Source organism: Mobula birostris, chromosome 7 (assembly GCF_030028105.1).
Source record: "Mobula birostris isolate sMobBir1 chromosome 7, sMobBir1.hap1, whole genome shotgun sequence".
Classification (NCBI taxonomy): Eukaryota; Metazoa; Chordata; class Chondrichthyes; order Myliobatiformes; family Myliobatidae; genus Mobula; species Mobula birostris.
Window position 1 is genome coordinate 124,853,159 of NC_092376.1, and position 288,358 is coordinate 125,141,516.

The 288,358-nt window shown below is 40.8% G+C and overlaps 1 protein-coding gene across 1 annotated transcript; it reads left to right on the forward strand.

Annotated features, from left to right (window-relative positions):
* The first annotated feature begins 17,575 nt into the window (after nt 1-17,575).
* On the forward strand, nt 17,576-19,224 carry msx2b (muscle segment homeobox 2b). Its single transcript, XM_072264426.1, has 2 exons — nt 17,576-18,052; nt 18,678-19,224. Exons 1-2 carry the CDS (start codon nt 17,677-17,679, stop codon nt 19,100-19,102), a joined length of 801 nt encoding a protein of 266 aa, XP_072120527.1. The 5' UTR covers nt 17,576-17,676; the 3' UTR covers nt 19,103-19,224.
* The last annotated feature ends 269,134 nt before the right edge of the window (nt 19,225-288,358 follow it).

Genomic DNA, 288,358 nt, shown 5'->3' on the forward strand with positions numbered 1-288,358 from the left:
AGTCTGCTGCACATCAGAGGATTCGTGTCAAGCCAGTATAAATAACTCAAGCGAGAATCTCCAGTGCAGGGGAGCAAGTAACATACACACATTGGGTTGAAAACTAATATGGCCTCCCACATAAAATGAAATGGGTGAAAGTTGAGGTTAAATAAAATAAATCTTAGCATTGTCTATTCATTCAGTTTGAACTGAATAGAAAGTATAAGTGTAAATTTAAGGTAAAATACACATATCATCTATCATTTATGATACAGAAACTGCCACTTTTGTCTCCATTGACAATCAATATCAAATTATAATTTTTCTAAATATATGTAAGCTTTTCTGTCCTTAATTCTTAATTTTCAACCTCAAATAGTCTGATTGTGTTTCCAGTTAAAGTTTATCTCCATGGCCTTTTCTCATTTATGTCTTAGTCATATGCTCTTATATCCATGAGACATTATTGGTCTACCTGGGACCTTCACAGGCAGGCAGCTCCCAGCCTAACCCAGCTGCCACTCATTTCCAACTCATCACCTGCAGCCTATTTAAACCCAGCTCTTATCCACAGTCTTTGTTCTCCCATATGAACCAGCCAGCGCCAACCAGTTACTCCCAGTCTTCAGTTACTTTGTTGTCTGTGGTGCTTAGTAACTGTTCTCTGTTGCTTTGTGGCCCCTTGTGGCTTGCTGTTTTTGTGTCTGCTATTCCAGTTATCCCTCATTGCTGAATCATCTCTGCTGCTCTGCTTTTGGGTCAAGCCTCCTCTACATTTGCTGACAGGATAGGTAAACTAGCAGAGTTTGCTCAGCTAAAGGAAGTTGTCCATCAACATGAACACATGATCGGAAAGCAGCAGGAAGCCATTGACCATCTTGTGACCACTTCCAACCAACACTTCACCTTGATACCGCAAGCCCTGCACCAGTCAACCTCCTTCCTTGGAGCCCAGGTTTCTGGTGCTTGAAAACTTTGTCTTACAAGATGACACACCAGATCACCAGCCAGAACCCCAGTTCCGTTCCAAGAACTATTGCAGGCTGCAGGACCCTCATTAGCAACACCTCCAGAATCCATACAGTGAACGAGTGCTCCCATAATCCCCCCAACAGCGCGGGAATCAGTGGAAGAACAACTTGTGCATTTACTGTGGAGCAGCCAATCACCCACGCAGCAGATGCCCACTCGGTATGGGAAACAACACCACCAGGCAGAGACGAAGGGTGGAGCAGGAGCGATGGGCCAAATGGCCTAATTCTGCTCCTATATCTTATGATCTTAGCTGGTAAGTAACTCATTCCAGCACCATAACCCAACGCTCTCTCTGTCCTCCTCCACACCTCGATGGCCTTACACACATTGGAGGCTTTGGCGGATTCTGGCGCAGCAAGCAATTTCTGGACTGGACTCTGTGTGTACAGGCTGGACTCCCTAATGAGCCTATCTCTGCACTATGGTCATTGGTAGACATCCCCTGGGCTCTGAGATGGTCAGAACACACACATGGCCGATACACATGAGCATTAGAGAGCATCAAGAGTCCATCCAATTTCTCCTGATCAACCCACCCAACAATTCTCTCATATTGGGTTACCCATGGCTCTCCAGTCATGGCCTTTACTTTGCCTGATCATCGGGTTCATTGCTAAGCTGGAGACCCTCCTGCTGGACCACCTGCCTTCAACCTCAGTTAATTTCACCCTGTAAATCCATGGAGACAGAGGAAGCCCTCAACCTCACCAAACTCCCACAGGAATGCAACAGTTTAGCTATCAACTTCAGTAAAAAGGAAGCCAGCAGCCTGCTGCCTCACGGACCAGATGACTGCACAATCCTTCTGGGCACAACACCTCCAGACATCATCTGTTCTCCCTCTCCCCTCCTGAGATCCAGGCCATGAATGATTACATCGCCAAAGTGCTACAGCAAAGCTTCATATCCCAGTTCCCCAGCTGGTGCAGGATTCTCGTTTGTCAAAAAGAAAGATGGGGTCCTCATCCCTGCATTGTCTACCACAGACGCAACAAAATAGCCTTGATGGACAGTGCATTTGACACACGTAAGACCCAAATCTTCACCAAACTGTATCTATGCAGCACATACAATCTGATCCACATCTGCCTAGGAGCTGAGAGGAAGATGATGTTCATAACACCCACTGGCCACTACAAATACATAGTGATGCCCTTTGGACTTTCCAATGTTCCAGCCATTTCCCAGTCCTTCATTAATGAGATCCTCTGAAACATGCCACACAGGTATGCGTTTGTGTCCACCGACAACATCTTCATCTTCTTCAAGGACCCCCAAGACCATGTCTACCGCGATCATTCAGTCCTTCAGTGTCACCCAAAAAACAAGTCTATTGCAAGTTGGAGAAATGCCAGTTCCACACCCCAGTCAATTTCTTCCTGTGTTACGTCCTTTCACCCCGGGGCATACAGTAACCATGCACCCAGAGAAATGAATGGCCCTGACTGCCCTCCCTCAAACTGCTACAGCACTTGCTGGGCTTCTCCAACTTCTACCGCCATTTCATTAGAAACTACAGCTTAATTGTCACGCCTCTCACCTCCCTCCCCAAGTCACTTACTTCATGGATAACCTGGTCTGCCTCAACGGACCACTCTGCCGAAGAGCTCAAGAGATACTTCACCACTACTCCCATTCTCCACCACCCAAACCTTTCCGGACCTTTCACAATAGAGGTGGATTCATCTGACATGGGCACCAGGGCCAACCTCTCCCAACAAGAAATGGCCAGAAAGGCACACCCTTCTTCTCGCACAAGTTCAACTTTACAGTCGGGGACAGGGAACTATGGAGTAATGGTCAGGGAACTACTTGCCACCAAGTGGGCCTTGGAGGAATAGATACATTGTCTGATGGGGAATACGAAGCCCTTCCTGATCTGAACAGACCATTGGACCTCATATCCATTCAACAGACCCACCAACTCAACCCACGCCAGGCTCGCTGTGCCCTCTTCTTTGAGCAATTCAACTTCATCATCTCCTACTGACTGGGTGCCAACAACACTAAGGCAGACCTGGCTGTCCAACATGTAGTTAAGCTCCTCATCTTCCTCAGAACTTTGTGGCAGACTGGAGCCCACAATACATCTTCTGTTTCTGGCGAGGTTTCTGTTCCTTCCTCCACACTGAGCGAGTTTGTCCTTCTGCTACCATCCCCAGACAAATGGGCAGTCAGAAGGAGCCAATCAGCAAGTGGAGGAGTTTCAGAAATGCTTTGCTGTCTCTAACCTTTCCACATGGGAGAGATATCTGCTCTTGGCTGAGCTGTCCCACAACCTACAAGGCTCTTCTGCCATGAGTATGTCACCCTTTGAAGTGCTTCATGGCTAATAACTCCCATTGCTCCCTGCGGAAGAGCCAACGGTGGGGGTCGTATCCACCAGGGCCCTGGTCATCTGCTGTCAGAATGCTTGGAAGAGGGCATAGGAAGCCATTCTGGCTGCCAACTGTTCTTACCACTGTTGGCCAACCACTACTCCAGTGGAGGACTGTGCCTGGCTGTCAACCCAAGGTCTACCCCACCCCCACACCGACTCCTGCAAGCTCTCACCCCGGTTCACTGGTCCCTTCAAGATTACCCATTACATCAATCCAGTCACTTACCATCTCCAGCTGGTAAGGCAAGAGATGGCAGAAGTGAGGCAGGACATATAACTTCCACGTGTCCTGCCCCAAGCCCATTGCCCATGAACTGCTCGGTCCACCTGAGCTGACAGTTCTGGAACCTAGGAAGGTGGAAAGTGGTCTAGTATACACGGTCCGCTGACTGATGGTTCACATTCCCATGTTTGGGGTGTATAGTACCTGGTCGACTGGGAAGGGTACAGCACAGAGGAGAAGTTTTGGGTGCCATCCAGCTTCGTCTTTCATCCATCACTCATCGAGGAGTTCCACCAGACCCGTTCAGATCATCCTGGGCCACTGGGGGGCCAGCCATAGGAGGGGCAGTCCTGTCCTGCCCAGCTCCCTGTCTTCACCCAGCTAATAGGGGTCATCTGCCTCTCATTTCCAATTTCATCACCTGCAGCCCATTTAAACCCAGCTCAGCCGCAGTCCTTGTTCACCCATTGAACCAGCCTCAACTAGTTCCTCCTAGCCTTCAGTTACCTTGTTGTCTATGGTGATTAGTAACTGGTATCTCTTGTTTTGTGACCCCTTGCTGCTTGTTATTTTTGCAGTCTATTATTAAAGTTATCGCTTGTCACTGTATCGTCTCCGCTACTCTGCTTTCAGATCAAGCCTCCTCTACTTGTCCTGACACTTTTTCTGTTAGCTTGACCTATATTATCGAGTTGTTTGTGGCTCAGTAACTGAGTATCAAACTATCTGCAAATATGGATAGGGGCAGAAATTGGCCATATAGCTTAACAAGCCTATTTTATCATTCAACTTAATCTTGGCATCAATTTCCTGCTTGCTGTCCAGTGGCCTGCACAACCATATTATGGAACAACATACAGTATCTTTTCTAGCATTGAAGATACTCCATGGCAAGCTTAGCCCACTGCTGTACTTCCTGTATGCTCATGACTGTGTGGCTAGGCAGAGCTCAAATGCCATCTATAAATTTGCTGCACTATTATTTGCAGAATCGCAGACGGTGACAAGGAGGTGTACAGGAGTGAAATAGACTGCACGGTCTAGTAGTGTTGCAATAAGAACTTTGCACTCAGTAGAATTAGGTTTAATATCACTGGCATATGTCGTGAAAACTGTTGTTTTGCAGCAACAGTACATAATTTAAAAAACTATAAATAGCAATAAGAAATATACATAAAAAATTAAATTAAGTAATTAGTGCAAAAAGAGAGCAAAAAAATAGTGAAGTAGTGTTCATGAGTTGATTGTCCATTCAGAAATCAGATGGCAGAGAGGTATAAGCTGTTCCTGAAACATTCAGTGTGCGTCTTCGGGCTCCTGTACCTCCTCCCTGATGGTAGCTCTGAGAAGTGAACATGTCCTGGGTGATGGGAGTCCTTAATGATGGTTCCCACTTTTTTATTCTCCCTTTCAAAGCATGCATAAAAGACGTTGAGCTCATCTGGGAGTGAGGCATCACAGTCATTCATGATGTTAGGTTTGTAGGAAGTAAAAGCCTGCGAACACTGCCAGAACTGATGTGCACCCGATTCTGTCTCTAACTTCAAACAGAATTGTTTTTTGCATCCTTAAAATAGCCTACCATAGGTCATACCTGGACTTCTTGTTTGGTTCTGGATCACCAGTCATAAGTGCCACAGATTTAGCCATTTAGCCTATGAAGCTGCTGGTTATCCAAGAGTTTTTGTTTGTGTATGTCCAGTATGTTCTTGAAGGTACACACTCATCCGCACAGGTCTTGATGAAGTCAATGACAACTGTAGTGTATTCATTGAGATTCGAAGATGAGTCCCCGAATACTGTCCAGTCCACTGACTCAAAGCATTCCTGTGAGCAGTCCTTTGCCTCCACTGACCGTACCTTCTTAGTCCTCACCATTGGTGCTGCGGTCTTTGGTCTTTGCCGATAAACCAGGAGTGGAAGTGCAGCCAAGTGATTGGACTATACAAAGTGTGGTCGTGGGATAGCATAGTAAGCATTCTTGATGGTCATATAACAGGGGTCATGTGTGTTGGCTCCTCTGGTTCTAGAGGTGATGTGTTGGTGGTAGTTGTCCAGAGACTTCCTCAAGCTGGCCTAATAGAAATCCCCCGCTATAGTTAGAAAGGCATCTGGGTGCATGGTTTCATGACTGCTGATTACAGTGCTCAGTTCCTCCAGAGCCTGTCTGACCTGTTGGCCTGAGGTGGAATGTCCACCATTCCCAGGTACATTGCAGAAAACTCTTTTGGTAGATAAAACTGATGACAACAGCAGGAAGACTTAAGAACTGATTATAGACTTCAGGAAGGGGAAGTCGGGAGAACGTATTCCAATCCTTATTGTGGTGTCAGGGTAGGAAGGCTGTGTAATTTCAAATCTCTAGGCTTCAAAGTCTCAGGAATCTATCTTCGGCCCAGCATATGGATGCAATCACGATGAAGGCACGTCAGCAGCTATATTTCATTAGGAGTTTGAGGAGATTTGATGTGTCACCAAAGACTCCAGGAAATGTCTACAGATGCACTCTGTAGGGCATTCTAACCAATTGCATCACCATCTGATATGGAAGTTCCAATGCCCAAGCTGCCAAGAGGCTTCAGAGGGTTGCAGACTGGGTCAACTCCTTCACGGGTTCAAGCCTACCCACGACTGAGGACATCTTCTAAAGGCGGTGACTCAAAAAGGAAGTATCCATCGTGAACAACCATCACCATCCGGGACAAGCCCCCTTGTCTTTACTACCATCAGGGAAGACATACAAAAAGAAGCCTGAAGACCCACACTCAATGTTTAAGGAGTAGTTTCTTTCCCTCAACTACTCGATTTCTGAATGATCCATAAACTCGTGAACATTACCTCACTGTTCCTCTTTTGCATTACTTTTTATTTATTTTATTGTACCTTTTAATAATTTGCTATGCCTGCACTGCATTGTTACCACAAAACAACGAATTTATGTCAATAACATTGAAACAGATTCTGATTTTGATTCTGAAATTGCAGCTCTCTAGCAAACAGAATTCCAAAGATTTTCAACCAACTGAGAAAGGAAAATCATCTCTATCTTGAACAGGTAACTCCTTATTCTGAAACTATTTCCCATGAGGGAAAACATCATCTCTGCATCTATACTGCCAAAACTTCTCAGAGCTGTTTATTTCAATATAATTACTTCTCATTGTTCTGAATTCCAGTTTTGTCTATGAATGTCCAACCTGTTCAATCATTTCATATGAGACAAGTCAGTAGAAGTTTGGGAAGCTGAAATATTCCATTGCTACACAAAATGCTCATAACAATACCTATAGTGTTAATTTTAAAAAGTAAATGCATATCGGTATTGATTATGGATGCCCAGTCTTTACGTATCACACAACCAATCACAAATTAACGTGAGATAAATAGGCTTCAGTCAGTGCTATTTCCACTGTATATTCAGTAATATTTAGCTATAATTATGTGGTAAGTTGGAGCATAATAATGTTAACTATCCTGTTGATCCCTATTTTTTTCATGTACAAGGAGACATTTGATTACTAAAGATTAAAGATAAGTTTTATTTCTCACACATACATAGAAACAGACAGTGAAATGTGTCATTTGCATCAAATTAAATCAGCTGTCATGTGTTGCCATGTTTCCAGCATCAATGTATCATGCCCACAACTCACATCTTCGGAATGCGGGAGGAAACAGAGAGTAACCAGAGCAAACCCACGGGGTCACAGGGAGAATGTACAAACTTCTTACAGGCTGAAGCAGGAATTGGACCTCGATCTTACCGCTGGCACTGTAAAGCATTGTGCTAATCACTATGCTACCACGTCGTCCTTGTCTGCCACGGGAGGAGTCATTGCACATGCCCTCCTCAACTATGTCTTCCCTGCAACTAAAGAGATACTCCCTAATATTCCATGCTGATTCTGTCCATCAAGAGGTGCAATGAAAGTATTTTTTTTACCGTATGATGGCTCCAAGGCCTTCCTTATCATTGTAAGAACCTTGAACTCTATCAACACTATCAACCAAAGGAATTGTCAAAAATCCAATTCAACTTGTCCGTCCTGCAGATCTGCCTCCATTCTGTGTCTACTGAACAAAATTTTAACCAACCAATCCACCACACAGTCAATTGGAGGCTAAGTTTCAGCAAAGCTATGTATCACTGCAACCTCAACTTGCTCATGGTAATATTCCACTGATCTCGTAACCTTCAGTGGAATGGAGATAACTTACAGGATGAAAGAGAACTTCACTCCAGAACCAAGATTAAACCTCAGTAATTAAGCTGCATTGTTTTTTCTAAATATGCAAGTAAATGGGCCTTACATTGGATATCCATTAACCAAAGGCCATTAACCTATCTATCTAATAGCAACCTTCTGCTCAGCAACTTCCTCACCCACCTTATATAGGCATCCGTTAGTCTCGCGAGACCATGGATTGCACCTTGGAAGGTTTCCAAAGCGCAGGCCTGGGCAAGGTTGTATGGAAGACCGGCAGTTGCTCATGCTGCAAGTCTCCCCTCTCCACTCCACTGATGTTGTCCAAGGGAAGGGCACAGGGGCCGATACAGCTTGGCACCGGTGTCGTCGCAGAGCAATGTGTGGTTAAGTGCCTTGCTTAAGGGCACAACATGCTGCCTCAGCTGAGGCTCAAACTAGCGACCTTCAGATTACTACACCAGTACCTTATCCACTTGGCCACGCGCCAACACACACACCACACCAAAATATTGACCATTTTACATATCTTGGGACACACCTCTGAGCAGTCATTGATCACCACCTCCCGTGCCACAGCTCTACCATCCCATCCTGCAAGCCTTACCTGGACTACCTAGAGCAAACTCTTCAAAGCACTGAAGAGATACCAATATTACTGTTTTCGTAATGTTATCCAAAAATATGGCAGGAGAAGCAAACCCATATCAATGCCTTCTCCAAGGCCATCAATCCCAGCATCCAGTCTCTGATCATACTTCGACAAGTGAGGCAGATCAGCAACATGCCTGATATAAGACTCCCAAAACAGGACTTCGGTTCAGTCACAGCAAGTGGTATCCAAGGGGACAAAACAAATGCTTCAAGGATGATCTCAATGTCTTATGAAAAAGAGGTAATATTCTCACTGACAGAAGGGAACCATTGGCTCAGCACTGCTCAAAATGAAGACAGAGCATTTAAGAAGAACACAAGGAGGCCGTGCAAAAATAGTAAAAGTCGTACAGAATGTCGCAACCCACCCAACTGAGCCTCAGTTAAAGTTAACACAAAAGTGTTGCTACAACTTTAACTGAGATCACCTCTCTCAACACAGTCTGGCAGTCAAAGCTGGGGTCATCCTGACAGGACTCAGTCAATAATTAAAACATCTGAGGAAATGTTGCCTGACTTTTTTTAAAATCAATTCCCAACAGTGCTTTGAAACAATAGTTGATTTTTTTTCTCTATAACTTGTATTTCTTATCTATCATGGGACTAGACACACATACTTGTACCAGATTTTAAAACTGTTTCCTTAGCTACCAATAAAGCCCACGAAAACAGTCGTGTCTGATAATCCAAGCCTTATGTTTTGTAGAAGCTGCCAATAACACAAATGTAAAAGAGAGAAAAAGTAACTTATTTATACTAGAATAATGCATGTTAGCTAAATAACATCTTTTCTGAACAATAACCATATCCCTTCCCAGCATGAACAATATTTTGGCTAAACTCACCTAAAGTAACACAGTAATAACTGGATCCATCAAGGGAAAAAGCACTTTGGTGCAAAAGGGAATGAGTAAGTTGAGGTAATACAATGTTTGTAATAATGGATCACTTGCACCTTTCAATCTTGGAGATGTGCCCTGACCTATAAACAATTGTATATTGACATGCTCCAGGATATGATATGCCTCAAATTGGGATAATTATGAGCTTAATAAATAAAAGTGTTGTCCTTTTTCAATTGGGTCAATTACAACATTTAATACTTGCCTTGAATTGAGTAACTCAATGAAGGAAAGAAATTACAAGATAACTTTGAATGAGTAAGGCTACCTATCCCTGTATGTTTCTGCATGTACTCTTTCCTCTTTCAACTATGGCACTGGTGAACTTACACCATGACTTGGCCCACACCCAAATGCACCATTGTTACCTCACACCACTACCCCACCTTTCATTCCATGTTCAGCCCAGATCCTTCAATAATATCAAATTAAACTCTTCCTGAAATCCATAGGCTTCAGTATTTGTCCTGGCTTCTTCAACTATTTATCAAGAGTAACCACAGTAATTACACAGAGCCCTGTACTCCCAACCATAACCATCCTTTCCCCACCATTGTTTATGTCCTTTATGAAGTGTTCTTCTTGAGTTTATCTTGTTAATAACAACCTACTATTTTAAAACAAGACTCTAAAAGGAAAAAAAAATATTACAGGCCAATCAATTTATCCTTGCTGGTGGAAAAGCTTTAGGAAACATTCATCTGGGATTAATAGCGACTTAGACAAAAATAGGTTAGTTAAGGATAATAAGCAGAAACTTTTTAAGGGCAAATAATGTTTAATTTTTTTTAATGAGGTAACAGATATAGTTGCTGAGGACAGTACATAGGTTGTGCAAATGGACCTCCAGATGTTTTTTGATCAGCAAAGTTCAAGTACTTGACATGAAAGGCACATTGAGAGCATGGGTGCAAATTTGGCTAAGTAGCAGAGTGATGGAACAAAAAAATAATGATGGAAGAACTCAGTGGGTCAGTCAATAAGAGTGGGGACAAAGAGGGTTGAGTCAATGTTTCAGGTTGAGACCCTTCAATTGAACTGAGAACGTATTGATGATCACACGTACATAGCAGCTTGTGTGGTGTGGGATTAGGGCTACCAGGTGGAGCCAGATGGTAAGGGGATGATGGGACAATGGAATATGGGTGGAGGTGGGGATGGGAGGGATGAACAAAAGGAGAAGAAAATCAGGAGTACAGGTAAGTGTCTGTGCAAGGAGAGCACTGGAACTGTGGTTTATCTGAGACTGGACAATTTAATGTTCATACTAAAAGTTGGTAAATTATCCAAGTGGCATATGAGAACTGTAAGTCAATACTTCAGGTCAAGAGCCTGCATCAGGACCAAGATCAATATTCTGAGCAGAATGGTTGCTTCATTTCTACTAGAAGAAGGTGAATAAGGTGCTCCCCATGGATTGATATTAGGGTCTTTTCATTTAAAAAAAAAATATATTAATGACATATACTTGGGAGTGCAAGTCACAACTTCTAAATTTGTGCATGAAATAAAACTTGGCAATATTGTAAAGAATATGAAGAGGATAGTGGAAGATTACAGCAGTTTCTATACAGACTGGTAGAATGGGCTGACAAATAGCAAATTAATTTTAATGTAGGGGAATGTATTGTGATAGATTTTGTTGGGAAGAATGAAGAAAACCAAACACAGAATAAAAGATACTATTTTAAAAGAAGTGCTGGAACAGACTGCAAATCATTGGAAGTGGTTGTACAGGCTGAAAAAGCAGATAATAAGAGATACACAATTAGCAACAGGGATATGAAGTTTATGCTGAAACTTCATATAACATAAAGCTTCATAAAACATAAAATATGAAGTTTATTCTGGCTTCGGGTGGAATATTGTGTTCAGTTCTGGTTGCCACAATGGGGAGGGTGTGAAGATCCTAGAAAGGCTGAAGAAAAGTTTACATGAATGGTGATTGGGATGAGGGACTACAGTTAGATGGGGTAGATTAGAGAGACTGGATCTATATTTTTTTGGTAAGAAATGGCTGAGGGGCAGATTTGCTGCAAGTATATAAAATAATGAGGCATCTGGACAGAGTAGATAGTATGAGGCAGGAGTTAAGTTTTAGTAGTCACAGGTCTATATTAAAGAAGAAGAGAATGAAGAATGTCATGATGGAAATAGTTTTTGATGCAAAACATGGTTGGAATCCAGGATGCTCTGCCTGCAGATATGGTTCAGACAAATTCCATTGTTGCTTTCAGAAGGAATGTGATAAATAAATGGCAGAGAACAATCTGCAAAGCTACAGAGAGAGGGATGATGTGTGCTACTGGAGAGCTGATCTGGTAGAAAGCCAGCAAGGACATGTTGAGTTAAATAAGTCTAATTATGTGATTTTGTTACTGTACATTGCATTAGAACCTTACACCAATTGGTTATATGGTTGAAATATTGAAATATAATAATACAGGCTATCTTAGACTTGATGTGGGAATACAGTCTTTCCAGACTCTGATCAACTTTAACGCTGTTTTAAAACAATTTAAATCGGAGTAGTACAATATGAATGCTTCACTTCTTTATCATTTCTACTCTTTGTCTTCCTCTCACAGTTTAGTATTGTTTTATGTAATCTAACTTCACCATTTTCATTCAGTATCATTACACTTTTCCTATGAACATTCTTCAAATATTCTCCTTGTTAATTTTCTTCTTCAAAGGTTCCCTAACTACCTACATCAAAAATTAAAGCAACCTACAAAAATATATATAATTCTAATCTAGATTTGAAGGAAAATAATAAAGGTAACAGTGATATAATAAACTCTCTCCAAATTAAATCTTATACGTCAAGGGATACTGATGGTACAGTTAGATGTGTGACTTGTCACACACATCAAAGTTGTTGGTGAACGCAGCAGGCCAGGCAGCATCTGTAGGAAGAGGTGCAGTCGACGTTTCAGGCCGAGACCATAAGAAGTAGTAATAACAGAAGAATGACTCTGCAACGTTTACGTGCAATTGCATATTTTCCTTCCTTTAAATTAAAGTCGATGTTTATGTAACTATTGTACATGATGTTTAGCTCAATGCAGGTCTGTATATGTATGACCAACACTGCATAGAACATGGAATAAATATTTGTATCACTTTATTGATAGTGGTTTATTATTGTCATATGTACCAAAATACAGTGAAAAGCTTTTGGTTGCCATTCAGACAGAGCAAGCCATATATAAGCACTAGAAGGCAGTGAATTTTTAAAAAAAATCGAATGTATTTAATGCATTCAAAAAACAAGCTAATTTGGAAAATAACCATTACTTTTCTGCAATCTGCTGGTTCTCAAATCCGTCTCAGACTGAATGAAGCCGATTTTAAAGACTCAGATTTGAATACAAAATGTACCAAGTTAAAAAGTAATAATTTAAATGTAATAAGAAATAAGATCATAATAACTCCAGTTTAAGGATGGCACAGTGACAATTCAACAGATCTCTAAATCACACAATGGCAGTCAGTAATGAAATTATATCAAAATAACATGATAAATCAACAGCTGTTTTTAGTAGTCTCACATTAATTAGTAAAATGTTCGTTCTGCAGCATAAACTTCCCCAAAAGTCAACATGATAAATATTTATAGGATTTTAATTCCAACAACTGCAAGCTACGCTGAAGAGCTTGCCTTATTCTTTGGTTTAATAGTTTAAGTCAGTAGTTAACACTCCTGTCCTGAGTCTGTTAAAGCCTCATTAGTACATTCTGATTATCCATTGTGGTGTTGTGAAAATGTTGGAGGTGGTGATCTTTTGATAAGTCATAAAATTGAAGCCCTGTCTGTTCCTTTCCCCCCAAAAGGACAGTTGTTACTGCTCAAAGAAGAGTAGGGAATTTTCATTGTGCCTTGGCCAATATTTGTCTCTCAACAATACCATTATGTATAAAATTGTTTCATTGCTGTTTCTGGAACCCCCTTGAACAAAATGCCTTCTGTATTTGCTTTATTAATTTTCAGTGCAGCTTTCATCCACTTAACTGCTTTCTGAGGAATGTGATAAAATCGTAAATATTTTCATTGTTCTTCAGAAAAGTATGTTATTTCCATATTTCCAAATAATGGTAATCACAACCATTCATTAATGTTCCATTCTCTCTAATTCTACTCATATTGATGATGATGATGATGATCATCATAAGAATCCAAATAGCATCCTCCTCCCTCCTATATATGAAATAATCAAATACAATGTTACTTCGCGATATGCCTTCAGTTAATTATGATTGCCTTCTGTCTTGTTTAGTTCCTTAGGTGTATATAAATGCCCCTGTGCCTCTGATAATCTCTGAACGTACAAGTTGTAATATCTGATTCATTCTTGTGTAAGAGCATTTTTAAATCAATCTCAATTTGCCAAAAAAAGCAAGCACTTTATGAAGAATTTAAACCATGTTCATTGAGGCTTAAACCGTCAGAACCGCCCATGGCTGTTTTGTCCTTAAGTGTAGAATTAAATTCTTGACATAAACTAAAAAATCAGTTGTATTACAAGGATATGTTCTAATATTTCTGATTACTTCCATGATGTAAACTTCTGCCTCTCCTTAATGACTGCATTCTGTGAGGAGAAGATTGTTACCATACTCTTTACAGTAGCAGAGCTACTGTTATACTCTGTGGTTTCAGTGTTTACCAAATATGTTACAGTAAAGAAATCCAGTGAGTGAACATAACATATTCAATAAGACAATGGCCAAATAATGACGTGGGGAGGTTTGATCCATTCAGGTGTATTCCTTGGTGAAAGCACTTTCATTTGTTTTTGTAAACACCCAGGTAGAAGAATGTTCACTCCTGCAAATGATAAAAAAAACGTCTTTCCCAATATGTTTCTAATTTACATGTCATTTCCAGTAAAGTGAAGTATGTCCATTTGTCAGTGCATCTAATTATATAATATACAATGCTGATCAGATGTACAGCATTTAAACAAATGGTATTTAAAACATTTTCTGTATTACTATCAATATTTGCAAAACAAGAGTAAAATTGATTACATTTAAAAACTTAATTTGATTTATTCCTTGTATTTTTTCTCACTGGAATATCAGTATTTGTCCAATCAATAGAATATTTATACTGTATTCAGTTACTTTAGCTATGCAAAAAGATATACATAAACACATAATCACACTATACTTCCAAGCACCAGGTTTAATTTGGAGAAAATTATGTAACTTAATTCTAGGATTTTAGATGTGGATGATCCTGATTGCCCACAAATTCAATCTTGGATAAACTCACTCAAATATATTTTACATCGTCAGTGTTTCTATACTAAATCCGTTGCCTGCAACCTCAGAGGGGTTGCCGAATCAAACACTCTTAATTTACTTTTCATTTAAAAATATAAAGAACTTGTGTAAATTACTCTAGGTACAATGAAATGTTAAAATCCAACTTTACCAAAACATTAAAAAATACAAACCGTTAAAATGTGCGCATTTAGATAAATTTAGATATTTATGTTTAATATTTTACTGCTGTATGGTTACTTGGGAATGAAGCGAAAGGAAGAGTAAGGTATAAAATTGAATATATCGTACATTGTTATGCTCTAAAGAAATGTCATTCTATTCGAATGCAATGTTGACTTTAAATACGTATAATTTCTAATCAACAAAATACTATCTTGTTGCTGCATGAGATGAAATATTTGATTTGGAATAGTCAGATATAATTCCTTTTGACCTTACATAATGTAGTACGTGATTCCTTAACGGTAAATGTGAAAATTGCTTGTTTACCTGCAGGTCGCTAAAATACTATATATGGAAGTTACAATAGCGACGTCTCGATTTTATCCCGTGTCAAATCGATCCCATTGTTTAGGCATATTTAGCGAATATTAGTGATTAAAATCCGTAAAACTTTTTTAAAACAACTGACATTTGCAGTGGGTGAATTATTAATAAACCGATCGAGCAAAATGTTCAAATTTATCACCAGAGAAAAACAGGACTTCCTTTCCTTTGTATTTAAGTACAATAACAATTTAGGACATACTTGTCTTTTTAATCCACTCAGATAGCGATTGTGGGTGGTTTGATATATATCGTAAAAAATTGCTTAATTAAGGGTAAAACGATGCATTCCGTACTCAAACAGAAAAATAATCAACGTTAACAATAAACGGCTTAAATCCTAGCCCAAATATATAACCTATTATTAAATTAACGTGAGTAAATTTGAAACCTCGACTAAAGAACTAGGTTCACTGTGCATTGCGTTAAAGTATGAAAGGTGATAGAAGCCCTCATAATTTAAATCCGTAAATGGAAATGCTAAAAATTAGTAGTAAAAGTATCAATGAATATTACTATAGAGTACATTTACAAGATAAAGTGCATTTACAAGATATGACCTGAACCATTCTAACGGCCTTTGCGCAGAAACAAAGTTTGGTTAATGGTTAACACGTGAACCAATATGAGTACCATTGTTGCCCGTTACATATCTCGGATGCATAATTATTGTGTACTGTACTTGAAATTAAAAATACGTTGCAATCTTTCTCAAATGAATTTGACTAAGAGCAACGATTCGTTCAGTATATCCATTTTGTCATCCGTATCGTCAAATTTTACAGCGTTAACGCAATTGCAATTGCGGCTGCTTTCAAATGAACGAATATTAAACTATAAGGAGGCCATTGTTCTGTAATACATACCGCATAACAGTAAAAATTTGAACCATAGCACTATATATACATAAATAAGGTACGATATAAGTTGGAGAAGAATTAAAACTCTGCAACTTATGCCTCATATTCTAAAATCAAAAACTAGAGGAAAGGTGTTGATATGCAGTGGAAACAGTGAAGGAATTATAGAAATGCTACTATTCTTTCCATATTAGCTAAAAGGTGATCATTCCAGAATAGATATCTGGACCATTTCATTTCTGCAGCCTTGAAATGATAAACCGGTTACTATTTAAATTAAAACTCTTAGTCTTCACTGAGCAATAGATGCACTTTTAAATATCGGTATAGCAAAAGCATTTTCACTCAATTTAAAGGCTTCGGATTGCGAACATCTCTCGTCATATCTGACAGCATACATCACCTGTCGGCACCTGTGCGTACAAACTGCCGCAGGGTCGCATGAAGACAAGTCCAATTCATTGCGAAAAGTAGCGTTCGACAAGATACAAGACCTTGATATAAACCTTAGGAGCAAATATCACTTTAACTTACTTTTAAAACATAAAATTGAGAATAACATTTCATCCTAATTTGTTGAAAAAAATAGTTCATTTGTGCAATGTATATACTTAGATCTGGCTTAGAAGAACTAATTGTGAAGACACCACTCAGTTGATTTTTGAGGGACTCCTAAATAATTAGGTTTTTTGAAAGAAGGAAACAAGTTGTTATTAGATCTTTACACTGTACTAATAAATGCTGTATTGGAATGCATTTGACGGCATGCATTTTACATTCAGGATGTTCACTTTAAACCCTACTGGCAATCTGGTGTTTTACAAGCGTTTACGCTATGTTCTTTTTGCTCGCTTTCTTTTCCCATCCTTGAATTCAAAGTCAGGACGGGCTCTGGAATCAGCTCTGCCCGGGGGTTGAGGCGTGTTCGGCGGGGGCGGGTCGCTCCTGGAGCCGGCCAAACTTTCCACGGCGTCCCCCAAGGAGATTGCCTTTGATGTCGCCGATCCTGGCGCCTACAAACAACCTCACTTGTCTGCCTCTTCACCCTGCTGACTAATCGTGACAGACTGTTTATCCACGCAATTAGCAAGGCAGACAGTTCTCAGAACAGGTGGCTTTGGGCACAAAGAAGAAAGTATTACATCTATTCTTTCCCCACATTTATTGTCCTTTGTTAAGTTTTTAGAGGGGTTGTTTTTTTTGCACCCATATTTTTTTTCGGGGGATGGGTGGGGGAAAAGTGACGGCGGCTTTCCTTTTCACTTAATTAGCTTCATGTTTACAATGAGATTAGAGCCCCGCAGCTATCACTAACCCATCACAGCGAGTGGCCCATCTGATTAAAGACTAATTTATTTAAAACGATCATTTACTGCTACTGGCACTTTCAACAACCAATCCTGTTGGTAGCTTTGCAGCACCACCCGGCCAGACGTCGTTGATTGGCTGAAAGTTTCGCCCCCTTGTAAAGTTTTGCAACCTTTACTGCAGTTCCATGCCTCCCTGACCCTTTAGTTGTAGAAGTTGCTTAGTTTGGTAAAGGATCACTTTCTCCAGAGTTGTAACTTTTTTTTATGTCTTTTTATTGCTCGTCATGATGTCTTCGCCACAAGTCTTAACAATGAAGGATAGCAGCGCCTCTGACTCAGACATCCAAAGGGTTGCTGAAAGTGCTTTGAACGATCAAAAAGTCCAAGTGTCGAGTCTTCCCTTTAGTGTGGAAGCGCTGATGTCTGATCGGAAACCTCTCAGAGGTACCGTGCCTCCTACGGACGGAGCAGGCGGCAGCGCTTCGCAAAGGAATCCCTCCAAGTCAATGGCCAGGGATTCGCAGAATCCTGTAGAATCGTCCTGCTCACTGGAAGGTTTTATAAAGACTTACGACAGTTCGCCGGTGAAATCTGAAAACTGCAAGGAAGAAGATTGTGTTCCGTGGGGCAAAAATTCAAGTTACTCGCCGCCTCCAAATAGTAAGTTTGCTTCAGAATAATGTGTCTACGTGATCTGTGCCTGTGTAAATTTTATTTTCTAATGCAGGTTTGGGGGAACAAAAGTAAACCATTCATTGTTTAATTGAGCTGAGGTGGATTGTAATTCGGAATATAGAAAAACCTTTTTTTTTCCAATTCCAAAGTTTTAAATTTTTAACGGTGATCTTTTTGACTCCAGAGCTCGTAAACACTATATGTTTACTTGGGTTGCCGACTGTTCATGATACAGGCTTTGGCAGACCGTAAAACTTCGAACAATGTATGGGCAAGTTGATAGGCAAGAAAGAAATCGTTCACAATACTCCTAATGTCGGGAGTGCCTCTCAGAAGGCATACTTGAAGAAAAGTTGCTTTAACGCTAGATTTTTGGGACAGATGTCAGTCGTGTAAAATAAGTTTAGAATAAAATTTGCAACATAAGCAAGCAGTAGTTCAATCCCAACATAATTAGGTAAATATTCTTTATAGTGTTAAGATTAACGATATATTGTTTCGGTGCTGGAAAATAATCATTACTGTAAATGGCGTAAGTTAAATTGTTATCAGTTTATAAATTCCACTGTGGACATGAAATATTGATAAGTCATTCGTTCATTTTTACTAGGACATTTGAGCCCCACTTCTTGCACACTGAGAAAGCATAAAACCAACAGGAAACCCAGGACGCCCTTCACCACCTCTCAGCTCCTGGCTCTGGAGCGCAAATTCCGGCAGAAACAGTACCTGTCCATCGCGGAGAGAGCAGAGTTCTCCAGCTCCCTCAACCTCACAGAAACGCAGGTTAAAATCTGGTTTCAAAATCGCAGGGCCAAAGCAAAGAGACTGCAGGAAGCCGAACTGGAAAAGTTCAAAATGGCAGCGAAACCCATGTTACCCCCAGGGTTGAGTCTGAGTTTTCCAATGAATTCCCCAATGCACGGAGCTTCACTTTATGGACATACGTATCCTTTCCATAGACCTATGCTCCCAGTCCCACCTGTAGGACTTTATGCCACCCCTATCGGATACAGCATGTACCATTTATCTTGAGAACAAAATCAGTATAAAAGACTCAAAACTTCGAAATATATTTGAAACGATGCCAGCGCTTTTAACATTGTTTTGATTGCTATCCCTTTGAAAGGGATACTATGTACTATTTTATATATATATGGAGATTTATTATTTCTTATATTCATTATATTTGTGAATAAATTAAAGTAATTGTTGAATATTATACTGCACTGGTCCATCTAGTTTTCATTATTACGTTCCAGATACATGAACATTAAGTGCGCCTAAAACAAACACACACTGTGGAGACAACGTGCTTAAATTGGTATTTATGGAGAAGATTAACTGATATTATTCATGTTAAATTCACAGGATTAGACACAATTATTTCAAGGTAAATCTTTGAGTATTAAACATTTTGAAATCTTGTTATAAACACCTACTTGAAACAGGCTTTGATAGAAAAAGGGTTTATTTTCTATATTTAAGGATTCATACTTCCATTCCACTCTCCTGCCCACGAAGTGCTGACAAACCTTTTAAGTGCTGTTTTTCCCCTCCTGCAAAAACCAGGGAAGCTTTTTATATATTAGTTGGTGTCAATTTTAAGATAATGTAATTTCCCCTACTTGGCATCTATGTTTCAACATGATATAATGCAGGGTTTAGCATTTCAAAGTTCACTTGAATCAAATGCTGGTTGAAACTGACTAGATTAATGAACCAGATAGCCAACATAATGAAAACCTGATGAGGTGACATCTTGAATGTTACTTTCTAATGCACATGGTATACTTGAACTTAAAATTCTAACCTATATAATTTATTCAGGGACTAGTCTAGAAGGGAAAAAATGGTTTGTTGCTAGTCAGTGTAAACATGGAGCTCAACATCAGTTTGCATCTATTTCATTTCACATGTAATTTAACTTCTGGTGTTTAGCAGTAAATTGTGTATTTCGAAAGGTCAGACAATTCCAACTTCATTCAACCACAAGATGTTTCCCACACCCTACTAATACCATGTTTTTTATTCCCTTCAGTCTGCTAAGTCATCTCAGACAAATAAGATGATTTTCACCAGATTTTGTTTTCAACTATAGACATATTAAGCTTTTAGTTTGTACAAATACAATTGGTGCATCTCATCTTGGAAAGTGTGGGACTTGCTTTTCTTTGTTTAACTAGCCAATTTTATATCTTATGGGGACTATCAATACATTTTATACTGTGCATCAAAAGTTAAAAGAAATTCATAGCTAAATGACAGCCTTCTTCAAGTCAAAGCTCACTTCATTGCATAAATTTATTATATGGTTTCTACACAATGCACTTTGTCCATATATTGCACTATAAGCATTGCGCTTGTGTAGAAACCTACACAAGGACCTACACTGGCCTGAAGAAGGGTCTTGTCCTGAAATCTCCACTGCTTGACCTGAGTTCCACCAACATACCTACCTATTGTAAGGTTTTATTCATTTGGCCAAACGTGTTAAAATAGAAAGTAACTATTCAACACATGAACATTAAGAGTAGTTTTGAGAAAAAAAACACCTGAAAGGTATGTGTGAATGTAATAGTAGGTTTCAAAACTAACTTTGACTTGGGAATTATTAGCAATAAGATTGAAATCACTACAAAATTAAGCGTTATGATAATTAAGTACTCATATATTAAAAGCTCTTTACTAACTAATAAGAAGCAATGTTTTGCAAAATGAAGTAAACAACATCCAGTGCCATCTGTCAGTGGGGTTGATTACCTTTGAAGTCACACCTCATAATTTAGAAAATTGAGAAAATAATTTTATTTGCACTGGGAGCATGAAATTGCATGAGAAAAGGAATGCTATTATTTTATTCAAGTTGATTGCTTTGGCTCCACTCTGGCTGTAGCTGGGGGCAAAGTAGAGCACCATACAGACATACTTTATTAGGTTCCTGTAACTCTTGAAAGGCCTTTTTATACTTTGATTTTGTCTATTGCTTTAAAAGGGTTCTACTCTGTAATTACTGTGCAATATGAAAAGCATTATTTTAACTTTGCACTATTTCCACGGGCAGCATACCAATTAAGCATGTTTAATTACTGAGACCGGACAAACGCAAGGAAAGAGAATTCTGTTTTAAACCCAGTTTTCACGGGTGGGTGCACTAATTAATACAGTGTCTGCCACTCCTGTGGATTTTTAATATTAAAAGACGATAGGGCAGAAGGTATTTAGAGGCAAACTCCTGCCGAAGTTTTTTTTATATGATTTGGTTCATGCTGGTGGAACTCTCCAAGAGCCTTGTGTTTAAGCGTTTCTTTTGATGTAGCAGTTCTATTTAAGAATGTGTTCGCGGTTATCAATCACGCCAGCCGCCTCTTTAAAGACTGCCTTAATCTGATTTAATTGCTCATCTAGCGCCGGTCGCCCCTCAGGCTAGAGCCGCCTTGCTCAATTACACCCAAATGCCAAGCAATCAATAAATAAGTAATGACAACAAGTTTGAGGATTAGATAGCTCTGAACAGTCGAACTGGAAAAGATTACAAGAAAGAGGAGAAAAAAATCACGTCAGCGACACTCTCTATGATTAAACATACACCATACGGAGTGAGACGGTTGACAATCATTCCCGTTCTTTTGGTCTCTTCAGCCTGCATTGTCTTGTTTCTTTTTACAGTTACACTATCACAGACAGCACTATACAATAGTAAAACGCTCTTCCGTTTGTCCCACCTTAACTCTTTTGCGCGTAGTGGACCCCCAAATCAGGCATACAATTAGTTGGCAATCATTTACCGCAGCGCCAGGCATCTCTCCCTGAACCATACACTGCGCGGAAACATTAGTAAACACGTCGATTGCGGAGCCGATCCCCCACTCGGTGTAACATCTAAATTGATATGTTTCCTCTATATTGTCGAAATGAAACAAGCACTTCGATCTGATGAAATCGTATACTGTACACCTGGGTCAAGTGATGGGCACTTGTAATCGTTTTACTGCTTACCATCATTCTCCTCTGCAGAATCAACATTCAGATATTCCAGCCTAATGTACTTTATAGTTCGAATACAAACAACTCTCCAGCTGAGACGAACTCTTCTAGCAAAAACGAACTGATTTTATTAGAGTTCGACGTTTTCTTCTGCAAACGTCCTCGTTGTCTAGTATAATATAATGTTATGCTTAGAAATGTCATTCTGTATCAATTATGCCATGAAACCGTATACTTTCGTGATTTGTTTACTGTAAGGTCTGTTAATCAGTGCCTGATTGCTTAATTCATGAGACATTGCTTGAGAAATAATGATTGAATTATACTGATTTTGCAATGCAAATTTTGTATTGAGGGACCATGGCGCCGGATACCCTTCATGACATTTATAGGGAGTTACCTGCCCCGCAGAGATCGTTCTTAATTATTCTCATCACATTGCTTCCTACTTTATACATTTTTAATGATAAGAAAAATAACAGTAGACATGAAAAATGACAACAGACTGCATTCACACGAATACTACTGTCCAATGGTATTCTGCTGCGGTAGATTAATTAAAACGACGTAATATTACACTGGACACCGGAATGTAAGTTTAAACTTCATCCACATACACACTGACTCACATTGATGATAAATATTTCCAGGATCAGCATTTTCATAAAATTCTAACTTTCTGAAAAAAAGTAAGAGCTTAGCCAAAAAGCACTGTGTTCTTGGTCTGTTGCATCGCCTACTTCAGAACAGTATGTAATCGCTTTCAGAAAGAAACAGAGCAATTTTGAAACGTTGACGGACAGTAGAATATGCGCGTACTTTCTCGCTATCACCGTTGTGGGTTTTCAGATTATAAATTACAAATGTGTACAGCGACATCGAGATATTCGGATGCCTTTAGAGAACGGTGGGTATTTGTTTTTGCACCGGATCAAACAGATGGCGAGTTTTGATCGATCCCTACAGCGTTCGCCCTTTGCTTCAAACAGTTCGTCTATCCGAATGCTGCCGATTTCACTCTCTGATCCAAGTCCAAATTCCGAAACGAGGAAACGAAGACAGTATTCTTTTTTGTCGTCAACATCTCCACAACAGCATGAAGATTAAAACCAAATCACTGCTGCCGACTGCACACACGAAGCTGGAATACAGTTGCGTTTTGAAGTTGCCTTTTCATGTACCAAAATATTTAGCTTTTAATTTCAGGTCAGTTGACAATATTTTAAATTAACTTTAGTTGGAGATATCTGAATAAAGTCAGAACTAAAGTCTGCGACCACGGACTGTTAAAATAGCTGAAATATCTGCGAAAACGATAATCGTAAACATTCACTATATATAACCCAACGGGGCTTCTTTTGGACTGTTTTGGTAAATAGACTTTTATTTTTAAATTTCTTTTATTGTTGCACCCTGCTCAACTGTATTTCAAACATTGTTCACATACTTACAAACGTGAAAATATTTGTATAGTGTAAGCGATTTCAAAAATTAATTTAACAAAGTGGAAACAGGAACATTAACATTGTCCTTTTCCAACGCATTCCAATCAAATGATTCAAAAGTACTTTATAAATGCTAGTGTTATGCAACATACCTTTAATATGTAATTAATGGAACTATCTATTTCCATTTGGGCTATGCTAAAGGCAAAAATCAGTCTTTGCTGACGGAATGATAAACCGGTAGGGCTGTATTTCGGGAATCCACAGCTTAAACAAACTGTCCAGTGTAGTTTCAGTCTTAAATCAATCTAACCATTGATGTAAATAAAACACTATTAAATGCCCCTCACAGCATTGCTGTCGAGTGATTGCCCTTTTAAACCAGGTTGTACGTAGGTGTAGGTGTAATTGCCCTAATTAATTACCCAGAATAAATCATTCTAACTGCTGGTGGCACAATATAGAACAGTCTCCTTGCCAACTAAAGGAAATTAGCTCATTTTAATGGGACCAAATTGTTACATTAACATAGCCTCACGGCCGACCCGCGTTAATGTATAATTTTTGCAAAGCGATGAATGCCGCATGACGTAACAATACATGAAGCTGCAGTTTATGTTGGCAACAATAAGTAAACGCTACGCTTTAAGCTACTTGTAAATATTTCTTTAAATATATATTCTTTACAGTGTCTATACATAAAGCATCACTACATCGTACGTATACAACTTGTGGGGCACAGCTGTATCCAACACCAGGCAATGCTCAATCTCGCTGGAAACGACGAACGCGCTATTTAAATACAAATGGTTACTTTAGTAGACATAAACCTGTTTATTACTTCCATCTACCCAGTCATGGCTCTTGCACTTTATTTGGCTACCTGCACTGCACTCTCTCTCTCTGCAGCTGTAATACTTTATTTTTGGATTTTGTTTTCCTCTATAGTACTTCAATGTACCTAAGTATGGCAGATCTGTTTGGATGACACGCCAACAACAGCTTTTCACTGAATTTCGGTGTACGTGACAGTAACAAACCAATTACAATACCATAACATAAATAACATTTCTATTACTATCATTATTCAAAGAGTCTACCTTTGACTCCGTGGTGCACTTTATTAATAGCAAATTATCTCGCGGCGAAGAAATTTGATTTTTACGTCAAATTTAATCGTTAAAATTTAGAATTTTAAAAGTGGTAATTAAGATACTGCTGCGTTCGAAGTTACCTGGAAGTACTGTTCTCGGGCGGGCGCTAACGCTAACTTGAAATGCCTTCTTTACGCTGATTTTTATTCAGTCCCAACAACGTAAGTAGTCTTTTGATTTAAAGCCTTCAAAGCAGTGCTCTGTATTTGATCAGAACTGATTTTGTTACATCACCTCTTGAATATATAACTGCACGGATCTATGTCAAACGCATAGCCCAAACGGTTGCCTATACTTTTCCTGTCAACACGGTATCTGTTTAAGTACGGAGAGGGCTGTAAATAGTGTGCGCGTAGATCGTGATTTATTTCATTTTTATTGGATGAAATTCATTTTTTTCCCAGACACAACAAGCAAGATTAATAGTCCAAGCGGTGAAAATCAAATTGTGGACTAATTTTTGATATAATTCACTTGATTATTTTAAACCATCAAACTAGACTTGCCCTAGGTGATTATAAAACTGGCTGCGTAGATTTAGGCAGTACACCTAAATCAATTTGAGAATACGATTCTCTATATGTGCCAATGTGTCCCACGGTGCTACACTGTTGCTAAATTGCCATCGACGCAAGCTGCAGGTTTAATGGTGTATTTTAATAGACAACACCTAATTAACACCTTGGGAAAAGTTTTGCAAGGGAAGATCGAACCCTTTTTGAAACCATGTTTTCGGGGCAGAGAGAAACGAAGTTGCGGGGTGGCGTAGTCACGCGATGTTATTTCACTTAGTTTGGTTAATCCGAGTCGAACTTCACTTTAAGGGTCATACCAACAACGTGAAGAAGTCTTGCAACAGGCGCTTACGAAATTATTAAATTCGTCCCAAATATCTAAAACCAGATCAACGATTTTTACCAAAACTTTGATGACTTATATGCCAGTGTGAAACGGTCATGCATACTGAAAGTGAAAGTATGACTTGGGGAGTAGGCGCACATTCTGCGCAATACGTTACTTAAGCCTGAATCTCTATGTTTTGGAACCAGAAAATGCGGGCGAAGAAGACACCGATCTTAACTTCAGCAGTTCCGGCAATCAATTCTATTGAAATAGTACTCCTAGATCAGTCGACGCGAGGTTCGAGGGGTTAATAGGACAATTTCAACACCAAACGCTAAATCATTTTAAATGGTCTATCACAAAACTTATCTAACTTAATACAATACAGCTACTCATTTGAGTTTTCTATCGATTAAAACGTTTCTGCTGTCGTAAATTATTGGCTTCGAAAAGAATTTTAATCGTAATTTTGACCAGAGATCCTCAATTAATCCTGAAAGTTCTTACATCGCTGTGTGAATATAAATACAGCCGCCACCGTTACAAATAACTGCGCATTTGATTTCTACCTGCCGTTGCCAACATTAAAATCGCAGTAGCTGGCAAATCTCAGTAAAGTATTCCAAACCCAAGTATCTAAAAGGAGGATTCACCTCATATTTTAGGAGGTGAACCTATTCGACTTTGAATCAACATTTTTAAACAATGGCGTTTGCCACATACCCGACCCCCTCCCCGTTCCAAAATATTGGCTGAAACTATCAGTTGAAAGAGACGAAGCCTAACCGGTGTGAATATACGTTTACACGTGCTTTTCCACGTGCTGCGTGATTTGGGTTACAAGTGTTACAGTTTATAACAAATTAATTCCACGACTAGAGTGAAAAGTTCTTTAAAAATGTTGCTCAAATAGTTTTAGGCTATTATTTCATAACTAGATTCGGAAAGGGACTCAATAGTTGACGGAACTTCTGGACCGGACAGCAAGCAACCGGATAACACAAGTTTCACTTAGATTATGTTGTTACGTTACGATATGGACTGAACTCGAACAACATGCTTCCTTAAGCATTTATAGATTTTGCCTGATTGAAACATATATATATTTTAAATGCAATTAATCTACTACAATATAAAGGGAAACATTGAGCTACGGGTTTACCTTATGTTATTTAGCTACTGAACGAATAATGTTAATATAAATAAATTATTCATTTTTGAGTGTGGCCTTGGCGGATATCATAATGAAAATTTGAGACAAGAATTTAATAGGAACTTGACAATAATTAGTTTGTATTTTCAAAATTTCAATCATCAAATATATATTTTTTAAATCATTTACGTTACTTTAAAACTATTCGTCCAAAATCCCTCATCAACTTCCAGAATTGAACACATTTTGGCGACTTTGAGTACCTCGGTACAGAAAGAACCAATCAGTGGTGAGTTTGCTGATGGATTGGGCAGCTCATTTACGCGGGTCTTTCCGAATTCCCAGTCCCATTCAATATTGCAAAGTCGCTTGCCGCACCCCATAGTCATGTTTTGACCTCGTGACATTACATTGAAAGAAACTATGAACTTGGATTCCAATTGCTCAAAAGCAAGTTGAAGGCGCATTCGCTGTATAGTCGCAGTTTGAAGCAAGCCGTTCGGCTTTGTGGGGTGCTGATCTGTCAGTGTAAATGCATTCTCAATCCGAAATCAGGATACCAACGAAGAGGAATTGGCCATGTTATGAGAAGAGTCTCAATGAATTGGGTTTCGGAACTCCGACTTTGATGTCCAGTTAATTCAAGTTTAACGTAGTCACTAACTAAAGCCATTTATTTGCCCGGCCAACTCACTGTTAGAATATGAACTCACATTGTAATATAGCATGCTATCTGCATCGCAAAGTGAAGTCCTTCTAGGTGAAGGTGAACTAGAGGAAGGAGCTAGGATAGGAATGATTATCGGTGTCGATTTTGCGGTAGCACAGAAACTCGGGTTACCGATATTCCACCACTGTAGAAAGACAAACGTGACATGCAGTGGAAACCCCGGTAATCCTATACATGCTCTCCCACCCTCCCCCATCTTCCCGAAGTTGCATAAACTTTTACTACATTATTTCCATATCGAGGTTTATTATTCTCATTTAGATCAACGTAATTACAAATATTAAATACGTTAAGCTTCTCTAAGAATAAATATTGAAGATTAAGCATTTGCAAAGACCTTGTAATCAAAGCTATCGACAGAATCTCTAAAAAATATTAGACGTTTAGCCGTGTATTAAAGCTGGTTATAGAGAAGTTTTTGAGCATATGAAGGCTCTGGAAAGCAAACGTGTCTATGCACAACCATAAACTATAAAGCCCATCATAATCATAAGAGTAGAATAGACGACGCCAGTTTGATAGGGATGGAAGTCAACATAATCACATCGCCCACACTACTCCCAGTTATATGTCGGAATGATGTTAACTTGGGAAGCCAGTCCCTTTACGATCATTTGTCTGATATTTTGTTTTCCCTTATTAATCAGTTCTGGAACCACAGAGTGGAAATGATGGTTTAAAGAGCGTGATGAAAGTGTATTTTGTTTTATGGGTGTGAGGCGGCCAGTTTGAGTTATTTGTTTTTACTTCAACGCTGTCATCACTTACAAAATACATCACTCTGGGATCGCAAACTTTCTGGAAATTAATGGGTTCTAAAAAGCGTCCTCTTGTGGTACGGTTCCGTTTGTGCGTTGTGTCTATCAACTATCGTTCCACCGATCAGCAGTGTATACAAACGCGTTTTGCTCAAATATATTCAAGTACAGTATCTGGGAAATACAACTTGTCTTTCTGCGTACACTAGAATTCAATAAAGAGGTGTTGGTGTAATAATGGGATATCGCACTGAAACATTTACAGATGTTGTTTTAAATAAACAACTATATATAAAAATGTTAACGCACTCGCCTAATTTGCGGTAAGAGGTAGGTTAATTGGCTACAGTAAATTACCCACAATGCAGGTGGATGACAGAAGAAGAAGATAACAAGAATGTGTTAATAAGCGCGTGGGAGATAATAGTCTACAAGGAAATACATAGAGGACTGCATTTAATCTATGTTGCAAGCGAGTATGTGGAAATAATTGGTGCACTTCTTCAATTCAATGAATCCTTTCCCGAAGTGCAAATAAAAAAGATTGAAGGGTAGTTAAATTGTGTATTTCACAACTTCTAGATGCCCATAAGGGATAACATCAATTAAGCACTCTTACATTGTGGACACTGTTGTTTGGGAGGCTCACCAGATAACCCTGCTGTTTTTACCTGTTTGAATGGTATGGGACTTATACTTCCACTCAAGAAAACACACGATCTTTGTTTAATGGCTACGTCCAACAATACAGCAGTAAGAAGACAATCAGCCAGGACTTTGGTAATCCATTCTCTGGATTCAGTGGAGAAGGCACTACCTAATGAAGTTCAAAGTTAAAAGTAAATTTATTATCAAACTACATACTGTATATGTCACCAGATACAACCCAAAGATTCGTTTTCTTATAGGTATTAACAGTAAATACAAGAAACACATTAGAATCAATGAAAGACTGCACTCGACAGGATGGACAAACAACTAATGTGCAAAAGACAACAACTGGAAAACAAAAAGAAAGAATAAATTAATAACGTTGTTCATCCGTCGTTGTCGTCGATGAAGACCTCGACATCATTATGATGGTGTCGAGACCAGCGCATGATTTGGATTTAGGTGAGGGAGAGTTGTGCAGCGTCAGCCTCACTCTCTCTTCCCAATTCCCAGCTGGATCCAGCGGCAAGACAGAGTTGAGACGGCTGGAGATGGGACTAGGCGCAGTGGATGACCAGGACATCTTCTGTGTCTTGTTCTGCTCTACAAGTTCCACTACGCTTGCAGAGATCACCTTCTTGACCGTTGGACCTTCCATTGGTCTCGTCCGCTCAATCCGCCGGAGTCTGTCTTCACATGCTGGGATAGACAACTCCCTATCTCACCGAGGGTTTGAGACCCGTCAGCTACCCTCACCTGGTTTAGCGGGCTTGTCGAAGCCGTTGCCCGGGGTGTGGCCGCTGTCGCATGCAAACAGCTACGGGGAGCCACAGGTGAGAGCTGAGTGCCAGGTGGGGACCAAAGGTGGACAAACCGCCCTGAAATGGACGCGACATGCTCCCCCACCAGAGGTGCTACCCCTCCCTGACACCCCATACACCCATATTATTAATAATAATAATACATAATAGCATTAAACAATCAGGGCTACACAATAATACCTATGTAAATCTTCAGAAAGCCACAATACTAAACACCACTAGAATAGTCTGAAAGTTCCTAGCATTTGGCAAATGAGTGTGCTTGGCTATGCCCATACCTCAGGTTTTACTAGCTTGAGCTGAGAAAACAAATAATAATAATAAATTTTAAAAAAGCAATAAATATCAAGAACATGAGCTGAAGATTCCTTGAAAGTGAATCCATAAGTTGCGGGAACAGCCAGGTCAGTGATGGGGTGAGTGAAGTTGAGTGAAGTTATTCCCTTTGACTCAAGAGCACAACTGTACCCCACCTGATTTAATAACTAAATGGGACTTTGTATTATTTCTAAGTTATCAGATACCCCTCAATATTGTATTGAATTTCATATGATGGTGTTTCTTTGAGACTAACTGCATTGTCTTAACAACTAAGCAGAAAGATGGCAGCGCTGAATTCCAGGCTAGCTGGTAATGCCTGTGTGACAAATCTTTAACTGGTAAAGATCTAGCAAAAAATATGCTTACTACAATTCTGATCTGATTCTTTTGTCAGTATATTTATTCTAAATGATATTGTTCTCAACTCCACAGTTAAAGCATCATTTTTTCCATATTGACCTGAGAGCAAGTGTAGGGTTAGGCTTCATGGTTGCATCTGTATTTTTTTTTGTTTAACAATTAAGGCTTATTCACGTATATAACTTACATTTATTGTACCATGGAATATTTTTCATTTCAAATTTAATCATTTCCAAATGCACCTTTGATTTTGAAGCTATGCTGTGTTACCCTGATGAGTTAGCTTGGTTTTGAAGAGAAGCCTGTTTTTCTTTAGTTTTTAAGTCAGTCATGACCATTCTGAATGCTCTGCAATTTAATATATTTGGCATCACCATATTGATATCAATCAGTTACAGCTGAAAAAACTTCAGGTGCCAAGTTTGCTATTACATCCAAAATGGATATCACCTTGTCTTCTTCCATTAAAGCAAAATCACAGCACATTTTGTAACATATTCACAATATTTTTAATGGAATGTTCCTTCACCTTTCTGTTCTAAATGTGAGAGATATATACCATCAACCATGTAGCTTTGTCTGTAAATATTAAGACATAGTACGAGGGGTGATTGATAAGTTCGTGGCCTAAGGTAGAAGGAGTCAATTTCAGAAAACCTAGCACATTTATTTTTCAACATAGTCCCCTCCTACATTTACACACTTAGCCCAGCGGTTGTGGAGCATACGGATCTTGGATCTCCAGAAAGTGTCCACAGATGGGCGATTGATAAGTTCGTGGCCTAAGGTAGAAGGAAATCAGTTATACAGCTCTTGTTACATGCACATGCAGGTCAACTCTTTGAGGGATTATGCAGAAAATTTGAAGTTAATAACTCATCTCCTTCTACCTTAGGCTACAAACTTATCAATCACCCCTGATGAGTTATTAACTGCTGAGTTATTAACTTCAAACTTTCTGCATAATCACTCAAAAAGTTGAACTGCATGTGCATGTAAAGCGAGCTGTATAACTCATCTCTGTCTCCCCAGGTCATGAATTTATCAATCACCCCTGCTGTGGGCACTTTCTGGAGGTCCAAGATCCGTATGCTCCACGACCGCTGGACTAAGTGTGTAAATGTAGGAGGGGACCACGTTGAAAAATAAATGAGCTAGGTTTTCTAAAATTGACTCCTTCTACCCTAGGCCACGAACTTATCAATCACACCTCATATTATTAGCATTAGATTTATCTCCTTCTCTTCTGTAGGTCTGGATTCCTGGCAAGTGTGCAACTTATGGATGCCATCCAGAATCAGGTTTAATATCACTGGCATATGTAGTGAATTTTTTTGTTTTGCAGCAGCAGTACATTACAATACATAACAATGAAAACTATAAATTACAATAAGTATATATCAAAAAAGAGAACGTTAAATTAAATAAGTCGTGCAAAGAGAGGAAAAAATATTGAGGTAGCGTTCATGGGTTCATTGTCCACTCAGAAATACGATAGGTGGATGGATAAAAACTGGTTCTGAAATGTTGAGTGTGTGTCTTCAGGCGCCTATACCTTCTCCTTAATGGTAGCACTGAGAAGGGGCATGTCCTGGGTGTTGGGTGTCCTTAATGTCGGATGCCACCTTTTGGAGGCATTGCCTTTTGAAGGTGTCCTGGGTACTGGGGAGGCTAGTGCCTATAATGGAGCAAGCAGGGTTTACAACTTTCTGCAGCTTTTTTTCATCCTCTGTAGTGGCCCCTCCATACCAGATGGTGATGCAACTAGTTATAATGCTCTCCACTGTGTATCTGTAGAAATTTGTGAGTGTTATTGGTGACATATCAATTATCTTCAAATTCCAAATGAATAAAGCTGTTGTTATGCTTTCTTTGTAATTGCATCAATATGCTGGGCCCAGGATAGACCCTCAAAGATGCTGACACCCAGGAACTTGAAACTGTGTACCCTTTCCACTTCTGATCCCTTGTTGAGGACTGCTGTGTGTTCCCTCAACTTCCCCTTCCTGAAGCCCATAATCAATTCCTTGGTCTTACTGGCCTTTGGTGCAAGGTTGTTGCTGTGATACCACTTTACCAGCTGATCTATTTTGCTCTTGTAGGCCTTCTTGTCACCATCTGGAATTCTGCTAACATTAGTTGTGTCATTGGTAAATTTATAGATAGTATATCATCTGTGCCTAGCCACATAATTGTGGGTGTAGAGTGGGTAGAGCAGTGGGTTAAGCATGCATTCTTGAGTTGTGCCATTGTTGATTGTCAGTGAGGTAGAGATGTTATTTCTGATCCACACAGACTGTGGTCTACTAATGAGGAAGTCAGGGATCCAGTTGCAGTGGGAGGTACTGAGGCCTACTTTTTTGAGCTTTTTGATTAGAACTGAGGGTATAATTGTGCTGAACACTGAGTTGTGATCAATAAGCAGTAGCCTGAGGTAGGTCCAGGTGATCTAAAGCTGAGTGGAGAGTCAATGAGATTACATCGACTGTAGACCTATTGTGATAATAGGTAAATTGCAATGGGTCCAGGGTTTTGATTAGGCAGAAGTTAATTCCAGCCATGACCGACCTCCATCTTCCAGTATCTCACTCAGGTAACTACTCATTATTTGTGAAACTAACCACTCTGTGCCAGTAAGATATTCTGTATGGAGTTTATTGTAACCAAGTGAAATTGTCCTCTTAAATGTGCTCATTTGGTTACAATCTTGAATCAGAAGAATGTGGGTTCAAGTCCACTCTGAACACTTGAGGACAAAGGTGCAAAAGGAATTTCTAGCACAGAGGAAATCTGTATTGTCTGAGATGATGTCTTTCAGCATCCAAATAATCTCACAGCAGCTCTCAAAACTGAGTTGGAAAACTATCCAAAGTTTCACAGTCAGCATCAAAACATTGATCAACTTCATCTAAAAAGCAAATTATTTGGTCATTTTCACAATGTTCTTGTAATGAAGCAATAATTTGAGATGTTGATTTTCAAACAACTTTTTCCTTAAGTGGGTAAAGTGTTCGCGGTCTTACGATTGGCACTGTCAGTGAATGTATTCATCATCAATGTCAGCCTTTGCTGAGAAGTTATTCCCTAAAACAAGGGAAGTAATAAACTCAAGAGATTTTGCTGATGCTGGAAATCCAGAGTAACACACAACAAAATGCTGAAGGAACTCAGCAGGTCAGACACCATCTGTGGAGAGGAATAAACAGTCAATGTTTCAGGCCAAGACCCTTCGTCATGATTGTTGAAGGATCTTGACCCAAAATGTTTACTATTCCTCTACATAGATGCTAGCTGACCTGTTGAGTTTCTCTGGAAGTTTGTGTGTATTAAATGGGAAGGGGTGCCTATTTTCCAGGACTTCACCCTAAACCTTTATTATTGGGAATTGATGTCCAGTAGCGCAGGTTGGCAGAGGACCTTCACTTTGAAGATGTCTTAAAGCTTCTTCTCTTGAATCCTTCACTATGACTTGAATTTCAGCCTTCAATCACACTGCTTTCATCAAAAATTAGGGTGACCTTTATTCTGATGTGAAAATGAGATGTATTGAACAGTTTCCTATTTAGCTTGTGGATTAGTTCCATTTCCAGCAGGAAGCTTATTGGAGATGTAGTCCAGAACTGCAGTGAAGAAGACATAACATGAGACTGAAGACATGGCCTTGTTTGACACTAGTCTGCACTGAGACTGGATCTGTTATGTAGTTTCGGTTAGGACGATGACTGCTGAAGAAAGCAAAATGGAGATGAATTTTTGCAGGCAGACATACCTGAACATAGGCCCCCTCAAATTATGGAGTCAAAGTCTTTGCTGAGTTGAATGAGGCCACATGTAGTAGTTGGTGCTGCTCGGTTCATTTCTCTTAGAGGCCAAAATCTCACAGCAAGTGGTAGTTATCTCCGGACTCCTCGCTGCCTAAAATGTTAAGCTACTTGTAGCTCTAGAAAGTTACCACAAACACTGCCTCTGCAAAGCCTTTCAAATCCACTGGCAGGAAAAATAAACCAACATCAGTTTCGTCTTTCAGGCCAATATCTTTAACATCTTCAGTTGGCTCCATGGGACAGAAGCACATTATTTACATTCCTGATAACATTCAATTCTGAGCACTGTAGCAGTGGAAGTATGCCAGGGGTTGGTGCACCTGGAATGCACAGAAGCTCTATGGAAATAGTGGAAGGTATACACCATCTCCCAATTTACATTCAGCCCCATCCTACCACCGCCTCGTTCCCTCACAAGCTGGTATCTCCCCCGCCCCATTTGTGCTCCACATTATAACCCACAGAACTGGAAGGACCAGGTAAGGAGGCAAGAAGAATAACACTTCAAAAGTATTCCATTATCTGTAAAGTGCTTTGGAATATCATCATGCCATGAAAGGCGTTTTACAAGGTGCTATATACTTGACATCACTGCACTGAGATCATCTGCTTTCTATTAGGAACAAAGCTCAGTGAAAAAATCAGATGTTATCCCTAAAAGAATGAGCTAATCCAAAAAGAATCATGACCCTTTAAGTTAAATATTACATAGCTATCTTCTTTATGTATGAAATAAGAGGTATTGGGAGCATTTAAGAAGTGTTACGAAGTATTGGGAGCATTTAAAGATAAGTTAAAAGCATTGATGAAGCCACTGTTAACAGTGCTCTATATTCTGCCTCAATGCCTACATAAGGCCATGAGAAATAGGAGTAGAATTAGGCCATTCAGCCCATTGAGTCTGTTCCACTGTTTTATCATGGCTGATTTACTTACCCTTTCAATCCATTCTCCTGGCTTCTCCCCATAACTCCTGATGTCCTTACACACTTCTTCTGTTTCAAATATTTGCTCAGTTTTCCCTAATAAGCATAGATACAGTATGCATTGTCAACGCCTGCTCCTGCAGGCACCTTCCAGTCTCCACCCAAATATAGGAATCACCTGCCACTCATTTCAGACTCATCACCTGCAGCCTATTGAACCCCAGTTCTCATCCACAGTCCACGTTCAGTCATCCTACCAGCTGGCCTCAGCCTCTTGCTTCTCGTTGTCTGTGGAGTTTAGTTTCTGTTCTCTTTTGGTTTGTGGCCCCTCTTGGCTTGTTATTTTGCTGTCTAGTATTAGAGTTATCATTACTGCTGAATCGTCCCCATGACTCTGCTTTAAGGTCAACTCTTCTCTACATTTACTGACATCTGTGTCACAATTATTCCCTGTAGTAAATCCATCTATCTAAATTACTTAAAATAAATTTGAAATAAAGTACCATGGTGAAAATATAAGGCAGCATCTATCATGGGGAGTAATTGTGCAATAGTAAATTTATCATAGGATAATAAGAACTGAAGTCCTTTTGTCATTTTAGACAATAAGGTAATTCAAATAAGATTAAATTGTTTAACTTGTGGGAAATTGGGGCTGCTTATTGACAGCATTAGTATCTTTTAAATAAGAAAGATACTTCTGTTATGTTTTCAGTTACTCATTTAGCATTTTCTGTGATATGTAAGTAGAATGCGTTAGTTATATCATTGCAGAAAATTAGGTTAGTTGTGTTATTATTCTGCAAGTTCAATTCATGACGCGTAAAACAATGGGGGAATAACTTAGAGCTTCTATTACAAGACAGTTGTAACTTGGAAAAAATGTAAAATAAAGTCAAATGAATTTCAAATCATCCATCATTTACCAATGAAGTATCTTCCAGGTTCTGTCAAAGCACTTGAGTTTATGATGGGAACAATTAAGCCAAAAGGGAAAGGTGTAAGGATCAGCTCTGTTATTTTTGTGACATTACACAGTTAAAGATAAGTTAAATAGTGGCACTGTGTGGCAAGAGTTGGTGGAAACAGTAATGTCCATATATAACTGCAACCTTCTCATCCTTTTCATCTTCACTTTAAAGTTGAGCAGAAAAGTGTTAATATCTACACCAGGGGTTCATATAATGGAATTGCAAAGTGTTGTGTCAGATATGTAAATCAAAATCACAATCATTACACTTAAAACAAATAAACTGGCTGGAAAGGAAAGTAAAATGGCAAGGGGAGGACAGAAAATGCTGAATACAGTTCTGCCCTGAGGCTTCCATGATTTTTGCACTCTAACATCTTGGAATTTCTTCTACAGCATCTAATAAGTCTATTTAGGTATTCCAACAAGGTTAGAAGCAACTTGAGAGAAATAAACCTAGCAGTTAGAATGACCATAGTACATGAATTATTGCAATAAAGTGGTTACTTTTCTGTGAACCTGACAGAAAAGCTGTCACTTCTCCTTTGTATCAGAGCTCAGTCAACACACTGTATTAATAAATGTGTTAAAATGCTTGTAGGCAAGCAAAAATATCTGCAGTCAGTTTCCAAATTAAAGAACTTTGCCCCCTGCATAAAGAACTGCACAATATACTGTCCTATGGGAAAGATAAAAGAAAAAAAAATAAACTGCTTGTTTTCAGTGCAATAGTGCAAAATGTAATTTGTAAAATAACATGAGGTGAAAATGTATTTTATTGCTCTTTGAGAAATATAAAAGCTGGACACACATTCCTTACCATGTGCTGGAATAGTACATGCTCCTTCTGAGTCGGCCTCCAACCACAACATACCATCATCACAATTAACAGCTCCTTGATTAAAACAGTCTTGACGTAAATTTGGTTTGTAAAGTACCTCAGCTGGGAAGTCACAGAATATCACGTGTGTATTACTCAAGAAGGTTCCTCCCAACAGTGAGGTTGAGAGTTAATTCAGATATGTGTTTAATATTTGCTTTATTTGAAAAAATTATGTGATGCCACATCCTGGACAAAAATATTAAAGTCATAGAAAGTATTAAGTTGATGTGAATTGCTTATGATGATAAATGTTAGCCTTATCTTGAATAAGGGATTGTATCACAGCTTGACAAGAAAACAAAAACGCACCATGCAAAATTCCAGAGGAGCTCACCAGGTCAAGCAGCATCTATGAAAGTTGACGCTTCAGACCTGACTCCTTAAGCTGCCCCATAGATGATGCCTGACCTGCTGAATCCCTTCAGCATTTTGTGCATGTTTCCCTGGAATTTCAGCATCTGCAGAGTCTTTTCTGCTTTGCAAATAACACAAAGCACTGTTCATTCAAAGATATGTTTGACATCGACATCATTGCTGAATTCTGTATGGGCAAGGTGGATTATTGGAATTTGTTACCAAATTTACCGTAAGTTATTAATGCTTAACAAGACATGAATACCTCATGAACTAATTCCACTTCAATTTTCTAGGCAGTTTGTTCTCTCCATGGAGAGCTTTGCCATGAGTTTAATGAAACTAATGTATTTGGCCACTAATTGACAATTAAACTCAACATGGGAAATTTGGTCTGATAACTGATCGCATTGGTATACAGTATTTTAAAATAAGAATTATATTCCTAAAATATCAAACAATTTTTCTTTTGCAGAAGTGGAACATTGAAGCTCTGAGTCTTTTTCCTGAATGTACTAAGTCATTGCTAGAGATAGTCAAAAGACTTGCGAATACCTTTTTTTCCTTTACTTCCATACATACCTTTCTTGTCTTTTACTCTCACTTTTAATCCTCTATATATTTGTATGTTTATTTTTTGTTGTACCTGATTTGACTCTAATTCACTCTTCTTGGCGCCCCTCTGTTGGTTGGGGTTGACCATGGATGTCGCATCCCAGTTGTCTACATGATACGCAAGCCAGGGCAGTATGATATGCAGATCAAGTGGTTGCCCATGTAGCGGGCTCCCCCTCTCCACGCAGCTGATCAATCCAAAGGAATAGCAGAGACCGATACAGTTCAGCACCAGCAGTGTCACAGGAGTTGCCAGTCAGCATTGAACTCAATGTGGGACTTGTCTCATGGACTCCAACTCCGATATTTCCTCGGGGTTTACCCCCAAACTCTTCCCATGAGTGGGTGTAGCCACAAGGCAGCAGAAGTTTGAGATCAGAGTTTTCCTTCTAGATGAGCTACCAACCACGGCTGACAAACCCCATCTGCCCGAAGTGACTGGTTTTAAAGCACCATTAACCTGCCTTTGCCTTTCTCTTGTCAGTAGAAAAGGTTCCACCAGGCTTAGTAGCTAAACCTCACATGAAAGCCAGGAGCTGGACTTGGGTTTCAGAGGCTATTTGAGGTGCATAATATCACCCACCACCAGCCTCCTCGCCCGGGCTATAGCAACCTTAAGGAACTCTTATATACTCCCTCTGTTGTTCTGTTTCTTTTAAAGACTGTAAATTCCATGGATTGAAGGGGTGGCTTCCTCGTCCACAAATAAAACAAAGTATTATCGGTTCTTACTTGTTCTCATTCTATAGTTTGCTCTGCATTGTAATAGTCACAGTAAACCAGTGATATTTGGTGAGCCAATCCGTGATTCATGCAGGGGGCATTATGCAAGAGGTCCCAGCATGTTGAACACAATGGAATTGGCATGTTTTGCAATTTGCTCAGTTTGCAAAGTGAAGAAGCTCAGGTTGTGCATCATGGGCCAAAGGGTAGGGTTTATGTTTAGAGGAGGCCAGGCAGAAGTGAAGGGCAGAGTCGGAGCATCATTCGCAGATGAACTTCAGGATCCTGCTGATGGGGGTAACAGCACTGAAGTGGGAAATGAAAGACTCAGTGTTATGACCAGTTGCTAGACAGGTATTAGTTTGTGACCTCAGTGACGGGGGGCTCGAAGTAGACCCAGACCAAAGGGGAAGAAGAGAAACTAAAGTGAACCCACCTCAGCTGAGACCTCATCAGGCAGCTCTCCTTCTAACTGTACTAAAGCAGGATTTGGAAATATTGAGAAATTCAATTTTGCCTGCATAATTTCTGGGCACTGCACATGGTGTCAAAGTGTGCTTAACAGGCCATTTGATGTCACTGCCCATCTAAAAACCTATTTGATATACAGACTCCCTGGAACCAATTTCTGTATATTAAATACATAAACAGGTCTTTGCTAGTACTAATTTGAAAATTTTGATATGAATAATGTATATGTTATTAGTTGTTATAGTTAGACAATTTTATCTGAAAATATGCCACACAGACCTTTAGCCCCTAGATTCTAGCCATAATTCAATAGTTTGCTCAGACATCTGACATTAGCTTGCTGCCAGACAGAGTACAGAGTCTCCAATGTGCTTGTGAGCAATAGGAAGAACAATCAGGCTTCCTATTATTGATGATTACGAATAAACTCTGCTGAAATATGACCTTAAAAGTCCTCTTAATCCTTTGATCTCGTCTAAAGCCACACCACTAATAATAACACTTTCAGAAAATAATCAGAAACAAGTAAGGCCTCTGGACCTATTTAATTCATCCATGAAGATCCAATACATCTTCCCACAATTCCCTTGAGAAACTAAATTAGTTATTTAGAGATACAGCATGGTACTACTACTACTACTACTATTACATTGACTCAGGCCTAGGGGGCTGGCTTCGGGCACAATGACGAACTCTCCATTTCTCCCTCTCCCTCATCAGTGTGTTCAGTTCCTCTACATTAGTCGCGCCGCTGTCTTCTAGGAGCGTATTGACCATAGTCTTGGGAGGGCGCCCAGGGTTCATCCTCCCATGCTTGGGCTCCAATATGATGACTAGGCTGGCAGGTAGCTCGGGGTGGCATAGACAGTGCCCCGCTAGTTGCAGTCTTCTCGCCTCGATTTTAGTGGTGAACATTGGTAGGTCGTCATAGAGCTCGAGGTTCGTCATGTGCTGTTGCCAATTCACGTCAAGAGCCATCTGGAGCATTCGTGTATAGCAACCATCTAGAGACTATCGCATAGTCTTGGTGAGTGTCCACGTCTCGCATCCGTACATGAGAATGGACGCTACGACTGCTATGAAGATCCTCTTTTTAAGCCCTCTGGTCAGGTTCAACTTCCAGATTTCCTTCATGTCGTTCATAGCCCTCCACGTCAGCGCCTTCCGTATCTTTATGTCCTTCTACGAACTCATCATTCTTGACCGGAGGTACTTGTAGTCAAAGACTTTCTTAATGGTATAATTTTTTACGGTCTTGAGAGTACCTTCGTCGCAGTTAAACGCCATGTACTCTGTCTTTTTAGTGTTTAGGTGAAGTCCAACTTTATTGCTCTCAATTTCCACTTTTGTCGGTAGCTGCTGTGCTTGCTCCATCTGGTCAGAGAGCAGGACTATGTCATCTGCAAAATCGAGATCTGTGAGCATAACTGGTCTGACCCTTTTGGTTCGTCTTGGTTTTATGGTAAAACCAAGCTTGCCATGATCTTTGGTAGCTTGACGTAGAGCGTAATCAAGGGTGATTATAAAGATGTAGGGTGCCAGAGTGTCTCCTTGCAGCACACCAGCTAGGAGCTCGAACACTGCTGTTTCTCCGTCTGGTGATACAACTTTCGCCGTGGTTTTGGTATAGCTGGACTCTATTGCTCTCAGTAGATAGTCTGGCACTCCGTAAGCTTTCAGAATCTTCAGCATTTTACCCATGTGAATGGAGTCTAAAGCTTCGCGAAAATCGATGTAAGTAAGCATGGCTGGTAACAGGCCTCTCAATTACACGCATTTGAAAAATTAACCTGCTATTCCATACATTTTTGGAATGTGGGGGCGAAGTGGAGTACTCAGAGGAAACCCAAATGGTCATGGGGAGAATGCACAGCGGCGGAATTGAACCCAGGTCACTGACACTGCAATAGCGTAATGCTAACTGCTACTCTGCAGTGCCACCCCATTTCTTAAATTATTTCAAGGCCTTTGCTCATGTTATCCGTTCTGGGCAATTATTGTGCTCATCTCTGCACAAACACAGATTTGTTCTTAAGTTGACCATCCGTTATATAGTCTAACAGATATTAGGTAGATGGTTCAAAACAATGATATTGAAATCATAAGTACTGGATTTCAAATCTAAGAGATATAGGTCAATGATCTGCCTCACTCATTTTACATTGTTGCCCTGCACACACTATTTTAGTTCTTTTTGCGGTGCTCCCATAATTTAATTCAATTTAATATCCTAGTTTAACTTTTTCATCCTCTACAGTGGAAATCTTTTTTTTCCTCTCTCACAACTCCGAATTGATAGTGAGATCAGTTTTTTGTCTCCTTTTGTTGTTTCTAGTGTCTGGTGGTCCCTCTTGTTTGTTGGTAAGAAGAACTGGCCATAATGTTTAAGGTGCAGTGCAATTCGAGTAAGTAATGTGTGATCATGACCTCTTACGACTTGATCTGTTTTCGTTATGTAGTTTAACATCTGTTCTTTTGGCTTTGTAATTTGCTGCAAGAATTAGCACCATTTTTTAAACTTTCAGAATAAACTTTAGTCATAAATCATATATTCAAGAGCTACTGAAAAACTGCATAACTTTCTCTTTACATTCACAGTGTTGCTCAGTCATTCACAGTTGGAATTGGAATTTATTATTGTCACGTGTAGTGATCCAGATCAAATCATTTCACAGTGCATTGAGGTAGTACAAGAGCAAGCAATAACAGAATGCAGAATAAGGTGTAACAGAGAAAATGCAGTGCAGGTAGACAATAAGGTATAGGATCATAATAAGGTAGACTGAGGTTAGGATTTCATCTGATTGTACTAGTGACCCACTTAATAGTCTTATAACAGTGGGATAGAAACTGCCCTTGAGCCTGGTGGTAAGACTTTTGCATCTCCTGCCCAATGGGAGGGGGAGAAGAGGGATTGTCTGGGGTGAGTGGGTTCTTTGATTATGGTGGCCTCATTACTGAGGCAGTGCAAAGCATAGGCAGAGTCCATGGAGGGGAGACTAGCTTCAGTGATTTGCTGAGCTGTGTCCTCAGCTCTTTGTAGTTTCTTATAGTCATGGGCAGAGCAATTGTCATACCAAGCTATGGCACATCCAGGTAGGATGCTTACATCCAACCTATCCATTAAAACATTTAAATTCCTTCTGTTGGAATTTAAATGTTTTAATGAGATTACCTTTCATTCTTTTAAAATCTGGGGCATACAGGCCTAGTCAACCCCTTCTCTCCTCATGAAACAGGCTTGTCATCCTTTGAGTTAGTCTGCTGAGCCTTCATTAAACTCGCTCCATTGTGAATTAAGTGCATTAGTAAATGATTCACTGATACTCATTGATAAAAATTGTTAAGGATTGCCAGCTTTCTTTAGCCTTCTGAGGAAGTAGAGGCATTGGTAAGCTTTCTTGACCACTCTATGTGGTTGGACCAAGACAGGCTAAAGGTGATGTTCCATCCAAGGAACCTGAAGCTCTCAACCCTCTTGACCTCAGCACCACTGATGTGGACAAAGGCAAGTGCACTGCCCCTCCCTGAAGTCAATGACCAGCTCTTTAGTTTTGCTGACATTGCGGAAAAGGCTGCTGTCATGACACTGTGGCGCTAAGTTCTCTGTCACCTATTTTTACTCAAACTCATTATTATTTGAGGTACGGCCCACCACGATTGTATCATTCGCAAACTTGTTGGTGGAGTTAGAGCAGAATCTGGCCACATACTCATGAGTGTACAGAGAATAGAGGAGGCAGCTGAGGATGCAACCTTATGGAGCACCAGTCTTGCGAATGATCATGGTGCTGCCTATCCTTGCTGACCATGGTCTGTTGGTCAGGGAGTTGAGGATCCAGTTGCAGAGGGAAGTGTTGAATTCTTGGTCTTGGAGTCTGGTGATGAGTTTGTCTGGAATTATAGTATTAAAGGCAAAACTGTAGTGAATAAACAATAGTCTGACATAGGTGTCTTTAATGTCCTGATGCTCCAGAGATGAGCATAGGGTTAAGGAGATGACATCCATTATAGACCTGTTTTGGTGGTGGGTGAATCCTAGTGGGTCCAGGTTATCTAGAAGAATGCCATGACCAACCTGTCAAAGCTCTTCATGATGGTGGATGTCAAAGCTACTGGGCATAGTCATTAAAGTACATTACCTCATTCTTCTTAGGTAGCAGGATGATAGTGGTCTTCTTAAAGTAGGTGGAAATCTGAGACTAAAACAAGGAGAAGTTAAAATGTCTGCAAATAACTCCATCGGCTGATCTCCACAGGATGTAAGGACCTGGCCAGGGACACCAACCAAGCCAAATGCTTTCTCTGGGTTCACTCTCAAGAAGTCTGTTCTTACGTACATCTGATAGCTTTACAGGTCATGGTCACCTGATTTGAATGCTGCAGTTTTAAATGTCAGGAGGAAGTGGATCTGTTGGTTCATCCATGGTTTCTAGTTTGGGAATGCCTGGATACACAGACCTTAACATAATTGCTGATAACGTCCAAATTGGTGGTGACATACTCATCTAGGCTGGGAGCTGAGTCTTTGAACATGGACCCGTCTACAGACTTAAAGCTGTCACGTAGAAGCTCATCTATTTCCTCAGACCAGCACTAGATCCACAGTGGATCCTTCTGTTTCAGCTTATGTTTGTATACTGGAAGAAGGAGCACTGCTTGATAGTCTAATTTACCAAAGTGTGGATGACTAGTGGCTTGGTAAGCATCTTTAATGGTGGTATAGCATTGGTCAAGCATGTTAGGGCCACTGCTAGGGCAGGAAACATGCTGTTGATATTTTAGACTAATTGGTCAATCAACCCAAGCACACGATCAATCCGCGATGATAGCGAGTATGAGCACATTCTTATACAGAACACAATGGAATTCCTTTGGATACTACAAAATTTCCAGTATTTGAGTGTCTTTTAGTCAGTTACAAAAGCTTACTGGCAGATGGGCCTTGGACTGGAGATCTTCGTCACAAAGCCCTAGCAGTTACTTGCAGCAAACCTCAGTGCAACCTTCAAGCAAGTACTTCTCTAGCCTGAAATGTTCCAGTCAGTATCCTTCCCTGACTTGCATCTTATTGTATTGGAAGACCAACGAGTTTCAGACACACACAAAGGTCCCTTTTATCCTTTTCTAGAGCTTCTTTGCAAAAGATGTGGATGATTATTTTGCTATCATTGTAGCCACGTAAAGGGGAATACGCTCTGACAGCGAGATTCTAACCAAGCAGGAAAAATCTGAAAGGGAGGGCTCCTCTTAATGTCAGCGAAATGAAGTCAAATTAATTTGAGTCTTCTTCAATTTCCCCTTAAGGAACTTAATACCATCCATGAAGAATCTGTGTCAATAGCTTCATATCCATACAATTTTTCATTTATTTTGCAATAAATTACATTTGTGATTGTTTCTGACCTTGCTCTTACGTTGTCCAATTTATTTAATAGTTTCTCAGTTGGTTCTTACAGTTCCATAGTTTCATATATTTTAAAATCATTGGCCAAGTTGAATACTCTTTGTCCTTCTGAATGCAAACAGTTTTCGTAAATTAGAAACAGTAGTCTCCTTAGCACTGAGGTTGGAGGCACCCCAGTGCTGTTGATAAGTCTGACATAACTTCTCTAACGGGGACACATTGTTTCTTATGCTTCAGCCAATTTCACACCTCTTCCCAGGTTCTTCTCTGCAGCCCCTGCAGCTCTCCAGTTCACTAATAGCATTTCATGCACAGCTTTGACAAAAATCATTTGGAAGTCCAGCACACCAAGTTTATGGGGTTTACCACATTCCATCAAGGTTGTTATTTCTTTCGGGAAGTTGAAGCAATTGATCAGGCATACTTTTCTGCTTCAGAATTCATGTTGATTGCTATTCATTACATCATTTTTATATTTGGATTTTCTTTTTATTTTATTTAGAGATACAATGCGGATTCAAGCTTCTGGTTTAACATGGTGCTACTGAAGGTGAATGACAGCTTACTGGTAGTTAGAAAGGCAAGCAATTTGACAGAAACATAACTAATAACACCTTTTCTGAAGTAAATTGTGGTAAACTATGATTGCAAAGAATGAACAGGCAAGTGAAGGTAAAGCAGATTTGAGGGATGGGCCATACTGGTGTGTTACAAAATCAATGCAGATGAAGTTGGAATGATCAATTCAGAGAGGACGAGGTGAGGCACAGGAATTTTGATGTCCGTCCAACTAACCTGAGTGCGGGGTTGGATCAGTCTATGTGCCAAGGGGATATGGAGAGGTCAAGAGTTGCTTTGGGCTGGGTGACGATGTCTAGACCCAGGGCAAATCACTGGGTGGTGTGGTCTAGGCCCGGAGTGTTTCGCTGCAGTTGGGCCCAGGTCCTAATGCGAGGCATGATCTGCTTTTTGGACAATTTAAACACTGACCTAGATAGACTGGAAAGGCAGGGTGTTGGGACTGGAGGTGAGAATCAGGCTAATTTTGTTCACTCTCGTACGATGTTGACTTCTCTCCCTGCGAGACTGTGAGACTGCCCCAGCTGCTGGACTTGGTGTCTGCCAGCGATGTCGTGATTTGCCCCACTAACACAATGAACTGAGGTGGAGGCTTGGGCCTACGCTGGGCTGCTCTGGGGATTCCGATCTAAGGACTCAATTTGGTTTGAAATGCTGTTGCTTGCTTCTATTGTTTGCATGATTTGTGTATTTTTTCTCTTTCTCTGTGCATTGGGTGTTGGCTTTTATTTTTTTAAAATTGGATTCTTCTGGATTTCTTGCTTTGTAGCTGCTTGTAAGTAGACAAGCCTCAAAGTTGTATAATTTATACAATCTTTGATAATAAACGTACTTTGAATCTTTGAAATGGAACTTCCAGTCCAACTTAGCTGTGCTGTCCAGCAATCTACCTCCTTAACCCTAGCCTGATCACAGAACAATTTGCAATGACCAATTAACCTGAAAACCGGTACATCTTTACACTGCACAAGGAAACTGGAGCACCCAGAGGAAACTCATGTGGTCACAGGGAGAACATATCAAAATCATAAGACCATACGACCACAAGACATAAGAACGGAATTAGGACATGCAGCCAATCATCTGCTCCACCATTCCATCAGAGATGATTAATTATCCCTCTCAACCCAATTCTTCTGTCTTTTCTCTGTAACTTTTGACACCCTGAGTAATCAAGAGCCTAACAAACTCCACTTTAAATATACCCAATGACTTGGCCACCACAGCCATCTATGGCAATGAATTCCATAGATTAACTACCAACCCTTTGGCTAAAGAAATTCCTCCTCATCTCTGTTCTAAATGGATGCCCTTCTATTTTGAGGCTGTGCGGTCTGGTCCTAGACTCCCCAAGTAAAGAAACATCCTCTCCCATCCACTCTATCTGGCAGTTCAATATTCGATAGATTTCAATGAGATACCCCGTCATTCGTCTAATCTCCAATGAGTACAAGTCCAGAGCCATCAAATATTCCTCATAAGTTAACTTGTAATTCCCAGAATCATTCTTGTGAAACTCTATTGGGCCCCTCCAATGCCAGCACATCTTTTCTTAAATAAGGGGCACAAAACTGATTACAGTACACCAAGTGAGGCCTCACAAATGCCTTCAAAAGCTTCAGCATTACATCACTGCTTTTATATTCTAGTCCTCTTGAAATGAATGCTATCATTGCATTTGCTTTCATTACCTGTAAGTTAACCTTTAAGGAATCCTGCACAAGATCTACCAAGTCTCTCTGCACCTCTAATTTTTGAATTTTAACCCCATTTAGAAAATACACTATGCCTTCATTCCATCTACCAAAATTCCTGGACCATACATTTCCCTACACAGTATTTCATCTACCACATTTTTACCCATTCTCCCAATTATCTTAAGTCCTTCTGCAGACTTCCTGCTTTCTCAATGCTACCTGCTCCTGCACTAGGGAAGCAATAGCAAAGTTCCCCAAAGATCCAATGATCTAGAGTCCATCAAAATAAAACCCTGTCCATTCCAACACTTTGACATCCCACAGGCTCTCTCTCTCTCTATAACTAATGAAGGAGATGTATTGCTCCTGCCACAGTGAGAGGGAGACCAACTGCTCACTGGTTCAATGTTACAATCTGCAGCATTGCTTACATTGACAGCAAAGTACACTACTGTCTCGATGTTCTGATCTCCTGCGTCACTTTAGTCAGGGCACCAGTGAGAAAGTGGGTTGTCCACATGGCCACAGAGCCACACCCCAAAGACACACATTTTCCAGGCTGCTCCTGGAGATATCAAAAGCACTACGCCACTCGGCGAACTCCGAAAGCAGGAACCCACCACTTTGAAGAACCGCAGTTTGATTGCAGCTGTAGATCACGGACTCCACAGGTCAGGCAGCATCCGTGGAAACGTTGACTGTTCGTTTCCATGGATGCTGCTCGACCTGCTGAGTTCCTCCAGCGTGTTGTGCGTGTTGCTTTGACCCCAGCATCTGCAGAGTATTTTGTGTTAAAGATCACGGACTCCAACAGGACCTTAGCCACCTTGAAAGGAAAGATGAGACGTGAAAGAGAAGAAATTAAACTATTTCACATGTTCTGCTTCTGATGAACTCTAAGTAGTGGTCCTCTGGTGCCATCTTTAGCTCCTCCTCCATGGCTATATGCCAACACTATTGCTTTTATGCTGTCTTTGACTTCCCTCACCATCATCTAACACCATCATTCCCACAATCCTGATTGATAAGTTACAGAATTTGGGCTCTGTACCTCCCTCTGCAATTGGACTTCCTAACCGGAAGACCACAATCTGTGCGGTTTGATGATAACATCTCCTTGTTGATGATCAACACAGGTGTACCTCAGGAGTGTGTGCTTAGCCCACTGCTCTGCTCTCTCTATACACATGACTGTGGCTTAGCTTAGCTCAAATGCCATCTATAAATTTGCTGATATAACCATTGTTGGCAGAATCTCAGATGGAGATAAGTGGGCGTACAGGAGAGAGATATACCAACTAGTGGAGTGGTGTCACAGCAACAACATTGCACTCAGCGTCAGTAAGATGAAAGAGCTGATTGTAGACTTCAGGAAGGCTAAGATGAAGGAACACATATCAATCCTCATAGAGGGATCAGAAGTGGAGAGAATGAGCAGCTTCAAGTTCCTGGGTGTCAAGATCTCTGAGGATCTAACCTGGTCCCAACATATCGATGCAGCTATAAAGAAGGCAAGACAGCATCTAAACTTCATTAGGAGTTTGAAGAGATTTGGTATGTTAACAAAAACACTAAAAACCCTCTATAGTTGTACCGTGGAAAGTACTTTGACTGGCTGCAAAACTGTTTGGCATGACGGGGCTGCTGCACAGGACTGAAAGAAGCTGCAGAGAGTTGTAAATTTAGTTGGCTCCATCATGGATACTAGCCTACAAAGTACCCAGGACATCTTCAAGGAGTGGTGTCTCTGTTATTAAGGACCCCCAGCACCCAGGGCATGCCCTTTTCTCATTGTTACCATCAGGTAGGAGGTACAGAATCCTGAAGGCACACACTCAGCGATTCAGAAACAGCTTCTTCTCCTGTGTCATCCAAAACAAAGGAATGCAAAGCTTTGTGCTTTGTGGAGACCTGGCTGATGGAGGAGATACCGGATCATGCCATCGAGACATTTGGGTTCTCCCCGTTCTGGGCAGACGGTTCAAAAAACTTCACTGGGAAGAGTAAAGGAGGAGGGGTATGCTTCATGGTCAACAATGCTTGGTGTGACGCCCAGAATGTGCATGCACTCAAATCCTTTTGTTCCCCAGACCTAGAATACCCTACTGGCTGCTTAGGGAGTTCACGGCTGTTATCATCACAGCGGTGTACATTCAGCTGCAGGCTGATACTGACCTGGCTTTCAAGGAACTGTATGAGACCATTAACAAATTGGAGACTGCACACCCAGAGGCTGCCTTCACCGTCACCAGTGACTTTAATCGAGCGTCGCTGACGAAGGTCTCTTCGAAGTTTTGTCAGCACATCCAGGTGAGCACTCATGGAAATAAAACACTTGACCACTGCTACACTCCCTTCCACAATACTCAAAGCTCTCCTTCACCCAGCTTTTGGAAAATCGGATCACTCTTCGATCCTGCTTTTGCCGACGTACAGGCAGAGGCTGATAGGAGAGGTGGCCATAGTTAAAACCGTCCACTGTTGGTCCGACCAATTGGCCTTCATGCTGCAGGGCAGCTTCGATGACGTCGACTGAAATATCTTCAATGATGAGGATGTCTCCCAGTTCACTGATGGAGTCATGTGCTTCATCCGGAAGTGCACCAACAATGCTGTCCCCCAGAAATCGGTCAGGGTCTTCCCGAACCAGAAACCCTGGATCAATAGTTCTGCGCGAGCAGCACTTACAGCGCAACATCGAGCTTATATCGCTGACAATCAACTAGAGCTCAAGAAAAGCAGCTATGATCTGCGCAAAGCTATCAAGGCTGTGAAACAACAATGTAGAGAGAAGATTGAGTCAAGATTCACAATGAATAGCACACATGTCTCGTGGCGAGGGCTGCTTACCATTGCAGACTTCAAAGCCAAACGTTGTGGTGCTGCCAACATCATGGCCTCATTCCCAGATGAGCTCAATCGCCTTTATGCTTGGTTCATTGTCTGAGACTCCGAGGAAAGCTACCGCTACAACCTGCAAACTGGACATCTCTGAGGCTGAGCTACGCAGATGTTTCCAACGAGTGGACAGTCGCAAGGCTGCAGGACCGGACGGCATCCCAAGGCGAGTACTCAGGATGTGCGCAGCACAAATGGCAGATGATATTTTTAATATCTCCCTCTCTCAGTGTAGAGCACCCTTCTGCTTCAAATTATCCACCATTGTCCCTGTACCAAAAAAGACAAGGTAAAATACCTGAACGATTGAAGTCCTGTTGCACTCACCCCAATATTAAGCAAATGCTTTGAGAGGCTGGTCAAGGATTACAACTGCAGCATGCTACCACTCAAACTGGACCCCCTACAATTCACCTACTGACACAACCGATTGACAGATGATGTAATAGCCACTGCTCTGCATACTGTCCTTACACATCTGGAGGAGAAGGATGCTTATGTGAGAATGCTGTTCTTGGACTACAGTTCAGCATTCAACACCATATTTCCATCCAGGCTCGACAAGAAGCTCAGAGACCTTGGCTTTGACCCTGCCTTGTGCAGCTGGATCCTGGACTTCCTGCCAGATCAACAGCAGGTTGTAAGAGTAGGCTCCCTCACCTCCAATCCTCTGACTGTCAATACAAGAGCCCCTCAGGGCTGCGTATTGAGTCTCCTCCTTTACTCCCTGTATACCCATGACTGTATCACCACCCACAGCTCCAATCTGCTAATTAAATTTGCCAACGGCACTACATTGATTGGCCTTATCTCAAACAATAATGAGGTGGCCTACAGGGAAGAATTCATCTCTCTGACACAATGATGTCAAGAAAACAACCTCTCCCCCAATGTTGCGAAACAAAGGCGCTGGTTGTGGATTACAGGAGGAATGGAGACGGGCTAACTCCTATTGACATCAATGGATCTGGGGTTGAGGGGGTAAACAGCTTCAAATTCCTTGGCATCCACATCACCGAGGACCTCATGTGGTCTATACACACCTGCCGTGTGGTGAAAGAGGCACATCAGCACCTCTTTCACCTCAGACGGTTGAGGAAGTTTGGTATGGGCCACCAAATCCTAAGAACTTTCTACAGGGGCACAATTGAGAGCATCCTGACTGGCTGCATCACTGCCTGGCATGGGAACTGTACCCCCCTTAATCGCAGGACTCTGCAGCGAGTGGTGCGGACAGGCTAGCACATCTGTAGTTGTGAACTTCCTATGATTCAGGACATTTACAAGGACAGGTGTGTAAAAAGGGCCCGTGGGATCAGTAGGGATCCAAGTCATCTCAACCACAATCCATTCCAGTTACTATCATCTGGGAAGCAGTATCGCAGTATAAAAGCCAGGACCAACAGACTCTGGGACAGCTTCTTCCACTGATGAACAACTCACACTGATTTGAGTGTACTCTATATTACATTGACTGTTTTATTTATTATAAATTATTATAAATTACTATGATTGCACATTGCACATTTAGATGGAGACATAAAGTAAAGATTTTTACCCCTCATGTATGTGAAGGATGTAAGAAATAAAGTCAATTCAATTCGTAAATGGACATTGAACCTGTGGATACTACCTCACTTTCTTAATATACATTATTTTTGTTTTTGCACGTGTTTTAATCTATTCAAGGTACATATACTGTAATTGATTTATTATTTATTTATTTTTACTTTTTTTTTCTTCTATGTTATGTATTGCATTGAACTGCTGCTGCTAAATTAACAAATTTCATGGCACATGCTGGTGGTAATAAACCTGATTCTGATTCCTTGTCAGCCATGGTTGTGTCATCCTCCCTTTAGGATGCTTCTTCATCTTTGGGATACATCTATTCTGTGCCTTCTGAATTGCTCCCAGAAACTCCAGTCATTGTCATTCTGCTGTCATCGCTGCGAATGTCTCTTTCCAATCAACTTTCGCGTGATCCTCCCTCATACCTCTATAATTCCCTTTACTCTACTGATACACCAATACATCTGATATTACTGTCTCCTTCTCAAGCTGCAAGGTGAATTCTATCATATTATGATCACTGCCTCTTATAGGTTCCTTTAATTTAAACTCCTAATCCACTCTGGCTCATTACACAACTCCAATCCAGAATTGCCTATTCCCTAGTGAGCTCAACAACATGCTGCTCTAAAAAGCCAGCTCATAGGCATTCTACAAATTCCTTATTCCCTACTTCCTGTAAACTCCTTACAGGTGGCAAAAGAGCTCACCTCTGCCCCAGGATACTGATGGACTTTTACCGCTGTACCATTGAGAGCATACTCACCAAATGCATCTCAGTGTGGTATGGCAATTGTCCCGTATCGGACCGCAAAGCACTCCAGCGTGTGGTGAAAACTGCCCAGTGGATTATCAGCACCCAATTGCCTACCATTGAGAACATCTACCATAAACGCTGCCTGGGAAGGGTGAAAAGCATTATCAAGGGTGCATCTCACCCTAACCATGGACGTTTTACTCTCCTCCCATCTGGTAGGTGCTACAGGAGCCTCCGCTCCCGCACCAGCAGGCACAGGAAGAGCTTCTTCCCTGAGGCTGTGACCCTGCTGAACCTCACATCACAGCGCTAAGCAGTATTGCACCCATATTGTACTGTCTCAGTACTTTTCTATTGGTGTGCTGTAGCACTTTTTATTCACAGTTATTTTGTAAATAACACTATTCTTTGCATTTCTGGTCAGATGCTAACTATACTTCATTGGCTTTGTATCTGTACTTGGCACAATGACAATAAAGTTGCATCTGACTTAATCTAATCTAATCTAAACAAAAATAAACTCTGAACTCCAATGCCTGGAGCTGTAATAGTACAGTCCTGTTTTGTTTAACACCCCAATTGGAATTTAGCATGAAATTAACATTTAACATGAAATTAACATCAACTTGAGTGATCAATTGTCACCATTCCTTTGTTGCATTGACTCAATCAATTTCCCTTCCTTTCCAATAAACTATGTATATTAAAACTGAGAACACCATTCTCTCTGACCATGAACATTGTTCCACCTTGTGAGTCTGACACAGTCAATGATGTCTTTTTTGTCTATGGTGCCATCTCACCTGCCTGGTTCCACTCACAGCTGTCCAGATGTAAAGCAGCTCTGGTATTGTTTTTGTTTCCTGTCATCAGACCGTCATTTCAGGAGCTGTTCAGCCTCCTCTTTCCTTTTTGAATGACTTTTGCTGACATTATCTTCAGGCAGACTTTCAGCTCTTACACATATCTATGACAATCAGTTCCACCTCCTCAGTTTTTCTTTCAGTCACTCCATGTCTTCTGTCCTGTCTGATTGCCAGTTTGATATGTATTTGTAGATGTATTTTGGAAACACTAAAGCATTTTCCCCCCTCTTTGGTCTCAAATTCTGCACTATCACCATTGACTTCAATGTGTCATTTGAACACAAGACATGGAAGCCTGTCAATCTGATCTGCTATTCTTGTGGGCTGCTCCACCTCATCCATAGGTTGTTAGCACAAACGACACATTCCTCTGTATGTTTCAATGTAGATGTGATAAATCAATAAATCTGAATCTGAATAAGATTATCGTTTGAATTTGACCTCAGCAGTACTTTTCTGTAGTAACCACATATTCTTTGATTCCCTTAATGTCCAAAATCTTTCCATTGTTGTCTCAAATTAAGCCTACACAGGATCTTAGGGTAGAGAAGCAAACTGAATTCTTCTAATTTTTTGTCATCTATTGTTGAGTCCTTATTTTGAAGCTATTCCCTTTACTTTGAAACAGAGACAGCAATTTCTCTACATCATCAAGTCCTATAATAATTTTGTAAGTTTCAGTAAAATAGTTCCTTATTCTTTTAAACTTCAGAACTCAATGTTTCTTATCCCCTCTCCTCCTGTTATCTGCTACCACAGTCACACACATCAATCCTTGGACTCATTCTGGTGATGCTTTGTTTCAGATCCCTCTGTCCCAAGGGTATCTTTTCTTAGGGAGGGAGACCAGGAAACCAGACTTGTACATGTTAATTAAGGTACCACATCATCAAGCTCCTATAAAACCACAGCAAGACAGTTTTATTCTGATCATTAAATCCTCTTGCAATGAAGGACAATAATATCATTAGAAACATAGACACATAGAAAATAGGTGTAGGAGTAGGCCATTCAGCCCTTTGAGCCTGCACTGCCATTCAGTATGATCATGGCTGATCATCCAACTCAGAACTCTGTACCTGCCTTCTCTCCATACCCCCTGATCCCTTTAGCCACAATGGCCATAATCTAACTCCTTCTTAAATATAGCCAATGAACTGGCCTCAACTATTTCCTGTGGCAGAGAATTCCACAGATTCACCACTCTCTGTGTGAAGAGGTTTTTCCTCATCTCAGTCCTAAAAGGCTTCCCCTTTATCCTCAAACTGTGACCCCCCGTTCTGGACTTCCCCAACATCGGGAACAATCTTCCTGCATCTAGCCTGTCCATTCCCTTTAGAATTTTATACGTTTCAATCAGATCCCCCCTCAATCTTCTAAATTCCAGCGAGTATAAGCCTAGTCGATCCAGTCTTTCATCATATGAAAGTCCTGCCATCCCAGAAATCAATCTGGTGAACCTTCTTTGTACTCCCCCTTTGGCAAGAATGTCTTTCTTCAGATTAGGGGACCAAAACTGCACACAATACTCCAAGTGTGGTCTCACCAAGGCCTTGTACAACTGCAATAGAACCTCCTTGCTCCTGTACTTGAATCCTCTTGCTATGAATGCCAGCATACCATTCGCCTTTTTCACCTCCTGCTGTACCTGCATGCCCACTTTCAATGACTGGTGTACAATGACACTCAGGTCTCGTTGCACCTCCCCTTTTCCTAATCGGCCACAATTCAGATAATAATCTGTTTTCCTGTTCTTGCCACCAAAGTGGATAACCCCACATTTATCCACATTAAATTGCATCTGCCATGAATTTGCCCTCTCACCTAACCTATCCAAGTCACCCTGCATCCTCTTATCATCCTCCTTACAGCTAACACTGCCGCCCAGCTTCGTGGCATCCGCAAACTTGGAGATGCTGCATTTAATTCCCTCATCTAAGTCATTAATGTATATTGTAAACAACTGGGGTCCCAGCACTGAGCCTTGCAGTACCCCACGAGACACTGCCTGCCATTCTGAAAAGGTCCTGTTTATTCCCACTCTTTGCTTCCTGTCTGCCAAACAATTCTCTATCCACATCAATACGTTACCCCTAGTACCATGTGCCTTAAGTTTGCACACTAATCCCCTGTGTGGGACCTTGTCAAAAGCCTTTTGAAAATCCAAATATACCACTTCCACTGGTTCTCCCCTATCCACTCACATCTTTGATAACTGACTCTAGCATTTTCCCCACCACCGATGTCAGGCTAACCGGTCTATAATTCCCTGGTTTCTCTTTCACTCCTTTTTTAAAAAGCGGGGTTACATTAGCCACCCTCCAATCCTCAGGAACTAATCCAGAATCTAATGAGTTTTGAAAAATTATCACTACTGCATCCACTATTTCTTGAGCTACTTCCTTAAGCACTCTGGGATGCAGACCATCTGGCCCTGGGGATTTATCTGCCTTTAATCCCTTCAATTTACCTAACACCACTTCCCTACTAACATGTATTTCCCTCAATTCCTCCATCTCACTAGACCCTCGGTCCCTACTATTTCCGGAAGATTATGTATGTCCTCCTTAGTGAAGAAAGAACCAAAGTGGTTATTCAATTGGTCAGCCATGTCCTTGCTCCCCATGATCAATTCACCTGTTTCTGACTGTAGGGGACCTACATTTGTCTTAACCAATCTTTTTCTTTTCACATATCTATAAAAGCTTTTACAGTCAGATTTTACGTTCCCTGCCAGCTTTCTCTCATAATCTTTTTTCCCTTTCCTAATTAAGCCCTTTGTCCTCCTCTGCTGGACTCTGAATTTCTCCCAGTCCTCAGGTGTGCCACTTTTTCTGGCTAATCTGTATGTTTCTTCTTTGGAATTGATTCTATCCCTAATTTCCCTTGTCAGCCACGGGTGCACTACCTTCTCTGGTTTATTCTTTTGCCAAACTGGGATGAACAATTGTTGTAGTTCATCTGCCCATACACCTCCTCTCTCACCTCCATTCAAACTGTCCTTCCAGGTGAGGCAACACTTCAGCTGTGAATCTTCTGGTGTTGCCTATTTTGTCCAGTGCTCCCTATGTGGCCTCCTCTACATTGGTGAGACCCATCGTAAATTGGGGGACTGTTTAAGTGGAATTTCCCTGTGGCCAAACATTTTAATTCCCATTCCCATTCCTGTTCCAACGTGTCAATCCATGACCTCCTCTGGTGCCAATATGAGGCCACCCTCAGAGTGGAGGAGCAAAACCTTATATTCTGTCTGAGTACCCTCCAACCTGATGGCGTGAATGTCGATTTCCCCTTCTGGTGAACAAAATTTATCTCCCCCCTGTGTTCCCCACTCTGACCTTCTTACCTGCCTATTACATCCCCTGGATCCTCTCCTCCTTCTCTTTCTCCTATGGTCCACTCTCCTCTCCTATCAGATCCTTTTCTCTCCAGCCCTTGACCTTTCCCACCCAACTGGCTTCACCTATCATTCCAGCTATCCCCTTTCCCCTTCCATCACCTTTTAATTCAGGCATCTCCCCCCTTCCCTCTCAATCCTGAAGAAGTGTCTCGGCCCGAAACAACAACTTTTTACTCTTTTCCCACAGATTTTGCCTGACCTGCTGAGTTCCTCCAGCATTTTGTGTGTGTTCCTTTTCCTTCTTTATTGTTTATTGTACCTGCACATTAATTTACCATGACGTATGTACGAGGCCATACAGATCCTTCTGAATACTGACACCTTTCAATCTCCCAACCAATCACTTTGGATACTTTTTTAATATAAGTATATTGTATGACTACTTCTTGTGGTTTGTCACTATGCCAGGAATGGTACCATAGACTTCATTCAGTGAAGTTGGAGATTATGGAAATACAAATTGAAAAAAGAGGACCTGATCTTTGAGTGAAAGTGATGCATTGCCATCAAAATTTCTGTAGGGATTTTTCAGTTGAAAAAGGTATGTGGACAATGAACAAAGTTCTGTTTCATTTAAGCCACTCAATCCTCTGCTGCTCAATCACAAACTGATGTTGTTAGATGTGAGACAGTCCACCACCCTAACCCACTGGCCATCTGTGGAATACCAGCAAAACATTTTTTTTAATGCAGTGATTAAACCATGAAATTCCTAACTGAGTGAAAGTTGCGTACACATATTTTGGGAGGGAGGAAGTAGGCTAAGAAGAGAAACAAACAAGGAAAAGGATACAGTAATATTCGTTCAAGGGCTTTCTTCTGTCATTCTATCCAGCTTACTGAAGGGAAGTGCATGGAAGGGGAACAAATGAAAAAAAAAATCAAAATGTGATTGCTTGATTAAAAAGGATGAACCATTAGCAAACTGTCTGGGCCATGTTTGTCATTTCAGATACATAATGCTTGCTAAACAAATCCAATGAAATCCACAGTTAGAAGTTATGTAGTTTTTCCAGTAACATATGGTTTCAATAACCATGGAATATTTCAAGAAGTCCACATACATATAACAAAGAAAGTTAAGAAGTCAGGGATTTTATAATCTGTTGTGGGTCTCAATAATCATCTTGAAACTATCAGTTGCAAAGTAGTATTCATTACACATGTATGTTATCAAAATGTAATGTTTCTGAGCTTTCTTCATGAATTCCATACTGCGGACGCCTTGTTAGTCAAATTCCAAACCATTCCTTCGTAAGTATCAAATAAGCACTTACAGTAAGTGATTTCACATGGGCTTGTTTGTTACTATGGTCTTATGGATTATTTCACGGCTTTTTATGACCTACATGAAGAGTTCACTTTAGTAAAAAGTAATCGCTATTCATTTTGGCACAAAAATAAAGGATAAAAAATAAAAGCTTTGGAACCATTCACAGTTATTGTTTTGTTACAGCACATTTCATTGTGGAATTTGGAAGGTTGAAGCCTAAAGGCTGCCAGTAATTTGTGTATTAATCAAACCGAGAGAAAAAGTGTCAAGGAATAAGGGAGGCCAAATCAAAATATTTGAATGGCTTTTCCTTCACACTAATAACTTAGGATTGCAGAGTACAGCTCTTGATTGTTGCCAATTTAAGAATCTCTACTTATTTTCTTTAGTTGGAATCAAAACCAAATCCACTTTAGTCTCTACCATGTATAGACTGGATTTATATTATCAAGAATATGGTATTATAATCAGTCCAGATATAACTAAATGGATATAACTGTAAGAATGGACTATCTTATCCTGTATTCTTACCCTATCCATTTTCCAAGTGGCAGTACACCTCTTAAAGCATCATTGTATTCTCTTGAACACATGACATTCTGCAGAGGCTGGAAATCCACAGTAATACACACAAAGTGCTAGAGGAACTCAGCAGGCCAGGCAGCATCTATGGAGAGAAATAAACAGTTGACATGTTGGGCTGAGACTGTCCATCAGGACTGGAAAGGAAGGGAGAAGAAGCCAAAATATTTTTTTGACTTTTATTTTTCCTCCAACATGCTGACAGAAAAATCTTGTGAGATTCTAAGAAGACTTTCAGTGAGGGTTCTCAAAAATGTTATGCACCAATAATGTAAAAAGGTTTTAAAAGTTGTCAACTCCAAGAATTTTGCCCTTAGGAGCCAGAAGTGGAGTAGAATGTGTTGAAGTTTGTTTATTAGTGTATCAAGGATAATAATTGCTTTTCCTTTCTCCCTCTTTCTCTATTGTACATGCCATCCTTGATTCCCATCCCTCGCTATTCAATTCCCTCCATTCATTTCACCCTTCAATATCCAGCACAAGTTCACATCATATCATCTGTCCTTGACACTGCTTGACACTAAGGATTGCTCTTTTTTATCAACTATATATGATTCTCCTCTTTTAAAGCAATCTTGGTGAAATCAAGAAATTCTATTGGGTGCTCCTTATTTTAGTTCACATTCCATATACTTACTCTCCACCCAAAATCTTCTCACCCTGCTTGCTACTTGTTTCTTCTTCCATCAATATTTACACAACGTCATGCATCTGCAGTTTTGTTTACAATGAATGATTTTTCAATTCAGTTATATCATAGCTGGTTTATTAACGCATGACCATATATTGTAGGTCAAAGGAGGCAAGACCTGGGGAGGACAACCAGCCTCATGATCTTTTTGGTTATGTTGAAACTGTGAGCTTTGGTAATTTCAATGCTACATACAGGATCTCAGATGCTTACTTGTGTTCTGCCATTAGGATCTGGATGACGCATGAGCATCAAACTTCATAATGTTAAATTACATTTTCACACATATTTTCTGCACCTTCCAGCATTCCATTGCTAAATTAACGATAGTATACTCTCTAATTTATCTGGGTTCCTCACATGCCACTTAAGAAAACACCACCAAATGCCCTAAAGCATGCTTCATCATAATTAAGAACCCATGATTGGTTTAAGAGGTGCATTTGAGGGATCTGCATTAGTACCCAGGAGTAGATGAAAGGAGCAAGGGCAGCCTTTGGAAGACAGCTAGCTACTTTGCCTTCTTTTAGTTCTGTTTAGCAAGGTAGAGATGAACACTTGAAGGACACAAAAAGATTATCTCCATCTTTATGAGAAATTAGAATTCATAATATTGCAAAATTATAGCCCAACCCAATCCCTTCCACTAGATGAGTCTCTGAGAATTTGAAAAGACAGGCAACAATCTAGGGATTCAGCCAAAAACGTACTGTGACATCTGTGGCTGACAAACAGAATATTTATCTGGACTATATCCTTTAATCTTAGAAACTTTAGTTCATTTGCAGATAGAAAATCTGGGAAACCTCATATTGATTCATTTTGCATGCTTCAGTGGAACTACAAAGCCCTCAGAGGCCAACAGTAATGAATCACCTATCAGGTAAACTCCCTATTTAAAGTGATTCCAACGGCAATTTAATGGTCTGCTTTGAAATCAGTTTCAATACATTTACTGTTTCACATTCAGTCGATTGAATTACCACAAATCGAATCAGCATGCTGGAATTTTAAAATTGGTCAAAAGAAACTAAATCCCCAACCTAAACATTGGCAAACTTTAATAGTATCAAAATCAACATTAAAATGTGTTTGTTTATCAGAATAATTCAGCATTACCATCAGTGTCTTACACTCCATTTAAAACAGGTATAGAACATAGAAAATAGAACAGTACAGTACAGGCCATTCATCCCACAAGGTTGTGCCATACCTTTAATAGACTCCAAGATCAGCCTAACCATTCCTTCCCACATAGCCCTCCATTCTTCTTTCATCCATGTGCCTATCTAAGTGTCTCTTATATGTCACTAATGTATCTACCTCTACCTCTACCACCACCCTGACAGCTTGTTCCACACGCTTACCACTCTCTGTGTAAAGAACCTACCTCTGTCATTCCCCTATACTTTCCTCCAAGCATTTTAAAGTCATGCCTCTTCGTTTTAGCCATTGCTGCCTGGGGAAAAGTTTCTGGCTGTCCACTCCACCTATGCCTCTTATCATCTTGTATATTCCATCAAATCACCTCTCATCCTCCTTCCCCAGAGAGAAAAGCCCTAGCCCACGCAACCTATCCTCATAAGACATGCTCTAATCCTGGTAAGTCTCGTCTGCATCCTCTCTAAAGCTTCCACATCCTTCCTACAATGAGGTGACCAGAACTGAACACAATACTAGTATGGTGTGGCCAGAGCTTTGTAGAGCTGCAACGTTATCTTGCGGCTTTTGAACTCCATCTCCCACCGAATGAAGGCCAACACACCATATGCCTCCTGAGCCATTCTATCAACCTGTATTGCAACTTTGAGGGATCTATGGACATGAACCCTAATATCCTTTTGTTCCTCCCACTATTAAGAATGATGCCATTAACTCTGCATTATGCCTTCGAGTTCAACCTTCCAAAGTGAATCACTTCGCACTTTTCCATATTGAACTCCGTCTGCCACTTCTCAGCCCAGCTCTGCATCCCATCAACGCCCTGTTGTAAACTATGACAACCTTTTATACTATCCACTGCTCCACCAACCTTTGTGTCATTTGCAAACTTACAAAACTCATCCTTCCACTTACTCATCCAAGTAATTTATAAAAATCACAAAAAGCAGTTGTCACGGAACAGCTGTGGATCACCACTACTCACAGTCATCCATACAGACCATTCTTCATCAACGACTAACTTCTGCCTTTTGTAGAAAATCAAATTCTAATCTACACCGCCATGTTTCTCTGGATCCCTTGTCTCCTGACTTTCTGAATGAGCCTCCCATGGGGAAACTTGTCAGACACCTTACTAAAATCCATAAACACCACATCTACTGCTCTGCCTTCATCAATATGTGTTGTCGTTTCCTCAAAGAATTTGGTCACACTTATAAGGCATGACCTGCCCCTCACAGAGCCATGTTGACTATCTCTAATTAGACTATGCTTCTCCGAATGCTTGTACATCCTGTCTTGAAGAATCCTCTTCAATAGTTTGTCCACCATCGATGTAAGACTCACTGGTCTATAATTCCAAGAGTTATCCTTATTACCTTTCTCGACCATAGGAATAACATTTGCCACCCTCCAATCCTCTGGCACAATAGCAGTGGCCAGTGAGGACATGAAGATCATCACCAAAGATGCAGCAATTTCTTATCTCACTTCCCAAGGTAACCCAGAGTATCCTATTTGGTCCAGAGATTTATCTATCCTAGTGTTTCTTATAAGTTCTAGCACATCCTCTTTTTTAATGTTGACATGTTTCCAGCATATTTGTAGAATGTCTAAGGGGTATCTTAGACATTTGTAGAATGTCTAAGAGAGGGAATTTTTAGAATGTCTAAGGGATGGCTTTTTAGAACAGCTTATTGTTGAGCCCACCAGGGGATCAGCTGTGCTGGATTGGGTGTTGTGCAATGATACGGAGTGTGATAAGATAGGTTAAGGAACCCTTAGGGAACAGTGATCACAATATGATCGAGTTCACATTGAAATTTGAGAGGGAAAAAATAAAATCCAATGTGTCGGTATTTCAAGGGAATAAAGGAAATTAAAATGGCATGTAGGAGAACTGGCCGAAGTTGACTGGAAAGCGACACTTGCAGGAAGGACAGCAGAGCAGCAGTGGCTGGAGTTTCTGTGAAAAATGACAGTATATTCCAAATAAAAAAATTTCAAAGAGAAGAAGGACAGTACCTTGGCTGACAAATGCAGTCAGAGCCAAAGTAAAAGCAAATGAGATGTGTATTTTGCACTAATCTTCACAGTGGAAGACACCTGCAGTATACCGGACGTTCAAGAGTGTGAGGGAAGTGAAGTTTGTGCAGTGAAAGTTACAACTGACAACGTGCTTAGGAAGCTTAATGCTCTGACGGTGGATAAATCTCCTGGACCTGATGGAATGCACCCTTGGGTTCTGAAGGAAGTAGCTGGAGAGACTGCGGAGGCATTAACAATGATCTTTCAAGAATTGATAGATCCTGGCATTGTACTGGATGACTGGAAAATTGCAAATGTTACTCTGCTATTTAAGAAGGGTGGGAGGCAGCAGAAAAGAATCTATAGACCTGTTAACCTGACATCAGTGGTTGGGAAGTTGTTGGAACCTATTGTTAGGGATGAGATTATGGAGAACCTGGAGGCACATGACAAGATAGGCCAAAGCCAGCATGGTTTCTTGAAAGGAAAATCCTGTCTGACAAACCTACTGCAATTCTTTGAGGAAATTACAAGCAGGGTAGACAAAGGAGATGCAGTAGACATAGTGTACTTGGATTTTCAGAAAGCCTTTGACAAGGTACCGTACATGAGGCTGCTTAACAAGATAAGAGCCCATGGAATTACAAGGAAGTTACTAGCATGTGTGAAGCATAGGCAGGTCAGCAGAAAACAGAGAATGAGAATAAAGGGATCCTGTTCCGGCTGGCTACCTGTTACCAGCAGAGTTCCAATGAGAAGGTTACCGTATGAAGAATGTCTGGCAGCTTTTGGGCTGTATTCCCTGAAGTTCAGGAGAATGAGGGGAGAATCTCATAGAAACATTCCAAATGTTAAAAGGCCTGAACAGATTAGATATGGCAAAGTTGTTTCCCATGGTTGGGGATTCTAGGACAAGAGAGCAGGACTTCAGGATTGAAGGATGTCCTTTTAGAACTGAGATGCAGAGCAATTACTTTAGTCAGAGGGTGGTAAATCTGTGGAATTTGTTGCCACGAGCGGCTGTGGAGACCAAATTATTGGGTGTATTCAAGGCAGAGATAGATAGGTTCTTGATTAGTCAGGGCATCAAAGGGTACAGGGTGAAGGCAGGGGAGTAGGAATGACTGGAAGAATTGGATCAGCCCTTGATTGAATGGCGGAGCAGACTTGATGGGCCAAATAGCCTACTTCTGCTCTTATATCTTATGGTCTTATGGTCTTGTGGTCAAATCAGCCTGCTCTATGCTGACCTCACATTTGTCAAGGTCCCCCTCGCATTGGTGAATACTGAAGCAAGGTATTTATTAAGGACTCACCAATCTCTTCTGACTCCAAGCACAAGTTTCCTCTTTCATCCCTTGTAGTTTTTAATCAACAATCATGGGTGAATTCCAGTTCCACTGGCACTTGCCACTTGCCCATATAAGAACTGAAAAAAATGCATGCCCTAGACACACTTATAACTTATCCTCCTACCATCCCTTTGGTTGGAAATAAAATCTCTTTGCTCAGCACTATTTCTGATTGTGAAAAGGGAAGGAAAAAGGTCCCTAGGTTGAGGAGATTTCTTAGAAATTACTGCAATATGATGTCACAGTAGGATAATGGTTAAATGTTGCTCAAGGCACAAAGTTATAAGAGCTGTAACTTGCAGTGGTGGGGATGTGGTGATATGACGTGTCAGAACGTAATTGGAGAGAGTTCTGAGCATGCGCAGAAATAATAGAATGATTGAGAACATGGTACTGTAAGAAACGTGATTTGGTTGTAGCTGTAAATAAAAGTTCTATGTCTTCCAGAATATGATTCTTTATCAGTAACCCACGGTCCGTATAAATATAAAGAACACAACATGGTGTCAGAAGTCGATCTGGAAGAATAATACGTTTCCTAACAAAGGACAATCAAAGATAAAAAAGAGTTCAAACTGTTTTGGTGCTTGCTAACAGTTTTACAAATGGAAGGTTTGCAGCCTCCACCAATGCTTCAATTGTCTGGGAACATAGCTGAGAACTGGAGAAAATCCAAGTAACGTTTTGAACTATATTTATTGGCGATTGATACTGATGGAAAACCGGAAAAAACAAAAGCTGCGCTTCTACTCCACATAATAGATGATGAGGTATACAATTGAGGTATATAATCAGTTTATTTTTGAAAAAGGAGATAATTTAAAGTTAAAATCAATAATGGACATATTTGAAGCATTTTGTATACTGAAGCGTAATGTGATGTATGAAAGGCACATATATTTTACATGTACGCAGAGAGCTGGTGAAACTATTGATCAATATGTTACTGAGTTGAGACACCGGAGTAAAACATGTGAGTTTAGAGAACTGACAGACTCTCTCGTCAAAGACAGAATTGCTTGTGGCATTTGGGATAATGGTCTGAGAGGAAGACTGTTAAGAGGACAAGACTTAGATTTGGAAAAAGCTTTGATGCTCTGCAAAGCTTCGGAAACCCTGACGTCACAGGCTAAAGACCTTTTCATTGAGAGCTACAACGTAGACGCTGTAAAAAAGTGCGAACGTATTAGAAAAAATAATAAAATGACAACAAAACCGACAGAGAGCAAGACGTCATCTGAGAGCAAACAGCTATGTGATCGCTGTGGGCGGCAGCATCAGCCAAAACAGTGTCCAGTGTATGGAAAAATGTGCAACGACTGTGGTAAGAGTGATAATTTTTCACACTGTTGCAGAAGTAGAAAGAAAATAAAACAAGTAAATGCAGTGCTTGAAAATGAACTTGAGGAGTTTTATATAGATGTGCTTTGTGAAAACAAACAGAGTAAGAATGATTGGACTATTCCATTGCAAGTGAACCAAAACAATATTCTGTTTAAACTTGATACTGGAGCACAAGTAAATTTTCTTGCAGAATCTGAGTTTAATGCATTAAAGCCAAGACCAAAGTTACATAAGACAAACATAAAAGTGACTGGGTATTCAGGTGCAGACATTCCAGTTAAAAGAACATGTGTGGCAAATGTATCACACAAGAATATTGTGCCCACAATTTCATTTGTGGTGGTGCCAAAGAATGTACAGTCAATACTGGGTTTATCTGTCTGTGAGAGACTGAATTTGGTGAAAAGAGATTTAGTCCTGGACAGTGACACAGAGTCAGAATACAGTGACTTGATGAAAGAGTATAAGGACTTGTTCAAAGGGCTTGGTTGTCTTCCAAGAGAGCACACAATTAAAATTGACAACACAGTGCAACCCGTAGTACATCCACATAGAAAAGCACCTTTTGCATTCCGTCATCAACTGAAAACAGAGCTTGACAGAAAGGAATGGCTAGGAACCCTAAAAAGAATTGATGAACCGACTGAATGGGTCAATTCGCTTGTCATTGTTGATAGGAAAAATGGAAAACTGAGGATTTGCTTAGATGGAAGAGACTAGAATCGGGCCATTAAAAGAGAGCATTTCAAATTGCCTACTCGTGAAGAAATTATGTCACAGTTTGTTAATGCAAAGTACTTTAGTAAATTAGCTGTATCCTCTGGATTCTGGCAACTTAAACAAGATGAACCAAGTTTAAAGTTGTGTACCTTAAACACTCCTTTTGCCAGATACTCTTTTCTTTGGCTTCCATTTGGAATTGCATTAGCTCCTGAAATGTATCATAAAACCATTCACATGCTATATGAGCACATTGAGGGCATGGATACATCCATGGACGATATTATTGTTTGGGGATCAACTAAATAACAGCATGATGCTAGAGTCAGACAAGTCTTTGAGGCAAACCTAAAGTTGAATAAAGACAAATGTCAGCTAGGAGTGACTGAACTTACCTTTGTGGGTGATATCATTAGCAATGAGGGTGTGTGCCCTGATCCATTGAAGGTTTCTGCTATTGAGAACCTGCCAAGACCGCAATGTAAAAAGGATGTTCAAAGGTTTGTGGAAGTGGTCAACTACATGGGAAAATTCATACCCAATCTTTCAGAACAGCTTGCTCCATTGAGGCAGCTAACAGAAAAGAGAAATGAATGGAGCTGGAATCAGGAACAGGAGAAGACATAGCAAAATTTCAAGACAGTGCTTACTAAAGAACCTGTGTTGAAATTCTATGATGCTGAGAGACCCATCAAAATCTCATGTGGTGCATTTCAAACAGACTTAGGGGTAGTATTACTCCAGAAACATGATAAAAAATGGCTATCAGTGGCATATGCATCTCGTTCATTATCTGATCCAGAAACAAGGTATGCCCACATTGAAAAAAAATTGCTCAGCATTATGTTTGCTTGCGAGAGATTTCATCAGTTTGTTTCAGGACAATCTATTGATGTTGAAACTGATCATAAGCCTCTGACTGCATTATTTCACAAACTTTTAAGTGACAGTCCATTGTGAATTCAGCAAATGATGATCAAATTGCAAAGATATGCATTGAATGTGTCATACACACCTGGAAGATTCATGTACACGGCTGACACACTTTCCAGAGCTGTGGATCCAACAACAAAAGACATTCACAGGGATGCTGTTGATGTTCAGGCATTTGCTGAAATGATCCCGTTTCTGCTAAAAAGTTAAAAGTGCTGCGTCTTGAGACAGAGAAGGACAAAATTCTCAGTCAGGTAATACAAGTGGTGATGGATGGATGGCCAGATAATAAGCATGACTGTACCCCAGTAGTACAAGAATATTGGAACCACAAATCAGAACTTTCTGTTGTGGATGGGATATTGTACAAAGGTAGAAGAATTGTGATTCCCAAGAATCTCCGAAAAGAAATACTTGGGAAAATTCATGAAGGCCACCTAGGTATTGAAAAATGTAAGAGAAGGGTGCGGGAAGTGATGTTTTGGCCCAGGATGAATAAAGAAATTGCAGGATTGGTATCTTCTTGTCAAATATGCCTTAAATACCAACCTAGCAACCCTAAAGAGCCATTGCATCCACATCCTAGTCCTCAGAGACCTTATCAGAAAGGAGGCATTGATCTTTTTGTAACTGACAACAAGGATTATCTATTAATAATGGATTACTACTCATTGTATCCTGAAGTGCGTGGCCTGAGCAGAACAACTGCAGAGAATGTAATTACATGCATGAATCAGTTTTTTCCAGACATGGTGGACCTGATGAAGTTTTCACAGACAGTGGTCCACAATTCAATGGTGAATGCATGAGACATTTTGCTCATGAATGGGGCCTTGTTCATACACCATCTAGTCCATTTTTCCCTCAGTTGAATGGCTTAGTTGAGAAGTCGGTAGGAATTACCAAGAAACTGATGCACAAAGCAAAAGATAGTGGAGGAGATTTTTATAAAGCTTTGTTAGCCTACCGCAGTACTCCACTTGAATGTGGATTTTCACCTGCTCAGCTCTTGATGGGACGCCGTTTGAGATCCAATCTGCCAAAAGATGAGAGCTTTCTGAGAACAGAGGAAGGTGAACAAGTGAAAAGATGGAAAGATGAACACAAAGCAAAGCAGAAAACATACTTTGACAGATGTTCTGGTCCATTACCTGAACTGCACCAAGGAGATGAAGTAAGGATACAAGACGAAATGAACACATGGACACAGAAAGCTACAGTACTTGAAGAAGTACAATCCAGATCATACATGGTCCAAACAGAAGAAGGAGCAGTGTTAAGAAGAAATCGCAAAGACCTTAAGAAAGAGCCAACTTCAGAGTTTCAGTTAACTGATGCAGACCAGACAAAACATGGAAATAACAACGAAACACAAGAACTGTGTGAACCACTTAGAAGGTCTACTCATGTTCGTAAACCCCCAGAGACACTGATAGAGACATGTTAAATTATGCATTTGCTCTGGTCAGTGCTGCTAATTGTTTTTCTTTTTAAAGAAAGGAAGATGTGGTGATATGACGTGTCAGAACGTGATTGGAGAGAGATCTGAGCATGCGTAGAAATGGTCGAGAATATGGTACTGTAGGAAACGTGGTTTGATTGTAGCTGTAAATAAAAGTCCTGTGTCTTCCAGAATATGTTTCTTTATTAGTAACCCACGGTATGTATAAATATAAAGAACACAACAGTTGTGTCTTTAGAAAATATCAGAAGGTAAAGCTTCTTGATTTAAAATTTAAAGCTCTAACATATATAATTGGCTTATTGCAGAAAATGTTGTTGGATGAAATATTCTCACTGTATGTTCTGGATATCATTTATTATCAAAAACTGCCCTATATTTAGCAGGTTACAATTAATTGAATTACTTCAGTCACTTGATTCTTAAAAGAAAATAGTTTCAATTCTTTCAGTCAGAATACCAGATCTGAAAGTCCTTCTGCTGTTCTCCGATATGACATTAATTAAGATAAGGATCTCAGTGGTTTGGGAGCAACATTTTAGTTAATATTATCAGGTCTGCTTGTGTTGCTGTGTGGGAAGGGAACACGCTTAGTTAGTTTTAGATCTTTGGTAATATTTTCACTGCTAAGTCAGACAGTTTTGAGCTCATTTCTCACCCTGGACAGCTGAGCAAGATAACTTAGTGTTGTGCTGTCTGACCTTCTGTCCTTCAGGCCAGAAGTTAAAGCAAAACCTATCTGTTTCCTTAGACAGATGCAATAGATCAAATGTACATTTATAATTTTGAGGAGTTACTCTTAATGTCTTAGCTGATATTTATCTCCTGCAAGTGGAATTTGTGTACTTTGCTGTGAGAGTAACAACAGCTGCTATACTGACGGAAAGTTTGTAAAACGGTATTGGGATGTCATGAAGTCAGGAAAATTGTAGATTGTTTATTTTTGGTGGGGAAAGTGCTTGTAAACAATTTTTTTTTAAAATTTGGTGTGTTGAACATGTTCACTCAGAGATACACTGGCACAGTAAATATTTGATAACGTTTCACTCTTTCAGGTCCTATTCTCCGGTAGTATTTACAATAGCATTTTGGAAGCGCACTCTAACTTGAATGACTTTGGATTCCTATGGCTTTCCTCAGTTGTTCAACACCATTTAATTATTTTAAAATGTTTGGGCTAAATAAGCAGAATAATTAAACAAATTTGGGAAGGAAGTTTAGTCATTTCAATACCATTAATCATAAATTTATTTTACTTAAAACTCTTGTTCTTTGCCAGGTGCAAGAAAGTTTTATGTATATCTGCATAGAATTATTTAGATTCCTCTATTATATCAACTCCTATCCTTCCTCATCCAGCTCGATGAACATAACTTTTTATCCCCCTATCTTCTCACAGTCAGACCCTTAAATGTGTTGATAATATTTTCTACAGAAGATTGTAGCAAGTTCTATATTCCTCCCACTATCTAGCTACAGAGCTTTCTTCTAAATTTTTTGGTTTTAAAATTTCCTGGTGACTAACTTCCATCATCCATTGATGTGCTTGAAGTTCACCTTCTTGACACTCAATGTTTCAGGAACCATTTCTTCTCCTATACCATCAGACAACGAACCCATGAACACAAGCTCACTTTTTTTTCTCTCTTTTTGCTATTTACTGAATTGATATATGTATTAATATATATCAACACTGGTGCCAAGCTGTATGGGTCCTAATGCCCTTCCCTTGGACAACATTGGTGTCATGGAGAGGGGAGACTTGCAGCATGGGCAACTGCTGGTCTTTCATACAACCTTGCCCAGGCCTGCGCCCTGGAGAGTGAAGAATTTCCAGGCGCAGATTCATGGTCTCGCAAGATATATATATATATATATATATATATATATATATATATATATATATATATTTCTTATTGTAATTTGTAGTTTTTAAAAACGATTATGTAATAAAATGTACTGCTGCGCAAAACAACAAATTTCACAACATTTGTCAGTGATATTAAACTTGATTCTGATTCTGATTCTGGAAGTTTGTGTCCTGTCATTGTGTGAATTCTATCAAAGATTTTCATCAGTATCAAGATCTCACTAGTTCATACTTTAGTCTTCATTTTCTAGAGAAAAGACAGAACTTATTGATCCTTTCCTGATGTCTATCACCTCCTATTTCTCCTCCACAATCACCATCTTCATAGATGTACCACAAGGCTGTGTGTTTAGCCATCTGCTCTACTCATTTTGTACTCATTACTGTGAGCATGAGCACAGCTAAATTGCCGTATTTAAGTTTGCTGATGACACCACTATTGTTGGCTAATCAAAGATAGTGCCAAATTAGCATACAAGAGGGAGATTGAAAATCTGGCTCCACCTCTGATCCCCTGATGAGGACTGGCTCATGGACCCCAATTTCCTCCTCACATTGTTGCCACAACAACAATCTCTCACTCAATATCAGTAAAACAAAAGAGCTGATTATTGATTATGTGAGGAGGAAATTGGGGTCCGTGAGCCAGTCCTCATCAAGGGATCCGAGGTGGATGGGGCCAGTAACTGTAAACTCCTAGGTGTTATGATATCAGAATCTGAATCTGAATCAGGTTTATTATCACTGGCATATGATGTGAAATTTGTTAACTTAGCAGCAGTTCAATGCAATACATAATATAGAAGAGAAAAAATAATAAATAAAATAAAAATAAATAAGTAAATTACAATATAGTACACTGAATGGATTAAAAATGTGCAAAAATCAGAAATACTGTATATTAAAAAAAAAGTGAGGTAGTGTCAAGGGTTCAATGTCCTTTTAGGAATCAGATGGCAGAGGGAAAGAAGCTGTTCCTGAATCACTGAGTGTGTGCCTTCAGGCTTCTGTACCTCCTGCCTGATGGTAACAGTGAGAAAAGGGCATGCCCTGGGTGCTGGAGGTCCTCAATAATGGACACTACCTTTCTGAGACATTGCTCCCTGAAGATGTCCTGGGTACTTTGTAGGCTAGTACCCAAGATGGAGCTGACTAGATTGACAACCCTCTGCAGCTTCTTTCAGTCCTGTGCAGTAGCACCCCCTCCTCCCCATACCAGATAGTGATGCAGATTGTCCGAATGCTCTTCATGGTACATCTATAGACGTTTTTGAGTGCATTTGTTGACATACCAAATCTCTTCACACTCCTAATGAAGTATAGCCGGGGTTTTGCTTTCTTTATAACTACATCTATATGCTGGGACCAGGTCAGGTCCTCAAATCTTGACACCCAGGAACTTGAAACTGCTCACTCTCTCCACTTCTGATCCCTCTATCAGTGCATCTGTCCTGGGATCAGCATGTAAATGCCATTTCAAAGAAAGAACAGCAACATCTCTACCTTCTTATAAGTTTGTGCTGATTTGGTATGTTATCCGAAACTTTGACAAACTTCTATAGATGTACAGTGGAGAGTATGCTGACTGGTTGCATCACAGTCTAGTCTGGAAACACAAGTGTCCAAGAACAGAAAAGCCTGTAAAAAGTGATAGATACAGCCAAGTCCATCACGGGAAAAGCCCTCCCCACTAATGAATACATCCACAAGGAGCACTGCGACAATGAGGCAGCGTTCATAATGAAGGTCTCCAACTATCCAGACCATGCTCCCTTCTCATTACTACCATCAGGAAGGAGGTACTGGAGCCTTAAGTCCTACTCCACCAAGCCCCAAAACAGTTATTACCCTTCAACAAACAGGGTCCTCAACCAATATGGATAACTTCATGCATCACAACATTGAACTGATCCTTGAATACAACCTTTGAACTCAGTTTCAAGGACTCTACGAGTCATGTTCTCAGTATTATTTACTTACATATTCATTATCACTTTTACTTGTTTCTTTTGTAGTTGTAGAATCTGACCACAATTTTTCATTGATTGTATTGTACTTCTTTGCTCTACTGTGAATGCCTGCAAGAAATTGAATCTCAGGGTAGTATTTGATGCATCTTCTACAATCTAGCTTCGTGCTGTCCTTCTTGGTGTTTGCAATTTCTCATGAGTTGTCTTCTTTTCACACCTCAGAAAATCTACTGAACTATTTGAAAAATAACAGGTGAGTTCTCCAAGACTCCTTTTTAATCTCATTCTTGAGATGGCATCTGACCGTACTTTAACAGATTTGCTGTGTTTCCAACATTATAACAACAATTCTGCTTCATTGGTTGCAAAGGTGATTTAGGGACCCAGTCATATAAATCTGAAATAATAATAAAATAATCAATAACTGTAGAAAGAGTTGTGGCTTTATTGAGATTAATTGCCATTATTGTTTGAGAAGCTATCAGAAATTATTTGATAAAAGAGATTTCATGATCAAATCTTTGAAACCTTCCCATCTACCTCATTGTTGGATGCACTACTTCACCCAAAGAATTGTCTAATACAGTAATTGAATGGATAGCTTTAATGAAAGACTGAAATAGAAGTAGAGAATCAGGACTGAAATTTAGGAAGGAAAAGCAATGTTGTATTGATGTGTCAAAAACATTTTGCAATTAAATGGACACAAAACTATTGGAAATTTGTTTTATACAGGTCGCTAAACATTCACGTCTATGGTGAAGACAATAATGGAATTTATTAAATGGAAAGAAAAGCACTACTGACATGAAAGCAATAATTTCACAGCATTATTTGTTTGTAAACCATTATCTGAAAACACAATAAACATATTGAGAAGAAGTGAATTGCACAGGATGTGAATGCCTGACAAATCAGAATCAGAATCAGCTTTATTATCATCGGCATGTGTTGTGAGATTTGTTAAATTAGCAGCAGCAGTTCAATGCAATTCATGATATGGAAGAAAATATAAATAAATAAATAAATAAATCAGTTACAGTATACGTATATTGAATAGATTAAAATCGTGCACAACCAGAAATAATATCTATTAAAAAAGTGAGGTAGTGTTCACAGGTTCAATGTCCATTTAGGAATCAGATGGCAGAGGGAAAGAAGCTGTTCCTGAATCGCTGAGTGTGTGCCTTCAGGCTTCTGTAACTCTTCCCTGATGGTACTGTGAGAAAAGGGCATGCCCTGGGTGCTGGAGGTTCTTAATAATGGATGTTTGCGGATGTCCTAGATTGTTAGTGAGGAGAAGATATTATCACTAATCCACACAGATTGTGGTCTTCCAGTTAGGAAGTCAAGGATCCAATTGCAGAGGGATCTTCACAGCTGTAGTACCCAAGATAGAGCTGACTAAATTAATTGACCTTCTGTTTGGTCCTGTTCAGTAGCCACCCCCCCCCCCCCCATACCAGACAGTGATGCAGCCTGTCAGAATGCTCTCCATGGTACATCTGTAGAAGTTTTTGAGTGTTTCTGTTGACATACCAAATCTCTTCAAACTCCTAATGAAGTATATCTTGCTTCTTCATAGCTACATCAGTATGTTGGGACCAGATTAGGTCCTCAGAGATCTTGACACCCAGGAACTTGAAACTGCTCACTCTATGGGGATCAGTATGTGTTCCTTCATCTTACCCTTTCTGGGTCCACAATCAGCTCTTTTGTCTTACTGACATTGAGTACAAGGTTGTTGCTGCGACACCACTCCACTAGTTGGCGTATCTCACTCCTGTACACTCTCTCATCTCCATCTGAAATTCTACCATCAATGATTATGTCATCAGCAAATTCATAGATGATATTTGAACTATGCCTAGTCATACAGTCATGGGTATAGAAAGAGTGGAGCAGTAGGCTAAGCACAAACCCCTGAGGTGCACCAGTGTTGATTGTTAGTGAGGAGGAGATATTATCACTAATCCACACAGATTGTGGTCTTCCAGTTAGGAAGTCAAGGATCCAATTGCAGAGGGATCTTCACAGCTGTAGTTATATTCAAAGTGCTGGAAGTTAAAGGGAAGATATATAAAATAAGATAAAAATAATTAAATCAATAGTAGAAAACCAACAATTTATTAATACCAATAGTTCTATTTTGGTAATATTGTTTACAGTTTATCCTATTCTGATTCCAGTTTAAAATAAATTGGAATAATTATAACAATTTCCTTTGGGTGCATGTTGAGAGAGCATAACTAAAATTACATATCCAATGGAATTTAATGTCAAGTCAGAGTCAAAGTTAAATTTATTATTAATATATATGTTACCATATACTACCTTGAGATTTATTTTCTTGTAGGCATTTACAGAAAAATAAAGAAATACAACAGAATTTATGAAAAACTATACATAAACATGACTGACAACCAATGTACAAAAGAAGACAAATTGTGGAAATAAAAATAATAAATAATACTGAGAACGTGAGTTGTAGAATCCTTGAAAGTGAGCCTGTAGATTGTGGAATCAGTTCAGAGTTGTGGTGAGTGAAGTTATCCACTCTGGTCCCGGAACCTGATAGTTATACAGTAATAACTTTTCCTGAACCTGCTGGTGTGAAACCTGAGTACCTCCTGTCTGATGGTAGTAGTGAAAAGAGAGCATGGCCTGGATAGAGGGACTTCTTGATAATGGAAGCTGCTTTCCTGCGATAGCATATCATGTAAATGTGCTCATTGGTAGGGAGGGCTTTGCCTGTAATGGATTGAGCTGTGTCCATCATTTTTCTATAGATGTTTCCATTCCTGTTCCTGATGCAACCAGTTAGGAATCTCTCTGCTGTGCATCTTTGGAAGTTTGTTCAAGTTTTAAGTGACAGGCAAGGATTGAGTTTAAGCTGTTGCTGTCCTTGATGCTGACAGAGGATGTTTTTGAAATTCCAAGATGTGGATTATTGGTGTGGACTGTAGTTTATATTCAGTTTTACTGTGTTTTCTTTCTTGTTGCCAGTTGGTGGGTAGGCGATAAGTTACTTTTTTGGGTGAGGGAGTGGTTGGGGGTTTGATGTTATTGTCGCTGTATTTTTTTGCACGGGAGGAGCTTGGCAATTAGGAGTTTGATGTTTTAGCTGACATTTTCGGGAGAGAGATCGGTTAGCTTTTGCGTGAAGGAGAGTTTGGGGAGGATGTGGTTTGCGAGTTTTGTTTCTTTTTCTTTTTTTGTGCATGAAAGGGACCTTAACTACTTCCATGGTTTTCCTGTATTTTATGGCTATCTGGCAAAGACAAATCTCTGAGATGCATTGTGCATACATACTTTGACAATAAAAAGAAACTTTGAATCTACGCAAACTTCGAAGAAAGTAAAGGAGCTGTTGTGCCTTTTTCATGAGGCAGGTCCCAGGACGGATCGCTAAGGAATTAAAGGTACTGAACTTCTTCACCTTTGATCCTCTAATGAGGACTGTCTCATGGACCTCTGGCTTCTTCCATCAGTAGTCATAATCATCTCTTTGGTTTTGCTGATGTTGAGTAAGAGATGACGAGACTATAATGTTTGAAATATGAACTATCAATTGGCATCACAGAATGCACAGCATGATCTAGTAACTATCAATTAAGTGGAACAGTAATCAATGTTTAATTTTACTCACATCCATTCAGAAGTTTTGAAACCCATAATAAGACTGCTAAGCTTAGCCCATCTAAGATCAAGAATTCCAAGATGGTGCCAAGCTGTGACCTCTGTTGAAGTTGTAGCTCAGTTTTGTTAGGTTTGTTGGGAAGGTTTTTGGGGACAGAGAGGGGTTAGGGGTCAGTTTAGGGTTCAAGATTAGGGATGCGGGCCATTAGAAAACATGTTGAGTCTAAGTCTCTGCTCTGCATTCCAAGGTCAGCAACATGGACATGAGATATCTGCAAACTGGGCTGGATAGCAGACCAATGTGGACATGGGCTGGTGTCCACCCCCCCCTCCCCTGCCTCCAGGATCAGCGAGCTGTCAGTGAATTCTGGAGTCAGAATTCCCTGCAGGCACAAGGGACGAGGTCCAATCACTCCCTGGGTTCATGAATAGGTGAAACCAGAGATCAAGGTCTGGTGTTTGGGGTCTTGTCATTGGTGAGTTCAGAGCTCGAGGACTAGTGTTTGGTGATCAGTGGTCCTGTGGTTGATGATGAGTACCAAGGCCCAGGGGTCAAATTGGAAGTCCAGAAGGAGAAACCACTTGGTCAGAACCCCAAGTCTGTGAATCTCCGTGGGATATGGAAAGCCCAGTTTCCACGAATCCATATCTGAGAGCACTGGAGGCTGGAAGCAGAATAATGCGGTCTGTCCTGGGGTTAGAGGACCGTGGACATGTGTGGGTGGGTGGTGAGGAATAGAACGTGTTTTGCTGTTGTTATTTTGTTGCTTGTTCTGTGTTATTCTGCCAACCATTGTGGGCATGCTATGTTGGTGCTGGAATGTGTGGTGATATTTGCAGGATACCTTTGGGTGTGTTGGTTGTTAGTACAAGCAACACATTTCATAATATGTCTTGATGTACACATGATAAATAAACTTGAATCTTGAATCAGCTTATGCAGCATTGACTATCATATTAGACTATTGCTGACAAACTGGCTGAGTATAAAAGCATCTGCTAGTTTTTATGGATATTGCTACTGTTATTTTGAAATAAGTGTAATGCTTGTGCTAAGCATTTTGACTGTAGTCAGATTACACAAACTTTCACCATCTATTTCAATTTCAGACACACTCTGTATGATTTTATATCTTTGCACATGCTTTCATTCTGGAAAGAATCATGGCTTCCTATATGTGATGAAATGATACATTTGGAACTATTAATAAAATCTCATTCTTTTCCTGCAGCAACTTCCAGAGAAAATAAGGAAGTGTAATAGGATGTGGAATTTATTGCATTTCAAAAGGAAAATTTTCCTAATTGATTTTAGGTTTTAGTATTTGACAGTTTCCCAGATTGTACCTCCTGTGTATTATAAATTAGATAATCAGAATCCAACGTTCATCAGAACACTCTTTTCCACAAAAATGACTACACAATTATTTGCGTAGCTAGATCTCATAGGACAATGTAGTTTTTCAAAATATAAACAGAATTGGCAATGCCTACGGAAATGTTCAAGGCTATTTTCTGGTATGTTTTTTTTAACTCATGGGAAGCAATAAGTGTTTCTTCCAGCCAACATATGAAAGTATAGCACAAGTCATTGGTAATAACTAGGAGGTATATAATTCAGAACCTCTTTATGATATCATTTTGATGTAGCTTGCTTATTTATTTATTTATTTGCTAGCTGATTTACCTCATGTAATCAAAATAAACTTCGCTTTCCATAATATAATTTGAAGTTGTTTCCTACTGTGCAGGACAGTGTTAATGCTGGATGCCTGTTCTTTTCTTCATTGGCAAAGCCAAAAGAAATTATTTTGTTTTATGATACTGATAAAATCAGTGTATTATTAAATTCCATGTAGTTGTCCATGCAGGATAAACTGAACTCCTTAATGGAACATTTTCCACTTGGTACAGAGCTAATGGCTCATTTAAAATCACTGTGATCTAAGTTTGATGTAAAAGATTTTAACAAAGCTAATTCTCATGCAATTCTGGGAAAGTCTGGTAACTGAAATTGCAGAACCATGTGGGAAAGATCGTCTTGCAATACATTTAAAACAGCTGTTGTATCAGAAGCTAAGCCAAAACATATTTTGAGGGTATGAACATTGGGTACTTGGAAACAGCTCTGAGTGTACTAGCTGCAGATAGTTGGAAAAGTATCAGAAAGCATTGGGAAGAATAACCTCAGTACTTAGAACACTGACAGACACAATAATATACTATACCACCTGATGGAGCATACTAGCACTTGGAGTTATTGTGCTTCTTCCAATGACTTACAGCATAGCTCCTTCTCAATTTTGATTAAAAAATCAGGAAAACAGGAGTAAATATGTATCATGCACTTTTCTTGTAACAATTCAATTCTTTCAATTCAATTCAATTTCAATTCTTTTTTCTAAATTATTTTTCCCATTCTTTTCAGATCTTTCCAGACCATTTACTGAGTTGAGAGCATGTGCTGACTCTAGACCATAAACCGAATAATGCCAAGGGAACTTCCAGTGATGGACTTGAGCCCTTCCATGCTGATCATCCTTCCCTTCAGTTAGTGCAAAACATCCTATTCTAAACTCTCCCTTCCCCAAAATTGTCGGAAGTGCTTGAGTTTTCTTTGCAACTTGTTTTGCTAACTGGGTTGAAGGCAACAACAGATTAACTGGTTAATTGTGGTCATTCATGTTTATAGTTTTAGCATATTATTCCTTGCTCGGAAGCTCTGTTACAGTAGTTACTTGTCCTTATGGATATTGACTCAAGAGCTGAAGTAACAGAAGTTTGGATAGCATGACCTCCAAGAAGACCACAAACTTGTCATCGGGTTTGACCCAAACGGCTATGTTGGCTGGAGTCAGGGCTTTATGCTTTGGCTCTTTGTAGGGTCACTAATGCCAGACAGGTCAACTAACAGTGGTTCACTAGTCCTCCAGGTTCAGGGATTCTGCTCAGGGCTAACAACCCCGACTGGTAAAACAAAATTGTTACGGGAACAGCAATGTAGAATCCTTCTACATCTGAGTGTGACAGTATGGACAGACAGAGATGGAGGACCTTCACTGCTGCCTTAAATTCCAGTGGTGTAATGGGCAGTAAGTAAGTGGGTAGCATGAGTTTGTGTCTATCTACTGTCTAGGAAAAGCTAATTAAGTTTAAGGAATGCTGTGAAAAAATAAAGAAGGTAAGAGCTAAATAACATGATAATCACCACAGTCGTAAATCTATGTCTTACTACTCAACAATTAATTCTAATAATATAAATTTGCAATGTTAATGCACTAATCACTGGTCATTGTGGTTTAACATGATTATCTGGGATAAGTTCCTTTTGCCACGAACACAGAATTTCAAAGTCTTTTAGTTGATGTAAACAGTGCAATTTCTCAGTAGTGCTGTGAGCTGTCAAATGAAGGGCCAATGAGAGAGATCAATCAGAGCATTGGCTGAAGCATTGCACTAATACATGAGGCTATAACACATAGTAGCAGAATTAATCCATACGACTAATCGTGTCTGCTCTGCCATTTGATCATGGCTGATTTATTTTCCCTCTCAACCTCATTCTTCCTGTAACCTTTGTCACCCTTACTAATCAAGACCCTATTAACTAGCACTTTAAATATGCCCAGTAACTTGGTTTTCACAGCCATCTATGACAATGAATTTCATAGATTCACCATCCTCTGGCTAAAGAAATTCCTCCTTATCTCTGTTCTGAAGGAACGTCCTAGTGCTCGCTGGTCCTGGCTCTTCCGCTACTGGAATCATCTTCTGTACGTCTACTCTATAGAGGCCTTTCAATATTCGGTAGGTTATGAATGAGACACCACCTCATTCCTCTGAACTCCAGTGGGTATAGTCTCAGGGTAATCAAACACTTCTCATAAAGGGAACATTATCTCATAAAGCCAACATTTTGCTGCAGAGCTGAAGCTAGTTGAAAAAAAAAGGTTACACTTCAATGAATACAGAATGAAATTTGTTATATGAGGTGCAATTGTGAGATGTTGTCTCACACTGGGCAGAAATACACTGTCTCAAAAAGACTCGTTTATTTTTGCAGCAAGTAATGTGCAAATTACATTGGTCTCCACCTTTCCTTTGGACTCATCATCTGTGTGGAGAGGCAGAGCCTGTTGCATGTGCAACAACTTGCTCTCCACATCATACAGCCTGACTTGCGTATGCCAGCCAGAATGCAGCATCCATAGTCGACCCTGAGAAATCGAGGTCTATAATGTGTCATTTTTGATGATGGGATATGACCAATTAAAGAAAAAAATCACTTTTCACAACTACATCATGACTACCTTTGCTGAACTATCTGAAGAATTACTAAGTTGACAATTAGAAAGCTTTGAGCTACTGTGGTCATATTCATAATGCCACTGTCTGTATTATTCCACAGTCTTTAAACTTGATGTCAATCCCATTTTCAGTCACTTTTTGAGACAACATTTGGAAGTTAGAACATACTGTATCAGCTACATTTTACTCAACAGCCTCTTCTCTGCTACATAATAAAAATAATAGTTTGGATTTGTCTTGAACAAATGCATGAAGGCTTGGTCTACAATATGTGTGACTGCTAATTTTACCAAGATAATTATTTGTAAAACTTTTCCTACAATCGAGGCTAAATTTTGATGGTGTCCTTAATTTTGTTTTCTTATGATTCTTTTGTTTCATCACCTAAGTTACAGAGAAAGGTTGAACAAGTTGGGTCTTTATTCTTTGGAGCATAGAAGGTTGAGGGGGGACTTGATAGAGGCATTTAAAATTATGAGGGGGATTGACAGAGTTGACATGGATAGGCTTTTTCCATTGAGAGTGGGGGAGATTCAAATAAGAGGACATGAGTTGAGAGTTAAAGGGCAAAAGTTTAGGGGTAACATGAGGGGGAACTTCTTTACTCAGAGAGTGGTAGCTGTGTGGAATGAGCTTCCAGCGGAAGTGGTTGAGGCAGGTTCGATGTTGTCATTTAAAGTAAAATTGGACAGCTATATGGACAGGAAAGGAATGGAGGGTTATTGGCTGAGTGCAGGTCGGTGGGACTAGGTGAGAGTAAGTGTTCGGCATGGACTAGAAGGGCGGAGATGGCCTGTTTCTGTGCTGTAATTGTTATATGGCTATATGGTTATATGATCAGTTCTGAGTGATCAGAGTTGAGAAGTCTGATTTCAGCTCTCCTGGAAACCAAAATCAGGTTTATTATCACTGACATACATTGTGAAATTTGTTGTTTTGCAGCAACAGTACAGTGCAAGGCATAAAAATTACAATAAGTAACAAAAGTAAATAAATACTGCAAAAGACACAAAAAGAAGGGTGGATTCACAGACCATTTAGTATTCTGATAGTAGAGGGAAGGAGCTACTCCTAAAACCCTGATTGTGGTCTTCCGGCTCCTGTACCTCCTCCCCAATGGTAGAAATGAGAAGAGTGCATGTCTCAGATGGTTAGGGTCATAATGATTGATGTCACTTTATTTAGGCTCTACCTCTTGAAACTCTCCTTGATGACCATAAAGGAGCTGACTGATTCCACACCCTCTGCAGGCGCAATCGGTCTGTGCATTGGAGCATCTATTCCAGGCAGTGATGCAAACAGTCAGAATGCTCTCCCCCGTATATCTAAAGGAACTAGCCAATTCCTAATCACACAAGATTGGGGAGGGGTTGGTCATTCACCAGGAGGGCAAGTCCTCCCCTGAGCCTTCATCTGCAGCTTACACGGCAGAATTTTGGAAATCACCAGTGTGCTTAGTGAAAAAACAGGCCTCTCAGATCAATGTCATATGGAACAAACTGTTTTTTTTTCACACACAGGAATCCCGTACTTACAGGAATGTTGGCAATGCTACACCAGGACATACTAAAATCCAGCCTCTCTGAAGCTTTCTTTGTTGCTGATGAAACTACATGGTGATGGTGTCGGTGGGGGAAGGGGTCAATCATATATTCAAATTTGGGTTTCTTTTCATATGCACAAGGCCTGTAATTAGAATGAAAAATCTACTTGCAACAGTACCAAACGCAGATAGCACTTAGAGACAGTAATGGGGAAAGAGGAAATGGCGGATGAACTGAATAAGCTCACTGTGGAAGACACTAGCAGTATGGTGGAAGTTCCAAGTGTTGGAGGACTGAAGTGTGTGAAGTTACCTTAACTGGAGAGAAGGTTCTTGGGAAACTGAAAGGTCTGAGGTTAGGTAAGTCACCCCAGAGTTCTGAAAGAGGTGGCTGAAGAGATTGTGGAGGCATTAGTAATGATCTTTCAAGAATCACTAGATTCTGGAATGGCTCCAGAAGACTGGACGCTTACAAATATCACGCCACTCTTCCAGAAGGGAGAGAGGCATAAGGAAGGAAACTATTGTCTGACCTTAGTGGTTGGGAAGATGTTGAAGTTGACTATTAAGGATGAGGTCTCAGAGTACTTGGAGGCATGTGATAAAATAGTCCGTAGTCAGCATGGTTTCCTTGAGAATGAAGGGCGACCTCATTGAAACCGATCGAATAGTGAAAGAGCTTGATAGTATGGATGTGAAGAAGATGTTTCCTATGAATGGAGAGTCTAAGACCAAAGGACGTAGCCTCAGAATAGATGGGTGTCCTTTTAGAATGGAGATGAAGAGGAATTTCTTTTGCTAGAGGGTGGTAAATCTGTGGAATTCTTTGTCATAGACAGCTGTAGAGGCTACGTCTTTATGTATATAAAGGCAGAGATTAATAGATTCTTGATTGGTCAGGGCATGAAGGGATATGGGGAAAGGGCAGGAGATTGAGGCTGAAAGGAAAATTGGATGAAATGGTGGAGCAGACCCAATGGGCCAAATGGCCTAATTCTGCTCCTATATCTTATAGTCTTATAGGCACCATTCACAAGAAAAAAACATTAATTAAACATAAATCATACCCAATCTTTACAAGAAAGAATGTATTTAAAACAAAAAAATAAATAATTGGAGTCAAATATGGTCAAAGTAGTTAAACTGTTGCTTAACTGTAGAGATTAGGGATGTGCAGTTTGGTTCAAGAACTGAATGGTTGAAGGGAAGTAGCTGCCTTGAACCTCATGCTGTGGGACTTTAGGCTTCTTTACCTCTTACACAATGATAGCTGCAAAAAGATGGCATGGTCTAGATGGGGGTGGGGGTGGAAATCTTTGATTATAGAAGTTGTGATCTTGAGGCAGTGCCTCCTGTCCTCCTGTAAATACTTTTGATGATGGGCAGAGATGTGCCTGTGAAATACTTCACAAGTATTGGAATGAGTCCCTGCTCTGCAGCTTCTTACATTCCTGAGCACTCAAATTGCCATATCAGATCACAATGCAACCAGACAGGATACATTCATCTGTAGATCTGCAGAACTTTCTTGGAGTGTTTGGAGATGTGTCGAACCTTCTTATCTTGATAAGAATGTAAAGATGCTGGCAGGGCTTCCTCGTAAATGCATCCATATCTTGCACTCGGGATCGGTCATCATGTTGTCATAAAGGCCTACCTTGCATCCCACCAATTAGCTGGAAGCTAACCACTTGCCAAAGAAATGGGTTGGGTGGCATGATGGATAAAATAATCAAATGCATTTTATGCAGCACTCTCCCAGTTGTGTGTCAACCTTAAGCTGGTCATTGGAAGATCTGTCCCAATTTTTCATGCTTACAAGGATGCAATTTTCACTTCAGGCAAGCCAGAGGGAGGAGCAACATTTACTTCTTAAGATTGTATTTGGGGGTCCTCTGTGAACAGTAGCTCATGAATTCAACCTACTTCTTGTTCGGCATTTTTACAGGTTAAGTATATTCAGGATTTGGGACTATTTGGCTTGTATGAAAATGAAAATCAGTCGTATTGGTGGTGTACTGTTGAGCTCAGCTGAAAGCCCACTTGTATGCCATATATGAACACAAATATAACATATTAAAACAATCCATCCCCCTGCATGGATATCTCTGAACCTGTCTTAAAGTATACTTTAAGGGAAGTATACTTGAACTAGTAACTCTTTGAATTTCATTCTTTCCCCAACAATTTCTTCCCTTAAAGGCTGTGAGATAGTATATAGGGCAATGAAAAATGTTTGAAAAAAAATTAAATGGAAGTTTAAAATGTAATATAAGTATAACTGTAATGTTCCTCATCCCCTAAGGGTTGTTTCAATTCAATTGTAGCCCAACAACTTCCATCTGTTTGAACTTTACCATATGATGCTCTCAGCTTGCTGCAGGGTGATTGATTAGAGATGCTTTGATTTCTTTTATTGTGTTTGTGAATCTTGTCAAGATCTGTCATTTTCTCCCTTGCTATGGAAATTAAGATGTCACCATGCAATGATTTCTTTGTCTTGTGGAAAGTTTCTCGAAGTTACCATTGTCTGATGCTAACCAGAAGGTATTCTTTGGCAAGGAAATAGTTGCTGTTTTTTTTAAACAATGGCAAGAACAGTTGATAAGGAAAGAAGTTGGATTAATGTTCATGCCCAAAGTAAGAGTGCGAGAGAGAGAGAGAGAGAGTGTGTGTGTGTGTGTGTGTGTGTGTGTGTGTAGTTGAAGGTGTGGGGAGAGGGAGTTAGTGCTGGTTTAGAACAAAGGCAAAAATAGTGCAGTGTAGGATAAATATTGAAAAGAGCTTTGTGTCCCTGGTTGTGAGTTCAATCTCCACTTCAGAGACTGAGCGTATAATCATGGTCAGAGATACAGCTAGAATTTCACTCATAAAATAATTGAATCAAGGGTTAAAGTTGAGTGTTAAATGCAACTAAGAACACCCCTAACTTGCATCATGTGTATTGTGCATTTCCCTATTCTCACAAAGGGCTCTGACATTACTTATCATAAAAAACACATTTGATATTGCTACAATCATATTGGACTCAAATATGTTACTGAGACGTAACTAAGGGATGTGGGTGAGAAAACAGACCCTAGTAGAATGAGATATCTCCTCTGGTTCTTCCTTAAGGGGAGATTTTTGAATTGCCTCAGTGATGGGGACTGTCTTACAGAAGGCATCAATAAATTCAGCCCTGATCCAACCATTGAGCTCTTTGGAGATGAAGCAACTTCCATGTTGATGAGTGAGAGTGTTTGGTGGAGGAGGTGTAAGTGTATCTGACCTGCTGAATACTTACAGAATTTTCTGTTTTTCGTATTAAGACTGAGAAGTCTGGTCATTTACTTCAATGTGGGCCAATGGTGCAGTCATGGATCTGCTTCCTTAAAGAGCAAACAGACTGAATTCAAACCTGGGTGCTGTCTGTTTGGAGTTGGCATACTCTCCCTATATTTCTATGAGTACCTGTAGTTTTTATATTTCCTCCCATATTTCAATTGTGTGCATTTGTGGTCACTTTAAGTTATCCCTAATGGGATGGTGAGTGATAGAATCTGGGAGGACTTGACTGGAAAACAGGTATAGTATTGTCAGTGAGGGAAATTAAGTTGCTTTGTGAGTTGGTGTGGACTTGATGGACCAAGTGAGCTTTGTCAAGAAATTACAACACGTGACTTTATCTTTCACCTTGAATGGGCCTTGAGTTTTGCAACTTTTGTAGGATTCCAACGCACACTGGCAGTGCACATATGGCCAACAGTTTTCCGAGCTCAGACCAACAATGGCAAAGGGTTTTACTCCCAAGAACATTTGCTGACACAAAGAGAGTACAATAGTATCATGGCTATATTCCTCTTCTAGTAATCCAGAGATCTGTATGCAAGTTCAAATTTCAATATGAAACTTCAAACTTAGATAGAAATTGACATCAATCTGAAGTATCATTAACATCCGATTTTTATGCTGATGCCCCTCAGCACAACAACATCTGTCATCTATACAGTATGTGACTCAAGCTTGACCTGTTTTTATCTGGCCTTGTATTTGTACTTGCGGTGGGCTTGAAACTCTGGCAGTACCACAATACTCAAATCCCAAGAAAGAGTGAAGGAAGGACATTCGCCTTGTTTAAAGCATTTCTTATCTTGCCCATATCATTGATTGTGTGTGATGCTTCTTGAGTGTTGGGACTGGGTGACATGCCAGATCAGATGCAACAGCAGCCATGACTTAATCAGTGCAGTTAATAAGGGCTATTAACAATAATTCTAGCGCTTGGACTATACTGAGATTTGCCATTGAACATCCCCGAAGTAAAATCAAGTATAGCAGAATACTAGATAACTTGAGGTGCAACTGTTGCTGAATACTAATGGAATCCGTAAGCCATAGTACATGTGAGAATCTGTGGAGCTGGAGGATGGGATTGCAACTATCTGCAATATTAGCCTGGAGAAGAAATTGTCCAGCACCATCTCGATGAATTTCCCCAAAGCAACTGCTTCCAAAACCTCATCTCACAGAGTACAGATGTGTTTCTGGGACTGTTAGAGCTTACGATTTACAGTTTGGAGATTGATTGAGTGATCCAGCACTTTGCTATCTCTGAGGAGATTCCAGGAAGTGAGTGGGTACGTGGACGGCCTTAATGTGAAGAAACTTCACGACAGGGTGCGAGCCAATGTTCAACTCCATTTCACCGGTTAAAGTATCCATTAATGGCCCATTAAAGCATCGAGGAAGATTGAGACATCGAGGCGAATGCAAAAGGTTGAGTAAGAGTTTCAGTGTCAACTGCCTTCCTTTTGATCGCTGTCGAGAAGGAGTCTGTGAGTGGCCTGTCTCAGTGTGGCTCCTCCCTCACAGTAGCAATGAGAAGAGGGCATGTGCGGCGTGATGGGGTCCTTAATGATGGATGCCGCCTTTTTGAGGCATCGCTCCTTGAAAATGTCCTGGTAGCTGGGGAGGCTAGCGCCTGTGATAGACCTGACTGAGCTTAGAACTTTCTGTAGCTTATTTTGATCCTACATAGTGGTCCCTGCACCCAAAGTGTCTTTGGTAACATACAAATCTCTTCAAACTCCAAATGAAATATAGCCACTGTCGTGTCTTCTTTCTAACTGCATTGATATGTTGGGCCCAGGATAGACTCACAGAGATGTTGACACCCAGGAACTTGAAATTGCTCACACTTTCCACTTCTGATCCCTCTATGAGGACTGGTGTGTATTCCACATCTTACTCTTTCTGAAGTACACAGTCAATTATTTGGTCTTATTGACATTGAGTGGAAGGTTGTTGCTGATCTATCTCACTCCTGTACACCTTCTCATCACCATATGAAATTATGCCAACAATAGTTGTGTCATGCTGCAAGATGCTGGTCATTAAGGCAGCTCACCCAGCTCTTCTTGGGCACTGGCACGACTGTTGCCCTTTTGAAGCGGGTGGGAACTTATGACTGTAGCAATGAGAGATTGAAAATCTCTTTGAACACCCCCGCCAGATACTTCGCACAGGTTTTCACAGCCCCACCAGGTTCACCATCTGGGCCTTTCGCCTTACGAGGGCCCACCCTCTTGAAAGACATTGTGACGCCAGCCTCTGAGACAGAGATCACAGGATCACTGGCTGCTGCCGAATCCACATAGCTGTAGTTTTGTTCTTCCTTTCAAAGCGAGCATAAAAGATGTTGAGCTCATCTGGGAGTGAAGCATCTCTACCATTCATGATGTTAGGTTTCGCTTTGTAAGAATCAATGGCCTGCAAACCCTACCAGAGTTCGTGTGCATCTGATTATGCTTCTACCCTCAATCAGAGTTGTTCTTTTGCTCTTGAGATAGCCCTCTGTAAGCCATACCCAGCCTTTTCGTATTGCCCTGGATTACTGGACTTGATAGCCACAGATCTAGCCCTCTGCAGACAACAAATCTCCTGGTTCATCCACGGCTTTTGAGTTGGGTATGTACAGTATGTTCTTGTAGGCACACTCCTCAAGTACCTCATTTTTTCCTACCTGCCTCTATCTGCTAGGCATCTCTTTTTCTTAACCAGTGTCTCAATATCTCTCAAAAACAAATATTCCCTAAACTTAAACAACAGGAATTCTGCAGATGCTGGAAATTCAAGCAACACACATCAAAGTTTCTGGTGAACGCAGCAGGCCAGGCAGCATCTGTAGGAAGAGGTGCAGTCGACGTTTCAGGCCGAGACACTTCGTCAGGACTAACTGAAGGAAGAGTGAGTAAGGGATTTGAAAGTTGGAGGGGGAGGGGGAGATCCAAAATGATAGGAGAAGACAGGAGGGGGAGGGATGGAGCCAAGAGCAGGAGAGGTGATTGGCAAAAGGGGATACGAGAGGATCATGGGACAGGAGGTCCGGGAAGAAAGACAAGGGGGGGGGACCCAGAGGATGGGCAAGGGGTATATTCAGAGGGACAGAGGGAGAAAAAGGAGAGTGAGAGAAAGAATGTGTGCATAAAATTAAGTAACAGATGAGGTACGAGGGGGAGGTGGGACCTTAGCGGAAGTTAGAGAAGTCGATGTTCGTGCCATCAGGTTGGAGGCTACCCAGACGGAATATAAGGTGTTGTTCCTCCAACCTGAGTGTGGCTTCATCTTTACAGTAGAGGAGGCCGTGGATAGACATGTCAGAATAGGAATGGGATGAGGAACTAAAATGTGTGGCCACTGGGAGATCCTGCTTTCTCTGGCGGACAGAGCGTAGATGTTCAGCAAAGCGGTCTCCAAGTCTGCGTCGGGTCTCGTCAATATATAAAAGGCCACATCGGGAGCACCGGACACAGTATATCACCCCAGTCGACTCACAGGTGAAGTGTTGCCTCACCTGGAAGAACAGTTTGGGGCCCTGAATGGTGGTAAGGGAGGAAGTGTAAGGGCATGTGTAGCACTTGTTCCGCTTATACGGATAAGTGCCAGGAGGGAGATCAATGGGGAGGGATGAGGGGGACAAATGGACAAGGGAGTTGCGTAGGGAGCGATCCCTGCGGAATGCAGATGGGGGGGGGAGGGAAAGATGTGCTTAGTGGTGGGATCCCGTTGGAGGTGGCGGAAGTTACGGAGAATAATATGTTGGACCCGGACGCTGGTGGGGTGGTAGGTGAGGACCAGGGGAACCCTATTCCTAGTGGGGTGGCGGGAGGATGGAGTGAGAGCAGATGTACGTGAAATGGGGGAGATGTGTTGAAGAGCAGAGTTGATAGTGGAGGAAGGGAAGCCCCTTTCTTTAAAAAAGGAAGACATCTCCCTTGTCCTAGAATGAAAAGCTTCATCCTGAGAGCACTGATCCACTGATGTCTACTATAAGCCTACTGACTCTCACAGCTATCTGGACTATTTCTTTTCTCACCCTGTCTCTTGCAAAAACGCCATCCCCTTCTTGCAATTCCTCCGTCTCCGCCGCATCTGCTCTCAGGATGAGGCTTTTCATTCTAGGATGAGGGAGATGTCTTCCTTTTTTAAAGAAAGGGGCTTCCCTTCCTCCACTATCAACTCTGCTCTTAAATGCATCTCCCCCATTTCACGTACATCTGCTCTCACTCCATCCTCCCGCCACCCCACTAAGAATAGGGTTCCCCTGGTCCTCACTTACCACCCCACCAGCCTCCGGGTCCAACATATTATTCTCCGTAACTTCCGCCACCTCCAACGGGATCCCACCACTAAGCACATCTTTCCCTCCCCCCCTCTCTCTGCATTCCGCAGGGATCGCTCTCTACGCAACTCCCTTGTCCATTCGTCCCCCCCATCCCTCCCCACTGATCTCTCTCCTGGCACTTATCCGTGTAAGCAGAACAAGTGCTACACATGCCCTTACACTTCCTCCCTTACCACCATTCAGGGCCCCAAACAGTCCTTCCAGGTGAGGCAACACTTCACCTGTGAGTCAACTGGGGTGATATACTGCGTCCAGTGCTCCCGATGTGGCCTTTTATATATTGGCGAGACCCGACACAGACTTGGAGACCACTTTGCTGAACATCTACGCTCTGTCCGCCAGAGAAAGCAGGATCTCCCAGTGGCCACACATTTTAATTCCACATCCCATTCCCATTCTGACATGTCTATCCACGGCCTCCTCTACTGTAAAGATGAAGCCATACTCAGATTGGAGGAACAACACCTTATATTCCGTCTGGGTAGCCTCCAACCTGATGGCATGAACATCAACTTCTCTAACTTCCACTAAGGCCCCACATCCCCCTCGTACCCCATCTGTTACTTATTTTTATGTACACATTCTTTCTCTCACTCTCCTTTTTCTCCCTCTGTCCCTCTGAATATACCTCTTGCCCATCCTCTGGGTCCCCCCCCCCTTGTCTTTCTTCCCGGACCTCCTGTCCCATGATCCTCTTGTATCCCCTTTTGCCTATCACCTGTCCAGCTCTTGGCTCTATCCCTCCCCCTCCTGTCTTCTCCTATCATTTTGGATCTCCCCCTCCCCCTCCAACTTTCAAATCCCTTACTCACTTTTCCTTCAGTTAGTCCTGACGAAGGGTCTCGGACTGAAACGTCGATGCACCTCTTCCTACAGATGCTGCTTGGCCTGCTGCGTTCACCAGGAACTTTGATGTGTATTCCCTAAACTTGTTATGCTTGCCTTTTATTCAGACAGGATCATACAAGCTCTGTACTCTCAAAATTTCACTTTGGAAAGTCTTGCACTTGCCTAGTATACCTTTGCCAGAAAACAACCTGCCCCAATCCACACTTACCAGATCCTTTTTGATACTATCACAATGGGCCTTTCTCCAATTTAGAATCTCAACCCAATGACCAGACCTATCCTTTTCCACAATTAACCTGAAACTAATGGTATTATGATCACTAATTGCAAAGTGTTTTCCTACATAGACTTCTGTCACCTGTCCTTTTTCATTCCCTAAAAGGAGATCTAGTATCACACTCTCTCTAGTTGGGGCTTCTTTGTACTGATTAAGGAAATGTCCCTGAATACATTTGACAAATTCTTTTCCATCCAGCTCTTTTACAACATGGGAGTTCCAGTCAATATGTGGAAAGTTAAAAAAAAATCATCCACTATAACAATGTTATATTTCTTGCAACAGTCTGTGATAATAATGAAAATAATGATATAGTCCTATTAATGTGGTCATCCCTCTCTTATTCCCCAGTTGCACCTACATAGCCTCAGTAGACAAGCTCTCCAGTCTGAGCACTGCCACCCTGTGCAGTAATGCCAAGCCTCCCCTCTTCCACTCTATTATGCCTAAAATAACAAAGCCTTGAAACATTGAGCTGTCAGTCCTCCCCTCCTGCAACCCAGTCTCACTAATGGCTACAATGTCATAATTCCGCATGCTGATCCATCCCCTAAGCTCAATCACCTTTCCTAAAATAGTCCTTGCATTGAAATACTGTATGCACAACTTAGAACATTAGTCCCACCATGCTCAATCAACCTTCCGATTCCTGACTTTGTATGCAGGTTCAACAACATATTTCTCCACAACCTCTCCACTATCTGTTCTTGTGCTTTGGTTCCCATCTCCCTATAACTCTAGTTTAAACCCCTGTGTAGCAGGAGCAAATCTTCAAACCAGGATATTTGTCCCCTTCCAGTTCAGGTTCAAACATTCACATCAGTACAGTACCACCTTCCTTGGAAGAGAGCCCAATGATCCAAAATTCTGAAGCTATCCCCCTACACCTTCTTGTTAACCACATGCTAAGCTGCATGATCTTCATATTTCTGGTCTCGCTAGCATATGGTACAGGTAGAAATCCTAAGGTCACAACCCTGGATGTCCTGTCCTCCCAGAACTCACTTTGCAGGACCTTGTTACCCTTCCTACCAGAGTTATTGGCACCATGTGGACCACAAGCTCTGGCTGTTCACTCTCCCATTTAATTCTGTGGACTCAATCTGAAGTATACCTGACCCTGGCAGCCAGAAGGCAACCTACCATCTGGGAATCTCTTTCTCGACCACAGAACCTCCTTTCTGTTCCCCTACCCAATGAATCCACTATCATTACAGTTCACCACTTCTGCCCCCTCCCCTTCCCTTCTGAGCCACAGAGTCAGGCTCAGTGCCAGAGACCTGACCGCCATGGCTTTCCTCTGCTAGTTTATTCCCCCCAACAGTATCCAAAATGGTATACCTGATATTGAGGTAAATGGCCACAGGGGTACTCTGTACTGTCTATCTATCCCCTTTCCCTTTCTTGATGGTCACCCAGTTACATGTCATAGTCATAGTCATAGTCATACTTTATTGATTCTGGGGGAAATTGGTTTTCGTTACAGTTGCACAATAAATAATAAATAGTAATAGAACTATAAATAGTTAAATAGTAATATGTAAATTATGCCAGTAAATTATGAAATAAGTCCAGGACCAGCCTATTGGCTCAGGGTGTCTGACTCTCCAAGGGAGGAGTTGTAAAGTTTGATGGCCACAGGCAGGAATGACTTTCTATGACGCTCTGTGCTGCATCCCAGAGACTCATTTCACCGAGATGCAGCACAGAGCGTCATAGGAAGTCATTCCTGCCTGTGGCCATGAAACTTTACAACTGCTCCCTTGGAGGGTCAGACACCCTGAGCCAATAGGCTGGTCCTGGACCTTGGGTGTAAATAGCTCCCTGTATCAACTGTTCAATGACCTGGTGTCCCAAATTATCTGAAGTTCATCCAGGTCCAGCTCTAATACCTTAACATCGTCTGAAAGAAGCTGCAGATGCTTCACTTCTTCCAGGTGTAGTCATCAGGGACACTGGAGGTTTCCCTGTGCTCCCACATCCCACAAGGGAATCATTCCCACTACCCTGCCTAGCATCCCCACTGCAAAAAGAAAGAAAGAAAAAAAGAAAAATTAAAGGAGCAAAATTACCTACAGCCTTTGTCTCCCTTCACTGAACCCTGCATGAACCAAGCCTAAACTCCCCACCCTAACTCTGGTCCACTCACACAATGCCCACACTGCTTAAACCTAATTTCTTTTTTATTGTATGTTGGTCAAGTGCCTAATTATGCACAATCCAACATCTCCAAGAGAACTTTGGCATGCAGAATGTCCTGACCGACTCCATACACTTCTTTTGAAATCTCTCTCCCACTAGGCAATCCAATGTCTCCAAGGGAATTGTGGTGCACAGAATGTTCTGACTATCTCTGCTTGCTTCTTTTGAAATCTCTCTCCCACTACATAATCCAATGTCTCCAAGAGTGGTAGAATATCCTTACTGCCCCCCACTCATTTTTTTTGAAATCTCTTTCCTGCTATACAACCTAACATCTCCAAGGGAACTGTGGTGCACAGAACTGTGGGACAGTTTCCAGCACTGTTGTAAGTTTAGAACCCATGTCCACGAGAAACTGGATGAACTCAGAAAACTGAATTTATTATCTTTCAAGCAAGCAAATACTGATAATCAATTGAAATTTTAACTTAAAAATAGCAATGGAAAAAATTGTAGCTTAAAAACATATGTGACAGTTAACAGCAGAAACCTTTTTTCATAAAAACTGCTTCTTTAAATAAATCCATTTCATAAATCATATAAAAATAAATACAGATGTTTCATCAGGCAAGTTCAGTAATGCATTTCGTGCCACACTCTTCATGCTTAATTTGTCTAAAGTACAATCACACTTCATAAATCGTGCGATATATTAATCCACATATGGAAATAAAGTACTATGTGTAAATGATAAAATCTTGAAACTTTAACACCTGTCCTTCAATGGCACTGTAATTATGTTACTTGAGATGTGTTGCAATCATAGTTCAGACCGTTAACAACAACATTTATCTGAATAATAAAATGAAAAATATGCAAAGGTGCTTCATAGGCTTTTTACCCAAACAGTTTGTTGCAGTGTTTGACGTATTGTTGGGGATACCTGTTAAAAGTCCGAAGTAAGTTTGTTACCAAAGTATATATACGTTACCATATATTACCCTGAGATTCATTTTCTTGCTCACATTCATATTAGAATAAAGAAATACAATAGAATCAATGAAAAACCACGCACAAGCAAAGACTGACAATCAATGTGCAAAAGAAGACAAACTGCAAATTTTAAAAGATAATACTGATAAGCTAAGTTATAGAATCCTTCAAAGTGAGTTCATAGGTTGTGGAATCAGTTCAGAGTTGGGGTGAGTGAGATTATCCACGTTGTTCAGGAGCATGTGTGTATGTTCTAATACAGACATTGCACAATATATAAGAGACATGTTCATTTTTGAATTGCAATCGTGATTTTCAGTAAAGTTTTCATCATAAGCATACTTTGGATCTGAATTTTCTTTCTGTCCAGATGATGCAGTGTTTGATTGGTTATTAATGTTGGCCCAGTCTCACTGGCACCAAATATATTTTGTTGCACAGATTTAATCATTGATTGCTCTGATGACAACTAATACCTCCTGATGACAGCACAGATACAAATGCAAAAGGAATCATGTGGCAATAATTTGCACAGGGACAGATTACTTAATTCACAGGAGAAGGTCCAAAATGTTAACCAATTACTGATTCTTCTGAGGAATTTTAAAATACCAGAATAGTAGCAGAATAAACCTCAGGAGACGATAAAAGGAAATCACAGAAGGTTCAGGATTCACACTGAAATGAAAGAACAGTTAATTTGCCAGAACACAATAAATAATAGATTGAAAACTTGGTGAGCAATGTTGGATAAAAGAAGGATATGCTCTTTCAAGAGGGCCCACTATTGAATGGTAGAGCAGATTCTATGAACCAAATGGACTATTTCTCTTATTATGTATTGTAGTCTTACAATAAAACAAAACTGAAGAGATTGGAAATATGAAATGAAAACAGAAAGTGATGGCATACACTCAGCAGGGCTTGCAGCATCTGTGGAAAGAGAGGCGAAATGAATGCTCTGATGAAAAGTCTTTAACTTGAATATCTGTTTCTGTTTCTATAGAGGTAGCATGACCTATTGTGTATTTCCAACATTTTCTGTTAACAGTTAATTTGCCTATACAGATGAATAAAATTAGAATGCTTTCATTTGCTGCTAATTTGCTTCAGACAATTGATTACTATAGAGACAGTTTCACAAAAATTCACACACAACATATGAGTAACACACACAAAATACTGGAGAAACTCTGCAAGTGAGGCAGCGTCTGTGAAAGGGAGTAAACAGCTGACGTTTCAGGCCAGGATCCTTCATCAAGCCCTAATTAAGGGTTTTGACCTGAAACATCGACTGTTTATTTTCCTTTACAAAAGCTGCCTACTTACTGAGTTCCTTCAATATTTTGTGTACGCAGTATGTATACATGTTATCCATTGGTTAATCAGGGCAGCTATTTATTTGGGGAAACCATTAAGGAACAAAACTAAATCGAGGAAGTAGCTGGGATTTCCTTCATTTATTTGGGGCATACCGCTGCTTAATTGGGGCAGAAAACTGTTGCCGAACAGTTCCCAACTAGTATCAATAGCAAGCACTTGCAAGGCTGTTGGACACTACACCATGGTTAGAACTAACAGTGCTTAAATAGCGTTAGTTGTGTATGTCTGTGTTCAAAACAGTAATTTTGGTCATTGATAGTTGGTGAGTAAGAGCAGTAAAATAATTTTAGATTAGATTAGTTTATGAGGACACGCAGTCCTCTTTTATTGTCATTTATTAATGCATGCACAGAAATATCACAGAAACAGAAGACAGACCAAGACTAAAAAACTGACAAAAACATAATTATAACATATAGTTACAACAGTGCAAAGCAATACCGTAATTTGATAAAGAACAGACCATGGGCACCGTAAAAAAAAGTCTCAAGGTCTCTTGAAAGTCCCATCATCTCACGCAGATGGTAGAAGGAAGAAAACTCTCTCTGCCACGAACCTCCAGCACTGCAAACTTACCGATGCAGCACCCTGGAAGCACCCGACCACAGCTGACTGTTGAGTCCGTTCGAAAACTTAAAGCCTCCGACCAGCCCTCCGACACCGAGCACCGAGCACCATCTCTGCCGAGCGCTTCGACCCCGGCCCCGACCACTAAGCAACAGGCAAAGCCGAGGAACCGGGGCCTTCTCCTCTGGAGATTCTCGACCGCACAGTAGCAGCGGCAGTGAAGCGGGCATTTCAGAAGTTTTTCCAGATGTTCCTCCGTGCTTCTCACATCTGTCTCCATCAAATCAGAATTGTGCACGGTACCCTAATTAACAAATACAGATATCATTCACCGGAGAGGCTGCATGTGCTGTGTCGTGCCGCCATCTTCTCCTCCCCCTTTAGAACTGTTTTGCTCACTACAGTTTCAAGCAATGTAGGCGTGGAGATGCTGGGAACATCCGGGAGTGAAAATGAAACAATTTCATTACTTCAACAAGTTAGGAATTATGAAGGTATTGATAATCATCTTGAATTTTACAATGAAAATGAAGATTTGGAGGATGCAATCGTCTAAAGCATTGCATGGAGGCAGTATATTATCTATACTAGGTGTCTGCACTGATTTTGTTCATTTACAGTCAATCAAAAGAATGCGTCTCTATACACTGGATGAATTCATCTGTCAATAACTTTAAGAACTAGTACACAGTTTTATAGTACTATAAAGGTATTGGTAGTGTTCTAATTCTGTATTTTTTTAAGTACATTAACTGTTACTCAGTTAGGTGGTAATTTGTCCTTTTTATACCTTTTTAACTATTTCCATGAAATTTCGACTAATTGGGGCAGCCACTTAATTAGGCGAAAATGTACTGGTCCCAGTGTGTCCCAGTTAACAGGATCCACTGTAGTTAAAAAGGTTTTTGCATGGAACTTGACAACCAACACTATTGCAACCGGAGGCACTGTCAATCCTTTCCCATTTCATGTTGATTAGTTTTACCAAGTTTGTATTTAAATTTAATATTTTATTGCCCCAGTAATTTTTTTTCACCCCCGTGTTAGTCCTTTTGTTCCATTTCTCAATGTGAACTTGCAGAGAATTCAGACTATCCACCCTGTTGTCAGCTACTTTCAAAACTCTGGCAGCCTGAGGAGGCTCTCAAGCTTCTGCTTTCAATTTCCTTGCCCGCCCACCACAGTCTCAGCTGACCTGTTTTGCTCCTTCGTGTGCAATGCCTACAGGCACCTATTTCCCTGCTGCCTACTCTACTGCCACTGGCCCATCACGCTCAGAGGAACCTTTTTCTCTGCTCGCAACTCAGTCTCTGCATTGCCTGCAAACCACTCTACTTTGTGCTGGTTTTGCTCTCCAAGCTGATTGCCCTTTGACATGACTTACTTTTAAATTATATTTCCAAATTCCCTGGCCATGGTCTGTCTTTGCCTCAGGAATATTTGGCTGTATGTTTCAACTAATATTCTATTCTTCATATTGAATCAGTGAACACTTTGTTTCCAAGTTCATTGACTAAATAGTCCGTTGGCCCCAGTCCATATGACTTCCACCTACCTTGCTTCGTTTTGTTTCCGCTAAAACCCTTGTTGATTTAGGCCTTCCTCCAGCTTTCCTATTTCCAGCGTTTCTGTTTCCCAATGGCACATTACTCTATCAGGCTCCACCTCTATGTGGTTACATCCTTCACCTGGTGTAATTTTAGTCCAGTCCTACTCTTCATAAGACCATATGAGCTTAAGACATAGGAGTAGAATAAAGCTATTCAGCCCATCAGTCATCTCTGACATGGTCGATTTATTATCGCCCTTTCAAACCTATTCTCCTGCCTTCTCCCCGTTATCTTTGGCCACGTTACTAATCAAGAACCTATCAACCTCCACTCTAAATATACTCAATAACTTGGCCTCCACAGCCATCTGTGGCAATAAATTCTATGGATTCACCAGCCTCTTGGAAAGAAATTCCTCCTCATCTCTGTTCTAAAGGGACATTCTTCAATTCTGAGGCTGTGCCCTCTGATCCCAGATGGTTCACTATGGGAAATATCATCTCCATGTCCACACAATCTAGGCCTTTCAATATTTAATAGGTTCCAATGAGGTTCCCTTTCATTCTTCAGAACTCCAGCAAGTACAAGCCCAGGGTCACAAAATGCTCCTCATACATTACCATACTCTAGAATGTGACGCCAGTGAACAAAGCTCCCAAGGATGACGTCTTCCAGACAGGGCATGAGGCAACTCTTTTCACTCCTTTTGCATCTTTATTTTTACTTCAGATGTAGTTCTGCTACTATTGGAGCGTTTTACCTACATTCTGTTGGTTTGCTTTTGGGTTGATCGGGCGATCAGGTACCTTGCTGTATCCGAGAGGTTACCACGAGGCTGCAAACAAAGCGTGTGGCATGGACGCCAGGAAGCCAGGAGAAAGGGCATGAGCCCATGATTGACTGCATTTCTCACCAATCTTGCTGATTAAAGTGCCAAGGAAGATTAAAATCATCGAGGCGGGTGAGGAGGTGAGTGAGTGTTCAGCACCAGCTATCGGCATCTTGCCCATTGCTGCTGGAGGAAGGTATCTGTATGTAACAGTCTCTCTCTCCCTTCGCTGAGGGAAGGTTCTTTCTTTTAAGTGATCTCTCTCTCTCTCCCTCGATGCTGTCGGGGGATGGTTCTGGAGCGAGGTTTAATTGATGTGGTTTGCAGATTAGACTCTAATTCATGTAATGATGTCGTCTATTTTTCTGGTCACTTCTTTCCTTTTGTTGCTGTTTTCTGAATCAGGACAGCCTGCAGATAATCAACAGTGAGCTGCCTTTTGATTTTGTGTTTTATATTCTGTTTGCACTAATTTTTTTTGCCATTTTCACAACTTATTTCTTTTTGTGTGTGGGAGGAGTGGGGTGAGGGGGTTGATGTATTTTCTTCGAATGCATTCCATTGTTCTTCTTTGTTTCGTGGCTGTCTGTGTGAAGGTGAACCTCAGGGTTGTATACTGCATACATACTTTGATCATAAATATACTTTATGTTATGTCTGTGTACAACTATATATCAATTAAATTAAAGTACACACACAGGTAATGGCTTTAACGGGTGTATTCACATTGCCGCGGGAGAGAGAGAGAGAGAGAGAGAAAACAATGTTCATGCATAGACAACAGCGCATGTGCAGACAACAGATCAATATGTAGATATAAGGGGAGGTTCATTGCTCTACAGGAAATAGATCCACACATTATACTTCCTCCTCCTTTAGATTAATGCAGCATGTATTATGTATATGCACAAAATATTTTATTTCCCTTTCATAAACCCACATTCCAAATAAATATTCTTTCAACAATAACAGTCCATAACTAACTTCGCAGTTCTAAACATTCAGTCCTTTGGGTGGCTCTCTGTTTCTTACAGGATAGCGCCTCACGACCTGTGAAGTGGGGTCAGGTTTGGCAGGTGTCTTGTCAACGATACCATTCTCGTCGTGCCTCTGGACCTATGGAGTGGCATCAGGTTTGGTAGGTGTCTTATCTGAGACAACGTTCTTGGTTTCCCATGTCATGTTGCTATCATCATTGATCATCATTGAGAGGTAAATCCATTGACTGTGTTGTGTCTGTCTTGATGGATACAATTGACTCAGGTATGTTCTTCACTTGAGCATTCAGTGCTTAGTCCACTTGACATCTCCATGTCTGATGTCCAACACCCACTGTATATATCAGTGGTTCAGTTCTTGTAGCTATCCTATTGGGTGTCCACTTGTGTTCTTGGTAATCACGCACTAGGACTTCCTGTCCAATCTTGGAGCTCCTTGCTGCTTCACTTGGGAACTGGCCGAACTATTTATTCTGTATTTCTCTCTGCAGGGCTGGTTTCAGGAGGTCTATGCGAGATCTTAGATTTCTACTCATGAACAACATTGCAGCTGTTTGATTTGTTGTCGCATGAACAGAGTTCCAATACACAAAAAGGAAGTTATACCACCTTGTGCTATAAAGAAATGTCCTCCTTTTCCATTGCTTTAATGGACTTCTTGATGATTTGGATAAACTTTTCAGCTAACCCATTTGTTGCTGGGTGGCGAGGAGCTGACTTGAAAAGCGAGGAGCTAAATGATGCCATTTTTCTTTGAGAACAATTGGAATTCTTCTGACCTGAATTGTGGTCCGTTGTCACTCACAATTTGTTCTGGTAAGCTGTTTCTAGTGAAGATAGTCTTCAGAGCGGAGACAGTCTTTGCCGACGTGGTTGATTTCATTGGTATAACCTTCGGTCTCTCAAATGAGCATCCAGAACAATCAGAAATATGGAGTCCACAAATGGCCCAGCAAAGTCAATATGTACTCTTTGCCGTGGTGAAGACGGCCACTCCCAAGGGTGTAATGGTGCCTGTGGGGTGCACTTTGAACTTTTTGATCAAGTTTTCGATCTGTTTATCTATTGCCTTCTCAAACACCTTCTGATTAGCATTAAACGGCTGTGACAGCCTCTGTTTAGTACTACCATTTGGGCTGCAGGTGTCTGTTGATGCCACACTGAGAGCTGTGATTGAGTGCCGGTCTAGTTAGATTTTTCTCAACCATTCACATCCAAAAAGTGTTGGCCCTCCCCCTTTCAATGCATAAAGCTCTAACTGTTGTGTTTGGCCTCTGTACATCACATTTACTTTCATTTTGTCTTTGGGAAACACTTCATTGCCTATATAAGTCTTTAGCACCCACTGAGATCTTCTCTAATGGTAACTTAGAAATCAGTCTGCTGTGGTCAGCCTATGGAATTATGGGCCAAGCTGACCCTGTATCCAGCTCCATTTTCAGTTTTACGCCAGATACATCTATTGTAATCCAGAAGGTTTTCTGATCTGCTTCAGTTATACTATGCAGTTCTAGGCATGACAGTTCACTTTTGTCAGACTCTATGTTGTCTGATTTGGTTTTACATTTAGTAACTTTATGCATTTGCTTAGTTTTGTGTTTGAGACTTTTCAATGAGTTGTGCTTTTTGTCTACCTAGCACATTCTTTCTATGTGACCTTGTCTGTGACACTTTCTGCAGACATTTTCTTTGAACCATCAGTCATTTGCATCATGGGAGGATTTGTCACATTGATAGCAGCTTTGGCTTTTTGCACCATACAAGGACATTTTGTGTATTTCCCATTCTAGCCTCCTTTTCTGTACTTCTGCTGCATCTGTGTTGCAGTCTCTACTGATATTGCAGTGGTCAATTCCCGTTCTAAGGTTAGGTCTCTTTCGGACAGTAGCCTCTTTTGAGTGCTTTGACTATGCATGCCACATAGAAACCTATCCCTAATGCATCAAAAGTCCATCTCAAAAGTCACAGTACTGGGAATGTTTGCACGGTTCTGCAATGTATTCTGAAATGTTTTCATCTATTGACTAGTTTCTTTTGTAAAATCTAAATCTCTCAGCTATTACCATGGTTAAGGGCTCAAGTAATTTAGTAAAGTTGTAACAATTTCATTGAATGCCTTGCTCGCTGGTTTTACAGGGATACTAAATTATGTAAGAGACTGTATGTTCTTGCACCCATTAAGCTAAGAAGCGTGGAGGCTTTCAATAGCTTCTCCACGTTGTTCACATTACAATACAGATCCATCCTCCCAGTATATGACTCCCAGCCTTAGTTAGTGCTATTAAATTTGTCAACCTTCCCGACTGAAGCCAGTGCCATGTTACTTTCACTTTAAATTCACTGCATCTTTCGCCATGTGCTATGCTGTATTCATGCATTTGTTAGCGTCCCTGACAGCCTTCTCTGTACTGTTTAACTATTGCTGTTTGTCTCGTAACTCTTGGTGCAGTTCGTGATATATTCTGACATTCAGGTTCGTACTTGTCGCCAATTTGTTGTGTCTGTGCACAACTGCATATTAATTGAATAAAAGCATGGGTGCAGGTAATGGCTTTAATTGGTGTATTCACACTGCAGTGAGCAAGAGAGAGAGAGAGAACAATGTGCATGCATAGACAACAAATCAATACATAGTGCTAAAGGGGAGGTCATTGTTCTAAAGGAAATAGATCCATACATTACACTTTGAATCCTTTGAACCCTTTTAATCCTCAGATCATTCTCCTGGCCCTCCTCTGAACCCTCTTCAAATCCAGCACATCCTTTTTTAGATAAGGGGCTCATGCTCAGATTTTAACTTTGCCATAGCGTTTCAATATTATAACCCCCTTCAGGCCCAGATACAATTCCTCTGCCTATATTATTGACACCCTTCTGGATGAAACCAGCCCAATAATTTTCCTCTAATCCTATCAGGAGATTAGTGTGCAAACTTAAAGCACACGGTATTGGGGGTATGTTATTGATGTGGATAGAGAATTGGTTGGCAGACAGGAAACAAAGAGTGGGAATAAACGGGACCTTTTCAGAATGGCAGGCAGTGACTAATGGGGTACCACAAGGCTCAGTGCTGGGACCCCAGTTGTTTACAATATATATTAATGACTTAGACAAGGGAATTAAATGCAGCATCTCCAAGTTTGCGGATAGCACGAAGTTAGACAGCAGTGTTAGCTGTGAGGAGGGTGCTAAGAGGATGCAGGGTGACTTGGATAGGTTGGGTGAGTGGGCAAATTCATGGCAGATGCAATTTAATGTGGATAAATGTGAAGTTATCCACTTTGGTGGCAAAAACAGGAAAACAGATTATTATCTGAATGGTGACCGATTAGGAAAAGGGGAGATGCAACGAGACCTGGGTGTCATTATACACCAGTCATTGAAAGTGGGCATGCAGGTATAGCAGGCGGTGAAAAAGGTGAATGGTATGCTGGCATTCATAGCAAGAGGATTCGAGTACAGGAGCAGGGAGGTACTACTGCAGTTGTACAAGGCCTTGGTGAGACCACACCTGGAGTATTGTGTGCAGTTTTGGTCCCCTAATCTGAGGAAAGACATTCTTGCCATAGAGGGAGTACAAAGAAGGTTCACCAGATTGATTCCTGGGAAGGCAGGACTTTCATATGATGAAAGACTGGATCGGCTAGGCTTATACTCGTTGGAATTTAGAAGATTGAGGGGGGGTCTTACTGAAATGTATAAAATCCTAAAGGGATTGGACAGGCTAGATGCAGGAAGATTGTTCCCGATGTTGGGGAAGTCCAGAACTAGGGGTCATGGTTTGAGGATAAAGGGGAAGCCTTTTAGGACCGAGATTAGGAAAAAAACTTCTTCACACAGAGAGTGGTGAATCTCTGGAATTCTCTGCCACAGGAAACAGTTGAGGCCAGTTCATTGGCTATATTTAAGAGGGAGTTAGATATGGCCCTTGTGGCTAAAGGGACCAGGGGGTATGGAGAGAAGGCAGGTACAGGGTTCTGAGTTGGATGATCAGCCATGATCATACTGAATGGCGGTGCAGGCTCAAAGGCCGAATGGCCTACTCGTGCACATATTTTCTATGTTTCTATGTTTCTTTGTTTCGATCCCTAAATTTTCAACTGGCCTTATTGACCCATTCTTAGCTATATTTGTTGGAACATATTTTATCTAAAAGTCTTACTTTTTAGTGATCATGAAACTTCAAAGTGTGGGTCTTTCCTGTCTCCAAGAACAAAGATATTTAGCTGCAGTGTCAGTAAGTCTCTTTCTCCCTGCAGGAGATCTTTCTAAATTCCAGAAACGTGCTGTTTGGTGTAGGATGACTGGTACTTGGTCATACTTAGAGCTAATACTGGGCACCACTTTAAATGTGCCTGTTTGAATTTGTCTTTCTCATTCTGTTGCCAAATTTCAACTTTTTATTATGTTAGCTATTTGCTCTAATTTAGGAAAGCAAAATCACACCATCCCATAATTTTTACTGGAATTGAACTGCAAATCCAAGAACTGATATAATCAGGTTCTTGGATGAGATGCAAAGCTGAGGCTTTCTCAGGTCGATAATTTTGTCCCATACCATTAAAGAAGCACTAAACAGTTTCTCAAAATTATATAATTCATCCAAAATGGACTCTTGTTGTTATTTCATTCAGTAGGAACTTGCTGTGCAGAAATCGACCATTGCATTTATTGCCTTACTGCTTCTCAGAAAACCGTATTTACTTTGAAACCTAGTTATAGGTCATGAAAGATGTTACATGAAAGTAAGCTTTTTTTGTTTTCCTTTTTTATATTTTTGTAGATTTGTTCTTAGCTGAGACAACAATTCCAAATAGAATAGCCAATCATATTTGGTTTTCAAAGAATAATATGAATCTCCTGGTAAGATAGTGGCATGCTCGGATGCATTGACTTCTTCTGGGCCAACCAATGGCGTTATGGTATTTTAAAACATATTTTTTATGATTGCAAGAGCCTGATGGACATTAAGAATATAAAGTACCGCAGACACATCCCATAAGCAAATTGCTTCGTAGTGGAGAACTGAAGGCGCTGAACTTGGTGTAGATCATGCTGCTACCTGCATTGGGTATCAGAGTGGGTACGCAAAGGCGGGGTACTTAATAGCGAGTGATCGTCTTAGTCATTTTTCTTGTGATTGCCAGACACTGTTGGACATTGTTCTGAAAGCCATATTCACTGGCTTATTGGTGAATGGTAGAGGTGGGCAGCGGGGAGCTGCATGTCCTCAGTCGTAGTGAGGACTAGTCCTCAAGCCATGGTGTCACCTGTTTGCATCCACCCAGGAGAGAGCCTTTGGAGTCGGTGCGCTCCCCCAGAGTGCTGGAGTTGGTGTGGCATGACAAATGTGCTGGAGTCAGTGCTGCCCTCCAGTGTTTGCTCAGCAGAAGACAAGATGTATTGTGTTTAACTGCACACTGCTGCAACATTCATGGACCCAGGGATGTGAACTATACATTGCTTTGTGTGACTGTATTTTACTGCTGTCTTATATGTGCTATGTGTGCCTTGTGCTGGGTATGACTTTGGTGCTGTGTTTTTCACGTTGGCCCTGGAGTATTAAACTTGAAGTTGAACTAATTTGACAGTCAAAACTAAACAACAGAATAAAATCTCAAGATTAGCATTTAATAAAATTGGAAAAGTGGGGGAAGGGGAGGGCTATTGCTTTGCTGCTGCTTGTGTGTAGGAGCGGGGAGTGGGGGGCTTCGGGGCTCTAATATTTTTACTGTCACTCATTCTTTAGGGCACTCTTCTGTTTTCGTGGATGCCTGCAAAGAACAATAATATCAGGTTGTATATTGTATATATTCTCTGATATTAAATGGAACTATTGAATATTATGCCTTTAGTTAGTCTGAGTCAGTTGCTATACATAGTGTTATTTATTGGTATAAATCATCATCAGTCTGTAGGTGTAGGTCTCTCAGTCTATTTCCAATATCTATTCTCATGTAATTGTGAAGAAGTTTCTGAACTCATATCCAGCTCCATGGTATTTATTTGTACTCTGATGCTGAAGTTAGTTCCACTGACTTCAAGTTCAGCGATATTATGGTGTATTTGTGGTTTTACGTGGATTAATTTCTCAAATGCATTTTCCATTACCTCATATTTTAACTTCTAATGAAGGATTAGTTAAAATGATATGAAACAAGACAAAAGGACAAAATGACGTTGATAAAAAAAATGACAGGACAAAACCATCAGGATAAATACTGAAGTTATTTAAAGTGGAATTAGGTGGCATGATGGAAGCAATGTTGCATTAGAGTGATTAGCTTGTGGAGTTAACAACCCCCTTCCAAGGCTAAAAGCAAACTGCTGGAAGAACTCAGCAGGTCATACAGCATCAGTGAAGGATAGTTGGCGTTTTAGATTGAACCCTGCACTAAAGTGAAAAAAACCTCCCCCCCCCAAATCCCCTTTAACCTTTTTATTCATCACTTTAACCATATGCCCTCTGGTCTTAGATGATGCATTCCTTACCATACATATACCTCTCATATTGCTTTCCATCCAGTTGTAAATAGGAATACTGCACCACACAAAACTCAAATAAATTACCTTAAGGGTAAAGTACTGTAATAATCTCAGTATGCCACAGGTTTGACCAGAAATCATTCTATGTAATGGAATGTAAGGCATTCAGAGGAAAAGGTACAGGAGCTTGAATACCTGGACAACTAAACTTAAACACGGCCTCTTCCCCACTGCTATCAGAATTCTTTCTGATCCTCTTCCTGTAGTTCTACATTGTACATTGTGAGCACGTTGCCAAGTGGTTAAGGTATTGGACTAGCTACCTGAAGGTTGTGAGTTCGAGCCCCAGCCGAGGGAACGTCTTGTGTCCTTGAGCAAGGCACTTAATCACACATTGCTCTGCGACGACACTGGTGCCAAGCTGTATGGGTCCTAATACCCTTCCCTTGGACAACAATGGTGTCGTGGAGAGGGGAGACTTGCAAGCATGGGCAACTGCTGGTCTTCCATACAACCTTGCCCAGGCCTGCGCCCTGGAGAGTGAAGACTTTCCAGGCGCAGATCCATGGTCTTGCAAGACTAACGGATGCCTTAAAAAACATTGTCCATTACTGTCACTTCAGCATTTCTTTCTGCGTCACCATTTGCATTATTACACATTCACCATTCTGACGCTTTCGCACGCAAAACTGTATTTATTGTCGTAGTTGTTATTACCATGCATATTATTTCCACTATGAGCTTCACATGAACAAGAAATTATTTGCAGTCTGCTGTATATGACAATAAACTAATCTGGATCTCAATCTCAATCTCAGTCTCTTGAGCAGTTTTGCATCATTTAAATAGTCATGCATTCCATTGCATTCCACACCCTTCCACATCCAGCTGCAATGTGAAGTGAATTGTGTAAGGTTTCAGTGAGATGCAACTGAATCAGAAGGTTTAAAGAACAAGTTATTTTTTGTTACAGTTACGAACTATAAATGTGAACAATAATTACTTCATATTCAGTCATATCAATAAGTTAAAAGAGAGTTTTACCATTTGCTTGATTAGTTTCTATAAAGCAGTTATGCTACAAGCCCTGAATTTTGCAGAAGGTACAGTATACATAACTTAACTATTTTGATAATTTGATTTACAGTGCCAATAAAAAGTATTCACCCCTTGGAAGTTTTCGTGTTTTATTGTTTTACAACATTGAACTATAATGGATTTAATTTGGCTTTTTTGACACTGATCAACAGAAAAACACTTCTTCACATCCAAGTGGAAACAGATCTCTACAAAGTGATCTAAGATAATTACAAATATAAAACACAAAATAATTGATTGCATAAGTATTCACCCCCTTCAAGTCTGTCTTTAGTAGATGCATCTTTGGCAGCAATTACAGACTTGAGACTGTGTGGATAGGTCTCTATCAGCTTTCACATCTGGACACTGCAATTTTTCCCCATTTTTCTTTATAAATCTGCTCAAGCTCTGTCAGATGGCATGGGGATCATCTTTGAACAAACCTTTTCAAGTCCAGCCATAAATTCTCAATTGGATTAAAGTTTGGACTCTGACTTGACCACACCTGGGTATTAACTTTGTTGTTTTTAAGCAATTCTTGTGTACCTTTGGTGTTGTGTTTGGGGTCATTGTATTGCTGGAAAACAAATCTTCTCCCAAGTCGCAGTTCTTTTGCAGACTGCATCAGGTTTTCCTGCAGGATTTCCGTGTATTTTGCTGCATTCATTTCACCCTCTACCTTCACAAGCCTTCCAGGGTCTGCCACAGTGAAGCATCCCCACAACACGATGCCTCATGCTAGGGATGGTGTATTTTTGATGATGTGCGATGTTTGGCTTACTCCAAAAATAGCATTTAGTCTCATGGCCAAAAAGCTCAACGTTGGTTTCATCAGACCATAGAAACTTCTTCCAGCTGAATTCAGTCTCCCACATGCCTTCTGGCAAAATCTAGCTGAGATTTCTTGTGAATCTTTTTTTTCAACAGTGATTTTCTTTTTGCCGCTCTCCCATAAAGCTGTGACTGGTTACGAACTCGGGCAGCAGTTTTATGCACAGTCTCTCCCATCTTGGCCACTGAAGCTTGTAACTCCTCCAGAGTTGTTATAGGTCTCTTATTGGCCTCCCTCACTAGTGCCCTTCTTGCATGGTAACTCAGTTTTTGAGAACAGCCTGTTCTAGGCAGGTTTACAACTGTGCAATATTCTTTCCATTTCTTGATGATTAAATTAACTGTACTCCAAGGGATACTCAGTGACTTGGAAATTTTCTTGTATTCATCTCCTGACTTGTACTTTTCAAAAACCTTTTCACGGAGTTGCTTGGAGTGTTCTTTTATCTTCATGGTGTAGTGTTTGCCAGGACGCTGATTCACCAGCAATCGGACCTTCCAGATACAGGTGTATTTTACTACAATCAGTTGAAACACCTTGACTGCACACAGGTCTCCAAAAGCAGATCTCCATTTAACTAATTATGTGACTTCTAAAACCAATTGTGTCATGGTCCGGTCCGTTAACTACTCATTTCGGTTAATTTCCTTTTCCCCGTGTTCCACTGGACTCCTTGATTAGGGCACCTGATCTTCATCCGAACCGGCAGGATAAAAACTCCGACTTACAGCTACTCGGGGCTGGTCTGTCACCATAGCCAGAGCACTGATGAATGTTCCGAGCTGCCAAGAATAAGGGACCATCTTCATGAGCTTCTTCGTGTCAAGATTAATGTTGTCTGTTTTTGTCGTCTCGTGTCCAGCTGAGTGTTGCCGCTGCTCCGAGCCGGGATGCGGGTGGTCTGTCATTGTTAGTTTTTGTTGTCTCGTGTCCAGCTGAGTGTTGCCGGTCATTTTGCTGCTGCTCCGAGCTGGGATGCAATTGGTCTGTCGTTTTGTTTTGAAGGCTATGAGTCCCAGTCCCAGTCAAGGCTCCAAGTCCGTGTCAAGACTTCGTGTCCAGTCAAGGCTTTGTGTCCAGTCCAGGCTCTGTGTTCCAGTCAAGTCCAAGTCCACTGTGTTCCAGTCAAATCCAAGTCCAGGCTCTGTGTTTTAGTTCAAGTCCAAGTCCGTCTCCATGTCAAGTCTCCATGCCTGTGTCCTGCACATGGGTCAGCTTCCTCCCAAATGCCGGATTGTTACATAATTGGCTGCAGCAGCGATGGCTTTATGTGGCATATTAAAGGGAGTGAATACTTAATGCGATCAATTATTTTATGTTGTATATTTGGAGTTAATTCAGATCACTTTGTAGAGACCTATTTTTACTTTGATGGGAAAGAGTCTTTTTGTTGATCAGTGTTAAAAAAGCCAAATTAAATCCACTGTGGTTCAATGTTGTCAAACAATAAAACATGAAAACTTCCAAGGGAGGGGTGTGGTGAATACTTTTTATAGGCACTGAAAATTAGCAATCAGTTGAACTATCTGTTGCAGGAAAGGAGGGTTCTTTTATTATTGAAGGAAACACACAAAAATGTCTTCACATCATGTCGCCTTTTTAAGCAGGGCACAACTGAAAGTCAACAGATGGAATGGCAGATTCGAATATACATTTTCATTGAAAATTAGGCAGAGAGAAAATTAGACTGGACACTTCCTGACACATGTGAACCTTACCTGTTTATCATGCAGAACTTGCGTGGATTAACATTAGCCTTTTGCAACATTCATTTCGCGCATTGCTGGAGGAAATAGTGTCACAATTTTCCACTTCAGTTTAATGGTTCATCAATCCCATTTGACATATCATTCCAGTGTGCTCCATTGAGGCATGGCCCCCTAAAATTCACATATACAGCTTCTTGTAGACCACTCTGAAGGCTCATTCTGAAGCCCGCTGTTGCTTACTACAGTGAACCTGGGTTAGTACATTGTCAATTCTGCATGTGTTCTTTTGTCAGGGATACTGCTAGGGTTCTCAAGTGGAATAGCATGGATGATCTGGAGTTCTAAGACAAGCATTGGAGACTGGGATACATACCCACCGATCACATGCCCTAAAGCCAACCTGGAAGAACATCTTGTCTTCAGCTCGCTAAAATGTAATATTAATAAAGACAAGTTTTTAAGCAGTTTTGTTGCAGAACTATAAACATTAATAGTGAAAGCTGCAACGATTTACTCATGCCAGGACAACCATTCTTGAAGTGCTCAATGTCCCTCTCTTCCTGAACTTCCTAGACTCTAGGTTATTCCAGGTAGCTGCATCTGATCCATGCAAATTTTTCCGAGTTTGTTGCATACAGTTGCATTGGGAAGGTCGTGATGATCTATGCTCTTGTCTTGTTCGTTGGCATTATAGAGTGTGACCTGGGCTGGTTGGTTATGAGAACCAGTGCTGGGAAGAACTATGTTACCAACCTGCAGGAGGACTATGCTCTCTTGCTCAGCAATGCCAATTTTTTTGTGCACCTTATTATTGTTACATACAATTGCCTATGTCTTGATAGCTTAGTATTCAGTGACTTAGATCATATCACTGATCTTAAAGCCTCCATAGTTATAGAGAGAGTAGACTAAGTTCTGCCATGAGTGCAGTCATTTCCACATAGACCACTCTTTGCACAGAAAATACAATTTGAATTCAGTTGAGATCACCTGCTCTGGCGTGACACCCCTTTGTTTCCTCAATTTGTTCTCTGGTGACAGTAAGTGGAGCAGACTTCAGTTCCACAGAGGCATGAAGACATTCTGTGACTTCACCTAGACCTCTGGCATCATTCCTCTCTTGCCCTCTGTCAGGAAGCTGGTCTTGCTTAGTCATCCACAATCAGGACTTATATATCTGCTTCCCCAGTCACTGTCATCAGGTTGATCTTGTCACAAGATTTTTCTAGCTGGAAAAATGGCAGATGGAATTTAACGCAGACAAGTGTGAGGTGCTGCACTTTGTGAGGACAAACCAGATTAGGTCTTACACAGTGAACTGTCGGGCACAGAGGGGAGTGTAGATGAACAGAAGGATCTGGGAGTACAGATCCATAATTCATTGAAAGTGACATAACAGGTCATAAAGAGAGCTTTTCGCATGTTGGCTTTCATAGATGAAAGTACTGAGTATGGGAGTAGGGATGTTATGTTTACGTTGTTGGCAAGACCATATTTGGTGTATTTTGGAGTTCTGGTCATTTATCTACAGGGAAAGATATCAAAAAGATTGAAAGGGTGCAGAGAAAATTCATAAAGATGTTGCCAGGACTTGAGGACCTGAATTTTAGGGAAAACTTGAATAGGTTCGGAACTTATTCCCTGGAGTGTAGGAGAATGAGGGGAGATTTGATAGAGGTATACAAAATAATGAGGGGTATAGATAGGGTTAATAAAATTTGGGTGAGACTAGAATTGCAGATCATAAGTTAAGGGTGAAAGGTGAAATAGTTGATGGGAACCTGAGAGGGGTTTTCTTCACTCAGAGAGTGGTGCGAGTGTGGAATGAGCTATCAGCGGTAGTGATGGTTGCAGGTTCGACTGCAGCATTCAAGAGAAGTTGTGTAAGTATATTGTTGAAAGGTGTATGGAGGGCTATGGTCCAGGTGTGGGTCAATGAGACTAGGTGGGACTACAGACTGGCATAGTTAGACGGGCTGAAGGGCTTGCATCTACGCAGTAACGTACCATGACTCTATGACTATAACCTACCAGTGTCTGAACTGTTCTTTTTACAGAATGAGTGCAATAACACTCTATTGCTCTTTCATTGCCTATCATTGCCTACGATATACAGACAGTGTCAGAGTACAGCTACGATGAGTGCAAGGGACTACTTATGGGATTGGCCAATACATGTAAGTATATACAGATAGAATACTCAGGAAGGAATGGATGGTGAAATGACAAACTTTGTGCAGGTGGGAGATTCATGACTTTTTGGTGGCACTTGTATCAAGGCTTAGGAGAGGCCAGTGTGGCTACTGTTGGTGTTGCCACAGTTGGAGCAGGACCTACAGCACTTGACAGGGAAAGTGGGAGATTAGTTGGTGCACTCTCTCTGCCACTGACAGATGTCTTCTGTAAGCTAGCAATGTGTCAGCTCAAGGTCCTCAACTCCTTTTCCAGTCTGAGCCAGTCTTAGCCAAACATTCCCAGGAATCAGTGCTAACATTGCAATTTCTTTGAGGAGGTTTTGACATACTCAGACCTTTTTCTGCGTCTGCCTGCAAGTGTCTTCCCATTAAGCTGGAAGTAGAGTGTTTTGGGAGCCTGGTTTCAGGCACCTGAGTGATGCATCCTGCCCACCATGGCAAACTGAGAGTAGCTAAGGTCTTGATACTGAAGTTGTCGGCCTGGGAGAGGACACTGATATTGGTTGACTTATCCTTCAATTGAATTTTATGAATTTTGTGGAGACTTGAATTTGAATTTGAATTTATTTAAATCTCTCATCCATTCCATAACGGGGGCGAGTAAAAACCTTTGTGTTATGACTCCGTTGCAATGTACACACATGTGAATTTATAAGTCTAATGACTTGTAGAAAGAAGCTGTCCCATGACTGTTGGTCCTGGCTTTAATGATGTGGTACTGTTAGCCAGATGGAAGCAGCTGAAACAGTTAATAGTTGGGGTGATTGGTCTCCACAATGATCTTCCAGGCCTTCTTTATGCACCTGCTGTTGTAAATGTCTTTAGTGGAGGGAAGTTCACGTCCATAGATGCACTCCGCTGTCCGTACCACTCCCTGCAGTGCCCAGCGATCAATGTTGGTACAGTTCCCGTACCAGGCAGTGATACAGCCAGTCAGGGTGCTCCCAGTGGTGCCCCTGTAGAAAGTCTGGAGGATTTGGGATCTCAGGCCAAACTTCTTCAGTTGCCTGAGGTGAAAGAGATGCCACAAGCCAGTGTGTACAGTCCAGGTGATATCCTCAATGATACCTGTACCAAGGAACTTGAAACTACTCATCCTCTCAACTGCAGTCCCATTGTGTTGATCAGGGAGAGCCTGTTCCTCCTGTAATACACAATCAGTTCTTTTGTTTTTTGGACATTGAGTAGGAGGTTGTTATCTCAGCATCACTATGTCAGGGTGTTAACCTCTCCTCTGTAGGCTATCTCGTCACCACTAGAAGTAAGGCTGATCAATGTCAAGTCATCTGCAAATTTGATCAGCAGATTGGAGCTGTGTATGGCAGCACAGTCATGGGTGTAAGGGGACTAGAGGAGGGGACTCAGGACACAGCACTGGGGGGCACTTGTGTTGAAGATCAGAGGGGCAGAGGTGAGGAAGCCCATCCTTATCACCTGTCAGTGATCCAATAGGAAGTCTAGGATAGTCTTGAGATAGTCTAGAGGCAATCTTGGTGTTATTTTTCTAGTGTCTTGAGAATGCCTTTTGTACACAGTACACAGAAACATATAAGGAGTTGGCATCGCTGCTACCTGTAGTCCATGGAATTTGTGCCAGGTTTGAGGTCTTGCACTTCAAATGCTCTTTCCCATAATTGACCAAAACTACTGCTTACATGTTGATGGCAGTGGGGAATTTGATCATCAATGTCTTCCTTCAGTGAAAGGATGTTTTTCACCATAAAGCCGTCTAAGTTTTCCAGGGTCTCACCGTGATCCTTTATTGATGGAAAGAAGAGCAGTGCAGCAGTGACTGGTTGGTTATGGACTTCAGATTTGCAGATGTTGAGTTTAAATGTCGTCCTTTACAGGAGGTTCAGTTAAGCAGTCAATGATGGCCGAGAGCTCAGCCTTGAAGTAAGTGTCATCTGCATATTGCAGACACTGAAGTTATATTCTGGACTGTAATCACCATAAGCTGAACAGTTTCCCATCTCACCTCTGACAAACTTCCTTGGAAGGCAGAACGAATGGCGAGAACTGTATCGATAGTGAATGACAACAAAACTGAGTTTCACTTGAACATCCATCCAGTTAGGCAATCCACTTGTCAGCATCCACCGTCTGCAGTTATACATGAAGAACAAGTCAAACAATGGTCAAGCTGCCTGTCAATCTTCACAGCACATTCAAAGCAAAGAACATGATACTGAGAAGGAATATAATGTTACTTGCAAGTGACTGGGTGCTTTATATAGTGTTTGGATATGTGTTGTTACAAATAGTGCTATTGTCTAATATTGGACATAAAATCAAATTAAAGCCTGTCAAACACTTTAAAACAAGGACTAATAATAAACAAAGTGTGTGATATCCTTGATGTTATATTCATTAAAAGCTAATAAGCCCTTTTTTCTGCCCCAGGCCTTCATAGACTACTTGCATTGCACACACTCGGCCACTAGGTCTGGATATAATTAGAGTTCATCCTCTCTTTATTCTTCATCAATAATTGGAAAGTGACTTTAGGTAACCTTTGGCACTGCCTGTATTGCGAGCACTTGAAGTAGCCCAGATTTTATCGATGCTGACTCTTTTCTGCTGCCCACTCAGCTAACTAATTGTGGTCTCATTAATTCAAGTCAGAATAATGCCTCAGTGTTATGTTAGTCATGCATCAGCTACCTCCCAGAAACTATCAAAAGCCACATAACAACAGTATTTTTCAGGATTGTTTAATGCAAAGTAGCTCCATTACTAATAGAAGAGTTCAAGCAGGGGTGGTGTTCCAGACATTCCAGACATAAGATTACTGACATTACATAACTCCTTCACAAATATAATCTATAACAAAATATATGGTATGGTTTCAAGGGTGATGTTAATTATTGTCCTTTCAAACAATATTAAGCAAAGGGAAATACATTTTCTAGGTAAAGAAACATAAAGACTGGTTTGCATTCAGCTTTTTTTTGAGTCTCATTCATAGCATACTTTACCAAATATGAGAACTAGTACATTGTGTTGACTCATTTCATAAGGGAGAAACAACAGAGGAATGATGTCATTTAATTGAAAATAACAACCTGCTTAAGACAAGATTTCTTTGTGTCCACAATGGAATATTTTTTATTCCATCAGTTCTAATGAAAAGTCATCACTGCTTCTCCATGCATGCCGCCTGACTTGATGAGCACTTGCAGGAAGTTTTCTTTCTGCTTTGTTTAGTCTTTAGTCATTCTTTGGATTTTTTCCTTCCAATATTCTTGTCTACAGATGGAGTGGCAGGTTAGGAAGGAATAAAGAATCCCTTGCACTAGAAAAGAGATAACTGAATCATGATTTTCATAACATCGGTTTGGGATAAATTCCAGAAGCTAAAGTACATCTCACTAAGGTTGGTTTATATTATTTTTTTTCTGGATTTTCATCAGGTATATCATTACCCCTGGATAATATTGCACACATATTTTTCAGTGATTGGCAGCTTTTCATTAAATATTTACAACCACAGTGGTGGGTGTGAGGAGGAGTTGAATCACATATTTTTCACCAATCTTCCTTTCACTCCAACCTGAACTAACTGTAATGGAGCCAAAGCCGTGATACTGCATTTCCTTTTTGTTCATTTCTGCTTTCTCAGATGGGTATTATTCCCATTGCCTTTTTCAGGTTTATTTTACTGTGAAATACTACCCTTATTCAAAAATGTGTGAAATTGAGTTACAGTCATTTTCATGAAACCACACCTACCATCTGTGCTTTCTGCAGATATGGCTTTCGTAGGTTATGTGTCAATGTTATAAAGCATAAAAGGGTTTTGGGTGCTGAATATTGCAAAAGTGATAGTGTAATTCAAGGGAGTTTTCTGCAGTGTATAATATTCTTCAGCTGGTAACTCAAGAGTAATTCAAGGTCAATCCAAGTGCAGTGTAAATCTAATATAAGCACCTTTTCTTTCTCAAATAAAGTCTTTTATCAAGGAGAACCATTTTCTCGTTAAAATCAAAATACTCAAATGGTATTAATGGTTAATTTTCGGAAGTACTTAATTCTAAATTATTTATTTTCAAACTTCATATAAACACATATTAAAATATCTAATTAAAATTATGTTCTGTCAGTAATGCTTTTGTATCTTGATAAATGGAACTGTTAAATAAATTCCTTCAGTAGACAATGTTCAGTTCAAATATCCATGTAATTAGATACAGCATCCATAAGAAAATAAATAATAAAATCACAGACTTTCGGAAAGAGTGCTCATGCTGTTTTCTGTTGCCGTCATGTGAAACACTGCCAAAATACAATCTGAATTTGTTGCTTTGTTGGTTTGAATCAGAATTGTGTTAAAAAAAAGCTTGAATTCTGTAGGAAAATTTCTTTAAATATTCCAATTAGCCAGATAATTACTTACATAATTTTAAATGATTAAATTAATTGTAGATGATAGCATATTGCTTAAAGTTTATTTTCATTTGAAACCTGTTTTTCTATTGCAACTCTAAGATGTTTTGTCTTAGACTGTTCACAAGCCCATGCTATTTTTCAGCCCAATTGCCCTAATATTTATGTAATTATCACAGACGATAACAGAACCTTAAGGGCAAGTTATATTCAGCGCAAATACAGTTACCATAATCTTTTCCACGACTTTAGAAATTATTACACTAGAAGCCTCTCCCTCCCAAAATATGGACCACATACCCAGAATGAATTAACCACTGCAAGGTTGCAGATTTTTGAAGTAGCTCCAAAACTTAAATTGGATATTTTAATTGCAAAGGAATTAATATATAAGTTTTAAAATTTTTGACATTTATTCATAAATTTACTGAGGAAATAAATGTGACACTCAACGTCAACTGGAAGATTTTTGAAATATTTTGTTAAAATAAATTTTTAATATATTTAAATCTGGATTGATATAATAACTCTGTGATCCAGAATCTCTGGAGGAGAAGGCCCTGAGTCCTTGGCTTTGCTTGTTGCTCGGTGGCCAGGGCGGGGTCGAAGTACTCAGCAGAGATGGTGCTCAATGCTCGGTGTCAGAGGGCTGGTCGGAGGCTCGAAGTTTTCGGACGGACTCAGAGTCCGCTGTGGTCGGGTGCTTCCAATGTATAGGCAGTTGTCGGCACTTAGAGGTTTATGGCAGGGAAAGTTTCTCCCTTTTGCCGTCTGCTATCAGGACTATCCGGAGTCGATCGGTACTTTGAGACTTTTTTTTTACCGTGCCCATGGACTGCTCTTTATCAAATTATGGTATTGCTTTGCACTGTTGTAACTATATGTTATAATTATGTGGTCTTGTCAGTGTTAGTCTTGGTTTGTCCTGATTTTTTGTGATATCACTCTGGAGGAACATTGTATCATTTCTTAACGCATGTATGCATTTCTAAATGACAATAAACGAGGACTGAGTGTCCTCATAATCTAATCTAATCTAATTTTACATGTTTAAATTGATAACAAATTCATCTTCAAATTAACCAGATTTCCACTCTATAACAATTCTACAACTAGTTCTCATGAAACATATATAAAAAAAGCAATAAATGCAAGAGATTCTGCAGATACTGGAAACCGAGAGCTACACTCACAAAATCCAGCAGGTCAGACAGCATCTAAAGAAAATAAATAAACTGTGGATGTTTCAAGCTGAGACCCTTCATCAGGACCAGAAAGGAAGGGGGACAAAAGAAGTTAGGGGGTAGGGAAGGAGTATAAACTGGAAGGTGATAGGTGAAGCTAGGTGGGTGGGGGAAGAGGGATGAAGCATGAAACTGGAAGCTGATAGGTGGAAAAGGTAGAGAACTAGAGAAGACAGAATCCAATTGGTGAAAAGAGTGGACAACGGGAGATAGGGAAGGAGAAGGGGTACCGGGGGAAGTGATAGGCAGGTTAGGAGAAGAGAAGAGGTAATGGGAGGCCAGAGTGAGGAACTGAAGAAGAGGGAAAGGGGAGGGGGAAAATTACTAGAAGTTGGAGAAAGCAGTGTTCATGCCATCATGTTTGAGGCTACCCTTACAGAATATGAGGTGTTGCTCCTCCAATCTGAGAGTGGCCTCATCATGGCAGTAGACAGACATGTCAGAATGGGAATGTAGATTGCAATTGAAATGGTTGGTCACCTGGAATTCCGCTAACAACCATTACCTTTTAAATAGCAGCTGCATTAGGCAAATTCTGCATTCAATCATGTGCAAATAAATTTCAGCAGCATGCAAATGAATTTGCACAAAAGATAAAGACTTCACAATGGATACAACTTGTACTGGATAGTTGAATATACTTTAAGAGGAAATTCTACATTAATTACTACTAATGTATGAACTGAAAATGCTTGCTCTGAAGATGGAGTTATATCACATGGTTAAATAATTTTGCTTGAGAGAGCTTTGCAGGTAACCCACATCTCTAAATAAACTACAGGACAGTAACAATTCCTCTTTCTTTCTTTGAGTTCCTCAGAATGGTTTTGAATATTTACTCTAGTAGAATTCATCTACGATCAAGTGTACTAACCAGATGAGTTTCCTTCTGCAAGTTTCACTGTTTATTATTGCAGCAGTGAGCAAAGTTTACATGAAGGATTAATACAAAACAATGTGAGCTTTGTATCAGCATTAAATAGCTTAAACCTAAAACCATTTGGGCATATAACATATAGATATTTTGAAAAATAACCTTGAACTATTTTGGGGCTGTCTGTGCAACATAATTGCTATGGGAATGAAGCAAAATGGATGAAATTCTCAAGCAATCCATTAAACCAGCAGAAGACTTTTCAAACCAATTCCAGAAAATTACTGCAGTAGAGACTTTTGCCCTAATGACTCTTTGCTAATTTTGAGAATGTAACTAACAATCAGATATCTGTGAGCAAATACAGATAATTATGATGATGAAATAATAAGAACCTGAAAGAACTCCTTCACAGTCAACAGATGCTGTTTTCAAATATATACCTGTGGTACAACAAGGCCCTTAGAGTGTTAAACATTTCTTCTTTTTCTAGAAATTATAATGAGGCACTTCATGATTCACAATGCCGTTCAAAATTTAATTCACGCATAATCTAACATACCGTGATTGCTCAGGTATAATTTAGCACTGAGTATGTTTTTGTACATGTAATCTGTGAATTTACAGGGTTCAATGAATGCATTGACTGCATTCAGAATAAGTGCTTACTCAATGGTTGGAAAGTACAAACATTCACAGACTACACTTGATAATTCTTTACTTTACTCAACTAACTATGATAATTCAGGCTTATAAAGTTCAAAGTAATGAAAACATGCTATAATTGCTCTTTTGGTTAATGTGATTGCTCAACAATGTGCCCTCTAACTTTTGCCCAAGAATCCGAATATATTATTACGGCAATTTGTTAGGCAGCACCTTACATCTTCTTGCAAAAAACAATTATGAAACATAAACACTAGTCTCTGAGAAGTCTGTTTGCAATTTTCTAAATTCATGCAGTAATTAGAAAGTATTTCACGGCCCATTAATATCAAATAATATTTTTTGGCAAAGCCGGGCATTGTTAGAATCTAATTTACAAGCCATTATTCTTTCTGGGTAATTACATTCTAACTCTGCATAGCTCATCACATGGGTTAGAAGGACCATGCAGCATTCAACACTACACATGATCATACACGAGCTTTGAAGAAATCTTTGTGTCGTAATGGAAATCTGATGGTAAGTAGGAATCAAGGTGATGACTTCCAGTACAATCAAAGAAGGTGCAACAGTATTGAAATCACAAACAAGAGAAAGTCTGCAGGTGCTGGAAGTCCAAGCAACCCACACAAAATGCTGGAGGAACTCAACAGGCCAGGCTGCATTTTGTGTGAGATGCAACAGTATGTGTTGACCTGATAGATAGGTGGATATATGAAACATGTTGTGTCATACCTCATGAAACTGTGTAAATCGGGAAAATACTGGAGAGATATTTCTCCATGTTTCTATCTGTAAATGAAATGATCTTGGGGTCATATTAACAGCTAAAAGGGGTCAAAAACTCAAGACCAAGGACTAGAAATTTGTTTGATCAGAACACTGCAAATCCTTGAAATTGTCTTCCCAAAAACCTATGGATTTTATTTATTTTGGCTTCCAGGTGTTATTGCCAAGGCCATTACTTATTGCCCATTCAAATGCTTTTGAGAAAATGTTGCTTCTGTTCTTTTGGTGAAGGTCCTCCACAGTGCAGCTGAGCAAGGAATGCAGTGATTTAGAGCCAGCAATGAAAAAAGGATTATCAATGTCTTTCCAAAAGATATTGAAAGACACTTTATAGCGCATGTCCTCAGTATTATTTTATTTGCACAGTTTGTAATCTTTTGCACATCGGCTGATTACCAATCTTTTTTTTTGTATGGCTTTTCATAAAATTCTGTTGATTTACTTTTTCTGCATGCAAGAAAATAAATCTCACGGTCTCACGGTAGTAGACAGTAACATATGCATGCTTTGACAATAAATTTATTTTGAATGTTGAACTTTTGAAACTAGGATGGGACAAAATTTGAAAGAGAACCAGTAAATGGTGCTGTTCCTATGTAAATGTTGCCTTTATCTTTCTAAGAAGAGGTTGTGGGTTTGCAATATTCTGACAGTGTCTGGTTGAGATGACAGTACACACAACAGCCACTGCACGCCAGTGGTGAAGGGACTCATCTTGCGCTGATCAAGTTGCTTCATTGTTCTCACTGAGTTGCTAATGCTTTACTCATCCAGCTAAGCGGTGAGTATTTCATGCACTTCTGACATGTGCCTTATAGAGTGGAGAAAGACTTTGAGATATCGGAAGGAGAGGCTCTTCTACAGGATACCCAGTCTCTGAGTGAAACTTGTGGTTGTTCTAGCTGAGCTGGTGAATGGTGATCCCCAAGGATTTTGATAGATTATAGATCATAGGACATAAAACAGTACAGCACAGGCCCTTCAGCTGACAATGTGGTGCTGACTAACATAAATAAATGGTGGAGGAACTCAGCAGGTCAGGCAGCACCTATGGTGAACCCAGTGAAACCTATGTTAGATCTGTGGTGACCCTGTCCTGATGAAGGGTCTCAGCCCGAAAGGTCAGCTCTTTATTTCTTTCCATAGGTAAGTTCTAACCTGCTGAGTTCCTCCAGCATCTTGTGTGCGTTACTCTGGATTTCCAGCATCTGCAGAATCTCTTTTGCTTGTAGAGTTACAAGAGGTCCAGACACAATCTCTGGAAAGCCATCTCACAGGCAAAGTGGCAATTCCAAACTAAACTTAAATCAACGAAGGAATGTTGCCAGTTGTGGCAGGACTTGAATACTATCACCTCTTATAAAGTTAAATCAAGTGGCATAGGTGACAGCAGGGCTTCACTTCCAGTTGGGCTCAATGCCTCCTCTGTGCTGATGAAGAGTTTCGGCCTGAAATGTCGACTGTTTACTCTTTTCTATAGATGCTGCCTGGCCTGCTGAGTTCCTCCAGCATTTTGTTTGGATTACTTTGATTTCCAGCATCTGCAGATTTTCTTTTGATTAATGCCTTCTCTGCTCACTTTGACCATCAAAATATGAAGGAACCATCACAAACGCCCACAGTCTCCGATGAGCCTATGACTTCAGTCTCTCAGGCCGATGTGTGAGCAGCCTTCAGGAGGGCGAACCCACGAACAGCATCCTGCCCAGATTGGGTACCTGGCCAAGTGTTAAAGACCTGTGCTGATCAACTGGCTGGAGTGTTTATCACTATCTTTAACCTGGACCTGAATTCTGGAGAGCGGGTCTTAGTCATGATGGTGCTAAACAGCGACTCCTTTGCTCGCATCTTTGGAAACAGCTCTATTTCCATCTTTAATATCCCTATTTTTCCCTTTCAGGGTTCTTTTGAAGACCCTGACCTGGAGTTACATGCTGACTTCGGTTCTTCGTAGGAATGGGACCGAAGGGGTTTCTCGGGGTTTCACGACTGCTCTTTATTTGACGTGCCAAGGACACGGCATAAGAGCTTAGCTTGCCTTCAGAGTTTTAGGATTCATGGCTCTGGAGGCAGGTGGACTGAAGGTCGGTGTCCCAGCAGGAGATTGGTGTGTCATTGTGGGAGTGGGAAGATCTATGTCTGTGTGCCCAGAGACTTAAGATCTTTGGGCACACAGCTCAGAAAAAGTGAGGCGACGGCCTTTTAACATCATAAACCAGCGAGTTGCTTGTTATGTCTCCCCTCTCGCTGTGAGATGGAGACATCTCTTTCTTCCTTATTAGGGAGAGATAGAGCCTGTGGTATGTCGAATACCGAGTGAACGAGTAGAATTTGGGGTACTGCAAGTCTGTGTATTTGATGTTGCTTTGCTGCATGCTTGAGTGCTCAGTGGTGGGTGCCAATGCTTTTTTATATTGGTGGGGGGAGGGGGGATTGTTGTTTGCTGCCACTTATGTGCGGGAGGGAGGGGAGCTAGGTGGGCTTTGGGGTTCTAACATTTAACTGTTGTTCATTCTTGTGGGCACTCCTCTGTTTTCGTGGATGGTTGCAAAGAAAAAGCATTTCAGGATGTATATTGTATACGTTTGTCTGACGTTAAATGTACCTTTGAAACCCTTGAACCTCTCACTTTGGCAGTCTAAGGTACCCACTTGCTTCAAGCAGGGTTCAATTATACTGCTGCCTTAGAAGAACATGGCGACCTGCCTCAATGACAATCATTCAGTAGCACTTACATCCACTGTGATGAAGTGTTTTAAGTAGTTGGTGATGAAGCATATCAAGTCCTGCCTGAGAAGCAACCTACATCTGCTTCAGTTTGCCTACTGGAGCAACAGGTCCATAGCAGATGTCATCTCATTGGCTCTTCACTGAACCCTGGAACATCTGGGCAGCAAAAATGCATACATCAGGATGCTCTTTATTGACTACAGCTCAACATTCTATATCATCATCCCCTCAAAACTAATCAATAAGTTCCTAGACCTTGGCCTCAATACCTCATTGTGCAATTGGAGCCTTGATTTCCTCACTTGCAGACCCCAGTCAATTTGGATTGGCAACAACATCTCCTCCATGATCTCATCAGCACAGCTGCGTGCTTAGCCCCCTGCTGTACTCGCTTTGCACAGCTAAACACAGCCCCATTGCCATATTCAAGTTTGCTGATGACACTTTTGTCATAGGCTGGTGATGAACCAGGGAGGGAGATTGAAAATCTGGCTGAGCGGTGCCATAACAATAACCTCTCACTCAAAGTCAGCAAGACCATGGAGCTGATTACTGATTCAGGAGAAGAAAACCAGAAGTCCATGAGTCAGCCCTCACTGGAGGTTCAGAGGTGTAGATGGATAGCAGCTTTAAACTCCTTGGTGTTAGTATTTCAGAGAACCTATCCTGGGCCCAGCACGTAAGTACAACTATGAAGAAAGCACAGCAGCACTTCTGCTTCCCCTGAGTTTGTGAAGATCTGACATGACACCTAAAACTTTGGCAAACTTCCATAGATGTGTAAAGAGGAGAATATTGACTGGGTGCATAAAATGGAACAGCCAATGCCCTTGAAAAATCTTGCAAAAAGTAGTGGATGCGGCCCAGTCCATCATGGGTGAAGCCTACACCACCATTGAGCACAGTTACACAAAGTGCTGTTGCAGGAAAACAGCATCCATCATCAGGGACACTTACAACCCAGGGCATGACCTCTTCTCATGACTGCCATAAAGAAATAAGTAAAGGAGCCTCCGGACTCACCCCACCAGGTTCAGGCATAGTTATTACCCCTCAACTATCAGGTTCTTAAACCAAAGGGAGTAATTTCACTTGCCCCATCATTGAAATGTTCCCACAACCTATGGACTCACTTTCAAGGACTCTTCACCTCATGTTGTTGGTATTTATTGCTTATCTATTTATTATTATTTCTATCTTTTTGTACTTGCACAGTTTGCCTTTTGCACACAAACTGAATGTCCAGGTTGTGCCGTCTTTCATTGATTGTGTTATGGATTGATTGAGTATACCCGATAGAAAATGGATCTCACTCGATGGTCACATATCTGTACTTTGATAACAAATTTATTTTGAACTTTGTTGTTTTGAACTAAATGATATTAATAATCAAATGCCCAACTAAATGAATCATTTCTGCTCTCAAGATACCTATTTCCTTTCATTTCCTGCACATTCATGAGCTTTTCTAAGAGTCTTTTGAATGCCTCTACCATATCTGTCTCCACCAGCACTCCATTGTCATGGATGGTATCAGAGTTGCTGATGCTTTACTCATCCAGGCAGCCCACTTCAGGAACACATCATGTTCTGTGTTAAGAACTTGGCCCATACATCTCCTTTGAACTTACCCCTCTCATCTTAAGAATGATACTGGCTGTTTACTTTATCCACACCTCTCATAATCTTATAAACCTCTATTGGGTCTTCCCTCAGCCCCTCCCGCACCAGAGAAAACAACCCATGTTCATCCATAACCTCTTGATAGCAGATGCCCCCTTGTCTGGGCAGCATCCTGGTAAGCATCTTCTGCACCTACTCCAAACACTTTTACATCCTTAAAATGATGTGACCCGAATTAAATGCAATAGTAATGATACAGCATAACTGGAGTTTTATAAAGGTGTCACGTAACTCCCCAACTCTTGAACTTAATTCCTCAACTAATAAAGACAAGTACACCATATAGCTTCTTTACCACCTGATCACCTGTGCAGCCACAATGTACTTGGACCCAAATACCTCTCTGCATACCAGCACTGTTAAGGGTCTTGCCTTTAAAAATGTAATTGCAACATTGAATATTTGGCTGGGTTAAACTCCATCTGCCATTTATCCACCCATAAATACAAAGGATCTCTATCTTGTTGAACTTTTTGTCAGTCTTCTATGCTATGCACAACACCACCAATCTTTGTATTGTCTGAAAACTTACTAACTGATTTTAATTCCATTAGCTTCAAGATAATTAGGAAGAAGGGTAGGATTGGGGCTCGGATCAAGATTTTAAAATGGAGAAAGGCTGATTTTGATGGCACCAGAAGGAATCTGGCAGGTGTGGATTGGGACAGGTTTCTTCCAGCAAAGAGATGCTTGGTAAATGCCTTCAAAAGTATGTTCCTGTCAGAATAAGTGGCAATGCTAACAGGTTTAGGAAACCTTGGTTATTGAGGGATATTGAGACCCTGGGAAAGAAAAAGAAGGGATGACATATCAGGTAAAGGCAGTTCAGATCAAATGAGGTGCTTAAGGAAAACAAGAAATTTATTAGAACTTTTCAACAGAATAGAAATTCATGAGAAATTAGGAAGAATAAAATATGACGTGGTTGCTCTTGCAGACAAGGTGAAAGAAAACTCAAAAGAATTGCAATTGACAAAATTGGTCTCTTGAAGATCAATGTGGTCATCTCTGCATGGTGCTGGAAGAGATGGTTGTGATCTTAAATGAATTTTTTGTATCTATATTTATTCAGAATACAGACACAGAGTCTGTAGTACTAAGGGAAACGAGTAATGAGATCATGGATCCATATCCAGATTATGGAAGAGGTGCTTGCTGTCTTGAGGTGAACTAGGGTGGATAAATCCCTAGAGCCTGACAAGGTGTCTCCTCAGACCTTGTGGGAGGTGAGTGTAGAAATTGCAGGGGCCTGACAGAGATATGTAAAATGTCATTTGTCATGGTTGTAATGCCAACTGGAGGACAGCTAATGTTGTTCCATTGTTTAAGGAAGGCTCTAAGAATAAGTCAGGAAATTATAGGCTAGTGAGGCTAATGTCAGTTATTTGTGAGTCAGCTGTGGGAAGGTTTATAAGGGACCGAATATTTAAGTATTTGGATAGAAAACACCCGATTAGGGATAGTCAACATGGCTTTGTGCATGGCAGATCATGTTGATGAAAGGAAGATGGTGGACGATGAGTAGGTGGACTTTAGCAACGCCTTTGACAAAGTCCCATATGGGGGCCTAGTCGAGAAGGTTAAGTTGCTTGGCATTCAGAATGGAGATGTCAGAGAGTGGTTGTAGATGGTTATCTTCCTGATTGGAGGCCTGTGACTAGTGGTGTGCTGCAGGGACTGGTGTTGGGTCAGTTGTAGTTTATTATCTATATTAATGATTTTGATGATAATGTGATAAACTGGATCAACAAATTTGCAGATGAGATCGAGAATGTGGGCTTAGTGGACAGCAAGGCAAGCTATCAAACCTTGCAGCTGAAAAAATGGACTGAAAATGGCAGATGGATATTAATGTAGACAAATGTCATGTGTTACACTTTGGGAGGACTAATTAGGCTATAATTTATATTGTAAATGGCAGGTACTGAGGTGTGCAGAAGAACTAAAGGACTTGGGAATACAGATTGATAATTCCTTGAAATTGGCATTACAGGTAGATATGGTCATATAGAGAGCTTCTTCTATAAATTAGGAAAAGGGGAGGTGCAACGAGACCTGGGTGTCATTATACACCAGTCATTGAAAGTGGGCATGTAGGTACAGCAGGCGGTGAAAAAGGCGAATAGTATGCTGGCATTTATAGCAAGAGGATTCGAGTACAGGAGCAGGGAGTTACTACTGCAGTTGTACAAGGCCTTGGTGAGACCACACCTGGAGTATTGTGTGCAGTTTTGGTCCCCTAGTCTGAGGAAAGACATCCTTGCTATAGAGGGAGTACAAAGAAGGTTCACCAGATTGATTCCTGGGATGGCAGGACTTTCATATGAAGAAAGACTGGATGAACTAGGCTTGTACTCGTTGGAATTTAGAAGATTGAGGGGGGAATCTGATTGAAACGTATAAAATCCTAAAGGGATTGGACAGGCTAGATGCAGGAAGATTGTTCCCGATGTTGGGGATGTCCAGAACGAGGGGTCACAGTTTGAGGATAAAGGCGAAGCCTTTTAGGACTGAGATTAGGAAAAACTTCTTCACACAGAGAGTGGTGAATCTGTGGAATTCTCTGCCACAGGAAACAGTTGAGGCCAGTTCATTGGCTATACTTAAGAGGGAGTTAGATATGGCCCTTGTGGCTAGGGGGATCAGAGGGTATGGAGGGAAGGCTGGTGCAGGGTTCTGAGTTGGATGATCAGCCATGATCATAATAAACGGCGGTGCAGGCTCAAAGGGCCGAATGGCCTACTCCTGCACCTATTTTCTATGTTTTCTATAAATCAGAGAGCCTTCATAAATCAGGGTATTTAGTGTAGGAGTTGGGATGTTATGTTGAATTTGTATGAGTTGTTGAAAAGGCCAAATTTAGCATATTGTGCACAGTTCTGGCCAAATTTACAAGAAAGATATCAATAAGCTTGAAAGAGTGCAGAGAAATTTTACACAGATGTTGCCAGGACTTGAGGACCTGAGTTACGGGGTTAGGCGATATAGGTTAGCACTTCCCTGGAGTTCAGGAGAATGAAGGTATATCTTGTAGAGGTACACAGAATTACGAGGGGTGTAGATAGGTGTATAGATCTATTGGGTTCAGATCCTACAAAGTTAGCATTCAAGTTGTTAGGATTGCTAAGAAGGCATATGATGTGTTGGTCTACATTAGTTGGCGGACTAAGTTCCAGAGATGTGAGGTAATGTTCCAGATATATAAAACCATCTTTGGAGTATTGTGTTTGGTTCTGGTCATCTCATTATATGAAGGACGTGAAAGCTTGGAGAGAGTGCAAAGGAGATTTATTAGGATGCTGCCAGCATACTACAGTAAAAGTTAAATAAGCTAGGGCTTTTCTCTTTGGACTGAAGGAGGTCAAAAGGTGCCTTGATAAAGATAAACAGGATAACAATAAGCATAAAGTGAAAATTTAGTGCCCTTTTCTCAGGACAAAAATAGTTAATATGAGATGGTATATTTTTAAGGTGATTGGAGGAAAGTATGGGGGGATATCAGAGGCAGGTTTCTTACATTCAGACAGTGGTAAGTGTGTGGAACACACTGCCAGAGATGGTGGTAGAAGTGTATATAACAGGGAAGTTTAAGGGTTGATAGATAGGTATATGGATGAAAAAAAATGAAGGGGTAAACGGGGGAAAGAGTTAAATTTATCTTGGAGTAGGCTCAACATTGTGTGCCGAAGAGCCTGTACTATGCTGCACTGTTCTGTGTTCTATGAATGCATGCTGGATTTTTTTCCCTCAGAGACTGGGTCAGACTGGAACTACAGGTCATATGTTTTGAAAGAAAGGTGAACTATTTAAGGGGAACCTGAGGGGAAACTTCTTCACTCAGAGGATGATGCGAGCTGCCCGCAGAACAGGTAGATGTGGGTTCAATTGTAACATTTAAGAGAACTTTGGATCAGTACTGTATATGATGAAAGAGGTACAAAAGGCTATAGCCTAAGTTCAGGTAGATGGATCTACGTAGAAAATCAGACTGGCATGGACTAGTTGGGCCAAAGGCCTGTTTCTGTGCTGTAGTGCTTTATGGATCTATGGTTCTATAAACCATTCATCTACATGTTCACCCAGGTCATTTTTATACATTACAAACAGCAGAGGTCCCAGTACCCTGGGGAACAGCACTGCATTGATCACAAACCTCCAAACAGAATAAGAACTTTTCTCTGTCTCCTCTGGGCCAGTCAATTCTGAATCCAAATGGCCAATTCACCATGAATCCCATGCATCCTAATCTATTAGATAAGCCTCCAAAGAGGGACATTATTAAACAACATAATAAAATCCATGTGAATACATCCACAGCTCTATATTCATCAATTACCTTTGTCACCTCGTCAGAAAAACTCAATCCAGTTAGTAAGACATGACTTACCCTGCTCAAAGCCATCCTGGCTATCCCTAATTAGGCCATGGCTTTCCAATTGCATATAAATCCTAGTGCTAAGAATCCTTTCCAATAACTTTCCTACCACTGATGAAAAATTTGCCACTCTATAGTTTCCAGGATTATCCCTATTTCCTTTCGTGAATAATGGAACCATATTAACAACTTGCCAGACCTCCAAGATGTTGCCCATGAAGACACAAATATATTAGTCAAGACCTTTGCAATCTAATTTCTTGCCTCTCTCAATAAACAGGGGGATATCCCATCAATTCTTGGAGATTAACCATCTTAATGTTTTCAAGAGACTCAATGCTATTTTTAATTCCTTGGTGTTATCAACAAACATGTATCCTGTATATCAAGTAGAACACAAGAGAAAAAACTTGAAATTGTGCTCTCAATTAATTTTTGCAGGGTATTCAAGAAGGATTTACTTCAGGACTTCCCACCTAGGTTTCCTCCCACTACCTAACTCCTCGTTACCTCCCTTTTAACATCAGGGACGGTATGTACCAAAGGCAGATACAAAACTGCAAGGACTCCATGTGCTATGTGTTGATGATCTCCAGTGAGCATTGAAATTATAATGGCTAGGTAGTTGTGGTTGTATCTTGGTAGGGTTATATAAAGTGGTAGATGTATATCTACAGGATGGTCACCACATTTGTGCTTGGCTGATGTTCGCTGAATTTTGCTGTTCTGTAGTCCAAGAGTACAAAGCAATGCAATTCCCTATCATCATCGTGATTAATTCAAGCACACCATGACTGAATCTAGCACTCTGGGGGCTTACAGTACTTCATGTTTGCTGCACTAAATATTTAACAGATGAAGTACCAGAAGAGGAACCTGTTGTTGCATTTGTCTCACTTTACATGACAAATAACAGTGTAAAATGGAAGAAACTAGTCGAATCAACAATTATCCTAGTAACAGGAACACAATGGCAGGAGCTCCACCACAGTAGCATTGCAGTTAGCACAATGCTATTACGACTGGTGCGTCAGAATTCAGAGTTCAATTCTGTCATCTTCTGTAAGGAATCTGTATGTTCTCCTCGTGGAATGTGTGGGTTTTGTCTGGGTGCTCCGATTTCCTCCCACAGGCCAAAGACGTACTAGTAGATTATTTGGTCATTGTAAATTCTCCCTTGATTACGTTAGGGTTAAATCAGTGTTGTCTGGGTTGTTGGGGCAGGAAGGCCTGAAGAACTGGAAGGGCCTACTCTGTGCAGCATCACTAAATATAAATAAAAAAGAGTCTCTGTTGAAAGTAAGCTTAAAAGTAACCTCTGTAGCATTGACAGGTACAGCAATTTGTGGAACCGTTTCAGATAGAATTCTTTCTGCAACTATTAACCGGTTAATTTCATCCGAGCTGTGAGATTACCCCTTGAACTTTCCTGTGACCTTGGTGTTAACTGTGACAAATTAGGCACCTTTTGTAAATAGGCCAATGATAAACAGTTGTGAAGTTTTGCCTCATGAGTTTACAAACTAGCCACAGAACTTCCAGCAAATTAAGTGCAAGTGATTTCGTAAAAAAAAGCTCTGCAGTAATGACATTAGCACTTGTTTAATATTATGGTGAAAATGGCTTTATTTGTCAACACAAACTGTTCTGGCAGTCAGCAGCTGCACTAGTTGTAATGCCAATACAAAAACAGAGTCCAAGTCTAACTCTATAAAAACTATACGTACATTAGGAAAAGGGAGAATGGCATGGCTTCACGGCTGTAATACAGAGGAAAGTTACATACAGTACCTGCAGATAATGACATAGCTGAAAGTGTTAATTAGATTACTATAACATTTTGCATTTGCTCTCCTTGTTCTCCTGATCTTATTTATTGTTTGATTTGGTTGTTATGTTTAAAACCATTCTCCCACACGAAAGGAGTTAGAAAGGAAAAAAAAAATACGTTTAATCATCCTAGACATGAAATGCTGACAACTTGTGTTTCCAATTTTACAGACCTGAGCATTTTCATGTTTTTTTCTTTTTGCTGTCATACTTAAGTGTTGGAGCTTAATCAAAGTGTAGTAACAACTTTTATATAAGTGCTTAGATTAAATGATTTAAGAATGTTTTAGATTTTCTTTCATCAAAAGGAAGCAACAGGCCATTCAATAGTCTTTCTAATTAATATCTAATCTCTCCACACAACTGGGGAAGAAGTCTTTGTTCCAGCGTACTCCCTGAATTTGACTTTTTTGGATAGAAAGAGATACAAGCAGAGGCAGGAAAGCTCATTGAAGGCAGATTCTTTCTTTTATGTGTCTTAGTGTTTGCCAATTTTGGAAGGCTAGCACACAAGTTATTTACAATATAAAATGAAGAAAAATCTGTGACATAAAGCTGATAATTTATTACACACTTACTATGAAATACTTGCTTTATGATTCATAGCATGCCTCAGTTTAACAAGTATTTTCCAGGACCACCTTCAGAAAGTTTGGAGAGTTATATTTTGGGCTAAATGCTGAAGACGGCAAGCTTCAATTTAGATTTCAATTAAATGGCATTGTTGTGCCTTTGAATGATGCTAACATATCGGATGGTGTGGGCATATCTTTCAATATAAAATACATTTTAATGAAATACTCCTAATGTATTGAGGAGTACCTTGAGAAAATTAAGTGTACAACAATTACATAAGTAAGCATGATGGTCAGCTCATGTCATTTATAAAGTGAACCTGTAATCAACAGTTATTTTTTAGAATTTGAAATATGAGAAAATAGTTAAGTCAGTAATCAGATACTGAGTAAACAAAAAGCTGATAATTCAGAAAGTAAATAGCTTACCACCAAGGATAAATTTTAGCTGGATATTTGTTCTGATCACACCTGGTTCTCATACCCAGAAATATGGCAGGATTCTGTTTGTACCAGAAGTAAAATTAGTTCCAGGAATGCATACTTAATTGAATGGTTAAAGCATTACTCAATAACGAAACTTACAGCAAGATAAGTATGAATTAATTATGGATAGTAATCACCGATCTTAATCATTCACCCACGAGGAGCCTGAGCCACTTAACTGTATGTAAATGATCCTTGTTTGACTGCAGGGTTTCCATGTCCATTTCATGTACACACTGCTCATAGTCTTCAGAAGATCTTTCTGAAATCAGCTTTATTTTTGAATAATTTGAAGCTGCCAAAAAGTTCAAATCAATGGAATTTGTAAGATTTAACTTTTTCACATGTTATGTAAAGTTAATACTGTAATTCCCCAATATCAACGAGAGCTTGACAAGGACAAGAACACAATGACTCCAATCTTTCCTTTCTAACATTACAGCTGAAAGGTAAGAAATGAGTTTTATTGCATTTTCCTGTAACTCTTCAAACATTAGACTATTTACCTCGTGCTTCATTTTCTGAGTACAGTACTCAAGATGTGATCTGCAAAATCTAAAGGCAACTTCAGCTAACTTGCATACTATTATTGTGTCTAAGCTGCTCAATACCTTTTCCTCAAGACTGCATACATATCATTCCTGTAGTGTAGCTTAAGACATAAATCTGGAAACAATATTATTCAGTTAAATTTAACAATGCCTGAAACTATAAAGGTATACTGAGGTATTTTTTTCACACATGTGGATATATAAAACGGTGGGGGTCTGATACCAAATTTTATATTTATACTTATATTGCCCTTATATTCACTGTACATTTTTCATTTCCGGATTAGGAAGACTTATTTAATAATTTAATAGCCAACTCACAGTTGCTAGTAATTGTGGTCAAAAACTGCCAGAAGATGCCATGATTGGAAGTGACATTCCCAAAGAGAGATTTCTATCTATGTCAAATATTGAACATCTCAAACGCAAGCCAGTAAAAACCTTTTATTCATGTTCTTTCCTTAGTTGGTCTTAGTTCCGTGGATTCTGTAGTTCTGTGGTAACTCATGCTAGTGCACAAAACCTGGTCAACAATTTGTTTAAGGCCGTACCATGACCAACCCAAAGATTCTTTCCAAGCAAACAATCAAGCTGCTTGTGAGAAGAACAAACTGTTAAGAAATATAGGAGGAGGACTGCAAAAAAGAGCCAAAAGGCCAAGCAAAAGAAAAATAAAAAATGAAATGCAGGTAATAGTGAAAAAGAGAAAATCTAAATAACAAAACATTAGCTGTTGCTTCAATTTTAATGAGGGAACACTCAAACCATATCAAGGGTCAAGGATCAGCTGTATTCACCATAAACAGTTATGGGTATTAGGAATTTTGAGTGATGTGGTGATCAGGGTTGACGTAACAAAAACAACATCCGATGATTATAAGAATAAAGAGCTATATAAAAATACTGTTAGAGGTAAACATATGGATGTGGAATAAAGTGTGCATAAATACATAAAAACCAGCATGTAATTACCATATAAACAGTATCATAAAAAGCTATTTAATTTGTTTACAGTACAGTGCGGACAGAAGGTGATGAGAGGGGCTAATTCTCATGGTTACCTGCCTGAGGAAGAAACTCACAACTGAACATTTCACACCAAAATGTATTTTATTTTTGAATTGAAATAAAATTGTAAGCTGCATTTTATTTAGCTGACAGCAGAGTGCAGCATTAATTTCTGTTCCTTTACTCTGCATATTCATTATATTTCATCCCATACTATAAAAATCTGGAAGGTATTTCTTAAGAAGTTATTTTTAATTACACTTCAATGAAATAAAATCAAAATTTGGGCAAAATTCATGCACAATTATGCGTCATAATTTGCAGTAGTGCCAATGGCTTTATACTTGTAGCAATTGGCTGTCCGGCTCAACTCCAAGCAGAAAACAAGAAAGCACCAGATTTTTATGTCAATAAATTAGCAGTGACGTCTCTGTTAGAAACAAATGACTCTTATCAATTCTCTCTGAATTTTAGAATGATCATGATATATTAGTAAGATATTATAACAGCCTGCAAATAGAGGAGCACAATTCTTCTTTGTCATAATATTACCTACAATTAAAGTTATTGAGATTTGGGCATGATCTTAGGGTTATATGTTTTTGGAGTCAAAAATATGCTTCTAATAACTGTCTAAAAATGCTGATGCTCATTAGTTCAATTGAAGCTAAGGAGATTGGATTCAAGGTTAGTGGAAATGCTAGAGGAGGTTGTTAATTAGATGTGGAGAGAGGTGGGAAGCTGGTTTTCTAGAATTATTGTTTTGGGCAATTGAGGTGATGGGTTAGGCTGTGAACAAGTGGTTGATTAGGGGCTGGATAGATGTCTCAGTGCAAGGGTGATGGGTTCTTTCAACTTGCAGGTTTGTTATTGGAAAATGGGGGAATGAGTTTGGAATAAGGAGCTGCGGATGCTTAGGATTCAAGAATGTGACCAGGATCATGTAGACCTGGACGGATTGAAGGTTGGGTGGCAGAATAGACCTGCATACAAAGTTAAGTCAAGAGACTTGGCTTATGTGGAATTCAAAATTCAAAGTACATTTATTATCACATTATGTATACTTTATACAGCCTTGGGATTTGCCTTCTTACAGGCAGCCACAAAACAAGAAACCCAAAATAACTCAGACAAAAGACCATCAAACACCCAATGTGCAAAGAGAAAAAAAATGGTGGAAACAATAAAAGTAAGTAAATAGCATTCAGAACAAAAGTGAGTACAATAGATTCAGAACAAAATAAAAGACCAGAGCAGGCCACAGCCATAGCCTCAGCCTCCCTTCAGCGCAGAACCGAGTAAACATTGCAGAGCCCTCAGACGCAGAGCCTGGAGCAGCTGAAGCAGGCTATAACCTCGGCCTCAGTTCAGCACACAGACATGGAGCCCAGTGTAGGCAATAACCTCGGCCTCAGTTCAGCACACAGACATGGAGCCCAGTGTAGGCCATAACCTTGGACTCAGTTCAGCACTCAGACATGGAGCCCAGTGTAGGCCATAACCTCGGTCTCAGTTCAGCACACAGACATGGAGCCCAGTGTAGGCCATAACCTCGGCCTCAGTTCAGCACACAGACATGGAGCCCAGTGTAGGCCACGACCTCAGCCTCAGTCCAGCTGGAATTCCTTCCAGTGCAGTGTTTGTAAACATGATTATTTTGGATTGATTAACAAATGTCAATCAGTGTTCACTTTTGGAACAAAAGATTTCAATTTCCTTCATAATGTTCCAAAAATAGCACTGCACATGATATTACATCATACCAAATAATCGCATGATTAGTGAAAAAATGAAAAATGACTAGAAGGACTCAGCAAATTTCCAGTACAGAACTAACCACAATTAAAATCTTTTTGGCTACCATTTTGTCATATCTAGATCAACGGAGGATTGAATTACACAGGAAAAAAATTGACAAGATGCAGATGATAGGCAAAATTAGTACAGGAATGGGATTTCTCTGAGTTTGAATAGGTTTGATGGGTTGAATGGCTTCCTCTTTTGTTGTCAGGAAATGATAAATAGTTGCATTGCTCTTGAAGTTACTTTATTTCCCATATTATTGTGACAAGTCAAGTGCTGAATAAAAGGAGATAAATGAAGAAAGAGGAATCCTGCAAGGCTGAAAGGGTATGTTTGAGTGATCTAATCCCAAGATACTGAGACCACCTTCAATTTCTGCAAGGATATTAGCTGCTGGGCCAAAGGAGAAATTGAATACAGATCATCATGATGTTTCTGACCTCTGGCATTCAGTCTTAAATGAAATGTATTCAAAATAAGGATTACATTAGGAGATAAGTTTGACTTCCCAAAGTCTGGCCAATCCCTCACTATATGCTGCAAGTTACTCCCTATTAACAATCACTTGTACATGGAAAAACAATTGTCCATTGTGACAGTCCAATTTTTCTGAATCTATGGAACAGGAAAAATTTACTATAGGTAACCATATAACATTTTTTTGGAAAATACACACCAATCTTACTCGGCAAGTTATTTTAACTGGGGTTAGCAGATATATATGCATTAGGGTTTGGGTTAGCTTAAGCCTAACCCTAACCCTAACCCAATGCATGGCAAAAATTCCATCAATGGAAAGATATAGCCACATGTGTTCACACACACACTGGGTGGTGGGGAAGGTAAATAAAGTACTTATACCTGGAGTGATTAAGGATTGTGATGGCCTGCTTCATGTTGCATAGTTTTTCTCTACATGCAAAGTTTCCTGACCTGGAGTCCACAGACCCCTTGCTTGATGGTATTGGTCCATAGCATAAAAAAGGTTGGGAACCCCGGCATCTACAAGACAGATTAGTCCTTATCCCAGCAGCTGATACCCTCACGGAGATGGACAAGATGAGTCTAGGCATCACATTTATTCACCCAAATTTCATTTTGTGGAACGATACTACAAACATTTAAACCCGAACGCAATCTTGAAAAGCAATTTTTCTGCTGCAAATTTTGAAGTAATTTTTGCCTTTGTCACAATTACCACACCTGGACAGGAAGGATATGTTGTGTAGAGAGATTTTTTTATCAAATCTTGTCTTCTTGATATTGAGGAAACTGACTGCTTGTTCTGATTGTTGAACTCTTGAGATCTGGCTACTCAGAAAATGGCAGCACATTTTCACCATGTCCTGTGCTACCCAAGGATTTAGCCTTCATGAGGGTTCTCCTCACACTTCTCTCTCCAGTAACAGAAAAGCTACTCCGATTCATATTCAGGATTCCATTGCTCAGGAGGCACGATGAACCTGATCTTGCACATATAATACCACAGACTTTGATTTTGTTAATTGAGAAGAATTGTAGAGAATCTTTTTCAATTTAGCTGTTAAAATTTTAATTTATTTCTGTTAATCTATCAACATCAATCTATGTCCACACAGGTGACTTTAATCAATCGGTCCAACACGGAGCCAATCCCAATGATGAATGTGTCTGCATTGTTTCCATAACTTTCTGTTCAATCTTCCTCATTACAATATTTCACCTTATTTTCCATAAAATAGTTGTTAATTCACTGGACAGACAGATATTCCAACCTCATTGTAGCCCTGATCACATTCAACCGTCCGGACTGGATGGTCCACACCATCTGAATGCCTGACATCAGATTCATGGAACACTTTCTCCACCCCAAGCTCCCTTGTGGTGGAGGAGGATGAAAAAACTTCAAAGATGTCCTCAAAGCTTACTTGGAAAAAAAAATGAAACAATGTTATCAATGAAATAATCTCAGGTTTTCATAGTTCAAATCATGAGGGATAATTCATTGGGAAGATACTGAACATAAGGTCAGGCAAAAATAGCAGAAGGAGTGTAGAATTTCCCAAACAATCTGATCAGTCCGCCCATTCCACAGAGTATCTCAGGCCCACATTACAGAGTCTGCATGTTTTCCAAATTAATCTCATCTGTCACCACCAGAACACTGAGTCACTGCCTAGGAAGGCTGGAGTGAACTCATTATCCTGTTAGGACAGCAACTAAACTAGAATCAGTTTCAATAATTCACTTTCTCCAAAATAATTGCCAAGAGACTTGAAAATAATGAGTTCCATTTGTTTCTTTTTGCAGTGATGAAATCATCAAACAGATCACCATTTCGTTGCTTCAGCTAAATATTGAGATGTTATCAGCCAGAACTCCAACAATAGACATTGCAGATCTCATCAACATCTTGCCGCATGGAGGGCCTGAGGAAGGGACAGCTGCAATTGAAAGACTAGCTGATGACTATAGATGTTGGAGGCTGAGAAATGACTTCCCAACCTTTCATCATGAAAGCACATGCTCTTCAAATGAAGAAGTGTTGAATTGGAAACAGTAATGCTATTTAAATTGCAAACATTGCTAAATAATTGCTCTATTGAAAGTGTCCCTGGACTTTGATCTAATATTAGTAGCAACCGAATTAACAAAAAATAAAACACAAGGCAGAATTCAAAAATAAAGAAACAAAGTGCTGTAGCCTCCTTCCATTAGGCACAGGAATGAGGGGAATCAAAGGGCACGGAATCTATGGAAGCTAACACTGTCTTCATCCTGACTTGCACCTTTACTTGACCTTGATACTTTACATCTCTTGTCACTCTTGCATGGCGAACACGGCTATCAGTGGGAAATTCAGAAGTAGTACCCAGCACCCAGTATTGGGTGCGGGTGCCATCTGTTGCACAGTTCTGTGCTGCGAAAGTGAAGATTTGGGAATAGTGTGGTATCATGGCTGCCCATAATTACAGCAGTACTGTTAGGTTGTTCAGACGAGACCCAAGTGGGGTGGGGGGGGGTGAGAGAGAGAGAGAGACCCCCACCAAATCGTCACTGTGTTTTACAGGAGCATCTTGACAAGTCCCTTCTCCATCTGGTATGGGAGCAGTTGAGCATCGGACCTAAAGCTCCTACAAAGTACTATGAGAACAGCTTAGAGGATCATAGGCTACCAACCGCTGTGGACATTTATCAGGAACACTGCATATGCAGGGCCCTCAGCATTATTAAGGATCCAGCCCATCATCCGCATCCTCTTTGACTTTCTACCATCAGGCAGGAGACTACGATGCATATAAACAAGAACATCAGGATAAGAAATAGTTTCTTCCCCTGGGCCATTAGTCTTCTGAACTCCCTGCTGCATCGTATTCGAAGTATCGCTGGTTAATCTGTTCCGTACCTTACAATATGTAATATTAATGCACTTTAGTTTGCTACTTATGTGTGAGTCATCTGCAGATTCTATCCTTACCTTCAGAAGTAATTGTGTATTTTATGTGTACAACTGTGCTTTACACCCTGGTTCGGAGAAATGTTGTGTTGTTTCTATATACATTACATGGTTAAATACGTAATATACTTGACTTGACTTGAAGCAACTCAATACTTCACTGACTTTAATAAAAACTGTTGCAAAATTTAAATGAAAAGAAAAACAATAAACGCAAGGCTGACAGGGCCGCGAACTAAAACTCTCAAACTGAAAGTTAAACACCAACTCTGTGGCTGGAAGCAATAACTAAATACGAAATGCATACTGCACCTTTAGAGCGTCTGTTGAAATGATAGTCCTCCTTCCCAGACAAGGATGAGGATAAGTAGGAAGTGTAAATGTTGCTCTGCTTTGGGCAAGTGTCGACTAGACTAGAATGAAAAGAAGGAAGTTAAATACCACCATAATGGAAGACTAATTAGCTGGAGCATGCATACTCATGAGCGTGATTGTCAAACCTTTTGCACAGCTCACCTGTGCGGGCACATAGACACTGCAGCAGAGTAGGGGCTGAGAAAAGTACTTGATGTATGAACATCAAGGAACAGTGATATTTCCTATCTACAATTGCTTCCATTCCTGCTGCGCTTCACCTCCGACAAACTTGCCAGAGGAGAGGGGCTAATCACTTCTCTGCAATGGCTACAGACCAGTACAAAAATCACCTCAGCCTCAGTAGCTGAGTTGCTGTCTACAAGCAACACTTCTGTTGGTGTGCACTTTGAGACTGAGGTCTAAGCACTATTGATTCACTAGACTTTGTGTTCAGGACCCTGCCACTAGAATACATATCTAGAAAATGAATTCTTGTACAGAGTGGAATGTAGTTATGATTGTCTTTCTGGATTAAATTGCATAATACTATCAACCTGGCCCTTCCTATATGAATTGGATTTCCACAGCTAATACACTTTCTATCTACACATGCACTAGATGCACATTTTGTTAATATTGCCCATGCACTGTTCATAAATGGGAGAATAAATCGATGTTTTCTGAAATCCATCTACCATTGAGTACTTTTAAGTCAACAACATTTTAACATTATTTCTAACTTGTATCAGCACAATTGAAAGAAACGCTGCATGAGTAAACTCCTGATAATTTTATCTTTTATCTGTTTCCCCATCAATTCCTAGCATCTGTCATAATTCTTCCTAAACTCATGATCACCATACCTCCCCTCTCACCAATCTCCTGACCTTAGATTTCAAGATTCCAAGCACTTGACACTTATGACCAGATCCCCAAACACAGATCACAACTCTAGTCAGCAGCCAAGAGTGATAATTTGTCAGGCGATATAGAAGTCATGACCTATTGGTAAGAGACAGGAAGTTGAAAGTAACTCAAGATCGTATCATTCACCAGCTCATTGAATGGTGTAGCAAATAACAGATCAATGACCTATACCTGCTCCCACACCTTATATTCTAAGTCTCACCTTACATTTTATTTTTCATTGAAACTGAATCATGTACTGCATAAGTTGAGTTACTCAGTATATTTCCCAGGCAAGTTTTGTTTATACTGGGAAAAGAAGCTGATGCAATGTTATGACTCAATTAACTTATTGAGCAACATTACCAGCATAATCAACTAACAGTATGAACAGATAGAGAGCCTTCAGTGATTATTGAAATATTAGTTTCTGATATAATTTCCTCTTTGAAATTGTGTTTCCATCAATCCGAATACAAAAGACAGTGTATTACTTTCCAGGCGACTGAGAGAGGTCAGGAAAGTTAACCTGCGACTCCATCTCAGATGGAAATAATAGGACATTGAAAACATCATTTAACAACAATTATTGTTCGTTTCACTCTTTCAAAAACAGTACATCTTTCATTGTTAAAACTCGTCAAGATTGACAGAAGAGCATATGTTGAAAGCATACTTATTTTCTCCAATAAGTATTATGGAAAGTATTACTGTTGAAAAGTGATGAGTGTTTAACTTATAAGGAACATTAATTACACAGGAGGGTTAATAGCTCTAAACTGGAGTAAAACAATACCATGGTTGTCTGGCTAAACTGCTGAGGTCCTTAAAAATGGAAACTAAATAATAGTTTTAATGAATTCATTCAGTGAATCGCTTTCATGCTGGCCAGTTAAAATGACTAAACATTGGTCTGTATTAAGTTAACTGACTTTTCCTTGAAAGGAGGTCAGGTTACAATTGGTATGAGAGCCTTAGAAGGGTGGATAGTTCCTGTTTGTTTGTACTTTAGTTATTTCGACATTGAACTCGACTTGCTTCCACTTGGCTGTTGTGGAATCTGAGATGACTAGTGAGGAAGTCACAGGCCTTTCAGAGAAGAAGTGGGTGGGCAGGTAGTGCATACCTTTTATGTGAGGTAGTGCATACCTTTTGCTGCCTACCATGGTTTCTTTATGCCTTCAATGCTTGGCTTGGGATTCTCAATACTTTGAGCATTCCTTGGCTGGAGGTGTATAATTCCAATACTCAGACTACAGCAACGTGGTTTATCGATGTCTCTCTTCTGACATCCATTGGTCATGCCCAGTTTATGACAAATATCTGCAGCCATGCAGGAACTGACAGATACATCCTGCTAGTTTCCCAAATGGATGTGTTGTATATAATTTATGTGTTCATAAGCTGGGGAGGACCTGTACCTTTCTGACACCTCTTCAGTCTTGCAAAGTAGATATTGTAGTAAGACAGCAAAGCCAACTGTCAAATTTGAATTATACCTCAGCAAGAAATAACCAATTTCAAGTGAGAACAGGTGGAGAGAATATTAATGAGAAACTATATCAACAATGCTATTAAATTTAAGTGAAAATTATAAAAGAACTGTGAATTCTGGAAATCTAAAATAAAAACAGAAAATGCTCCAAATATACACGTCAGGCCACATCAGTGGGAAGAGAAACAAAGCTGTCATTTTAGGTTGAATAACTTTCGTCAGGGCTACAATGCTATAACATTTAATTCAGCTTCTTTCTAGCAGTCTTCACTTCCAACATTGGTGCAATAATCAACAGAACACAGCAAATATATTTTGAAATTTATCATCTGTCAGGCGTTTTAATAGAAACTTAGAGTGATTATGATTGTTTTCATTAGATTCTAACATTACACCCCCATCAAATCAAATGCTTGCTGAGAATAGACTGTAAAGCATTACTATAAATAATATGTACCAACAGATTATATTTCCAAGTGAATAAACCACACAGAGAATAAAAACATTTAACCTACAAGTATGCAGTTCATTATTGTAGAAGCACTGTAGAATTGTAGTCTCTATGCAGTAATCTAACTTTAGTATAACCTACAAGATCCAAATGAAGATAACAATTTAAATATAGTCTGGTAATTTACTGTCTGAATTTATTAGAATGTAGATTTGAAAGTACTCTCTGGTATTAATTAGCTTGTCCATGCTGTTTTATATGGAATAGATATTTTGGTCCATTTTTAAATTTTGCAGGAAACACAATTATGAGTGTGAGTTGAGAGGACATTTACTATGCCTAACATATTCTAAGTTCACTCAAGAGGATTAAACATTAGAACACAAGCCAGACTTGAGTGAGGTTCATTTCCTTTCCAAAGGAATATGTCTTTGTGCTACACTCAGATGCAATCATGGAGAGGTAGATAGAATGCTGTTCAGACATTTTGGTGCAGAAACAGATTCAGACTGGACATTGCACATGTATATGATGGATACATTTTGCAAAACTATGGTTTAGAGACAGAATCCACAGTTGGATATGATTGATCTACACAGATATTAATTATGAAATCCTATTCAATGGGGTGGGAGATGGAAATTGTCCTCATGAATTCAGGAGGGGGATGTTGGTGAATTTATCAAGAGGAATCTGGGCAAAAGAGGGTGACACTTCCACCCACCAGAGTTACTCAAGTTAGAGCCTCCCTGTATATATGAACACGGTCACTGCTTTCTGCTTGGACTTGCCCAGCTGAAGTGTCTAAGGTGGTTGAAGGAACTGGTAGGAGGAGCTAGAACAAGAAGCAGTATAGTTAAAAGTTCGAATTTTGTTGTGGGGATAACCTCAAGGAGCACTTCTTCATACAAACAGTAATTGAAATCTGACTCCTTTCGACAAAAATTTATCGAAGCTGAGACAATTGATAATTTCAAGCATATTGAACTTAAGCATTGAAGCATAGGAAAGATCAGGGACAGACTAGTCATTATCGATTAACATGTCAGAACAGGCTAGGGGAGCTGAATGGCCTAAAGCTATTTTCATGTTCTTGTGTGTGAAATCAATATAACTTAAAGGCTTGTTGCCCCAAACTATAGGGGACCACATCTCTATTGCAATGTTTAGAAATGGTAATTTAATAGTGTTAACTATCAAAGACAATTCAACATGAATGTTTTCACAGCATGCAGTGTTCGCAGGCCAGGACATTGGCAATAGCAATAAAAAAGTTATTTGCTAATTGTTAAAAACAAAGGGCAGCACAGTAGTGTACTAGTTAAAGTAATTGCATTACAGCGCTAGCGACCCGGGGTGAAGTCCCCCGCCGTCTGTAAGGAGTTTGTATCTTCTCACCATAACTGTGTGGATTTCCTCCAGGTGCTCTGGTTTCCTCCCACATTCCAAAGACATACAGGTTAGTAGATCGATCGGTCATATGAGTGTAATTGGGTGACGCGGGCTCATTGAGTTTGTTACTGTGCTGCATCTCCAAATAAATGGAACGAATGTACTGTTCTGTTGGAGGTAAGGATTCGTGTTTTTACACAGCAGGAAACTGATACTAAATCATAAGGTATGTGGTGAGCCACCAGTTCTAGCAGGTTCATTTTCATTAATTCATATTGCTCAGGAGCCAATTCCACTAAAGTATGGTTTTATCATTCTGTTAGCAATTAACACAAAAATAGTTACACCTCCCACAGAGATTCATTTATCTAACTGACTACAATGATATTACGTTCATCATGGGACGTGTAGAACAAAGAAGTGATTGAATATTTTATTGTAGCAACCACTGACAAATATAGAGTACCCATTTTAGCTGTTACCTATAAAACAATAGCACAATAGAAACATAAATGGCCCTAAATAAATATGTAAGGGCAGGGCATGTCCTGTTTCTCTATATTTGATGGAGTGGGACGAGTGGAGAAATTTGTTCTATTAACATCTGTTATCAATATATTGAGATTTGGGAGGTGGGTTACTGCGGGGGAGGGTGTTGAGTGCAGGCAAGGTGATGCTTGGCTTACAACCCTGATCACAATGCTGGAAGCAGTAGGTAAAAATAATGTCTTTAGCTGGTGAGCCGGTAATGCATGATATGCTGTTGCAAGTGAATCTCACTTTGCTTACAACCTCAATTACATTTATATCAATGGAGAAAAATTTTGGAAGCAAAGTTAGGGTGCATTAACCAATATAAATGTATTTTCCACATATATGATGAGAGCCTCTCATCTCAGTTTTGATCAGTCTTTATGCAATTTCTGGACATTGCATTAACCAAACCTTTCTGCTAGACATGGCACACATCCATTTAGATGCTGATACATTTTTGAAACATAGAACATAGAACATAGTAATCTACAGTACATTACAAGCCCTTCAGCCTACAACATTGTGCAGACTATGCAACCTACTCCAGAAACTGCCTAGAATTTCCCTAGCGTATAGCCCTCTACTTTTCTAAGCTCTATGCACCTATCTTAAAAAACACTATTGTATTCGCTTCCACCACCACCGTCAGCAGCACATTCCATGCACCCACCATTCTCTGTGTGAAAAATTACCCCTTGGTACCTATTTCCAAGCACTTTAAAACTATGCCACCTTCCCTTAGCCATTTCAGCCCCGGGAAAAAGCCTCTGGCTATCAATACAGTCAATGCCCCTCATCACCTTATACACCTCTATCAGGTCACCTCTCATCCTCCATCGCTCCAAGGAGAAAAGGCCAAGTTCACCCAACCTATTTTCATAAGGTATGCCCTCCAATCCAGGCAACATCCTTGTAAATATCCTCTGCACTCTCTCTATAGTATCCACATCCTTCCTGAAGTGAGGTCACCTGAACTAAACACAGTACTCCAAGTGGGGTCTGACCAAAGTCCTAATGTAGCTGTAACATTACCTCACGGCTCTTGAACTTGTTTCTACAGTTGATGAATGCCAGCACACCATACACCTTCTTAACAACACTGTCAACCTGTGCAGCAGCTTTGAGTGTCCTATGGACACAGACCCCAAGATCTCTCTGATCCTCCACACTGTCAAGAGTCTTACCATTAAAATTGTATTCTGTCTTCAAATTTGACCTACCAAAATGAACCACTTCACATTTATTTGATTTGAAGACCATCTGCCACTTCTCAGCCCAGTTCTGCGTCCTATCGATGTCCTGTTGTAGCCTCTAAGAACCCTCCAGACTATCTATAACACTGCCAACTTTTGTGTCATCAGCAAAATTACTAAACCACCCTTCTACTTTTTCACCCAGGTCATTTATAAAAACCACAAAGAGGAGGGGTCCCAGAACAGATCTCTGAGGAGCACCACTGGTCATTGTCCTCCATGTAGAATAAGAACCATCCATAAACACCCTTTGCCTTCTGGGGGCAAGCCAATTCTGGATCCACAAAGCAAGGTCTCCTGGGATCCCATGCCTCCTTTCTCTCTGAAGGAGCTTTGCATGAGAAACATTATCAAATGCCTTACTAAAATCCATAAACACTACATCCACTGCTCTACCTTCAACAATATGTTTTGTTACACTCTCAAAGAACTCAATCAGGCTCGCAAAGTACAACCTGTCCTTGACAAAGCCATGCTGACTGTCCCTAATCAGGTTGTGGCTCATAAATCCTACCTCTCAGGATCTTTGCCAACAACTTGCTCACCACTGAAGTCAAATTCACTGGTCTATAATTTCCTAGGTTATCTCTACTCCCTTTCTTGAACAAGGGGACAACATTTGCAACCCTCCAATACTCTGGTACTTCTCACATCCCAATTGATGACGCAAAGATCATCGCAAGAGGCTCAGCAATCTCCTCCCTTGCTTCCCACAGCAGCCTGGGGTATATCCCATCTGGTCCCGATGACTTACCTAACTTAGTGCTTTTCAAAATCTCAAGCACATCTTCTTTCTTAATGTCTATATACTCAAGTGGTTCAGTCCGCTGTAAGTCATCCCCACAATTGCCGAGGTCTTTTTCCGTAGTGAATGCTGAAGCAAAGTATTCATTAAGTACTTCTGCTACCTCTTCCAACTCCATTCAGACGTTTTTACTCTCGCACTTGTTTGGTCCTATTCTCACATGGCTCATCCTCTTGCTCTTCACATACTTGTAGAATGTCTTATGGTTTTCCTTAATCCTGCCCACCAAGGCTTTCTCATGGCCCCTTTCTGGCTCTCCTAATTCCATTCTTAAGCTCCTTCCTAGCAACCTTGTAATTTTCTAGAGTTCTAACAGTACCTAGTTTCTTGAGCCTTTTTTAAGCTTTTCTTTTCTTCTTAACTTGATTTTCTACATCCTTTGTATACCATGGTTCTTTAACCCTACCATTCTTACCCTGCCTCAATGGAACATACCTATGCAGAACTCCATGCAAATGCTCCCTGAACATTTGCCACATTTCTGCTGTGCATTTCCCTGAAAACATTTCCTATCACAACAACCCTATTATTATTGCTTTATTCTAGAATCTATCACTATTGCTCTGCTCCAGAATCAGACCAAGAAATGCTTGTAACCCTTCTCCAACAACTTTACATAACTTCCCTTTGGCAATAGATGCTGAAGTCTACATTTCTGAGTATATTCCATATTCTTCTGGTTCTTCACAGTTACATTCAATATGGAGCAATGATTGTGGATGATTGTTGAGAGGAGGCTTCCATGTCCACATTTCATCTGAAACGGTGGTATCTTATTGTTTCTTTTTTCAAAGTAAAGGACTCTCAAGGTAGCTCCCATCTAGATCATAGAAATGATAGAATCATAGTATTGAAACATTCAGCCAACTTCACTACCCTGACCAGTGAATATGCCCAGTGCCCACTAACATTGGGATTCTCCTGATGGTGGACATACGATACATGGGGTAATAGAACTGTTTGACATATTGAGTGCTATGTATGATTCCGAAGGTTGTACAACTCTGAGCCTTGGAACCATTGTTTTTTGTAGGCATGGATGGTTTCTACGATATGTTGCAGCTGATTTTTTTTTTCTTGTAGCAAGTTGATATCAATTTACTGTTTGTTAGCCAATACAGAAAACAGGTAAGAGTCAAATACATTTCAATAGGGCTGCATGTTTAGCTGGTCGACTAAAGGATAGACTATTTCCTTCACAAAAAAGTTTTAACGAATGAAGTGGTATTTACAAAAAATCAAAAGCTTGACAGTCACCACATGTCTATTCAAGTTTGTACACTACTGTATTGTGCTCTACACTAATTTTCTGTATTCAGCCTGCAGCAATCACAACAAAACATCACCCTTTCATTAAGGAAATAAAATAACTGTTTGTAAAGGAAGAATACGAAATGGAGATGGATGGAAGTAGCAGAGAAAGACAGTAACTCAGAATTGATGGGTTAAATGGCCTTGAACTAAAATTTGATGTACTTTTCATGCCATAACACTTCACTTATAACAGGATTTATCATCACAATTTATCAACCTGCCAGATGTTCAAAAATGTTATGAATGTCATTCAAATTAGATTCATTCACATAGAAACCACAAGGGAATTGACGGTCATTTGTTATCACACTATTACAATTTATTACAAATTGCTTCTTTTCAGAAATTATAGAATATTTGTTATCTAATGTGAATTAAAGGGATTGAATTCTTCAGCAAGATGAACTGTAGAGTTAACTGCAGACAATCAGACTTTGCGCTGTTGAGCATGAATCGAACATGTGATCTCCAGGATATAGTTATCAAGTTAGAAGCAGAAAGAGCGATTTCCCTTGATAATTCCTGGAAGTTAAACCAGATAATCTAATGCACATTATTTCCTTGACAACAGCCCTACCACATATGCTCTGACCATTTTTTTACTCTGGAAAGCAGAGGCCTAATATGAGAAGGAGTAGCATCATTGTGAAAGGCTTTGACAAAAAAGAAATGTTATAAAGCAGCAGTAATCTGTTGGTCAAGTATATGAAAAACCATGAGAGAGTTTACAAGTCATGCAGAGTTCATCAAGGCGATTTCTTACTTCAGGCGATGGGACAATTATTCCTGCTCATTCCCAAACTTAAACAGACAAGAGGGTATATGGACTTTTTCCCCACTCTAAAAACAGAACTGAGGGCAGTTACACCTGGCAACATTTCACAAACTGTCACTAATGCTGAGGGGAGAGTTTCACAGCATTCCTGGTACAAAACACATCCCTTTTCAATTAGGACATTGGGACACAGAACATAAAACAGTACAGCACAAGAACCGGCCCTTTGGACCACACTGTTGTGCTAAACCAGCTAAAAAGCAAGTAAAAAACACCCAAACACTAATCACTCCTGCCTATGCTACATCCATATCCTTTCATCTTCATTACGTCCACGTGCCTATCTAAATGTCTCTTAAAAGCCTCTAATGTATTTGCCTCTACCACCATACTAGGCAGCACATTCCAGGCATCCACGACTCTCTGAGTAAAAAATTAACTCCTCACATCCCCTTTGAACATACCCCCTCTCACCATCAATGGTACTAGTCATTTCAACCCTGGAAAACAGATACACCCTTATCTACGCCTCTCATAATCTTATAAACTTCTTTCAGATCTCTCTTTGGCCTCCGATGCTCCAGAAAAAGCAACCCAAGTTTATCCAATCTCTCATGATTGCATATGCCCTCTAAACCAGGCAGCATCCTGGTAAACCTCTCCTACACCCGCTCCAAAGCCTCAACATCCTTCCTATAGTGAGACAACCAGAACTACGTGCAATTCCCAGGGTTTTATGAAGTTGCAACACAACCTTTTGACCTTTGAATGCAATGCCTCAACTAATATAATCAAGCATTCCATAAGTCTTCTGAACCACCTTATCAACCTGTGTAGCCACTTCAAGGAGCTATGAACTTGGATCCCAAGATCTCTTTGCTCAGTGACACTGTTAAGGATCTTGCCCTTTAACAGTATATTGTCTCCTTGCATTTGCCCAATCAAGGTGCAACACATCAAATTTATCTGGGTTGAACACCATCTGCGATTTCTCTGACCATATCTGCCACTGATCTATACAGTAACGCACTATATTCTTTACCAGTCTTTTACACCATCCACTAATCCACCAATCTTGTGATCACCCGCAAATTTACTAACCCATCCATCTATATTTTCATCCAGGACATTTATGTACATCACAAACAGCAGAGATCCCTGAAGAACACCACTAATTACAGACCTCCAGTTCAAATAAGTCCCTTCAACCAGTGCCGTCTGTCTTCTATGCGCAAGTCAGTTCTGAATCCAATCATCACGGACCCCATGCAACTTAATCTTCCGGATTAGCCTCCCATGAGGGTATTTGTCAAATGCTTCACTAAAATCCATGTAGACAGCATCCTCTACCCTACCCTCATCAACCTCTCTTGTCACCTTGTCAGAAATGCATGGTCAAACTAGGGAGAGCCAGCTTGGATTTGTATGGGGCAGTTTGTGTCTTACCAACTTGATTGAGTTTTCTGACAAGGTGACAAGAGAGGTTGATGAGGGTAGGGTAGAGGATGCTGTCTACATGGATTATTTCTGATTGGCATGTTACAACACAATCACCCCAATGAAAAATAGTATTCTGTTTCCTTTGTCTTTGCAGGAAACCTTTCAAGCGTCACTGCCAATTGAAATTGGACACTTGCCTCAAGTCGCACTGTTGATTTCAGTGAAAGTTTCCTAATGATATGACAGCGTCACACAGCACTCCGCCTATCTGCATGGTATTCAAGGATGTCAAAGCATCATTAATGTTAAAATTCTGCATTTGTGGTCAAATAATGCATCAATGTCTTATTGTGTTTTGGGGGGGTTAGCACATGTAGCAAATAACTTCAGCAAATGACTCCAGCCACCAGTCTTCAGATCTGAATATGAACTGTAGATTAAATCTAAAATGCATCTCTGAACAATGGGCTCCCAAGAACCGTGAACCACAGTTAACTGGACGACCAGACAATGCTGATTTAAAATCGTTATTTTGGTGTCATTGTGGGTGCAAAGTGGGAGGTGTAGTTCAAAGACAGCATTGTAAATATGGAATTGTCCTGAATTGTCCTCTAATCTATAGCATATAAAATGCTGTGTAGTGTTGGGTCAAGCAGGCATTTTTCCTCTGAAAGGGAACTCAATATGAAGCTTGCTGCATCTCATTTTGATAAAGAGAGAGACTACTACAGATCTACCAGTACTTCTACCCGGTGACGTTGTTCAGGCGTCAACATTTGGTGTCAGCAGTGAGATATATTCTCGCGACCCATCGTGTGGTCAGCAATCTTAGCTGTCTAAGCGAGTGAGTATTTGTAACATTAGCACTCTCGCTTGGACCTGTTCAAGTTTCGGTGACTATAGGATAGCTAGGTATCACGAACACAGCAGGCAGCTGAACTGGCAGATTGAAGTAGTGTGGTGTGTGTGCGTGCATGTGTGTCAATTTGGTGAGATGGGGCCATGAGTAGCAAAAGGTAGTTATTGAAGGTTAGGGGCACTAGTGGGCATGTACTGTATACTTGTTCTGATATTTTAGCAATAGAATTTGTGAGTGCGTGTTTTACCGATACGTCTGTAGCCTTGGTGTGACAGCTAGGTGCAAGGTAATACAGCATGGCATCATGAGTGCAGGCACACAAAAGTGGCAGATTGCAGAGTACATGCTCTGTAGTTGTAAGTATGTGCTGTTTAACTGGTATCCATCATTCATATTTTGCGTAGTGTAGGCATTAGTGTGGAGATATTTCAGGGAGAGATTTTACCCAAATAAATCTGTCAGGATGGCACCAATTGAGGTCAGGCAACGTCAGGTTGAGAACCGTGATGGTCCAAGCCAGCCCGTGACTCTGATTAAGACCATTCATAAAGCCCTTCATTTTGCATTTTGTCCGAGTTGTCCACACTTAAAGTTGCATATGGGAATTCAGGATTCTGGCACAAACTTGAGGAAATGAGCCCCCCCCCCCCACAGGGCTTTGTCCTGCGTCCCTTCCTCTGCTCCCTATACACCCACAACTGTGTTGCCATGCAGAGCTCCAATCTGCTGATCATATTTGCCAATGACACGACATTGATAGGCCTTATTTCCAGCAAAGATGAGACAGCCTTCAGAGGAGAAGTCAATGCCCTGACACAGTGGTGCCAAGAAAACAACCTCTCCCTCAATGTTCAAAAAACAAAGGAGTTGATCATGGATTACAGGAAGAACAAAGACACGCTAGCCTCTCTTGAACAATGGGACTGTAGTTGAGAGGATGAGTAGTTTCAAGTTCCTCAGTATACACATCACTGAAAATCCCACTTGGACTGTACATACTGAATGTATGGTGAAAAAAGTACAACAGCGCCTCTTTCAACACAGACAGCTGAAGAAGTTTGGCATGAGTTCCCAAATCCTCAGGACTTTGTACAGGAGCACCATCGAGAGCACCCTGACTGGCTGTGCCACCACCTGGTACAAGAAATGAGCTATCCTCAATTGCAGGGTACTACAGAGAGTGGTACGGACAGCCCAGTGCATCTGTGGATGTGAACTTTCCTCTATTCAGGGCATTTACAGCAGCGGGTGTGTAAAAAGGGTCCAGAGGATCATCAGGGATTCCAGCCTCCCCGACCACAAACTGTTTCAGCTATTGTCTGGCAAACGGTACCGCAGCATTAAGGCCAGTACCAACAAGCTCTGGGACAGCTTCTTTCACCAGGCCACCAGATTTATCAATACACATTGATCTGATTGCGTATCTGATTGCACATAGACGAATACAAAACAATTATGTATGCAATCTTAGTGCTTGGGCAATATCCTCCCACGTTCATCTTCTTTATTGCTTGTACATTGCAATGGAGACATGAGGTAAAACATTTTTACTCCTTTGGATGTAATAAATAAATAAATAAATGGTTGAAATTCATCAGATGCATCCTAAAGATATATACATGTTGGTAAAATTGAAGTGCCCGAGGCATATGTGGGACGGTATAACCCAGAGAGTGCAAGAAGATACATGGGCAATTACTGAGAATACCAGCAATGAAGAAAGATATCGCTCTTTTAAAGGGGAAGTGAGGCAGTGACCTGGGGGAGGTGAAAGCAACTGGAGAACAGTAATGGCAGTGGTTCAAAGAGCTGATGAGCCTGCCATGGATTATGCAGAACGTAAGTATCGAGCAAATGAAGAGTTTTCTGGGTTGAATAATCCAGGGAAGGATGACCCAGTCTTCCTGAAAATGCTGAAGGAAGGCCTGATATCAGCTCACTAGGAAGTTTTAGATTTGGGAATAGTGGTGGGATAAACCTACTCAGCAATAGTTTAATGGGCCTTGACAGACATTCTGCTATCAGCGTCATGACCTGCCCTGTAAACGTAAGGGGAGTGAGGAGGGTAATGGATCAATTCAATTACTGCTGTAATTTCATACAAGGGTTCTCAGCACGAGTGGCTCCAATACAGGCCTTAATTATGGGAGAGAAGCTTTCTCTGGTAGAAGTAAGATGAGGTAGAGATGAGGAAAAGGCTTTTACAGATATCAAGAAAGCCCTGGTTTGTGCACCTGGCCCCTTTCACCTATACTGCAGTAATGAGGGAAGGTGTTACAACACAGTAGTGCTGCAGAACCATGGGGTCACAAAAAGGCCAGGGGCATAGTAATCAATGAAACCAAAACCCACTGTAGCATGACTCCCCCTCTGTGTAGCTGCTTTAGACGGCACAACATGGGCAGTGCAAGTAAGCGAACCAATTGTAATGATGGGACAGTTCATACCACACATACCCCCATACTGTTGTGGAGCTCCTAGATACGGGGAGGCTGAGAGCAGTCACTGACAAAAGAAAGCAGCTTGGAAATCAGGTCTCGTCCCCAAAGGCAAGTCAGTCCACGTACCTTACCACCCTCAGAGCTCAGGAATGGTAGAAAGGATGAAACAAACAGTCAAGAGTGCCTTAGCTAAAGCTATACCGAGATGGAAAATTCATGGGTTAATATATTACCAGGGACCCTCATGAGATTGCGAGCAACCCCAAACCCCATGCTGGGTCTCAGCCCCCATGAATTATTGATGGGGCGAGCAATGCAGCTCCCTTATGGGTTGTAGTGGGCCTGGGACATATAAAATGTGGAAGAACTTTGTAACCAGCTTAAAGTGTTGAAGGACCAAGCCAAACAACAGTAGCACATTGCTGATCAGAGAGAGCTGGAGGAAAAGGAGAGAGTCCTCCCCCAGCCAGGTAATCAAGTCATGGTTTGCTGAAAAGGCAGGGTTTGCTCTCAGATGGTTAGGTCCACAGATGGTACTTTTAACAAATCACGCCTGTGTCTGTGCACAGACTCGGTGAGGCAGCTGGTGGAAACACTGGACTCAGATTAAACTGTATGACGCATCTTCTTGTTGCTCCCACAGACAGAGTGGGGAATCAAGTGTACCCAGTAACCCTCTAATTACAAAGTACCTAAGAGATGAACACCAGCTGGGCACACAAGACCTGACTACAGTTGATGAAAACACTCCCATGGCAAACGTGAAGGCAGAAGACACCAAGAGCGTGACAGAAACCCGTGAATAGCACGTTAAAGTGTGATGGTGATGGTGATGGTACCCTGGTGAAGGCATGATTGCTGAAGGTAGATGATTAGTTTAGTAACATAGAATAGAAAAGATACTAGGGAAAATAATGGGGAGGGACTTAAGTTACAACAGAGATGTCAGGTTCCACAACTTCAAACGTTCAAATGTTCAAGGGTCCAATTTAACATCGGGAAATGTATACAATGTACATCCTGAAATGCTTTTTCTTCGCAAACATCCACGAAAACAGAGAAGTGCCTCAAAGAATGAATGACAGTTAACATGAGAACTCCAAAGTCCTCCCCGCCAGCTCTCCCCTCCCACGCATAAGCGGCAGCAAGCAACGATTCCCCCCTCACCCCCAGCAAAAAAAAAGCGCACCCACTACCGAGCACAAGTGTGAGCTAGGCGATAACAAAGACACAGACTTGCAGTAACCCCAAAGACTTTCGCATTTCACCCAGCATTCGAGAAACCATAGGTTCTCTCTCTCCCTAATAAGGGAGAGGGAGGTGTCCCCCATTTTCCCCCATTGTCCTCCCATGCACTTTGATGGCATGGCAGACTGAGAAAGATTGCACATGGCATCTGAAGGCAATCACCTCCAGCCTGAATGGGAAGTGATATGAATGAGCTGGGCCCTTTCAGCAGTTAGGCCAGCAATCGACTGGACAGTTCAGAAGGGGGTGCCATCGGGGAGAGATCCTTGCAGTCATTAAAAATAGAGACCACCCCAACCTCTTCCTGTACTTCAATGGGAGGGCCTGAGAGCCCGATACATTTACCTTGCAGGTATCCCTGGAAAGAGGGAGTTTTATTTATCAGAGAATGAAGGGATGAAGACAAAGAATGTGATTAAGCTGCAATCAACCATGGAAAGAGGCATATAAATGAAACTGCAGTCAAAAGACAATTGTTCAAATTTCTGAAACAATCTCTCTGTTTAGCGTTTTGTAGGTAGCTATTAGGGATCATAGAAAAGATGTAGATGCACATAAAGTAATTGGGGGTAATAACAAAGCAGGTCATTTTTGCTGACCTATTTGAGTAGATCTTCCTTAAAGTTGGCCTTTCCTGGTAGAAATTTATTTTTGTCCAGGAGGGCCAAAGGGAAGGACTGTCAGAGAGTTTATTGGGATAGCAAATGACTTCAGCCACCAGTCTTCAGATCCGAATACAAACCATGGATTAAATCTAAAATGCAGCTCTGAACAATGGGTTCCAAAGAATCGTGCGCTGTTAATTGGATGACCAGACAATGCTGTTTTAAATTTGTTAATTGAGTGTCTGTAGTGTGAGTGTGAAGAGGGAGGTGTGAAGGTTGTGTGTATTTGGGTGTCTGTAGTGTGGGTGTGAAGGGGAAGGTGTGAGGCTGTGTGTAGACCAAAGGAAGCATTATAAATATGGAATTGTCCTGAATTGTCCTTTGATCTTTTGCATATAAAATGCCATGTAGGGTTGGGCCAAGCAGGCCTCTTCCCTCTGAAAAAGGTCTCAATATGATGTTTGCTGTGACTCATTTTGTCGAATAAAGAAACTACTTCACATCTACCAGCACTTCCATCTGGTCACTTTGTTCATGCGACAACACACAGTGTAAGGAAATATTAATTTGTGTCCTACCACTGCCAAAATATCCAGGGGCATCTTCTGAGATTTACAATTATTTGTCCTCATTAAACACTTAACACATTGTAAAATTTTTACTAATAGCTTTTCAGATAATGAGGAGAAAATGGAATTCTTTAATATCTAATTTTGCAATGAATTAGTATCTCATAATAAGATAAAATTTGTGCACATAGAGCATAGAACAGTACAGCACACAATGTTCTACTGACACTTAAACCTACCGTACTCCAAGAACAGTCTAACCTTTCTGTTATGCTTTGTAACTTCAAAACATTAAACTAATTCAAAGGAAGACACAGGAGTCCAAAATGTTGACATTAAGCGAGACATGCGCATATCACATACGATTCACATATTTATACATATAACCAGTAATGAATTACTTAAACAAGCAAAAATGCTTAATTAAATAATATATGCATGTTTATTCAAATATTAAGGAAATATTAAATGCACATCACTCCTCCCTACTTAGCTATAAACTTTAACCCAATAGAGAATACATCTCTTCTATATACACAATATGCTGTAAAATACATCTGTTGCATACAGACATGCACAGCATAGTAAATTTCAAATTGTCTCATTCAGACCTAAAGATTTAATCTTATTCTAATTTCTTCCCCTCCTTGCCAGTTCTAATGAAGGGTCTTGCCCTGAGATATTGACTGTTTACTCTTTTCTGCAGATGCCGCCTGGCCTGTTGAATTCCTCCAGAATTTTCTGCGTGTTGTCAAAGATTAATCAATGCGGAGGTTTTCTTACTCTAGTGGGATACTAGTCTTTCCTGATACTCTAGTCTTTCCTGACAAGGGGGATCACTCTGCTTGGCAGTTGAAATATGTGGCTGTAAAACAATCTCAGGTTCTTGTTCTGGGCCTCATCTGTGGTGATTGCAGGAGGTGACTCTGGAACTGCAGGACGTGGTTCTGACAGCAGTAGCCAAATTTCTTCTTGAACAATTGACTCTGCTGTCCTCAACCGATCAATGTGTCACCTCCAAATGACATCAGATGCAATACTATTGTGCAGCGGACTGATTCAGTCTGTCCTTAATCTTTCTAAGTACCCACTTTTGATGGCCTCTGTAGGCTGCTTTTCCAGGGGAGAAATATCGAAACTCCTCATTTGAGGGGTTCTTAATTTGTCGCAGTTATTTGTCCTGCATGCTCCCTCTGAGATTGGGTTTGAGGAGGTCCAAGTGTGAGCACAAGGGACAACCAAAGAATAACATAGCTGGTCAGTTGTTGGGTGTGGACTGTGCTGCATTGCGATATGCAAGGAGAAAATTCAGTTTTAGTGGATTGCGTTCTGCTGACATTGCTCACAGTGCGTTCTTTAGACCGCGGACAAACTTTTCCACCAAGCCATTTGTAGCTGGGTGGTACAATACCGATATGCCTTATTACATTGATTATTAGGAATAACTAAGACTGTTCCCCACATGCTGTAGTCCATTGTTACTGACTATTCTGGAGCACCAGTCCTTGCGAAGAGGCTTTTCAATACTTCAACAATGTGAGAGGCTATAGTGGGGGCTATTGGGAACACTTCAGGCCATGTTGTAGCTGCATCAACAACTGTCAAACATACGTGCCCCTGAATGGTCCGGCAAAATCCACATGAATCCTCTGCCAGGGCAATGCAGGCCTCTCCCAGAGATGGAGAGGTGCTGCACTTAGTATCTTCTGGACATGTTGGCAACCCATATAGTGCATGCCAAGCTGTTTGATCTTCCCAGACCATCAGACAAAGCTTGGAGACAACACATTCATTTTAGTCACTCCTAGATGTAGCTCCTGCAACACTTTAGCTCTCAGCTTGGATGTGTGACGAGAATACACATAAATTAAGATGTTTGCTGGCCTGGGATAGCACCAGTGGCATCAGCAGTTGGTCTGCCACCTGTCCTCAGGGGAGGGAGAGATAAGGAACAATGAAGCAGCATTTGGAGATGTTAATGAAGGAGCCATCAGTCTGGGTATTGTCAAGATCGGCTCCCCCTTTGAACCCTGAACTGTTTGAAGTGATGGACAGGCGATCTGGAGATGTGTAATGAAGGGACGGGAGAGAGAGAGCTCTCTAGAGCGGCTCCCCCTTTGAACCCTGAACTGTTTGAAGTGATGGACAGGCGGTACCCCAGCAGGGGGATAAAAAGGGACAGGTTCGCTAAGGCAGGACACACACGACACCCGAGGTAACGAGACCCTGGAAGCGGTGCGCCTCTCACAAGTTGGTGGGAAGTACCGGGCCATAAACGCACAGGGTGGAAAGGTACGATCAGCGGGAACCCGGTGTGTGTCCACCCTCGCTTGGGTGCCGGGTTCACTGCAGAGGATCGACCGCATCTGGAGGAGGGGTGACAGTTGGTGACCTCAGGTGACATCACAAGGGACCTGCCCGAAAGCTGCTTGTGAGCAATATCACCGGTCTGTGAGTGGAAGCCGTTCTGAATGATCAGTCGTTCCCGTTCTCTCTCTCCCTCCCCCCACATTGTCCATCGCCATGGCAACGATTACTGCGAACTGAACTAAATTGGACTGAACTTTGTGTCACTTTGAAATTGGTCATTTACCCCTAGACAACGATAGAGCTTGATTGATGCTGTTATCTTAATTCTGTGTACATGTGTGTTTATCATTGCTGAACTGTTGCATTTATTATCCTTTCGATTACTGTGTTGCTTGTTTCTTTAATAAAACTTTCTTAGTTCTAGTAATCCAGACTCCAATTGAGTGATCCATTTCTGCTGGTTTGGAAACCCAGTTACAGGGTACGTAACAGATGATACAACAACTCTCAATCCCCAGAAATGGCAACCTCCAGCAGGGGCAAATTAATCTCAGTGCTGGTAAAAATTGGGGAACTGGAGGATTTGCTGTGCACTCCAGCCACTTTGGATGGCCATGTAAACCTGAGGAAGTGTTGAGTCTTTTCTGGTTTCTGCCGTAATTGGCGGACTTTCAATTTGTACTGCGAAGAATATGTCAAGAGGAATGTCTTTTTTTGTAAATTTTTTCAGTATTTCCTTTTCCAAGGGCCAATGTGATTATTCATCAGCCTTTCCCTGATTAGTTGATCTCTTGAATTTAATCTTGTAATAGTGTCTTCCAAGAAACTGAGCCCATCTCTGCATTCTTGCTGCTGCTATTAGTGGAACATCCTCTGTGGAATTAAAATGGACATTGTTTGATAATCAGTAATGCGGGGAAACTGTTTCCCATACAAATACTGGTAAAACCACACATTACTTTGTCCATTGCCATTTCTTTCTCATCTGCAGTAATGAGTTCAGTGGGTGGAGCACAGTAGCCATGTTTGACAGGAACCTGTTATAGTAGTACACAAATCTTAAGAAGGACCGCAACTGTGACGCACCCTTTGGCCTTGAGACATCCACCACTGCTTGAACTTTCTCAGCACACTTGTATTATTTATGTGTATCAGTAGTGTAACCACAGTAAATGAAGTTTAGTTTAAAAAATTCACATGTATCGAGTGGGAGGAGAGATGGCGGCGCGCCTGCGTGTGCGCAGCCCTCCGGTGAAAATGATATCGTATCTGTTAAATAAGGGCCGTGGACAATTCCGATTTGATGGAGAATGGATGTGAAAGCACAGAGGAACATCTGGAGAAATTTCTGAAACGCTTCTTCGCTGCTGTCGTTACTGTGTGGTCGGGAATCTTTCGGAGGGTAGGCCTCAAAATCCCCGGCCTTCCCTGCTTTTGGTGACCGAGAAGGAGGTCGAATATTTCAGACAGAGATAGCGCTCAGTATTCGGCGTTGGAGAGCTAATCAGAGCTCGAAGTTTTTGGATGACTCAGAGTCAGATTGTGGTCGGCATGGCAGGGAGAGTTTTTTCTTCCTTCTCCCGTTTGCGTGAGATGTGGGACATTTGAGAAACTTTGAACTTCACTGTGCTCATGGACTTCTTCATCAAGTTATGATATTGTTGAACTGTTGTAATTATATGTTACAATTATGTGGTTTTTCAGTTGTTTCAGTCTTGGTCTGTCCTGTGTTTTGTGATATCACACCGGAGGAAGTAATGCATCATTTCCTAATGCATGCATTACTAAATGACAATAAAAGAGGATTACGTGTCTTCATAATCATGCTTTGAGTCCATACTTTTCTAATCTTTTTAACACTGCCTTAAGGTCTTGGAGACATTCCTTGTCATCCTTACAGGTAACAATGATGTCATACAGGTAACACTGAGTGCCTGGGCAGCCTTGTAGCCACATCCATAGCTTTCTGCCAGAGTGCAGGCGCAAGTACTACCTCAAAAATAAACCTGTTATAGCAATATAGCACTTTGTGAGTGTTATGGTGGGAAACACTTTGCATTCTTCTTCCATTTCCATCTTCAGGTAAGCCTCAGCTAATTCCACTTCACTGAAGTGTTTTCTTCCAGAAAGGTTTGCAAAGGCATCCTCTATCCTGGACAGAGAGTATTGATCTACTCTCAGTATTGGGTTGATGGTAATCTTAAAATCATAACTGGTCCTGATGGACCCATTCTTCTTGGCTGCTGGAACCATTGGCATTGCCCATGGGCTTCTCCCACACTTGGAAGGAATTCCTTCCGCCTCCATGAAATCTAGATCTCTGTCTACTTTATCATGAATGGTATAAGGAACCGGACAGGGTTTGCAAAACTTGGGTGTGGTGTTTTCAATTAACACTATTTTCCCTTTGATATGTTTGTGATTTCCAATGTCATCCTTGAGCAGTGCTGTGGCATCAGCCAGGATCTTTCTTAAGTTGCTTTCATTTGGCTTCATTCTGGATGGATCTCCAATCAAGTTTTAGCTGTCTCAGCCAATCACATCCCCATAATGCTGGTCCTCCTGTGTTTCCCACAAACAAGCTCAATGTGGTTTGTTAGTTGTTGCATTTCACAGGTAAGAATGTTGTTCCCTCAGGAGTTACCTTTCTCTCCAGTATAAGTTCTTAGTTGGATATCTGCTGGCTTCCATTTAGTATCTTTGAAATGCCTCCCAAACTCATTTTGTGGAATGACAGAAACAGATGAACCAGTGTCTAATTCCATTTTAATTAATTTGCCATTGACTTTTGGCATAAGTCACATTGCTTGTGCCAGAATTTTCACACTCTATATTTCAAGACTACACAGTCCTGCGTCACTTTCATCATTATCAGACTGTTCATCAAAATTGTGCATGTTAGTGCTCTATTTGAAACTGCAAATTAACTTCTTAGCTTTTTCTTTTCCCTGAACAGTTCATTTATTTTTTTGTCTGCCTGACATGCTTGTTGCTGCATTTTCTGCAAGTTTCACCTTCAAACCTGCATTTGTTTGGTGTATGTGAGCTCCTGCCACAGCAGTAACACAATATATTTCTCTCGGCTGGTTTCTGTTTACACATTTAGATCTTACAATATTGTTCACGCTCACTTTTCATTCCTGACTGCAACTGAACTGTATCTCTGTCTACTCTTTCCGTTGAAACAACAATTTCAACTGCTCTTTTAAATTTAAGTTGTACTTCAGTTAGGAGCTGTTTTAAATACTTCTTATGGGATTTCACAAACTAAACAATCTCTCAGTGCATCACTGCTGAAATGATAATGCTAAGGTAACTTCTTCAATTCAGCAATATACATTGAAAAGGACTCCCCTTCTTTTTGATTCCACTTGTGAAATCTAAAGCATTCTGTAATCAACAATGGCTTCAGTTCTAAATGTTCCTGCATTATTTTTACAATATCAATAATGGTTTGGTTAGTACAGTCAAACTTCAAAGCAAACTGACTGCCTTTAAACCCAATGCAGTCAGCAAAATTGCTACTTGCTTCTCATTGGCTATTTCACTTGTTTCAAAATACTGTTCAGTTTCCTCAGTATATAAAATTCAGTTATCTGTTGCATTATCAAACATGTCAGTCTTTCCAATGTAGCCAGCCATTTAAGCTTTATTTATAATTATTATCATCTGGTACTCCCTCTTTATGAACCGGTGAATTCTTCCATTTATTATGATTTTTAATTCTCAATTGCTTCTTTTCTTGCGAAGAACACGTGCTGCACTGCATTGGTTTAATTTTGACAGTCTCTGTAGTTGCTGGTCTGCATTTTTTTACTCGCTGCTCCTTGCAGCATTTCTCTTTAGTTTGAGCACCTCACTGCATTTCTACAGGTCACTAGCAGTCTCCGGTTCACTTTAAAAATACCTCACCATTAATGTTATGTCTTGTAGCTTCAAAACATTAAACTAATTCAAAGGAAGACACAGAAGTTTGAAGTGTGAGTCTAACTTCATATTTACTTTAAGTAAAGCATGTTCATAGCACATGGTAGTGTGATGACGTATGCAAATGTAATAAATATACAAACAGGTTATACATATAACCTGTAATGATTTATTTAAACTAACAAGAATGTTTAACCAAACAATATAAACAACATATATAGACACACACACACACACACACACACACACACACACACACACACACACACAAGATTACTCGAATACTCGAATATTAAGGAAATATTAAAAGCAGAAGACCTTCCCTCCCACATACCACTTACCCTTCTTAAGCACCAGTATACTTGAAGCCCGCTTGAAGCAGGTGGGTACCTCAGACTGCTGAAAGGATGGGTTAAAGATATCAGTGGATGCTCTAGCCAACTGAATAGCTTCAGTATTTGGCCATGTACTCTGTCTGCGCTGGATGCTTTCCATGGTTCACCCTTCTGATGGATGCTCTCATGTCAGCTGAAATCACAGGGTCATTGCGGGCTGTGGGAGTCCCTGAAAGGGCCTCCATGTATTGATGGTCAAAATGAGTATAAAAGGCATTAAGCTCATCTGAGGCAAAGCCTCGTTGTCACCTCTGTCGCTTTGTAGCAGGTGCCTGGAAACACCTATATCCAGGATCAGAAAAATCTACAGAAAATTGAGGATACAGGTTAGCCCATCAGAGGCAGAGCCTTCCCCACCACTGAGTGTATTTACTATTAACACTACCACAAGAAGCACCATCCATCATCAAAGACCCCCGTCATCCAAGCCATGACTTCTTTTCACCACTAATATTGGACAGGAGGTACAGAAGTTTAAGGTCCTCCACTATCAGGTTCAGGAACAGTTATTATCCTCCAAGTGTCAGGCTCTTGAAATGGCATGGATAACTTCATTCATCACTACTTTGAACTGATTCTATGATCTACAGATGCACTTTCAAGGACTCTTTATGACTCATATCCTCAATATTGTTTTATTTGTGCAATTTATCTTCTTTTGCACATTGCAATTATTTTTTCCTATAAATACCTGCAAGAAAAAGAACATATGCATACATTGTTAATAAATTTACTTTGAACTTTAAACTGTGACAATATTTCTAGAAATATCAGTGTACAGTGTTCAAGGGCAAGAGAAAGCCATTAGCACTTTAAATTTCCTCTATTTGCATTTTAATTTTCCCACACCTTTAGCTTACCTTGCAATGCTCAAATCTGTTGATAGTAAATTATACTTTATACTTTGTACTTTATTGTCGCCAAACAATAAAGTTGGTATTATTCTGTGGCTTGTTATATTAAAAAAAAATCACTTCCAGAAAGATTTATAAACTGCATGAACTTGACAGTTTAAGTGAGGCCGCTGGCTTGTACCAGAGCATTTGTGAGTATTGTACACTCAGTGGCCCTTTAATAGTTACTTCCTGTACCTAATAGAGTCACAGAAAACTACAGCACAGAAACGGTCCATCCAGTCCATGCCAAATCATTTAAATTGCCTAGTCCCATCAACCTGCACCTGGACTATAACTTTCCCTACCTCTCTTATGCATGTAGCTATCCAAACTTTTCTTGAACGTTAAAATCAAAATCACATCCACCACTTGCACTGGCAGCTCATTCCACTCCATCACTGCTCTCTGAGTGAGGAAGTTTCCACTCATAAACTTTTCATCTTTTACCCTTAATCCATTATCTTTTGTTGTAGTCTCACCCAACCTTAGTGTAAAAAGGCTACTTGTATTTACCCGATCTATACCCCTCATAATTTTGTTTACCTCTACAAATCTCCCCTCAATATTCTACATTTTAGGGAATAAAGTTCTAAACTATTCAATCTTTCCTTATAACTTAGGCCCTTCAACATGTTTGTAAATTTTCCCTGCACTCTTTCAAACTTATTTACATCTTTCCTGTAGGTAGGTGACTAAAACTGGACAAAATATTTCAAATTAAGCCTCAACAACATCTTATACAACTACAGTATAACTTTCCAAATCCTGTACTCAGTGCTTTGATCTATGAAGGACAATGTGCCAAATGCTTTTGACACCCTATCTTCCTGTGACACCACTTGCAATGAATATTAGACCTATATCCCAGATCCTTTTGTTCTATCACACCCTTTAGTGCCCTACCCTTCACTGTATAAGATCGACCATGGTTGGTCCTCCCAAAAGTGCATCACCTCACACTTATCTGCATTAAATTCCCACGGCCATTTTTCAGCTCATTTTTAAGCAAGTCCAGACCCTATTGCAAGCCATGATAGTCTTTCTCGCTGTCTTGGTGTCATCCGCAAACTTGATCTTCCAGTTAATCACATTATCATCCAGATCATTGAAATAGTTGAGAAACAACAACGGGCCTAACACCAATCTCTGCAGCAAGGCCTCCAGTCAGAGATGTAACCATCTACTACCACTTTCTAGTTTCACCCGCAAAGCTAATGTCTGATCCAACCATAGAAACCACAGAACCATAGAAAAACTACAGCACAGAAACAGGCCTTTTGGCCCTTCTTGGCTGAGCTGAACCATTTTCTGCCTAGTCCCATTGACCTGCACATGGACCATATCCCTCCATACACCTCCTATCCATGTATCTGTCCAATTTATTCTTAAATGTTAAAAAAGAACCCGCATTTACCACCTCGTCTGGCAGCTCATTCCATACTCCCACCAACCTCTGTGTGAAGAAGCCCCCCAATGTTCCCTTTAAACTTTTCCCTCCTCACCCTTAACCCATGTCCTCTGTTTTTTTTCTCCCCTTGCCTCAGTGGAAAAAGCCTGCTTGCATTCACTCTATCTATACCCATCATAATTTTATATACCTCTATCAAATCTCCCCTCGTTCTTCTACGCTCCAGGGAATAAAGTCCTAACCTATTCAACCTTTCTCTGTAACTGAGTTTCTCAAGTCCCGGCAACATCCTTGTAAACCTTCTCTGCACTCTTTCAAACTTATTTATATCCTTCCTGTAATTTGGTGAGCAAAACTGGACACAATACTCCAGATTCGGCCTCACCAATGCCTTATACAACCCCCCCTCCAATAACTTACCTACTATCGACGTTAAACTTACTGGCCTATAATTTCCCGGATTACTTTTCGATCCTTTTTTAAACAACGGAACAACATGAGCCACTCTCCAATCCTCCGGCACCTCACCTGTAGACAGCGACATTTTAAATATTTCTGCCAGGGCTCCCGCAATTTCAACACTAGTCTCCTTCAAGGTCCGAGGGAACACCCTGTCAGGTCCCGGGGACTATTCCACTTTAATTTTCCTCAAGACAGCAAGCACCTCCTCCTTTTCAATCTGTACAGTTTCCATGATCTCACTACTTGTTTCCCTTAATTCCATAGACTTCATGCCAGTTTCCTTAGTAAATACAGGCGCAAAAAACCTATTTAAGATCTCCCCCATTTCCTTTGGTTCCGCACATAGCCAACCACTCTGTTCTTCAAGAGGACCAATTTTATCCCTTACAATCCTGTTGCTCTTAATATATCTGTAAAAGCTCTTTGGATTATCCTTCACTTTGACTGCCAAGGCAACTTCATGTCTTCTTTTAGCCCTCCTGATTTCTTTCTTAAGTAATTTTTTGCACTTTGCATACTCCTCAAGCACCTTATTTACTCTGTTTCCTATACATGTCATACAACTCCCTCTTCTTCTTTATCAGAGTTGCAATATCCCCTGAGAACCAAGGTTCCTTATTTCTATTCACTTTGCCTTTAATCCTGACAGGAACATACAAGCTTTGCACTCTCTAAATTTCTCCTTTGAAGGCTTTCCACCTACCGATCACATCTTTGCCAGAGAACAACCTGTCCCAATCCACGCTTTTTAGATCCTTTCTCATTTCTTCAAATTTGACCCTCTTCCAGTTCAGAACCTCAACCCTAGGACCAGATCTATTCTTGTCCATGATCAAGTTGAAACTAATGGTGTTATGATCACTGGAACCAAAGTGCTCCCCTACACAGACTTCCGTCACTTGTCCTAACTCGTTTCCTTATAGGAGATCCAATATTGCATACCTTCTAATTGGTCCCTCTATATATTGATTTAGAAAACTTTCCTGAACACATTTTACAAACTCTAAACCATCTAGACCCCTAACAGTATGGGAGTCTCAATCAATATATGGAAAATTAAAATCCCCTACCACCACAACTTTATGTTTCCTGCAGTTGCCTGCTATCTCTTTGCAGATTTGCTCTTCCAATTCTCATTGACTATTGGGTGGACTGTAATACAATCCCACTAATGTGGCTATACCTTTCCTGTTTCTCAGCTCCACCCATAAGGACTCAGTAGACAAGCCCTCTAATCTGTCCTGCCTGAGCACTGCTGTAATATTTTCCCTAACAAGCAATGATACTCCCCGACCTTTCATTCCTCTGCCTCGATCACATCTGAAACATCGGAACCCTGGAATATTAAGCTGCTAGTCCTGCCCCTCCTGTAGCCAAGTTTCACTAATTGCTATAACGTCATAATTCCAGGTATCAATCCACGCCCTCAACTCATCCGCCTTCCCCGCAATACTCCAACCTATTACCTCATCTTAAATTCGAAGCAATCGAACATGCTTGAACAACCTTCTATGTGGGACCCTGTCAAATGGCTTGCTGAATTTCATGTAGACAACATGCACTGCCTTGCCTTCATCAACTTTCCTGGTAAGATCCTTAAAAAATCTACAGGACTGGTTAGACATGAGACTTATCCCTAATCAATCCTTGTCTACCAAGTACTCATATATCTGGTATCTTAGAATATCTTCCAATAATTTTCTCACCACTGATGTCAGGCTTACTGGCCCATAATTTCCTGGTTTATTTTAAGAGCTTTTCTTAAATAGGGAATAATATCAGCAATCCTCCAATCCTTTGGTACCTCACCTGTCGCTAAGGATGATTTGAATATCTCTGCTATTGTCCTTGTAATTTCTGCACTTGTCTCCTATAGGGTCTGAAGGAAGTCCTTGTCACACTCTGGGATTTATCTAGCCTAACTTACCTCAAGACAGCTAACACCTCTTCCTCCATAACCTGTATAGGTCCATGAAATTGATGCTGCCGTGTCTGTCTCCTGAGTAAATATAGATGCAAATAAACTAATTTAAGGTCTCTCCCATCTTTTTTGGCTCCAGGCATGGATTACCATTCTGATCTTCCAGTGGACCAATTATATCCCTTGTAATCCTTTTCCTCTTATCTGTAGAAGCTTTTATAATTCTCCTTCAACTTGTGCAACCTCATGCTTTCTTTTACCACCCCTCCACCCCCCAATTTCGTTCTTAAGTGCCCTCTTGCATTTCTTGGACTCCTCCTCATGAAATGATGTTTGTGATCTTCTGCTGCTGCAACCCACCTACTTCAAAGTTCGACATGTTATGCATTCAGGGATATACTCTTCTGGACATCATTATTGAAACACACAATTGTTTGAGTTCTTATCACATTCCTTTCATCTTAAACCAATCCGCCATGCTCCTCTGACCTCTCTGATTAACAAGGTGTTTTCACCCACAGAACTTTCTTTCACAGGATATTATTCATTTTTTGTTTTTCACACCAGTCTCTGTAAACTCTGTTGTGTGTGAAAATCCTAGGAGATCAACAGTTTCTGAGATACTGATGCCATCCTGCCTGGCACATCAATTATTCCACAGTCAAGCTTACTTCGATCACATTTCTTCTACATTTTGTGTTGGTCAGATTAACAAGTGAATTTTTTGACCATGTCTACATGCTTTTATGCATTGAGTTGCTGCCACATGATTAGCTGATGAGATATTTGCGTTAATCAGCAGGTGTACCTAATAAAGTAGCCACTGAGTGTATACGTCAGAATGGTGTTGAAGGTGCATACTTTTAAATCTTGTTTGCAAATAAACATGACCGTTGACTTACGCAACTATTCATATCCTGTATCTGCTCTTTGTAGATAATCACTAGCAGTTAGAATTGTAGAGCATTTAAGAACAATACCAACATTTTGCCTTCAGGGTGCTGAAATAAGTGTTTACTTAAATTTTCCTTACACTTAATTTAGTTCGCCTCACTTACTCAGCGAATGAAAGCGTGCCTCTCCTTCAGTTCTGTAATACTCAGTTATCAAAAATTATTTTAAAAATGTCCACTCGGAGACAATAATGTGGGGAAAATATGGATGGAAATAGAATTTACATTTTTGGAACAAAAAAGCAAGCTATGATTTTCAACGTGGGTCTGGTTTGCCCAGATGGTTCCAATGTTTGGCACTATAAGTTACACAAATAATGTTTTTAATCAAAATATCCTGGTGGTACAACAGATCCAAACATATGTAAATGTTTTCCTGCATGAAATCCGTCTCATCTATGATCCGAAGTCGAGTTCCACATTGAATCAGAAGGCATGGGCTACAAGCATGATGGTGATATTCAAAATATTTTAACGCAGACTTTGTTCCATTTAGAATCATAGATCAACACAACACAGAAACAGGGCCGGTGGCTAATATAGTTCATGCTGAACTGTTATTCTGCCTAATTCTATCAACCTACACATGGACCATAACCCTCCATATCCCTCCCATTTATGGACTTATCAAACTTCCTTTAAATGTTATAATTGAACCCACATCCACCACTTCCGCTGGCAGCTCATTCCATTCTCTCACCACCCTCTGAGTGAAGAAGCTCCCACTCATATTCCCCTTAAATATTTCACCTTTTACCCTTGACCTCTAATTCTAGTCTCTACCAACCTCAGTCAAAAAAGCCTGCTTGCATTAACCCCATTTATACCAATCATAATTTTGTATACCTCTGTCAAATCTCTCCTCAGTCTCTTATGCTCCAGGGAATAAAGTGCTAACCTGTTCAACCTTTCCTTTAAATTGGGTCCTCAAGTTGTTATTAAGCTTTTCTTTTCAAACTCTGATTCAAACTTCTAAAAGAATTTCAAAAAATATTGCTTCTTTTTGCCCGAAGGATTAATTCCAGAAAATTTATCACCTCTTCAACAAGCTAGTGCATATTTAGACTGTCCCTCCCTGGTGTCTCTGTGCTAGTCACAGAGAAGCAATGAGTATTTAATCATCCCAGTATATTCCAACTGTTCTCAGCCACACTCCGATTTGCTTTCCTTTTGGAGAATTTATTGTATGTGACACAATTTCTAAAGCTTTTCCTGGCAATGTTTTCCGTATTCCTACTGTACCATTTGTACAAAATCTATGTGAATAAATAAGAACTTTAAGAAGATTTATCCATTGGTATAGCTGGGCAAATGTAACTTACACTCATTTTAAGAGTAATTTTAACTACAGTTATAGAAGGACATAGAAACATAGAAAATAGGTGCAGGAGTAGGCCATTCGGCCCTTCGAGCCTGCACCGCCATTTATTATGATCATGGCTGATCATCCAACTCAGAACACCGCCCCAGCCTTCCCTCCATACCCCCTGACCCCCGTAGCCACAAGGGCCATATCTAACTCCCTCTTAAATATAGCCAATGAACTGGCCTCAACTGTTTCCTGTGGCAGAGAATTCCACAGATTCACCACTCTCTGTGTGAAGAAGTTTTTCCTAACCTTGGTCCTAAAAGGCTTCCCCTCTATCCTCAAACTGTGACCCCTCGTTCTGGACTTCCCCAACATCGGGAACAATCTTCCTGCATCTAGCCTGTCCAATCCCTTTAGGATCTTATATGTTTCAATCAGATCCCCCCTCAATCTTCTAAATTCCAACGAGTACAAGCCTAGTTCATCCAGTCTTTCTTCATATGAAAGTCCTGCCATCCCAGGAATCAATCTGGTGAACCTTCTCTGTACTCCCTCTATGGCAAGGATGTCTTTCCTCAGATTAGGGGACCAAAACTGCACACAATACTCCAGGTGTGGTCTCACCAAGGCCTTGTACAACTGCAGTAGTACCTCCCTGCTCCTGTACTCAAATCCTCTCGCTATAAATGCCAGCATACCATTCGCCTTTTTCACCGCCTGCTGTACCTGCATGCCCACTTTCAATGACTGGTGTATAATGACACCCAGGTCTCGTTGCACCTCCCCTTTTCCTAATCGGCCACCATTCAGATAATAATCTGTTTTCCTATTTTTGCCACCAAAGTGGATAACTTCACGTTTATCCACATTAAATTGCATCTGCCATGAATTTGCCCACTCACCCAACCTATCCAAGTCACCCTGCATCCTCTTAGCATCCTCCTCACAGCTAACACTGCCACCCAGCTTCGTGTCATCCGCAAACTTGGAGATGCTGCATTTAATTCCCTCATCCAAGTCATTAATATATATTGTAAACAACTGGGGTCCCAGCACTGAGCCTTGCGGTACCCCACTAGTCACCGCCTGCCATTCTGAAAAGGTCCCGTTTATTCCCACTCTTTGCTTCCTGTCTGCTAACCAACTCTCCACCCGCACCAATACCTTACCCCCAATACCGTGTGCTTTAAGTTTGCACACTAATCTCCTGTGTGGGACCTTGTCAAAAGCCTTCTGAAAATCCAAATATACCACATCCACTGGTTCTCCCCTATCCACTCTACTAGTTACATCCTCAAAAAATTCTATGAGATTCGTCAGACATGATTTTCCCTTCACAAATCCATGCTGACTTTGTCCGATCATTTCACCGCTTTCCAAATGTGCTGTTATCACATCCTTGATAACTGACTCCAGCAGTTTCCCCACCACCGACGTTAGATGTCAATGATTTGACATCATTGATGTCAAGGACTGTCTTGTCTCTCTTTCTCTTCACCATTTACACCTCGGACTTCAACCACTGCACAGAGTCTTGTCATCTTCAGAAGTTTTCGGATGACTCTGCCATAGTTAGATGCATCAGCAAAGGAGATGAGGCTGAGTACAGGGCTACGGTAGGACACTTTGTCACATGGTGTGAGCAGAATTATCTGCAGCACAATGTGAAAAAAGACTAAGGAGCTGGTGGTAGACCTGAGGAGAGCTAAGGTACCGGTGACCCCTGTTTCCATCCAGGGGGTCAGTGTGGACATGGTGGAGGATTACAAATACCTGGGGATACGAATTGACAATAAACTGGACTGGTCTAAGAACACTGAGGCTGTCTACAAGAAGGGTCAGAGCTGTCTCTATTTCCTGAGGAGACTGAGGTCCTTTAACATCTGCCGGACGATGCTGAGGATGTTCTACGAGTCTGTGGTGGCCAGTGCTATCATGTTTGCTGTTGTGTGCTGGGGCAGCAGGCTGAGGATAGCAGACACCAACAGAATCGACAAACTCATTTGTAAGGCAGTGATGTTGTGGGGATGGAACTGGACTCTCTCACAGTGGTGTCCGAAAACTGGATGCTGTCCAAGTTGCATGCCATCTTGGTCAATGTCTCCCATCTACTACATAATGTACTGGGTGGGCACAGGAGTACATTCAGCGAGAGACTCATTTCCACCGAGATGCAATACAGAGTGTCATAGAAAGTCATTCCTGCCTGTGGCCATCAAACTTTACAACTCCTCCCTTGGAGGGTCAGACACCCTGAGCCAATAAGCTGCTCCTGGACTTATTTCATAATTTCCTGGCATAATTTACATATTACTATTTAACTATTTATGGTTCTATTACTATTAATTATTTATGGTGCAACTGTAACGAAAACCAATTTCCCCCGGGATCAATAAAGTATGACTATGACTATGACTATGACTAAGTGGATGATGGAATTGATGGTCTTGTGGCCAAGTTTGCAGACAATACTGTCACGTGACTGGCAACACTGAATATAGAATTGAGTCAAGTTTTATAAACAAATAAACATTTTTTAAACTCTGCTCAAAATTAGCAAAAAGATAAACAAACAAAAACCTTAACCGGAAGTAAACTGCTATGCGGCCATTTAACAAACCGCCAAACTCAGTACTAGTTCTTAAAGCAGTAAATGCGAACACAGTATTAAAGTGGTAAATTGGAACACAGTTCTTAGAATGGTAAATTTGAAAGTCCAAGAGATTTATATAGTCAATTGAGAGAGACTTTCCTGAAGTAAAGAATCCCTCGAAGACACGATGTTACTGCCGATCCCAGCTGGAACCTGCCTTGTCCACGGGATTCACGACGACGGAAATAAAATGGTTTAAGGGTACTGACCTTTTTCTCTGTAGAATAGACTAGGTACTGCACAACCTTTTTTGCTGCTTTTAGCAGAGGTTATCTCATGCAGATCACTCTTTCTTGAACAAATTCAATAATGGTCGATCCTCCCCAAAACCGCTGAACGACTCCTTCAGGTTCCTGTCTTCGCTCTCCAATATTACTGAGAAGGTACATCAACAAATCTGGCAGCTATTGGTGAAACCCTTCTGTACCTTACAATAGACAGTAAAACTCCGTTTTAAAACTATACTGCGTCTTGAGACTAATATGCAGCGAGCGGAGTATCTGACTGACGATCTAACTGAAAACCCAACTGGGAAAACTAACTGTGTCACCAGGGGCCTACCGTTATATACCTGGTGAGAACAGGTCATCATGTGACCTCACATCAGTGGGAAAATTACATCATGTGACCTCCGCAAGACCATTACATCATCCTCATAAGACAGTCATAAGATCCATGAAGTATGTAAAAAATACAAAGAAAGGCAGGGCTGGATTAAGCTAGTGCGGGGCCTGTAGCATATGTTATAGAAGTGCCCTAAATTTAAAATATGCACATAAGTATTATAACATAAATTATTTACTTGCATAGTAAAGTAATTCAATTTTTTTCATTTGCTATAAGGTCAGATAATACAATAGATGGCTGACACTTCAGTAATAGTATTACTTACATGTAGGTATCAATTTTAAATGTCAAAAATAACAGAACTACAATTTAAAAGTTACATTATCTAGATTTAGTGTGAGCATATTTGTTGATGATTTGAAAATGTCTATTTCATGCAGAAGTTCATGTTCAATGCTCATTAGAGTGAGATTGTTCAATCTGTTTTGACCCATGGTGCTCCTTAGTTCATTTTTAATCCTTTTCAGTTTTGAAAATGAGCGTTCTCCACTGCAGTTGGTAACCATGAGTGACAAATAGATGTGCAAGGCATTTTCTACATTTGGAAAACATGACTCCAAAGAATTGTCAGTTATCAAACGGTACAACTGTAACTCTACAAGGTTTTGTTTGGCACCAATATGAGAAGCAAGATCAGTTTTCAACAGTTCAGTAAACTGCACAATTCTTCATCAAGACCTTCTTCCAGATCTTCCGGATATGATTTAATAAGATTTGATGACCTCTTTACGATCTCTTCAGGTGTAAGCGACTGTAACTGATGAAGGAATCCAAAAATACCACTCACCTTTAGATAAGCTTTCTGCCTTTTTGACAGGGCAGAAAGCAAGCTGTCCATGGCAAGAAGTGTTCGGCTTTTAAACGTCTGAGAAGGCGTTTGAGATTCAACAAGTGGATCAAAAGTGCTGAAACCACTGAAATCATCATAGGTGTGATTTTGCTTGTGTTTTCTTCAAGTTTGCTGTTGATAATCTTCATTTCATTTTTAAAATCTTTTTTATTAATTATTATTAAAGATCAACAAAAAATACATTAATGTAATTGAGTCAATATGTCAATATGTACAATGAAGAATTAAATGAGCCAATAACTGATTAACAAAGTTAATCAATATATCAATAATAATAAGAAAAAATCCTACTAGCTAAAAAAAAGGGAAAAAACCCCATTAGGTGCATAACCCCAGAACTATATGTTATACAAGCTTCCATAAAAAAAAATCAATCCGCCAACTCAAATCCATTTAAACAAAAATCCAAAGGAAATCATATTAATTAACTCAATCAGATGATAGTAGCGGGCAAATGAACCCTACCTTTCCTCAAAATCAAATCGAGGATCAAAAGTTCGACTTCTGATTTTCTCCAAATTAAGACATAGCATCACCTGAGAGGACCATTGTATCAAAGTAGGAACAGAAGCATCTTTCCATTTCAACAAAATAGACCTTCTGACCAATGATGTAACAAATGCAATTACATCAACACACACAAAAAATGCTGGTGAACACAGCAGACTAGGCAGCATCTATAGGAAGAGGTACAGTTGACGTTTCAGGCCGGAACCTTTCGTCAGGACTAACTGAAAGAAGAGATAGCAAGAGATTTGAAAGTGGGGGGGGGGGAGATCCGAAATGATGAGACAGGAGGGGAGGGGTGGATCTAACAGCTGGAGAAGGGAGAGGATCATGGGATGGAAAGGCTGAGGAGAAAGAGAAGGGTGGAGGGGAGCCTGGAGGGTGTAGAGCAGGCAAGTAGTGAGAGGGACAGAGGGAGAAAAAAGAGAGAGAAAAAAGGGGGAAAAAATAAAAGATATATAAAAAAAAATAAATAAGGGATGGGGTGTGAAGGGGAGGAGGGACATTAACAGAAGTTAGAAAAGTCAATATTCATGCCATCAGGTTGGAGGCTACCCAGACGGAATATAAGGTGTTGCTCCTCCAACCTGAGTGTGGCTTCATCTTGACAGTAGAGGAGGCTGTGGATAGACATATCAGAATGGGAATGGGACATGGAATAAAAATGTGTGTCAACTGGGAGATCCTGCTTTCTCTGGCGGACAGAGCATAGGTGTTCAGCGAAACGGTCTCCCAGCCTGCACCGGGAGCACCAGGAGCACCGGATGCAGTATAGCACCCCAGCCGACTCACAGGTGAAGTGTCGTCTCACCTGGAAGGACTGTCTCGGGCCCTGAAAGGTGGTGAGGGAGGAAGTGTAAGGGCATGTGTAGCACTTGTTCCGCTTACAAGGGTAAGTGCCGGGAGGGAGATCAGTGGGAAAGGTTGGGGGTATGAATGGACAAGGGAGTCACGCAAGGAGTGATCCCTGTGGAAAGCAGAAAGTGGGGCGGGGAGGGAAAGATGTTCTTGGTGGTGGGATCCCGTTGGAGATGGCGGAAGTTACGGAGAATTATATGTTGGATCCGGAGGCTGGTGGGGTGGTAAGTTAGGACAATGTGAACCCTATTCCTAGTGGGGTGGTGGGAGGATGAGGTGAGAGCAGATGTGTATGTGTGAAATGGGAGAGATGCGTATGAGAGCAGAGTTGATGGTGGAGGAAGGTAAGCCTCTTTCTTTAAAAAGGGAAGACATCTCCCTCGTCCTGGAATGAAAAGCCTCATCCTGAGAGCAGATGCGGTAGAGATGGAGAAATTGCGAGAACGGGATGGCATTTTTGCAAAAGACAGAGTGGGAAGAGGTATAGTCCAGGTAGCTGTGAGAGTCCGTAGGCTTATAGTAGACATCAGTAGATAAGCTGTCTCCAGAGATAGAGACACAAAGATCAAGGAAGGGGAGGAAGGTGTCAGAAATGGACCAGGTAAACTTGAGGGCAGGGTGAAAGTTGAAGGCATAGTTAATGAAGTCAACGAGTTCAGCATGCGTGCAGGAAGCAGTGCCAATGCAGTCATCGATTAGCGAAGGAAAAGAGGGGAACAGATACCAGAATAGGCTTGGAACATGGATTGTTCCACAAAGCCAACGAAAAGGCATGCATAGCTGGGACCCATATGGGTGACCATGGCTACACCTTTAGTCTGGAGGAAGTGGGAGGAGCCAAAGGAGAAATTGTTAAGAGCAAGGACTCTCGCTAGTCTATGTATTCAAAGTATCCCTATTTTTTTAACTAAGAAGTTTTTTGATCAGGTTGACTCTATTATTTCATCTTTTGTTTGGAATGATAAAAGACGAGGAATTGGTAAATATTATTTCCTCGTGTCTGCGAACGCAATTACAATTACACTCTAAAAGGAATGTCATCATATATAGAAGCAGAATCACTTAGTGGAAATAATTCACTTTTATGATGGTTTAGATTATATCCCGAAAACTTTCCAAATTCGGTTAATAGTTTCAATAAACTAGGAATGGATTTTTCAGGATTCAAAATATAAACAAAGAGATCGTCAGCATAAAGGGAGATCTTATGAATAGTCCCATTTATGAATATTCCATGGATTTCTTTAGCTTCACGAAGTACAATAGCCAAGGGTTACAGCACCAAATTAAATAACAAGGGACTTAACAGACATCCTTGTCTCATACCCTGTGAAAGCTGAAAAAAAGGAGATCTGCAATTATTGGTAATAACAGTAACAATAGTGCTTTTATATGTCATTCTGATCCACTTATTAAAATTAATACCAAAGCCAATTTTCTCTAAAACGTTAAATAAGTATTTCCGTTAAAGTCTGTCAAATGCCTTTTCAGCATCGAAAGAGCCAACACATTGGGAGTCTTAGAAAAGGATGAATATATAACACTTAACTGTCTCCGAACATTAGCGAAGGAATAACAGCCCTTTACAAAACCTGTTTGGTCCTGAGAAATAATTTTATCTAAAATATTCTTCAGCCGATTAGCCATTATTTTTGAAAGAATTTTAGCATCCACATTTAATAATGAAACAGGTCTATATGAAGCACAGTCAGTAGGGTCTTTATCTTTCTTAAGAATTAAAGAAATAGAAGCTTCATAAAATGTGGGAGCTAACGATCCTATCAAAATAGAATCTTTAAGTATTTCCAACATATACGGAGAAAGAAATTTTTCAAATTCTTTTATAAAATCCTGCAGAAGAACCATCCAGTCCAGGAGCTTTACCAGATTGCATTGAAAAATTACAGTGATAATCCTCAGTGTTAGTCAGATCCTTGGCTTTTTGCTCAGTGTCTGAAAAAGCAGACCACATAGCTTGACTATATCCATGCAAGGATTCCTAGAGTGCACAAGTTGTGTACAAGTCTTAGCCAGAAGATTGCAAAGTGCACTGGTCATTTGAAAACGCTGTAATACTTGATCTCACAATATGACCATTATTACTGTTTCCAACTACATCATGGTTGAAAGTAGTCCATGAGCCTGTTGTCGACACTCTGCCTTCTGATTATTATTATTTGAAATGTCATCCAGGACTTGTTTTATTGCAGAAAAGCTGTGTAAAAGTGCTTTTGTTGCATCTGCACGAGCTGACCACCTGGTATCTGACATTCTTTTCACAATGGGCAAATGATCACCACTGTTAGAAAATGCAGCAGAAAGGAGATCCCATCGATAAGTAGAAGCAGAAAAAAATGTGTGCAGGCTTTCTACAAATTGAAAGAAAATTAATGCTTCTTGACAACATTCAGCAGCACATTTTCCAACCAAATTTAGTGAATGTGTAAAACATGGAATGTAATCCGCAAACTCATTCAGCTCTTTAATTCGTGCTTGTAAGCCATTATACTTGCCACTCATGTTGCTGGTATTGTCATAACTTTGACCACGGCAGTCTTTTATATCAATGTCATTTTCCTTTAAAAAGTCAAGTAGGCTTTGAGTGAGCTGTTCAGCACTATGACCTTCCATATCCAAAAACTTCACAAATCTTTCAGCTGGTCCAGATGGCAAAACATAGCGCACAGTCAAAGTCAGCAGCGTAACAGCGCACGCTGCAGCAGTTTGGGAGCATGGGAAATAGCACAAAGGTCACCACGACACAGCAAGAAGACAATACACGCCTGCACACACATACCATGCAACATGCAGCTCCCCTGACATGGAAACAACAGCGTTGACAGATCGTTGTGAGAATACGGTGAGATGCCGATTTCATCAGAGTGCAGCTTGCAAGCATTTAGTGCGGGGCCCTCGAAAATGCGGGGCCCATAGCATATGCTACTTTTGCTACTAGGTTAATCTGGCAAAGGTGGAGGGGTGGGTTGTGTTGAGGAAGCAGGAACTCTACAGATTAATTTAGACAGATTAGGTGAATAGGTAATAAAGTGACAGATGGAACACAGTGTAGGAAAGTGCATGATCATGCACTTTGGTAAAAGGCAAAAAGGCATAGACTATTTTCTAAACCGGGAGCCAGTTCAGAAATCAGTAGTGCAAAGGGACCTGGGAGAGCTAGTGCAGGATTCCAGAAATGTTAATTTGCAGGTTGAGTCGGTGGGAAGGAAGGCTAATGCAATGTTAGCATCCATTTTGCTAGGACTAGAATATAAAAGCAAGGATGTAATACTGAGACTTTATAAGGCATTGGTCAGACCACGCTGGGAGTATTGTGAGCAGTTTTGGGCCCCTTATCTAAGAAAAAATGTGTTGCCATTGGAGAAGGGCCAGAGGAGGTTCATGTGAATGATTCTGGGAATGAAAGGGTTAATATATGGAGTGTTTGATGGCCCTGGGCCTGAACTCACTGCAGTTTAGAAGAATGAGGAGGTGTCTCATTGAAATTTATCCAATGTTGAAAGGCCTGGATAGAGTGGATGTGGAGAGGGTGTTTCTTCATGGGACTGTCTGGGACCAAAGGACACAGCCTCAGAATGCAAGGATGTCCCTTCAGAAAAGAGGAATTTCTTTAGTCAGAGGATGGTGAATGTGTGGAGTTCATTACCACAGATGGCTGTGGAGGCCAAGTCATTGGGTATATTTAAAGCACAGGTTAATAGGTTCTTGATTGGAGAAGGCAGGAGAGTGGGTTTGAGAGATAATAACTCAGACATGATGGAATGGCTGAGCAAACTTGATGGGTTGAATGGCTTATTTCTGCTCCTGTCTTATGATCTCATGGCCTTATTTTCTTATGATCCACAACTGGTTGTTAGACGAATGAAATAGAAGCTCCTCTCGTATATTTAATATTTACCTCAAGCAAACCAGGAATTGTTGCAACCTTCTGTTCCAGCTTAGAAGCAATCAGAATAATAGGAACTGATAACCATCTTAATATTAAGAGATTCAACTTGTACCATCTAGGAAACTTGACTGGGCACCTCCTAGCTCACTAATCTTGATCAAGCCCCCATCAACTACTTCTTGACCCCTATATCTCTTCCTAAACCTAATCCAAGACCCCTCAATAAAACCTGGACACTTGATCATTAACCATCTCCACAAACTAATTTGGCAACCTTTCCAACACACTGAGTACCTCCTCCTCAACAATCTGATCTGCAGATCAACTACACCACCACTCCCAACAGCAGTCGAAGCTGTGGCCTTTGTTTACTATGGCAATTACCAACTCTTAATGCAGTAACTTGACCCAAAGGAAATTAAATCATCTAAAGTGCTCCTCTGCCCACACCCAAAAATTTCCACCTACTCTGTATCTCAAGCCCTGATTGAATCTACTCCTTATCCAGTGGCACTAGAGCGTACCTGCTTGTTTTGAGTGCCGTGCTCTGCTCTGGCATAGTGCATAATGCAAAGTGCTAATACATTTGACTGCTGATTCAGTCATCAGCATCTTAGTCCCTTATTATCCTTTGGTGTATCCAGTGAGTTCCTAGTGATACAGAACAGCAGAGCAAACTTCACTCAGATGATATTTAGCTGGTATTGTTTCAAACTCATTTATTCTCAGCTGATATAGTAACAAAAGCTCAGTTCAATCACAACTGAAATCCTCATACATGCTTTTGTTTGTGCTAAAACTGATTGTTCCATGACCATCCTCCTTTCCCCTCAGCCTCCTCTCTGTCAACTTGAATTATTCCAAAAAAGTTGCTGTTTTTGTTCCAAAAAGCATTAATTCCATTTGCTTGAGTACACAGGCACACATTAATGTAATATTCTCATTTGAAAATGCATCCATAGGAGAGCCGTTTTATTGAAGTGGAAGGATACTAATCCACCTACGGTCTTTTATTGGCTCTCCTCCATTAAGTCCTGTTTAAGTTTAGAGAAAATAGGAAGTCGGACATTTGATACATCCTTTAAATTTGAGCAAATATGGCGACCTTTTATCCAATATATTCATTTAATTTGATTTATTACTCTTTCAATCTCTTTTTTGAAGTTTTAGATTTGATCAGAGTCTTTCTTTCTTTCTTTTTTGTTCATATCCTCAAAATGGACTACCCAGTCCTTTTTTTTTGTTTTGTTCCTTTTGTCTTTTCATTCAAAACCCAATGTTTTTTCTTTTCTCTTCATAAACTGGTAAGAGGAGAATTGTTATTTTCATTTTTTATTATATATTTTATACTAGTTTAACAATATCTATGATTTTGTTAATGTCTATCTTAATCTTGGTTTATATTGTTACTGATATATATATTTGAACTAATTCTCCTCTTGATTGTAGTTATGCTTTTTTTTAAATCAATAAAAAGGATTAATAAAGAAAGAAAATGTATCCAATCCCTTAATGATTTTGGTTCACTGATTTATGTAATTTTTCCCACTCTCAGTCCTTGGAGTATAATTATCAACCAAGCTGCCACAGGTTTCATAGCTAGGGAGTTCCAGAGAGTAGTACACTCCTTTAATTTTGATCTTGTACTCTTTGGGTGGGCACATCCACAGCTGCCAACTTCTGGTCTGGTCTCTCTTTAATCTTTTTGCATTTCTACAGTATGTCACTTTTTTCTTTAGGTTATTCTTTACAGTATCTCTCTTTTATCAGGCGTTTGGTCATCTGTCCTAATGTTCAACAAAAATTACTTGTTTATTAATGCCCTGGTGAAATACTTTGGAATGTTGATTATTTATTAAAAGCAGTGTATGAATGTAAGTTGTTGTTACTGATAGCCATCCAATAACTTAGGCTGGAGGTTAACCAAAAAGAATGGAGCTTCATTATTCTGATTTTTAGTATTTCAAGTCAGGTGCTTCTCGTTAACTTTCACAAGTAGTTACGTGCTTTGGTAAATATTAATTCAAAACTGTTTGCCTACTTTCACAAATAATGTACTTAAATGATAGAAGTTAATGTCTTTGTTATATATTAATAAAATTGAAGCATATTTTAATAGCCAACAGTCAGCATATTTGGTCTGTTTTTGTGTAATAATACTGACTTAGTGTATTATTAGTACAAATGGATAATTTGGAAAGTAATCATTCATTTTGGGAAACTGACGAAGATTTTCAGTTTCTGATGACCTAGAGTGCCTACAGTAATATCTTTACTGTTTTGTTACGTATTACAAGACTTAAGTTAAAAAATAGAGAAAGTATTTCTATATATATCAGCAAGACAAACGTGCTAAACAGTTAAAAAACACCTAGTGAAGCCGAAACCTTTGAAACATCGTAAAAGGTACTTAAAATGTTGTTAAAATGTATTCGATATACAATACAATGAAAGTAATTTACTCTGCATTTTGCCTTTAGCTGGAAATGTGACATATAGTAAATCACCTTACTCATAATATTGGATGTGATTTATGTTGCTTTTTAATTTTTTTTGCATGTTTGCCCAATAAATGAATTGTGTTTGGTAATAGTTCCCTCGCTGTAAAATGTTACCTTAAATAGTTGATAAAATACAAATCACAACCTGCAACACGAAGAGATGGAGGCAAAAAGGGCTACTTGAAGCATAATTATAAAAACTGAGCTGAATTACTAATGATGAGTTACTAAAAAATTATAATTTAATCTAAATTCTACTTCACATACGAAATACAAACAAATTGGCCATGGATTTGCTTGTGATGGCATCAGCATGGTTTTGACAAATTTTTTTCTCAGTAGTCTTCTCAATACTACCCATTATTGTCTGATCCCTTAATATTCAAAGGTCTGTCAACATCTCTTGAGCTTTTTTAGCCTCTACAATTCCCTTGGATAGAAAACTACAAAAAAATCACTATCCTCGGGATGTTTTCATCTCATTCCAGAATTTTGAGTCAGTGACACACACCAGCCAAAAGTCACATCATCCCATACCTATCATTTTAAGCCCTGAAGAAATTTTGTGCATTTCAATAAGATCACAATCATGCTTCTAAACTTGACAGTTTCAGTCCAATCTGCTTAGTGGATCCTCATGCCAGAAATATCCTCAATCTGGGAGTCAATCTGATAAACCCTCGTTGTTCTCACTCTACCACAACTCTGTCCTTCCTGAGGACTTAGAGATGTGCAGTATGGAAGCAGGTTCTAAAATCCACTGAGTCTGCACCAAGCATCAAGCACACATGTAAACTGATCCTACACTGATACTATTTATTCCACTTGCATTTCTAGCAAATTCCTTCTTGATTCTGCTGTCACCTGGGACACTTTACATAGGCAATTAGCATACACACCATGTGTTTGGGATGTTCAAAATTCAAATTCGAAGCTTAAAGCTGAAAATAAACGTATTGTTAAAGTATGTATATGTTAATATAAACTACACTTAGATTCATTTTCTTGCAGGCATTCACAGCAGAACAAAGAAATAAAATAAAATCAATGAAAAACTACACAAAAGCAAAGGCTGAAAAACAACCTATGTGCCAGTACAATTAATAACAAAAAACAATAAATAAATAAACTCAGATTTGTAGGTAAGCCAGATAAAGCTGACCTATCAAATGTGATATGTGACTGTAAGAGTTACATTCAAAAGGATTAATGCATTACCCATGCACAATAAAGCTAATGATGACCACATTGAAGGAGAAGAGGAGGAAAATTGCTGACATCTTAGCAGTTGCAGCAGAAAATGGACCATGTTTACAGAGGATTTAACCAATGTAACCAAGTAGAGTGGAATATTAGAACATCTGAAATACAAACTGAAATATAGAGCAGACCCATGATGTTGTGCCGACCTCTTAGCTACTCTAGGATCAACCTAGCCCTACCGTTCTACATAGCCCTCCATTTTTTTCTCATTCATGTGCCTCTCTAAAAGTTCCTTAAAAGTCCCTACTATCACCCCTGGCAGAACATCGCACACAACATACTTTCCTCCAATCATCTTAAAATTACACTTATTTGTATTAGGTATTTCTACAACTGGGCAAAAATTGCTGGCTGTCCACTTAGTCGATGCCTCCTATCATCTTGTACACCTCTATCAAGTTATGTCACTGCTCATCCTTGTTATATTGCTGAAAATTAAACAATGAGCCTGTGTGTCTTTTGGATGTGGGAGGAAACACACAAAGTCACAGAGAGAGAGTGAAGACTCCACAGAGACAGCACCCAAGGTCGAGGTTGAACCTAAGCATTTGGTGCTGTGAGATCATGACTCTATTAGATGCACAGATCCACCCCTTAAATATGGAATAAAATTTCTCATTTTATCTTGCAATGTAGAAAGAGGCCATTCAGTCCATCAGGTCCATGTAGTTCAGAGAGCAATCCCACCAATCTCATTTCCTCACTTACTTCCCTATAATCTACTCTCCATTGGATACCCTCTCCACCAACTTTTCTACCACCTAACACACCAGAGTTAACTTACAGTAACCAGTTAACTTAACAATCTGCACATGTGTGGACATCAAAGCATCAGTGTAACCCACAAGGTCACAAAGAGAATGTACAAATACCACATGGACAGCATCAGAGGTTTGGACTGAGCCTGGGTAGCCAGAGCTGCGATATGCTGAGTTGAAAAGTAATAGATGGGTAGAGGTAAAGAGAAATACTGCACTACCAACCCAACCACCATGGAGTTTAACTTCACTGCAAGCAAAAGGGAACCAAAAAGTATATAAGCTTTGGAGAGTGTACTGCAAACAAATACCACAGGAATAACTTAGAACCAATCTTCTTCATGTGGAATTTATGTAAAAGACATTTGTAGTAATGTGTCACAAAGGAAAGTGCACATACAATTGCCAAATATTTATCTAAATAATAATCCTAAAGATATCTGCTACTGCTAGATATCCTGGATTAGTGTCCCTATACAAATTGCCACTGATGCAGATTATATTGAGAAGTGCTGGGCTCTACTGTCGGCTAAAGCTCTTTGGCACGCACCAATCCTAATAGAGGGATCAGAAGTGGAAAGAGTGAGCAATTTCAAGTTCCTGGGTGTCAAAATCTCCAAGGATCTATCCTGGACCCAACATATCGATGCAGCTACAAAGAAGGCACAATAGCGGCTATATTTAATTAAGAGTTTGTGGAGATTTGGTATGTCCCCCAAAACACTGGCAAATTTCTACTGTGGAGAGCATTCAAACTGGCTGCATCACCGGCTGATATGGGGATACTATGAGCACTGGCTTCCATAGTATCCAGGACTCTTCAAGGAGTGATGCCTCAGAAAGGTGGAATCCATCATTCAGGACCCCCACCACCCAAGCCCTGCTTTGTTCTCATTAATACCATCAGGAAGGCACCCACTTAATCCTGGAACAGTTTCTTCTCCTCTGCTATCCAGATTCTGAAAGGACATTGAACCCATGAGCACCACCTCACTACTTTTTATTTCTATTTTTGCACTACTTTTTAAATTTAGCTACTTAATATATTTTTTCACTGTAATTCACAGTTTTTTTTTCTATTATCTTGTGTTGCAATGTACTGCTGCTGCAATGAGAACAAATTTCACAATATATGTCAGTGATACAAAACCTAAACCTGATTCTTATTGTCAACATTCCTGTTCTGGGATTTGATTGTGGATGCGAGCATAATGACACATTATATATTGTTTTATGTAAAATCCTTGGAATGTACCACAAAAGATTAAAACAAATAAGGCTTATATAATATAAAGAATATTTAAGTAATCATGTTCTTTATTTTTGTCAAAATAATTGAATGCATTATCTTGTTCGCTGATAATGCAATGATTCTACTTAGGCAATCCTTATAGATTGAGGAAGGTTTACTTCCAGAGCAATTCTGTGAGTTCTGAGGTAAGTAATGAAGTGACGTGGGACCCACAGACTCTGGAACACATGAAACAAGACATGCTTGATGAGGGTAAGCAGTAAGTAGTATGGGAACTGAAGCAGTTCTTCTGGCATTTATGATGGGCTTCTGGGTGCTCCCTATATGGACTCAGAGTTCTCTGCATCATCAAAATGTCTGTTTTTCGTGGCTCAGGGATTCCCTCAACTTGATGACAATACTGCATTTCTTCATGGCTTAGTGTGTTTGTTTTAGGAGACTGGTGTCAAGCATTCAAAAGCTGTGGTCATGCATCAAAGATAACTGAGTGTAATTAAAGCCTCAGTGTTGGGGCTGTTGATGTGAGAAAAGACATTGCCATATTAGGAAGAGACAAAGTTGGTCACGCCTTAAAATGCACTGCTCCTTCTGTCGTGCTGCAATATTGCACTGTACAACCAACAAGATTCCCACTGGAGTGGAGCTACCCTGGATGTTTTCTCTTCTCCCCTCTTCCATAAGGCAGGGTACACAAAAGCCTGAAAGCACCTACCACCAGGCTCAAGGACAGCCTCTATGACAGCCTCTATGACACTCTGACCGGACTCTTGAAATGAGCACGTATGATAAGATGGATTCTTGACCTCACAATCTACTTCATTCTTATCTTGCATTTTATTGTTTACCTGCACTGCACTTTCTCTGTAGCCTTTACACTGTAACATGCGTTGTTATTGGGTTTTTTTGTTCTACCTCAATGTATTGTGTAATGATTTGATCTGAGTGAACAACATGCAAGACTAGCTTTTCACTGAATCTCAGTACATATGACAATAATATACCAATACCAGAATGAATGGGAAGCTGTGCATCCAAGTTTCACTTCCACACCAGAAACAAGGAGGCTCCCACTTCAGTCATCACGTTTCAACTGCAGTACACAGAAGAAACTCGAAAACTCTACGTGCATAGTCAAAGACTATGGATATTATTGGCTTACTCAATGAAGCTAACAAGAGAATGTGCTTTGCACTACATATCCACAATATTGATCTGCCCTGCTGTCTTCTACTGCTCCCCACTCTCACTCAACAATAAAGATAAATAACGAGACCTTGGAAAATTTGATCCTTATCTTGGAAGCTACAAAGCAGAAAGGGCAGATGAAATGTACCACCATCTTCAGTGCAGCAGAGCAAATTCTGGTTTTCTGAGGGAAAATTGGATCAACAAATTTGCTGATGATACAAAGATTGGAGGTGTAGTGGACAGTGAGGAAGGTTTTCAGAGCCTGCAGAGGGACTTGGACCAGCTGGAAAAATGGGCTGAAAAATGGCAGATAGAGTTTAATACAGACAAGTGTGAGGTATTGCACGTTGGAAGGACAAACCAAGGTAAAACATACAGGGTAAATGGTAAGGCACTGAGGAGTGTAGTAGAATAGAGGGATCTGGGAATACAGATACAAAATTCCCTAAAAGTGGCGTCACAGGTAGATAGGGTCATAAAGAGAGCTTTTGGTACATTGGCCTTTATTAATCAAAGTATTGAGTATAAGAGCTGGAATGTTATGATGAGGTTGTATAAGGCATTGGTGAGGCCGAATCTGGAGTATTGTGTTTAGTTTTGGTCACCAAATTACAGGAGAGATATTAATAAAGTTGAAAGAGTGCAGAGAAGGTTTACAAGGATGTTGCCGGGACTTGAGAAACTCAGTTACAGAGAAAGGTTGAATAGGTTAGGACTTTATTCCCTGGAGCGTAGAAGAATGAGGGGAGATTTGATAGAGGTACAGTATATAAAATTATGATGGGTATAGATAGAGTGAATGCAAGCAGGCTTTTTCCACTGAGGCAAGGGGAGAAAAAAACAAGAGGACATGGGTTAAGGGTGAGGGGGGAACAGTTTAAAGGGAACATTGGGAGGCTTCTTCACACAGAGAGTGATGGGATTATGGAATGAGCTGCCAGACGAGGTGGTAAATACGAATTCTTTTTTAACATTTAGGAATAAATTGGACAGATACATGGATGGGAGGTGTACGGAGGGATATGGTCCGTGTGCAGGTCAGTGGGACTAGGCAGAAAATAGTTCGGCACAGCCAAGAAGGGCCAAAAGGCCTGTTTCTGTTCTGTAGTTTTTCTATGGTTTCTATGGTTTCTATGGAAAGATTATTGGAAGAACAAAATCTTAAATACAGCAGAAAACTTGTGATCCACTGAGTAGTAATCATTTTTTACAACTGATCTTCTAACCATTTCTGATATGTAAGGCCCTTCGTAAGATTCCAAAGACAGCAAAAAGTTTGTAATCAGTTCAGAACAGTGATATTAAGCAATCTACTAACTTTATTAAACCTTTATAATATATACAGTTAACATTGTAGGAAATGGTCATGGTTAAATTGTTTAGAAGCTGATAAATTATGTGGTGGTATATGGCGAGGATGGCATCAGCAAACAACGCCACCAAAGGTGACATCCTCAAGGTGGTTAATGAAGCAATTCTTTACACTTCCTTTACATCTTGTTTTATTTCAGATGTGGTTCTGCTACTGGTAGAGCCTATTATCTACACTCTGGTGGTGTTATTTTGGGCCGATCAGGCGATCTGGCATTTTACCATCTCTGCGAGTGTTCCACGTGACTGCGACCAAAGCAGGTGGCAAGGAGGCCAGGAAACCAAGAGCTGAGGCGCGAGCCCACGATCAACTCCAACTCTCACTGACTAATACAGCAAGGAAGATTGAAATCATCAAGGTGGGTGCAGAAGGTGAGCAAGTGATCAATGCCGCCTACCAGATTCTCACTCGTTGCTGCCAGAGAAGATGACTGTGTTTGGCGATCTCTCGCTCTCTCTCATTTGCTGGATCTTCCTGAGGGAAGATCCTTGCTTTCGAGTGATCCCTCTTTCCTTTGTTGCTGTCGGAGGATGGTGCCAGAGTGTGGTTTAATTGATGTGGATTGTAGATTTGGACTTTAATTCAGGTTTACGATGTGTCCTATTTCTGGTTCTCGTTCTGGTCACTACCTTTTATTACTACGTTTGGGCAATTTTTGAATTGGGACAGTCTGCAGATAATGAACACTGAGCTGATATGAACTGAAATATGCCTTTTGATTTTGTGGTTTACATTCTGTGTTTTCACTTGTTTTTCTGTTGCTATTTGTGTGATTTGGTGTTTGATGTTTCTCTTTAAATGGGTTGTTTCCATGGTTCTTTTTTGTTCCATGATCGTCTGTGGGAAGATGAGTTTCAGGGTTGTATACAGCATACATACTTTGACAATAAATGAACTTTGAATCTTTGATTAAAATTAGTTTGCTACAGTGATCTGACATGTGACAGGAGGTCATGTCCTCAAGAAGATTTTACCATTTATGGAATGAACTTCTCCTTTGGACTGAGGCTGTGAGTAATGCTAAGGACCAGAACAGAGAAGATATGTTTACAATTTCAAATGGTGGGATATTGAACAATATTAGCATTCCAAAGAACCTATATATTCACATCCATGAACCAAATGCAGGCAAGCCGTGTGAGAGCACTGTATATCAATGCCAGAGGGTTCGAGGGCCTCACAATATAATTAAAGGATTGAAAGTATATACAGTGCCTATAAAAAGTATTCACTGCCCCCCTCCCTTGGAAGTTTTCTTTTTTTTATTGTTTCACAACATTGAATCACAGTGGCTGTGATTTGGCTTTTTTGACACTGATCAATAGAAAAAAGACTCTTTTGTGTCAAAGTGAAAACAGATTTCTACAAAGCGACCTAAATTAATTACAAGTATATAGCACAAAATAATTGATTGCATAGGTATTCACCCCATTTTATATGACACACCATATTACCACTGGTACAGCCAACTGGTTTTAGAAGTCACGTAATTAGTTAAATGGAAATCTGCTTTTGGAGACCTGAGTGCAGTCAAAGTGTTTCAACTGATTATAGTAAAAATACACTTCTATCTGGAAGGTCCAACTGTTGGTGAGTCAGTATCCTGGCAAAAACTACACCATGGAGACAAAAGAACAGTCCAAGCAACTCCACCAAAAGGTTATTAATAAGCACAAGTCAGGAGATGAATACAAGAAAATTTCCAAGTCACTGAATATCCCTCAGAGTACAGTCAACCATCAAGAAATGGAAAGAATATGGCACGGCTGTAATTCTGCCTAGAGCAGGCCGTCCTCAAAAACTGTGTGACTGTACAAGAAGGGGACTAGTGAGGAAGACCAACAAGGGACCTATGACAACTCTGGAGGAATTACAAGCTTCAGTGGCTGAGATAGGAGAGACTGCTGTGACAAAAGACCAAGTTATCAGAAGATTGATGCTGATGAGAGAGATAAGAGAGAAAGAAAGGAGAAGCGTTCAAAATGTTAATGAGAGACGAGAGAGATTAACAAAAAGAGACACCGTTCCGAGTATTGACAGACCGGTTGCTTTGAACCTGAACTGTTTGAAGTTTGATGGACAGGCGATACCCCAGCAGGGGGATAAAAGGAACAGGTACACTAAGGCAAGACAGACACCACGAGATCACGAGATAACAAGACCCTGGAAGTGCAGTGTGCCCCCACAAGTTGGTGGGAGTTTGGAGGTCTGGTCGTGGGACCGACCATAGGCACACAGGGTGAGAAGGTACGATCGACGGGAACCTGGTGTGTGCGTCCGCCCTTGCCTGGGTGCTGGGTTCACTGCGGAAGAACGATCGTATCCGGAACGGAGGGGTCACAGTCGGTGACCTCAGAAGACATTAAAAAGGGCTCGCCCGAAAGCTAACTGCGAGGAATATCAAAGGTCTGTTTGAATCCGATTTGCATATCATCATTCGCTCTCTCTCTCTCCAACAGCACAACAGCGATTACTGCGAACTGTGCTAAGCTGAACTGAACTCTGTGTCACTTGAGACTGATCCTTTTACCCCTAGACTGCGATAGAGCTTGATTGATTCCTATTATCCTAGTTCTGTGTACACGTGTGTTTTATCATTGCTAACCCGTTACATTTATATTCTTACGATTAGAGTACTGTGTTCCTTATTTCTTTAATAAAACTTTCTTAGTTCCAGTAATCCAGACTCCAACTAAGTGGTCCGTTTCTGCTGGTTTGGCAACCCAGTTATGGGGTATGTAACACTGCACATAAAACAATTGTTGCCCAGGTGCTTCACCAGTCACAGCTTTATGGGAGAGTGGCAAAGAGAAAGCCACAGTTGAAAAAAACTGACATGAAATCTTGGCTAGAGTTTGCCAGAAGGCATGTGGGAGACTCTGAAGTCAGCTGGAAGGTGCTATGGTGTGATGAAACCAAAATTGTAGTTTTTGGCCATCAGACTAAATGCTATATTTGACATCAGCCAAACACCACACATCATCAAAAATATACCATCCCTACCATGAATCACGATGTTAGTTGCGTCATGCTGTGGGGATGTTTCACTGCAGCAGGCTCCGGAAGGCTTGCGAAGGTAGCAGGCAAAATGAATGCAGCAAAATACAGGGAAATCCTGGAAGAAAATCTGATGCAGTCTGCAAGAGAAATGTGAGATTTGTTTTCCAGCAAGACAATGACCTCATAAAGCCAAAGCTACACAGGAATGGCTTAAAAACAACAAAATTAATGTTCTGGAGTGGCCAAGTCAGAGTCCAGGCTTCAATCCAACTGAAAATTTGTGGCTAGACTTGAAAAAGGCTGTTTACTCACGATCCCCATGCAATAACAGAGCTTGAGCAGTTTTGTAAAGAAGTATGGGGGAAACTTTTAGTGTCCAGATGTGAAAAACTGATAGAGACCTATCCACACAGTCTTAAGACTGTAATTACTGCCAAAGGTGAATCTATTAAATACTGACTTGAAGGGGGATGAGTAACTTAGCAATCAATTATTTTGTGTTTAATAATTGTATTAAATTTAGACTAATTTGTAGAAATTTCTTTTCACTTTGACACAAGAGTCTTTTCTGTTGATGGGTGTCAAAAAAGACAAATTAAATCCACTGTGATTCAATATTGTAAAACAATAAAACATGAAAACTTCTGGGGGGGGGGTGGTAGATACTTTTTATAGGCACTGGAGCTAATACAAGCAGGCTTAATTTTAAGATGATTGGAGGAAAGATTGGAGGGAGAATGTCAGAGGTACTTTTTTTTACACAGAGGATGGTAGTAGGGACTTTTAAGGGACTTTTAGGGAGACACATGAATGAGAACAGGTGGAGGGCTATGTAGAGCAGTCAGGTTAGGTTGATCTTGGAGTCGCTAAGAGGTCGGCACAACATCATGGGTCTGCTCTACTTTTCAGTTTGCATTTTGGATGTTCTAATGCTCTGCTCTACTTGGTTACATTGTCTAAAATGCTTTGTAATCTTGTCTTGTAGCAAGGTCCATGTTCTGCTGCATCTTCAAAGGTTTCAGCAATTTTCCTCCACTTCTCCTTTCATGTGGCCACCATTAGCTTTATTGTCAATGGGCAGTTTGAATGTAACTCTTACAGTCACGTATCACATTTGATTGGTCACCTTCATTTGGTTTACCTACAAATACAAGCTTATTTATCATCCCTGGTGTCAAATCTCATAACACTCTTTCAAAGCCACAAACTCCTCAGCTCACCAAGCTTTGCACTTAACATTCAGTTTCAACGTGATCACCCACGTAGCTGCTTCTCATTCAATATGCAGTTTTTAATTAATTAACTTTTTTATGCCTTTCTACAATACAGCAACAGAAAAAACCCATCAACGAAATAGAGATTTATAAAGTGGAGATTTATAAATTTATAAATGGAGGTTTATAAACGTGTCCAATATATGATTTATAACAATAAGGAAAAAGCACCCCAAAATAAATTCATATAAAATTAGTATCCTCCCCACCCTCCCACTATAAAACCCTAGGGCAACCATTTCTATGTATAAAAGAAAAATTAATTGGAGCATTCAATGCCACAGAGCTGTAAATATATATAAAAAAAGAAAATATAATGCCGTCTACCAAAACTATAATGTAATTCACAATAAAAAACCATAAAACTTATGGAAAAAAAACTATATGTAAGGTACAGCCAAATCAAAAAGTAAGGGACGGAAAGAGCATCCTTGACGGGTGCCACTTTTAAGGCTAAAAGACTGGGATTGCTGAGAGTTGGTCAAAACAGAAGCAGTGGGACATGAATATAACAATTTAATCCTGAAGGTCGTGAGTTCGAGCCCCAGCCGAGGGATTGTATTGTGTCCTTGAGCAAAGCACTTAATCACACATTGCTCTGCAACAACACTGGTGCCAAGCTGTATGGGTTCTAATGCCCTTCCCTTGGACAACATTGGTGTCATGGAGAGGGGAGACTTGCAGCATGGGCAACTGCTGGTCTTCCATACAGCCTTGCCCAGGCCTGCGCCCTGGAGAGTGAAGACTTTCCAGGCGCAGATCCATGGTCTCGCAAGACTAACGGATGCCTTTAAAGTAAGGGATTATAGTACAAAAAAAGAATAAACTTAATCTAAAGAGGAGTTATGAAAGTATTCAAGAAAAGGTTCCCACACATTTTGAAACTTTCTGTCCAAATTAGGAAGTGAATAATGAATCTTTGCAAGGTCTAAGCAGGACATAATATCACTAAGCCATTGAGCATGAGTGGGTGGGGCAGCATCTCTCCACCTAAGAAGAACTAACCATCTAGCCAAGAGAGAGGCAAAAGATAATGTATGACGTTTAGTCAAACTCAAGTGCATGTCTACTTCACCCAAGGTGCCAAAAAGAGCAATCAGAGGGTTAGGTTCTAAGTGGCAATTAAAAATATGGGATAGAGTTGAAAAAACTTCTCTCCAGAATATCTCGAAACTAGGGCAGGCCCAATACATATGGATAAGAGAAGCCTCGCCCCCTTTACATTTATCACAAGTGGGACTAATGTCAGGGTAAAACTGCGATAATTTAGTTTTAGACATATGAGCCCTGTGTACAACCTTAAACTGCAAAAGGCAGTGGCAAGCACATAAAGAGGTTGAGTTAACTGATTTAAGAATTGAATTCCAAACCACATCAGATAAGGAAATACTTAAATCATGCTCCCAAGCAGTTCTAATTTTATCGAAGGAGGCACGCCTCAAGGTCACTAACTTATCCCGAATAGCAGATATTAAACCTTTACCCAATGGATTAATACAAAGAAACAGGTCCACAAAGTTTTTCTCAGGCATCTGAGGAAAGTTTGATATTAAAGGATTAATGAAATGTCTAATTTGAAGATATCTAAAGAAATGAGTATTAGGTAGGTTAAACTTTACAGACAGTTGTTGAAAAGTTGCAAAACGATTACCAATGAAAAGATCTTCAAAGCACCTAATACCCTTTCTGTACCAATCAAGAAATATTGAATCTCGCATAGAAGGTAGGAAAAGATGATTGTGTAAAATAGGGCTAGAGAGAGAGAGAGACCATGAAGGCCATTATATTTTCTGAACTGAGCCCATATTCTCAGATTATATCTAATAAGAGGATTAACAATTAGTTTAGGCAAATGACAAGGAACTGCAGATCCAAGAAGTGCAGAAATGGAAAGATCCTTACTAGAATTCAACTCCCTTGCCACCCATTTAGGGCAGTCAGACTGATTATGGAAGAAAGACCAAAAAATAAGACCACGAATATTGGCTGCCCAATAATATAAACAAAAATTAGGCAGGGCCATACCACCTTCCTTTTAGGTTTTTAAAGGGGAGCGTTATTAAGTCTGGAACGTTTGCCCTTCCATAGATAGGACAAAATTAGAATCTAATGCATCAAAAAAAGCTTTAGAAGTAAAATTTGGTAAGGATTGAAATAAATACAAAAATTTGGGAAGGATATACATTTTAATAACATTAATTCGACCTACCAGAGACATGGACAAGGGTGACCACTGTGTCAGATGCTGTTTTGTAGAATTTAGAAGATTGGTAAAATTTTCTCGAAAAAGATTCTTAAAGTTCCTTGTTACTGTAATACCAAGGTAAGTGAATTGATTATTAACTACTTTAAAAGGGAGGTCATGAAATACTAGTGATTGTGTTTCTCTATTAATTGGAAAGTGTTTGCTCTTATGAAAATTAAGTTTGTAACTGGAAAGCTGACTGAATTTATTAAGAAGTGAAAACATCGGGGGTAAGGAGGTGGTGGGGTTTGATATAAAAAGTAAAAGATCATCGGCATAAAGGGAAACTTTATGCTCAACACCTCCCCTTCAAAGCCCCATCACTTCAGCACAGCTACGAAATGCAATCGTCAGTGGCTCTACAGCCAAATCAAAAAGTAAGGGACGGAAAGAGCATCCTTGACGGGTGCCACGTTTAAGGCTAAAAGATTGGGATTGCTGAGAGTTTGTCAAAACCGAAGCAGTGGGACATGAATTTAACAATTTAATCCATGTAATAAAACTTCGTCCAAAATCATATTTTCCTAAAACCTCAAAAAGGTAATTCCATTCCACACAATCAAACGCTTTCTCTGCATCAAGAGAAATAACACATTCAGGAGTCCCAATTGAGGTTGAATATGAGATATTAAATAAGCGCCGTATATTAAAAAAGGAAGGCGATTTTTAATAAAACCAGTTTGATCTTCAGAAATAATAGAAGGTTCAATGTGCTCTAATCTACGAACTAAAATTTTAGCCAAAATTTTAACATCGGCATTTAACAAAGAAATCGGCCTATAAAAAGAACACTCTGTTGAATCTTTACCTTTTTTGGCTAAAAGAATGATACATGCCTCGTTAAATGATGCTGGCAATTTACCATGTTTAAATGAATCAGATAGAAATAATAATAATTGAGATGATAGTAGTGAAGAAAATGATTTATAAAATTCTGCAGAAAACCCATCAGGTCCACGAGACTTATCTGACTGCAATGCAGAGATGGCAGAGAATAATTCCTCTAATGATAATGGCTCATTGAGTTTTGCTTTAAAGTCAGAAGAGAGTGAAGGAATATTTAAACTGTTTAAAAAATGCTCAACAGAGATATTATCATTCAAAGATTCAGAGGTATAAATTTGAGAATAATAGTTCTTAAATGTATCATTAATTTCAGAATGATTTGAAGTAATGTTCCCATTTCCCATTTGAATTTTTGTAATTTGTTGTTTAGCTTTAGAGCGTCTTAGTTGGTTAACTAAAAACCTACCAGATTTATCACCATGAACATAAAGTCGACTCTCACTGTCAAGAAGCTGGCGTTCAACTGGCTGAGTGGAAATAAGGTCAAACTTAATTTTAAGTTCTACTCGCTTCTTATACAGTTTGGGATTTTTGGTTTGGGCATATAATTGGTCTGTTGCTTTAACTTGACTAATCAAGTCTAATTGCTCTAAATAGGTCTTTCTTTTCAGATTCACAGTATATGAAATTATTTGACTCCTCAAATATGCTTTCATAGCATCCCAGACAACCTGGGATGAGATTTCAGATGACATGTTAGTACTTTAAAAAAAGTTATCTAGTCCTTCATAAATTTTACAAAATCATTATCCGACAACAAGGTCAGGTTAAAACATCAATGTTTCTTCATTTGAGGGAAAGCAGGGAAATTTATGGACAGGATAACTGGGGCATGATCCGAAATCAATATATTCTGATAATCACAAGAGCGAACAGATGGAATCATCTGGTTATTCATTAAAAGATAACCAATTCTAGTAAAAGTATGATGGACATGTAAAAAAAAGGAACAATCTCTCTCAGTAGGATGGAAAAAACGCCACACATCAGAAATACCATAATTAGGAAGGAAAGAGTGAATAGATAAAGCAGATTTACTAGGAAGTCTAGGAACAGTGGAGGATAGATCCAATACTGGATCTAGCCAACAATTAAAATCACCACCCAGTATGAGGGAATATAAACTCATGTCAGGCAATAAAAAGAAAAAAACGATCAAAAAAGTCCACATCATCTGAATTGGGAGCATAGTGGTTAGCCAAGACTACCCTAGTATTATACAATTTCCCAGAGACAATAATAAAATGACCATTTGTATCAGATACTTTGTTGTGAAGCTCAAAGGGCACATTCTGATTAATAATGATTGAAACCCTCCTGGCTATAGTCGGAAAGGCAGAATGGAAGTGCTGTCCCATCCATCTAGACATAAGGTGAGAGTTATCAAAACTATAAATATGTGTTTCTTGCAAAAAAGCAATGTCAGCTTTGAGCTGCTTAACATGTAAAAACACTTTCCTTCTTTAACAGGATGGTTCAATCCCTTGACATTCCAGTTTATAAGATTCAATGGGCTAAACATTGTCCTTTAAAGACACATAAAGGATAGTAGGCATAGATAAGAACAAACATTCAAATAACAGCTCTGAGGCAAAAGTAGAAGACAAGAGAATCAGGACAAAAAAAAAGCCCTGAGTAACAAAGAATAACTAAAGGTTGTATAAGTGGTATTGGCACTAGAGAACTCTTCCCCCCCCCCACACTAATCCCAAAACAAGAAAGCTACCAAAGAACTGCAGCAATCTCTTCAGAAAAAAACTACCCCAAAATCCAACTTCCAGTTTCTGAATATCTTCATAAGCTCCGTTTAATTAACAGTTCAAAAAAAAGAGAGCTTATGCACTACAAATTAAAATAGTACATATATAAAAAAGGAACAGTTCCATCAAAAAGCATTAGACTTAACTCAAAGTAATAATCCAGAGTACCATATCTGCGAAAATTATGAAAAAGAATTCAGTAATTTAAAAATTAAATTTAAAAAGAAAACAGGGGAAAAAAAAACGAGAGAGGAAAAAAGTACTAATCGGCCATTGTAAATAATCAGATCGAGTCTGAAGGAGTCAGATCGGCAGGGAGACTTTTGATAAATTTCTGAGCTTCTGTAACAGAGTTAAACCATTTTTTGTCCCCAGTACTAAGAGTTATTCTGAGATGGGCAGGATAATGTAGAGAGGGCCTGAATCCACGGTTGTAGAACCTCTTTCATAATGATATGTACTCGGCGCGCAGCCTCAGAACTTGAGGAACATAATCTTCAACAGTATGGATGGAATGACCCTTATGATGCAATTTTCCTCTCCGACGTGTTTCCATGATCAGAAAGTTGTTCACTTGATATCGATGAAAACAAAGTATAACTGGGCATGGCCTAGAGCCTAACTCGGGCTTGGCCAAAAATGTACGGTGAGCTCTGTCTAACTCGGGTGGAGTCAGAAGAATATCTTTCCCAAAAATCTCACAAAGTAAAGAAGAAAAAAATCCAGCAGGAGATCTGCTTTTGATAGCCTCTGGCAAGCTGAGGATTCGTAGATTATGACTTCTGCTCTGACCTTCGAGATCAGCTATTTTAAAAGATAACTTGGTGTTACACACTCAAATTAGAACGGCTTTCAGCTGCTGAACACAACATTTTAAATCTCCAGATTCTGAGTCAAGATGAGAGAGACGTACAGCATGATCCTCCACTTTGGAATTAATTTGACCCAATTTTGACTCCAACAAACTGAAGGAAGACTTATATTCAGACTTAAGTTCAGATATAATCTCTTGTTGGTGCTGTTCCAAAACGGCGATAATCTCGGCAGAAGAGCCGGAGACAGTCGCAGTCGCAGAGACTTCTTTCTTCCCAGATCTAGAGGGCTTAAAAGCCATTGTAGGACAGGCGTATTCGCAGGCAGGTAGGAAAACAAAAAAAAAAATTAGCAGTCTAGGGTAAAAAAAAGAAGATAAAAAGTGAGGGGGTAAGAAATGAAACAGAGTGACAGTTTTAAGCGATTAAACTATCGCCATCTTACCGTTCTGTAGTTTCTTTTAAATTTTGTTCATGTAAGTCTATTGTGCTGCTTTGCAGAGAGTGTATAGAGTCTGTTTTCTATATTGTAGGACTCAAAAGGAGGCCACTCTGTCACTCATGTCCATCACAAATGAAAAATGAATTTTAGTTTAATCTACACACACAAATTACTGGTGGAACGCAGCAGGCCAGGCAGCATCTATAGGAAGAAGCACAGTCAACGTTTCGGGCTGAGACCCTTCGTCAGGACTAACTGAAAGAAGAGATAGTAAGAGATTTGAAAGTGGGAGGGGGAGGGAGAGATCCGAAATGATAGGAGAAGACAGGAGGGGGAGGGAAGAAGCTAAGAGCTAGAATGTTGATTGACAAAAGGGAGACAGAGTTGGAGAAGGGGGAAGATCATGAGACAGGAGGCCTAGGGAGTAAGACAAGGGGAGGGGAGCCCAGAGGAAGATGGAGAGCAGGCAAGGAGTGATTGTGAGAGGGACAGAGAGAGAAGAAAAAAAAGGGAGAGGGGAATAAAAATAAATAAGGGATAGGGTAAGAAGGGGAGGAGGGGCATTAACGGAAGTTAGAGAAATCAATGTTCATGCCATCAGGTTGGAAGCTACCCAGACGGTAGTCTCTTCTTTCAGTTAGTCCTGACAAAGGGTCTTGGCCCAAAACGTCAACTGTACTTCTTCCTATAGATGCTGCCTGGCCTGCTGCGTTCACCAGCATTTTGTGTGGGTTGCTTGAATTTCCAGCATCTGCAGATTTTCTCGTGTTTTAGTTTAATCTGATTTCCTGAATTCTGGCCCTTGGTGCTTTTTCAGCTTTTCTTTAAATGATTATTGTCTCTGCTTCAACCATTTATTTTGGACAGTGACCTTCAACACTTAATGAAGTTAATAATTTCATTTTTCTCAAATTTCTGTCTATTTCTTACACTAATTCAATTCAGTCTTTGCCTCTTTGTTATTGACTTCACCACTCCTAGAAATAGATCTTTCCTGTATAAGGTTCTTAATCAATTATGTGTTCCTGTTTGAGCCCAGTTAGTGAGTAGAAACAAATGGAAAGAAAACACAAAGAAAGAAACCTAAACCATACCATTCGCTATGGGAAGTTGCAATAAAAAGATCTGGTTACATAAATCTTACATCTTGTGTTGCACAAAGCTTTCCACTATCTGCAAAACTCTAGTCAGGAACATCGTGGAGTGCTTTCACTTGCCCAGATTGTCAATTTCAACATCCCTCTAAGGGTAAAGCAGCCCATTTGACTAGCACCATATCTGCCAAACAATGCACTCATTTCTTCCCCACAAGTGTATTGTGTCTGCACAGTGTACTACTTCAAAAAAAAAATCACTGTAGTTTACTTCCTGAGGCCACTTTGATAGCATCTCCCAAATACACTGAGGGAAAGGCCAGCAGGTTCTTGGGACCACTGCCACTGGTGATTCCCTTCCTAATTAAAAACTATCTTTGTCACGGTCCGGATCGGGGTCCCTTTAAATTTACTTTGTTTATGTTACAATCCGGACCGTTGACTCCCTGCTTCCCTTTGGTTTCCTGTTTTCCCGTGTCCCTTGGCTTTGGTGATTGGAGGCAATTTACTCTCGACTGAACCGGTAGTTTATAGTCTCTGGCTTTCAACCGTTCGGTGTGGGAGCGTCTGCAAAGTCACGGCGTGCCAATGTCATCTGGCCGGAGCAAGCCTAGTCTCCGCATGAAGCGAGTGCCGGTAGTTCGCCTTTCCTCACCGGAGCAACCTTGTCAAGTTACCTCGCCAAAGCAAGCCTGCAGTTTCCTCACCGAGGTGGGTCCGTCAGTTAACCCGCTGGAGGGAATCAAGAATCGCTGTCTACTGTTCCCAGGCTGAGTCGAGAGCTCGCCACTACCCGGAGGCTCCAAGTCAAGTCCCGGTCCTGGCGGCATCCAAGTTCCGAGTCAAGTCCTGGCCCTGGCGGTCTGTGATTCCTGTCCTACCCTCATGTCTGAATCCCTTCTCTGCCCCTCTCGCCTCTAGCCCTCATCTGTAGCCCTCACCTGCACCTCAGTCTAATTCTATCGCCAGAGCTAGATAGGTACCGTCTGGTGTTCTTTCATGTGGTCTTGTCGTGTCCTCACCTCTGTGGGGTAAGTCAGGCCGTCTTGCCGTTGCCCCGTGGGGGGTCATGTCTTGTCTTGTCTTGTCCTCTCCTCCGTGGGGTAAGTCAGGCCGTATTGCCATTGCCCTGTGGGGGGTCATGTCGTGTCTTGTCTTGTCCTCGCCTCCGTGGGGTAAGTCAGGCCGTCTTACCGTTGCCCTGCGGGGGGTCATGAGTCCCAGCCCTATGTTCTGTACCCGCGGAGGGGTCCCGGCTCTCTGTTCCGTGTGTGAGTCCCGGCCTTATGTCCTGTACCCAAGGAGGGGTCCCAGCTCTGTGTTCTGTGTAAGTGTCCATGGTTCCATGTACCTGCTCCCTGAGACCGAGGCTCTGTGTTCCCATGTTCCTCCTCGCCCCAGCCCATATCATGTCCTTGCCTGGTTCTGGGATCCAATTCCAAGTCCTAGCCCAGACCCTTAGTCCCAGCCTAGTTGTAGTCCTGAGTCCTTGTCCAGTTTGCTTTTCCTGCTTCTGCTTTGCTCTCCTGGTATCACTCAATAAACTCAATTTAATTAACCTCACAAGATGTGTCTTGCATTTGGGTCCACCCTTGCTCCAAATGCCCCACCATTGTGACAATCTTGCTTGGAAATATATTGCTATCTCTTTACTTCAATAAGCTTAGGTTGTGAGAACGTTTTACTCAATAGCATTGTGGGAGTACCTTAACCAGAAGGACTGTCATAGATCAAAAAGATGCTCATCCTCTGTTTTTCAAGGGTGGTTAGAGATGGTCTTGTTCTCAGAACTCAGATTCCATAAATAAATTAAAAATCTAACACTTTCAATATAATTTGACATATTAAGTTTGATGAAAGATTGTCAATGATAAATTGTTGTTTACTTCCAGTCAACAAGGAGTCATCTTCTAGCAAGTAAAAAGAAGAGCAACGAAACAGTCAGATTATTTGATCAAACAAGCCATTAGAAGGTTGAGCTATTCATAAACCTGCAATCAGAGCAGCCTTTAATTCTAACCGACAGAAAGAATAAACATTTTTTTTAAGTCCAGCAGATAATAGCATTTGTTAGAAAAGTTACTAGGAGCAGAATTTGAGTTTTGCTGAGGAGTTTCTCTGGGTACTGCAAAGAAAAGAAACATCATGTTGCACGTAAAAACTCTTCCAAATTCACTGGAAGAACAAGTTAAGTAATATCAGCATCCTCTCCCAGACCAACATGCCCAGTATTGAGGCCCTTGTCACTCCATTGGACTTAGACTCCTTAAGCACGATTCCCTGCTCTGTGATAGGAAGTGATTATCAGGAGAACAGAGGAAAAAATAAGTATATTCTCAAACTTTCCTTGAAGAAGTACAACATTCTCCCAGGAATCAATGACCCACATCTGCTCAACATGAAGGATCATCCGTGATGATATAGGGGATCTCAAGGCTATGAGCAATGCACAGAAGCTCTACTGTGAAGCTCACCAATTCACAAAATAATCCACCTTCTACCCCACTGGCCACCTCCTGTCTCATTCGTGAAAGAAACTGCATGTCCCACGTCGGCTTTCTCCAAACCCACTTAAGTGGAGTGGAAGCATATTCTCCTCACTTCCAAGGGATTGCCTAAAAAGGACAAGAAGAAGGGTGAGGCGTTGAAACAGGTGACTGCAGCTGGTCAGTGACAAGAGAAGAGAGAAAGCCAGCTCTGCTTTTATCCTCTGAATTAAGAAAAGAGAGAAGATCCTATTGAAATGCACAAAATTCTTGGATGGTACGGTGAAGATAGGGATAATGTTTCCCTCTGAGGCAACTAGAACCAGGAATAATTTTTGAAATCATCAGACAGTAATTTAGGGTTGAGCTGCAAAGAAATTATGTCATCCAGAGGATGATAATCTTTTTGGAATTTTTCACCCAAATCTACTCAACGGAAAATCAATAGATTTTTGTATATTGTGAGACAAGAAATATGAGGTCAATGTCAATAACATGGTGCTGAGATCAAAGACTACTTGTGAATTCAAATGTAAGCAAACATGGCCATAAGGTCTACTGTTTTTGTTTCTTATAGGACTTTGCCAACATCCTTGCTTGACTGCAATACTTTAAGCTGAATACAAGTAGCCCATTTGCAAAATTGTGCTAATCCCTACACTACTGTGTTAACCCTACTTCCTGACACTCTCTAACAAAAACATCTCAATATCTCCCCTGTCATACTCCCTAAGGATCTTTTTTGTTTGTATAAGATCCCCTCATTCTTTTAAACTTCAAGGAATACAGACTGTCTAGCCTTCTCCATGCCAGGAATTAGTTTGGTGCATCTTCTTTGGACTACCTCCAATCCTGCTATATTATTTTTCAAAATTAAACAATTAAAGCTGCACAGTATAGTCTCACCAACACTCTGTACAACTATAAACAAAAAGCTCTTTATGCATAAACTCCAACCCCTTCACATTAAAAGTCAAAATGTATTTGCACTCTTAACTGCGTATTGGACATGCCTGCTAACTTTTGTGATGCATGTGCTAGGAAATCTAGACCCCTCTAACCTTCAGTCATCAGCAGTACCTGTCCATTCAGATAATAATATGAAAATATCTTTTGCTTTTACAGGTTAGTTAAGTATTGACAACATTAACAACACTCCTGTAACTTGAATGTTGGTCCAAGGGTTTCCATGAAGTAAGGCAGGAATATATGAACTAGTAAGTTATGTGTCAGCATTACAAATTGAAGTTGTCTCTGTGAAAAGATTTGTCGTCTTTGAGTCAAGAGATCACTTGATAACTTATTGACTTATGCTGATAAGATTTGGAGGCTACTTTTGTGGATTTAAAGATTCCAGTTACTGCACACATTGCAGACGTTAGCAGAACATCCACATATTTGAAATTATGTCAGCAGTACAGTACCTAATTTTTTAAAAATCTTTCGTATTTGGACCCCTGCTAGTTTTTGCAGTAAGTTCTCACAATTTCCATTTTTTATGATGATGAGGAAGGTTCAATAGCTAGCTCAGGGTGAGATCTTCATTTAAGTTTTGCTATAAATGATGCCTTGCAGGTGAACAAGAACTTTGTACTTATTGAGGTAAAACAATGAGAAATTGAACTTAGCTGGATATGGTGTGGAGGAATATTCTGCTATTGTTGGCAGGTCTGAACCCAGCCTGTCTTCAGTTTTTAATCTGAAATAAGACATAAAATTGCATCTTAGCATCATACTTTCACTTAGTTGCATCCACCTACAGGAAACTATACACTGCTGAATGGAAATGCCCTTTACATAGAACTTCAGTGTTTATAAAATAGAATGGAAAAAAAAAATTGAAGTTTTTTCTTCGGTTACAAAAGAAAAAATGGCTAATAGCAAGTTCTCTTCTGTAAATACTGTTCCAAATTACCATCAATGTTGTATAATTGAAATATTCTGTTCAGCATTATGAGAGTCCATTGCTCCTTCCACAGACAGAACAGATTGAGAGCTTTATTGTGTACAAGTTTGCATAATTTACAGAATACATGTAAAAACTTCTAGTGCAATGTGCTGCAATGATCTTCTCAATTAAAGTCAGTTCTTTTTATTTGAAGTGGTGGAGTCAGCACTGTGTTTATTTATTTTTATTTGAGAAGCTGTCATCATCAGTGGATGATAGAATTTCCTCCACTGCACAGCAATGATACAAACAACTGACAAGAAAATTTTAGTTTTTCATTCCACAAGACTGAAGATTTTAAAGATAATCATTAATGTAGTCAATAATTCATGACAAAATCTATATATTTTTTGTCTATTTTACTTATTCATCTCAATTGTACATACAGTATTGTAGGTACATGAAATATTAATTAGATGGCACCAGTATTGTCTCAGCTGATAGCATCTCACCTCTTTGTCAAAATCTTCAGGGCTTTCGTACCATACCAGAGCCCTGAGCTCAAGATTCATGGATACCGAGGAGGTGCTGCCCTGTCAGAATTGGATGACCTGCTATTTTAATTATATACAGCAAATACTGAAAACACAGTAAAAAGCAGGTTAGGTCACACCTGAAGCATTAGCTTTGTTTCTCTTCCAACAGATGTGGCTTGACTTGTTGAAAATTTCCAGGACTTCTTAAAATTTTTATTTTAGATTTCAGTACCAGTGTTTCATTTTGATTTAAGCTTACTTGTTATTTCAAATGTCTGTATGTTCTCTCTCCTCCAACATTTTTCAAAGAAGAACAATGCATTCTGACAAGTATATATCCTGCATCCAATGTCACTGATCTATTGGACATGAAAACACAATATATACAGGCCCAGAACATAGAATGCCATTAAGGATACAGTTACTGCAAAAAGCAGGATCAAAGCATTCTAGCTAATCAGCAAGGCACACACCAAATCACAATTTAAATAGTTTACTAGCTTCAGATCGGACTAATGTTTAGCAGAGGAGACTGGTTCATCTTCAAGTTTACTGTTGTCCTAAGTTGATTTAAATGTTAAACCAAATGGAATTCACCATAAAAGATCTATCATTTTCTCCCCACCATCAGTGAATGGGTCATCTGAAGAAGGATCTGTATATATATTTTTTTGAAAAGACGATCAATCACTTACCTATTGCATCTGCCTGACAGTTCTTTGTGAAAGCAAAGTCCATAAGGTGATTTACGGAGCCTTTGACTCTAACTTCATCCTCTCCTGCCCCCACATGGCTCCATTTGCCCTTTTTCCCCCTTGTCTGTTTCCCATCAATCACCAGCAGTCTCTGTCTGCAAATACCACCCTCCCCTTCCATCATGACGTCCATCTGCCCGCCATCTGTCCCTTACCTGTTTCCACTTTTCATCATCCCGCATCTGTCTCCTCCCACCCTCACTCCCTCCCTCACCTGGCTCCAACTGTCCATCATCTCCCACCTCACCTTGTCCCACCTATTGCCTACCAGCTCATTCCCATCTCTTCATGCTGGTTTTCTTCCCTCCTTACTTTCATAAATGCCATCAGGCTTACTGAGTTTCTCAGGTAAAGCACACAAAACGCTGGAGGAACTCAGCAGGTCAGGCAGCATCTATGGAAATGAATAAACAGTCAACGTTTTGGGCTGAGACCCTTCTTCAGGTTCTAAGGTAGTTTGTTTTTGCATAAGGTGACTGATGACCATTACTGGTAGGTTATCAGGCGGTTATTCTGGCCTTCAGCCACTTCATATTTTAATTGTCTTTAGCCGGAGGAGTAAAGGAGAGTTTGACAGTCTTATCCCTATGGACTTCTCTGGAGAGGGACAAAGAATGACTATTTACTGCTTGGTCCATTTAAGGTCAGTGCTCTGCATGCTTGACATCTCCATCTGCACCTACTCCATTCACAAGTTCCTTTGCTTACCTGTTAGTAAGTGCTGCCCCAGCCTTGCTCCTTCACACTTATCCTCTATTAACCGAAGGACAATGCATTACTTAGCTAAAATGCTGGAGGAACTCAGCTCCCTAGATATATATATATGTGCCTAAGACTTTTGAATGGTACTGTATGTCTTGTTTGTCCATCATCGTCATCAATCAGGACCTCGACACCATTGATGGTGTCGAGACCAGCGCATGATTTGGATTTAAGTGAGGGAGAGTTGTGCAGCATCTGCCTCACTCTCTCTTCCCAATTCCCATCTGGATCCAGTGGCAAGACAGAGTCGAGACGGCTGGAGATGGGACTAGGCGCAGTGGATGACCAGGATGTCTTCTGTGTCTTGTCCTGCTCTACATGTTCCACGATGCTTGCAGAGATCACCTTCTTGACCATTGGACCTTCCATTGGTCTCGTCCGCTCAATCCACCGGAGTCTGTCTTCACATGCAGGGATAGACAACTCCCTATCTCACCGAGGGTTTGAGACCCATCGGCTACCCTCACCTGGTTTAGCAGGCTTGTTGAGGCTGTTGCCCGGGGTGTGACCGCTGTCGCATGCAAACAGCTACGGGGAGCCACAGGTGAGCGCTGAGTGCCAGGTGGGGACCAAAGGTGGACAAACCGCCCTAAAAAGGATGCAACATGTTCCCCCAGAGAGGTGCTACCCCTCCCTGACACCCAATATACCCCATACTGTATGTACTGCAAATACAATATAGACTTACTTCTGCACGTAATGTAATGACCGTTGTTCTGCTATTTGTGAAATCATGTTCTACAGTTTGCTTGTGCTTGTAATTACCGTCGTTATAAACGTTAAACATTGCACGACCTGAACTTCATTCCTGTCTTCTCGTTATGGTGGTAACAAGACTACCCACATAAATGATGAATAATGTTTACAGACATCAGCAGGTTGATGCCATCAGTCTGGTGGTTACCCAGACAGATTATTAGGAGTTGCTCTTCCAGCCTGAATGTGGCCTCATCATGGCAGCTGAGGGGGCCATGGATTAACATGCTGCAATGGGAATGGGAAGTCAAATTGAAATGGGTGGTCATCGGGAAATCCCGCCTTTGGCGGTGGACGGAGCGAAGGTGCTTGATAAGGTGGTTCCCTAATCTACAGTATGTTTACTCCTCCCCATGCAGGCTGTCTGACTTGTTAAATATCTATAGATAGCTTTCTTCAAGGTCAGCAGCAGTGTCCTTCTAGCTGTGACTAAAACAAATCTAAGGCTACTGTTGCCTCTAACCAGCACTGCCCTAGAGTAGCAGTTCATCAACTAATGCGTCAAATATTCATCAGATTGCATTTTAGGATGTTCCGCCGCTTTGCCTGTGATAAAGGTGGCCCATGCTTCAGAAGTCCACTAGGTGGGAGCATCACACCAGCAGAAATACTGAAATTGAATCAGCTTCTGCAGAAAATCTCATTGCAAAAGTTTAGTTCAGACTTTAATACACAATCCCAAAGGCTCAATTATTATTCACTAAACCCACATCTTCATTGGAACTCATACCATCATCTGGATCACTCCTCTTTGTGCTGCACTAAAACATAATCGCATTTTGCACTCTGTGCAATCGAATCCTTGCCAAACCCGCAAGAAATCACAAAATTAATCAAAAAGATGTTGGCAGCTAGGCAAGATTGGGAAAAACGATCTGTGTGACTCTGAGTAGGAGCTCATCCAGTGTGCACCTTCTGCCACCTTGCAGTATAGTAACCAGAGGATATCGAGCTTGAAGCGTACACACGACACAGTAGAACAGCACGCACAAAATGCTGGATGAACTCAACAAGTCAGACAGCATCTATGGAGTGGAATAACTGCTAAGGTTTTGGGTCAAGACCCCATCCATAGGTGTTGTCTGATTTGCTAAGTTCCCCCCTAATTTTGTATGTATGGTGCTCAAGATTTCCAGCATCTGCAGAATCTCTTCAGTCTATGCAAAGCAGATCACCAACAACAGAGCAGTTTGGCAGGAGATGATTTCAGTAGTCACTTCTGCAAATGAATTTTCCCTCACACTCCAGGAATACTGAAGTGAACTGTGGATGTTCACAAGGTACATCAAGGATATCTGCATGCAGAAAGGTTATATTTCTGTCATGGACTGCAATATACTCCATACACTTCCCTGCTACACTCAGCTGGGACCTCAGGTTGTGGATACAGAACTGTCATGGTCCAGATCGGGGTCTCTTTAAATTTACTTTGTTTATGTTACGATCCGGACTGTTGACTCCCTGTTTCCCTTTGGTTCCTTGTTTTCCCGTGTCCCTCGGCCTTGGTGATTAGAGGCAATTTACTCTCAGCTGAACCAGTAGTTTATAGTCTCTGGCTTTCAGCTGTTCGGCACGAGAGCATCTGCAAAGTCACCAAAGGTACAGCGTGCCAATGTCATCTGGTCGGAGCATGCCTGAAGCGAGTGCCGGTAATTCGCCTTTCCTCACCGGAGCAACCCTGTCAAGTTACCTCGCCAAAGCGAGCCCGCAAAGTTTCCTCACAGAGGTGGGTCCGTCAGTTAACCTGCCAGAGGGAATCAAGAACCGCTGTCTACTGTTTCCAGGCCGAGTCGAGAGCTCGCCACTACCCGGAGGCTCCAAATCAAGTCCTGGCTCCGGGGGCATTCAAGTACCAAGTCAAGTCCTGGTCTTGGCGGCTTCCAAGTTCCGAGTCAAGTCCTGGCCCTGGCGGTCCGTGATTCCTGTCCTACCCCCCCGCCGTCTGAATCCCTTCTCTGCCCGTCTCGCCTCCAGCCCTCGTCTGCACTTCGGTCTAGTTCTATCGCTGGAGCTAGATATGTACTGTCTGGTGTTCTTTCGTGTTGGTCTTGTCTTGTCCTCGCCTCCGTGGGGTAAGTCAGGCCATCTTGCCATTGCCCCGCGGGGGGTCATGTCTTGTCTTGTCTGGTCCTCGCCTCCGTGGGGTAAGTCAGGCCGTCTTGCCGTTGCCCTGCGGAGGGTCATGAGTCCCAGCCCCATGTCCTGTACACAAGAAGGGGTCCCGACTCTGTGTTCTGTGTATGGGTCCATACTTCCATGTACCTGCTCTCCTGAGACCGAGGCTCTGTGTTCCCATGTTCCTCCTCGCCCTAGCCCATGTCATGTCCATGCCTGGTTCTGGGGTCCAAGCCCGTGGCAAGACCCAGTGACTGGGTCCTTGCCCAGTCTCTGGCTCGGAGTCCATACCGTAGCCTCTTCATGTCGCCTCTAGTTTTGGGATCCAGTTCTGAGTCCTAGCCCAGACGGTTGTCCCAGCCTAGTTGTAGTCCTGAGTCCTTGTCTAGTTTGCTATTCCTGCTCCTGCCTTGCTCTCCCGGTATCGAACAATAAACTAAATTTAATTAACCTCACAAGATGTGTCTTACATTTGGGTCCACCCTTGCTCCCATTGTGACAAGAACAGAGCCATTATTGAATTGAATTGACTTTATTATTTACATCCTTCACATACATGAGGAGTAAAAATCTCCATCTGAATGTGCAGTGTGTAAATTATAGTAATTTGTGACAAATAGTGTGCACAGTAAGATAGAACAGTCAATATAGCTGAGGAATACGATTCTTCAGAGCGAGTTAATCAAGCTGATGGCCTGGTGGAAGAAGCTGTCCCAGTGCCTGTTGGTCCTGGCTTTAATGCTGTGGTACCATTTCCCAGATGGTAGCAGCTGGAGCAATTTGTGGTTGGGGTGACTCAAGTCCCCAATGAGCCTTCAGGCCCTTTTTACACACCTGTCACTGTAAGTGTCCTGTATGGTGGGAAGTTTACATCCACAGATGCACTAGGCTGTCTGCATCACTCTCTGCAGAGTCCTGTGCTTGAGGGAAGTACAGTTCCCATACTAGAGAGTGATACTGACAGGATGCTCTCAATTGTGCCCCTGTAGAAAGTCCTTAGGATTTGGAGACATGCCAAACTTCTTCAGCCGTCTGAGGTGAAAGAAGCATTGTTGTGTTTTTGACACCACATAGCTGGTGTGTATAGTCCAAGTGAGGTCCTCGGTAATCTGTATACCATGGGACTTAAAGCTGTTCACCCTCTCAACTCCAGATCTTTTGATGTCAACAGGGGTGAGCCTGTCTCCGTCCCTCCTGTAGTCCACAAACAGCTCCTTTATTTTTGCGACATTGAAGGAGGAGTTGTTTTATTGACACCACTGTGTCAGGCTGATGACTTCTTCTCTGTAGCTTGCCTCGTTATTATTTGGGATAAGGCTAATCAATGTAGTATCATCTGCAAATTTAATTAACAGATTGGAGCTGTGGGTAGCGACAGTCATGGATATACAGAGAGTAAAGGAGGAGGCTTACGACACAACTCTGGGGGCTCCTGTGTTGAGGGTCCGAGGGGCAGAGGTGAAGGAGCCCACTCTTACCACCCGCAGCAATCTGACAGGAAGTCCAGGATCCAGCAGCTCAAGGCAGGGTGAAGGTCAAGGTCTCTGGGCTTCTTGTCAAGCCTGGAGGGAATTAATGGTGTTGAATGCTGAACTGTAGTCCAAGAACACATTAGTATCCTTTTTCTCCAGATGTGTAAGAACAATGTATAAATCTGTGGCTATTGCGTCATCTGTCGATCGGTTGTGTCAATCGGTGAATTGTAGGGGGTCCAGTGTGGGTGGTAGCAAGCTGCAGATGTAGTCCTTGACCAGCCTCTCAAAGCACTTGCTTATTGTTGAGGTTGAGTGTGACAGGACGCCAGTCGTTCAGACATGTTACCTTGGTCTTTCTAGGTACAAGGAGAATGGTGGATGTTTTGAAACAGGCTGGCATTCTACTCTGGGAGAGGGAGAGATTAAAAATGGCTACAAGCACACCAGTCAGTTATGCCGTGCACATCCTGAGCTCCCGCCCTGGGATGCCATCCAGTCCCGTAGCCTTGCGACTGTCCACTTGTTGGAAACACCAGTGTACCTCAGCCTCAGAGATGACCAAGTTGCAGGTCACTTCGGTGGCTCTCCTCAGGGGCTCAGTGTTGGTGACATCGATCCGAGCTTAAAAAAGATTTATCTCATCTAGGAGAGAGGCAGAAATGCTGGCAGCAACACTGTGTTTAGCTTTGAAGTCCGCGATGGTGTGCAGACCCTGCCGTAAGCTACGTATGTTGATGGCGAGTTGTGTCTGAAAGCTGCCACCTTCCTCCTGACCCTCTGGTCCCTGCTGCATCCCGCACTCTGCCTCATCACCTTCAAACTCTGGGACACTCTGCTCCTCTTCCTCCTGCACCATCTGCTGTATTGTGCACCATTCAGCAGAGTAGAATGGAGTATCTCTGTGGTGCATATTGGCAGGCATCCCAGCCTGATGTGGGAAGCCCAGTCTCACCCACGGCCACTCTGCTGTTGTGGTTTGGGAATGCAGTGGATTGAACAGCCAAGGAAGTATTGGGAAACTCTTGTCCTGGTCATTGAAAATGTCTGTCATAGTATGTTCTCTTAAAATGAGGTCCCTATTATGTTTTGTAACTCTAAACTCTAATCAATAGAAAAACACAGAGTCAGGGGTATGATGTAGTGGCGTAATGATGTATGCCATTCATGTACTTTTATATACAACCTGTCATGAATTATGTAAACAAAGAAGCTTAATAAGACAATATATTTACAATATTACTCAAATATTCTGTCTGAAGTCTGAGGCCTCCATCCGTCAGAATCAACCACGGATGTTGTGTCCTAGCTGCCCAGGTACACAAGCCTGGGCAGTACGATATGTAGAGCAAGCTGTTGCCCATGCAGCAAGCTGCCCCACTTCATGCATCTGATGAACCCAAAGAAACAGCTGAGACCGACTCAGTTTGGTACCAGCAGTGTCACAGGAGTTGTCAGTCAGCATTAAGTCAATGTCGGACTGCCTTAGGGACTCCAGCACCGGATTTTTTCTGTGGGGTTTACTTCCGAAGCCTTTCCCTTGAGTAGCTGTAGCTGCAAGGCAGCGGAGGTTTGAAATCAGAGCTTTTCTTCTCCTAAGTGAGCTGCCAATCATGGCTGATGAGTCCCATCTGCCTGAACCGACTGGTTTTAAGCCATCAATAACCCGTCTTTTCCTCTTCACCTGTCAATAGAACTGTTCTGTCACGCTTTGTAGTTAAGCCACATGTGAAGGCCAGGAGTTGGACTTGGTTGTCAGAGGCTATTTGAGGTGCATGCCACTGGGAGCAATTAAAAGGTAGTGGGAGCTTGTTCCCATTACTAACTCCAGCTATAACAACCATAATATTAAATACACAACACTTAGCTATGAACTCCAACTCAATATAGAATGCATTTCAACTCAAATATGCAATGTATTGCTCTCTGGTTATCATATATATATAAAATAACTGGAGGACATGCTGTTGCTCCTTAGTCATATATATATCTATGCATACATACACACACACAATATTTATTAATTTATTAACTGGTTTATTGATCATTATGAATATCTCTCCGGTGCTTCCCGCTCCCTCCCCTCTCCTTTCCCTTATTCCTAACCATGATTCCCCTCTCCCTGCCCTCTTCCCACTCTCAATCCACAATAGAGACCCACATCAGAATCATCACTCATATATGTCATGAAATGTGTTTGTTTGCAGCAGCAGCACAGTGAAATACATAAAATGACTGCAGTATTTTACAAGGGTCTTCGACACTATAGCTGTAAACTGTATATGTGCCTAAGAACTTTGCACAGTACTGTATTATAATATATATCAATCAGACACCTCCTGTAACATGGATGACATCAAGCTGTATGCCAGAAATGAAAGAGACGTTGAGACACTAATCCACCTGACAAGGTTTACAGCAGAGACATCGGGATGTGACTTGGACTGGAAAAGTACAGCCGGATGATAGTGAAAAGAGGCAAACTCATCAAGACTGAAGGAGTCGAGTTACCAGAAGGCCACATATGAGACGTACAGAACAACTACAAATACCTGGGGATCCTGCAGATGCTTGGAAGCCAAGGTGTGGACACAAGGAAGGCTGCAACATCCAAGTACCCCTAATGAGCGAGGCTGGTCCTAAAAAGCCAGCTGAATGGGAAGAACAATGTCAGAGCCATCAACACGTTTGCCCTACCAGTCACCAGATACCCAGCCACAAAAATATGCTGACCAAGGAATGAACTGGAAACCACCGACATCAAGACCTGAAAACTACCAATGAAATGCAGAGGATTCCATCCAAGGTTCAATGTCAAGCGACTGTACACCCACCAGAATAAAGAAGGACAGGGGCTCGGAAATGTCAAGACCACAGTCCTGGAAGAAATGTGAGACACCCATGAGTATGTCAGGAAGATGGCCCCTAAGGATGCCCTGCGAGGAGAATACCTCAGACAGCAGGCAGGGGATATGGAAATGGAGGTGGGCAAAGCAGAGTCAGAGAACCTGAGGTCATGGCAGGACAAGCAACTGTATGGGATATACTGTTGCCAGATATCAGAGGTGGCTGACATAAAAAAGTCCGACTAATGGCTGGAAGTGTCAGGGCTGAAGGACAGCACAGGTGCTGCTCATGGCTGCACAAGAACAGGCGCTGAGCACTAGAGCAGTAGAAGCAGGGTTCTATCACACCAGGCAAGACCCAAGATGCAGACTGTGCAAGAAATTTGCTTAAACCATCCAGCTCATAGTAGCAGGGTGTAAGATTCAGGCGGGAACAGCAGACACTGAACGTCACAACTGAGCTACAGGAATTGTGTACAGGAACATCTGCGCTGAGTGTGGATTGAACATTCCCAAGTCCAAATGGGAAACACCCGAGAAGGTAGTGGAGAATGACAGAGCTAAGATCCTGTGGGAATTCCAAATATAGACTGATAAGCAGGCATTGGCCAAACAATCAGACATAGTAATACTGGACGAGGAACAGAAGAAAGCAATAGTAATAGATGTAGCAATCCAGAATGACACTAACATCAGGAAGAAAGAATATGAGAAGCTGGAAAAGTACCAGGGCTTGAAAGAGCAGACAGAAAATATGTGGAAGGTTAAAACAAGAATAATCTGGTGGTGATAGGAGCACTTGGAGTTGTGACACCTGGTCTGGGAGAGTGGCTCCAACAAATCCCGGGAACAACATCTGAGATCTACATACACATATAGTAAAGTTACCATATAAACATGCATAGCATAGTCAATTTTAAATTTGTTGCATTCAGGCCAAACTATTTAATCACTGTGGAAAATTTGTTACACTTGTGGGATAATAACCTTCCTGACAAGATTGGAGGGGCCGTGCTGCTTGGCTGGTTATACTTCTGGCAGTGAAACATAGAAAACATAGAAAACATAGAAAATAGGTGCAGGAGTAGGCCATTTGGCCCTTTGAGCCTGCACCGCCATTTATTATGATCATGGCTGATCATCCAACTCAGAACCCTGCACCAGCCTTCCCTCCATACCCTCTGATCCCCCTAGCCACAAGGGCCATATCTAACTCCCTCTTAAATATAGCCAATGAACTGGCCTCAACCGTTTCTTGTGGCAGAGAATTCCACAGATTCACCACTCTCTGTGTGAAGAAGTTTTTCCTAATCTCAGTCCTAAAAGGCTTCGCCTTTATCCTCAAACCATGATCCCTCGTTCTGTACTTCCCCAACATCGGGAACAATATTCCTGCATCTAGCCTGCCCAATCCCTTTAGGATTTTATACGTTTCAATCAGATCCCCCCTCAATCTTCTAAATTCCAATGAGTACAAGCCTAGTTCATCCAGTCTTTCTTCATATGAAAGTCCTGCCATCCCAGGAATCAATCTGGTGAACCTCCTTTGTACTCCCTCTATGGCAAGGATGTCTTTCCTCAGATTAGGGGACCAAAACTGCACACAATACTCCAGGTGTGGTCTCACCAAGGCCTTGTACAACTGCAGTAGTACCTTCCTGCTCCTGTACTCGAATCCTCTTGCTATAAATGCCAGCATACCATTCGCCTTTTTCACCGCCTGCTGTACCTGCATGCCCACTTTCAATGACTGGTGTATAATGACACCCAGGTCTCGTTGCACCTCCCCTTTTCCTAATCGGCCACCATTCAGATAATAATCTGTTTTCCTATTTTTGCCACCAAAGTGGATAACTTCACATTTATCCACATTAAATTGCATCTGCCATGAACTTGCCCACTCACCCAACCTATCCAAGTCACCCTGCATCCTCTCAGCATCCTCCTCACAGCTAACACTGCCGCCCAGCTTCACGTCATCCGCAAACTTGGAGGTGCTGCATTTAATTCCCTCATCTAAGTCATTAATATATATTGTAAACAACTGGGGTCCCAGCACTGAGCCTTGCGGTACCCCACTAGTCACTGCCTGCCATTCTGAAAAGGTCCTGTTTATTCCCACTCTTTGCTTCCTGTCTGCTAACCAATTCTCTATCCACATCAATACCTTACCCCCAATACCATGTGCTTTAAGTTTGCACACTAACCTCCTGTGTGGCACCTTGTCAAAAGCCTTTTGAAAATCCAAATATACCACATCCACTGGTTCTCCCCTATCCACTCTACTAGTTACATCCTCAAAAAATTCTATGAGATTCGTCAGACATGATTTTCCTTTCACAAATCCATGCTGACTTTGTCCGATGATTTCACCGCTTTCCAAATGTGCTGTTATCACATCTTTGATAACTGACTCCAGCAGTTTCCCCACCACCGACGTTAGGCTAACCGGTCTATAATTCCCCGGTTTCTCTCTCCCTCCTTTTTTAAAAAGCGGGGTTACATTAGCCACCCTCCAATCCTCACGAACTAGTCCAGAATCTAACGAGTTTTGAAAAATTATCACTAATGCATCCACTATTTCTTGGGCTACTTCCTTAAGCACTCTGGGATGCAGACCATCTGGCCCTGGGGATTTATCTGCCTTTAATCCCTTCAATTTACCTAACACCACTTCCCTACTAACATGTATTTCGCTCAGTTCCTCCATCTCACTGGACCCTCAGTACCCTACTATTTCTGGAAGATTATTTATGTCCTCCTTAGTGAAGACAGAACCAAAGTATTTATTCAATTGGTCTGCCATGTCCTTGCTCCCCATAATCAATTCACCTGTTTCTGTCTGTGGGGGACCTACATTTGTCTTTACCAGTCTTCTCCTTTTTACATATCTATAAAAGTTTTTACAGTCAGTTTTTATGTTCCCTGCCAGTTTTCTCTCATAATCTTTTTGCCCCTTCCTAATTAAGCCCTTTGTCCTCCTCTGCTGAAACAATCTCAGCTCTAGAGCCTCCTCCATGGTGATTGTAGGAGTTGACTTTGGGACAACAGGATGTGGTTCTGACAGCTCTGGACACCTTTTTTTCTCTAACCATTGACCCTGCTCTCCTCAACTGATCGATGTGCTGTCTCCAGATGACAGCAGCTGCAATCCCTACTGTGTAGGAGAGTCGTCCAATTTTGTCTTTAATCTTTCTGAGTACCCACTTATGATCACCGCTGCAGTGCCTCACCAGGACTCTTTGTCCAAGAGTGAAACATTGAACCTCCTTGTTTGAGGAGCCCTCAATTTGTCTCAGCTGTTTGTCCTGCATCCTCCTTCTGAGATTGAGTTTGAGGAGATCCAAGCATGAGTGCAAGAGATGACCCAGGAACAACATAGCTAGTGAGTTACTGGTGGTGGAGTGTGCTACATTGCGATATACAAGGAGGAGATTGGCTAGATTCTGATTCAGTGTCAGTGCAGTGTGTTTTGCTGACTTTGCTCACAGTGTGTTCTTTAGACACTGGACAATCCTTTCCACCAAGCCATTCGTAGCTGAGTGGTACGGTGCAGATGTATTATGTCTTATTCCATTCATTTTCGAGAACGACTGAAACTGTTCCACAACAAACTATGGTCCATTGTCACTCACCATGTGTTCTAGAGCACTACTCTTTGAGAAGAGGCTTCTCAACACATCAACAGTGTGTGAGACTGTAGTGGAGGCCATTGGGAACACTTCTGGCTACTTTGTAGCTGCATCCACTACTACCAAGAAATTTATGCCCATGAATGGTCCGGCAAAATCCACATGAATCCTCTGCCAAGGAAATGCAAGCCATTCCCAGGGATGGAGAGGCACTGTTCTTGGCATCTTCTAGATGTGTTGGCATCCTGAACAGTGCTTGGCAAGCTGCTCAGGCTGATCTATCCCAGGCTACTAGACAAAGCTTCGAGCCAAGGTAGAGTGGAGCTTGTGAGCAACACTGGTGGTTCCAGTAGCCAAGAATGGGTCTGTCAGCATCTGTGGTGATTTCAATGCCACAATCAACCCAGCACTGAAAGTAGATCAGTACCCTCTGCCCAGGACAGAGGATATGTCATACGGGGGGGGCAGGGTGGGTGCACACCGGACCTACCTAGCAAAGGCGTGGACACAGAGACGGTTCTCAACACAAGGTAGCGGCAAACAGCCAGACCTACATAACGAAGGCGTGGACACAGAGACAGTTCCAAACAACGATAGACAGTTCCTTATCTAGACACAGAAAGGCTCCAGTCTTGCTCCAGTGGTAGAACCTAACGGTGAAAATAGGTGAGGACGCAGGCGAGGCTTCAGGCGAAAGGTAGCAGGCGAGGCTTCAGCCAAGGGCTACAAAAGGAAGGGGAAGGGAAGGGAAGGGAACAGTCCAGCAACTGAAGCTGAACCCAGGAGCTGTTTATGTAGCCAGCCCAAAATGAGAATCATGTGCCTCAATTAAGGCACTAACAGAATAAGGGAGAACCGGAAAACCTGGAATAAGGATCGATGGACCGGTCTGTGAACCGGAATGCGGACTTCACGGACCAGACTATGACAGGTTATCAGATACTGTAACATGTTTCAGTCAAACCTGGCTAATATGCTTCACCCCTTGAACTCATTACCACAGTGGCAATACACAAAGCAGTGTGAGGTGCTGTTCCAAAAAAGTAAAACAAGAACAATGTGGCTTGTTGGTTGTTGTTTTTCACTGTTATGAGTATCATTCCCACAGGAGTTACCTTTTCTCTAGTGTAAGTTCTTAATTGGATATCTGCAGAATTCAGTTCAGTATCTTTGTTCAAACTCATTTTGTGGAATGACGGTAACAGTTGTTCCAGCGTCCAAATGCATTTTATTTAATTTGCCGATCACTTCTGATGTAAGCCATATTACTTGTCACCTGTTAGTTTTCACATTGTTTAATTCTCAAGACTACCCATTCTTGTGCCACGCTCATCAACATCAGATTTTACATTAACAGCCTGCAAATTAGTGCTTTTTTTGAAACTGTGACTTGACCTTTTATCTTTTTCTTTTCCCTGTGCAATCCATTTATCTTTGTCTGCCCAACATGCTCTTTGTATATGCCCATTTTTGTTGGATTTTCTGCAAATTTTGCTTTTAAATCTATATTGGTCTGGTATATGTGAGCCCCTGCCACAGCAGTAACACAATGTATTCAGCCAGCCAGGTTTCTGTTTAGACATTGCAATTTGTTCATGCTCACTTTCATTCCTAACACAACACACTTGCATCTCTGTCTGCTGTTTCCCTTGATACAGTGATTTCAACTGCTCTTTTGAATATGAGTCGTACTTCAACTAGGAGCCATTTTGAATGCTTTCTTGTAAGATTCCACAAACTAAATGATCTCTCAGTGCAAGATTTAGCTAATTACTGAACTGACAATCTCAGATAATCTCTTCAATTCAGCCACATATTCTGAAATGAAACCCCCTGCCTTTTGATTCCACTTATGAAACCTAAAGCATTCTGCAATCAACAATGTCTTCTTTTCTAAATGCTTCTGTATTAATTTCATGATATCAGCTAAGCTCTTTTTGGCTAGCTTACTTGGAGTAATCAAACTTCTAAGCAAACACTGTGCCTTCCCACCCAATGCATCAGCAAAACTGGAACTCGCTTTTCATTGGCTATTTCATTTGCTTCAACCTACTGGTCTATTTGCTCAACATAAAATACATGTTATTATTTGTGCAATCGAATGCATCTATCTTTCTGATGTATCCAGCCATTTCTACTTTTTTTATTTATGATTATTATCACCTGGTACTCAGCCTTTACGAGTGGGTAGCCAGCTAGGCTGGTAGATCCCTTTGCCTGAGATGGCACCTGCTCTTCAATGAAGGCAGTATGAATGAAATATTGTTTTTGTTTGTATAGAGTGCATGTGACCTTCCTGAGACAGGTGTGAGCAGCCAACTGGGAGACGTGTCCTTTTGGAAAGATCCTTGCATGAGGAAATAGAGAATCAATGTGATCCTAATCTCTATGACAATTCAGGCACAAGAAAGAAAAAAAATTCTGTGAAATGCTACATTGCTCAGTGAAGACAACATTGAAAATTTGATCTTGCAAAGATATTGTTTGTTAGAAAGACTTATGTAGGATACAATGATGCTGGAAGTTCTCTGACAGCTATCTCTTTGATAATTTTTGTCTGCTTTCCTAAGGCTCCTGACCTACAGTGTGGCCAACCAGCCACGTATCCTGTAATGGATTGCAGCCAGCAAAGTCACTATTTTAGTATCCACAAAACAGGTATCTTAATAGATAAATGCTCACAGGAACATTCTTTTTTAGTTACATTTTGTGGGGTTAGGAAAATCTGTGTGATCTGCCCTTTCTTCTAATGGTGTCCAAACAAATCTCACAAAGTCAGCAGTTTCCTTTTAGTTAGTGAACAATGAACAAACCAGTATGGATATGTATCCAATTCCACTGAGATGATACTGTAATTAAGCAGCGGAGGTGTTTTATATTTAATAAAAATGGTAACAACTCATTCATTGTACTCCATACACTGAATACAAAGCATGGTAACCCATCAGACCACATCATATCAGGCCATCCTCAAAGTGAACACAACTCAATGTTGGTGGCTCTGAATTATGTACATTCCCACCAATTACATTATGCTACAGCCATACCACCGCCACCCCCACCAACCAGAATTCACCAGAACCGGCATTGCGAGCCTGTCTGGAGCTCAGACGAGCCACCCGGCTCAGGTCCTGTGTGTTCCGTGGGTGGAGGAACAGCAGGTGCCTCTGGCTCATCCAGTTATATGCTGACACGCTCATGGTCATGACATAACGGCAGCGCATGGTAGACGGATCCTCCAATTCTTGGTGGGCTGGTTTAAGGCATTCTACTGAAGTAGATTCGGGTTAACTCTCTTATCGATGATAAAAGTCTTTTCCCCCCATTCCAAAATGCAGAGCAGCCCATTGTAAGGGGGCCTAAGGGAATATTGGTGTGCGTCGTGGTGGATGAAAACAAACGATGTGGAATGTAGGTCAGCAGGAACCCAAGGGTGCTGTACACCACGATGAGAGATAGGGATAGGCACAAAGGGAATTGAATTTCCTGAGGAGGATGGAACACTGTTGAGACAGTCATGGCATCAGGAATGAAATATCCCGACACTTGTAACACCTTCCTGTATACCAGCTCAGCCACGGCGACTGGAAGTCCTCTTTTGGAGCTATTCTGAGCCCTAGCAGGATCCATGGGAGATGATCATGCCAACACTCATCCATTAGGGAAGCCCTCAGAGCAGCCTTTAAGGAGCAGTGAAACCACTCGCATAGATCATTGGACTGCGGGTAATACGCTGTGGTATGATGTAGCCTAAAGGTCTGATATGAATTGGGGACTGCAGTCAAAGGAAATATTAGATGGGGTGCCAAACCGAGCAACCCAGGTGCTGGTGAACACCCGAGGTATGTCTGCAGCTGTCGTCAATGTTAGAGGGACAACTTCTAGAGGGTATGGTTCACTGTTGTAAGGAGAGGATAACCTCTAGAGGTTATGGTCCACCATGAAACCTCATGAAGGGGAAGCGGACCAATGAGTTCCACATTGACATGGTCAAACATCTACTTAAGGTCCTCAAAAGGTGCCAATGGTGCCTGACCATGACAATTAATGTTTGCCCACCGGCACTCCACACAAGCTGCAGTCCAATCATACACTTCCTTTCTAAGGATGTGCCACACAAACCTTGTGCAACTAGCTTCTGTGAGGCCTTCTGGCTCGGACTGAGAGGCCACGTATGGAGCCAAAAACAGTCTGTCTCTAATCTGCGGGCACTATGGTGTGATGGTGATCAGTTGAGACATTGCACAGGAGAGAAACCCCAGCTTCCCAAACTTAATGTCAGCTAACTGCAGGCCTGTGACTGCTGTTTGGTAAGCCTGGACCTCTGGGTAAGTAGCTGGGTTGGCTGCCATGCCGGCATAGTCAGCCCCTATGCAATTGGCTTCAATGGCTGGCCGTGAGAGGCAATCAGCCATGGCATTATTTTTCCCCTTGATGTGTTATATATCAGTTGTGAACTCTGATATGAAGGCCAGGTGGCATTGCTGTCATGCAGACCAAGGGTCTGATATTTTGGCTATCACATGCATGAGGGGTTTCTGGTCAAAGAACTCTGTAAAATAGCAACCCTCTAGAAGAAAATGAAAGTGGTGAACAGCCAGATAGACGCTGCGAAGTTTATGATCAAACATGCTGTACTTTCTTTCGGAGGGACAGAACTGCCAGCTGAATTAATAAAAAAGCATCCACAACAAAGACAGACGAACAATAAATGTTCAAAAGACTACAACTGTGCAAATACACAAAAAGGAAATAACTGTAACAAATATAGAGAACACATGTCGTGGAGTTTCTAAGAGCAAGTTTATAGACTGGGGAATCATATCAGTGTGGGGTGAGTAAAGTTACCTCCTCTTGTTCAAGAGCCTTATGGTTGAGGGCTAATAACTGCTCTTGAACCTGGTATTGTGAATCCTGATGCTCCTGTACTTCCTTCCTGATGACAGCAGCGAGAAGAGAGCATAGCCTGGATGATCTGAGCCCTTGATGTTGGATGAAGCTTTCGTAAGACAGTTCTCCTTGTAAATATGTTCGGTGATGGGAGACCTTTACCTGTGATGAACTGGACCAGTTTTTGTAGGGTTTTACATTCAGGTTACTGGTGTTTCCATACCAGGCATGATGCTACCAATTAGTACACTTTCCACTGAGCATCTATAGAAGTTTGTCAAAGTTTTAGAAGACATATTGTATCAGCACAAACTTATAAGAAAGTAGAGGTGCTGCCATGCCTTCTTTATAATGGCAGTTATATGCTAGATCCAGGTCAGATCCTCTGAAATGATAATGCTGAGGAACTTAACATTGTCATTCTTCTCCACTTCTCATCCCCTGATAAGGACTGGGACATCAACCTCTGGTTTCCTCCTCCTATAGTCAATAATCAGCTCAAACATGAGGAAATGTGCAGATGCTGGAAATTCAAGCAACACGCACAAAATACTTGTGAACGCAGCAGATCAGGCAGCATCTATAGGAAGAAGTACAGTCGACGTTTCGGGCCAAGACCCTTTGTCAGGTCTAACTGAAAGAAGAGCTAGTAAGAGATTTGAAAGTGGGAGGGGAAGGGGGAGATCCAAAATGATAGGAGAAGACAGGAGGGGGAGGGATAGAGCTAAGAGCTGGAAAGTTGATTGGCAAAAGGGATACAGAGTTGGAGAAGGGGGATCATGGTTCAGGAGGCCTAGGGAGAAAGAAAGGGGGAGAGGAGCCCAGAGGAAGATGGAGAGCAGGCAAGGAGTGATTGTGAGAGGGACAGAGAGAGAAGAAAAAAAGAAAAAGGGGCGGGGGGGAGAATAATAAATAAATAATGAATGAATAAATAAATAAATAAATAAATAAATAAATAAATAAATAAATAAATAAATAAATAAGAGATGAGGTAAGAAGGGGAGGAGGGGCATTAACGGAAGTCAGAGACATCAATGTTCATGCCATCAGGTTGGAGGCAACCCAGACGGAATATAAGGTGTTGTTCCTCCAACCTGAGTGTGGCTTCATTTTGACAGTAGGGGAGGCCATGGATTGACATATCAGAATGGGAATGGGATGTGGAATTAAAATGGGTGGCCACTGGGAAATCCTGCTTTCTCTGGTGGACAGAGCGTAGGTATTCAGTGAAACGGTCTCCCAGCCTGCATCAGGACTCGCCAATATATAGAAGGCTGCACCAGGAGCACCGGACACAGTATATCACACCAGCCGACTCACACGTGAAGTGTCGCCTCACCTGGAAGGACTGTCTGGGGCCCTGAATGGTGGTGGGGGAGGAAGTGTAAGGGCATGTGTAGCACTTGTTCTGCTTACAAGGATAAGTGCCAGGAGGGAGATCGGTGGGAAGGAATAAGGGGGGAGCGATCCCTGTGGAAAGCAGAAAGGGGGGGGAGGGAAAGATGTGCTTGGTGGTGGGAGCCCGTCAGAGGGGGCGGAAGTTATGGAGAACTATATGTTGGACTGGACATCCATGGTGAAAATAAGGCGGTGGGGGCCAGGGAACTTAAAACCAATGAAAAAAATTCAGTGCGTGAGAAGTGTCACGAACATAGGTGGGAAGGGATTGAACAAGGGGGAGATAAAACAGTGTCGAGGTATGCAGAAATGTGTTCGGTGGGGCAGGAGCAAGCTGAGACAATGGGTCTACTTGGGCAGGCAGGTTTGTGGATCTTGGGTAGGAGGTAGAAACGGGAGGTGGGAACTATGAGGTTGGTGGCAGTGGATGGGAGAACCCCAGAGCTGATAATGTTGGTGATGGTGTGGGGGACAATGGCCTGGTGCTCCTTAGTGGGGTCATGGTCGAGGGGCAAATAAGAGGAGGTATCAGCGAGCTGTCATTGTGCCTCGGCAAGGTAGAGGTCAGTACGCCAGACTACAATGGCGCCCCCCTTATCAGCGGGTTTTATAGTAAGGTTAGGATTGGTGCGGGGGGAGTGGGGAATCAAATCTTTGGTTTTGCTGACATTGCGTGAGAAGTTGTCATTGTGGCACCATTCAGCCGGATTTTCAGTTTCCCTCCTAGCTGCTGATTCACCATTACCTTTGATATGGCCGACGACAATGGTGTTGTCAGCAACGCTAATATGGCATTGAAGCTGTACCTAGCCTCACAGACATAAGTGTAAAGCGAGTAGAGCTGAGGGTTAAGCACACAGCCCTGTGATGCATATGTACTGATGGTGATTTCATGACTGTAACTGTTTGTCTGCCTGATGTGCTTCAGGTAATAAACAATTTTGCATGATTAGCACTTGAAGTTGATGATACCCCTTAGATGACAATGTATTCAAATGAGGAAGAAATGCTACAGCTGATTTTCAATGCCAATTGATCACTGCTGCACTTCATTCAAATCCAACTATTTTAGCAAGGGATGCAAGATGCAGAGATTCCATGGTTATCATCATGACTTGTTATGCCATTTAGTGGGGAAATGAATGTTGTAAACTGACTTGAAGAAGTATTCCCTTAAGGAAAGAAGTATTAGAGTAATCCAAAGATGCTCAGAAACAAAATCAGGGCGAAGGTGGTGGCACAAAGCAGTGTGGTTCAGTGGCACATCCAGTCGAGCCACCACTTCATGAATCCTAGACTCAGCAGCATTTTGTGTAGAGCTTGCATGTTCTTCCTGGCCACATGGATTTCTCTTCCACATCCCAAAGTGTTGTGAATTCCATGTCTTTTTATGAATTCCAGTCTTTTTATGACTCTGTGCTATAGGACAAGAAGCATTGAGCTCCATCAGGAATTAGGAACTCTTGAAATAATTATTTCATGAGAAACGTTAACCAAAGCAAACACGTCTTTAAATAAGAAACAGATTCAAAATGTGCCAGCCATATTAAGTTATTAGTTTTACTTTGCGGGGATTAACTAGTTTCTTTTATGCAAGGGTAAACTTTATTTTAGTAATTGAATACAGCTTGAAGTATGTCAGAAATAAAAATTAATGGATTACCGATTATGAACCAAATTATCTTCATGTATACCTTCAGATCTGCATTTAAAGATGCCTTAAGCAGCTGCATGGTAATATGTATTAGGGATTAAACAAACTTATCTATTCAATCAATTTTGTAAATCCAGAAGCACAACTTTTTTCATGGGAGTTGAATCCTGTTAGTTTATAGGTATAGCTTGCACTGGCTATTGGTTTTCATAAAAATTTGCATTAATAACAAGACCATGATCAAAATCATTGATTAATGTCAATAGATTTTTAAACTGTAGTTATTTTGAAACTTACCTCTAAATTTGCAGATGACATGAAGGTTGGTGGTGTTGTGAATAGAATAAGAAAGTTGTCGTAGGTTACAGTGGGACATTGATAAGTAACAAATGGAGTTCAATGCAGGAAAGTGTGACGTGATATACTTTGGAAGGTCAAACTTGAAGACAAAGTACACAGTATTCTGAGCAGTGTGTGGAGGATCAGGGGGATCTCTGGGCCCATATCCATACATTCTTAAAGTTACTGCCCAGTTCATAGGGTAGTTAAGAAATCATATGGTGCACTGGTCTTCATTAATTAAGGGATTGAGTCTAAGAGCCACCGCATAATGTAGCAGCCCTATAAAGCACTGATTAACCACACTTGAAGTGCTTTGTTCTGGTTCTCATGTCCTGGCAACATCTTTGTATTTTTTTTCTGTATTCTTGCAATCTTATATCTTTTCTGTAGTCAGGAGACCAAAATAGCACATGATACTCCAAATTTGGCCTCACCAATGTCTTACACAACATCAACATAACATCCCTGTTTGATTTTTGAAGGCTAATGTGCCAAAAGCTTTTTAAGCAATCCTATCAACCTCTAAATTTGCAGATAAATTCCATGATACTACTTTCAAGGAATTATGGATCTGTATTCCCAGATCCCTTTTGTTCTACCACACTCCTCCGTGCCTTACCATTCACTGAGTAAGTCCTTCCCTGGTTTGTCCTTGCAAAGTGCAATACCTCACACATGTCTGAATTAAATTCTATTTTTCAGCCCACTTTTTCAGTTGGTCCAGATCCTGCTTCAACCATTATTAGCCTTCCTTGCTAACCTCTACACCCCCCCAGTCTGGTGTCATCTGCAAATTTACTGATCCAATTCACCTCACTATCATCCAAATTTTTAATATAGATGACAAACAACAATAGACCCAACATCGATCCCTGCGGCACACTACTAGTCAGAGCATCCATTCAGGGAGGCAACTATCTATTAACACTCACTGGCTTTTTTCCACTAAGCCATTGTTGAGTCCAATTTACTACTTCATCCTGAATGGCAAGCAACTGAACATTTTAGACCAGCCTCCCAGACAGGACTTTCCAATAATTTTAGGCTAGTCAGGCTCAATGGCCTATAATTTCCTAACTTATTTTTAGAAGCTTTCTTGAGCAATGGAACAACATAGCTATCCTCTAGTACGCTGGCACTTAACCCATGTTTAAGGACTTTTTAAAATATTCTGCCAGGGCCTCTGAAATTGCTGCACGAGCCTCCCATGTATTCCAAGGGGACACCTTGAAGGGACCTGGGGACTTATCCACCCTAATTTGCCTGAGGACAGCAATCACCTCCTCTTCAGCAACCCATGTACAGTCTATGTCCACATCTACTTCAATTCTTTAGACTGTGTCCATCTCTTGAGTAATATAGATGCAAAAAAAAATCAATCTAAGATCTCCCCCGTCTCTTTTTGCTTCATGCATAGATAACAATTCTGAACTTCAAGTGGACTATTTTGTCCCTTGCTATATTTTTCCTCTTAATATAGCTATAAAAGTTCTTAGGATTCTCCTTCACCTTATCTGTCAGAGCAATTTTTTACCTTCTTTTGACTCTCCTGATTTCCCTGTTATACTTCTCAAGCATCTCATCTGTTCCTTGTGCCTTTAATTCGGTTGCACCTCCTTATTCTTAGCCAGGGCCTCAATATCCCTTGAAAACCAAGATTCCTGAAAGTTGTCCACCTTGCCATTTATTCTACCAGAAAATACAAAATCTGTGCTGTAATGAAACAATATTTTACTCTTGAAGGCCTCTCAGTTACCCAGCATCCAGAAAATAATATATCTCAAGCCACACCAGCTAGATCCTTTCTGGGTCACAAAGCCACTCAATCCCAGAGACCTGACTGCAGTGGCTTTCCTCTGTTAGGTCATCCCTCCAACAGTATCCAAAGCGGTATACTTGTTATTGAGGGGAATGACCACAGTAGTACTCTGTGGTATCTCGCTATTCTTTTTCCCTCTCCTGACAGTCACCAGGCTACCTGCTTACTGCAACTTAGCTTGACTACCTCCCTGTAGCTCTTATCTATCACCTGCTCATTCTCCTAAATGGGTCATAGGTCATCCAGCTGCAGCTCCAGTTCCCTAACAAGGTTTGTAAGGCACTGTACCTAGATCTCCCACATCTTGCATGAGGAGCACACCATTGGCCTGCGATTGATTCTCATTACTGTAGCTTAACACTAATAAATAAATAAAAAAGAACCTCAAACTAAACTTGGTCTCTTCTCCTAAAGCTTCCTGAGCCAAAGCCTCAGCTCTTCACTCTAATCTTGGCCCACTCCCACAATGGCCATTCCACTTAAACCTATCTTCTTTGTATTGGCCTTTGTCAAGTGCCTAATAACAATGGCCATTCCACTTAAACCTATCTTCTTTGTATTGGCCTTTGTCAAGTGCCTAATAACTCAATCAAGCTCAAACTCTATTAAAAGTCCTGACAGGCCCCACTCATATTTCAAATCTGGCACTAAACTCCACAAGCAATGATTTATGCGATCTCAAACTACACTGTAAAAGGAAACATTGAGAATGTTGCCCTAGAATAAATGTATTTAAAAGACCTCATTTGTAGTAGACTTACTATGATTCTGTAAATAAGAATGATGGACATTAGTAACCAACTTTTCAATCATGGGCAAGACTTCTCTGAGACTTGGCCATTGTTTAAATGGGAAAGAGAAAATCAATATAATGATGCTTGTTAAAAACATTAAAGACCTTGTAAAATATTCAGAAATAAAATGGGAGTTACAGATAAAAATTTCAAAATGTCACTGGAATTCCAATTTATTAAAAAAAATCTATGACGAAGTTGAAAGAAATGGTGCTCATATCCCTGTAACATGCTGCAGGGTTTCACTGCTGTATAACATGCTGTAAGGTTTCACTGATAATGTAATTGTTTCTCTGTAGCAACAATATTTGGGTTATGACTAGAGATAACGGGGTTTGGAATGCTGTTGTTCTTCCTTGTGAGTTTGGAAGAGAGATTTTCGCAGTCTTTTGCCCGGGAGAGATGCGAATGGAAAGAGCTGGTAGACCGCCGGACAGGGTGGACTTGGAGCGAGGGTCCGAAGGGCAGCAACAATCGGAGGAGGTCGATGGTGGATGATCAGCTTATCAGTGAGCTGCAAAATTGCGCAACAGACTGTTTCATAAGATTGGGCCCTTTTCCCTTTTTTTTGTTTTCTTTACTAACCATATAATCAAAGTAACAATTATAGAGTGTAATCGTTTAATCGCATATTGTGTACTGTTTGTTATTTTGGGGTACTGATTTGTAACAGGGGACACATCGTGCAGCATCTATCCAAATGAGACCGGACCAGGGGCTATCACCCCCTATATTAAGCCACTAGCCGAAGCGAGAGTTACACCCCTTAGTCACAAAGCTTATTAATGATCTGGATGAAAAGCAATAATGCAGCGATATTTTGAGCAGAGTTAAGTGGAAAAATGATTCTGCAAAGCAATGGGGAATAAGGTAGCATATTGAATACAATATGGAAAGATGTGAGATTATATACTTAAGGTATAACTGAGGAAAAGTACTTCTTAGTATAGTGACTGATGAGTAAATATTTATATAAGGGGGAATCTTGGTTGGCTGCTTGATGATGTCGGAAATTAAGTATGTGGGTTCAGCAACTAGAAAGGCAAACAATGTTTTAATCTTTCTGTCTTTGGCATATTGAAGAAAGTATTACTGATATTATACATTTTTTGTTGAGACATACTATGGAGTTCTTTTGATATAAGAAAGAAACATGTATCAGAATTTGAGCAACATGAATTCAATAGATTGAGCCGTGAGCTGGGGGATTGTCCTATGAATAGAGAATGAGTAGACTGGCCTATAGTCTTCTGAGTTTAGAGGAAAGGAAGATGATTTCATGGAGATTTACGGTACAAAATTCAGATGGATGCACAAAGGTGGATGCTGAAAGACTGTTTCCTCTTGCTCAAGAACTAAGCTGAGGAGAATTTTAAAAGTTTAAAACTTTAGAAATCCTTTAACATAATGATGGAAATGCTTAGTTTTTGAGTGCATTCAAGGGTGAGCAATGGATTTTTAGACACTACATTGAAGGGTAGGGGTAGTGAAGATGAAGATTTCAGATACAGAATGTGCTCTGATTGTAATGTGGAGCACCCTGATTGGGTTATGTAGCTTATTGAACCTCTATTTCTTATGTTCTTATCAACTCAACTCTGTACCTGACACTGATAATGACTCAAATACTGCTGTCAGCTCTAACCTTTTTTCTCTAGTAAATCCAACCTAATTTCCAAGGAACACGAAGTGCCTCATTGTTTGATCATTCAAGCATTTTAATGTGGTACTAATGCACCAGCTTCTACAGTCCTTGTGTGGTAACTTAAAAATAATTCATCATCCATTTTGAAAGACAAATATTTCAAATAGCTCCCAAGGGCTTCTAAATATATTTTAATCTGTTTTTCTTCAAAACATATGCACAGCAAAAAAGTGTTATAGTTGTTACTATGGCTACAGGAAAGCATACAATACCCAAATTGTCCAGGTTTGGAACTGTACCTTATCTTCATGTGCCTTATGTTAAACACTAAGATTTCAAGTAATTAGTCGAAACACTAGAAGAGTGATCGGGTAGATGTTTACACCCAGATGAGAAAAGTCTTGAACTCACTGCTTGAAAGGGTAGCTGCGGCAATGTAACTGAGGGCATTTTCAGAAAATTCTTCACATCTTGAGCTTTCCAGCGTAAACACAAACTGGTTTTCAGCTCATCTGTTATATCTGGGGTAAATAGATAACAATAACATTAGAAAGAATTTGTGCTAGATCAGATAAAATTTAAAATTATCCATACCAAGATTAATTACTCTCACTCTGGAGAACAATTCATTAAAATAGTTTACCATTCCGTCTGTGATTCAGTTCCACATATATAATATCCTCCAAATAGCAGCTAATGAAAAAAAATTCTATTCATGGATGTGATTTTTCTGGCTTCACCTTATTGAAAAATTTCAAACTACATCTATTGGCTTTCATTTCCAAGTTTAGACAAGCAATTGAAGTACCAGATTTGTGTATCCATCTTTCTTGATCTCATTGGTATCCATCTTTCTTGATCTCATTGTAAATGTAATGCACCCTCACCCCGAGTTTCGTGGGGAAATGCAACCTGTTCAGCGCTGAACATTTGGCAACACTCAGTTCAAGGTCCGGGAATTTGCAGAACTGCTTTGCAAATGGTGTTGGATCTATTCTAAATCTAATGATGGAATTGGATTGGGCTGAAATTCCCAACCAATTATATTGAGAAAAATGCACTTGGAGTCTTCCCAAGGCACTTGGAGTCTTTGAAGGCTAGAGCTGCGGCTTCTAGGTCCGGGGATACCAAGTCGCTACACGGAATCCAGGCGTGAACTCCGGAAAGCCATTAAGGGAGCCAAGAGGCAATATCGAGCCAAGTTGGAAGCCCAGGCTAACCAGAGGGATGACGGTAGACTATGGAAGGGTCTAAATGAAATCACCGGGCGCATAGAAAAGGCTGGGAATATCAATAACTGTGGCGCTTCTCTTCCTTACGAACTTAACGTATTCTACGCAAGATTCAAACAGAAGAGGAGCATCCCGCTCCCTCCATATGAACCAGACCTGGTGGCATCGAGATTCATTGTCACCAAGGAGGACGTTAGAAGGGCCTTCCTGAAGATAAATCCAAGGAAGGCGACGGGCCCAGGTGATGTCCCGGGACAGGTTCTCTGGACCTGTGCAAGCGAGCTAGCTGGAGTGTTTGCTGACATCTTCAACTGCTCCTTTCTTCAGTCTAAGATTCCCTCTTGTTTTAAGAAGGCAACGATAATCCCAGTGCCGAAGAAGAGCAAGGTGGCATGCCTGAATGACTATCGACCTATGGCTCTGACATCAATTGCTATGAAGTGCTTCGAGCGATTGGTTATGGCACACATCAACCACAGCCTACCGGTCAACCTCAGCGCTTTGCAATTCGCCTACCAGAGCAACAGGTCAACGGCAGATGCCATCCCTTTGGTCCTACATTCCTCCTTAGAACACCTGGAGAATAAGGATGCATATGTAAGGCTCCTTTTCACTGACTACAGCTCTGCCTTTAATATCATTATTCCAAATAAACTGATTCCTAAGCTCAGAAACCTGGGCCTTAGCACTCAGATCTGCAGCTGGATCTTCAACTTCCTCACACATAGGACCCAGGCTGTAAAAATAGGGGACAAGCTCTCCTCTACAATCACTCTGAGCGCCGGTGCCCCACAAGGCTGTGTATTCAGTCCCCTGCTGTACTCACTGTACACCCATGATTGTGTAGCCAAGTTTCCATCGAACTCAATATATAAGTTTGCTGATGACACCACAATTGTAGGCCGTATCTCGGGTAATGATGAGTTTGAGTACAGAGAGGAAATTAAGAACCTGGTGGCATGGTGCAAAGACAATAACCTATCCCTCAACGTCAACAAGACAAAAGAATTGGTTGTCGACTTCAGAAGGAGTAGCGGACCGCACGACCCCATTTACACTGGTGGTACACAAGTGGAACAGGTCAAAAGCTTTAAGTTCCTTGGGGTCAATATCACAAATGACCTGACTTGGTTCAACCAAACAGAGTCCACTGCCAAGAAGGCCCACCAGCGCCTTTACTTCCTGAGAAAGCTAAAGAAATTTGGCCTGTCCCCTGAAACTCTCACTAATTTTTATAGATGCACCATAGAAAGCATTCTTCTAGGGTGCATCACAACCTGGCATGGAAGTTGTCCTGTCCAAGAAAGACCGGAAGAAGCTGAAGAAGATCATGAACACAGCCCAGCACATCACACAAACCAATTTTCCGTCCTTGGAGTCACTTTACACCGCATGCTGTCGTAACAGTTCTGCCAGGATAATCAAGGACACGACCCACCCAGCCAACAAACTTTTCATCCCTCTTCCCTCCGGGAGAAGGCTCAGGAGCTTGAAGACTCATATGGCCAGATTTGGGAACAGCTTCTTTTCAACTGTGATAAGACTGCTGAACAGATCCTGACCTGGATCTGGGCCGTACCCTCCAAATACCTGGACCTGCCTCTCAGTTTTTTTGCACTACCTTCCTTTCCCTTTTCTATTTTCTATTTATGATTTATAATTTAAGTTTTTAATATATACTATCAATTTGTACTCTAGGGAGGGCGAAGCACAGAATCAAATATCGCTGTGATGATTGTACGCTCTAGTATCAATTGTTTGGTGACAATAAAGTATAATTAGACTTAATTGGAAAGTTATTTGTGGGTGGATGGACCATGAACACTGAAGGCCACTCAGGTCTCCAAGAAATGTAAGGATTGCTTTGGTGGTATCTTGGCCTGACAAAGTCTGAGCCCATCCAAAGCAGGATTTAGCCACCCATGACAAGTGCTTAGCTCTCACTGAAGTCCTACCTTGGGCTCTCCATCACTGTAATCTGGCTTGTTCATGACAGTACACCACATCACATTGACACCACAGCTCTCAATCCAATGACTTAATCTGATCAATATAAACTGACTGGTGCCCCAATCTGTCCACATCCCTCAGTGATGGAACAAATGAGGAAATACCAGTGTGTGCTAGGCATGTGAGATCTATTCTGTTATGCTCTTGTGATGTAAAGTTTTGCTAAGTAGCATTTGCACAGATCTTATGTTCTCACTGGGTGTGTAAGACTTTCTGGACTATTATCTTCAGTTCAAAAATCTTCTCATGATATGTTAGTTCTTTATGATCTGTCTTGAAACAGAAAGTACCACAAAATCACTGGCATGAAATTTCTAGCCCACCACTATTTAGAAATATAAAACATCATTCAATCTCTTTTCTATAAAAAGAAAACATAAATCTCATGTGCAAAGACATTTTTAAAAATCTGCAGATGCTGACTATCCAAAATAAGAACAAAAAATGCTGGAAATACTCAGAAGGTCAGGCCATATCTTTGGGTAGAGTAACATGGTCAACATTTTAGGTCAAAGGCCCTTTACCAAGAAGTTTAATCTTCAACATTATGTAGCTTCATCTTTTACCTCTATAAATAAAGCAGGGATAAGATGTAAATTAAACAGAAACAAAATATTTGCAATTAATTCAAATGTCAATTATCCTATTAAATTTAATGAATGAAATATAATGATTTGTGCTCCTCAGAAAAGCTGAGCGGAGATTCAAAAATAGCATCCCTACTAATTCAGAAAAGAACAAAACATGGATTATTGTTTTATCAGTGCAATCCTATTTTGGCAAAAAATAATCACTGCGGTAATGCAGCTTGACGTATTTTCCAATGCCTACTAACTATAAATTGTTCATCATGAAGCAGAAGTCAAACAATTTTTCACTCATACTGATGAATGGAGTTCTTGTGGAGGTATAATTGGCAAATTATGAAAGGGTTTGCAACTGGTGAGCTGAGTTTGCAACTCCCTCAAGCTATCTAACATGTTCTGATATTGGGCTGTAATTGATCTGAATGGAATGCTTACTAGCCAGAATACACAAGGCATCTATTTCACAAAAATGGATAATACATCAAATGGAGTACAAATTTTCTTTTTCTTTTTGTCAGCGACCGGTATTTAATTGCTTGTGTTTATTTTACTGAATTTTGAGTAGATCCAGCTGCTGGAATTGGCCTGAATCCTGGTATGTTTTCTTTCCTGCTTCTAGTCTTCCACGTAACAATGCCTTTACAGGATCTTGGTGACATTCTTAACTCAAATTTGATAACATATATTTAGTAACATTAAATAATTCTATTTAATTCTTGGTAATTATTAACCAGTCAAAACTCAATGAGCATACACGTAAACAATGGAGGATGGCTAAGATCACCCTCAAAATGAAGGATTGACAATGATGTATTCAGTGAACTATGACTAAGAGATAATGAAGCACACATATATTCTTCATTCTATTTTGGTACATAATTATTTGCTGTGAGAGTAGAGGGTCAAATTCCACAGTTCAGCTTTGCTACTATTGTATTTGAATCAATCATTTCACTAAACACTTTGGCTGTTGTTTATTTAGTAACATTCTCATCTGCCAGTATGGAAATTGTGGTCCGAACTTCAATCTCATCTAACAAAACTGCTCGTCTATGATCTATAAATAGCCAGAGCTATGGAACGTCAGCCACCACTGGCTATTCCTCCACCTACTAAATCTGTTTCCATCTTGCATACATCTGTCAGTAAGGATTTCCTCAAGTAAACTGGTTCTGACCAGATGGTTCTGGGGCATGCAGGACCTTCCCTTTGTAAGGCTTTGTCACTTTGTCATTTCCGTCTGAAATGGCTGTCACACAACTTGAATGTTTGGTATGTCAGAGACTTTGAGAATCCTATTTAAATAAAGTATAGTAATTTTAAAAGAATAATTAAGTATTGCGGCAAGCATTTGGTCCATAATGACAGACAAGGAAGCTCCTTAACTCAACAACCATTTTATTGTGATAGACACAAAATAGCACCATGGCCCGGAGTGTGAACTCAAACAGTCTCATACAGACACCATCACACACCCTGGTTACAGTCAGGGTGACCCACAAGCACACAAGTGAATAACCGTATAACCCAAGTTAAAATGTAAGCAATAAATGAACTGGAACTTCCACCATAATCCCACAAAAGCATTTTAACACAAGAACAATAAACAGTACTGGTCATTAGAAATGAAGGGCAGGCTGTGAACCACGCGCTTCCCGCACCCCACCCCCACCCCCAAGTGTCACAGTATAAAATTAAAATGCTTAAAATGAATAAATAAATTCAAATTAATTAATGAATGTAAACTATTTGAAGTGACCTCTCTCCAACTCTGCTATTTCTGTCTTGAAACAAATGAAGTTGTTGAACCTGCACCAGACCTAACACGAGATTTTCCAGTAACTTTGTACTCCGTTGTTGAATTCCAGGATCACAACAGAATGGTAGCGGTGGTTAATTGTGGGGTTTGGGATTCCCATGTTCACAGGTGCTGATGTAGAATTCCTAGCCTCTTGACCATTACAACCTTACAGCAGTAAATTAGCATCTCCTGCTGGGTTAGCACATGGAGCAAAGAGACAGGGAGTATGCCCACTAAATTTCCCGCAAAAGAACTCAAGTAATATCAAAATGTCTAATGCTTTACAGGAAGTCCAATACACACTTATATACATTACAATGGCAGTGATATCCTAACAAACTTCTCATGTTAAACTATGTCTGTCTTAATTTAGCAATTTGATGTTCATTTGCACCTCATAAGAACTACATTCAAACAATATACGTGTGCTGTACCATCTCTTTACAAGTACACTCCCTACAAATGCCCATATCATGTACATTGATTGTTAACAAGGATTTATTCAACCCAGTATGTCTAACATGTAAACGCGTACTGTAGATATAACATCTTTCTTCCTTTTCTCCCCATCTGGATGTGGGGGTGGAAGGGTGGGTTGGCAAGTTTGCAGACGACACAAAGGTTGGTGGTGTTGTAGACAGTGTAGAGGATTGTCGAAGATTGCAGAGATAGGTTGCAGGAGTGGGCTGAGAAGTGGCAGATGGAGTTCAACCCGGAGAAGTGTGAGGTGGTACACTTTGGAAGGACAAACTCCAAAGCAGAGTACAAAGTAATTGGCAGGATACTTGGTAGTGTGGAGGAGCAGAGGGATCTTGGGGTACATGTCCACAGATCCCTGAAAGTTGCCTTACAGGTGGATAGGGTAGTTAAGAAAGCTTATGGGGTGTTAGCTTTCATAAGTCGAGGGATAGAGTTTAAGAGTCGCGATGTAATGATGCAGCTCTATAAAACTCTGGTTAGGCCACACTTGGAGTACTGTTTCCAGTTCTGGTCACCTCACTGTAGGAAGGATGTATTGGAAAGGGTACAGAGGAGATTTACCAGGATGCTGCCTGGTTTAGAAAGTATGCATTATGATCAGAGATTAAGGGAGCTAGGGCTTTACTCTTTGGAGAGAAGGAGGATGAGAGGAGACATGATAGAGATGTACAAGATAATAAGAGGAATAGATAGAGTGGATATCCAGCGCCTCTTCCCCAGGGTACCACTGCTCAATACAAGAGGACATGGCTTTAAGGTAAGGGGTGGGAAGTTCAAGGGGGATATTAGAGGAAGGTTTTTTACTCAGAGAGTGGTTGGTGCATGGAATGCACTGCCTGAGACAGTGGTGGAGGCAGATACACTAGTGAAGTTTAAGAGACTACTAGACAAGTATATGGAGGAATTTAAATTGGGGGCTTATATGGAAGGCAGGGTTTGAGGGTCGGCACAACATTGTGGGCTGAAGGCCCTGTACTGTGCTGTACTATTCTATGTTCTATGTTCTATCTCCCAGTTGAGTCCCCACCATCCTCCTGTAGCATTCACATCTATGGTAGTGAAGTGATTTGAGAGGTTGGCTATGGCTTGAATCAACTCCTGTCTAAACAAAGACCTGGATCCACTACAACTTGTCTATCTCCACTATAGATCTATAGCAGTTGCAATTTCATTGGCTCTTCACACGGCCTTGGATCACCTGGACAATACTAATACTGACATCAGGCTGCTGTGCATTGACTACAGCTCAACATTTAACCCAATCATTCCAACAGTTGTGATCTAAGAGCTCCAAAACCTGGGCCTCTGTATCCCCCTCTGCAACTGGATCCTTGACTTCCTCACCGGAAGACCACAGTCCGTGTGGATTGGAAATAACATCTCTACCTTGCTGATAATCAACACTGGTTCACCTCAAGAATGTGTGCTTAGCCACAGCTCTACTCCCTCTACACCTACGACTGTGCGGCTAGGTACAGCTCAAATGCCATCTATAACTTTGCTGACAACACAACTATTGTTGGCAGAAATTCAGATGGTTAAGAGAAGGCATACTGGAGTGAAATAGATCAGCTGGTTGGGTGGTATCATAGAAACAAACTTACACATAATGTCATTAAGACCAAAGAATTGATCGTGGATTTCAGAAAGGATAAGATCAGGGAACACACACCAGTCCTCATAGAGGGATCAGAAGTGGAAAGGCTCAGCAATTTCAAGTTGCTGTGTGTCAACATCTCTGAGCCCAACTTATCGATGTAGTTACAAAGAAGGCACGACAGCGGCTATATTTCAATATGAGTTTGAGGAGATTTGCTTTGTCGCCAAAGACACTCGCAAACTTCTACAGAAGTGGAGAGCATTCTAACTGGCTGCATCTCCGTCTGGTATGGCTTGGGGGTAGGGGGCACTGCACAGGATCGAAATAAGCCGCAGAAAGTTGTAAACTCAGTCATCTCCATCATGAGAACTAGCTTCTTCAGCACCCAGGGCATCTTCAAGGAGTGATGTCTCAAAAAGGTGGCATCCATCATTAAGGACCCCATCACCCAGGACATGCTCTCTTCTCATTGCTACCAACAGGGAAGAGGTACAGGAAGTACCTGAAGGCACACACTCAATGATACAGGAATAACGTTTTTCCCTTTGCCATCGGATTGGACATTGAATCCATGAACACCACCTCACTATTTTTTCTCTTTTTGCACTACTTTTTAATTTAACTTTTTGAATATATATACTTACTGTAATTGAGTTTTAATTATTAAATATTGCAATCTACTGCTGTCACATTACAAAAAAAAAATTCACAACATTAAACCTGATTCTAATACTGGTCAAATTCCTCTGAATTGTATATAATTGCTGTCCTTTCTTCTCCTTATCCCAAATTTGTTGCCACAGTGATCAAATAGACGTTTTAATTACAACTTTCATCTCCCATTTATGCAAAGGCAGCATCACATTTACAACCTTTATTTTAAGTGATTGCTTGGCTAGAATGTCTTCCACCTCATTTCCTAGCCCCAACATGGGCATTAAAATGGATACACAAGCCTAGGTCCTGCAATCTCAACAGATGCTGTACAACCTCAAGAAGAATGTCTGGCCTGTAAGTTGAAATACCTGTTTTATTAGATGTTAAAACTGAGAACAAATCAGAGCACAGATGTATATAATGAGGGCATACTTCTTCAACCCACTCCATAGCTAAAAGAGTAGCAACAATTTCAGACATGAATACTGATACTTTATCAGATAGTCTTTTCTTAATAGTCACCTGAAACTTTGGAACATAAACAGAAACACCTGTACGACCTGTCACTGGATCTTTTGAACCATCTGTTTAGATATGAAAGAAGCCATAATATCTGTCTTGCATATATTGCTGAACTACCAATGCCACTACTACACGATCAATCTTCATCGTGATCTTTTCTTGAAGACTTAAATCAACCACAGGCAAAAGGAAATCCCATAGAGGAGTGATAGAAAGGGGTACACTGGGAACATTAAGTAAACCAAGATTTTGTGCCAATTCTTTTCCCATCCACTCAAAACTGAAGACGTTATGAATGCAGTGTTCCCAACACTCTTTTAATGTTGCCAATACTGGACAACCAACTTTACGTCCCCTTACTTTAACCCAACAAACCACTGCTAACTGCAACCTGCATAGATGTAAAGTACTATACTTCACCCATTTCTACCAGAAATGCCGAAATTGGGGATGATTTAATATCGCAGTGCTTGATCTTGAAATTTATCTTTTAATCCAGGACTTTAAGACCACTGGTGAGGCAGACCCATAAGCAACTCATCCATAATCAAAGACAGATCTGATTAAATTAATACACCTCAGTTCTGAAAACCAACAAGATAGAACTGTGGTCACAGAGTCTTAGAGTCATAGGGTTATACAACATGGAAACAGGCCCCTCAGCTCAACTGGGCCATGCTGACCATAGCAACCCCCCTGCTAGTCCCTGTTGCCTGAGTTCAGCTCCTCCTCTCCACATATGCTTCCAAGTACCTCTTAAATTGTACCTATCTCAACCACCATCTTACAGCTCATTCCAGGTACTCTGTGTAAATTCAGTACCTCTCGACTGTCTTTTAAAATTTCTCTGCTCTTACTTTGTATCTGTGCTCTCTAGTTTTGGACTTCCCAACCCTAAGGAAAGGACTGTGATCTCCCACCTTATCCATACCCCTCATGATTATATAAACTTCTATGAGGCTGCCCCTCATTTTCTTGCATTCCAGGGAATAAAGATCCAACCTGGTTAATCCCTCCCTATATCTCGGGCCCTCTAGTCCAGTCAGCACCTTGGAAAATCTCTTCTGCACCCTCTCCAGCTTGACAATGTCTTTCCTTTAACAGGGCAACCAAAACTGTACACAGTTATCCATGTGCAGGCTCACCAATGACTTATATAACTGTGATATAATGTCCCATCTCCTAAACAGATGCTCTGACTGATGTCATCCAGTATGCTAAATGCCTTCTTCAACATCCTGCCTACTTGCACTATTGCTTTCAGAGAGCTGCACGCTTGTACTCCCAGGCCCCGCTGTTCCACAACACTTGGCAGTGCCCTGCTATTCACTGTATAGGTCCTACCCTGGTGTGAATGTCCAAAATGAACCACCTCACAGTTATCTCAGTTGAAATCCTTTGCAATTCACTGTAACCTGCTTCACTATCAACAACACCCCTAATTTAATATCATCAACAAACTTGCTAATTGCGCCACACCCAAATTATTTGCATGAATAATGATACCAGAGTTCTCAACACTGACACCTGGGGCAACCCCACTATTCACAGGCTTCAATAATATTCCATTATTCCTAGTTCAAGTATTCAGACGTGCTAGGCCTGCCTTGAACACTCTAATTTGTTCATACATCCCAGGACACCCAGCTGAGAGCTTAAAGGGTACATCGAAAGGCAGGGAATGATACTGGCAGAAACTTGCCTCTTGCTGGACTGCCAGCCCGATCCAATTTGGACACTAGCGGTCAAGCAGGCAAAGTGAAAATCGTAAGTCCTGAATACCAAACTAAGGCCCAATTGTTAACAATTCAATTAATTTACTTTATCTTATTATTTAATGGATTACTCCATATACTATTGTTAATACTCATTCCAATCACAGTGGCAAGCATTCTCTCACTTCCAAAAAACTTCAAAACAAGTGGTTGGTTTTGGATAATACATTTCTAGTTCAGTTTTTTCCTGCACTTTTATGAGTATTAAACAAATACAGAGGTTGAGTTAATAAAGTTAAAAATTTGATACTACTGCTGCCAAACAAAAATTTCTGTTCTGTGCAAAGAAATAAAAACCCTCATTAAGTACATTTGATTCAGAACATCTATGTGAAAAGGCTATACTAGCATTGTAACATAAAGACATCATCCAAAATAATGTTTTCATGAAGTATAAAAATTACATAGCTTAATCAGTTCAGACTTATATACCCTGAACATTAAATCTATTTCTTCCCCAAAATTCGTGGAACAGATTCAAGTCACTTCTACTCGAAGTGAGGTGCGAGTGACAGATGGTTTTCACTGTGTGGGAAGCAATCATGTAGAACAGAATACAATCACTTGATAGAACCCTCCTGTTGTATATTTGGCTGAAATTAATTGAATAGAAAATGGTAAAATCTATAAACTCATCATTTCTCCCTTCAGATTATTATCCTGGTGTTATGACCGTAAGGATCCTCAGATCTAGCCAGCATTCCTCAAGCATGCAAAGCCTGAGGGGAAAAAAACACACTGTCTCTTGGTTCCATTCATTAAACACTCTTTAACCATATTCCTCTTCCTTGTCTGATTCAAGCTTTTTCAATTCCCCTCCAATTAGTTCCATCCCTCGAGTCATGTTAAATTCCATGAGTGCCAGCTGACCACCAATAACTTGCCCATTTGGTTACATTTAATCCTGGGTAGTCATCATTAGCAGTGTCAAATCACACTTTCATCTGTTCAGCCATTAAATCTGGTTTATTTTCCCTCTCCCTGCCTCAGATTAATGTTTGTCACTTTCACAGCTGAGAGCAAATTTCTTAATGTTTTTCAACAAACCAGTGACTCCTCTTGAGTATTTCTTAGTGTTGCAATAAATTGTATTCTAAGAAGCATTTTCACTTCATTAATTTATGTCTGCCACTGAGACTGAGATTAACCAGCCCTTGTGTATTTGTATTTGATTCACAGAGCAATCAGTCATGGATGGCATTTTTTTTCAACACTCCAGTTTCGATGGTTGCAACAGATTGCAACATACCTTTGTAGTGACTGCAGATACTGGGATCTGAAACAAAAATAGAAACTTCTTGGAGAACTCGTTTTCTGTGGAGAAAAATAATAAGGGTCATTGATATTTTCACCAGAACTGGAAAAACATTAGACATAAATAGGTCTTATGATTTAGAGAAAAATGGAAGTGGAGGGAATAAATGGAGAGTTATATGTTAGATTCTAGGACTATTTTGATTTTGCCAGGTAATTCCACTCTTCAAGAAAGGGGGAAGGCAAAAGCAAGGAAATTATAGGCCAGTTAGCTTGATCTCAGTGGTTAGGAAGATGCTGCAGTCAATTGTTAAGAATGAGGTTTCAGGGTACTTGGAGGCACATGGTAAAATAAGCTATAGTCAGCATGGTTTCCTCAAGGGAAAATCTTGCCTAATAAATCTGTTGGAACTCTTTGAGGAAATAACAAGCAGGATAGCGAGGGAGAATCAGTGGATATTGTGTACTTGGATTTTCAGAAGGCCTTTGACAAGGTGCCGCACATAAGACTGCTTAAAGAGATAAGGGCCCATGGTATTACAGGGAAGATACTAGCATGGATAGATTGGCAGGAGGGAAAGAGTGGGAATAAATGGAACCTTTTCTGCTTGGCTGCCAGTGACTATTGGTGTTCTGCAGGGCTCGGTGTTAGGACCTCTCCTTTTTACATTATATGCCAATGATTTGAATAATGTAAATGATGGCTTTGTGGCAATTTTTGTGAACAATACAAAGATAGGCAGAGGGGCAGGTAATTCTGAGAAGCAGGGAGGCTGCAGAAGGACTTGGAAAGATAAGGGGAATGGGCAAAGAAGTAGCAGATGGAATACAGTATCAGAAAGAGAATGATCATGCATTTTGGTAAAAGGAATAAAAACAGTCTATTTACTAAATGGTGAGAAAATTTAAAAATATGAGGTGCAAAGGGACTTGGGACTTCTTGTGCAAGATTCCCTCATGGTTATTTTGCAGGTTCAGTTGGTGGAGAGGAAGGCAAATGTAATGGTAACATTCATTTTGAGAAGATTAGAATATAAAAACAAGGATGTAATGCTGAGGCTTTATAAGACACAGGTGAGGCCTTGCCTGGAGTATTATGAACAGTTTTTGAGCCCTTATTTAAGAAAGGATGTGTTGACATTGAAGAAGTTTAAGAGGAAATTCACGTGAATGATTCCAAGAATGAAATGCTTATCATATGAGGAACGATTGATGGCTCTGGGGCTTAACTCACTGTAATTTAGAAGATTGATGGGAATCTCATTGAAACCTATTGAATGTCGAAAGACCTAGATAGAGTGTATGTGGAGAGGATATTTCTTATGGTAGGGGGTCTAGGATCAGGGGCTACAACTTCAGAATAGAGGGACATTCAATTAGAGTGGAGATGAGGAAGAATTTCTTTAGCCAGATGGTGATGAATCTGTGGAATTCACTACCCACAAGTGTTTCTGGAGGCTAGGTCATTGAGTATATTTAAGGCTGAGGTTGATAGGTTCTTGATTAGTCAGGACTTGAAAGGTTACAGGGAGAAGGCAGGAGAATGAGCTTGAGAACGAAATGAATCAGCCATGATGAAATGGCAGAACAGACTCGATGGGCTGAATGGCCTAATTCTGCTCCCATGTCTTATGGTCTTATGAAAAATAAATTCTAAGGTGCTTTTGTAGGAAAAGCTTTTTTCCCCCAATGGTAATAGGTGAGCAAGTGAATTATTTCCAATGAACCACATTTTAGAAAATACAAAACTAATTCTATCAACTAATAGCACACCAAGTGATAAACAGAAAAGTTGTTTGTCCTTAATAATGACTTGCTAAGCCATGCAAAGCACAGATCAGATATATTGCATGTGAATATGTTTGTATTTGGAGAATTCTGGATCACTCATTACTACTTCTGTGTGTGATGCTTTGCAACTCTCTTCAACTTTCTATGAAAACCTTCAAAATCAGTCACTATGCTTATTTTCCTTTGTGTATATACTCAGTTTTAATCTTATTCTTTCAAGCCCACTGTATGCAGTCTGGGGGTAAGTATTTCTCTATTTGGCAGTGTTGGAGAGGGTATGGAACTTTGGTAGGACTGGGGGAGGATCTGCCAGATATAGGTGGGAGATGGCTGCAGTTTTCATCAGCAGCTTTCATTTCTAAAACTTTTCTCCCTTGTTTCCTCTCCCCAAATATTTGAATCCGTTCAAAGTGAGACTCTGACCTCAGCACGGTTCTCCAGAAATAACTTGCGTCTTTGTCAAATCTTGACCTGAAATGTTCCCAGAATTCAAATACTTATCAGAGAAAACAAAACCCTTCAGAGGTTACCATGAAGAAAACAATGAGAAAAATAAAATAAATATTATTTAACATATTTAATTAACCCAAATAGTCCATAAATAACTGTTTCCAAATGTAAAAATCCACAAAAAATGTGCATGTAGATGAGAGAGCTGTTCTCTTTCTCTTTGGTGTTCTTGTCTCTGGTGGGTAAGCTCTTACTGGCACAAGAGCATAGGAAATAGAAGCAGCAATCGACCATTCAGTTCCTCAAACCTAATCCACCATTCAATAAGATCCCAGTACACTATTCCTATGCTAATCCTATATCACTTGATTCCCTTAGTATTCAAGAATTTACTGATTCCCATCTTGAATGTGCACAGGCACTGAGCCTCCACAGCCATCATAGGTGAAGAATTCCAGAGATTCACAAACTTCTGTGTGAAGAGTTTCCATCTCAACTCTGTTCTGAATGTCTGACCCTTAATATGAGACTCGAACATTGCCTGGTCATCAGCTCATCATTCTCAAAACTTCTTTGTCAAGCCCTGTAAGGATTTTATATGAGGCAATGATGTCACCTCTCATTCATCCAAACTCAAGAGTTTATAGACCCAGTTTGATTAATCTTTGTTTGCATGAAAAACCTTTATTCCCCAGGACATAATCTGATGAAACTTCCATAACCAAATCAGATGTTACACTGTTCAACATTATAGTCCATCTGGTAGGTCCTTATCCATTTACTTATCCTGTCTCTTTCCTCTTGTGACTTCTCTGTACCCTCCTCACCACCTATTTTTCCACCCAGCAGCAAACCTGGAGTACATCTCAGGGTCCCTCCATCCAAATCATTGATATATTATGAGGAGCTGAGGCCCCAGAATGGATCTCTGTAGTACTCCACAAGCTATAACTTCCTAACCCAAGGATTGCCTTTTCATTCCTAACACTGATTTTTACTATGTCGAACTAAGTATTAAGTATTTAATAACAAATACAACATCTGATTTCAACTAATTTTCAAAAATGTAAAAATGCCAAAAATGGATTTTTTATACTGTAAGGAAAACATCCTTTTCATTTCAAAAATGGTTGTTGGGAAAGTAATGGCCCAGAGGAATAAGTGCAGTTACATTTGCCTACTTCAATGTCATGGTCCGGTCCATGATGTCCGCATCCCGGTTCATGGTCCGGTCCATCGACCCTTGCTCCAGGTTTCCCTGTCTACCCTGTTTCTGTTTCTGTTGAGCACTAATTGAGGCAGCTGATTCTCGTTGGGGCTGGCTGCATAAATACTTCCAGAGACCAGGGCGTGGCTGCTGGATTGTTCGTGTCCTTACTCCTTGTATCCCTTCCCCTGCCTTCTGTTTCCTCGCCTGAAGCCCTGCCTTGTCTTGCCGGTAACCCTCGCTTCACCTTGCCTCTAGTCTTGGAGCCACTCTGTACCTAGCTCCCTTCCTGTCCCTTGCCTCTGCCAGGTATGTCAGGCCATCTTGCCGTTACCCTGCAGTTGGTTCTGTCCCTTCCTGTCCCTTGCCTCCATTGGGTAAGCCAGGCTATATTGCTGTTACCCTGTGGCTGGTTCTGTCTCTTGTCTCCGTCGGGTGGAGGTCCGTGCCCTGCCCGGTGGTCTGCGCCCTGCCCAGGAAGAGCTTCAAGACCCCAAGTCTCGAGCCTCACCCCAAGCCAAGCTTCAAGACCCCAAGCCTCAAGCCTCTAGTCTCAAGCCTCACCTCCCTCAGGTCTCTGGTCTCCAGCCTCGCCTCAAATCTGAAGACTCCAGCCGCATCCTGTCTGCCAGCTAAGTCACGTCCTTGCCTAGTTCTGGGATCCGAGCCAGAGGCAAGACCCAGGTTCTGGGTCCTTGTCCAGTCTCTGGCTCAGAGTCCAAGCCCAGGCTCCTAGCTCTCTTGTCCAGTCCTGTTCCAGGTTCCTGGGTTTCGTGTCCATGTCCTAGCCCTACCCTGTATCCTAGTCCTGTCCCTAGTACTTCAGTGTCTGTGTCTTGCACTTGAGTCCGTTCCCAACCCACCCCCTTATGACAGAACAATCCAGCCAACCATGGACCCAGCGACACAGACACTGTCATTTTCCTCTTGCCACCCGGGGTTCCTTTCTGTTACATACACTCCCACCCGCCCGGGTCGTCCAGAGTCTGGATACCCTGTTTGGTCGCCAAGAGGATCCTGTTGGGAGGGGGGGATACTGTCATGGTTGGGTCCGTGAAGTCTGCATTCTGGTTCACAGTTCGGTCCATCGACCCTTGCTCCAGGTTCCTGTCTACCCTGTTTCTGTTCCTGTTGAGCACTAATTGAGGCAGCTGATGCTCGTTGGGGCTGGCTGCATAAATACCTCCAGAGACCTGGGCGTGGCAGCTGGATTGTTCTTGTCCTTACTCCTTGTATCCCTTCCCCTGCCTTCTGTTTTCTCTCCTGAAGCCCTGCCTTGTCTTGCCAGTAATTCTCACCTCGCCCCACCTGTAGTCCTGGAGCCACCCTGTACCTAGCTCCCTTCCTGTCCCTTGCCTCCGCTGGATAAGTCAGGCCATCTTGCCATTACCCTGTGGTTGGTTCTGTCCCTTCCTGTCCCTTGCCTCCATCGGGTAAGTCAGGCCGTCTTGCCTTTACCTTACGGTTGGTTCTGTCAATTCTTGTCCCTTGCCTCCGTCGGGTGGAGATCTGCGCCCTACCCAGGAGTACCGTGCCCTGCCCAGGAAGAGCTTCAAGACCACAAGCCTCGAGCCTCTTGTCTCAAGCCACTGGTCTCAAGCCTCACCTCAAGTCTCTGGTCTCCAGCTTCGCCTCAAGTCTGAGGACTCCAGCCTTGCCCTGCCTGCCAGCCAAGTCACGTCCTTGCCTAGTTCTGGGGTCCAGCTAGAGGCAAGACCCAGATTCTGGGTCCCTGTCCAGTCTCTGGCTCGGAGTGCAAGCCCGGGCTCCTAGCTCTCTTGTGCAGTCCTGTTCCAGGTTCCCGGTTTTCGTGTCCATGTCCTAGCCCTCACCCTGTATCCTAGTCCTGTCCCTAGTACTTCAGTGTCTGTGTCTTGCACTTGGGTCCATTCCCAGCCATCATCTTATGACATTCAACCTACCTGTGCAAATGACAGTTAAAACTGTTTTCGAAGATTTACCCATTTCTAATTCTTTCTTGCCATCCACAATCTAATATGGGCTTTAACTGTAGCTGATGAAAATTTATATGTAGGAATATAGACCAGGTGCAGGGAGCTGAGATTAGCTTGGAATGGCCTCATGGTCAGGATAGATATTGCGGGCCAACAGGCCTGTTCCTCTGCTGAACTCTTCTATATTCTATGTGGATCTGATTTTCCTGATTATAAGAAACCCTCAATTTCATAACAATATCACATGAGAAGGAATTTTAGTTGCAGACTCGTGTTGCCGTTTTCCCAATTCAGCTTCAAGTGTTCTGGCTCGAGATTTAAAACATTGGCATAATGGACAAAAAAAACTTGCGCCATTCTCTCAAGTTTAACAAAAGAATATGACAAGCACAACATACCATGAATGCCTTTATGTTCTGATGATTCATCAGAGAAATAAGATTGTGCAATAATTTCAGCCTTTCTTCAAAGAACAAATGAGATTTATTTTCTGCCACTGTATACACACAAATCAACACTCATTTATCACTGCTACGGTAACATGATTCTTGTGTCTTTAGACTGTTAATCAATAAGTCTGAACTAATAATCCAAGTTCAGATCTCACCATAAAAATTTAAGAATTTGACTTCAGTTTAAAAATATGAAAGTAAATGGCTGATACTATCACAAATGCAGATGTCACTAATTGTACTGATAGCAGTATTGGAAGATAAATGTCTTTAATACTGGACAATTAGCTAAGATAGACTGGCAAATGACACTTAAAGGATTGACAGTGGATATGCAATGGCAAACATTTAAAGGTTGCATGGATGAACTACAACAATTGTTCATCCCAGTTTGGCAAAAGAATAAATCAAGGAAGGTAGTGCACCCGTGGCTGACAAGAGAAGTTAGGGATAGTATCAATTCCAAAGAAGCAGCATACAAATTAGCCAGAGAAAGTGGATCACCTGAGGACTGGGAGAAATTCAGAGTTCAGCAGAGGAGGACAAAGGGCTTAATTAGGAAGGGGAAAAAAGATTATGAGAGAAAACTGGCAGGGAACATAAAAATTGACTGTAAAAGCTTTTATAGATGTAAAAAGGAAAAGACTGGTAAAGACAAATGTAGGTCCCCTACAGACAGAAACAGGTGAATTGATTATGGGGAGCAAGGACATGGCAGACCAATTGAATAATTACTTTGGTTCTGTCTTTACTAAAGAGGACATAAATAATCTTCCAGAAATAGTAGGGGACAGAGGGTCCAGTGAGATGGAAGAACTGAGTGAAATACATGTTAGTAGGGAAGTGGTGTTAGGTAAATTGAAGGGATTGAAGGCAGATAAATCCCCAGGGCCAGATGGTCTGCATCCTAGAGTGCTTAAGGAAGTAGCCCAAGAAATAGTGGATGCATTAGTGATAATTTTTCAAAACTCGTTAGATTCTGGACTAGTTCCTGAGGATTGGAGGGTGGCTAATGTAACCCCACTTTTTAAAAAAGGAGGGAGAGAGAAACCGGGGAATTATAGACCGGTTAGCCTAACGTCGGTGGTGAGGAAACTGCTGGAGTCAGTTATCAAAGATGTGATAACAGCACATTTGGAAAACGGTGAAATCATCGGACAAAGTCAGCATGGATTTGTGAAAGGAAAATCATGTCTGACAAATCTCATAGAATTTTTTGAGGATGTAACTAGTAGAGTGGATAGGGGAGAACCAGTGGATGTGGTATATTTGTATTTTCAAAAGGCTTTTGACAAGGTCCCACACAGGAGATTAGTGTGCAAACTTAAAGCACACGGTATTGGGGTAAGGTATTGATGTGGATGGAGAATTGGTTAGCAGACAGGAAGCAAAGAGTAGGAATAAACGGGACCTTTTCAGAATGGCAGGTGGTGACTAGTGGGGTACCGCAAGGCTCAGTGCTGGGACCCCAGTTGTTTACAATATATATTAATGACTTGGATGAGGGAATTAAATGCAGCATCTCCAAGTTTGCGGATGACACGAAGCTGGGTGGCAGTGTTAGCTGTGAGGAGGATGCTAAGAGGATGCAGAGTGACTTGGATAGGTTGGGTGAGTGGGCAAATTCATGGCAGATGCAATTTAATGTGGATAAATGTGAAGTTATCCACTTTGGTGGCAAAAATAGGAAAACAGATTATTATCTGAATGGTGGCCGATTAGGAAAAGGGGAGGAGCAACGAGACCTGGGTGTCATTATACACCAGTCATTGAAAGTGGGCATGCAGGTACAGCAGGCGGTGAAAAAGGCGAATGGTATGCTGGCATTATAGCGAGAGGATTTGAGTACAGGAGCAGGGAGGTACTACTGCAGTTGTACAAGGCCTTGGTGAGACCACACCTGGAGTATTGTGTGCAGTTTTGGTCCCCTAATCTGAGGAAAGACATCCTTGCCATAGAGGGAGTACAAAGAAGGTTCACCAGATTGATTCCTGGGATGGCAGGACTTTCATATGAAGAAAGACTGGATGAACTGGGCTTGTAGTCGTTGGAATTTAGAAGATTGAAGGGGGATCTGATTGAAACGTATAAAATCCTAAAGGGATTGGACAGGCTAGATGCAGGAAGATTGTTCCCGATGTTGGGGAAGTCCAGAACAAGGGGTCACAGTTCAAGGATAAAGAGGAAGCCTTTTAGGACCGAGATTAGGAAAAACTTCTTCACACAGAGAGTGGTGAATCTGTGGAATTCTCTGCCACAGGAAACAGTTGAGGCCAGTTCATTGGCTATATTTAAGAGGGAGTTAGATATGGCCCTTGTGGCTACGGGGATCAGGGGGTATGGAAGGAAGGCTGGGGCGGGGTTCTGAGTTGGATGATCAGCCATGATCATAATAAATGGTGGTGCAGGCTCGAAGGACCGAATGGCCTACTCCTGCACCTATTTTCTATGTTTCTATGTTTCTATACTGGACAATGCAACTAAAATAATCATGATAAATAAGTGAAGGTTAACCAAACATACATTACAAATTTGCTGCTGCCCCAAAATAAATTCAGTCTACCTGAGCAAACTAAATAAAATTGAAAGTTTTGCTGAAATCAGGACAACCTTCTAATTTGCAATGCCCTGGAAATGTGGGTTCCAGTCATAGAAGGAAAACTTGGAATCCATCTATATAGTTAACAGATGCCATCCCTATTAAGCAGACAGAATATGCTCTTTTCTCTCCTTACAAAAGAAAAAAAAAGCAGAGAAGGCGGAGATCCAGAAATGCCTCATCTGTCATCTCACATATGCGTGGGAGGCAGTGGACAGCAGTAGAATATCAACATGCTTGGACATTAGAAGTAAGTATGAAGGTATTTCAAGATGCAAGATTCAAGTTTCAAGATTTTTTAATGTCATTTCCCCATACACATGTGCAAGGAGAAAGAAATAATTGCTACTCCAGAACCAATGCAGCACAAAAGAAAACACAAAAGATAAGGAATATAATAATAATAACAATAAACACAAAAAATATAAATATGTAAGATAGCTTAGATACATGGATTTATTGTCTTTCCATTGTGACACTAAGCTGTACACAAGGTGACTGATGGGAAATCATAAAGTAATGGTGGAGTTAATGGCTGCAGGTGCTGATCAGCCTTACTGTTTGGAGAAAGTAACTGTTTCTGTGTCTGGTGGTCCTGGCATGGGTGCTACATGGCCTCCCCCCTCATGCACAGAGTGTGTGGGATCCCTTATGATATACTGGCCCTTTTCCGGCACTTTTCTGTATATACGTCCTTGATGGCCGGTAAGCTGGTGCTGGTGACTCATTGGGCAGTTTTGGGTACCCATTGTAGAGCCTTCCTGTCCATCACAGTGCAGTTTCCATATCAAGCAGTGATGCAGTTTGTTATGATGCTCCCTACTCGCACATCTGCAGAATATAGTGAGTATGAATGTGCAAAGTCTGGCTCTCCTCAGAAAGTAGAGGCATTGGTGAGTTTTCATGACTGTGGATGTGCTCTGGGAACATGAAAGACTGTGTAATGTGCACTCCCAAGAGTTTGAAGAGCTTTCAGTTTCCATTGTTGGGCCACTGATGTAAAGAGGGGTGTGAGTGGTGCAAGTTCTCCTGAAGTCAATAACCTTCTCCTTTGTCTTGTTGACGTTAAGGAAGAAGTAATTTTCCTGGCACCAGACTTGAGCTCTTCCACCTCCTCTCTGTGGGCCATCTCATCATTGTTGGTGATGAGCCCCATGACTGTCATGTCATTGGCAAACTTGACAGTATGCTCAGGAGTTTGGCCGTGCGCTCATGTGCAAGCAGGGTGTACTGAAGTGGACTCAGTGCACAGCCCTGGGGTGGGGGTGCACCCATATTGAAGATGATGGGGAGGGAGGGGAGGTTGTGTATCTTGACTTTCTGAGGTCTGTTCATTAGGAAGTCCAACACCCAGTTGCACAGTGTGCATTTAGACCGAGGAGCAGGAGCTTGTTCACTAAGGTCCGTGGGACAATAGTACTGAATGCCAAACTGAAATCCAGAAATAACATTCTGACATAAGTGCCCTTGTTTTGTAGGTGTGTCAGAGCCAGGTGTATGACAGATGCTATAACAATGTGATTGTGGATGGCAAGAAAAAATTAGAAATGGGTAAATCTTCGAAAGCAGTTTTAACTGTCAATCCATTTCACATAGGTAGGTTGAAGTAGTCAAAAGGATATTCTATGGCATCTGTGCTAGAGTGTTTCTGTCAGTAAGCATATTGGTGAATACATTGATAAGCATATTGACAGATGCAATGTGGCAGGAATGGAGTTTTTACTTTGTGCTATTATCAGTCATTCAAAGCCACCTGGTTATTTAATTGGCATACAGCACTCACTCATTTCAATATCTTTTAAGACCTTTAAACAGCTCACTGACAATTACCCCGGGAGATTATGGTGACTCCTCACAGAAAATCACTCATTCTTGCATTCTGATTTCCAAACACAAACACATGCAGACCATGTATCTGCTCAGATAGTCATACTTAATTGAAAGCAGCCAGGCTTATGTTTCCACCTAATGACTGATCCATTACAAGTGAGCAACAGCAATGCAGGACTCTAGTGGAAAGTCTGCTCAGGAGAGTGCATGATGTTCCTTTGAAAGGAGCTGACGTTGCTCAGTGTCCATTAAGGAGCAGGATACTACAAGGGAAATAATAATGAACTTGAGATGAAATGACATACGCACAGTATGCTCTGTTGCATTGATTACTGTTGTGGTGTACTGGGAGGATTCTTTTTCAGCTTTGGCATCACAGGCATTTTTGATAAAGTCTTTGTCCATGTAAAGAGTGGCCACAAGGTGAAACATCAAATAAGTATATCTAAGTCTTCTGGCACACTGTAAATACATCTTTAAGTTGGATGCATGAAAGCCAACATTTGGCTGCCTATCTCTCCCACATCCTCCACCCCACCTGTCAGCCCAGCCCCATCTTTCATGGTACGCTCAAACATCATAAAAGTGATGGAAGTTTTCATCTTACAGGTATGAAGAAAGCTTACTCACCAAGAGCTTCTTTAGTTGTGCTTATTGTTTAATTGTGTTTAATTGTCCATCAAACCACTTAGCAGTAGAGCTCATTAAAGCCTTGTTCCGATATGGACAAAGGAACAACTTCCATACATGAATGAATGTGGCTGACTTGCCGAGTAAGGCAGCATAGCACAGATAGGCTCATTACCAAGAGATCAATCACAGGTTATATGGATGAACATCATCTGAAATTTGGTGATTGGGTCTTACTGTAAAGTTAAAGGAAAATATCAGTGATAGGGAGTGGAATACTAGTGTTTGGAATGGAATATCAGTTTTGGGGAATGGAATACCAGTGAGGACCAAGAAGGTATGGGGAAGGGAAGCACAGGAGCACCTACAGGACTGCTTTGAATTGGTGGACCGGACTGTATTCAGGGATTCTTCGTTGAATCTGGATGAGTATGCTGCAGTTGTTACCGACTCCATTAAAATCTATGTGGATGAGTGTGTGCCTACAAAGACTTACTGTACATTTCCAACCCAAAATCCATGGTTGAGCCAGGAGGTACGCTGTCTGCTGAAGGCTAAACCTGTGGCATTCTCGTCTGGCAACCCAGGCCTGTACCAGAAAGCCAGGTATGATTTGCGGAGGGCTATTTCAAGGGCAAAGGGGCAATTTCGAATGAGCTAGGAGATGATATCAGATACACAGCATCTCTGGCAGGGTCTGCAAGACATTACTTATACAAAGTGAAACCCAATAGTATGAACGGCAGTGATGCTTCACTACCAGATGACCTCAATACCTTCTATGCGCGCTTTGAAAAGGAGAACACAACTACAGCTGTGAAGATCCCTGCTGCACCTGATGACCCTGTGATCTCTGTCTCAGAGGCCAATGTTAGACTGTCTTTAAAGAGAGTGAATCCTCGCAAGGCAGAAGGTCCATATTGAGTACCTGATAAGGCTCTGAAAACCTGTGCCGACCAGCGAGCAGGAGTATTCAAGGACATTTTCGACCTCTCACTGCTATGGGCAGAAGTTCCCACTTGCTTCAAAAAGGCAACAATCATACCAGTGCCTAAGAAGAATAATGTGGGCTGCCTTAACGACTATCACCCGGGAGCACTTATATCGACAGCAATGAAATGCTTTGAGAGATTGTTTATGACTAGACTGAACTCCTGCCTCAGCAAGGACCTGGACTTATTGCAATTTGCCTATCGTCACAATAGGTCAATGGAAGTCACAACCTCAATGGCTCTTCACACGGCTTAGACCACCTGGACAACACAAACACCTATGTCAGGATGCTGTTCACCAACTATAGCTCAGCATTTAATACCATTATTCCTACAATCCTGATTGAGGAGTTGCAGAACCTGGGCCTTTGCACCTCCCTCTGCAATTGGATCCTTGACTTCCTAACCCGAAGACCACATTCTGTGCGGATTGGTAATAACACATCCTCCTCGCTGATGATCAACACTGGCACACCTCAGGGGTGTGTGCTTAACCCGCTGCACTACTCTCTGTATACACATGACTGTATGGCTAGGCATATCTCAAATACCATCTACAAATTTGCTGATGATACGACCATTGTTGGTAGAATCTCAGGTGGTGATGAGAGAACGTACAGGAGTGAGATATACTAACTAGTGGAGTGGTGCCACAGCAACAACCTGGCACTTAATGTCAGTAAGACGAAAGAGCTGATTGTGGACTTCAGGAAGGGTAAGACGAAGGGGTACATACCAATTTTCATAGAGGGATCAGAAGTGGAGAGAGAGAGCAGTTTCAAGTTCCTTGGTGTCAATATGTCTGCGGATCTAACCTGGTGTGAACATATCAATGTAGTCACAAAGAAGGCAAGACAGCGCTATACTTTATTAGGAGTTTGAACAAATACATTCAAAAACTTCTATAGTTGTACCGTGGAAAGCATTCTGACAGGCTGCATCACTGTCTGGTATGGAGGGGCTACTGCACAGGACCAAAAGAAGCTGCAGAAGGTTGTAAATCTAGTCAGCTCCATCTTGGACACTAGCTTACAAAGTACCCAAGCCACCTTTAGGGAGCAGTGTCTCAGAAAGGCAGGGTCCATTATTAAGGACCTCTAGCACCCAGGGCATGCCCTTTTCTCATAGTTACCATCAGGTAGGAGATACAGAAGCCTGAAGGCACACACTCAGTGATTCAGAAACAGCTTCTTCCCCTCTGCCATCCGATTCCTAAATGGACATTGAAGCTTTGGAGACTACCTCACTTTTTAAAAATATACAGTATTTCTATTTTTGCATATTTAAAAAGATCTATTAAATACAGGTAATTGATTTACTTGTTTATTTATTATTATGTTTTATTTTATTTATTATTATTACTTCTCCCTCCGCTAGACTATGTATTGCATTGAACTGCCGCTGTGAAGTTAACAAATTTCATGTCACATGCCAATGATAATAAACCTGATTAGCAGTCAGACTGCTAAATAGCTGCTCTACCTGACTCTGCTTTGGACAATTTTAACCTGCACTGGACACTTATAACTTGATTTTAACTGATATGTGGCTGTTGTGTTTTACTATTTATTGTTATGTTTATTATTTAGTGTTGTGTTTGTTATGTTATGATTGCACTGCTCCTGGAAAACGCTGTCTCATTCTGCCCTGCAGAGCTGATGTACGGTTAGAATGACAATAAAGTTTTTTGAATCTGATTCTGATTCTGTTAGGGAATGGAATACCAGTTTTGGGGAATGGAATATCAGGGTTGGGGAATGGAATACCAGTGTTAGGGAATGGAAATCTTCCATTTTGGACATTACTATCATCGTGTATTTTTTATAGCATGGTTAGATTACTTCTCAGCTTTTAGCAATTCACCATAACCCAAAGACCATATATTGTAACTTCTATTTGTTCTATGTGACTAATGTAACATCTGACTGTTCAATTCCTCCTTCACCTCCATTCAGGGAGGTGAACCAAACTGTCACTCCTATCCCCTTTCCTGTTCTGATGTGTCAGTCCATAGCTTCCTCTTCTGGCACAAAGAGACTGCTCCGAGATCAGAGCGCAAAACCTCATATTCCTTCGAGGTAGCCTCCAACCTGATGGCGTGAACATTGATTTCTCCTTCCAGTAAATCTCCTCCTCCTCCATTCCTCTATTCCCATCCATGGTCTGTTATCTCTTCTCCTCACCTGCCTATCACCTCGCCCCTGGTGCCTCTACCTCTTCCTTTTCTCCCATGGTTCGCTTTCATCTCCTATCAAATTCCTTTTCTCTAGCCTTTTTCTTCCCCACCCACCTGGCTTCACCTATCACCTACTAGCTTTTCCTCTTTCCCCTCTCCCCACCTTTTCATTCTGGCATCTTCCCACTTCCTTTCCAGTCCTGAAGAAGGGTCTCGGCCCAAAACATCAGAAGCTTATTCATTTCAATGGATGCTGCCCGACCCGCTGAGTTCCCCAACATGTTGTGTGTTGCTCTGGATTTCCAGCATCTGCAGAATCTCTTGTGTTTAACAGTTTTATCTTTTTTTTTACCACTCAAAGATTCAGATTCGGATTTATTTATCATTTTGCTTGGAAACATAGAGTGAAATGCGTTGTTTGCGTTAACAACCAGCACAGCTAAGGATGTGCAAGTGTCACCAGACATTACACTGTCAACATAGCATACTCACAATGCTTGGCAGAACAACCAGGACACAACAAAACAGAATAAAACAAGCAACAAAACAACAACAGCAAAATATCTCACCCACCTACACATTCAGACAGTCATCCAAATCCAAGATAGGCCTCCGGGATTCCAGTCTGCAGACCCCAGACTTTGGCCATTGGGCTTTGACTTCTGGACTTCTAATCAATCTTTGGGCTTCAATTTTCAGTAACGACCCCCAGACGAATCAATAAAAGTCCCTGAATTCTAGGCTGGAAGACTGATCGCCACTTGTGCACAATCCTGGAACCCATCAACCTGGGTGAACCCGATTTCCATGGATGCCCTTTCTCACCTGTTCATGTCACTAGCCTTCCAGTGCAGAGCATGGATCAGACTAAAACTGTACCAGGTAAGTATATTTCAACAAATTCGCAACCAGTAAATAAAATAATTAGATTTGCTTCAGTGTAGTGTGTCTCCTTGCTCTTAAATGTATGCATTGCAAATTTTACATGTATCGGCTGTTAAGATATAGAATCCGAATCGGGTTTGTATTCATTGACGTGTGTTGTGAAATTTGTTAGCTTGGCAGCAGCAGTTCAATGCAATATATAATATACGTTTGTAGAAGAAAATAAATAAATAAATCTATTACAGGTTTCCTCGTGTTTACAGTATATGTATATTGAATAGATGAAAAATCAAGCAAAAACAGAAATAAAATACATTTAAAAAGTAAGGTAGTGTTCATGAGTTCAACATCCATTTAGGAATCGGATGACAGAGGGGAAGAAGCTGTTCCTGAATCGCTAAGTGTGTGCCTTCAGGCTTCTGTACCTCCTCCCTGATTGTAACAGTGAGAAAAGTGCATGTCCTGGGTGCTGGAGGTCCTTAATAATGGACGCTGCCTTTCTGAGACACCGCTGGGTGAAGATATCCTGGGTACTTTGTAGGTTAGTACCCAAGATGGAGCCAGAGGGAGCTGATGAAATTTACAACACTCTGCAGCTTCTTTCGGTCCTGTGCAGCAGCCACCACCACTCCTCCATACCAGACAGTGACGCAGCCTGTCAGAATGCACTCCCCGGTACATCTACAGGTGTTTTTGAGTGTTTTTGTTGATGTACCAAGTTGACGTACCAAATCTCCTCAAACTCTTAATGAAGTATAGTTGCTGTCTTGCCTTCTTTAGAGCTGCATCGATATGCTGGGAGCAGGTTAGGTCCTCAGAGATCTTAACACCCAGGAACTTGAAACTGCCCACTCTCTCCATTTCTGATCTCTCTATGAGGATAGGTTCGTGTTCCTTTGAATTACCCTCCCTGAAGTCCACAATCAGTTCTTTAGTTGAATGCAGGGCTGTTGCTGCAACACCACTCCAGTTGATGCTGTATCTTACTCCTATGCGCCCTCTCGTCTCCATCTGAGATTCGACCAATGGTGGGCGCATCATCAGCAAATTTATAGATGATATTTGAGCTATGCCTAGCCACGCAGTTATGGGTATAGAGAAAGTACTGTACATGGGTATAGAGAGAGTACAGCTGATAAACTTTAACGATATTTGTGGATGCTGTTCCAATTACAGCTAGCAGTTAAAGAGTTACAGATTTGAACATGGGAGTAAGGGGAACATAATTCTTAGAGTGTTACATTATCACAGGAACATATTTTCTGCCTAATGATCAGAGTTCCATTGCATAACTAAGGCCAACGAGAACTGAGGGGAAAAACAAAATTGGGGTGTTTTATTTGACAGGATTTGACTTTATTTTGTACACTGTCATTTTTCATTTGCTCAAGAGGTATGAGTGTGTATGGGTAGATCAGCATTTATTGTCCATTTCTAATTCCCTGGAACTTAGTAGCTATTTCAACAAGAAATAAGAGTTAACCAATTACAGTGGATGAAGGTCAATATCAGTCAACCAGTTAAAGATGACTGCAATCTGGTAATTTCACCATTGCTGTTACTAGTGTTGTAATGGTGAACAAAGTCACCAGAGAGACACTGAAACTAATAGATATGGAAGTGTTTATTCAGCATTCAAGACACTCTTGGAAGAAGAGACCTGCTCAACCCAATATTACACTACAGTTTTATATGCTAAAGGTCAAAGGTATCAGTAGGACAATTCTATTGTTACAATGTATCTACAATGCTTCCTTTGAATTACATATAGTTTTCAAACATCTCCTTCTTCACACCCACACTCCAGACACCCAAAATGAATATTAATCCCTACTGACTCTAGGCTGCATTTATGTATATGCAGGTGTCTGAGGTCTAAGTGGAGTGTATTTGTTTGTGATAGACCCCAACCTGCAGCTCCAGGAAGCCCATTGCTCTGAGCTGCATTTTAAACTCAATCTGCAATCTACTTTCAAATCTGAAGAATGGCTGCTATTGAAATTAATATTTGCTATATGCCCTAACTCCAGAATACAGCTTAACACTAGTACCAGTATTTTTTTAATTCCAGATTTATTTAAGTAATTAAAATTTAAATTCTTCAGCTATCAAATTGATAGCTGTCTTTAGCTGAAGCTGTGTGTCCAGTTACCATTCCAACAACTTAAACCTTTTCCTTGTTTCCCTGTGTATGCCAAGTCCTTGGCTAGCTGTCAAGAGTGATTTCTCATTGGATTTGATTTTTAGAAATTACATTTCAGAGGTACAACACATACTTTCATACCACAGCATAGTTTAGACATATTCATGTAATTAAGGAGGTGTGCTGCCCTATAACTATAAAGGAATGGATGTAGCATTCAAAGCACAATCCAACCCTTCCTTACAGGTGGCTTCAATAAGAATTAAAACTGCATTCCCCTCCTGTGGCAGAATGTGAGCTTGTCAATATGTACAGTAGCCAAATCATGATAAATATCATGTGTTTTCTGTTAGTAAATGATTTTAATAGTGTTACATAATTTGAAACATTCTGAAGCTCTGATGTTCAGTAGGTGCACAAACTCACGTCAGCTGTTTATAGCAGTATTTCTTGGACTGACTAATTCCAAAAACTGAGATGCTGCTGCTAAATAAAATTCCATCCAGAAAGAAAAAAATCCTTTTTGTTAAAATGTTCAACAAAGGATTCAAAGTACATATCAAAATATATATGCAATCCACAACCTTGAGGTTCATCTTCCCCACAAACAACCACGAAACAAAGAACCATTCAAAGGAAAGCATCAACCCCACCCCACCCTTGCACGTGCAAAAACAAAACATATCATGCAAATGGTAACAAATAAGAAATAAGCAAAAACATAGAATATAAAACAGAAAATCAAAAGGCATATTTCAGTTCAGCTCAGTATTCATTATGTGCAGGCTGCCCCTAATTCAAAAATAGCCCAAAAGTAGCAGTAAAAAGGGAGTGACCAGAAACTAGAACACATCATAAAGTGAATTAGTGTCCAACTTAAAAACTGGGTCGATTAAACCTTGCTCTTGTACCATTCTCTGACAGCATCAAGGGAGAGAGAGAGATCATGGGAGCACAGAGCAAGAGACTGGTAGACGGTGCTGAACACTCGCTCGCCTCCACATCCACCTAGATGATTTCCATCTTACTCGGCGCCTTAATCGGCAAGACTGGTGAGAAACAGAGTTGATCATGGACTCGCGCCCCATTTCCAAGCTTTCTGGCCTCCATGCCACATGCTTTGCTTGTAGCCTTGTGGTACTCTTTCGGATACAATAAAGCACCTGATTTTCCAATCGGCCCGAAAACAAACCATCAGGATGTAGATAACAGCTTCCAACAGCTGTAGAACCTCAGCTGAAATAAAAAGAAGATGTAATAGTGATTCACGCCTGCAATTGCCGTTTTTTTGACTTTGTCATGTTAGGCAAAGATCGCAAGATCCTACATCTACGGACTCCAGAGCCTGCCGGCCCCAACGCTAGCAGGCATGAACTTCAGATTGTGGCTCCTGCCATTGATCTCGGCGGCTCCAACACCTCAGGGCATATTCAAAACCCGGACTCCAGCAACGGCCATGGACACCTTCACAGCGATTGCGCAACCACCAACTGCGACGCCAGCCTTGAACTCCAGGCCGGGTCTTTATGTGCTGCTGTTGTGACTCCCGTCTCCCCTTCCCCCACCACCATTCCGCAGCCCCGTCTTCCTCAGATCCCATCGTCAACTCCTGGGCCCTCGGAGGCTCCATCTTCCTCTCACCCCAACCCTCCCCTCTCCATTGTCACCCCCAGCCTCCCCCCTCCCCCCTCTGATCCCAGCTCTCATCTGTGCCGGGTCTTTTCCATCCCCTCCGACCTTCAACTGTCGGAGGCAGAACGCTCGGTCCTCAGTAAGGGCCTCACCATTGTTCCCCTTCACCCACACCTCAGCGAGTTCCGTGTTCGCCACGATGAGGAACTTTTCTTCCGCCGTCTCCGTCTCCGAGCCTACTTCTTTGGCAAGGACTCTTCCACCCCTACCGATGACCCCTTCTCCCGTCTTCAACCCTCCTCTTCTTCATGGACCCCCCGCTCTGGTCTTCTGCCTGCTCTGGATCTCTTTATCGCTAACTGCCGACGGGACATCAACCATCTCGACTTTACCGCACCTTGTCCCCATTCCAACCTCACTCCTTCGGAACGCTCTGCTCTCCACTCCCTCCGCACTAATCCTAACCTTATTATTAAACCCGCCGATAAGGGGGGTGCTGTTGTAGTCTGGCGTACTGACCTCTACCTTGCCGAGGCACAGCGACAACTCGCGGATACCTCCTCTTATTTACCCCTCGATCGTGACCCCACTAAGGAGCACCAGGCCATTGTCTCCCACACCATCACCGACTTTATCCGCTCAGGGGATCACCCATCCACTGCTACCAACCTTATAGTTCCCACACCCCGCACTTCCCGTTTCTACCTCCTACCCAAGATCCACAAACCTGCCTGTCCTGGCCGACCTATTGTCTCAGCTTGCTCCTGCCCCACCGAACTCATTTCTGCATACCTCGACACTGTTTTATCACCGCTTGTTCAATCCCTTACGACCTATGTTCATGACACTTCTCACGCTCTTAAACTTTTCGATGATTTTAAGTTCCCTGGCCCCCACCGCTTTATTTTCACCATGGATGTCCAGTCCTTATATACTTCCATCCCCCATCAGGATGGTCTCAAAGCTCTACGCTTCTTTTTGGATTCCAGACCTAATCAGTTCCCCTCTACCACCACTCTGCTCCGTCTAGTGGAATTAGTCCTTACTCTTAATAATTTCTCCTTTGGCTCCTCCCACTTCCTCCAAACTAAAGGTGTAGCTATGGGCACCCGTATGGGTCCTAGCTATGCCTGCCTTTTTGTTGGGTTTGTGGAACAATCTATGTTCCGTGCCTATTCTGGTATCTGTCCCCCACTTTTCCTTTGCTACATCGACGACTGCATTGGTGCTGCTTCCTGCACGCATGCAGAACCCGTTGACTTTATTAACTTTGCCTCCAACTTTCACCCTGCCCTCAAGTTTACCTGGTCCATTTCCAACACCTCCCTCCCCTTTCTAGATCTTTCTGTCTCTGTCTCTGGAGACAGCTTATCCACTGATGTCTACTATAAGCCTACTGACTCTCACAGCTATCTGGACTATTCCTCTTCTCACCCTGTCTCTTGCAAAAACGCCATCCCCTTCTCGCAATTCCTCCGTCTTCGCCGCATCTGCTCTCAGGATGAGGCTTTTCATTCTAGGACGAGGGAGATGTCTTCCTTTTTTAAAGAAAGGGTCTTCCCTTCCTCCACTATCAACTCTGCTCGTAAACGCATCTCCCCCATTTCACGTACATCTGCTCTCACTCCATCCTCCCGCCACCCCACTAGGAATAGGGTTCCCCTGGTCCTCACCTACCACCCCACCAGCCTCCGGGTCCAACATATTATTCTCCGTAACTTCCGCCACCTCCAACGGGATCCCACCACTAAGCACATCTTTCCCCCCCCCCGCATTCCGCAGGGATCGCTCTCTACACAACTCCCTTGTCCATTCGTCCCCCCCATCCCTCCCCACTGATCTCCCTCCTGGCACTTATCCGTGTAAGCGGAACAAGTGCTACATATGCCTTTACACTTCCTCCCTTACCACCATTCAGGGCCCCAAACAGTCCTTCCAGCTGAGGCAACACTTCACCTGTGAGTCGACTGGGGTGATATACTGAGTCCGGTGCTCCCGATGTGGCCTTTTATATATTGGTGAGACCCGACGCAGACTGGGAGACCGCTTTGCTGAACATCTACGCTCTGTCCGCCAGAGAAAGCAGGATCTCCCAGTGGTCACACATTTTAATTCCACATCCCATTCCCATTCTGACATGTCTATCCACGGCCTCCTCTACTGTAAAGATGAAGCCACACTCAGGTTGGAGGAACAACACCTTATATTCCGTCTGGGTAGCCTCCAACCTGATGGCATGAACACCGACTTCTCTAACTTCCGCTAGGCCCCAACTCCCCCTCGTACCCCATCTGTTACTTATTTTTATGCACACATTCTTTCTCTCACTCTCTTTTTTCTCCCTCTGTCCCTCTGAATATACCTCTTGCCCATCCTCTTGGTCCCCCCCCCCCCTGTCTTTCTTCCCGGACTTCCTGTCCCATGATCCTCTCATATCCCCTTTTGCCTATCACCTGTCCAGCTCTTGGCTCTATCCTTGCCCCTCCTGTCTTCTCCTATCATTTTGGATCTCCTCCTCCCCCTCCAACTTTCAAATCCCTTACTCACTCTTCCTTCAGTCAGTCCTGACGAAGGGTCTCGGCCTGAAACGTCGACTGCACCTCTTCCTACAGATGCTGCTTGGCCTGCTGCGTTCACCAGCAACTTTGATGTGTGTTGCTTGAATTTCCAGCATCTACAGAATTCCTGTTGTTTGCGTAATAGTGAAAGAGTTGCTTCGTGATCCACCTTGCGGGTGTCACCTTTGGTAGCGTTGTTCACTGGTGCCATCTTCTTCCTGGCTCTCTGCCATTTCGTCACTGCTGAGATATACAAGGTCATTCTGCAGTAATTTCTTTGCTCATTTACCTTGTAAATTATGAACTAAAAAAAAGAAGTGCTATGTCTTGTGGGAGTAGTCAAAGAACATTTGAGCACTCAAAACATCTGGCAGAGAGTTAGGGCAGCAGGACATTTGGATATAAAGAAATCAATGAAGAACAATATCTTTTTACTCTGCATCTGAGAAACTAATCACATTGAGACCATCTGTAGGATAGTTATTAATGCTAACAGTATGCAAGGTTGAAATCTGTCCATCAACTCCTCAGCAACCAAGGAGCTGGTGATATTTTTATTAGTTTTAGTATTTGCCACAGTATGATAGCAACAGAAAGTAACATAGCAGTAACTTTATGTTGCAAGACATAATGAGTTCAATTTCGTTATCTTTTGAATCATTTCAAAATTTATCTCTTTATAGCATATTCCTCAATATCTTAACTATGATTAAAGCAGAAATAAAATCAAATGAACAATTCAGTTATAACTGAAAATAGAAAACACAGTGTCAATCCAATTATAAACCAAACACAACTGATACCCAAAGAAAGCTTGCAGATATCATTACAATTTCCTGCATTTTGCTTAATTTGGGCTCCAAATATTCTGGTTATTATCGCTGGAAACTGCCAGCCAAAACAAGTGTGATGATATGCAGCAATGCAAAAAAATTGTTTGATGTTTCTCAGCTGCTGAATGATGCATTTTTGATATGTGATTTAGCCAGATGATGTGGATTAGTCAATACAGACATTCAGTGTTTAAAGACTGATAGCCTCAGTAGTTGCTTCCTTAAATGGGTGAAAAATCTGAATGCCCGTATCCAAATTTTTGCCACAGGTCACTTTTAACTATTTAGGTTCACTCCACATGGTATCAAGAAACTGCTCAGGAAGGAAGGAATATCAGAAAGACTATGGGATAAGTCAATATAACCATGGCAGTTATGGAAAACTATATTCTATAAGCAGTTGTGTCTTGAGCTTACCTATTTTATTATAGCTACAACATTGACAGTTATCCAACAATTTAAAAAATTCCTAGGTATGTCCTGTTCACAATCCAGTCCTGATAATTACTGCCCAATCAGTTTACTCTCAATTAGCAAGTGGAAGGTGTAAACAGCTGTGCTATCAGAGAACATAAACCAATAACTTGTGGGACAACTCAGTTACAAACATCATGACAGATTTGGTTCAAACATGGAACAAAGAGCTGCATTCCAGAGGTGATGTGAGAATGACCACTTATTAATCAAGGTACAAACTGACAAACATGTAACCATAAATACAGATTGCAGGTAACATTTCAGATTCGTCAGAACTGATGTTCACAATTTGTTTAAGTGTAGTATGAAGTGATTATGTCAATAGGCATCATGAGAAAGAAAACACTCTAATGACTGCAATCTGTTATCCTACTAAAGGAAGATAATTGAGTTTTTTAGAGGTCAATCATCCCACCCCCAGGATATCACTCTAGATGTTGCTTATGGAATTCACCAGGCCAACTAATTTATTCAATGACCTTCTCCAATCCATCACAAAATTGCCAGTAATCATCTGCAGAAGGGGTAAATCTAACTGTATACTCAATGATATTACCTAGCCCATCCCCGCCATTAATGTCCCGGAGATCACCTGGAGATCCTGGGATCTTGGGATCCACATCCATAGCTCCCTCAAAGATGCCAAGCAAGTTGATAGGGTGGTTAAGAAAATATATGATGTAATTGGGGGACTGAGTTCATGAGCCATGAGGTAATTTTGCAGCTCTATAAATCTCTGGTTAGACCACACTTACTAAGTTCAGTTCTGATCACCTGATGGTAGGAAGGGTTTGGAAGTGTTGGAGACAGTGCAAAGGAGATTTACCAGGATTCTGCCTGGATTAGAAACATAGAAAAGTACAACACAGTACAGGTCCTTTGGCCCACAATGTTGTGCCGACCCTCAAACCCTGCCTCCCATATAAGCCCCCAAATTAAATTCCTCCATATACCTGTCTAGTAGTCTCTTAAATTTCACTAGTGTATCTGCCTCCACCACTGACTCAGGCAGTGCATTCCACACACCAACCACTCTCTGAGTAAAAAACCTTCCTCTAATATCCCCCTTACCTTAAAGCCATGTCCTCTTGTATTGAACAGAGGTGCCCTGGGGAAAAGGCACTGGCTATCTACTCTATCCATTCCTCTTATTATCTTGTACACCTCTATCATGTCTCCTCTCATCCTCCTTCTCTCCAAAGAGTAAAGCCCTAGTTCACTTAATCTCTGATCATAATGTATACTCTCTAAACCAGGCAGCATCCTGGTAAATCTCCTCTGTAGAAAGTATTTCTTATGAGGAAAGCTTGAGCAAACTTACTCTTTTTTTTATGGAGAAAAGGAGAATGAGAGGTGACTTGATAACAATGTATAAGATAATAAGACCATAATACATAATAGCAGAATTAGGCCATTTGGCCCATCGAGTCTCCTCCACTATTTCATCATGGCTGATCCAATTTTCTTCTCAGCCCCAATCTCCTGTCTTCTCCTCATATCCCTTCATGACCTGACCAGTCAAAAATCTATCAACCTCTGCCTTAAATATACAAACCGTACATAAAGGCTTGGCCTCTAGAGCTGCCTGTGGCAAAGAATTCCACAGATTCACCTCTCTCTAGCTAAAGAAATTCCTTCTCATCTTTGTTCTAAAAGGACGCCCCTCTATTCTGAGGCTGTGTCCCTTAGTGTTAGTTTCTCACATCATGGAAATATCTTCTCTCCATTCACCCTACTGAGGTCTTTCACTTTTCGCTAAGTTTCATTTAGGTCACCCCTCACTGAAAGAGACATGGCAAGAGATATTGATAGCATGGGCAACCAGCTAGGTCATAATTTTAGGATGATTGGAACAAAGTGACGGCAGATATCAGAGGTAGGTATTTCACACAGAGAGGTAAATGCATGGAAAGCACTGCTGAGGGTGATGGTAGAGGTGGATACATTAGGGAAGTTCAAGAAAACTTTTAGATCGGCACATGGATGAAATAAAAGTGGAGGGCTATGTGAGCTCAAAGCTTTATATTGATCTTGAAATAAGTTAAAAAATCAGTAACACACTGTGGGCTAAAGGGTCTATATGGTGCTGTATTGTTCTATTTTCTATGTCTATTTTATTTGACCAGAAACTAAATGGAACTCTGACATAAGTATTATGGCCAGAGGAATAACTCAGATGCTAGATGCTTGTGGCAAGTAACTGATCTCTGGACATCCCAATGCCTTTCCAACATCCATAGAGGGAAGTGAAATGGAACACTCTTCAATTTCTTCAATGAGTGCAGCTCCATTAATATTCAACATCACCCAATACAAAGCAGCCAATTTTAATTAGCAACCCATAAACCAACCTGAACGTACATTCACTGCACCTCCAGTGCATGGTGGCTGCAGTGTGTACATCATCTACAAAATGCACTGAATTACTTTCCTAATCTGCTTCAGAATTTCCAAAGTTTGCATGCTTTACTACAAAAAAAAAGGAAAGTGCTCTCCAAGTCACTTCCACCAATGGAAATATATCAACATATCACCATTTCTACATTGCTACTAAGTCCTACATCTGGAACTGTCTTCCCTGCAGCACCGTGGAAGTATATTTACAAGAAGGACTGCAGAAATTCAATAAGGCAGTTGAACATCCTTCTCTCAAGCAAAATTGGAGTTAGACAATGATGATAACATAGCAAAAAAATGTTATTCTTGAATTTTGTTATTTAAATCATTTTACAAGTGTAGCATTCAGAAAGATTTCAGACAGTTATAGGAGAATAAGAGGATTGGCAATTTGTTGACCCTTTGAAGCAGAAATGTTTGCCCATGACAATGCTGTGAACATAATGGTGTCAGAGGATGGAGACAAAATGTTTGTTGTGATGCATCTAGTATGGTAGTGTGGTGGACAGTGTTTGTCACTCTCACTTTCAGCTTCCACCACCGGCTAGAATTCTTGCAAACAGGAGAGCTGAACGTGTAAGTCTCTCCCTGCCAGTACATAGCCTCTCCAACAGCAAGCCTCATGTAATGCCTCCTCATTGGCAAGACATGGGAACTGAACTCTTTTTGGACTCAGGATGGGGAGGAGGTCTGGTCCCTACACACGTAGCACGCAGGCCCACCGGTGTGTGGACACGCCCTGGTGCTTGTGAACCAGATCCCCAACCATGGGTAAGTAGCACTACTGCCTGTTGGGCAGCCTCGGGAGAGACGAAGTCTATGGGCGTAAACTCAGACAGCAAATCCAGAGTGGAGCCCCTAAGGTGGCTGGACGTCATTGAACTTCCTGCCGGCAGCTCCTGCAGCCAAGCTGGTGCCAAACGTATTGCTTCATAAGCTTTCCTTTGGACCGCACTGGTGTGGCTGAGAGGGGGATCTTGACAACTGGGCATCTCAGGATCTCCAAACCTTCCACCCAGACTTGTGATACGATCATCACCCATTGTCCTTTGAGACAGACAGATGTCAACTACCACGTAATGAATATTCCATTCAAATTTCAGAAATTGTTTGAATTTCTCTGTGGGGGAGTTATGGACTTGGAAAAGCACAACTGATGACAGTTTCCTCAAGAGGGCATTAATGAGGACCAGAGAGTTTTTTTTCTGAAATTTACAACCAAGGCAACACCCACAAATTGCTGGAGGAACTCAACAGATCGGGCAGCATCGATGGAAATGAATAAGCAGTCGATGCTTCAGGCCGAGACCCTTCTTCAGGACAGGAAAGGGAGGGGGAAAGTGCCAGAATAAAAAAGTGGAGGAAGGGGAAGGTGATAGGTGAAGCTAGATGAGTTAGGAAAGATAAAGGGCTGGAGAGGAAGAAATCTGATAGGAGAGGACAGAACATAGGAGAAAGGGAAGGAGGAGGGGGATCCAGGAGGAAGTAATAGACAGGTGAGAAGAGGAAAGTGGCCAGAGTGGAGAACAGAGGAGGGGAGGGGAAGAAATTTTTTTACTGGAAGGAGAAATCAATTTTCATGTCATCAAGTTGGAGGCTACCCAGATGGAAAATAAGGTGTTACTCCCAGACTCTGAGGGTGGCCTCAAGTTGGCACAAGGGAACTATCACGTCAGAATGGGAATGGAATGAGAATTAAAATATCTGACCTCCAGGAAGGTCCGCTTTTGGCAGATTAAGCAGATTGAGCGGATGGAGCAGAGATGTTCAATGAAGCAATGCCCCAATCGTAACCAAGCTTCTCTGAAAGATGATTTTTTCATTTAAAGGCCATATTATTAAAATATTGTAAAGGAGGCTCACATTATAAATTGAATTTGAAATAAAATTGTTAAAAATAAATTTATTAACATGGCATTGGAGTGCAGAAGTGCTGATATTTTATTGTTAAGGATAAGGAACAGGGAAGACGAAAAATAAGTTCCATTTTAATTGAGTCCTATATTCATTGAGTTTAACATATATTGGAGAAAATGTGTTTGGCAGGCAGAATGTCTTAATCATCCCATTTAATAACATTAAATTATAATGAATTTATTGGAAATATTTCCTCAAATGACGTACGATTAATCCAGCATCAGTTGTTCAACATTAGACATTTCTTCATTAAATCTAAACTTCAAATAACCTCCAAAGAAGAGATTTGCTTGGGAAGCAGGAAAGTACGGAAAACCAGCAACAGCACCAAAAATGAATGAGCTGTTTAAACTACTTCAGCATGAAAATTATTGTGAACTTGAAAATCCTTGGTAACACTAAAGGGACATAAATTTAGTAGTATCCACCCGGCCAATGAAAGAACAGCTGTAAAATTCCACTATTTTCACCATTTCCCTGATGTAAACTTCACCTTACTTTGTCCATCTTCATCACCCTACACATCCATCAGTGCTGTACCACTTCTTCAGGGGCCAAGTCTCACTCTGTTTAACACCATTAAATACACATGTCTTGACCACGTTTCCTTTCAGGTTCTTCTATTTATAATATTTCTGTTGCCAAGACCCATCTGCCTTATTCTTATTTGATTCAACGTTTTATCTAAGGTGGCACTCTGCTGAACAGATTACCTTAGATGGTCATACACACGAGCTTTTGAAAATGTTTCATGTAAGTTTCGATGCTTAGGTGCTGGAGAGCAATAATAGTGCATGTGCTCTGTTATGGATTGATCGCCCTTCATTCCTCTTCCCTCCAACCTTTCTCTCCATCTGTCCAGTGACATTATGAGTGTTTTTAAATGCACTAATAGAAATCAGAGTCATATAATATGAAAAAGTAACAAGGTTCTTATCCCATTTACAATCAAACATACAAATAAGGAGCAGGGGTTGGCCATTTCAGCCCCTTGTTCCAATTGTCATTTAATAAGATCAGGACTGATCTGACCGCAACTTTAAATCCACCCTTCTGTCTACCTGTGGTAACCTTACATCACCATCACATCCTCTGTCACTCCTCTGTTGATCAAGTACTTCTGCTTTAACGATAAATTCAATGTCTCTGTTTTCACTACCCTTAGAGAAAAACTCACTGTCCTCGAGAGTAAAGCATAATGTTCTCATCTGTACTTAAATGGAAAGCACTTATTGTTAAACTGTGATTCCCTGATCTACAAGGGGTGATTGATAAGTTCGTGGCCTAAGGTAGAAGGAGTCAAGTTTAGAAAACCTAGCACATTTATTTTTCCTACATTTACACACTTAGTCCAGCGGTCGTGGAGCATACGGATCCCTTCTTTGTAGAAGTTGGCGTCTTGGACCTCCAGAAAGTGGTCCACAGCAGGGGTGATTGATAACTTTGTGGCCTAAGGTAGGAGGAGATGAGTTATTAACTTCAAACTTTCTGTGTTTTCACTCAAAGAGTTGAACTGTATGTGCATGTAATGAGAGCTGTATAACTTGCCTCCTTCTAGCCTAGGCCACGAACTTATCAATCACCTCTGCTGTGGACCACTTCCACAAAGAAGGGATCCGTATGCTCCACGACCGCTGGACTAAGTGTGTACATGTAGGAGGGGACTATGTTGAAAAATAAATGTGCTAGTTTTCCTAAAATTGACTCCTTCTACCTTAGGCCACGAACTTATTAATCACCCCTTGTATGTTTTCCCACAAATGGAATTATCTTTTCCACCTCTACCCCATTAAGACCCATCAGGATCTAATACATTTAGATTACTATATTAATACATTAATATATTTTGAGTCTTCCCTCACTCTTATAAGTGCCAATGGATAAAAGCCTGCCCAGCCTTTTATCATTTGACAATCAACTGATTCCAAGTATTATAGAAAACTTTCACTGCACTGCTTCCAATGCAGTAGCAAGGAGCCCTGTACTGCACAGTTTTCCAGATGTGGGTTCACCAATAACCTCTATCAGTGAAGCAAAACCTCCCTATATTTGATTTTGGTTACATTCATAATTATTAGCACAAAAGTTGAAGCTCAAAATCCAAAGTAAATCTATTATCGAAGTATTTATATGTTACCATATACTATCTTGAGTTTCATTTTGTTGCAGGCATTTACAGGGAATGAAGACATTCAACAGAACTTTGTAAAGTACAAAGAACTCTACATAAACAGACAAAGACTGACAACCAACCAATGTGCAAAAGAGGACAAGCTGTACAGATACAGAATAATACTGAGAACATGAGTTGTAAAGGAGGAGGAGAAGATGGCGGCGCGATGGCAGCACGCGCGGCTTCTCCGGTGAATGATATCTGTAATCTGTCAAGTAGGGGACCGTGCACAATTCTGATCTGTTGGAGACAGACGTGAGAGTACAGTGGAACATCTAGAGAAACTTCTGAAATGCCCGTTTCGCTGCCGCTGCTACTGTGTGGTAACCGGAATCTCCGGAGCAGAAAGCCCCGAATCCTCGGCTTTTTGTTTTAGCAGCCAGGGCGGGTCGAAGGCGCTCGGCACAGGATGGCACTCAGGAGGCTGCATCGGAGGGGCTGGTTGGAGGCTCGAAGTTTTCAGATGGAAAGACTCAGTGTTGGTTGTGGTCGGCTGCTTCCAAGGCATCGGCAAGTTGACGGTGCCTGGAGGTTTATGGCAGGGAGTTTCTCCCTTTTGCCGCCTGCTATCAGGATTCGGGAGTCAATCAACTCGGGGACTTTGAGACTTTTTTTTACCATGCCCATGGTTTGTTCTTCGTCAAATTATGGTATTGCTTTGCACTGCCATAACTATATGTTATAATTATGTGGTTCTGTCAGTGTTAGTCTTTGGTTTGTCCTGTTTTTCTGTGTTATCACTCTGGAGAAACATTGTATCATTTCTTAATGCATGTATGCATTTCTAAATGACAATAAAAGAGGACTGAGTGTTCTCATAATCTAATCTAAAGAGTCTTTGAAAGTGAGTGTGCAGGTTGCAGGACCAAATCAGAGTAGTGGTAATTGAAGTTATCCCATGCCATTTCAGGAGCCTGATGGTTGTAGGACCATAACTGTTCCTGAATCTGGTGGTGTGATACATAATGCTTCTATGCTTCCTGCTCAGTAGTAGTGTTGGGAAGAAAATTTGGCCTAGAAAGTGGGACTCTTTGAAGATGGATGCTGCTTTCTTAGGACAGTGCTCCATGTAAATGTACTCATTGGTTGGAAGTGTTTTGTCTGTGATGCACTATGCTATTTCCACAACTTTTGATGGCTTCTGCCATTCCTTGGTATTGGTGTTTCCATGCCAGGCTGTCATGCAGCCAGTTAGGATGTTTTCCACTGTGCAACTATAGAGGTTTTGTCAAAGTTTTTTTGTGACATGCCAAATCTATGCAAACTTCTAAGAGTGTAGAGGTGCTATTGTGCCTTCTTTTTAAAGACTTTTATTTGCTGGTCCCAGGACAGATCCTTTGATATGTTGATACTACTGATCTCTCCACTTTTGCTCTCCAGATGAGAACTGGCTCATTATCCTCTAAATTCTTTCTCCTGTAGTTGATAATTAGATCTCTGGTGTTACTGATATTGAGTGAGAGGTTGTTGTTGTGGCACCACTCAACCAGATTTTCAATCTCCCTCTTATGTGCCAATTCATCATCACCTTCGATTCAGCCAACGGTGGTGTCGTCAGCAAACTTAAATACAACATTGGAACGTAGCTACACGGTAATAGGTATAACGTGAGCAGAACGAGAGACTAAGCCCACAGCCCTGTGGCGCACCTGTGCTGATGATGAGTATTGAGGGAGATTTTATTACCAATCTGTACTAACTGGGCTTTGTCAGTGAGAAAATCAAGGATCCAGTTGCCCAGATACTGACACCCAGGTCATAATGTTTTGAGGGGATGTTAGAATTGAATGCTAAGCTTTAGTCAATGAATGAATCCTGGTGTACACATCTTCATTGTCCAGGTCTTCCACGCTGAGTGAAGTGCCAATGAAATGGATCTGCTGTTGACATGTTCTGATGGTAGGCATATTGGAGTGGATTCAGGTCACTCCTTTGGCAGAAGGTGATATGCTTTATGACCAACCTCTCAAAGCACTCTACCTCTCCTGAGGCTCTTGTACCTTCTTCCTGATGGCAGCAGTAAGAATAGAGCATGTCCTGAATGGTGGGGTGTCCCCAGTGATGAATGCTCCTTTCCTGCAACAGTGTCTTATGTAGATGTGTTCAATGGCTGGGAGGGGTTCAATTATGATGTACTGGGATGTATTATTGACTTTTTGGTGTTTCCATACCAGGATGTGATACACTGTCCAGTACATATCTTATAGAAGTTTGTCAAAGTTCTAAGTGTCATGCTGAATCTCCACAAACTCCTAAGGACATAGAAGTGCTGCCATGCCTTCTTCATAATTGCATTTACATGCTGAGTCCATGACAGGTCCTCTGGAATAATAACACATCTGAATTTAAAGTTGCTATCTCTCCAAACCTCTGATCCTCTGATGAGGATTGGCTCATGTACCTCCAGTTTCCTTCTCCTGAAATCTATAATCAGTCCCAAATATTTCAGTTTTTGAATTTTAAATTTTTCATTCTTTACCATTTCCTTGTTTTTACTGCACTACTGTGAAAAAGGAGTATGTGATTCCCAAATAAAAATTCTCAATTAAATTGATCAAAATGCCCAGTTGTAATACTTATTTATGTGAAAAAAGGTTTGGGGGCTGAATGCTTTTTTAAGTCAAAAAGATAAAGATCCATTAATATATCAAAGAAATGGTATGCAACATAATATTTCGTCTGTAGTGATTATCTACTTATTCTAGATGCTGTAATGCTTATTAAATGCACATCAATAAAAGGAAAATGAAATGCTGGGTTGAATGCAATTTATACTTCTCACGTTCTGAAGACATTGGTATACCAATGTTCTTTGTGTCTTTCATGCAACACTTGCAGTTAAATCAGTAGCAAACATCATGCATGCCTCTACTTAAATAGAAGGATGCATAAATAATGTAAAGATGTTATATCTATGGGAATTATAAATAGTCTCTCACTTACTATCAGGGCCATAAAAAGGTAAAAGATGTGCATGGATTTGACTTCAGGATGTCTCAAACTGAACAATAAATTGAGGCTTGAGTTTAAATTATATTTTAAGATAATTCTATGCTTAATACAGTCAAGAGTTGAACATTGGCCTGGATTTTGCTGTAGGAATTAATGCAATGGTCCTTGCCAGTGGGAAAGCAACCTGCATTTACCTAGTGCCTATAATACTCAATATGTCTCTCGCAAACATAATCAAGGTTTTACACTGAGAAACATAAAGTAGCATATATGTTCAGATGAACAAAGGCTTGGCCACGTGTAGGTACCATAGGATGTCTTAAAGGAGAAAAATGAAGTGGGGAGAGGGTGTAAATTGGAAAAATAATTCCAGACCTTAGTAAATAGGTAGCAAAATGCAAACGATGGAATGATTAAAAATCAAGACTGATAAACAGTTCAAGATTGGAAACCAGATAGTGCAGAATTGAAAAAATGATGGAATTGCAGGGCCGAAGAATGATATCTGTTTGGGTGGATTTCAAACCAAAGATAAAAATGTCAAAATTGAGATGTTACTAAATTAAAATCAAGTTCCACAACTACATGTGTGATGGGCTCCAGAACTTGGATCAGGCAGTTTTGGATGAGTCCAAGATATGGAGGATAGAGCATAAGATTGGGATCAAGATTAACCGTTGACTCTTTGTGGTCTTATCTTCAGAGATTTCAACTATCATTTGTATTTTCCAAAATTATACCCAATGATGATAGATCCAAGGCATCTGTGAGTAATTCAAGAAAGAAGATGAAGTCAACTACTATTGTTATACACTAACTTTCAAACCTGCAAGTGGAAATTGAAAAATATAAATTATATTTAAATGAGCTGCAGAAAACAAATCTAAGACTGAGGTGGGTGTAAAATGACACTTAAAAGGGTCAGGTACGGAAAAAAAAATATTTTATTTTCAAGTACTAACTTGCTTGTCAAGAAATGAAAATTCACATATGGAAAATAATTTTTCAACAGCTGGAGAGGTCCTTATGCAGTAATTATATTTTTAAAGCAAAATTTAGCTATCGTTAAAGTGTTATACATCTTAATGTGATATTTTCTAACTTAGAATAAGTTTGAATCAAATGTGCAAGTATATTATCAAAAGGACATGTATCAGTGTAGACTCAGTCACTAAAACATAAGGTGTAATGACATGAGGCGTGCTAAATAATCATTACGTATCAAGATAATTATTTAAAATGTACACTTGGGTAATGATATTAAATTATTTCAATGGTAGGATTTAGAGCTAAGCGGATACATAGAAATCTTGCAAAAATAGTCTTTCAGCAAATTGCTCTGTAAACTATTTATAATTCATTGCAAACACGTCATTAAGCTTTGAAGCTGTTTGGCATCAATGTATATTTGGACATAATATTAGATGATTACAAGTAGGATTATAATGATTATCAAATGCATGCTTCAAAATAGAATTTCATAAATTGAAAAGTATTATGAACAAACTATTATACAACCGAATTGTTCAACAGGAAATTAATGATTTTTGCTGCATCCCTGAAGTAGTTTTAAACTTAAATGAATGTGAGTACCTGGTTGGAGTGCTCTCTGTGGGCTCAGCTGTGATCAACGGGAGGTTGACAGACAAATGCAGAAGATAAGTGTTAAATGATACATCAGAAACACAAGGGAAACTATGTTGTATGGAGTAGAGTAGAACTGAGAAAGTGAAGAAGACATGGAACATGTGGAGGCAAAATATTTGAATACCAGATCCATGTTTGTGAACACTGTCAGCTAACTGAGTCTGCAACATCATGCCAAACAATAACTAAGCCACCACAGAATGAGCCATTGACTAAGACTTGCATAAAGGACTGAACAATACTTGTTTACTGAAATATGCAATCTAAATTTAATTTTAAAACCTGCAGTATTAACTCAGTAAATATTATGATACATTGGGTCTCATGCTGAAGTCAGTTCATTAGTAGATAGAGTCAAATTAAAGTTTGACTTTAGTTTTTGAATAAGTTTTTTAAAAATCCCCAGAATTTTAAAAAAATCACTTATATCTAAAAGTTTATTTTACAGAATTTTCTGCTGATTGGCTCAAAATACCTGTAATAGGTGGCAGGTCATATTTAATTACTCTTGGTGCCCAGTATGACATTCAGTGTGTGATATTATACAGTTTTTTAGTGAGTCTGGTGTGACATTTGACAATTGGTCTGTGTTCTCTGTAATGTATTATACTGACATTTAGATTTCTTGGTATGAAATTCTATCAGAGGTCAGTTTTCCTCCTGTGTGCTTCTACTGTTATTCATTTCTCCTGGTGTAATTAGTGTCATGTGTTCAATGTGCCTGGTATGTTATTAACCTATTTGCTGGAATGTCTATTCTAACTTTATAACAGTGGTCAGTGTACTGCTATTTACTTACTACCTTGTATCTTCATTGACATTATAGACATGATCACTCCACCAGCTGCTCAGCATGCGTTTTTATATTTCATCTATCACAAGAGATGAGCTGCTGCCAAATTATTTTACTCAATTGCAGCCTGCCTGCATTGCTTTAAAATCCCTGAAATGTAATGTTCCTTGATAAATTTTGATTGAATTAAAGAAACTCATCTCTGTTTCTTCGTAATTTTAAGTGGAGTGAGAATAATTTTGGCAGCAGCATTGGATGTGAATATGCAGGTGATGTTTTGAAAATGAAAATGTAGTCATTTATTCTGATCTGTATCTTTTTATAAAATTCTATTATACAATTCATTTTAGGTAACTTGGGCATGAAGGTAATTTGCTGAAAACTTCATTGAGGCTGTCATTACTACTATTTTTTGCCAAGGCTTTAAAAGCACCCAATTTTGGTATGTAAGGGGTTTCATTTGTAAGGTGAAATTCTTTGTACAGAAAAGCAATGCATTATATTATCTTCACTTGTGATAACATAGTCTACTTTGTAGGCAATTGTATTTATATAAGTGAATAAAATAAAAACTGTAAAATACCAAATATCACACATGATAAATTTTACGGCACATGCCCATGATAATAAACCTGATTCTGATTCTGATTCTGTCCAATTGTTTTTGTGAAGCAACAGAAGAAAGACACCTATTCATTAAATTGGTTGCATGCTTTGTGAAGGTGTCCCTGAGAATTTTTTTTTTAAAAGGGAATACAAGCATTAATATTGCTGCTTTTTATGTTTTTTAATAAAATTTATGTCTATCTATAAAGTTACTGCAACTCAAAGATTTTGATGAAATAAAAAAACGAATGTCCTAATCTTCAATTGATTCTGTTGTAACCCTCTGCGTAAGTCTAGGGAAGACAATCTCTGGCCCCACCAAACATATGAGATTGAGGTGAAAAACCTTTTTTTTTATTAAGTGCAATCGTGAACAATAGCCAGATCAGAAATGCTGATCAAGTCAACTAGTTCTCAAAGAGAACTCTGATAGGCCAATCAGATGGTTCACTGCTGCTCAGCAATAGAACATAAAAAAATCATGCGTACAATTAAGAAATATTAAAGAGTAGTAGAAATACTGGAGTCATGATGATCATGATGAAGTCTGCTGGAGACAGACATTCATACACATGCTGTCCTCTATAATTCAAAGAAATTGAAGGATAAGGTTGCAGGGTGACAAAACGTGGCAGGAGCACTTGGAACTAAAAACTAATCCCTACCGGGAGAAAACAGCACCTGCTCTTTCCGCCCTGTTCTCTAGCAGTCTAAGGACTAAGTCCAACCAGAACATAACTCACAAGTGCTCTTGAAAGTCAGGTATTAACCCTACCTACCAACAACCAAGCATTGCCATCCTGGTCCCTTTCATGATAGCTTATGAAGAAGCATGTGACTTCCCTCCCAGAGATGATAGGTGTTTATGCTCTTGAAGGCTTGGACCCCATCGTCGCAGATGTTTCCAACCACAGCATTTGGAAGGCTGTTCCAAGTTCTGATAGCACAGTGAAGGAAGCTTCTATCCAGTGTGTAGGTTCTCGTATCAGGCACAGAAACAGCATGAGCAGGCATAGATGAACTTGACTGCGTGGTGCACCATCTCTCATAAGATGAAGGCAGCATGGCGCGAAGGTCTGCAGGACTGTGGCTGGTATGCATTTTGTATAGCACAGTAGCTGCAGCAACCTGTCGTCTGTGGTGTAAACTACTGATGGCTAGCTTCTCACGAACTGTGGCTTCATCTACACCTATAATCCTGAGTGCCTTTCTTTGAATGGGATCAAGCTGGCTGAGGACACTCTGTGAGGCATTCATCCATGATACTTTGCACGTGGGCTTTGTAAACCGAGGCTCTGCCCTCTTTGTCTATTTTGGATGCTACTTTCAAGTAGCTGCATGTTACAAATCAGTACCATGAAATAATGCAGAGTACACCAAATGTAATTAAACGATTTAGCTTCATAATTCTTAACTTGACTAAAGGGTTAGTAAGTAAAACAAAAAGAAAAGGGCCCATTTTAATGAAACCATCTAATGTGCACAAGTTGGAGCTCATGGTTTCCCTTCCACTGGTCCTCCATCGATCTCCCCGGGTTTTGTCAATTCTCAGCCCCACTCCAAGTCCCCTCCTTTCTGGTGTCTATAACTTCACCTTTCTGGCATCTTCTCTCTTCATCTTCTGCCGAACAAAAGACCCAGATTATCTTGGCCTCAGGCACACAACAAGAAAAAACGCTCCCTTCATCAGACAGCGCATATTCCAAAGCCCTCGTTATCTCTAGCCATAACCCAAACACTACTGCTACAGAAAAACCATTACATTAGCAGTGCTTCAACAGAAAGACCATTACATTAGCAGTGAAACTTTTCCAAGGGTGTTATACTGTGATAGTTATTATTTTATAGATTATTGGGTATGCCCACAAGAAAATACATCTGAGGGTTGGATATGGTGAGATATATGTACTTTGATAATAACATTTACTTTGAACTTCTGAACTTCAGGGGCAGAACTCTTTTTCAAGGTATTATAAAACATTTGGATTAAAGCCTCCGCAAAGTTAGAAGTAAAATTAAATACAATATCACAAATTTTAGTCTACCATCTGTCATACATTTTAAACTATATCCTAAATACTTTGAGTGGACTGCTTATGGAAATAATAATCGGAGATTTGAAGTAGGACACTGACTTGCTCTATACCAAAGTATAAATTTTGTTAGATATTAATGTGGAGGGAAATCAATGAAGAGAATTATCGGACTCACATGCTTAAAAAATCAAAATCATTCAGAATTAATCCCTGATTATCTATCTGATAGCCTTTTAACACAGAAAACACTACATCCTGCAAATATTCCAAGCAGAGCTTACTTCCTTAGCTTGTATTTTCATTAGAGAGATTAATGAAATGCATGGAAATTCTATTTACATATTTAGCTTGACGCTTAAAAATAAAGTGCAAACAAATACGAAAGAAGAATGATCTAAGACTGTGTGTGTGAGAAGCTTAATGTAATATAAATATTCGGCTATTTTTTGTGATCGACTTGGGTTTTCATTTGCTTTTGTTCCGTTTATCTCCACCTTCAGCACTTGGTCTTTTTACAGCCTTTGACTGATAGACTTCCAGTTAATAATTTTAATTATGTGAATTAATGAACAAGGTGTTTAGGTTTAGTAGTGATTTATGGGTTTGTTCTTCTGTTCATTTTTCAACATTGTTTAATAATCCTTGCAAAAACATTTGGAGGAAATATTTTTTGGCAAAGATACTGCAGAATCTGAATGAAGAGTATATTTAAGACTTATTGAACATGTGAATAACTCACTGCATTCAAATTAAAAAATGTACATTTTACTCATGAGTAAACTATATCTGGAAATTTCTTTGCAGCGGCTTCTATTCAATAGCTGCAAATTTCCTGAAGCATCAACAGAATCCACATTTCAAACTTCAAAGTACATTTATTATCCAAGTATGTTTGCATTATACAGCCTTAGATTTGTCTCCTAGTGGGAAAGTTAGGGAAATGGAGATGTGGGATGTAAGATGAAGAGAAGACAACATGCAAATTAGCACAGATGAGATCACTAAAATAAGCCTGATGGCATTGGAGGACTGGAGTTTATGGAACAGAAATGACTGGAATTGGCCAGAAATTTTAATATGGATACAAAGTAGCTCCTATGCTCCTTCAAAAAGTTACTAACTATAAATGTTTTTATCTAATATTTTGGTTGTAGCATTCAGCTGCTCACTTAAGGATTTCTGGCTAGGTTGCTACTAATCTCAACAAGGATGACTGCAGTCATAGTTGGGCAGAAATCAGTTTACCAGTGAGGCCTGTCAAAGGCATTAGGCCTTTCTTTCGTATTCCAGGCTGAAGATCCAGTTGTATTTTGCCATTTCTTCAGTAGTCCACAAATAAAAATCATTAGCTATTGGAGTGGGTGTAATTACCAGCTCAAATCAGGCCCTTCCAGGAATATGACTGGACATTCCCCTTCACAGTTTTAGATAAACACGAGAAAGTCTGCAGGTGCTGGAAATCCAAAGCAACACACACAAAATGCTGAAGGAAACAGTTGATGTTCCAGGCCAAGACCCTTCTTCAGGAGTGAGAGAGAAGGGGGAAGACTCCAGAATATAAAAGTAGGGGGAGGGGAAAGAGGATAGCTAGAAAGTGATAAGTGAAGCCAGGTAAGTGGGAAAGGACACGGGTTGGAAAAGAAGGAATCTGATAGGAGAGGAGAATGGACCATAGAAGAAAGGGAAGGAGGAGGGGACCCGGCTCACCTGTTGTGTTTGTTATACATTCCGTGGGTTACTAAGAACAAACCATATTCTGGAAGAACATAACTAGAACTTTTATTTAACAGCAAACAGCAACTACATTTAACATACAGGCTTCTCGATCATTCTGTCAGCTCTGCGAATGCTATGAGCTCTGTCACATGACACATGATATCACCACATCTTTCTTTCCTTAAAAAGAAAAACAATAAGCAACATTAATCAAAACAAATGCATGATTTAACATGTCTCTGTCAGTCTCTCTGGGGGTTTACAAACACGAATAGACCTTCTAAGTGGTTCAGACAGTTCTTGTGTTTCATTGTTATTTTCATGTTTTGTCTGGTCTACATTAGTTTACTGAAACTCTGAAGCTGGCACTTTCTTGAGGTCTTTAAGAAGAAATCGCAATTAATTCATTAACTGTGTAATCTCTTTTTTATGCTGAGACTTCATCATTTCAATAAAACTTCCCAATTCCTTCACTTGTGCTTTCACTTCTTCAATTGGATCCTGATTCTTGTAACTCTTTGGCTTCAGATCAGTATTGTACTGTACCAGCGAGTTTGTTTTTATTGGCAATGCTTTGTCAGATGCTGGTAACAAAGGGATGGGTCTGGGATTTTTCTTTATGACTTCCTTTACTTTTGCCACGTTGGAATCAAATTCTGTTCTCTCTCGCTTTTCATCAAATCACTGTATTTTGAATCTGTGTCACTGTCCAGAACAAATACTCTTTTCATCAAATTCCGTTTCTCACAGGCAGATAAACCCAGTATTGACTGTATATTTTTTGGCACTACCACAAATGAAAGTATGTGTTCAATATTTTTGTGTGATACTTTTGCCACACATGTTCCTTTAACTGGAATGTCTGCATCTGAACATCCAGTCACTTTTATATTTGTCTGATGTAACTTTGGTCTTGGCTTTAACGCATTAAACTCAGATTCTGCAAGAACATTTACTTGTGCTCCAGTATCCAACTTAAACAGAATAATGTTTTGGTTCACTTGCAATGGCATAGTCCAGTTATTCTTACTTTGGTTGTTTTCACAAAGCACATCTATGTAAAACTCCTCACATTCATTTTCAAGCTCTGCATTTACATGTTTTATTTCCTTTCTACTTCTGCAACAGCGTGAAAAATGATTACCTTTACCACAGTTGATGCATATCTTCCAATATGTTGGACACTTTTTAGGTTGGTGCTCCCACCGACAGCGATCACAAAGTTTTTTTCTTTCAGATGACGTCTTGTTCTCTGTCAGTTCCGTTTCCATTTTATTATTTTTTCTAATACTTTTATGCACAGCATGTACGTTGCAGTTCTCGTTAAGAAGCTCTTTAGCCTGTGACATCACAGTCTCAGAAGCTTTGCAGAGTGCCACAGATTTTTCCAAATTCATATCTTGTTCTAACAGTCTTTCTCTCAGACCATTATCCTGAATGCTGCAAACAATTCTGTCTTTAATGAGAGGGTCTGTAAGCTCTGCAAACTCGCATCTTTTACTGTGGTTTTTCAACTGTGTAATAAATTGATCAATCGTTTGACCAGGTCTCTGCCGACATTTGAAAAAATTGTAGCGCTCATTCGTCACATTACACTTAGGTATACAAAATGCTTCAAATGTGTGATTATCACTTTTAGATTCAAATTATCTCCATTTTCAAAAGTAAAATGGTTATATACCTCAATTGCGACATCCCCTATTACGTGGAGTACAATTACAGCTTTCGTTTTCTCTGTTTTATTATCTGCTCCAATAGCCGATAAGTAAATTTCAAAACGCTATTTAAATCTTTTCCAGTTTTCAGCTACATTTCCAGTCAGCTGAAGCATTGATGGGGGTTACAAAACTTCCATTCTTAAAGCTGTTAGCAAACAACAAAAAAGTTTGTGCTTTTTTTTTTGATTATCTTCACTCCTCCCATGTTCGCGAAACGAATTATTCTTCCAGACGAACTTCTGACACCATGTTGCGTTCTTTATACGTACCGTGGGTTACTAAGAACAAACCATATTCTGGAAGAACGTAACTAGAACTTTTATTTAAAAGTAAACAGCAACCATGTTTAACATACAAATTTCTTGATCATTCTGTCAGTTCTGCGCATGCCCCAAACTTTGTCCAATCACGTTCTGACATGTGATATCACTACACACCCCTCCCAAATGCCACGAACCTCTCAAACAATTTCTTTATTTACCTTCGCAAACACGAGGAAATGTGCAGATGCTGGAATTTCAAGCAATACGCATAAAAGTTGCTGCAGCAGGCCAGGCAGCATCTATAGCAAGAGGTACAGTCGATGTTTCGGGCTGAGACCCTTTGTCTGGACTATGTATTGTGGCTACACCGTGGTCCAGACAGAGGTTGTTTTGTTTGTGGACAATCAGTCAGATCGCTGATTGGACGCTTCGGCCCGAAACGTCGACTGTACCCCTTCCTATGGATGCTGCCTGGCCTGCTGCGTTCACCAGCAACTTTTATCTTTATTTACCTTATTTCTTTCCATCATTCCCAGCTTGCTCTCTCTTTTCACGGACAATATGCTGGAGGAACCCAGTAGGTCAGGCTGCATCTATGGCGGGGAATAAAGAGACAATATTTTAAAATGAGACCCTTCATCAGGGCTGGAAAGGAAGGGGGAAGAAGCCAGATAAGAAGGTTGGGGAAGGGGAAAGAATGCAAGCTGGCAGGTGATAGGTGAAACTAGGTAAGTTGCAAAACGGATGGTTGGGGGAGGGGGATGTTGTGGGAAGTTGGGAGGAGATAGATTGGAAAGGTAAAGAGCTGAAAAAGAAGGAATCTGATAGGAGTGGAAAGTGGACCCTGGGAGCATGGGAAGGAAGAGGGGAACCAGTGGGTGGTGGTAGATAGGTAAGGAGACGAGAAGCTGTATGCAGGGAGCAAGAATGGGGAATGAAGAAAGAGAAGGGAGAAGGGGGAGAAATTACCAAAAGTTAAGGGAAGTCGATGTTCATGCCATCAGGTTGGAGATTACCCAGATGGAATACGAGGCGATGCTTCTCCAACCTGCGAGAGGCCTCATCGTGGCAGTAGATGAGAATCAATATCTTGGAATGAGAATGGGAAGCAGAACTAAAATTGATGGCCACTGGGTGAATCTACCTATGTAGTGGACAAAGTTAAGGTGCTCCACAAAGTGGCTCCCAATCTACAGCCGGACTGATGCACTGGGAGCACCAGATACGTTAGACAAACCACATAGGCACAGATGTTGTGAAACTTGTTGTCTTTGTGGAGCAGTACAATGCTATACATAATACTAGAAAAAAATGCATAAATAACATGGTTGAATTAAATAAGCAGTGCAAAAATAGAAATAAAAAAGTAGTGAGGCAGTGTTCATGGGTTCAATGTCCTTTCAGAAATTGGATGGCAGAGGGGAAGAAGCTGTTCCTGAATCATTGAGTGTGTGTCTTTAGGCTTCTTTAACTTCTTCCTGATGGTAGCAATGCGAACAAGGTGTGGCCTGGGTGCTGGGGGTCCTTAATAATGGATGGTGTTTTTTTGAGGCATTGCTCCTGAAAATGTCTTGGATACCACGGAGGTTAGTGCCGATGATGGAGCTGACAGAGTTTACAAGTCTCTGCAGCTTATTTTGATCTTGTGCAGTAGCCCTCCCCCACTCCCATACCAGACAGTAATACAGCTAGTTAAAATGCTCTCCACAGTACATCTGTAGAAATTTGGGTGTGTCTTTGGTGACAGGCTAAATCTCCTCAAATTCCAAATGAAACCTAGCCGCTGTCGTGCCTTCTTTATAGCTGCATCAATAAGTTGGGTCCAGGAAAGATCCTCAGAGATATTGACACCCAGGAACTTGAAGTTGCCCACTCTTTCCACTGCTGAACCCTCTATGGGGATTGGTGTGCGTTCCCTCATCTTCCCTTTATGAAGTCCACAATCAGTTATTTGGTCTTACTGATGTTGCGAACAACATCACTCAACTAGCTGAACACTGAACTCCAACCCCTGAATATTGATACTCTCTCCTCAGTGACCCCAAATCCAGCCCTGTCCTGGACCTCTCCAATAGCTTTCTTCACAGGCTTCAAAATCCAGTGTGAGAAGGAAGGTACACAAAGGCCTTTTGTAAAAGTCAGTTGCTTTCAATACCTTGAGATCAAGTGCCATAGGGGACTCCAAAAGGCCACCCACCAGTCTGCGGGATTCAAGGGATCAAACCTGGAGAGACTTTTGCAAGGAACATAAGGTTATTATAGAACGTAATTTTAATTTTCCACATATTTACTGGGACTCCCATACTGTAAAAGGGCTGTATGGGATAGAGTTTGTCAAAAGTGTTCAGGAAAACTTCCTTAATCAGTACATAGAAATGCAGGTGTGCAATACTGGATCTATTAGGGAATAAGATAGGGCAGGTGAAAGAAGCTTGTGTAGGGGAACATAATACCAATAGTCTTAAGATAAATATGGAAAAGGATAGGTCTGGTCCTCAGATTGAGATTCTAAAATAGAGAAAGGCTGTTTTCTGGCAAAGGCGTACTTAACAAGTGGGAGGCCTTCAAAAGTGAAATTTCAAGAGAACAAAGCTTGTACGTACCTGTCAGAATAAAAGGCAAAGATAACAGGTTTAGGGAACCTTGGTTTTTGAGAGGTATTGTGAAATTGGTTAAGGAGGTGAATTGTAAGTATAGACAAGTAGGGACAAATGTGATACTTGGGGAGTATACAAAAAGCAAGAGAACACTTAAGAAAGAGGTTATGACCTGGATGAGGAAGTGGAGGGATGGGTTAGTAAGTTTGCTGATGACACAAAGGTTGGGGGTGTTGTAGATAGTGTCAGAGGTTACAACAGGATGTTGATAGGATGGAAAACTAGGCTGAGAAGTGGCAGATGGAGTTCAACCGAGATAAGTGTGAGGTGATTCATTTTGGTAGGTCAAGTATGATGGTAGAATATAGTATTAATGGTAAGACTCTTGGCAGTGTGGGGGATCAGGGGGATCTTGGGGTCTGAGTCCATAGGACGCTCAAAGCAGTTACGCAGGTTGACTCTGTGGTTAAGAAGGCATACAGTGTGTTGGCCTTCATCAATCGTGGAATTGAATTTAGGAGCTGAGAGGTAATGTTGCAGCTATATAGGACCCTGGTCAGACCCCATTTGGAGTACTGTGCTCAGTTCTGGTCGCCTCACTATAGGAAGAATGTGGAAACCATAGAAAGGGTGCAAAGGAGATTTACAAGGATGCTGCCTGGATTGGGTGGCATGCCTTATGAAAAAAGGTTGAGTGAACCTGGCCTTTTCTCCTTGGAGTGACGGAGGATGAGAAGTGTCCTGATAGAGGTGTACAAGATGATAAGAGGAATTGATCTTGTAGATAGTCAGAGGCTTTTTCCCAAGGCTGATATGGCTGCCACAAGAGGCACAGGTTTACTGTGCTTGGGAGTATGTACAGAGGAGATGTCAGGTGTAAGTCTTTTACGCAGGGAGTGGTGAGTGTGTGGAGAGGGCTGCCGGCAATGGTGGTGGAGGCGGATATGGTAGGGTCTTTTAAGAGACTTTTGGATAGGTACATGGAGCTTAGAAAAATAGAGGGCTATGGGTAACCCTAGTAATTTCTAAGCTAGGGACAACTTTGTGGGTCAAATGGCCTGTATTGTGCTGTTGCTTTTCTTTATTTCTATGTTTCTAAAGAAATCAGGAGAGCTAAAAGAAGGCTTGAGGTTACTCTAGCAGTCAAAGTGAAGGAAAATCCTAAGGGCTTCTACAGATATGTTCAGAGCAAAAGGATTGTAAAGGACAAAATTGGTCTTCTGGAAGATCAGAATGATAATTTATGCGTGGAGCCTAAAGAGATGGGAGATCCTAAGTGGATTTTTTGCATCTGTATTTACTCAGGAGACAGACACAGAGTCTACAGAATTGAGGGAAAGCAGCAGCAAGGTCATGGTCCCTATACAGATTACAGAGGAGAGGAGCTGTTTGCTGTCTTGAGGCAAATTAGGTTGACAAATCCCCGAAGTATGACAAGATGTTTCCTCAGATTTTGTGGGAGGCAAGTGCAAAAATTGCAGGGGCTCCAGCAGAGATGTTTAAATCATCCTCAGTGACAACTGAGGTGTCAGAGCACTGGAGGAAAGCTAATGTTGTTCCACTCTTGAAGAAAGGCTCTAAGAATAATCCAGGAGCTTGACATCAGTAGTGGGAAAGTTTTTGGAAGGTATTTTAAGGGACCAACTATATAAGTATTTGGATAGACAGGGACTAATAAGGGATAGTCAGCATGGCTTTGTGCATAGTAATTCATGTCTAATTAATCTTATAGAGATTATCAAAGATGTTACCAGGAAAAGGGATGAAGGCTAAGCAGTGGATATTATCTATGTGGACTTCAGCAAGGCACTTGACAAGATACTGCATGAGAGGTTGGTTAAGAAGGTTAGTTGCATAGCATTCAAGATGAGGGAGTAAATTGGATTAGACAGGGGTTTTGCAGGGAAAGTGAGAGAGTGGTAATAGATTGTTGCCACTATCCTGGAGGCCTGTGACTAGTGCAGTGTCGTAGGGATCAGTGCTGGGTCTGTTGTGTTTGTCATCTATATCAATTATCCAGATGATACTGTGGTTAAATGGATCGGCAATTTTGTGGATGACACCAAAATTGGTGGTGCAGTGGACAGTGAGGAAGACTATCAAAGCTTGCAGCAGCTTCTGGACCAATTGGAAAAATCGGCTGAAAAACGACAGATAGAATTTACTACAGATAAGCATGATGTATTGCACCTTGGGAGGATCAGCCAAGCTCGGTCTTTCACAGTGCACAGTAGGGCACTGAAGAGAGCAGTAGAACAAAGGGATCCAGGAATACGGATCCATACTTCCCTGAAAGTGGCATCACAGGTGGATCAAGTCAATAAAGAAATCCTTTGGCACGTTGGCCTTCATAGATCAAAGTATTGAGCACAGGAAGTGGGATGTTATGTTGAGGTTATATAAGATGTTAGTGATGCTTACAGGAAAGATGTAAATAAGGTTGAAAGAGTACAGAGAAAACTTACAAGGATGTTGCCAGGACTGGAGGACCTGGATTATAAGGAAAGACTGAATAGGTTAGAACTTTATTCCCTAGAATGTTAAAGATTGAGAGGAGATTTGATAGAGGTGTACAAAAATTATGAAGGTTATAAATAGCGTAAATGCAAGCAAGCCTTTTTCACGGGGGAGGCGGTGAGACTAAAACTAGAGGTAAGGGTTAAAGGTGAAAGGTGAGATATTCAAAGGGAACATGAGGGGAAACTTCGTCACGCAGTTGGTGGAAGTGAGGAGCTGCCAGCGCAAGTGGCGAATGCAATTTTGATTTCAACATTTAAGAGAAGTTTGGATAGGCACGTGGATGGGATGGGTAGTCCGGGTGCAGTTCGATGGGACTATGCAGATTAATGGTTTGGCATGGACTAGGTAGACAGTGCTCTTTCTGTGCTGCAGTTTTCTATGTCTCTCTGACTGTATGACTCTAAACAAAATGCACTTTGGAGTACAACACCACTACTTCTTGAAGAGTCTACCCCATATATCAATAAATGTCTAAACCTGCATATTTCTGCTCCAAGGACCCAGGTGTAAGAGATTTCACTATTTCACTAGTGTATATTAGGGAATGAAATAGCATTTACTTTGCTTTTATAAAGAGAATAGAATCCATTATTAATATTTCCATTTTCTATTTGTTAGAAGCTGACAGCATTCATCAGGAATTATTTTGAGTAACATCTGATCTGGTAAAGTCCTAATGAAGGTTCTTGGCTGACTGCTTATTCCTCTCCATGGATGCTGTCTGGCCTGCTGAATTCTTCCAGTGTTTTGGGTGTGTCGATCTGGATTTCCAGCATCTGTACAATTTCTTGTGTTTTTAATTATTTTGAGTAATGGCTATACAGAACAATGAATGATACTGACACAATGCAGAGAATGAGATGAGCATTCAGTGGTCGGCCTGTCTGCAGATAATCAACCAGGTTGTGTGAAATGTTTCAAAGTGACTGGAACCAAGAATTTATTCCTAATTTGCATAAAATTCACAGACAAAAGAAAAATGAAATTATATGTTCCAAGTTATTTTATCAGCATCATATCCTGGGCAAAAGGATCTGTTGGAACAAAGCCTTCTTTTCTGCCTTGGAATCTACTAGCATATCAGTGATGTATACACACACACACACACGCAGAAGATCCTCTTTGTGTAGCAAACCCAACAAGAACACCTTTGAAGCATCCATAGGAAGAAGATAATAACTGTATAAGCCACGTTAGTACTCACCAGAAGTTGCTACTATAGCTAACACGCACTATCTTGACCCAACAAGCTTCTAAAGGAAAGTGCATAAAGTAGATAAATCATGCAAAGGCTGGCCCATACTATTTCTTAATTGGACAAGTGTGATACAAGTGAAGAAAGGAAGTTCACAAAGAACACTGCTCAAGCATTGTTATCATCTGTGTATATTCCATGGGTTTGATAGGCTAGTGGGCCACAAACATAGAACTGTTGGAGCTTTGAGTATTATATTAAGCTCAAATATTTATCACGTTGATGATGTGTGCATTTAAAGACAGGTATTTGATTACATAGCATATTGGAGCTGTGTAAAAGTATTTCCAAATTGAGATCTTCTTACATGGACTTCACTGAATGTGTTTTGATTGAATATCAGGCCAGATCATGCAGTGTTGGTCCACTACTGAGTCACTGCCCTTAACCTGGGACAGATGTGCATTGTCTGGTGGATGCCCAAATCATGGCTTAGGTGAAGCTTTCTCCTGTCAAAAACATCACTGATTTTAGACAGTTTTACACACGTCTGAGATTCAGACATTTATAATCCATTAAAATTGAAGCAAGTAATTCAAACAAAATTGCCACTGTAATTATAATTTCTCAACCAATTAATTCCTTCCCTATTGCAACCACAAGATTTCACTGTAGCAAAACATTTTTGGCCCTCATTCAAAGGCTTTCTAATACCTGTGATAAATAATGTTCACATCCGGGAAGGAATTTGAAAGTACAGTGTACATTGAAAGTGTTTCTTTTAAACTTCCTATGATACTAAAGGAGAATATCACATCCGTATTGCAATCCTCCTGTTCCCGGCAGCATATTCTTTTTCACATAACCATCAGCACACTTTTTACTCTTTTACTATTAGAGACACAACAGATGCTAATTAAAAGTTTTTGGCATCTGGAAAGAAATGGGAGTACCCATGGCCACCAGAGGAGAATGGAGAAACTCAACACAGATAAACATGAGATCAGGAAAAAACCCAGACCTCTAGCAGCACCAAATGGGTGCCACTCTACTGGCCTTAGCACCAGAGCAGAGGTATATATACACTGGTAAAATGGGAAGATTTATGTGTCAATGAAAGATAAGGCAGTAAGGTAAGAAGTTATATTTACATTCTGGTAGAAAGTGTAATTATGGATCTATTTCTTTCAGAGTAGTAACCGACCCCATGCTTCGCACCACATCTGGATCTGTTGTCTACACATGTACATTGCTCTCTCGCTCTCACTGCAACGTGAATACACCAATTATATCCATCTCCTGCATGTGTGCTTTTATTTAAATGACATGTAGTTGAGCACAGACACAACAGAAAGAATAGGATTCAGTTACAAATTTAAGAGATTCAATTTTTCAAAGTTTAAAAGTTTAATATATTTGACTGTTTTTATATATAAATTAACTAAAATTACACTTCACAGAGTTTCTGTATCTGTTTGAAATCACAAGAAGGTGCCTTACTTGAATTTAAGATAACACTCTAGATATCACTCATACTATAAGCACTGACATCTTATATTACCTCACGACATAATTTAACCCATCTTGCCCATACTAACTTCTAAAGCAATTCCACCAGTTCCACTCCCCTCCTTATTTCTCTGCAATCTACTCTCCCTCTCTGATGCTCTGATTTTCCTACCTCCTTCCCTCCCTCACAACTCATGGTAGACCTTTTATCTACCAACCAACGTATCTTTGGCATGAGGGAGAAAATGGGAGCACAAGGATGTAACTCACATGATCTTAGGGAAGAACGTAAAAATTCCACACAGGCAACACCCAAGGTCAAAACCAAACTCATGTCATTGAAACAATGATGTTACAGTATTAACTTAAAAGCTGCTATGTTACTTTGTGGACCAAAAAATTATTTATCCTGGTTCTTCTTCAATGGTTCTAACTGTAAGCTTATGTACGGATGACTTTTTCACACAGTAATTCTCTGCAAGTTGATTGAACTTTCTGAACTCTGCATATTTTACTATAAACAGGACCCAATTCCCTCCTGTGGAATTCATACTTCCTCCCACATTTCCAATGCACGGATCCTTGGGGTTTCTTTGGCCCTGGGTTGTAGTATTTTCTGCTACCCCCAGAGATTTTTTTGGCTTACATGCTGCCCTCACGTTCCATTCTGTTGACACAAGTTTAACCACCAACCTTTTAGCTGTATGACAAAATTAATACTTCTTTCCCTCAGGTTAAGTTTGTTTCTCAGAAAAACCTTTCTCGTACTCCTCATTCCAAATACTTGCCAAGTATTTCTTTCAGCGTAATTACTTAAATCCCACAACATTCAGAGTGTTTTAATAATGAGGTTATTTTGATTCACCAACAACATAACATTACAGTTGATCAAGCTCAGAAAATGTCCACAACACAAGTGTTATCATGTACCTAACATATTCTTTGGCACAATTTGCCCAAGCTTTCATGTGCTTCAACCCTGAAACAACAATAAATATTGCCGCTTGGTGTTGTTATTTCATTTTCTGATTCAACATCATCACTTCAGCATACTTCTTCCAAACTTATGTAAATAACTCGGGTTTCTGCAGCATTTCATAATGCACTTTGAGACTCCATACATTACCTTTCGACTTTTCCTTGGTCGCCATTTCAGCCCATGCTCGCTCAAAGAACAATTCTATTTCCTCGCTAAATTTCCATGTAATCCATTCTGTCCACATTCCCATCAAATTCCACTCCCCCTACCCAGATTTTTATAGTAATAGAAAGATACAGCATGGGAACAAACTTTTCTGCTCATAAAATTCATGAGGACCATCAAGCACCTATTTTTACAGTAACCCTCTCCTAATCCATTTTGTTTTCCCCACATTCCCATTATCTCCACCAGATTCTACTACATAGCTACCCTTTACAGAGCAAGTAACTAGCCAATTAAAATACCAACCTCCAGTTTTGGGATGCTGGAGGAAAGTGTCACAGGCAGAATGTGCAACCACAACACAAATATCAACTGAGGTCAGGATTAAACCCGGACCACTGACGCCATAAAGCAGTGGTTCTTGTTCACACACGAGGGACAATTTAGAGCGACCAGTTAACATCTCAACTCTTCAACTATCCAACTTCACTAAGTCAACTTGCAAACAGTTATGGAAGTATTT

Bases quoted from the DNA above. Each gene is read 5' to 3' on its own strand.
- msx2b (XM_072264426.1), top strand. From the start codon at position 17,677: ATGATGTCTTCGCCACAAGTCTTAACAATGAAGGATAGCAGCGCCTCT. The intron at 18,053-18,677 runs GTAAGTTTGCTT...CATTTTTACTAG, and splicing joins TTACTCGCCGCCTCCAAATA to GACATTTGAGCCCCACTTCT.